The sequence below is a fragment of the Thermobia domestica genome, chromosome 1 (genome assembly GCF_964235325.1).
Source record: "Thermobia domestica chromosome 1, izTheDome1.hap1.1, whole genome shotgun sequence".
NCBI lineage: Eukaryota > Metazoa > Arthropoda > Insecta > Zygentoma > Lepismatidae > Thermobia > Thermobia domestica.
In genome coordinates this window covers 7,047,162-7,335,519 of record NC_137454.1, presented here as the reverse complement: position 1 = coordinate 7,335,519, position 288,358 = coordinate 7,047,162, and the positions used below count along the sequence as shown (strand labels likewise).

At 36.4% G+C, this 288,358-nt stretch overlaps 3 protein-coding genes and 1 pseudogene across 3 annotated transcripts; all 4 read right to left on the bottom strand.

Moving 5' to 3' along the window:
* Positions 1–15,363: 15,363 nt before the first annotated feature.
* LOC145668482 (uncharacterized) lies at positions 15,364–18,324 on the bottom strand. Its single transcript, XM_081736416.1, has one exon. It carries the CDS (start codon positions 18,322–18,324, stop codon positions 15,364–15,366), a length of 2,961 nt encoding a protein of 986 aa, XP_081592542.1.
* Positions 18,325–25,175: 6,851 nt separating this feature from the next.
* On the bottom strand, positions 25,176–26,362 carry LOC145668475 (uncharacterized; annotated as a pseudogene).
* Positions 26,363–82,401: 56,039 nt separating this feature from the next.
* On the bottom strand, positions 82,402–86,110 carry LOC145665873 (uncharacterized). The gene is made up of 2 exons (XM_081732987.1): positions 82,603–86,110; positions 82,402–82,473 (listed from the first exon to the last, which is right to left on the bottom strand). The coding sequence occupies exon 1, from the start codon at positions 85,849–85,851 to the stop codon at positions 82,759–82,761; it is 3,093 nt and encodes a 1,030-aa protein (XP_081589113.1). The 5' UTR covers positions 85,852–86,110; the 3' UTR covers positions 82,402–82,473; positions 82,603–82,758.
* Positions 86,111–132,173: 46,063 nt separating this feature from the next.
* LOC145665863 (uncharacterized) lies at positions 132,174–253,108 on the bottom strand. The gene is made up of 4 exons (XM_081732980.1): positions 252,997–253,108; positions 220,987–221,092; positions 207,663–207,710; positions 132,174–132,438 (listed from the first exon to the last, which is right to left on the bottom strand). The coding sequence occupies exons 1-4, from the start codon at positions 253,057–253,059 to the stop codon at positions 132,281–132,283; spliced, it is 375 nt and encodes a 124-aa protein (XP_081589106.1). The 5' UTR covers positions 253,060–253,108; the 3' UTR covers positions 132,174–132,280.
* Between the last annotated feature and the right edge of the window lie 35,250 nt (positions 253,109–288,358).

Sequence of the window (288,358 nt, the reverse complement as noted above, 5' to 3'; positions counted from 1 at the left end):
AGACAAATTATGGCAGACATATGATACGTATTCATTCATTATCATCATGGAATAATATTGTGAAAAGTCAAAAAAAAAGCTAATCAGGGGGTAAAGGCTGCATTCGTGCGTTCGCGTAGAACTTATATTTTACCAGATGAAAATACTGAATACTATTTATGTGATACGCCAACGTTTTTAAAGCGTATTTAGCCGCAATGTGAATCAATTATAAAAGAAGCTTTGAGTATTGATCATTTAGTTAAAGCCAATTGCAGTTTAACAACAAGATTTATACAACGTTCATCACCAGATGTTATAACAAGTTTTCTTGTTGTATCCGGATATCAAGTAATCCAACCGGTTGAAGATATCAGCAAAAAACTGAATGAAATATTCCAGGACTTATGTCACTTTCAAGAGGAAAGATGTATTCAGAAATCAGGCTGGAGTCTATGTTCTGAGCCGGAACATAAATTAAAAATTGATGTTGATGAATATATTCCATTGAGAGCATCAAGTTGTATAGATTTGCCAGATTGGATTAAAGCTAAATAATGCGTACTTAATATAAAAATTAATGATAATCATTGTTTTGTAGGGTGGTATTAGCAGCGTTACATCCAATTTCACGACAACATCATCCTGATCGTGTGTCTTGCTAAGTTCAATTTCAAAATGAACTCAAAGTTATATTATAAAGTATAGAGTTTCCTATTGCATTAAAAGATATTGATAAGTTCGAAAACAATATTATGAGCATACTCAAAAGACTATTTCGGTAAACGTATTTGGATGTGACAATAATATTTATCCATTACGTGTAAGTGATGTTAGCGCACAATGTGATTTACATGTTGATCTGTTATACTTGACTCATGAAGACGGTCGAAAACATCATTGTTTAATTCGATATTTTTCACGTTTAGTTCATAGTCAATTAACGAGAAAAAACAGTAAACCATATATCTGTCGACGATGTTTTTAATTCTTCAATACACAAATTAAATTAAATAATCATTGGGAGCTATGTACAAAGCATAAAGTATCACGAATCGAAATGCCTAATTTTGGTGAAATACTTAAATTAAATAACTTGTGACCACTTTAAAATTGGAATCAATAATTATAGCAGATTTTGAATGCTTTTTGAAACCAATTAGCGTTCTGATAATAACCCTGATATATCGTATAGCCGTCCTATTCAGCATCATGAGCCTTGCAGTTTTGCTTACAAAGTGTGCTGGAGTGATAATACACCAACGAAACCTGTACTTCACAGACGAAGTAAAGACGATGATCGATCTGTATGAGATAAATTTTTGTTTCGCATACAAAATGAATTATATAATATTATTCAACGGATTCACGATAAAAAAACAAATGGATGTATTGACATTTGAAGAAGAGGAAATGTATATGAAAACCATTGAATGTCCTCTATGTTTTAAGGAATTTACATATGAAAATTAAAAAAGTTAATCACCACAGCCACCTGACAGGTAAATATATTAGTCCCTTATGTAATAATTGCAAATTACAAGTAAAACGGCAACATAATTTCGTGCCTATATTCTTTCACAATTTATCAGGATATGACAGTGATTTATTTGTAAAAAATAGGGTGTATGCCAGCAAAGATCAATGTAATCCCACAAATTGAAGAACGATATATATCATTTTCAAAATATATCACTTTTGGCAATCAAACTGTAGAGCTTCGCTTTTTAGATACGTATCCATTTCTGCCGTATAGTCTGGAGGCTCTATCATCAAAATTGGTAGCAGATCAAATGAAATTTACTACATCTTTCTTTGGGGTTGATAAAATTGATTTAATTACTCGTAAGGTGGTATTTCATTACGAATATATTACATCACTTAATAAATTTGAAGAAGACGAATACCTCCGAAGGAAGAATTTCACAATACCTTAACTGGTGTAATAAGTAATGAAGATTATTCGTACGCTCTCGCAGTGTGGTATAGATTTGATTCCAAAACACTGGGTGATTATCATGACCACTATTTATTAAGAGATTATTACTTACTGCTGATATTATCAACAGTTTTTGAAATGAGTGTATGCTAACGTATCAGATCGATCCAGCACACATGTTTACAACACCCGGATTAGCATGGAATGGTATGTTAAAATTTACTAATATTGAACTTGAATTGCTTTCAGATATAGATATGTATATGTTTTAGATTTGAATATTCGTTGGGGAATCACACAGTGTTGCCAAAGATATGCAAATAGTATTGAAAATGATTCTTGGATTGCGTATTTTGACGTAAATATTTCGTATGGATTTGCAATGGCGGACTATTTACCATACGGAGGATTTCGTTGGGATATATATCCTGAACCATTTATTGTAGGAGATATCTTAATTTGGTGTATAGATAAGGAAGAAGGGTGTTTTCTTGAAGTAGATTTGATATATCCAAAACATTTACATGAGATACATAGTGATTTTCCGATGGCGTCCGAAAAGAAAAAGGTTAATGTTAACCTTAGATAATAAATCCCATTATGTGGTTCACTACCGACTTTTACAATTTTACATTTTACAAGGTTTTAAACTTACAAAACTTCACAAATTTTATGGTTTAAACAGGCTCAATGGTTAAAATCACATATAGAACATAACACAAAATTGCGAGCACAAGCCACTACATCTTTTGGTAAAGATTTTTATAAACTTATGAATAACTCACCCTACGGTAAAACAATGAAAATGTAAGAAATAGGGTTGACACTCAATTGGTATCCGATCGACTGAAAGCTCTGAAACTTTTAGTATCACCTCGTTTAAAATCTAGAGTTATTTATAACGCAGATTTGGAAATGTTTAACATAGAGCGTTTGAAAACTAAATTAAACAAACCTATTTATATTGGTGTTGCAATTTTAGAATTATCGAAATTTGCAATGTATAACTTTCATTATAATTTAATGAAAGCAAAATATGATGATACCATCAAAATTATGTACACTGATACAGACAGTTTCATTTAACAGATATTTACAGATATTTTATAAAATGATATGAAAGAAATGTCTGATTATTTTGATACTTCTAATTATCCGGAAAATCATGCTTTATATAGCACAAAAAATAAGCAAGTTTTAGGTAAATGAAAGATGAAGTAGGTGGACTCCCCATTATAGAATATTTGTGTTACGTGCTAAAGTATATGCAATTCGCTCTATACCTGATAAAGAAATAAAAAATTAAGGGTATAAGAAAAAATGTAACACGTATGATTTCTATCTAAGATTTTAAGGATTGCTTAAACAATAATCGAACTATTAAAAAGAAACAAGCACACTTTTAATCTAAAGAACATGAAATATTTACAGTATCTGTTAATAAAATTGCTTTAGATCCTCATGATGACAAGCGATGTATTTTTAATTGTAACATTCATACATTGCCATGGGCTCATTATCAGTTACCATTGAAATACTGTCATAAATGTAAAATGTAAAAAAAAATCTTTTTTCCTGAACTTTATAGAGAGCAAATATTGTCTGAATATATAACGTATAAATTGTCAAAAATCAAATCTTTTTTTTATAAAGAAGTTATTCAATCGAAACAGCATAATGATAATCAATGCAAAATATGTAAATAATATTTTAGGAGAAATATATAGAAGTGATGTCTTTTCAGGATGAAAGAAAAACTATTGTTAATGAATTACATAAATTTGCTAGAAAACAGTATGCTAGAAAGGTATTCACGATTTATGGCAGGCAGATCTTGTAGAAATGAATAGTGAGAAATTAAAAGGTTTAGCAAAAACTAATAAAAAATATAAATATTTATTAACTGTCATAGATACATTTAGTAAAAAAAGCATGGGCGGTGCCTGTGAAACAAAAAAACTGGTGAACATGTTGCCACAGGTTTTGAGTCGATTTTAAAGCAAAATCAGATAAGTCCCATTTTTCTTCAGACGGATAGAGGCAAAAAATTATACAACACTTACTTTACTCAATTAACGAAAAATCATAATATTAAGTATTATTCTACATATTCTGAAAGAAAAACTAGTATTGTCGAAAGATTTAACAAAACATTGCGTAATTTAATGTGGAAACGCTTTACTTTACAAGGTAATTATAAATGTTTCGATATATCACCAGAATTACTAAAAGAATATAATTATACTAAACATACCACTATCAAAATGAGACATGCAGATGTAACCGAAAACCATGAACAGGTTTTATTACCAACCGTGTATTGTAAAAAATTTGCTTCCTTTAAAGGAAAACCAAAATTTAAAGTGAATGATTATGTTAGAATAAGTAAGGCGAAGAACCAATTTCAAAGAGGATTTACTCGTAACTGGACGACTGAAATCTTTCAAATAGCTAAAGTATTGCTGACAAACCCATCGACCTACCACTTAAAAGATAGCAACCAACAACCTATACAGGGACGTTTTAATGAACAGGACTTAATGAAAACCAAATATCCTTATACGTATTTGGTTGAAAAAGTTTTGCGGAAGAAAAATAATAAAGCCTATGTTAAATGGTTAGATTTTCCAAAAAGCGAAACTCTTGGATTGATTTAAAGTATACTCTATTGTAGAAAAAGAAAATTCAGAGCTTTTATAAGTGAATCATGTCGTCACAAGTATTTCTTGTAGATTTTATAATTTCAAAAGATGAATTTTATATTTTAAATTCTAACAACACTGTACATTTTTGTTGCTTAGTTAAATTGTCATCATCATCACGAGGTTTTATCCGTATCACAAGTAAAAGGTATATTAAATCAAATTTGTTCTTCAACAAACGCCGTGTTTTTATGTAAAGGGAAAAAAAGCAAAATGGTTAAAAAGGTAAAAAAATAAATGTGATATATCTGTAATAGAGAGAGAGAGAAAAATATGGAATGGAAAATTCCTTTTACACACATGGTAGCAGGCCCTACATGCTGTGGAAAATCATATTTTGTTAAAACATTTCTTGACCATTATAGTAAGTTATTTAAAAATATTTTAAGGTGTTACGGTGAATGGCAGCCATTGTATGATACTCTTGCAGGCTGAACGTTTAATGAATGTTTACCTCAAAACAATGAATTTCAAGCACACGAGAGTCCACATCTTGTAATTATTGATGATTTAATGCGTGAGTGTGACTATCGGATTAGGGTAGCCATCATAGAAATATAAGTGTAATATTTATAACACTTAACATTTTTCATCAAGAAAAGGGAATGCGGGATATTTCGTTAAATTGTCATTATATTGTTTGTTTTAATAGTCCTAGAGACCAAGCTTAAATTAATTATCTGGCACAACAATTGTATCCAGGTAATACAAAATTTATTCAAGAAGCATATCAAGATGCAACTCGAATTGCACATAGTTATTTACTTTCTAATTTAAAACAAAATACACCTGATAAGCAACAAGTTCGAACAAATATATTTCCAACAGATTCTTTTAATTATGTTTATGTGCCTGTAAAAATAATTGCAATATGGTTTATATTCTAACAACTATTTGTGCCATAATAGCTGTAAAAATGATTAGTAAGCAAAATGCACATTTGTTAAACTTTTAGCAAAGTCAAAACCGAGAGCACGTAAGGCAATTTTACAAAATGCAGATCCTGATTTAATTCGCTCTATTTGCGAATGTTCCTATAACGTATCACAGGGAAATGTTCCGTTAAATAAAACAGATATAAATAAATTTAAAAAAAAAATATAAAAAGGAACTGAGATATTTGGTGAAAAAGGCCCGTCATTAAAACAAAAGAAAAAACGAATAATTATACGAAAAGGTGGTTATCTTAGTGCATTGATTCCACCTATTTTAGGAGGTTTATTGTCAGATTTAATTAAGTAATTATGCAAAATGCACAAAAACTACTCACCAGAAAAATTACATCATTCTCAAACGATATCTAATCTTTATGAGGCACTACAAAAAAATACCTAAAGATCTTTTTATTGGTGTGTATGCTGCAGACGAGCTACCGCTTTTTATTAATACATTTCCAGCCGCCATAATTATAAACACTTATTCTAGTGATAAGCCTGGTTAACGTTGGGTTGCTGTTTATATATATAATATGTGTGTGGAAGAGAATTTCGATAGCTCGGTATACCTCCCAATATACAACATCATATAAGGTTTTCGAAACGAAACTGTCTGTATTATACATGGAATAATAGACGTATTCAAGGTTATTTATCTCAATTTTGTTTACATTATTGTTTTCTACATCTAGCATGTCGTGCGTCTGGTTATTCACAACGCGATTTCTTAAACAAATTCTCACTCGCCACTATTGATGCTAATGATATTATGCTTAGTTCATTTATGAGAGTATAATGATGGTGTTGTTATTTTTTTAACTCCGCCATTGCCGGTTGCACCCCTTTTTGCTATGTTCATTCTCTGGTATGTGGGAACGAGTACACACTCTTTGCTATGTAGGGGGGCGCGGCGGCTCAGTGGTAGAGCGTTCACCTCTGGTGCTTGGGGTCCCGCGTTCGATCCTAGCCCCCTCCAAGTGAACTTTTTGGTGGACAAACACCGTGCTCGTGGTTTTCTCGGGGTTTTCCCGTTTCCTCGCAATTTCTTTATTCCACCTTTTCACTCATCTCTCATCATCACCATCTCCCTTAGCCTAACCGGCATAACCGTGGAACGTAAAACTTACAGATTTCATTTTATTTTCCCCTTTGCTATGTGTCTCTCCTAGAGGGGTTGGGAAGTAGGTGTACAAGTACATCCCCATTATTCTCTAGTTTTTGCTGTGTTTGTATAGAGGTTGGAATGAGTTCACCTCTAAAATTGACTCTGTTAAAAAATAGGGGTGAAAAATAAACTCATAAAAGAACGAATACACCCCCTTTGCTATGTTAAAATAGAGAACGAATACACCCCCTGAACTGAAGGGACGGTTCTGGGTGTTATGTAGTCTCATGTATGTTCAAATATGGGTTGAAACGAATACACCCCTGCTATGTTACCTAGTTTTATGCTATGCTAAAATATAGAGTGGAAAATAAGTCATACTCTTTTATTAGTTCTGCTATGTTTAAATAGAGATGGAACGAATTTGCTATATTCTGCCATGTTCGTAGTCGTGTTAATATAAGGGTTGGAGAAGTTTTTGCTATGTGTTCGTGTATTCTCTGCTAAGTTAGAATAGGGGTTGGAAAAGGGAACGATGCTATGTTAAAATAGGGGATGGAAAATATCCTCATAAAAGAGAACGAGTCCGCGGACTATGTTCAGATAGGGGTGGAAAAATAGGGGTTGAAACGTAGTCTTATGTAATCTATGCTATGTTCAATTAGGGGTGGAAACGAATACATCCCTACTATGTTACGTAGTCTTATATATTATCTGCTCTGCTATGTGTTCGTAGTCTCTGCCATGGTAAAATGTTCAAATACGGGTTGAAAAAAGTGATCATAAAACATAACGAGTCCACCCCTAAAAAATGCTCATAAAAGGGAATGAATCTTATGTATTCTCTGCTCTGCTATGTGTTCGTAGTCTCTGCAATGGTAAAATGTTCAAATAGGGGTAGAAAAAATGATCATAAAAGGGAACGAGTCCACCCCCAAAAATGCTCATAAAAGAGAATGAATATTATGTGTTGTTTGCTCTTCTATGTGTTCGTAGTCTCAGTGTAATTTATGCTATGTTAAAATAGGGGTTGAAAAAGTAGTCTTATGTATTATCTGCTATTTTCAAATAGGGGTTGGAAAAAGTGATTACAAAAGAGAACCAGTTCACTCCATAAAATGTGCTCATAAAAGAGAACGAGTACACCCCCTAAAAAGTGTTCAAAAAGGGAACAAATACACCCCTAAAATGGAGGTCGTTATAGACCGTGGGTGTACGGTTCAAGGTGCTCGATTTCTCGTATCCCCCCTGTGTCGTCCGGCACAGTGTGTTAGACGGCACTGGGAAATTCATTGTCTGCTTCAGGTGGGACTGAGAAAGTGGGTAGAGGGTCAGTGGCGCAGAACGCCCCTTTTTCTACTACTACAACCCTATAATTTATTTGTCTCTAATTTGTTTACGAATATAATATAAGCGCCGTATTTGATTCAAAATGAAGGAAGATTTATTTTGTTTAAAATAAAATTCAATTTTGATAACTTAGTTAATACAATGACATAATACTCCCAAATCCTCAATTATGTATTCCTGTGTTTTGCCAATCAATTTGACTACTGACAAGACACTGTTCTGAGCGAAAAGAAAATACTCTTCATATAGGCAAGCCAGAAAAGGTAAAACTTTAGATGAGGAGTTAGCGTTATGGTTTCCTAATCCAGCGTTCGGTGTTCCATTCTTTTCAGCCTTTTAACTTTTAAAATTGTTTCATTTATAATGCTGAGCTCTAGTTTAATCTTGATAAATGAAAGACAATCTCCAGTGGAGAAATTCAGTGATGATGTAATGCTGCAAATAAAGGAATAAAAATGAATGGAGATGGGAATTACAGAGTGAATTGTGTTAGTGGTTCTATATCTAATAACCGTTTATTTCGGTCATTTTCAAATCATTGTTTATTGACAATACATGCTCCCCTTTTCTTCTTGTGTCTCAATGTGTACATTTTCACAAATATCATATAACTCAGAACCATTAACTTATATTTACAATCTAGGGGCTACCGATAAGTTCTCCAACTCGTTTTAGTGTTTTAGAATTTTGTGTTTTTAATATTTACAAATAAATTACTGAATGGCAATATTTAATATTTTAAAAAAAAATTTAAGATATCAAAATTTGAAAACAGCGGAAGACTTTGTGTTTACCTAAAATTAGCCTACTACTTTTCATGTATAATCTATCTGTATATTATGTGATACGCAAATATGAATAATCATTTCAAGTAAGTTTACTTGTTTATATAATCCCTCATTTGAGGTAATTATGAGATTATTTATGTCCACCGACTGTTGTCTTCTCATCGCTGACTCCAGTGTCCGAATATTTTTTTTCTTGAGTACAAATATGAAACAAGTCCTTTTTTTTCAGCCAGCGTTTCGTCTCATTCCTGCACAAAATCACTCTTTACGATTTGTTCTTTAACTCTTGTTGCCATCTTCATGTTGTTTTTCTAGCTACTCTACCAGGCGTAAGTAATCTTGGAACGGGTGCTAGTTGGGATGTCTAACTCTACGGATGACCCACCGTACTTATCTCGTGATATATAGGCGACAAGTTTTACTACTTACCCCTCACACTTCTAAAACAAAATGAATTTGTTTTCGACAAGCTAGTGGTTTACAATGGTGAAATGTACATGAAAACAATTTAATTTTGTGTTTGATCTCTTCAAAAATTGGATTCGCTTTACGATATTTTTAAATCTCAAGTGTATTTCATAAGATATTTTGGTCATTGTACATCTCAGATGACGTATGATATGCAATTTCTTGCGATTAAAGTATAATCTAGGAGGATAACAAAACAGTACTTGAAGTAAAAATAACGCCTTTTCTGTCGCTAAATCCGCATATGCAGTTAAATTTTTTGTTTGAAATTTTAATGTTTCCCCTCCTTCCTCCTATTTAGGGAGATGGCAATTTCATTTGGTGTTAGTTGTTAGATCATTACTAAAACATTCGACAGAGTTCTTGTGATTTAATCGCATGTTCCATATATATATATATATATATATATATATATATATATATATATATATATATATATATATATCTGAGTTTGTGTGTGTGTGAAGACTACAGGGGAAAAGGGAGGTAACTCAGTAACTGGGATAAAATTAGTGAAGGAAAACACCATATAGCGTTAGTGGTGTACTTTGTATGGGCTAAATTGCAGAGCAAAAGTAAGGCTAGTCAGTGAGAAATTTCATATTGAAAATTGCACCTACAGAGAAAACGGGAGGTATGTCAGTATTATACAGGAGTCAAGGGAGGTAGGTCATTTTATTGCAGCTGTTAGAATGTAGCTTTTTGGAGTGTGGTAAGTGTCATGTGTGGCAACACTGCTGGATGTCCTTTGCATTGTTGTGTGTGTTTGCGTAAGACAAAGGTCTACATCTACATAGTGTTGTTTTGGCAATTGTGGTGTGTGTTAGTTAACTTACAACATGTATTCAAATACCTGTGCAGACAGTGATGGTGAACAAGAACCGTGTGTATCGTATCCAAGTAGTAAGAAGAGGAAGAGTTTTGGTAGGATCAAGGATGAAAATCACTCTTATCCCAGCTGAGTACAGCAAATGAAGAGGAAAAGCAACAGTTAGAGAAGAAGTTCACGTTTCTCGAAACCCAAAATAAAGTTAACATTCATAGAGCCGAGACTTTTTACAATCGCAAGAGAGAAGCAAGGAAGACGAGTAGGAAGGATCCTCGGACTGAATCAGTTTCCTTAGGTTTCCAAAAAAAAAAATCTACCCTGCCCAAATATTTCTACTAACATGGTTTATTCTAAGCGACAGTTGAGCGTTTTTTCCTTCAACATTCACCAACTGTCTGACAACAAGGCTATTTTCTATGTATATCCTGAAACTGATGGCAGGAAAGAAGCCAATGAAGTAACATCTTTTCTCAATGAATACATTACAAACATTCTAAGCCCAGAAGTCCGGCATTTAAATATCTTCTGTGACTCTACAGCTGGGAAGAACAAAATTTTCACCCTGTTCCGATACTTACGCTATATTGTTCATGAGCAGAAACGCCTACAGTCTGTTCAAGTTACATTCCCAATACGAGGGCATTCATACCTGGAATGCGACAAGGATATGGGACTGATAACACACAAAAACTGTGACAGAAAGTTCAGGGCTGGGTTGAAGTGTCCCAAAGTGCAAGAGTGAAACCTGAACCATTCACTGTTATAGAAGTAGACGATGGAATGGTCAGAGATTGGAGTAGCTTCCTTGATGACTATTACCTTCAGAAGTGTCCCATACCAACCAGGCCAATAAGGGAATTGAAAGTTGAAGCACACCATACACGCCGGATCATCCACTGGGGATTGTTCAATGCCGCATGGATCTCCACTGCTGTGTGCAAGAAGAGATCAGGAAGAAGCCTTGTAGGTGATATGAAGCCCAATGAATTTCGCTATCCTCCTAGAGCATACCACGAACGTCTGCCGATAACCGAAGAGAAGTTCAAAGACCTCCAAGAACTGAAAACTTTTTGTTCTGACGAGGCTCAAATCTACTACATGAATCTCCTTCTTGAACCAAAATTACGAAGCAAAGAAATATTGGGACAGTAACGTGATTACTTTGCTACAACCTTAACAAAATTGTTGACTTACCTCCCTCTTCTGCTTTAAAAGCTTACACTTGAAATTATTTCTTTTTTATTTTGTTGTGGTTCTATTGACAACAGTTACCTAGTTCTATTGACAACAGTGAGATTATATGTACTTATTGTAAGATATCTAAAGACAAATGAAGGTTATTTGGTTTCAAACTTTAAAATTGCTCCCTTGTAAAATTATGAAATCATGACTTGCCTCCCTTTTCACTGTAGTCTTCATATATATCTATTAAAGGTATTATGTTTGTGAATTACAAGATAATGGTTAACAAAAAAAGATCGAAACATGATAAGTTCGAAGCACAGTGTTCCTGACTAGTAATTATTTTTTGGTATAGAGAATAGTTTTGAAGATAATACTGGGAGATTAGAAACCTCTTAATCTGTTACTACAGTAAAACTCTAAAGAGTAAACAGTATTATAATAGCACTCTTTACAGTGAGAATGGTGTCATCAGGAAGTGTAACTTTCTCTTCGAATAGAAATGGGAGGTCTTCAAGTATTGCAATTGTTACGAAACTGGTGTTACTAATACAATGTAGATATATCTCAGAGTCCATTTCATATTTAAAGTTTAACAAATACTGTTTATCTTTGAGTGCATTGTCTATAAGATTCAATTAATCTTAAAACTTTGAGATTAGCAATTTTGGGCAACATAAACTTTTAAGTAACTTACCTTAGAAAATACATGCAACATAATGGTTAAAAAATGTAATATCACAAACGTTGTTTTACTCATTTTTTTGAAAATTTTTCCTCAAAAATTAATAATGTTATGGAGATGGTTTGGATACATTTATAATAAAGAAATATCATGGTTAATAAAATAATTGACACGTTTTTTATTATGGTTGATTATTAGATTTACATTTTTATCACCGGAACGTCATGAATGTGTATTTTTCTTATATTGTCTTAATTATAACATTAAGACCATACAGGGATAATTCACACTCTTGGTTTTGGCGAGAGATTAAGTTTTATTTTTTGTATGTTATAAAATAAATTAAGCTTATCATCGCTTTTGTACTTAGTTTAAATTGCTATTATTATATAATAAATTACAAATTGAAAAATATATCAATGAAATCGTGTGATTTATTTGTGTAATCAATTTTACTTTCAAGAGCTCAATTTGAATAATAACTGAACACACTATTATAATAGTTTGACGTTCGGTATATATGTATATAAATGTTTGTTGAGCTGATTTTAGTTTAGCGTCCCTTACAGCAGCGAGGCTATATGAGACGTGGACCTACTGATTAACGAACCACATGAGCTCCCGCCGGGAAACGAACCCGGGTCTCCCACGCCGAAGGCGCGTATGCTAACCGCTTAGCCACGAGGGAGCTCATATATGTTTGTGTTTGGTTCTGTGATTGTGAGTCAAAAACACATTTTTGAATTATAATACTCCAGAAACACAAATTTCATGTTTCAATATGCACTGAACTTATAACATTAACATTGAAACTTTCCCAATTGTTCTGAAAACGTAATAAGATCTATATATGATTATGAATTATATAAGATATGTTGGGGTATGGTTGAACACTTTAATGTAGGATTTGAATGGGAAAGAGAATATTATGAAATATTGTTATCTGGAAGGTACGCACAATGGTAATTCTGTAATTCAGTGAAAAAAACATTCAACACATTATTTATTTGAAAACCGTTTTGAGAAAATTATCACTTTTACTCTCCTAGATAATTTTAAGGGGCATAAAATATATAAGGTCGTTACAGCTCCATAGTACCGGCCAATATAACAATCATTGCTTTATCGACACATTCATTTTTTAATTGAAAAAATGAAATGAAGTATTTCAGTTTTACGTTCCACGGATATGCCGGTTAGGCTAAAAGAGACGATGATGATGAGAAATGGATGAAATGGTGGAATGAAGAAAGTGGAAGGAAAAGGGAAAACTCCGAGAAAACCCCACGAACACGGTGTTTGTCCACCACAAAGTCCACACGGCTCGAGCAGGGATCGAACCAGGGACCCAAGCACCGGAGGTGAACGCTCTACCACTGAGTCACCGCTCCCCCACTATCTCAATTGAAATTGAGTGACACTTGAAGTCGTACTACAAATATATTTCTAATTATTATTTGTATTCAATATCTAAACGGCAATGTTAAAACATTTAAAGTAATTTATCCATCAGAGATATATGTAGAAATTTGTTTTTACTTATATTTTGTAATTATAACTCAGTAAATACATTTAGGGTGCTCATTTGATCAGTTGAAGAACGGGTACCATATTGTGCGACGTATTCAGAATCTGCCAAAGTAATTTTGTTATGGTGAACATCGTGTAACTAGGCTTTCTCGCCTTACTCCTGCTTCAGTTACATTTATGTTTCACAAAATCTTCTATTATCACTCAGTTACTTTCAGGATCCACCTCACTTGCATTAAACAATAAAATCCTGGAACATCATTTCTCACATTTCTAATGAGGGCTAGTAAGAAAGATTTTCATAACTATATGTCTATTGGGCAGTATGGCCCTTCTGCAATACAACAGTAGAGATCATCAGAGATGTTAGCGAGTGTTGAGACATGGAAAAATCTGCATTGTAGTATCTATAGGCCTTGTGTCAGTGTCAGTTGATTTTCGGCTGTGTTAGTAACAAGAAGTGGGAATAATGTTGAGGTCAAAACTGGATGCCGGGAAATTTTGCGTTACAATTTCTAAGTTGTTTAATGTTGATCAGTGTATAGATGATATGTCTGCTGTGCTAAGAGAGGATTTTTCTAATCAAACAACGATATTTAGGTATACCAAAAGTTCCGAAAAGAAATTTCAGCCTTGATGAAGCGCTATGGCCAGGTGCACCACATTCATCTGTAACTGAAAAAAACATTGCTGCAGTACGGAAAGTAATGAAGACAAACAGATGGATTTCATACCGGTAATTAGAGGTATGTTCTGGCAATAATGCACCAGAAGGTCGTGCTATTTTCCGCAATCACATTCGAGTTAGAAAGGTTTGTACCCTTTGGAAACCACATGACTTGACCGACGAACAGATGGCACATCATGTTTCATCTGACAGGTGACAGGTGACAAAGCTTTGAATTATTACTAGACGTCTCGACTAAGTCTTAAAGAGTGTGTGTTCGAAAATGAGGAACGTCCCCCCCCCCCGTTGCTGTTCGAAAGACCACATCAGCGAAAAAGATATTGCTGGAGTTTAGTAGTGTGCGATCTGTGATAGAAACACAGAACAAAGTCAAACGAAGTGGTATATTTTGCAACGTCTACCTAAAGTTCTTACAGCTCTCAAATAGTTACGCCCAAACGCAAGAATGGGCCCCTGATATCTTCAGCAACATAGAACTCCAGCGCAGTGTTAAAAATTTCGTTCAGAATATTGGCCGACACTAGATTAAACCTGTTAGAGCACAAACAGTAGAATCCGATCATGCTATTTGTGACTTCGTGTTGTTACGCCATTGAAGACCATTGTACAATATGAATGTATATATTTGTTTTTACACTAAAGTACAATGACAATGCTAAAAACAATATTCATACTAGTGGACTGTAAGGCTTGATTCGTACACCACATGAATGCAACCCAATATAAATTCACTGTATTTAATGATTACAACTTCAGTTTGCACCGAAAAATAATACACGAGAATAAACATGTTCGCAAGGTCTTTAGTTGTAAATGATTGTAATTCGATGGCTTACTGTTTGTGCTATATTGTATGATGTTCGACCAGGATATATGGTCCACCAAAACTGCATGTTCTTGCTGCCTCCACACTCACACACACTATTCACGAAACAATAGAAAAGCGTTAAGCAACTTGAACACTGTTGCCAGCTAAAGGCACACACACTGTAAAACACACAAATAATCCCAAACATACTCCCCCCTGTTGGTCAGCTAAAGTCTGACCAAATAAAACAAAATGATACATATAAAAAACGAAACAAACACAAAACTTGAAGAACTGTACTTATTTTTTAGATTACTCAATTCTCAATTCTAATCCTTGTTATATGGTAATGCAACTAGTTTGTTGATGGAACGTTTATATGTTCCAGTTGTAGTACGAACCGTCACTACACGAACTAAGAAATCCTTTCCTGGGAACACTTTTTTCAATGATGCCCAATTTCCACTGCAATGCAGGAACGTTGTCTTCAATCAGCAAAACTACATCTCCGACCTTGAGATTGTGTTGCGGTGAAGTTGTCTTAGAGCGTTGTTGAAGACCATGTAAATAATCTCGGGACCATCTCTTCCAAATGTGTTGTTTTAGTTGTTGTATCTTCTGCCAACGAGATAAGCGGTTGTGTGGTAGATCGGTGAGGTTAGGCTCTGGTAAAGCTGTAAGTGCTTCTCCAATTAAAAAATGTCCAGGGGTGAGAACACTGATGTCGTTAGGCTCACTTGATAGCACTGTAAGTGGTCGAGAGTTGAGACAGGCCTCAATCTGTGTGAGTAATGTTGCAAATTCTTCATATGTTAACACTGCACCCTTTGTAATACGAACTAGATGGTATTTCATTGATTTTATACCGGCTTCCCATAGTCCTCCAAAATGCGGCGAATTTGGTGGCATGAAGTGCCACTGAATTCCTTCGGTCGATGTAAAATCATGAACTTGAGAACTGAAAGGATCTGATGAAAACAGCTGATACAATTCTTTCAATTCGTTGTTGGCTCCAACGAAATTTGTGCCGTTGTCGCTGTATATATTGAGGCATCTTCCTCGTCTGGCTATGAATCTGCGTAAAGCTGCTATGAATGACTGCGCACTAAGATCTGTTACGATTTCCAGATGTATTGCCTTGGTGGATAAACAAACAAATAACGCAACATATGCCTTACGTAGAGATCTATTTCTAACTGCTCCTGATTTTATGTAAAACGATCCAGCGTAATCCACGCCTACATTTAGGAATCGTCTGGCTTGCTGCACACGAGCTGCTGGCAACTGTCCCATAAGTTGTTTTGAACCACTGGCCTTTAACTTGAAACACGTGAAGCAATTATGGATCACTTGTTTTACTACCTGTTTGCACCTGATGATCCAATATTTCTGGCGTAGTGATGATATTAATAATTGGGGTCCAGCATGAAGTAATCTTAAGTGTTCTGCTTCAACTATAAGTTTTGTCAAGTGTTGGTTTGAAGGCAGAACTATTTGATGTTTGGCGTCAAACGGAAGCTGACTATTCTCCAATCTTCCACCAACTCGGATCATGCCTTCACTATCTAAAAATGGATGTAAATTGTTCAATTTACTTCTTGACGGAACAGTGTTTCCATTACGAAGATGCTGCAATTCGCTGTGAAACCCAATTTCTTGTGTCCATTTGATGCAAACACGGAGCGCTGTGTGGAGGTCTTGTACTGAAAGACCTTCTGTTAGTTTGTTTTGCTTGTGTCTAATGTTATGAACAAAACGTCTACAATATGCTATGGTTTTATTGCACCAATTGTCTAAAGTGACTGTCAATGTCATAGTTCCCTTACTCTCTGGAACTTGATCTGGTTGCAATGAATCCTTACTTGTCACTGACCAATTAGATTCTAAACTAGAAAGCCATTGTGGACCGTGCCACCATAATGAATTGTCCTTTATGGAAACTGCATCTATTCCTCTTGAAATCAAGTCTCCAGGGTTGTCTGAAGAAGTTACATGTTTCCAACAGCTAACGTCAATTAAGTCTTGAATTTGAGCCACTCTGTTGGCCACGAAAGGTTTCCATTTATTACACGGAGAAGCTAGCCATGCCAACACGATTTGGGAGTCGGTCCATAAATGGACGCTACTTATGTTCAATTTTAAAATTGGTAAAATCTTGTGAACTAATTTTGCCAAAACAACTGCTGCGCATAACTCCAGACGTGGGAGAGTGATTTTCTTGACTGGGGCCACACGTGATTTAGCACATAATAACTTAACTGATATTTTTCCTTGTTGATTGATCGATCGCATATAAATGCAAGCTCCATATGCTCTTTGAGAAGCATCTGAAAAAATATGGATCTGAATCTCCGCTATGTTTCCTTCAACGAGTACAAAACTGTCAAATTTAATCTGATTGATTAATGGAAGTTGCTTGTACAATTGAGTCCATTTCTTTGCTAATTCCATTGGTATATAGTCGTCCCATTGAACCTTTTGCCGCCACAATTCTTGCAAAAATATTTTGTATGAAATGACAACTGGTGAAATTATTCCTAATGGATCGAATATAGTGGCAATGATGGAAGCAATCTGGCGTTTAGTAATGCACTCTTGAACCTTCATTGGTGACGTCTTGCTTTCAACGAGAAATATATCCTTGTCTGGATGCCATGACAATCCTAATGCCTTGACACCTTGGCCCTCATGGAACTGGATTGGACGCTGCACTTCTCGAAGCTCTGGTGAGATGGATTCCAATAACCTTGGATCATTCGAACTCCATTTCCTAAGTATAAAACCTCCCTTTCCCAGTAACTCTATCAATTGCTTCTGGACCTCTAGAGCTTGCTGTATGTTGCTCATGCCACTACAAACATCGTCAATATAGAAATCTCGATGTAATATTTCTGCTGCTACAGGGTAACTGTGTTCTTCTTCGTCTGCTAATTGCTGTAGGCATCTTGTGGCCACAAATGAAGCACATACCGTACCATACGTTAGTGTTTTCAACTCAAAAACTTGAATCGGATCATTTCTAGATCTTCTCCACAATATACGTTGTAATGGCGTGTCTTCTGGATGAACACTTACCATGCGACACATCTTAGCGATATCTGCAGTGAATACCACCGAATGAGTTCTAAAGCTCAAAATGATAGAAAACAAATCTTGCTGTATTGTAGGACCAACTAAGAGAATGTCGTTGAGGCTTTTTCCGCTGTTAGATTTTGCTGAAGCATCAAACACTACACGGAGCTTTGTTGTAGAGCTTGTGGGCTTAAAAACTGCATGATGTGGCAAATAGTATGCAACGCTGACGTCCTCCTTTTTACTCTCATCTATCCTTACCATGTGACCAAGATCTTCATATTCTTACATGAATTCCGTATATTTAGCTTCAAAGTCCGGGTGTTGATCGAATCTTCTTTCCAATTGCTTTAATCTAACCAATGCCTGCTGATAAGAATCGCCTAAAACTGTAGGGTCTTCAAGAAAAGGCAATCGCACAATGAAACGCCCTGTATGATCTCTTGTTGTATTCTGAACGAAATGTCGCTCAAATGCAAGCTCTTCGCTTGATCTAGGAGTAACAGTAATTTCTTCTAGTTCCCAGAATTTTTGAAGTTGTTGCTGTAGATCTATATTTGTCTTCACAAAACATGTTGTTAATCGAATATGGGGGTCACGTTCTTGAGGAATGCGTCCAGACACGATCCATCCCAATTCTGTCTCCTGCAGTACTGGCCAATCCCTGGCCGTGTTTTGTGTCCTGACTTCATAATATGTAGAATACTTCCGCACCTAAAAGAATATCTATGTCTCCAGGCGTATTTAAAGTAGGATCTGCTAGAACAGTGTACTTGGGAATGTTCCAATCGTCATAATTGATTCTTTCTTCAGGTAGTTTACTTGTAATGTGAGGAAGAACTGAACAACTTATATTCTATGAAAATGTGTTAACACATGAATGGATACAAATATCTACAGAGTACTTTGTATTAGAAATTGCTTGATTTATACCTTGAATTGGAGTATACTGTCTATACCGTTTGATGTTCAATTGTTGCACCAAATTCTCTGTTATGAAATTGGTCTGACTAGCACTGTCAAGAAGCGCGCGACAAGGAACCAAATTTCCCTTGTTATCCCTTACTTTTACTATTGCAGTAGATAACAACACTCTTGCGTTAGGCCTAGCCTTTAATGCACAATATGACACTTGCCCTAAATTTTCACTGGAATCTGAGTTGTTACTACGCTCTTGCACCGCAGCACTGCTTGCACTTGGAAACCGCACTGATTTGTCCTTTGTTACGTGTACATGCAATAATGTATTGCGCTTCTTGGAACAATTTTTACAACCTCTCGATTTACAATTGTTCAAAAAATGATTACTTTTCAAACAATTCATGCATAATTTATTTTTACGAATGCACTCTAATTTTTGGCCGTGTCCCGCATTCACAAAAGACGAACAAGAACATAAGGGATGCTGGCTATTACAAAATTCACATGCATTTGAAAATGTTGATAAATAAGTCTTTGATGACTGAATACTTTTTGTTTGTTTGGTTTGTACGCTACTACCATGCTTCACACCATCAATACTAGTTCTCATTTTCTCAAGCACCTGACAACGTTTCTCGAGAAACGAAAAGAATTCTGATAAAGCAGGAAAATTAGAATTCGTATTTTGAAGCCCCCATGACTTTCTAGTAGTTGCATCTAATTTTGATACAAAGTATTAGGTCAAAATTACGTCTGTGAGGTTTACGTTTGGCTCAAGTGCTTGTAGCGCATTTATATTGCTAGTAGCTGTATTTATAAAAGCGCGAAGTTCACTTACATTTTCTTTATACACTGGCTTGATTTGTAGTATTTCGTGAATGTAAGAAGAAGCAATTAGCTTTTTATTTGAATACCAGTCAACGAGTAAGTGCCATGCCACTGAATAATTTGTTTCGGTAATTGGTAAATTTTCAATTAGGTTTAACGCTTCGCCCTTAAGAGAAGTTCGGAGGTACTGAAACTTCTGTATTGTGGAAATGTCTTTATTCTCGTGAATAAGAGATATAAAAGTGTCCTTATATGATAACCAATGTTTACAGTTCCCGTCAAATGCAGGCAACTGTATGACCGGTAATTTAACTTGTGCGCTACTGCTAGTGCTATTATTAACAGCTGATTCTTTATTTCCATGCTTTAAAACAAGTGCTAGCATTTGAGCCTCTAAAGAAAAATACACATTTTCAATTTCTGCACGAGCGTTAACTGCTTCCGCTTCGGGTTCGATTTGATCAATTTCAATAGTATCTTGCACCTCCTGCAACTTTGACCAGACGTTATTTAGATGTTTTAAGCGTGCACGTATTTCTTGTATATTGCCTTCATTTGGATCAAAGCCCTGAACAAAAGTGTTTATTCTGGTTAACTGGCCCCTGTATGCAGATATTTGCCTTAGAAGACGCTGGTGTGATTCACTCATGATTAAATGCTACGCACCAGAAGCCTGGTCCTGGTACAACAGCTGTCCGCCTACACAAAAAACGTGATTATTGTCCAACGTAGGTGATAGCACCACATATAGGCCGACACAAACACATTTCTCTTCACAACAGCACAGAACATTTCTCAGAAATCTTTGCACTCATGTGGCCCGGATAGGACCAAATGTACAAATTGAATGTATATATTTGTTTTTACACTAAAGTACAATGACAATGCTAAAAACAATATTCATACTAGTGGACTGTAAGGCTTGATTCGTACACCGCATGAATGCAACCCAATATAAATTCACTGTATTTAATGATTACAACTTCAGTTTGCACCGAAAAATAATACACGAGAATAAACATGTTCACAAGGTCTTTAGTTGTAAATGATTGTAATTCGATGGCTTACAGTTTGTGCTATATTGTATGATGTTCGACCAGGATATATGGTCCACCAAAACTGCATGTTCTTGCTGCCTCCACACTCACACACACTATTCACGAAACAATAGAAAATCGTTAAGCAACTTGAACACTGTTGCCAGCTAAAGGCACACACACTGTAAAACAGACAAATAATACCAAACAACCATACTCAGAGGAATACGTTGCACAAGTGATGACACCCTACTTAGCGCTTGGGACGGTGATTGTGTTACATCTCTGCCGAAAAATGACAGAGTTTCATCGACGACAAGTATTGAAGAATAGAAAAAAATGTGTAATGTGTGGTGGAAAGTACTTTGAAAGAGTATAAAAAATGTTGTATTGCGAAACTTTCCTGGAGACCTTTTCTGGACTTATATCACTATTCGTCACTGGCTATCGCATACCCCTACCTCCAATTTTTTGAAGGCTATTGACGCTACCTTTAGCTGCCTACATCTCTACTATTATCAGTTTGTGTTCTTTCCAGCCCTGAATTAATTTCTCATATTTACGTTGTATCATTTAACTTTTAGTAAATACGAGTCTCTACATAACGAAACATTAAATCAACGTAAGTTAAGTTCAGTATGGCGTCAGCATAACACGGTTTTATACTTTGCACTGCACAGGAACTAAATAATTGTGCTACTTCAATCTTTTATCAACTCGTGTTTCAGAAAATTCTTCTTTCAGTATCAAACAACCACAAGAAATATACTTTACCATAGAAACCATAGAAAATATACTTTTTGGGTGCAACTCAGATTTTGGGTTTCGTTATATATATATATATATATATGCAGACAGACAGAGAGAGAGAGAGAGAGAGGCAGCTTAGGTGCGAATAGAATATATTAAATAAGCAGACGCAGACAGAAGGGATGGACAGAAGCTTGAGTGTTCGCAGTGTGATTGGCAACCACATCCTGTACAAAAGGCACTTTTGCAGACACATTCACAGAAGCCTCGGACCTAAACCGATAACTGGCACTAACTCAGCCATGGTTGATCAATATGAGATTTTAAACATACGTAATAATGTCTTTTTATGACAGAGGAATTAAAATCTGTAACAAATGAGTTAGAGAATTATACGATAGAGTTCGTTGCTGCTCAGGAAGATAGATGGGAAGGAAAGATTCCAAAATTTTACATTCTTTTCTGGGGAAAAATAAAAATCATCAACTAGTTTACAAACAAACACTATTATTAATTAACGGGCTAAATTTGTTTTTAAGACACTTTCTGTTATTACTCTTAAGAATAGGTGGTGTGAAATTATTTCTTCAAATGCGTCTTCATCGCCGACAGTGACTTTACATCTTTGTGATTACTGTAATCGAGAATGGCACCAAGAAAGAGCCCATTGCATAGGAATATCCATTACGTGGGAGAGGTTTTATATTCGATACGGAATTAAAGTAGATATGCCGAGTGAAGGTATAGATTTGAAACATTGGTTCAATAATCCTATCTGATACCTATGAAACCCGGCACTGAATGACGCGTTCACAAAAGTTCCCAACTTTTTGTCCTTAGCGCGCTGCAAATAAATTCTGCTTTGTATTCGAATTTCTGCGAGATCCATCTTAATATTGTCCTCCCATCCGCGACTAGGTATTCGTAACGGAAGTTTCCAGATTGGATTTCAAATCAAGAGTTTGGAAACGTTTTCCGTTGCTTACATTCTTGCTGCACCAACTGCCATCCTAAGTTTCATACACTTGATGGTCGTAACAATGTTTGGTAAATAATCATTAAACAGAAAATAATCATTAACCCTTAAACTACGGAAGTAAATCTTTAAAGTAGAAGATTAAATTACACGGCCAGCTTACTGCCAAGGGGGCTTTAGCACTGAATATTCAGAATCAGACTTGTCAATTAAAAATTCAAATTGAAGGATCCAGTATAATGACTACAATTACAAATAGTCCTCTGTTTTGAAATGCTCTGCAGTTAGGCAAGAACAATTATAATTGGCAGGGACTACGTATGTGCAGACCCAAATGTCATCCCCTGTTTCTCGAACACTATCAGGCTACAAACAAAACTTTTTTCGCTACAAATGGTACAAATGATTTGATTTCGAATGGCTTATACCAATTCTTTGTGCTGTGAAACGGGGGCGGGGCTATTTTGGCGCCAAGATAGCCCCGCAAATGTCATCCCCTGTTTCTCGAAAACTATCAGGGTACAAACTTTCCTCGCTACACTCAAAATAAAAAAATGCGACAGCTAACTCCGTACACTTAGGCCACCCAATATACAAATTCTTATCCCATAATCGTGTCAGGCAAAGACACCCCTCTCTCTCCCCCTTTCTTCTCTCCTATACTAAAATTAGCTAACAGCATGAGCACCGAACTTATTTCAAACATTTATTAGCTTCGACAAAATAAAATAACTAAACCGAGACGAAACAAGTTTCATCGGTTGATGTAGGGAGAAACTGAAACACACACAATGAGAAATTGCAACCATTGGATGCCTATTACACACAGATTCAGAAATGAGGCAGAGAGAGAGAGAGAGAGAGAAGAGGAGAGGAGAAGAAAAAGAAAAAGACAGAACAGATAAAACTGTGGAATTTAAACGTAGTAAAAAAAGAAACTAACACTATAAAGTTCCGTTTCCAGAAATCCAATATCAATATAGAAATAACGTTTGTTTTTACATATTTTTTGCAGAACTATTCCAATATACAGAGTTGGAAATTATAATCAATCCACGGAAATATTTGAAAAATGATAAAACATAGAATAAATGTTTGAAGTACACTTTATATATTGCTAAGGGGGAAAACCAATTTCGCCAAAAGTACTCCTCCGCGTCCCCCTTAAATTGGGGTAACGGGCGTAACTTTGAAATGTCAAATGCGAACATGGGTCGAGTAATACCCCGTTCGAAAGGTCTTGGAAAACTAAGTAACACTGTACCAAAAGATGTTCCATATGGAGCACCAGTTCAAAATGGCTCCCATGATATGGATCGGAAACTCCAGTACCCGTAGTATGAAAACCATGCAAGGCAAATGAATGAAGCAAAATTGAAATACGTAAATATCATAAGGAATAGCGAATAGTGTTGTCCCTGTGATCCCAGTGGCCTCCCTGAAGAGCTCTTGGGGGCTAACTTCAAAAATTCAAATAGTAATATGAGTCGAGTGTACCTCGTTCGATAAATCTTGCAAAATCAAACATCTTGCAGGAGAAAACGATTGACGTTTAATGGCACAGTTCTCCAAAGGCCGCCGAAACACAGTATCGGTGTAAGGGAAAAGATTTTATACTCGTAGTATGAAAGCGATTGGAGATAAATCAACAGAAGAAAAACTGGATTAGCTAACTGACGTAAGGGACATCGAGAGATGTTGTCGCGTTGATTCCCGGAGCCGCTGATGGGTATTCTGGGCGAAAATCAAAATACTAAAAAGAAAATTTGGGCGAGTAATTATATGTTCGTTAAAAATTGAATATTTAACAGTTTTCGTAGTAATGTTTTCGCCATGGAACACCGTTTTCAAAATGACCGCCAAGATGGTGACTGTGTCTAAGAAAGCGCCTAATATTCATAGTATGAATACGGTTAGAGGGGCAACAGCCTAGTGAGTCCTCTAAGTGATCATCGATCGCGCTAATTAACTTAAAACCAAAGTATGTGTAAATCACCAACTGTGCATTGTACATTGTAACCAGCACAAGACACGGGAAGTCTGGTCACGCACTCTACTTTGCTCTTCTTCGGGAATTTCATTATGAAGAAAATATGATATTATAGGGTTACAATGAGATACAAGTAAGGACAAAGGTTATAGGATTCAAGGAAACGGTATATGGATTATGTATTGCTCTTTTAGCCCTCCAAGGAGGTTATACCTTTAGCGTCACCCGAGACCACAGTGGGATCAGCCTAACTGATCACAAGGTGTTCCCCGGGATCCACAAGGACTTATTCCCTTGGATGGTGGACAGTCCCGACAACGAGTATGTAAGAGCACTGACCACCCTGACAGAAAAATCGTAAAACCTAATTTGGACTCGCAAGCCCTCTGAGGAGATCATCCGCCCCTGATTTCACCAAGAGTCTCCAAGTCGTGACACACTAACTTTGGATACAAGCTGGAAGCACCTCTTGGTTACACCAGTAGCGGATAACCCTATCGGCGTAGCAGATATTCACCGGAATGTGGTTGGATATAGCTCTGTTTGCCAATGCCAGGGGCACCACTACCCGCCGATTGCTCAACATCCCGCTTGAGTCACGTAGCAAGGGAGATCATTTCATGACCCACCTCGTGAGTTCCCATGCCTCAAATTTCCGGGGTGCTTTTTCTTTGTGAGTCCCAAGTCCTCTCATGTCCGGGGTGCTTTTTCTTCGTGGGTGTTCAACGACTAAATTTTGTTCAATGACATCTCCATGTGCTTGAATACACAAAGTATTCCTTCTACGAAAATGTGTTACAGTATTCAATAAAACGTTCCGTGGGATTTGTGCAGAAGCTAATCGAATTCGCTCTATCATATCTTCTCTGGTTGTTGATTGGCGTTCATACACAACGTTCTTCAAATATTCCCACATATAAAAGTCTGGTGAGGTTAAATCTGGGGATCGTGCAGGCCATAGTACTGGTCCGTTCCTCCCAATCCATGTCCCATTGACACACGTGTTCAAATACTGCACCACTCTCCGATCACAATGGGGTGGTGCTCCATCTAGCTGCAGCCAAATTCTTTGTCATGCCTCTAAGCCCACATCCTCAAGCAAAAATGGCAAATCGTGCCTGAGGAAGCCCAGAAAAGTGTCACCAGTTACGTTTCCATCGAAGAAGTGGGGACCAATTAGATATCCATTAATAGTCCAACCACACCAGACCACACCAGACATGAATAGTCCAACGGTGTTGAGCATCTACTGCCCTATGCCAACGAAGATAACTGACAACTGATCAGTAGTGACAGTTACGCCTATTGTTTTCACCAGTACTGCGAAATGTAACTTCGTCCTAAACAATGACATATCTAAAAAGAAGCAAGAAAATTTCTACACGTTTCCCGTGAAGACTGACAAAACTCTATACGGTGTAACTTGTCGTTTGCAGAAAGGGCTTGAGTTAGAGTTATGTGATGGGCACGATATTTTACCTTTCTCAACAGCCAAAGGGCAGTACCTCTAGGTATCATTATTTGCCTCTCCATCTCCCTACTACTAATATGGGGACTGATGTGAATTGCTGCTAAAATATTTATCATTCCTGCATCATCGTCGTAGTTGCGAGCTGACTTAACACGCATCAGGCGACCGTCAAGAGCTCTTACTACAATAAGTCGGATCACTTTATGGTTTGGTGACCGTCGATCTGGATAACGGGTTTGATATAAAGCAGCAGCTTGACGATAATTTTTGCTACATTCACCCAAAATAAGTAGCGTGGCAACAATTTCGTTTGGAGTATAATCAGTCATATTCTTATGAACAACAGTATTTCAGAAAGTCAATAAAAACAAAGTAAGAAGTACAACAACTACTAATAATACTAATTCGTAGAGATAATAAGAATACGTACGAAAAAAGTGTTTTTCCGACAGTTACATAAGTAGTCACTCTAAAGCTTTGCTTTTCACAGATCTCCTGCTAACACTCTCATTTAACAGGCTTCGACTGTAGAATCTTGGCACTAAGCTTCGAGGCAGCATGCACTGTACCGGTGTGTGTGTGTTGGGTACAAGTGTCTTTGGACCAATGCGCATGAGCCAACGGCGGTGCATCTGCTCTATGACTGTGTGACTACACGAGGATTAAGGAAAAAATGCTAATAAACGCAATTACTACGAACGTTTTTGTGTACAAAGTACTGGAACTTCGTTATTTGTTATAAATCACACAACATTGTTTTAGTTATTTTAATTTCTGAAAACTATGTTTTTCAGATGGATTTGAGAGCTTTACTTAGAGCTCATGCGCAATATTCTGTAGCAAGAGACTTGAATGTATTTTATCACGTTTAGTGATCTAAAACCAGGCCGGATTAGAGAAGCACGGATGAGGAAAGTCAGCGCCCGTAGCCTTCTACAGACGGTTTTATCCTGACATTCGTTTAGTGGAACTGAAACAACAGGTACTCTCACTCAGGATATCCGACCGGATTATGGTTCGGGCGTACACTAGACCTGCCCAATGTTGTTTGGAAGGCAGACTTCTGGGATAGAGAATTGGTGCAATCAGTTAATGCGGATGGCCACAGTTACATTTTGATTAACTATTATCACTCATGTCATATTGTGAGGTTCAGGGATGAAACGGTGCATACGTATATCCCCAAAATGCTTTCCGAATACCAGCACGCTCTGCATTAAAGTTTCTGTGGCGACGGAGATTGGCAAATTCACACCTTTGTAAGTTCCAGCAACTGCATTATTCAACAACTTCTTTCGTATAACGTTCCTTCTGTTTTCGGATCAAATCATACTTAGTCATACAGATATGCGTTACCATTCAAATAAAATGTCACCTGTTTTTAAGTCACTAGAGCGTCATCCTTACAAATAAATGCTTCGCCCACACCATACCTATTTGTAGCGTAGCCTTAATTTCAGAATTAAAGTAGAGTTCTCGTTTGAACTTTCACAATTACCTTTCACCCCACTCACCTATATAGCGCAGGGAGAGATTATTTTGCAGGACTTGGATTTCTCTCTATACCTTATGGCAATTTTACTTAACATTTCTATCTCGGTTGTATCATTCTCGAGCCATCGAATGCAGTCCTATTCCTATTTCCTATTTAGTTTTGGTTATTTTCATTTATCTCTAACCGTATCCATACTATGGGCACTAGAAATTTTCTTAGATACAGTCACCAAATGGCGATCAGTTTGAAAGCTGTGTCTCATGTCGAAAATATTCTTACAGAAGCTGCTTAATATTCACTTGTCTCTAACGTGATGTTACTCTCTTCAAGTTGCTCTTTGAAATTTTCAAGTTGGCCCCGGATACTCTTAAGTTGGACCTTGTAGTCACCCCAGAAACACCTCTCGATGTGCCTTACGTCAGTTAGCTACTCCAGTTTTTCTTCTGTTGATTTATCTCCAATCGCTTTCATACTGCGGTTATTAAACCTTTTCTCTGACACGGATACTATGTTCCGGCGGCCTTTTGAGAACAGTGCCATTTCACCTAAATCGTTTTCTCCTGCAAGATGATTGATTTTGCAAGATTTATTGAACGAGGTACCACTGGACTCATGTTACCATTTGAAATTTTGATGTTAGCCCCCAAGACCCCTTGAGGGAGGCCACAGGGATCACAGGGACCACACCATTTGCTATTCCCTATGATATTTACGTATTTCAATTTTGATTCATTCATTTAAGTTCCACGATTTTCATACTACGGGTACTGGAGTTTCCGATCGATATCATGGCGTCCATTTTGAACTGGTGCTCCATATGGAACATCTTTTGGTACAGCGTTACTTAGTTTTCCGAGACCTTTCGAACAAAGTATTTCTCCACCCATGTTCCCGTTTGACATTTCAAAGTTACCACCCGTTACCCCCATTTACGTTGGGCATGGAGGGGTACTTTTAGCGGAATTGGTTTTCCCCCTTAGCAATATATAACGTGTACTTCAAACATTTATTCTATGTTTTATCATTTTTCAAATATTTCCATAGATTGATTAAAAGGGTCCACCCTCTATATAGAGGATGCTTTAAACATTCATTTTGTCCCTTTTCACAATGCCAAGCATACTCAATTTCAAGTAGCACTGTAGATTTCTGAGACACATCCAGGATAATGCCAAAAGTTTAACACACATGCTTTGCTTCCGCGTGGTTCAATTGCAAATTCGGTAGATTTTTATTGGACGTACTCTTTCAAAATACATACTAATAAACCCAGTAGATAGCGTTAGTCATATCCTCCATTTCAGATTACTAATGCGAACTGAACAAAAAGAAAAAAAACGAAAAGAAAAGAAAAGAGAAATAAAAAAATAGTAAATAGAATAGTTCTATTTTACTGCAAATTTCTATCAGAAATATTCTATATTAAAAGTCCAGTGTATCGTAATAAAAAGTTTCAAATGTACGAAAGCAAAAGTTTATGTTCCTCATAGATATAGTATGTTTCAAATTTCAACGTGAATAAAACACATTCAATTATAGGATGGCAACAAATTTTGTGTCGAACTAGTATAACTAAAATTTTCTTTTCAAATAACCAAAGAGTTTACTATTTTCTAGTCTTTTCCTAAAACTTATCTGTTCCGAACGTCCAGCATTCATTTCATCTCTTCCGAATATAACGTAATTTCCACAGATAAAATGAACACGCTAAGAGCTCAAACAGATCATCGAACCAGTCGGATGATGTTGGTTAGGTTATAGACCACCACTGATTCGACGATGAAGATCCGTAGTGGTCCGGTAATTCGACTGAGATTCGTTAACCCAGAGGATCAAAAAGAGATTTTACTTATTCCCTTGCGTTTAAACAGTATTTTTGTCAGAGATGACCAGGACTGGATATTTTATCCATAGAGCACGAAAAACATGACGCCGAAATTAACAATTAATTAGATTCTCCAGACCAGGTATATCGCGCTCTTGCTCCGTTATAACTTTGGAGCATGAAGTGCGTGTGTGCGGAAGAGGGAGAGAAAGGGAGAAGAGAAAGATGCAAAGACAGGATAGGGAAATTTCAGGAAATACAGAAAGGGAAACGAATACAAATATGAAACATACTTATGACCAGTGTATAGTGTAGATTCCACACACTGTTTACTTGAATTATCGCCAGTGATGCATTTTAAGTTCTCCATCAGAAGATAAATCTCTGCAGCCATTATTTTACTCGAAAAAAACACACTACCTGTTGGGGAATCTAAACTAGGTTTTCAATTTTAAAGTCCGGCACGCTGCCACTATACCACCGACTGCTTTAACCAAACTTTGTTTAACTAAAGGAGCAGTGTTTCTTTCTGAGAACAATAACACAAATATTGTATACTGCATATAAATGATGTCTTTGGAATGTCCTGGTTTACAAACCAGCATTCGTAAATAGTCTCTATCATGACACAGATGTTTGCTTCCACATTCTTATGTATTGCTTGTTCAGTATGATAAGTCGATTTTTCGCAATCACTTTGTAAAAAAAAAAATAAAATAAAATAAAATAAAATAAACTTTGGCGTGAACAGGATTTTAACGTATGTTCGATACCTACATTATTCATAAGGCCATTACGTTATCCCTACACTATAATGCCATCTGAAATTACAAGCCAAATATTACTTACTTTAGCCCTGATCTTTGATACGAACCAAAGTACACAACGAAATTGAATTTTTCGACAGCCTAGAGGGAAATTACTGCTCACTAATACAGGAAAAACATACAATTCAGAAAAAAAAATACAGAAATAACACAGGTTTTGCAGTAATTTTGTCGTGCAAGTTCAAAAGCACGTGAATAATAATAATAATAATAATAATAATAATAATAATAATAATAATAATAAATGTTCAATTCATAGTACAGTAGTATATTATTTCTATTATTATTATTATTATTATTATCAACATCATCATCATCATTAGTTACCCGCTTCGTTGGGTTAATTGAGAAAAAGTAGTAATATGTTCCGTTACTCAGTCTCTGTTTAGGATTACTAAAGCACTCCTTTATATCGAGCATCTTGGAGGTTTTTTATATATACCCTAGCCACCCTATGTTGTGGGCTACGGCACCTGCAGTGTCGTTGTTGATCTCAGCGAGCCGCAAAACTATAAATTCGACATAATATTGTTTATTTCCGTCATTTTTTATGTCTCCCCCTCCTCCACGTTTAGGGACTGAATTTGGATTTAAACAGCAACAGACATGTCTCTGTTAATCTCAGCGACTCCAAAAATTATAGATTCGCCACTTACTACGGTAAGTTTTTGTTCTTTTCTTAATGTTGCTCCTCTTCCACATCTCAAAGATACACAATCAAAGTGATATGACAGAAACCATCGCAGGTTCGAACTTCATCTCGGCTTAAAATTTGATCGAGATTGGTTTGGTGGTTCAAGAGTTATTAAATTTTATTTAGTATTATATATCTCTTTCTTCCATTCCCTTCTCCAAGCTCTCTCGTGAAATTGAGCGATAAAAATCATCTCAGGCCCGAACCTCATCTATGTTTAAAAATTTGATCGTGATTGATCCTTTGTTTTACGAGTTATCAAGTTTTATTTATTCTTTTAAACTCATCCCACTCCTCATCCCTAAGTTATGTCGTCAAAGTAAATAAATAAATACCATCTTAGACCCGAGTCTCATTTATGTTGAAAATTTAATTGAGATCGGTCTGGTGGTTCAAGACTGATGAAGTTACAAAGACAGTCACCTTCATTTTCATTTTTTAGTAATATCTTCCTCTATCCGGCCCCTACGTTGCACCGTCAAACTAAATGATAAAAGTCGTTCCAGATCCAAAGCTTATCTATGTTTAAGGTTTGATCGAGATCGGTCGGGTGGTTCAAGAGATTAGTTGTCACAAACATAGTTACTTTCAATATTATAATATAGGTTAAATTTTTCCTTTATCAGTGGACACAATTTTTTTAGACCCTCGAATAATTCGTCGAATCAATTTCGTTGTGCACTTTGGTGCAAATAACGTTATAGGAAGAAGCCGGTTGGTTCCAAAAATCAGGTTTAAAGTAAGTAATACTTGGCTTGTAATTTCATATGGCATGATAGTGTAGGGGTAACCTAGTGGCCTTATGAATAATACAGCTATCGAACATACGTTGAAATGTTGTTCACGCCAAAGTTAATCTTATAAGAAAGTTATTGCGAAGAATCGACTTATCATACTGGACAAGCAATACATAAGAATGTGGAAGCAAACACCTGTATCATGATACATACGATTTACGAATGCTGGTTGGGAAAGGGCAATGGAATTACCAACATATTCCAAAGACATCATTGATCTGCGGTACAAACTTTTCGTGTTATCATTCTCAGAAAAAACCACTACACCATTTGTTCAACAAAGATTGGCTAAAGCAATCGGTGTTGTAGTGGTAACGTGCCAGACTTTCAAATTGAAAACCTTGTTTAGGTTCACCAACAGGTAGTATGACTTTTTCGCATAAAATAATGGCTGCAGAGATTTTTCCTCTGAATGAGAACTTAAAAAGCGTCACTTTCGATAACTCAAATAAACAGTGTTTGCTTTTTATATCATACGTGCAATGATAAGTATGTTTCATATTTATATTCGTTTCCCTTTCTCTATTTCTTGAAGTTTCCCTATTCTGTCTTTGCATCTTCACTTCTCCCCCTCTCTCCCTCTCCCACATACACGCACTTCATGTTCCAAATTTAAAACGGAGCAAGGGCGTGACATACCTGGTCTGGAGAATCTAATTAATTATTAACTTTGGCGTCGTGTTTTTCGTGCTCTGGAGATAACATCTTCAGTCCTGGTGATTTCTGACAAATACTGTTGAAACGCAAGGGAATAAGGAAAATATCTTTTTTATCGTCCGGTTTTAACGAGTCTCAGTCGAATTACCGGGTCACTGCGGATTTGAATCCTCGACCCAGTGGTGGTCTATAATTTACCCAATAGCATCCGACTGACACGATGAACCGCTTGAATTCTTAGCGTGTTCATTTTATCTGTGCAAATTACGTTATATTCGCAAGAGATAAAATCAAAGTTGGATGTTTGGAACAGATAGATCTTCGGAAAAGAGTAGAAAATATTGGTTATTTGAAAAGAAAGTTTTATTTATACTAATTGGACACAAAATTTATTCCCATTCTTTAATTCAATGTGTTTTTTCACGTTGAAATTTGAAACGTGCTACATTTATGAGGAACATTAATTTTTGCTTTCCAAAATTTATAACTTTTCATTACGATACAATTTGGACTTTTAATATAGGATATTTCTGATAGAAATTAACAGTAAAATGGAACTCTTTCTTTTTTCTTTTATTTTCTCTTTCTTTCTTTCTCTTTTCTTTTTAATTTGCACTAGTAGTCCCCAATTCTATTAGGGGATTTCAATGCGAAGGTAGGACGAGATGACATTTTAAAACCGATTATAGGGAACGAAAGCCTGCATAAAGAAAGTAATCAAAACGGTGTTAGACTCGTGAACATTGCAACATCCAAAGATCTAATCGTGAAGAGTACAAAATTTATAAATACACTTGGTTACATCAGACGGAAACCACCTAATCAAATTGATCATGTTTTAATAAATAGAAGAAGGCAATCTAGCATAATTGATGTCCGGTCGTTAAGAGGGGCATGTTGTGACACCGACCACTACCTGGTAGAAGCGATAATGCGAGAGAGGTTATCGCTGAATAAACGTAATATTCATTGTCGGGAAACAAAGACATTCAATTGAAAGAAATTAGGAGAGAGCCAGGTAAGAGAGAAATACCAGATTCAAGTTTCGAATAGATTCTCGGCTTTAGAAGATTCGGAGTGCACTAGTGTTCAGGATACCTGGATTGAAGTTAGAGATAGCATTACAATTTCAGCAAAAAATATTGGGACACGCGGATATACATAGGAACATACCATGGTTCGACCAGGAAACTAGCAGAGAAGAGAAAACAGGCAAAATTACGCTCGCTACAAAATCCGAATGAAATAACTACACAAAATTTCGCAGATATCAGGCGGGAAACTTCCGAAACTTGTAGGACAAAGAAACGCGATTTTCTGAAAGCTAAAATTAAGGAACTTGAAGATAATAGTAAAAATAAAAACATCCGGGACATGTATAAGCGAATCAACGAATTTAACGGCTAACTTACCAATTATTTCCAAAGGAGTGTTTCAATTTTTACTTATTTTTTTATTGCTAAATTCTTACATCTTGTAACATTTTAGGAAAAAACGAATGACAAGAGCGCGATTATTTTTACTGAAGGCAACAATGATTTACGTAAGCCTAAAATGTGCTTTCAATAAAACCTCGAATATACTCGAGCTTGAAAACTTTGTATCGTTCAACAGTTATCAATTGTAATAATGCCGTGTGATGCCCGAATATACTCGAGGTTTTAAATTATTTGTAAAATTAAAATCCCAAATATACTCGAGCTTTTTAGTTAACCGTTTAAGAAAGGCTTTCAACCTCGTGCTTACATATTAAAGAAATCTGACGGTACAGTTCTCACTGACACGGATAGCATCTTAAATAGATGGAAAGATTTCTTTGAAGATTTGCTTAACACGGAACCGAAAACTAGTTTGCGTGGAGAAAAGGAGATACACACCGCAGAACCGTATATTCCGGAACCCAACCGAATTGAAGTAGAAACCGGTATAAAGTAATTAAAGACACACAAATCTCCGGGTGTAGATGAAATTCTGCTAAGTTAATTTTAGCTGGAGGCGAAAAATTGTGGAGCAAGATACACAAACTTATTCTCCTTATCTGGAACAAGGACGAATTGCCACAAGAGTGGAAAGAATCAATCATTGTTCCAATTCACAAGAAAGGCGACAAAACTGACTGCAATAATTATCGATGCATTTATTTTCTGTCAACTTCTTATCAAATCGTTTAAAATATTCTATTAGCAAGACTGACCGCATACGCAGATGAAATTATTGGAGATTATCAGTGCGGATTTTGAGGAAATCGATCAACTATCAACCAAATATTTACAATTCGCCAAATACTCGATAAAAGTGGGAATACACTACACCGGTACACCAACTATTTATTTAGTTTAGAAATGCGTACGACTCGGTTAGAAGAGAAACATTATACAACGTTCTTACAAAACTTGGAATCCCGAGAAAGCTAATTAGATTAATTAACATATGTTTAAATGAATCCCAAAGTAAAGTCCGGGTAGGAAAATGTTCATGCGCGAGCTTTCACGTCGAGAATGGCCTGAAACAAGGAGATGCGTTTTCGCCATTATTATTTAACTTCGTTCTGGAATACGCTATAAGGAAAATCAAGTATAGCAACCAGGGCCAAGAGTTGGACGGTATTCACCAGGTTATGGCATATACTGATGATGTATATTTAATAAGTGATGATAGGAGAACAATAGAAAGAAGTGCAGAGATCTTATTAAACCCTTGCAGGGACATGGGTTTGGAAGTGAATGCAGAGAAAACTAAATACATGGAAGTGCGTCGGGACTGGAATTCAGCAAATTATGGATGCGTTAAAATATTAAATAATACTTTTGATAAAGTGGATATTTTCAAATATCTAGGATCAATATTAACAGACGAAAATAAAATTCACTGAGAAATTAAATGGTGACTAAAAGCAGGGAATTCTTGTTACTATTTGGTTCAAAATCTCTTGTCGTCGCGAATTCTGTCGCGGAATTTGAAGCTTAAAATATGCAAAACGATAATCATGCCTGTTGTTCTGTATGGCTGCGAAACATGGTCACTTACTCTGAGGGAAGAACATAAGCTGAAAATATTTGAGAACAAGATCCTGAGACGAATATTCGGAGATGCGCGAATGTTGAATGGCGGAAACTTCATAATGAGGAACTACATAATTTATATGGTTTACCAAACATTGTTAGGGTCGTCAAGTATAGGAGGCTTAGGTGGGCATATAGGAGGACAATATTAAGGTAGATCTCGCAGAGATAGGAATATAGAGTAGAAACTGGATGCATTTTGCTAAGGATAGAAGTCAGTGGAGAGCTTTTGTGAATGCGGCATTGAACCTCTGTGTTCCATAGGCCATAGAGTTAGTATATACCAACTAGAATGGATGCCCTAATATATCATTTGCTTATGGTACAAAACGTTTGTACGTTCTGGTTATGGGTTCTGAAAAAAACAAAAAACATCGTCTAGTACATCTTTGAATGTGTTCTACAGTTAAATTATACAATTAGTTGATTTAAAAAAAATGCAAATCAGGTACACAAAAAAGATTAGTAAAATGCTGGCACAGGCTTAGATGATAACTATAGTTTCATTAATAATAAAAGGATGATTAGCGAATTGTCTTCAACGATGATTGTATTCATCTATTCTAAATATCAATCCTCAACATGACTAACCTCTAATAGCTTTATCAATATCACGGTTTTGAGTGGCTCGAGAATGGGAACCAAGCAAGGGTAATGTACAACAATTTAAAATAGAATTTAAGCAATTACGTGTAATATTAATTATCACTTTTGAAGGAGAATTAAAAGAAAATAAGAAAATAAATAATAACGTTGAAAGAGTTCCGAGAGATCGCTTCGTGCTGAAGCGTAAGGTACAGTAGTAGGGGATCATTTATATTGGCTCAAATCAGCAAAATTTGACGATTCTGATTGACTGATAGAGCCATGTGATCTTTGGACCCGCCATGGCGGGAAATTCGAAATTAACTCCTGCTCTTAGGTCACTTGTTATGACATAATGAGGCCACGTGGTCTTAATACTACACTGCCGGGTAAGACCTTACTATCTATAGAGACTAATATTTCTAAACTAGGGGATATGCAATGAGGTGTATCTCTTTCCCTTTAACAGCCATAACATTTGGAGATGGTTATCATCTTTCTTGCCTAATATTCTTATATGATCGAGTACAGAAATCACTCTGAATGGCCCACCTCAAACAAAGGTTATGTGTGTATTCACCTTAAAATGTACAGTTACTTTTTGAAGGTATAAATACTTATGATTTTTATTTTCTTTTACGTGCTCATAGTGATATGTGGGTGCAGGACGGAAATGCACTCCTCCTCAATTTCAGAATCATCCCTTAAATTTGACATGGGTACCTAATTTCAGGGTCAAATATCAAGATTATATTTTTGGAAGACTCGCGGTCCTTTACAAGGACTAACTTTGTTCCACTGGATAGATATATAATTATGAATTTATATTATATATCTGTTATCTTATATATTATATTATGTATTATATAATTATGAATTTATATAATTATGAATGGTGCATACGCCTTTAAACATGGTGCTTATTTGTCAACCAGTATGTGCCTAAAAAGATACATTTATTATCTAAATTTTGTGAAGGGTAGCTTTTAGAGCCCTCTTCAATATAACATTAAACATAACATTGGACTAAAAAAAGATTATGTCACATTTACTCTTTACTTAAGTCTGATAGTTTCACTGCAACAACTATTCTAATGAAACAACAATTAGTAGGAACAATTGTTATAACTTTCAGCAATTTTAAACGGCTCAGAATCTTTCTGCACAGTAACAGCGTTGCTTCGTTCATGGAAACAGTGTTGCTAAATCTTTATTAACTAAACGGCTCCGACTCTTTACAGAACGGTTCCGTTAAGTGCAAGAAACTTCAGGAAAAAATCCAAATTTAAAGCTAGAAAACCAAATTTTTCGAAACTACAAATTTTCAAGTTAACAAATATTCAAATCAAAATTTTCGAACTAAAATGTTAATAGCAAATTCTGGAAAATAAAAGATTCATAAACGAACATTTCCGAACAAATATTGTTCAAATCGAAATTGTCAAACAAAATTTCGAAGTATAATTTTAAAACCAAAATATATGAACTAAAAATTTAAAACAAAAATTTGGAAAACTAAAAACTATTAAATAAAAATTTCAAACAATTTCCTTTGCACAAATATTTACAATAAAAAGATCAATACAGATTATTGACACTACATTTTTAAACACAAATTGAAAAATAACCTAAAATTTGCAAACCTACGTTTTAGAACTAGAAACTAAAAAGCAAATTTTGAGAAATTAAGACGTTCCAAATCAATTTTAGAAATATAAATTTTCGAACTAAAAGTGCAAATGAAATTTTTCACATCCACATTTTTCTCAAACCAAACTATTCGAAATCAAAATTTTGGAACTAAATATTTTCGAGCTATCTTTTTAAACACAATTTCAAACTGAAGATTTTGATACACTAAAAACTCTGAATTATATTTCGAAATAAACATTAAAATCAAATATTGCAAACTAAAATTTTTTAAATCAGTACTTAAAAATCAAATTTTTCAAACTAAATATTTTGGAACAAATAGTTTTCAAACTAAATAACAGTAAAACCAAATTTTGGAAACTACTATTCTTAAAGAAATGAAATATTTTTGTCCAAGTAAAATTTTCAAACAAACTATACCTTAGCGAAACATTAGAACACTTTTCAAAAATTTTACAAAAATCAGATAAAAATTTTTGAATTCAAAATTTTAAATTTTTGGGACTAAAGCTTCAAACATAACATTTTAAAATATTAAATTTTGAAATCAACATTATCAAGCGAACAATATTTAACACGAGAGAAATGTAGTCAGTGTTCCTGAAGATGTGTTTGATGAAATCAAAAGAGATGTAACATTTTCAGCTAGTTGTGTTTTAATTAAAGCCATTTGCTTATTCATAGAATATGTAGTTTTCCCGAGACGAATATTGAATAACGAAAATGTTGAAGAATTAGTACGCTAAACGTGTCATCTTCGAATTGTGCAGTTGTACCCTGAAAAGTAAAAAGAAGCAATATATTCTTTGTATACTGGTACAAATTTGGTTTTCTGAAAGAAGAGAAACAAAGAGTCATTGATTTTACAACATGATAGAGAGAATAAAATTATGAAAAATTTACTCGTAAAGGCACATGTGTCGTAATCCTTGCCCTTGCTCTCTGCTCACTATTTTTGGCATCCCTCGTCTGGGTTTTATTGTATGATATGGATGTATTCAATTTTTATTTCGCTGTTGCTTCCTTACGACAATTTGAAAAGGAAAAGTAGGGAAAAAACTGTTATACAAGGGCAAAAAATATTTGGTCAATTATATACGGTATTCCATCTTCATTTTCGTGCTTGTGTTTTCGCTTCTCAACGCACTCATACCGAACCGTGTCATACGAGTCGATCACTATGATACGTCGCTTTTTTAGAGTTGATAAAGTAAATTTTTGGGGGGGGGTAACGATACTATAACCATTGTCTTCATTAAGACCTCGTTCCTACTGTTATCGGAACATAGCCTTGCTACTGCTATCAGAGGATTGCCTAATATCATTAAGTACTTCAGGACATCTTCATCCCGGACACACATCTTGAACGGGGTATGTATACAAACAATATTTCCTAAACCAATTTATAAATATATATCGTTATGTATTCGCCTTATGCCTCATATGATCTTCTTTCTTTAACATTATCTTTTCACAAATGTAGACCTCTCACGTTCATAACTATCACAATTCTCGACTACCGAGACTGATTTAAAACACATTAATACTCTACTTTCATTAAAGCAAATGATCGCTAACCATGTCAAAAAAATGAACCCCTTTTTTTGAATAATTACCTTCGCTAAAAAAATAACGTTAATATTAATGACGAAAATTTAAAACATGTACCTACCTAAAGGTCTCCGTTACTTTTTTTCCTTTTTTTCCCATATCCCATGAAATAGTAAAGTAAAAGTACGTGAATTCAACAAAAAAATATCCAAGTCGATGAACCTAAAATGGTTGTCGAAATGAAATATTTTTCAGACATCCCAATTTTGCCTCTCTAAACAATTTACATATATATATGTATGTATATTTTCCTTAAAAAAAGTTAATAAACATAACCTTTATATAAAAATCTAAAATGCAAACCAAAATGTGATATAACATTGGCTATTAAAACTACATTAATGAAAATCGTGGGATTATCAATTACTGAAACAAACTAAAAATTTTCATGTATGCGAAGCGTACATTACTTCTTATTTTCGAAAATATAATAAAGAAAGATACATATATTTCCTAACAATGTAAATATATTTATATCTGATTGTCTGATATTTAAATTGACGACAATTTATAGATTCATTAAAACTATAAATGTTATACACGGATAAGAAAAAGAAATCTACTAAGGAAAAAAAAGATTATATTTCCTACCTCAACTATTGTATAACAAAATACAATGTTATGGGCAGCTATTGATAGAAATTCCCTAACACTAGACTATTCATCCCTAACACATGAATATGCTTCATCAACAACTGAAGATGTTAATCCACATCAATACTATTCCATGCGTCATTCAAACTGACTTACACGTGGCACAACAAGAATAGAAATAGTATATCATATTTGAACTAAACAAAACTTGCTATTCTATATATATATATATATATATATATATATATATATATATATATATATATATATATATATATATATATATCCATGTATTTCAATACAACAAAATGCAATAACTTTTGAATTTTAAACACAATATTCATAAATCGTGATATTCGTTACTTAAACTATTACGTTATTTATCTAATAACTTATTTATTATTTATTTTTATTTTTTTTTTCAAAAATATTAAATGAAGTCTTATTGAAACGTGCCTCTTTGTACTGTAAGTTTCACATTTTCCTTCAATCTCACAGCACAATGTCGAGTCCCACAAAAATAAAATAAAAATAGGTTAATGAGTTGAACTCGAACAATAGACACAAGACTCGAAATACCCAAAGCTGGAGTTTTGCAATAAGCGCTGATCTTTACTGACACTCGTAAGGTTTGAGTGACTCCTACAATAAATCCCATTGTTTCCTTCCCTTATAATCAATCCGTTGCAGGGTTTTCATCTTTTTGAATAAATAGCCCTAGTTGGGGTTATTGTTGGTTTTCCATATATTTTGCGGCCAATTATATGTGGTTTATCGGATAACACTATGATAAATAAATATCAAATATCGTATTTGATGGTTATAATGGTGGGCCTAGCGTAAAGGATATAATACACTGGACTTGAACAAAGAAACCATGAATACGCGCAATCGTTGAGAATAACATCCACGTTGTTCGTTTATCTAAACACGAATTTATTTCTAACACAAAGAACAAATGGTAATTGATATCACTCCTGAAGAAATATATCGTTAAATCTGGTTGTACCGTATATCAATCACCTGAAGATGCAGGCATATTAGTTGTGTTAATTGCAACAAATCTTGTAAAATCTGGCTCATAAGTAATAGTGGAAGGAGATTACGATATTTTGGCTCTGGTGGTAGCACTGGAATCAGCTGAGACTTACATATTTATTCCTGGCTCTAATCAATAACATAAGATATGCAGCAGTACGAAACTTCAGAGAGCATTCTGAGATATACTGAACTGCATTTTATTTCTGCATGCCGTCACTGGTTGTGATACAAATTCTGCTTCACATAGTAAAGGGGAAAAGGTTGCGTACAATATGCTAGAAAAAATTAAGAACTGCGTCGACACATGAATGTTTTCAACAACCCAATATCATCTGCTGATGATGTGGCAGGCGCTTGAGAAAAAATTACTTTGCTTTATGAGATGTGCAGAGAAAGAATTTCTGAATTGTACAAGATGTACAAAAAAGATTGTATAAAAATAACGCATTAGTGACACTTTCAACAACAGCTGCTGCAAATCAACATAGTCTCCATGTTTTCTATCAAGTTCAGCAGTGGAAAAATCAAAAGATGACTCCAGCAGAATGGGGTTGGAGAATTAGTGTTGATTGCTTTCTTTCTGTAACAATATTTGAACAACTTGTTCCAGAAGATTTGTTAAAGCTTATAGCATACAACTTCCAGGCAAACTGCTGAAACAATAATGAGTACAAGAGAATAAACCAAATTGCACATCATTTGTACAATTGTAAAGCAAAATTGGGCAGAGTAGTGGACACGGTTTAAATAGCACTAATTTAATTAAAGATGCAGATGGAGGAAGTGATAATAAAGCTGTCACCAAAACTAACTTCTTTGAGAAGAAAGTTAACGAAAACTGTGTCTATTCAACTGGAAAACGCCATCGAGAAAAGTAAGTCTCAAAATACACTGGTATATTTAGAACTTTTGTTTAAGCTCATTTATCATCACAAGACTTTTACGGTGCCATATACACTGATCAGCAGTTTAATTAAAGACAGCAAGACAGCTGCAGAAACCGCCCTGCATATACCCCATTAGTACATGTGAATGAAATGCCTCGCGAAGTTACTGATGCTGTGTACTTCCTCTTTCGGTACCCGTGTCAATGCAATGTGTGATGGGCAAGACGAAGGACCTGAATAACTTGACCGTGGTCAAATCGTAGGTGCCAGACAATTTTGGTGGCTCCATTTTAGAAGTGTCTGCGGAACTCGAATATTCGAAGGCAACTGTGTCAAGCGTGTATCGTGAGTACCTGTCTTCTGCTACAACCGCAAGCACAAGGGCAAATTACCGCGGTCTGGGGCGTGTCAACGACAAGGGTAGACGCCAAGTGACCACCATCATAACAGCCGATACACCGGCCACAGTGCGTCAAATCATGGAGAGGTTAAATGGAAGACAACAACGCCGTGTCTGCAGCCACACAATTTGCAATGACCTGCTTGCCTTGGGGTACAGAAGCCATCGACACACGCGAATATCCCTTCTAGTAGCACAACATATGAAACAAAGTCTAGAATGAGCAAAGGAACATTACCTCTCTATCGTGGAAATATCGTGAAAATATGCCTGGATAATTTCACATTGGTATATGCCGATGAACCGTTAAGGCTGCGTGACCAACCGAAAGGAGAAATTGAGCCATCGTGACAGTAGGAAACCGTACATGCCCGTGGTGTTGGTATTCTCGTCTGGGGCATGTTTATGTGGGTTGAATGTGTCCCCTAACACATATAAAACAATCGGTCACAGGTAAATGCTTCTGCGTTATACTCGACGACGATGTCATGTCGTTCACTTTGCTGGTACATCCACGTGATGAGCTCATCCTGCAGCAGGACAATTCGAAAGCCTACTATTCTAGGATGAGAGCAAATTGCTTTGATGAGCACTCCCCGAACTGGCAACTGTAACGCCCCCATCCGTAGCCTAGCGGACAAGGTGGGAAAACCAATCCAGCCTGGCCGCAGAAGGGGATTCACACGCACAAACACCCGGAAAACTCAGGCTGTTATTTCAATTCGGAAATCCAGAGGGGTAACAATTCATAAATTAACCTTAATTCTATAAACAAATAAGAACACAACAAATTCAGGAATAAATGTTTATTATAAATAAATTACAATAATATTTATTTTTGCTGCCAAGTCAAAATCTGGATTCATCAATTATTTTATTTCTCAGTTTGAGAAAAGACAAAAATAATATAATTCTAAAAAGAATCATCCGCTGAATCGTAAATCTTGTAATTTGAAAAATAAACTATATTCTCCAGTCCAATCAGAAACCTTTCAAGTTTGACTCAAATATATTCTGGGCCAGTCAAGGACCTCTCTCATTTAACGCTAGTATTAATACTCCAGGCCAATCTAGGACCTCTCTTGTTTAATAATAATATGTTCCTTTCTTTAAAGCAAGAAATTAATTCGTACCTTTAATCAATATTGAGTGAAGATTTCCTTTTCTTTCAAACCGAAGAAAAAGTTTCCATAGATACTTATTAAAAATACTATTTTACTAATTTAACGCAAATTAGCTTGGAAAGAAATATTTTACTACGACAAGCAACTGCGAATGACTTTACTAAATCCAATCGAATGCGTTGCAACATCAAAACATTTCAAACATAAACCGATCAAACATTACTCCAAACAGAACGAACAATTCAAACGATTTTTACTTTTTAGAAAAGGAGAAATAATATTTTCTTTCGGTTTTTCAGTATTCAAATCAGTATTAATAAGCTGTTCGAATTTTAATCCTGGAATCAAAAACATTAAATTCAAACCTGTAAAGAACATAGGGTAAATAGTACACCTCAAAGGTTTCGGGTACAATCCATCCACCTTTGTTCCCCTGGATTTGCCGAGTTTACTCGCGATAATTTTATATATTCCGCTGAAAATCTAGCCAAATGGAAGCCAACAAGACAACCCACTGAAAACACAGAATGGACGAAGACAGACAATATAATAAGAAAAGTGAAAAATCACTCACCTTTGAAAATCCACGTTTTTTACCTCAACTTTTGTAGTTTTTCTGCCCTCAACTGCCTTGGACTTACTTATCAAAACAAGAATAATCCACTGTATAGCAAGGTTATGCTCAGGATTCCATTTAAACGATCCCAATTCAATCAGAAACTCAAATGAGAAAATGGGACGTAGATCCACAATTTCCCACACTCACAAATTTGAGAATAAATTCAGAAATAATTATAATTATGTGATTCCAAGTATTTCTAACGCACTTTTCTGTAATTTGCTTGCTAACAGAAACAGAGAGCTAAACCAAGCCTCCCTTCCGACACTTTTATCAAATTTTCAGGCAACACTAATTTCACTATTTTTGCAAGAAAAAACACGTAATATTGCACTAAATGTAATATTACGATAATCATAATCCTCACTTATTATGGATATTCTTATTTCACTTCAATAACACACTCTTCTACAACGAAGACTTCAAAACAAGAAAAATGACCATGCGCAAACGCAGACCAGCGCATAAGCCAAGACCTTGAAATTCTTGGTTACGAAAGGCAAAGGAAATTTTCTCACAAGCGTTATTTTAACATTCAAATCTTTCTCTCCTATTTTTTTTTTAAATTCGATGATGATTTTTTTATAAAGCTTATGACTCCTTCTATAACACATAATATTAAATACATTAATATTATTTTTACCATTCTTTTATCGTAGATTTACATTTTTATTTTATTATAATTTCTTCTTCTTTTTCTTTTCTCGTGACTTGTAACGGGCACGTTACACAACACGTTCATCGGACGTCAATCCGATCTAACACATCTGGGACGCCATGGAACTACGCCTTTATCTGTGGACCATCTTCCAACTAATCTGCAAACTCTGTGGGAGGCTTTGCAGCAGATATGAATTGAGATTCCACAACAACACTTTAGGTGCCTCGTGGAGTCCATTCCGCGCAGGGTAGCCTCCGTTATCAAAGCTAAAAGTGGTGATAAACACTATTATGTAGGTGTCTATAATTCAACTGGTGATCAGTGTATATTGCCTTCCTTTTTATAACTACAATACTTTGAAGTTTAGCTGTTTAATAGATGCGCAGAAGAATCTAAGCACACTTATAAAAGCTAGTACGTACAGTGAAATAGTGAAAATCATGAAAGAGGATATGACGGTATTTGCTATAAATCGGATACAAAATGCATCTCAACTAGATCTAATGCCGGTAAGTATATTTTCCTTCATTTTTAATAATTAATCCGTTGTTTAAATCACCATTTTTATTTTTCCCTAAATTTATATTTTCAAACACTAATACATAAACCTTTAAGGCACACTGAACTTTTGGGGCATGCAATTAGAACTTCGCTCATGTTGTTAGGTTATTTTAGTATGCGAAAGAAGAAAGAATGAGGGAGAGGATGTATATTTCTCGGACACGATTATGGGATAAAAAGGTGTAGTGTATAATAGGTGCTTTAACTGCATGGTGTAGCTTTCGCAATTTTTTTTATACGAAGTGTACAATAACAACTTTAGGAATCTCCGTACACAAATTACAGAAAACGGGCAAGATGATATAGGTTGTAGTAGTGAACTCCCAATTAGCGGGCGAAAGAAATATTGCTCATGTCGTGGAACATCTGAATTACCGCAATTGGTAAAATCTGTATTAGTAGGTGTGCTTCTTTAAATGGGATTTATTACCACATTTAGTTTTCATAGATGGTCTCTGGACGCAACTCAGGTGTATGATAACATTTACTTCGAAGGATTAAGGAACAAATGCCTTTGTTTATAACTACACTGGCCAAGTTTCTTGGGGTAAAATGCATGTTCATAAGATATGCACTACGGAGAAAAGGGGAAAAAAGTCCTGTTCACTGAGCAATGAGGTGTGAAGAATTTTATTGGAATAATATTTAAGTTACCTTAGTAAAATTCCTTTTATGAACACATTTTGATGTCTCATTCCATGGGTACTAACAGACACTAAGAAATGTGTCTGAAAAAAAAATCAATGAAAATGTTGGTCATCATAGGGTTAGTTATAATTATATTATATAAGCATCACTTGGGAAATCTCTCAACTTCGGGACACCATGTACGGTGGATGGATAAATTGTGGGTTCACGGTATATGCACTTCACAATGAGATATAAATTTCTAAAGAATTAAAGACATTGTAGAATTCTCTAAATATTGTTCCAGCACGACAGTTTTGTTAATGCAGCTTGTGCATATGAAAATGTCAACATTCTGTTTTTACCTGGGTGCTCACTATACGTATATATTCTTACTTTATTTTATAACAGTTCGTTTAAAATTTTCTTTGGATCTCGTTCATATGAAAAATAGGGTTGTCATCTATACATATTTCAATTTTATGTCCAATCATCTTCCATAATGTTATTACTTCAACTTTACATTTATTGACAAATAAAAACTACAAAATAAGCAATAATAACATGTAAAGAGACTAAATAAAATAAAACAGTTTAATGTTAAACGATAATGAAAATAAATGTGTAGAAATTACAAACATATCGCCCGATAACGATACTGGCGCCGTAAGACCTATGAGATGTGTAATGTATTGAATATAAGCTTACATCATTTACAATACTTTTTAGCTCAGAGAATAAATTGTTACTGCAAAATTTAAATGTTGTTTGCCCGAATAACCTGAATTTCAGAGGTTCTCATTAGCATAAGGAAATATGTTTAACAAATACAAGAGTTTAACGTGTACGGAACACCGAAATATTTGTCACTAATGAAACATTTGAACATATACTTTTCCCAGTAGACAACTATTTTCTGAAAAGAGTTATAATAAACTGTGAAACACTTAAACTTTTATCGATACTTGCAAATATATATTCCTTAGGTGTGTTCGAAGCACATTTTCTTTTGCCGTATTCCTTTACTACAGATACGTTCCCTACGGTAATAATTCAAAATTGACAAAAATTAAAACCGGTTAAAACCTTCAGTTCACGCATCACGTGATAATTGAGAAAATTTAGCTCGTTTGTAAAGCTTCCAATTACTCTAAACATTTTAATATGCAAACACTATAAAAAAATAAGTTGAATTTCAATGAATAACTCCTTTTTGTTCGCGTAATGTCTTACTGGAAACTAAAAATTTTACAATTTTCGGGAATTTTCTCTGTGTAACTTTTCGGTTGTTTTTGAAGCAAAACGAGTCATAACTCCCAACGAGGAGGTGATTGTAGGTCGAGTTCTGCCAACACTCTACCCAACCAACCAACCATCTTATTTATGGGCGTCCTATTTATATTATATTTTCAACTATTTACATTTTACATTCTACTGTGTAGAATATTTCTTGTTCAGTAGAATTTTTGGCTTACTGCATAGTTACTCTTTCTTTCTTATTTACACACACACTTAGTGTCCTTTTTTCTTAGAAATGAGTCATAACTGAGATAGAGTTCTGTGTTCCTAGCAGTGTTGGGCAAAATCAATTGAAATCAATTGCAATTGATCAATCAATTGAAAGTAATTGCTCTGAAAATCAATTGCAATTGATTTCAATTGCAATTGATTTCAATTTGTAATTGACAATTAATTTCAATTGCAATTGAATTCAATCATAAAATTTGCAATTAAATTTTCGTCAATTGTTAATTGTTAATTGGTCACCAGGCAATTGAAACTTTTAATTGTTAATTGTCAATTGCAAAGGGTGCAATTGAAACATTTAATTGTTAATTGCAATTGACAATTGAAACTTGTAATTGTTAATTGTAATTGTTAATTGCAATTGAAATCAGCAATTAAAACTAAAGATAAGAAGATCTGTGTGTATTGTGTTGTCCACTTGTTACTGTTTTACATATTTCAAATAAGGTACTTATAAGAAATGCTGGATACCTACCATCCCTTCCCCCCCCCCCATGGGAAGAAAGCCGGAAACTAAGTATTTTTTTTAAATATATTATGTTTATGGTTCTATCCCCCTCGAAAGAACTCTATATGCCCGTCATGCATACAATAGGAATGGGCACCAACGAGTTCGAGCGAGTTTTCTTTAAAACTCGACTCGACTCGAAGCAGACATCTCTTCGTCTTTGAGCTCGACTTGAGATCTCGGCTCGAAAAATTTCCCCCAACTCGACTCGAATTCGGATCGAGTTTCCAGTCGAATCGAGCCAATTCGAGCTAAATTCTTTGTGTAGTTCCAAGTACTGCTATCTTCAAGTATCTTACATAGACAATATAATTATCAATGATACTACTACTACTACTATAATTAATTATCATTATAACACCGTGTACCTGTATAAACATGGAATATAGGAGGTTCGTATCGGAATACTAAAAAATAGTTGACTGTCGATCTCGGTCGTCAAGAAATCTTCAGGAGGCAAGGACATCGGTCACGAGGTTCTTGGTTTGAGTTCAGGAGGAGCAAGTATTCGGGCTCGAGCCAAAAATTATTAAAAGTTATGGAACTCCAGCCAAATATGTTCAAAACTGCTCGACCCGGGTTTAGGGTTGTCAACAGCTCAAGCGGCTCGCTCACAGCTTATTCACTTATTGAGCCGAACCGAGAAGTGAGCCGAGCCAACAGCTCATCCAACCGAGCCAGCTCGAGCCGATGGGCTCACACGAGCCGAGCCGAACCGAGCTGATTGCTTACCCCAACCGATCCGGTTCGAGCCATTGGCTCAGTTAAGCTGACTCGAACCCAGCCTATGGACTCGTTTCAACGGAGCCGGTTCAAGCCATTGGCTCAACTGAGCCCAGTCGATGGGTAATCCCAACCAAGCCAGTTCAAGCTGTACGCTCAGTTGAACCGATCCGAGTCGCTTGACATCACTATTCCGGTTGGGCTTCTACTTTGGCTAAAAAATTGGACCGTGCAGTTCTCAGCCTTGATGGTAAGAATTACAAAAAATGATATGAAATCTTTAGTTTTACGTCCCACGATTATGCCGGTTAGGCTAAAGAAGACTGTGATGATAGGAAATGAATGAAATGAAGAAAGTGGGAGGAAACGGGAGAACCCCGAGAAAATCCACGAGCACGGTGTTTGTCCACCACAAAGTACAAACTGCGCGAGCTGGGATCGAACCAGGGACCTCAAGCACCGGAGGTGAACGCTCTACCAATGACCCACCGCGCCAACTGGTAAGAACTACAGTATATACTTATATTGGTGCTCACGGCGTCATTAACTTGTTCCGCCACCAACGAATTTCAAGGTACTTTGTTTTGCATTTATTGTGCGTGTTTTGTGTCGCTTTATGCGCCTATTCACACATTATGTGCATCACCGGAAGTGGGTCAAAATGAGCCTACAAATATGGCGGAACAAGTTATTGCTCTTCCGCCACCAATGAATTTCGAGATCGTTTCCTTCACATCGTTTTGTGCCGTTTTGTGCCGATTTGTGCGTCTACTTCCGTTTTGTACGTCGTGGGATGTGGGTTAAAATGAGTCCCCAAGGTGGGACGAAAACGATCGAGAGTTCCGCCACTATTAAATTTCAAGGTCGTTAATTTCACATCGCGTACCCTTTTGTACGTCTATTTCGACGTTTTGTGCGTCACTGGAAGATGGTCAAAATGGAGCTCGAAGGTGGGACGAAAATGACCCACTGCACCGCCACTACCGAATTTCGAGGTCCTTCCTTTCGTATCGACTACTGAATTTTCGTGTTGTTTCGTGCCCCCATTTCCACGTTTCGTGCGTCACCAGAAGTGGGTTAAAATGGGCTTCCAAGATAGGACGAAAATGACCCACTGTTCCGCCACTATCGAATTTCGAGGTCGTTAATTTCACATCGCGTACCCTTTTGTGCGCCTATTTCGACGTTTTGTGCGTCACTGCAAGACGGTCAAAATGGGCCTCGAAGGTGGGATGAAAATGACCAAGAGCTCCGCCACTACTGAATTTCGATATCCTTCCTTTTGCATCGACTAGTGGATTTTCGTGCCGTTTCGTGCCCTTATTTCGACGTTTTATGCGTCGCCTGAAGTGGGTCAAAATGGGCTTCTATGATGGACGAAAATGACCAAGAGTTCCGCTACTATCGAATTTCGAGGTCGTTAATTTCACATTGCATACCCTTTTGTGCGCGTATTTCGACGTTTTGTGCGTCACTGGAAGACGGTCAAAATGGGCCTCGAAGGTGGGACGAAAATGACCCACTGCTCCGCCACTATACCTACCGAATTTCGTGGTCCTTCCTTTCGCGTCGACTAGTGAATGTTTCGTGCCCTTATTTTCACGTTTTGCGCGTTACCAGAAGTGTGTGAAAATGGACCTCCAAAGTGTGACCAAAATGACCCATTGTTCCGACACTGTCGAATTTCTAGGTCGTTTCTTTCGCATCGTTTAGTGATTATTTTCTAAAAAGTTTTCTGTGCCTACTTCCTTGTCTTGTGCGTCACCGGAAGTGAGTTAAACGGGCCTTTAAAGTGGGAGTTAAATGGCTCACTATTCCGCCACTGTCGAATTTCGGGGTTGGTTCTTTCGCATCATTTAGTGTGTATTTTGTACCGTTCTGTTTGCCTACTTCCACGTTTTGAGCATCACCAGAAATGCGTCAAAATGGTCCATCAATGTGTGAGAAAATAGAGCCATTTTTCCGCCACTATCGAATTTGGGGGGTCGTTTCTTTCGCATCGTACAGTACCTGCTTTGTACCATTTTGTGCTCCTATTTCCACTTTAGTGCTTCTATTTCCACTTTAGTGCGACAAAAAAAAAATGGGTCAAAATGGCCTACAAGTATAGCGGAATAACTTAATGTTGTTCCGTCACCATCAAATGAGGTCGTTTCCTTCACATTTTTTATACATGATTTGTGTCGCTTTGTGCATCAGTGGGAGAGGGTCAAAATGGACCTTGAAAGTGGAATGAATATGTCTTTCTCTGCCATATTTGTAGGTCGCCTTTGACCCACTTTCGTTGGTCTACAAAACGTGAAAGTATGCGCAGAAACGGTATAAATATGCACTAAACAATGCGAAAAAAGCGACCTTGAAATTCGATACTGGTGGGAGAGTGGATCAGTTTTCTTCCCACATTGAATGCCCATTTTGACCCACTACCATTGAATCACAAAACGTGGAAATAGGCTTACAAAACGGTAGAAAACACGCACAAGACGATGTGAAGGAAACGACCTCGAAATCGTTCCTGACGGAACAGCATTAACTTGTTCCGCCATATTTGTAGGATAACATTGACCCATTTCCGGTGACGCAGAAAACGAGGAAATAGGCGCACAAAACGACACAAAAATGGAAATTTAGCTTAATTACATGGAAATTTTAAGTTTGAAAGCTTAATTATATGGAAAATTTTATACATTTTTCCTTTACGTTGGTCTACTTTACGTTGATTTGGAACTTTTAAATTTTATTCATTTTTCCACTGAAAAGTATGTATAATTCAACAAGTTGATTTGATTTTGAGTTGATTTTGGGGTTTAACGTCCCGGTCAGCAGCGAGGCTATATGAGACATGGACCTACTGATTAACGTGGAATCCGAACCACATGAGCTCCCGCCGGGAATCGAACCCGGGTCTTCCACGCCAAAGGCGCGTACGCTAACCGCTTAGCCACGGAGGAGCTCTATAATTCAACAACGAAATAATTATTAGTTATAATCATAATAATTATCTATATATTTGAATTCATTGTAATTTGTTCAATAACAAACACTTTACCATTTCGTACTAGTTGTTATGCCCGTTCTTCGAACGGATCAGATAAAATATCGATGTAAACGAACTGAACAACGGGAGAACAGTTAAGAAACATTTCTAACATTGGATATATTTTGTGTGAATATATATCCAACAACGTATATGTGTTTTCATTGGGAAGGCAAATGGGGGCTGAATTTGAACGTAAACACTATCGGGGGTGTCACTATAGGTCTGAGCAACCCCGATAAATATGGATTCGACACAAATTCTAGTACTTTTACATGTCCCGGTGAACGCCCCCTCAGACCCCCTTGGTTCGTATTGTGAAAAAATCTCCTCTGGCCCCCACCAACCCCCAACTAATACAGCGAAAACAATGAATGTGACACTAACATCTGCCATTTTCTACTACTTTTTACATGTGCCGGTAAACGTCCCTATAATTCTCTGGTTACAATTTTGAAAAAAAAAAACAATGCCTCTGGCCCGCAGCCGATGGGGGCTGTATTTGGAAGTCAACGCCTGTGGAAGTATCACCATTCATCTCAGCGACAGCGAAAACTATGGATTTGACACTAATATCGGTCACTTTCCATTATTTTTACATGTCTCGCAATTCCCAACCCCCTGTGACTCCCGGCCCGCATACAATGGTGGCTAAATTTGAAAATTATCGCTAATGAAAGTATCACCATTGATCTCAGCCACCGCGAAAACTACGGATTTGACATCGGTCATTGTGGATTATTTTTACATGTCTCGTGATCCCCGTTATAATGCCCCCGTTTCTTAGCTGATGGGGACTAAATGTAAAGGTAAACGCGGTCTTGAGTTTCACCAATGAGCTCAGCTACCCAGAAAACTATGAATTTGACATTAATATCGGTCATTTTCGATTATTTTTTTACATGTCTCGGAATTCCCCCCTCTGGTGACCCAAGGCCCGCATACAACGGTGGATGAATTTGAAAGTCATCGCTAATGGTAGTGTCACCATTGATATCAGCAACCGCGAAAACTATGGATTTGACACTAATATCGGCATTTTGGATTACTTGTACGTTACGGCATTCCCCCCCTTCCCGTTGACCCACGGGCCGTAGCCGAATACGGTGAATTTGGAAGTTAATGCGATCGGAGTTTCACCATTGATCTCAGCGACCGCGAAAACTATGAAATGGACACTGATATCGGTCATTTTCTACTACTTTTGCATGTCCCGGTAAACGCCCCTCTGAGAACCCCTGGTTCGATTTTTTTTCGAAAAAGCTTTGCCTTGGTGTGGGACCTGGACCAAGGTATCTTTGACCAAAATTTGGTAACTCTCGGTCGACTTGTCTGGTCTCCAGGCCGGTACCGGTAAATGTCCCCTGGAGACCCCCCTAGTAAGGAATTAAAAAAAAAACTCTTCGTCTTGGTCTGGGGCCTAGACCAAGCTACCCGTGACCAAATTTTGAAAAGTTTCGGTCCACTCGTCTCGTCCACAGCTCGCACAAAGATAGACAGATAGACACACGAACAAACTCTATTTTATTTATATTAGAAAGGTCAGATCCGCCGTTATTGTATTAGTGCGGTGCTTGAGCTATTGATCGTAAAAATTCAAACTTCGATGAGTGATAATTTTATGGGCTTGTTTTATTACAAGTTTAAACTCTTTAGTCAGTAGAGAAGAGGACGTGAATCATGGGTCAGAGTTGATGACAATGTGGTTTGGTGGGTCTGTGGGTCACAGTGGGTAAGAGTGGTTTATGGTGGGTTGTGGGTCAGTGGGTCACGGTGGGTCGTGGGTCACGACGGGTGGTGAGTCAATTGGTCGTGGCTAAAGTTTTCATTGCCCCACGCCCTCTCTGAACTACAGTGTTGAAAATTAATCAGTGAAAATCAATTGCAATTGATCAATCAATTGAAAGTAATTGCTGTGAAAATCAATTGCAATTGAATCAATTGCCAATTAATTTCAATTGCAATTGAATTACAGAATTCAATTGCAATTACTTTCCACTGCAATTACTTTCAATCAATTGATCAATTGCAATTGATTCTCCTTTTTTAATGGCCAACTGCAATTAACAATTAACCATTACTTATTTCAATTGTTAATTGCAATTAACAATTAAATTTACAGATTAATTGTTAATTGTTAATTCAATTGAAATTTGCCCAACACTGGTTCCTAGGTTATAACCATCTTCAGCTTCATACCAACATACTTTACTTGAAACCTCTGTCACAAGTTAACACATCTCTATACAGCCTGCTTTTAACAAGTAAATTTTTCTTTACTTTTGTGTTGGTGTAGTGTTAGACTTGTTGAATGATTTTATATCATCTTCCCTTAGGTTTCACATTGTTGGAGAAATATACAACATACCAGAATTCAAATTAAAATTCTTTCAAAAAATACGAAATACAATAATTTATCCGTGGTTCTACAACGTTTCGGAAAGTCTTCTTTCCAGGAGCAGTTTGTCTTGCTTTAAAGATCGTTCTATAACCGAGATTCCTTATAAGTCCACTGTCATAAACGATCTTTCCCAATACCAAACTCTCTGGGTAATCAAAATTCATTTACTGAGTCGATAACTTGCAGTAATTCGTCATATAAATATTGTGTTATCTGGATTACTTCAAAGGCATATTCTGTTCTGTTGGTCATTATTTGTTCTATTCTGTGGATAGCCATCTGGAATATTGCCAAATGACAAGAATCCTGTTCTGCCAAGTCTTCCCTACAATGTACTGAATAGTTACTATTGAAATGTACAAGAGATGTTTTGGCAACCAGGTTGGCTAAAGCAACTCATTTATTGGACAAAATGTATATTTTTTGCCATTTTTATTATCATGCAAATTAATGTTTTATTTTAGTGAATGAAAAAGTTATTTTCTTGCTTTGCTGTGAACGCTTTAAAGCAAGTGAGAAACTTCTTCTCTTCTCTGTATACACGTGTTCTCTAGACTAACGTGTCCGTCAATAATGCTAAGAAACTAGTCTTTATTGAACTAAATGTTTGTCTCATCAGCAGAGTGCTTCGAAACAAAAACTTTTCTTTTCTTTTCTTGAGTGAAGTTACTAACTCATGATTTTGGCTACTGAGACTCTTTAGTCTATACTTTTCATATAAGTGATTATCAGTGCTTGGAAAACGTTTTTAAAATCCGAAATTATTACAATGCAGACAACATGTGAGACCGCCGAACCTACCCTTTATTTTGTCTACTACTGTGCTTGTAATATGTATGAATTACAAAGAGAGTTGTTAATCTCCAAAATTACCAATCTGTATTATTTTTATTAAACTGTTTTATAATGGACTAATATATGACAATTCATTATTTATAGACTGAATTGTTAAATTTGGTCTGCAACACTTGTCAATCTTGAGTTTTGAACTGATCAAAAAGACGTCTTGCCAGAATTTCTCAATATACCACAACTATATTTGCATTAAGTATGCACTATAATTTTAATATTAATGACATTGTTGCAGAGGTTGCGGATATTATGGATGTGCCGATGAGCATGTTATACTCCAAAGCAAGGCGTTTGTCTACGATGAAAAATATTGTCATAAGAGATTGTTTCACTTTTCTAAATGCCTATACATTGCTGTCATGCATTGTTGATTTCCTATTAAGAGAATTTTATTATAAGATCACAGGTACTAGAAGGCAGGCTTTAAGAACCTTCTTGGAAGTTTGCAACTTGACATATCATCTTATATATAATGAATATCTTTCACAGACGTGTTGTATAAAATCTTAATGGCACATAGTTAGTAATGAATATTCTTCGAAAGTATTACTCATCAGTGGGTAACTGTATTTCCTTTAATAGGATCATAAAATACTTTACTTTCAACTTGGCATCTTACTCAGGTAATGGTTATGTTTATTTGTAACGTTTGGAACTGATCAGAAGAATAAATCCCTCAACTTCCTATGAAACACAAAACCAAATCAAATTGAATCTACTTCTCGAATACGAAAATTAAATTAAATTTCGCTAAGTTCACATCACAGGTGTATGATACCATTTATTTCAACTACAGTACTGAAATTGAATCATGAATTTATTACATATTTTCATAGATAGAAATATTTCTCCAGAAAAGATTCAATTGCTGTACTAAAGATTTATCTCTACCAGACCAGCCTACATAAATTCCACTAGCCATTCCTGACTTAGCACTTTCTACTTGAGCTTGAGTTTTTTGGTACTATAACGTTGATAGCAATTAAAGGACGGTATATTTAACCTATTATCTTTGGAAGAAATTCAATATATTGAAATATAAATTGAAATACAAATAAACAAATATGCAGAGAACTTTTTCATTTTATCTATGTATTTGCAGGGACTTTAATGCGAATTACTCGTAAACAACATGAAAATTAGTGTGCCAATGAAATAATTAAGAAAATCATCATTATACATTGTTTAGCTAAACGTAAACTGATCATATGAAAATACAAATTGAACGAAAGTATAAACGTATGGAAGACATCTTCAAGAAAAATGTTGTATTCTCACATTATGGAAATTTTAGAATTATACTCTTGGATCATTCACAATCCTTATCGAAACTGGATTTCGGTGGAGTTGCTTAAAAGTGTGATGTGTTTCAAATATTCCGATCCTGTGTAATAGTGTTAATGGGCAAAACTACTAATCAATGACCGTTTGGTCACTAGAGGGCCACATTTTGAAAACATCTGAAAACAGTCTCATTGGGAACAACCAACAATCACTAATTATTTGGCAAATGCACACCCGTTTAAAAACATCCGAAGGTAGGGATATTGTGGATTTCGGTGAAAATGACCAAAATAGTGATATGTTGTAGATATTGTGATCCTGAGAAAAAAGTCTCATTGGGAACAACGAGAAATAACTAATTATTTGGCCAACGCAGATCCAGTTATAAAAAACCGAAGATAGTTATATTCTAGATTTCGGTGAAAGTGGCTGAAATTGTGATATGCTGTAGATATTCTCATTTAAAAATGTCTTAATAGACACAAATAACAATTCCTTTCAGCTTTCCCACTACAGGTTCCTTTTTTTCACAACATCCCAGTATAACAATCAGCAGAAATTCAAAGAAACTCATTAACCAGAATCTAATCCTTTTTAATCACAAATAATATATTTCGTAATTAATTGTAATAGTTAAGCGTTATTTTCTAATTAGGTTTATGAATATCTTTAATTTCCTATCAATTCTCTAATTTCGTTATTGTATGAAAACAGCTGAATATAATTCACATTTGTTATACCAACTAATAATTTAAAAAAAGAAAAAGAAAAATTCTTGTCATATTGGCTTTAGATCATAGTAAATTAAAATAAATTATTTTGTGATTTCACATGTCATTCTAAATTTATTAAAACTTTTCAATATGTACTGCACTTTGTTATTTGAGTAAGACAAAATGCTGAAGTTTGAGATTTCTTTTTGAATAAAATATTTAATTCATAAATAAATATTGTTGTAAAAATGTGTATACACACACAATATTACTATACATTATACGCAGTTGAGGAATTTCGAAATTACCCTTAAATCGTTATCAGGCAAAAAATACATACATTTTACATTATTGTTTAGGCTCAGCATTTTTATGTTTATGTTCATTGGTATGTTTCTTTTTGTTGTGAATGTATAAGGTAATATAACATTATCAATGAAAAAAGTTTGAAAAACCTATATATATGTATATATTCATTGTGAGAAACCAATATTTAAAAAGCTATGAAATGGAAATATATATAGAACTATAATGAAAATTAAAAATTTCTCTAATGTTTTCTTAAATGTGACTTTATAAAATAAAAGGTGGCTTATTGTCATACAAGATGAATAACCTTAGAAGTGAAATGTATTTTACTATATACAGCGTGGTCCAAATATTTCGCTTTTCGGAGCAAATTCCAGCGATTTGAATCCATCTACAGCGTGATCCATAACATAGTGACTTTTCTAGTGCCACTTAAGTGCAGTATAGTAACCGTTTAACGGCCAGGATTCTCTTCGTAAATTAAATCAATTTACATGGAATCCTGTGGGCGCCATAAAAAGATATCACCGCTTTTGAGTATCATTTGTCACTTCAAGTAAAATCAGTAAGGCAGATTATTCAATGCATTTTGTTTCTTAATTGATAAATAAACCTCGTATGCGCGGAATATCTTTCGAGTCTCACACAAACATGTACATGTACATTGCTTCTATGTTAGTGCACTTGGGTTCGGTCAACGTACCTTATATGTTCAAAGGGAAGAAAAGTCGTCCACTCACTGTCTGCATTCCTTATGACAGTCCTTTCTAATTAGCCACTTAAGTATGAATTTTGGAGAAATGTTGTTGCTACCCACGCTTTATTACATACAGAAGCTGGTTGGAGAGACGATTCATTCGCGTGTCTAACTTTCAGATAGCAGGACATTGCTCGATTCCTGTTCCCATCCACCCACAAGCACAATTCGTTTGTGCTACCTTTAACTGATTATCGTGTCCGTGCTAAAATGCGCTCCCCACCTTGTTGTCTAAGTATTAATTTGTAGAGCATTACGAAAAGTGAGTTATCCTGAATATAGACATAATTTTCAACTTCCTCGTATATATATATTTATATATAAATCATCACGGCATTGTCAAGGCTCTATATTTGTATTTTACATTTATTATTGCTACCGAGTGTTTCCGACTGCCGTATACGGTACTCCGATCATCACCCTTGTTCTTCGCGTGTATAGTCATTCGAAGAACTGAAAACGTACTCTACACACAAACAGTTAATGGTTATGAACTCGGAAAGCCTGGTACTTGTGCTTGTCAAGGTCAGATAGTGGGAGAAAATACACGTGTAGAATGTGAAGAGGGTGCATCAGTGACTGATACTTGTAAGAATCATATTCATTTGTAGTTCGTGCACATTCCGCCTGTAGTGCTGCTGTGCCACAACGTACATTGCAATTGTGTAATTCTTGTCCACCGCTTGTTGGTCTATTGGCGTAAGTAACGACCGAAACTATGTTGTCAGCTCTGACTGCGATAAGGCACTGCTGTGCTGCTTTTGCTTTTCTTTTTTTTTCCTTTGTCATTTGCGAGGCGCTAAGCATGTTTTTTCTTGTTGCAACGCTGAACGGGTTCCTGCGGAGCGAAGTATTTAAGAAGTTGACTACATATTCATGTTTACGATAGAAATATGATAAGTACTTTGAATTATAATACGGTTTAAATTGGTTAACTGTTGAAAAAAAATACGAAAATAAAACTATACTTGAAAATGTATATTAGTCGAGGACGTAGCTACTGACAGTGCTGATTACAGATTTTCTGGTGGAATAATTTCATTACGCTAGAGATGAAAAGAAGACCCCCATTTAGACAGCCCCCTATCAAAGTCAATCGGAAATGGTCTCAGTACAAAAATGTGAAGTACAATGGTTTGTACAAAAATGTGAAGGCGAGATTTTCGTTGGTACACAATTAAAGGCGCCGCCAGAACAACAACAAAGTGGGGGCTGTGTAAGTGAGCCCATTACCATGTCCAATTGAATCACAGATTGTCGCAATCGTTTCTACACCGTTTGTACAGAAATGTGAAAGTGAAATGTTCGTTTCTACACAATTAGGGGCGCCGCCAGAACAAAAAGGTGGGGGACTGTTTAAATGGTAGCCCCTCCACCATATCCAATTCAATCACGAATTATTGCAATCGTTTGTACATCGTTTGTACAGAAATGTGCAGGCGAGATTTTCGTTTGTACACAAGTATGGACGCCGCCAGAACGAAAACAAGTGGAGGGCTGTCTAAATGGTACCCCTCGCACCATGTTCAGTTCAACCACAAACTGTCGCACTTGTTTGTATGTCTTTGTAAAGAAATTTGCAGGCGAAATTTTCGTTTGTACACAATTAGGGGCGCGCCAAAACGATAACAAGATATAGGCTGCCTAATTGGTAGCAGCTCCCCACGTACGATTCCAAAGAAAATTATTTCAATCGTTTTTACATCGTTTCTACAGTAATGGCAGGCGAAAGTTTTGTTTCTACGTTATCAAGTGCGTCGACAGAACGAAAAGAAAGGGGAGCTGTCTAAGTGCTAGGCCTACAACGTTCGATTGAACCACAAATTCTCGAGATCGTTTATACATCGTTTGTGCAGAAATGTACAGGTAAAATTTTCGTTTGTATTAAATAATATACGGATGTGAGTATTTTCAATATCTGCGATCAACGTTAACCGGTTTGAATAACGGTTGCTGAGATTGAAAAGGGTACCTATTACACTAGTCGCCAAAAAAAAGTTTTCTCTGGCACACGGAAGAGAATACCTGATTCAAATAGAACTTTTCACGTAGAATTCGAATCTGTAATCTGTTTTTCTCCATCACCCTCAGTTCTCCCGTGACAGAGGGGTTTTCGGGAAATTTCCCCTATTTTTTTTAACATTTTCATACCGGTAGCTCGGGTTCCTTAGGTATATACACGCACAAATTTTACTGTATGTTAGCTTGGTTTATACTTAGTAAGCCCTCTAAGTTTCATAAGAATAGCATTATTCTTCCTAGAGAAATAAACATATTTATATAAAAAGAAAATATGCTACGTGTACTGTTCATTTTAAATATTCATTAGTGCAGATAAAATCACATATAACTTCCACGAAAATTACAATATAAGCACGGTTTATATCTTATTGGATTTGAAACAAAACATATTTTCAATGATGTATACACCGTGTCAACAAATTATATCTACTTAATAAATAATACAAAAGAATTGAGTGGTATCTTCTTAATAAATGGACACTTACTTACCTCAACTAATATGTTTTAGTTGTCGACTTACTTCTGTGTTTGGCTTCTGGAACATCTCTTTTAAGTGTCCAACAGTAATTACCTAGCATTTTTGAACTCCACTTCACTGGTACCTCTTCTCCATGGAGGAAATGTCCTGATGAAAACGTTCCCCATACTCATCACTAACAGCACCAAGGTTTTCAGGAGAGAAATGCAGGTGGGAGTCTAGAACGTGAACTTTTAGGGACATGTTGCAACCCATTTCTTTGAATGATTGCAGGAAATCACTCACAATTTCACGGTAATTTGGGGCTTTCTTGTTTCCTAAAATAATCTCTGTTAAATATGTAAATGAACACCAAGCTGCTTTCTCAACCAGAGTTAAGAGATCCTCAAATTTTTGGTCGCGAATCAAACATCTTATTTGGGGGCCTACAAAAATCCCTAGCGTCACTAACCCGAGGAAATGTTTCCTTGAGGTAACAAAATCCTGCATTACCTTTGACCATTGCCTTAACAAAGTTTTTGAAGAGCCCCAACTTTATGTGAAGAAGAGATAGAATTGTCTAATCAGGGCTCACCAGTGAAGAATAAACAGCATTCTTCTGTCCAGGAGTTAATACTTGTGTTGGTCATTCCCTCTTTATGTAATATTCCGCTTTGGTCCTGCTGTTCCATTCGCAGAGGAAACAACAATATTTAGTATAACCAAGCTGCAAACCCATTAACAAAGAAATGCCTTTTAAATCACAGCAAACGGTCCACTTGTATTTCTCATACTGAATTCTTTCTAACACTATTTCGATGTTTTCAAAGGCTTCTTTCATATTAGTTGCATAAGCCAAAGGCACTGAAGGAAATTTGTAGCCATTATGCAAAAGGATATGTTTAAAACTAGTTTTGGAAGAGTCAATAAACAATCTCGACTCTGTACTTATATGTGCATGTCCAAGTGTATCTATCACACCACAGACATTATTACAATACACTAAATCATTTTCTTGAGAATAATAGTTTTGAAACTCTGTATGAAGGTTCCCAAAAATACACACTTCAGTGTCACGATGGAGCAGATTCCAGCCTTTACGTTTAGAAGCACGAAATTCTGTCTGTATTTCGGAGATTTTTAAACCCCGTACGAGGTCAATTAGTTCACCCTGAGTTATCAGATAGGGATCCAATGTAGATGTCTTTCCTACATAAGTAGGATCATCTTTTTCATTTGGAACTTCAGTAGTTGCCTCAAGTACGTAATACTCATTTACCGTAAGATGAGGAGGAGGTACTGGTACAAGTAATTTTGCACTGTGTGGAACTGGCCTAATTGCTAATGGCAAACTAGGGTACTGTACTGTGTGGTTAGATTTACTGGTTATTTCTTTTATCTGGGTCATACAAAAGTAGCAGTCTGAAAAATGATCTTTTGTTTCCCCCCAGATCATCGGTACTGCGAAGTTCATGTTTCGTTCACCATTTGCCCACCCAGTCAGACGTTTCACGCAAGTACAACAAATGTAGTAAGGAACGAAATTCTTATCTTGCTCTCCTTTACAGCAACCAGAATATAACTGATAACACTTCCTCACAAGTGGAGTAAAACATCGATGTTGCGATTTAAATGTCAGCAAACCACATACATAAGAGAAATTGTCAGGTTTATTTACACACTTCCCCGGTATCTTGTATCCTGTAAGGTATCACACACACATTCACACAGAAATCTACACTCCATCAAATTCCCACAAAATCCATCTAGAAATTCCTCCATACAAAAATGGCGACATGGTGCACACATCATTGAAAATGTTTTATTGGAAGTCCAATGAGGTATTAACCGTGATATATTGTAATTTTCGTGGAAATTTTATGTGTTGAAGACCGACCCGGCCCGACCGGTGACCCGACTTGACTGACTCGACCCGAATAACCCGACCCAACAATCCGACCCGATTGACTCGATCCGAGCTGACCTGAAGTGACCCGAGTGACCTGACCTTACAATCTAACCAGTTTGAGAGAACTAGAACCTTACAAAGCTGCCGTCAGAAAAAAATGCTGGCCAATTCGTATGCATAAACCATTGTTTCAGCTTTTTTATTTGTAGTATAATTATCCTCCTCCTTCTGCTCCTCCTCAGTGTTCTGCCATTAATGGCATGCCAGTTTCCGTGAACTAGGTAAGAAACTTCCATTTTTGCGATTTCCCGCTAATATCTTCCTCGCAACCCAACATAATATTCCACCTTCCTTATTACAGTCTATCAATTGCAACCTTCTTACACACTCTCGCTCAGTGAGTTTTTTACGATTTCGTTAGGGGAGGGCTTTGCTAACTTCCGGGGGGGCTTTGCCTGAAGATGTGAAAATTCTGCAAGATATTTCATATACTTTAGTATAGTAAGTAAGATTTCGGGGGGGCTTAAGCCCGGAAGCCTCCCCCTAAATACGCCACTGCTCTCGCTCTCCTGATATCACCCCCTTTACTACAACTCTCAGAATGCAATCCCTTAGCAAGATCGAAACTAGAGATCCGTCCATTTTGTCGCTTCCTTATATCCTCCAATATTGCTCTCGTCTTTTGCATTTTTACAGCATTTCCTAATTCGTTTTCTTCTCTACCCTGCTAACCTTCTTTACTTTCCTCCACATCCAAATTTCCAAGGTTAAAATTTAGGCAATCAACTTCGAAGGTCAAATCAGTATCGCAGCCATAATATTATTATTATTATTATTAATAATAATAATAATAATAATAATAATAATAATAATAATAATAATAATAATCTGAAATTGACCAAGAAAGTTCTGTCTCTTTTTGGGGAGGTCTGTCTTCAATTGCCCCACACACCGTGAGTTGAATGCGAATAGAGATAAGGCGAAGTTCAGATGTTGGACGAGACGAGATGAGACAGAATTTTCATGAAGGGGTACGAGATGAGGCAGAGCTCTTTCAATAGAAACATATACACTTTTCGAAACGAGACTACCTTTACGACACATTTTCGAGACGAGAATGCCGCAAACCTGGTTTCGTGAGCAACAGTAGTAAGTATATCCATCATACTACCTGTTCAAATACACCGTGAACGTGCGTAAGGGTAGAGTGAACATGGGACCTTCACAGAGCGTCATAAGGGCTTGTTAGCTGTACGTGTTCAAATTGCTGCTCCAGGGGCGGAAGATATGACAGACCTTTGGTGGGGGTGTCGTGACTGCCCGGAGAGTGGAGCGGTAGGACGGTTTAAGGACGGTGACGAAATACTCGAAGACGCACCACGTGCCGAAGACAAACAGATGTTCAAAATAAAGATCTTCAGGCAGCAATTGAGGCAAAGACAGACACGTGAGGAACTGGTAGTACAATTCAGTGTGAGTGGAAAAACCATTTGGCACCACCACCATCAGCTTGGGAAGCACTGCAAGTTTGGTTGGTGGGTGCTACATGATTTGACTTGGGGCCAGAAAGCAACGCGAGCAGACACCTGTCTTTCTTTGGTGTCTCGTCTGAGAAAGGAGCAATTTCTGGAGAGGGTGTTAACATGTGATGGGAAGTGGGTACTGTACGAAGCTCCACGGCGCCGTCATCGTTTGTTAGCTTCCCATGAACCAGTTCAAAAAGTCCAAGCCAGCACTACACCAGAATAAGGTTCTCCTGTGCATCTGGTGGACTGCTCGCGGCATTGTCCATCGGGAACTGCTACCAGCTGGTCAGATCATCAATGCAACTGTGTACTGTAACTCTCTGGATCCAGCACTTCTGAATCGCAAAGGGATCCCCCTGTTACAACGCAACGCTAAGCCCCATGTGGCTAGGATGACCCAGGACACCATTCTACTCCTTAGATGAGAAACACTATTGGATCCGCCATGGTAATTAAAATGGTAATGGTAATTAAAATTACAATGCCAATTAGTTAATATAGGGTTAAATTAAAATTTTATTACTATTTCACCTACAATTAGTCACAATTATCATTCATTGACCAACTTCGAATTGAATTCTAAATCAAAGCTCCTTATAGTATTTCAAAATAAGTGAAGAATGTGACGACCCTATCCGAGTGACCCGACACGAGCTAACCCGACTGACCCGATCCGACAACTCGACTTTAGCCGACCCGACTGACCCGACCCGACAACCCGACCCGACCGATCCGTAACCCGACCAGTTTGAGAGCACTATCAGAGGGGTAAAATTTACAGTACAATTTATATTTTATGGTTTAGCATACTTTAAGGCTACCATATTTTTTGAAAACAAAAAAAGGGACATCTTACAAATTAGTAGTAAAAATTGCATTTAGTATTAATTTTACCTCTCAAATTTTACTGTAGCATTATTATAGAAGCTTGAAGCTGTTATACAATATAAACGCAATAAGTGAGCATACAATATTTAGGCAAATTTATATTTTCAATATTATTAAACATACAACCTCACATGCTCTTCATGTCTATAAAGAAAAACATCCAGTTTTATGAAGTTGTTTCAAAATTTCAATGGACTGATTTATTTTTGTTAACCTAAAATGCGAACTAAAAGAAAGCAATTTGCATAATTGTTTTTCTGAAGCAGAAAAAAATGTGTTTTCGGGGTTCATCTCCAAGGATACAAGAATTTGTTGCCACCTCGGGGTATACATTCTTACTTTTAGTGTTCAGAGTGACACTTAGTAGGATTTAAACATTGCATGTTATATCCGGGGAAGCAGCGATTGAAATAATAATAAAAAATGGAATGAAATTGTTCCTATAGTATTGTCAGAATCGAAAGCAAAAGAAATAAGTCGATTTTATTATCTTTTTAGAAATTTTCATATGTAATTAATAATAATAAAAAAACAGGACATGAAGGAAAATGTCTGCACACCGGCACAAATTTTAAGAAACAGGGACGTATGGTAGCCTTAAATACTTATTTGCTTGCGAATTGTCAATACTGAGCCACTACGTAGCAGAGTTGAAACGAAACCTCGTAAATACGTTGCCAAATCAGGAAAACAAAATTACCGGCAAACCCGCAAAATTCTCTGTACAAATGAGAAACTGAAGACTGTATTGATCGTTATTGTATTTACCAGCAATTGTCACTTCTTTAAAATTATCGAAACAGATGAATAATACTGGATATTAATCTCAATGTAACAATAGTTGATTCATAAAATGAAATTTACTCAATAAACTTACACTTCAAACAAACGAAATTGTTTTAAATAGTCAATTTCTACTTTCAACAAACGTATTAAATTCTTTTACAATAAAATCTAAGTGTTATCAAATTTCTTATGTTAAATAAATAAAAATAACTGCCATAGATTAAAAAATATATCGATAATGTATAATACAACGGAAATTGTCTTGTAAAGGCACTGGTGAAAAATGTCGGAGTTCAATGTTATATTCTGGATTGCAGATTCCAAAATACTGGTAAGAAGGGGGCTAATAAGAAGTTTGTACCGGTCACCGGCCTTAATCAAAATCACAGCAAATACCAGCCAGTTAGCAACCCTAGTCGTAAATCAGAATGTTGAATGCACCAAAATATTTCACGATGCATTCTATAGTTTCTGCAAAATGAGTTTAATAAAGATGTTCAAAAAAAAAACAAGATACTGTAATTTGCTTCTAACACCCTACTTTATGAATTTGTTATGTCTTTCACTTATAAATTTCCTTTACAGGATGAGAATAACGGTTTCTGTGCAAGTTAGAAAGAAAAAATGCATTTTCTCATAAGGATTCAGCTCACGTAAGAAATAATGAATAAATTTAATAATAAGAGCCGAGGAATGGTAAACTAACTCAGCAATAATGATTGTAAGTATAAATATAAATATAAAAACAAAAAGCAAAAAACATTTAATTCCATTATCGTTAGAATAAGATCAATATAGTGATCAGACGATAGTGTGAACATACCAATCGACACAATAGTGTGAACAAAGTCTTGTTAGAAAAATACTCCATAGTATGTGACATCATTTTTTAATATTTCTACCATTTATATAGTCCCCCACATTGTTTTCGTTCTGGCGGCGCCCCTAATTGTCTCCAAACGAAAATTTTGAATGCACATTTCTGTACAAACGATGTACAAATGATTGATATAATTTGTGATGGAATTGGATACGTGGGGGCACCATTCAGACAGTCGTCACTTTGTTTTGTTCTGGCGGCGCCCCTAATTGTGTACAAAGGAAAATTTCGCCTTCACATTTCTGTACAAACAACATACAAACGATTGCGGCAATTTGTGATTGAATTGGACATGGTGGGGTGCTTCCATTTAGACAGCCCCCCACTTTGTCTTCGTTCTGGCGGCGCCCCTCATTGTGTACAAACGAAAATTTGGCCTGTGTATTTCTATACAATCGATGTACAAACGATTGTGATAATTTGTGATTGAATTGGACATGGGGACTACTACTTCGACAGCCCCCACTTTGTTTTCTTTCCGGCGGCGACCCTAATTTTGTACAAACGAAAATTTCGCCTGCACATTTCTGTACAAACGATGTACAAACGATTGCGACAATTTGTGCTTGAATTGGACATGTTGGTAGGGGGCTACCACTTAGACAGCCAGTAATCACTCTACTTATTTATTACACAAAGCAGAATTAAAAAATTCGCATTTGTCCAAAGTTATTGAGTGAAGTAAAAGCCGCTCGTATGTATGTACTAATATCGATAAGTTCCAATACGCGATCCCAATTAATACTTCATATACCCCAGCCATAGACACACACTAGCCTAAGTACACACGAAAGTATACTTGGTAGTATACACACGCTTACGCCGGAAACTAGAAACACACACACACACACACAGAGAGAGAGAGAGAGAGAGAGAGAGAGAGAGAGAGAGAGAGAAAATCTTGTTGTACCTTTATATTTTATGCACCATTACTTACAAAATCAGTTAAAAAAAAGTTGTTAATGAAACTTTCAAAGATTGGTACCACTGCTGCATGTAACACAAGAAAGTGTTCCATAATGATTGATTCATAATATGATGTATATGGGTTTCTTAATGGTAATATAACAAAATGCCTTTAAATTGACCAGAAAATAAAAAGTGAAATTTGTTTCTCAAATTTTGTAAAATCGATGTCGGTGGGCATTATGGGAACAGTCTAGAATTACAATATATGCAAATAAATATTAATATACTTCACGTTTTCCAGTGGGTGCAACAAAGCTTCGAATAGTGTTTGATGTCATAATCATTAGCTGATGTGTGTATATATATATATATATATATATATATATATATATATATATATATATATATATATATATATCAATATATTTATATCAATGTAAATATATATATCAAGGAACTATGTATTGTGTGAGATATCAAAAGGAAATTCAAGGATCGAAGAAGAGGACGCGTATCACGTGATGTGGATCACTGCTGACCAGTATTCATAACCACCTGCGGACTTTCTTATAACTGCGTGTGAATCAACACTAAAACAACGACCGCATCAGAGTGGATTGACAGGTCGAAGATTGTTGTAAGTTTTACAAAACAACATTGCAAAACAGTAGCCAACTACATATTGTTAATAGTATATGATAATCTACTTCGTGAGAAAAGAACAATATTACTTTATGTCAAATCAAAAAAGCAAGATTAAATTATGTGTGATTAAAGAGTTTTTAAAAGTGTTTCCGTTTAATAAGTTAATAGGCATATATATATATATATATATATATATATATGCGTGTGTGTGTAAGTGTGTGTTAAATACTATGTGGTAAAATTACATTTGTTTGCCAAATCATTATAATTTGTTGTACACATCGAGTAAAATCACCAAATGCGTACAAGGATTCAACGGTACTTATACTCATACCTACCTTTCCCAGCGCCGGTCGAAAGTGGTTGTAGGTCTGATGGGATCGAATTTGTAGTGGCATAGCAGGGAAAAGAGAGAGAGATACACAGAGGAATCAAAAGGTGAGCATCATATTGGTGCTAGATAAAAAAAATATCAAACCTTAACAAAAACACGACCACAAATCATAACGTGCTGTAAGCAGTTGTATGGAATATTATAATTCTAAATTGAATATTAAGTTGCCATAGTTTCAAATTCGATTAGAGTTTCAAACTCTGAAACGAAACTATATTGTTTCGGATATAATTTACCTTTAACGTCTATACTTGAATCTCCTTTCAGAGATTAAAAGAATCAACTTTTCATTTCTATATTTTGTAAATAACTATTGTTAGGTGAAATAAGTGTAAAATATTTGCAGGTAATTAAATGTTTTTTTTAAGACATGCCTAGTTTGCATACTATTAACGTTACTTGATTCATCCCTCCTCTGACCACTTCAAATATCCTAGTGAATACCGTATCAGAAAAGACATTTCAGAGGCACGCTTTTTTTCACTTTTTCCTGCAATGTGAGCGACCTGAATCTTCTGAAGGTGATTCAACAACTGGGCATTGTTTATGGAATAGTAAAATCACGTAATATTTTATTTTCTCAGTCGAATACTGATAATGTTTTATTTCCTCATTCATCTACCATACATTCGAATTAGTTTTTGGAAGTTTAACTACTCTTTTCAATACAGAGGATATATAAGACGTATACCTACATTTTAATGTTTAATCCGTAACATATGCGTCTATGCGAGTTTTGTATACTGATAAAGCCATTATGGAAATTTACCCCTTTCTCTCGTCAATTTTCAAAAGCATTAAACACGTGTCAGCTATTTTAAGTAGAGGTTTATACAAAAAAAAAAACATAATTGTCCTATCCTTAGGGACATTGAACTCGTTGACATAAATAAAAATACTATTTCCTTCGATACACGTTTGAATTAAATTAACATCATAAAAGCTCTGTTTAAGCTATGCAAATTTTTAGTAGTACGCTCCTGACTTTGTGATAAATTGCACATTTTTCCCAGCACTTTTTGATAGCATGGAGTCGATTTTCCACTTCTACATGATATTCGATGCCATTAGTATCTACCATTTATGGTAAAATGAGTACCCCGTAGAACCCGTTCTATTTTAAGATCGCATTTTACATTGTGATAAAATAGCTCATCTCGTATTTTTTTCTATAACTATTGTATATAACAGAAATTACTTATTTTGTAAATATTTTTCCAACATCTATGACATATAGTTGTTGGAATATAACAAGGCACAAAGTGCTCATTAAATGACACTGTCCGTTAGGAAAAAGAGGAATTTGTATGTGCAGATATTACGGTATGATATAAGATTTAAGTGTTAGATTGAGATACATATTGAATTAGTTTTACGAAGATTATTGAAATACTAGGAAGAGGATTAACACGATACAAATTTTGATTATTAAGAGTAAGATATTAAGATACATATGCTAAATGATTTAATGAGTATATGAACGAGAAGCAGATTAAGAATAAAGGGATGTTAATGGATATGTGGCTATAGTGATTTAAGGATTTAGGGATTAAGATAACACTTAGATTATTACATATAAAGATATAAGTGTGCTAAGCATAATTTTGAATTAATTGACTTTTTGAACCTAACAATTTTGGCGCAGTCGGTAGGATAAGAAGTTTACATATCACAATGTCAACAATTTCCAATTTTCCTGCATTCAATGTTGAGACTGATAATTTGCAGTTATACTTGGACAGGTTCGAACACTTCTTTATAGCCTCACAAATTCAAGAAGAAAGGAAAGTGTCAACATTTATAACGGTAATGGGTGCCGAGGCTTATGAACAGTTATGCAATATCTGTTGGCCGGATTCTCCATCTGAAAAATCATACACAGAACTTAACGAACAAGTGAAAATTTACTATGCTTCTAAAGTGAACATAATATCTGAGCGTTATCAATTCCATACATTGCGACAGAAGCCTTATCAATCAATAACTTGTTTTGTCCTGGAGCTTAAGAAGCAATCTTCTTATTGTGAATTTAAGTGTTGCCCAGATGAAAATCTGAGAGACCAATTTGTGTTCGGAGTTGCCGACGAATCAATACGCCGTAAACTGCTTAACACCAAAGAATTAACATTTCAAAATGTAATAGACATAGCTCTCCAAATGGAAAGTACAGAACATCAATTGAGTTTATACAAGCCTAACAGGAATAATGTCTTAAATGCAATGCAAACTACCAGAGATCGATTCTCGAAAATGAAAAGTAGGTCCTTGTCAACGTCCAGCTCACGTTCGGGAGCATCGAAAGAATCACCAAAAGCTTCTCGTTGTGGTTATTGTAGATTGAATCATGAAAGCGGAGCATGTCCGGCATGGGGAAAACAATGTTTAAAATGTGGTCGGATCAATCATTTTGCATTGGCATGTCGTTACAATACATTTACTTCCCAGTCTAATCAGCAACAAGCACTAGCATTGGATCAGGATGGAACAAGTCAGGAACAGCAAGAACTAATCAACTTGGCAAATATAATGCATGTATATTCAGTATCAGGTGGGACAAGCGATCAGCATTCATTATCTGTCAGTGAGTTTCAAGAAGGAATGTTTGAATTAGTATTCTATGATCAGACAGACCCGAAGAAAGCAGACAATTCGTACGTTAGAAAGAATTGTCAGATGAGTTAATAGCTGAGAGGCCACAAGTACCTATGCATGAGTTTGTCGAAGGAAGCATTGATCAGTACCAGACTTTGGGCATTATGCAGGACAAGTTAGATGAGTCCACAAAGAGATCGAAACATGTGTGGAAAAAATGGTTCAATAAAAGTAAGGAGAGAAGTTAGAAGGCAACATCTAGGAACCCCAGGAACATAAGATATGAGGATGCTGCAGCTGAGAAGAATATTGTTAAGTCGGACAGGACGCCTGATTTAGAGGTGTTAATTAAACATCTCATGGAAAAACAAAACGAAATGCAGGCACAGATTGACTTTCTGATTGCAAGATGGTATGAAAGGAACTTTATTCGGATTCTTAAGTATTATCTATAGTAGTTTAAATGTTTTTCGAAGGGCGAGGTTCTGTTTCACGTAAAGGCAGGAAAATTTTGGAATATAAGAGGGCACAAAGTGCTCATTAATTGACACTGTCCGTTAGGAAAAAGAGGAATTTGTATGTACACATATTATGGTATATGATATAAGATTTAAGTGTTAGATTGAGATACATATTGAGTTAGTTTTACGAAGATTATTGAAATACTAGGAAGAGGATTAACACGATACAAATTTTGATTATTAAGAGTAAGATATTAAGATACATATGCTATATGATTTAATGAGTATATGAACGAGTACAGATTAAGAATAAAGGGATGTTAATGGATATGTGGCTATAGTGATTTAAGGATTTAGGGATTAAGATAACACTTAGAATGTTACATATAAAGATAGACCCTATGTGTGCTAAGCGTAATTTTGAATTAATTGACTTTTTGGACCTAACAATAGTAATGCTTCCAACCCTATTGAACGTAATAGGAGTGAATGTAGTTTTAGTAAGCAAGGCTACCACTACATTCTAGTTACTCGTGAACTTAATAAAATACTATGACCTCCTTTCAATGTCTTACACCCAGAATTTTAGTATAAGAGCAGTAAATTGTACTCTAGTTACTTCTTAAATGGAATAAGCGTATTTTTCTGCCCCGTGTTGAACGTGTCATAAGATATAACGAAATTGTAATCCCACTTTTTTCACCACTTTCTTGTATTTAACTCGCACTGAACCAAAGATCACGATGAGAATAACTATAGCCAAAGAGGCAGTCAACAAGAAAAGGTCACTCTTAATTAAGGGACTTGCACACTTGAAGGTATTACACGTGGGAGGCTTCAGTAATTCATCCTGTGCAAAACCTCTTGAAAGGTAATGCTTTGAAGGAAACAAATGATTCATTCTAACAGTTTTGTTATATTTAAATTCCTTCAGGGATAATAGCTATCCTGAAACGTATGTATGCACTCTACTTTCATATGTCAACTTGAGCTAACTAGAAAAGTTACAAACAATTTTTGTTTGTACACAACTTATTTGTTTCAGTGGGATTAATACAGAGATATTTAAAAAAAATCTTATAGAGCCAAAAGCATGACAAAAAGTGTTATGATGATCTTATTCCTGTTCTTTCTTAATATATTCTTTGGGTTTAATAATTGCCTTCAATTCGAAGTATTAGGATACTAGCAGTCTTGTCAACAAGTACTCTAATTGTTGATTTTGTGACTACTGTACGTTACAAGGGATCCGAGGTTCAAACTTGAGACTCATTTCAGTGATTTCGATTCAATTGTGTATTGCAATGCATATTTTATGAAGCCTTTGTGCTGAAAATTACGAAGATTCCAAACAGAGCAACATATATCGGAGATATTCCTAGTAATATAAACTCTGAGTAAATGATAGGTCTAACTTACAATTATTTATTAATGTTATAGTTAACAACCTTATAAGACACAGTAGTCATTCAAATAATGAAGATATTAATTCGTTGACTTATACTGACAAACTGCTAGTAATTATTTGCAATGTTAAGCTAATTAAAACTATTGTTTGCGCTTCTAAGACAAACGTACATTTTTTTAAATATATAACATTCTAAATTTGATGAAAATAGCATTGTAACACGTTATTCTGAAGACGATAAAGCATGGAATGGCGAATAAGTCTCTCGTAAAGGAATTGTACTTGCGTGCACAAAGAATAATCATGCGGAATAATCGGTATACATATCCCTAACCTTATTATAATATATTTTATCTAAGTTCAGGCTTAGTTCAATTTAAACAGAAAGTAAACCTTGTTACCAGTGCACTTTCAATTAGTTGGTAATAAAGAGAAAGCTTTTAAGACGACAAATAATTTGAGTCATCATGTTCTACACAACATGTGTTACGATATATTTATTAATGCGTTCACAGGAAAAGTCAATAAATATACAATGAAACAATAAATTGCAGAACATTACTACAACAAACAGGAATCTTTGAACTAGAGTTGTTTAGTCCTTCCTAATTCCTGCCGATATTCAATGTATTCACTGGTGTCAGATCTTATATTGCGTAGAAAATCTTGTTCCTTCACCTTCTATTCAAATGATCTTTGAGAAATTTGTTCGGAACATATTTGGGAACGCTGGTATGTAAGACATTTATCGTGGCAGGATAAGTTTCCAAATTTAAAATCCAGATTAGTGCTGTTTTACAATATTGTCAACCCCTCTTCGGTGCCTTTTATACCAATAGCGTAGCTCGAAACTGAGGGAGATTTTCCTCTAAATATTCTATAAAATGTCCAGGAAATTCTTAGTAAACTTATCTTAAAGAACACAAATATAACGCAAACTTTCATTATTAAAAATCTGTATTTTCGTTAAATTAATTGTCATTGGTGTGTGCGTGTGTGGTGTGTACGGGATAAGCAAAACATTACCAGATTACAGCTCACAAAGCCTTATTATTTCCTCTATTTGATAACGATGATCAGATAGCAAACACATGCCTCTTAAGTTGTAGATGATGGTTGTCTTCTGGAAACAAGGTGCAGCTTAGTGAAACTCCTGATGACTACGATCAATGCAACTACTTGAAGTTGGAACTTAAACAATTACAAGACTTGATTACTGATAATAATCCACCATGACTATTCGCTGTCGTAAACTCCTCGCTATCTGCTTCGCTGATCTGATCTGGTCTGATTGACTGATCCTTCTCTGTCTGATCTCTACGTCTGATCTGAACCCTGTCTCCTCCTTGGTAGAGTATTTATTTGAAAAAAAACTTTTTTCTAAACTGCTACCTCGATTCATGTCACTTCTCGTGTTTGCTTATCCCATTGCTGAAATTCACATTTCTGAAATGATCATCAAATAGACAAAATCTCCAGACGTCTATCTCCGTAATCTGACAGTTTTGTCATATCCCAGAAATTGTATTGATGTTAACAAACAAATCTTAAAATAACTCTTACAATAACTCTTACACTACAATTTGCTTATTTGTGGTCCTTCTTCATCATAACATTACAAATCCACATGTCTCTGTTTACAAACTTACAAAACAAAAACAATAACTTGTACAACATAACAGTTTCATCATAATTTTGAAACATCTTGTTAATATCTTTTTTTGCCTTATTTTAATTCTGTAATTTCTTGTCTTTAATTATATAATATCTTCTTGTCTTTATTTTAATCAATTTTAATAAATTTCTGAAATATAATTTTATTTAAACCTAACTCCTCATCAATATGGAAGTTTGTAATCTGTTTTAGTCAAAGATATTAACACGACGCTTAGGAACAATCTGCATAGAACCCAAGATATAACAATCTTGACAAATAATACAAATTACGCATTTTATTCCATTTCCCTCTTGCTCTTTCTTAGTGGTAATATACGTCATTTTTTTGTATTATAACAACGCATACGTACAAGGGTGAGACAGCGAAGGGCTAAGGTCGCGGGGAGTTACTCTGACTTCATATCGATACTATATCCATTTTACTTCTCTTTATATATGAAAAAATAGGCAACTTGACAAATCCTCGATCGCAAGTGTGTTTAAATTTAAAGCATTAGAATTTTAAAATTGAACAGATTTTTTAAAAAGTTTCAAGTATCCATTGTTTGAGACAGAAGCGTTATTTTTAGTATCTGGTTGGTGTCTTGGCTGCTCAACACAATGAGGTTAAATCGTAGGTATTAACAAGTTAAGGACACCTATTGAGAAGATAGTAAAGGCATTGGTGTCTTGAAACTTTCAAATTGTCTCCCGTTTAACACACCAAATCGTTAGGCTGATTAAATATGTTGGCCACCCCGATTCGACTATAGTGTTAATCAAATGTAACTGTTACCAGAAACTTACTTTTTAAAGCATGACTTTGTACCCTATCTACAATTACAAATAATGAAACTGTTATTTTAACGTAAGTGCTTTATAATATTAATTTTTTATATATTTATACGTCGTTTTTTATAACCACACAGCGATTGAAAATGTAGCATTTCTTTGGAGTCATGGTGAACTATTTGTCCAATAATTCTGACATTATGTTTTATATATTAAGGAATAATTTCTTTTTTCTTATCGAAATGTTACCTGTCTGCAGTTTGCAATTTTTATTTAATCAAGACTGATGTTATAGTAATTCATCAATACAGTCTTTCCTTATTTATGTTGTATATTTTATGAACTTGTTTGTAATAATAGTCATCTTTTTATAGTACAGAATTTCTATACTGTAACATACTGTACAACGTGCTGTTTCTTCAATACTTTTTTCTGTCAATACTTTTGTTACTAGATTTGTTAGCTATTATACTTTAGGTCGATAAAAATACTAATTATGAACCAAGACGTTCTTCATTGCATTTAGGACGCTTGCTAATCAATGACAATACTGTGCGTGTCCAACACATATTATCAGCCTAGTAACCAAGTGTGCCATGCAGAACGCAACTTACAAGTAGTAAGATGGCATTTCCGCCTCCCCAATACGTGCCAGTATCTTGCAAAGTGCGTACGTATCGACCTCACCATACTATTGGGTACCCACAAAACCTCCAACACCAAAAATGATGCGTCTATCTGAAAAATGGTTACTTCAAACTTCTTCAAAATCTGCTCAATTTTGAACTTTTTATACTAGTACTTCGAACACGCTTGCGATGGATGGCTGATGCACAGATGATTTCAGTAGATAATATGGGTTTTGCCGTTTTGCGAGAAAAGGGTTTCAGAGCCAATGCCCCTTTGAAATGCTAAAGGTACCGCACATTCCTGACGGAAATCGGATTTCGGTGGAAGTGCTTGAAACCGTGGTATGTTCTAGATATGGTGTTCCTGGGAAGAAGTCTCAATGGGCACAACCACAAATCACTGACCGTATGACAACTACACGCCCACATTTTTGCAAACAGCAGAAGGTAACGTTTTTTGGATTTCGGTGGAATTGCTTGAAACCGTGATATTTTGTAGACATAATGATCGTGAGAGACAGACTCGATTTCCACAACCATTAATTACTGACCGTTTGACCACTACAGGATCACTTTTTTTAAAACGAGCTGAAGGTAACGGTATTTTGGATTTTGGTTGAATTGCTTGAAACCATGATATGTTGTAGATATTGTGATCGTGAGAGAGAGACTCAATTTGCTCAGCCATTAGTCACTGACCGTTTGACAACTACAGAATCACCTTTTAAAAAAGCTGAAGGTAACGGCATTCTGGATTTCGGTGGAATTGCTTGAAACCGTGATATGTTCTACATACTTAAATCCTGAAAAAAAGGTCCCAATAGGCGCAGTCGCGAAAGAATGACAGTTTGGCCACTGGAGAGCCACTTGTTTTTTTTTAATTTTTAATTAGAAAAAGAAGGTAACGATAATCTGGATATCGGTTTAATTACTTGAAACTGTGATATGTTGTAGATATTGTGATCCTGAGAAAAACTCTCAATGGATACAACCACCATTCAGTGAGTATTCGGTACCTACGGGCCACATTTTTTTAAAACAGCAGAATTTAAGGCTACTCTGTAATTTGGTAGAATTGTATGAAACCCTGAAAAGTAGTATCCCACAACTCGGAAAAGAGATGGGAAATTAGCGACCAACATCGTTTAAGAATAGACAACATTCAGATATTCATCTTGCGGGCAAAGGAAAACCCTGGAAAGCCCTAGACAATTTTTCTCAGGATAACAATATCTACAACATATCGCAGTTTCATTCATTTACACCGATATCAAAATATCGTTATACAAAGCTGTTTAAAAAATGGATCTGTAGTGGCTAAAGTCTCATAATTCGATGAATGTGTCCATTAAGAGCTCTGTACTCGTGATGAGATCATAAACATATCTTAGATTTAATCAACCTTACCGAAATTCAGAAATCGTTACACTTGGCTGTTTTCAGGAAAGTGGCCCTGTAGTGACCAAACGATTAATGATTTGTGGATGTGTCCATTGAGACTTATTCTCAGGATGAAAATATCTACAACATATCACGGTTTCTGTCATTTTGACCGAAAACTAGAATATCGCTACCTTCTACTCCGCTGGTTTCAAAAAAGATGTTTTGTAGTGACCAAACGGTCAGTGATTAGTGAATGTGCCTATTATAGCCTTTTCTCAGAATCACCAAATCTACAACATATCACACTTTCAGCCATTTTTACCGAATTCCACAACATCACTATTTTTGGTTACTTTCCGAAACTGGCCTCGTAGTGGCCAAACGGTCTATGATTAGTGGTTTTGCCCATTAAGAGCTTATCTCATAATCACAAAGTCTACAACATATGACAGTTTCAGTCATTTTTACCGAAATTCACATCATCATCTTCTATTACTTTCAAGAAAGTGGCTTGGTTGTGGCCAAACGGTCATTAATTATTGGTTGTGCCCATTACGACATTTTCTCAGATTCACAATATCTACTACATATCACAGTTTCAGTAATTTTGCCGAAATCCAGAACATGGCCATCTTCGGTTACTTTCAACAAAGTGGTCTGGTTCTGGACAAACGGTCAGTGATTAGTTGTTGTGCCCATTAAGACCTTTTGTCAGAATCACAATATCTACAACATATCTCAGTTTCAATTATTTTTACCGAAATACAGGCCATTAACATTTTCGGTTACTTTCAAAACAGTGACTTCGTAGTGCCCAAACGATCAGTGATTAGTGGTTGTGCCCATTAAGACCTTTTCTCAGAATGGCAATATATACAATGTTTCAAGCAATTCCAATGAAATCCAAAATAACGTTAAGTTCTGCTGTTTGCAAAAATGTGACTATGTAGTCACCAAACCGTCAGTTATTGGAAATTATGCTTATTGAGATATTTCTCAGGATCACAACATCTACAACACATCACAGTTTCAGCCATTTTCATTGAAATGCAGAATATAACTATAATTAGCTGTTTCCAAAAAAGTGGCTCTGTAGTGGTCAAAGAATCAGTGATTGGTGGTTATGCCGATTTCCACTTTTTTTGGAATCACAATATTTACAATATAACGGTTTAGTCATTTTTTTCGAAATCTCGAATGTCGTTTCTTCAGCTTTTTTTTTTTTTTTTTTGAAGAAAGTGGCCTCGGGGTAGCCAAACGACCAATGATTTGTCGTTTTTGCCCATTGAGACTTTTTCTCAACAACATCATATCTACAACATGGCACAGTTTCAACAATTCCACCGAAGTCCAATTTCATAAATATTGTGCAGGGTTCTTTTCTCATTTCGAAATTTTTTCTGAAAAACGACAAAACCTGTATTTTGTACTTTAAGGTTATCTTTGGATCGGCAGAGATAACCTTAATTTCGTTTCTTTAATTCGGTCATTTTAAATCAAGGGGACCCTTTTTTGAAAGCAACACTTAGCCTCGCTTAACCTCTTCTCCGGGAGAAACAAGAAACACGTGCGCATTTATTTTCGGTCTCGTATATATGTGCCAAATTTGAAGAAAATCGGATGAAGAAAACCCTTGTGAACCTACCTCCTTTATACTTTCACTTTTTCGACTTGACAGGTCGGTTGCCCCAAAGTCTTCAATTTCTTTATTACCTCAAATTCTAATGTAAATAGGGGGCGTGGTGGCTCAGTGGTAGAGCGTTCACCTCTGGTGCATGGGGTCCTGGGTTCGATCTCTGCCCCCGCCAAGTGAACATTGTGGTGGACAAACACTGTGCTCGTGGGTTTTCTCGTGGTTCTTCTGTTTCGGCCCATTTTCTTCATTCCACCATTTCACTCATCTCTCATCATTACCGTCTCCTTTAGCCTAACCGGCATCACCGTGGGACGTAAAACTAAAAAAAATTATTTCAATTTCTCTCAGAGAGATTTGCACCCCATTTGGCCTTTAGGTCCACTCATTGACAAAAGATGCACAGTTGACCGCTATATGCAAACATGCTCTTAGGCAGGGTCAGAGATTTGGAAAGTAAACGATTTTTATAATAATATTAATACTATTACTAGTACTATTATTATTATTATTATTATTATTGTTATTATAACAATTAGGTTTACAAGTAGGGTCTCATCGCATTATCTTGCATGAGTAGCAGTAGTAATCGCGGGACTTGAGGCCATTTTTACCGCCCCCTAGAGCGTGGCGCCCGCCGCCGCCGCCAAAAATTTTGCGCCCCGGGCGCCCGGCGCCCATTTTTGGGGTTACATGTTATGACGTCATAGGGTCACGTGATGTTAGGCCATGCCTTTTTGGGTTACGTGATGTTAGGCCCTGGAGCATGGAGCCCGCCGCCGCCGCCAAAATTTTGCGCCCCGGGCGCCCGGCGCCCATTTTGGGGTTACATGTTATGACGTCATAGGGTCACGTGATGTTAGGCCATGCCTTTTTTTTTTTTGGGTTACGTGATGTTAGGCCACGCCTTTATGGGTTACGTGGTGTTAGCCCACGTCTTTATGGGGTAGTTTTACCGAGGGGGGTTGATTTTGTTTTCTTTTACGGCATAAAATTTTTGGAGATCGTTACTTTTTAATGGGATATAGGTGTATGTATAGTTTACTTTGCGGTATATATTTTCAATTTAGCGCCCCTAGGCCACACCCCCGTTCGCCTTTATGGGGTAGGTTGTTGATTTTGTTCCCTTTACGGTATAAAATTTGGAGATTGTTACCTTATGATGAAGTACAGGTGTATGTATAGCTTATTTTGTGTTACTTGATTTTAACTTTTGCGCCCCTGGAGTGTGACGCCACTGAAATTTTGCGCCCCTGCCCCTTTAGTTTACATAGTTTACGATCCGCCTTTATGGGGCAGTTTCACGTATGAGTTTATTTGTTTCTTTTTATGGTTATAAATTTGAAGAATGTTATTTCCTTTTTACCTTATAGGATGTATATATAGCTTACCTTATTTTTGTTCCCTTTGATACACCCATGCGCACACCTTAGCATTACGTCATGGGGTCACGTGGTGTTAGGCTTTATGGGTAGACCTACCGAAGGGGTGCAGGGGTACATAGGACCACCCCCCTTACATTTTGGAAATTGCCAAATCTAAAAATTTGGTATGGTAGCCTAGGACCATAGTATGTACCTCTACTAGTATTGGGTGTCTATGTCGTTCCCTTTCATGGGTAAAAAATTGCCAAAAATTCAAATTTCGGGGTTTTTTGACCTAATTTATCCCCTTTGATGAGGTGTTATTACCCTATATGGATATATGTGCATATACATGGTCAATTACCTTTCATAAGACATGGGTATATTTGTGCACCCCGGCAGGAGTACATTGGCCCACCCCTTAAATTTTTGGAAATCGCCCAATTTAAACATTTGGTATAATAGTATAAAATCCTAATATAGATCACTATAAATTTGGGTGGTCTACCTCGTTCCCTTTTAGGGGTATAAAATTGCCAAAATATAAAGGTAAGCAATACGTTGTATCACGTGTTTGGTTTTTTGACCTAATTTATTCCAATGGATGAGGTCCTATTATCTTATATGGTTATATGGTCATGTATAGGGGTCCATCCCCTATTATAAGACATAAATACATTTGTGCACCCCTTGAAATTTTTTTTATTTTGGGAATGATACCTTGGCCCACCCCTTAAGTTTTTTAGAAATTGCCAAATTTAAACATTTGGTATCATAGTACTGGACCCTAATATATATTACTATAAATTTGGGTGGTCCACCTCGTTCCCTTTTAGGAGCCATTTTGTTCCGCTTTAGGGGTGAACATGGATACAGTGGTCCACATCGTTCCCTTTTAGGGGGCATTTTTGTTCCGCTTTAGGAGTGAACCTTGCAATCGTCCCGAGTTTGATTCTTGGAAATGTTGAATTTAACGTCCCCGCGAAAACGGTGAGAAATGATAGGACGAAACATGAACTTACTTGACTGAGGATTGAAGCAGTGACCTCATACACTAGAGACAATCGCTGAGCCATCGTACACGTGTGTTGATTACTATGCAATGGTCCCGAGTTTGATTCTAGGTGTTAGTTTCAGGAAATGTTAACGTTCCCTTGAAACGATGATGAGAAATGAGAAAACATCATAAACTTACTTGCTTGCGGATTGAAGCAGAGACCTCACACATCAGAAATAAGAGCTGAGTCACCATACTCGATTGAGAAGTTCAGTTTGTTGATTACTATGTCATGGTCCCGAGTTCGATTCTTGGAAATGTTGAGTTTAACGTCCCCTTGAAACGATGATGAAAAATGATAGGAGGAAACATGAACTTACTTCGTTGTGGATTGAAGCGCTGAGCCGCCGTACTCCATTCAGTGCGAACAGTTTCGCGTATGAAAAGAAGACGAGCAGATTATGTTACATTACACATTTCAGTGCGAGCAGTTTATACTAGGTTTATGTTTCATATAGAAAGATAGAAGATCTGCGTTGTCATCTTTTTTACTTCGTGTGCAACTTTGACCTTGAAGAAAACCTTGTTGACTCAGTGCAAAGCATTGACGTATACACATAATCTTATTGTTTAGTTGGCTGTATTTAGAGATGAATCAGACATGTAAGGTTGCTGGTTCGAATCTAGTTGTGTTCGCTGTAACTCAGTGCCTGAGCGATACTTACCGAAATTTTTCCAGTGTTGCCAACACTATCAGAATGAATCGATTCATTTAGTCGGAGCAGTTTCGTGACGAAAACTGATTTTTGTTTTGCACACAAAAATTTTTCTGAAACAGAATTTTGTTTGTACATAAAAATTTTTCTGAAACAGAATTTTGTTTGTACATAAAAATTTTTCTGAAACAGTTTTTGTTTTGTACACACAAAAAATTCTGAAACAGAATTTTGTTTTCGTACACAAAAAATTTTTCTGAAAACATTTTTTTTTTTCGTACACAAAAATTTTCTGAATCAGTTTTTTTTTTTCGTACACTAAAAATTTTCTGAAACAAAAATTTAGTTTGATTTTTTTTTTTCGTAAAACATTGATTTATTTTACCGGTAAACTGATTCAGAAAAAGAAATTGAAATCGCAGTACAGGAAAAAGAATTTGATTTTAGGATGTGAAATAAAAAACACAGAATCATGTTTTTGTACATTTATTTTTAGCATGTGAAAGAGAATACAGAATTTCTTTTTCTTCAAAGGAAGACGTGTCCGTGACGGGTACAAATTCTGTAAAGAGAAAATAAAACATATGAATATTTATTTTGTTTCCTGTGAAAGAAGAAAAACAGATTATTAACATCGAACTAACTGATCAAGAGAGAGTGAGGTGAGAAAAGAAACGCAAATGTGACGTACCTGAATTCCTTTTTTTTTCTCCACGGGTTTCTGCAAGGTGATGTCATCTGAGTTTTGTTTCCGCTGTGGCCTCGTTGAAGCATGTCCCGTGTTGCGTTGATTCTTTGCCCCGTCTTTGGGAGGTGATGTTGGTGGGATTAGGGGAAAATATGGCTGTTATTCTGTTCTGGCTTTTTTATACCCATAGGGCAATGTCTCGTATGTGTCTGGTATTAATCGGCGTTTTTTATAGTTGAAACTGTACTTCTTTTCTTCAGGTTTTGTGACAAGATGATGATCGTGGGTTCTGTAAATTTTGTGCGACGTGCTAATGGAGATTTTTTCACTCGATTGATTTACGATCATTTGCTCCAGACTATTGAAATTTAACTTTTGACTTGCAGTATAATTGAGTGTGAATCCACGAATTTTGCATACATAACTGGTTGATTTCGTGTCGGGGTTGTAGATTTCCAAGGCGTACTGTTTTGGGCCACCAGACACGAATTTTTTGATGTATGCTTTTGGTCCAATTGATTCAAGTTCATTTGACATTGAACCAAGAAATACTTCTGGTTCTATTGTGGGCTGTGATGGTCGCTGCGTGAATATCACGGAATCTGTATCGAAATATAGTACTCTTTCTTGCAGCAGTTCTAAATATTTATAGAGTTCCAGACGAGCTTGACACGTTGTAAATGCTCCAAGGACAACATTAGCATTGTGATTTTGTACTGGAACATCATCTTCATACTGCCAATAAAGGTATAACATCGAATCGTTAACAGGTAAAATTTGGTTGACTTTTATATCTGGAGCAGTTAATTTCTGATACAGTTCTTTGGGGTCGTTAATGATGGTCGTTTGGCTGAAATTGTCTCTTATAGCGAGTCGTCCCCAGAAGGCATTCAAACAGAGTTTTGCAAGACTACGACGTGCTGAATTTGTCATTATATTTGCTGCATCTAAAGTTATGCCTTCCCGTTGTTGTACCACTTGAATATACTGCTGCTTTTCTTCTTCGGTGACGCAATTGGTAGGCCAACCAGAAGCTTCCAGCTTAGATTTCAAAAATGTGTTAATGTATTCGCTGAATAATCCGCCAGTCTTGGTTTCTGGATCATATACGGTGATGTCGTAATCCCAAATTTCGTAAATTTCAATGACTTGATACCCAAGTTCAATGGCTTTTTTAATTTCATAGGACACCCACGTTCCTGTTAGACTTCGTTCACTGTCCGAATGTGTACATTCAGAATCTTGATTTAATGCTGTGGCACAGGCAGCACAAAGTGGAAACAACAACTTCTTATTTGAGCGAAATGGCAGTACTGGATGAAACACATTTCTGCTAGGCAAGATCTTCAACTTGACTAATCCGTTGACATCTTGAATGTCGGGCATTTCTGGATCTCCCTGTAGATATATTCGTGGATGCCCTATTGGATACCGTCCACATTTATTCACATAAGGATACAGGGAGACGATATCCAAGAATTTTATTTCTTCGCCTTCATTTTCATTTGCGACGTGGTACAATTTAATGGCATTAACACGGCCACCATAGAAGCTGTCTCTTGGATTTAATGGTGTCTTATTAGTATAAGGATGTGTGCTTAAAGAAGAGGCCAATGCTGGATTGGATTTTAACACTTGACGAAATTCACATTCCCACATTTCATGTACTTTATATCCCATGGATCGTAATAATTTCATTTTACGCTGTGTTCTCTCGTAGCGATAGTTCATTGTTTCTTCGGAGTTCTCATAAATGGGTTGATCACGGCCTGTAGGGACACATAGAGGACAGCCATGATAAAAACAGCCGGCATGCTCATACACGTGTTCCTCTTTAGTGTCGGGATCTTGGTAGTAGCCGTCCAGATGAAAACCAGCAACATAAACTTCTTTTCCTCTCGCAGCATGTTGAATTGAATGGCCCTCTTTTTCCTCCATGTAGGCAAGCCACTGCAAAGCAATCCGTGACTGATTGTTTCTGTGACGATATCCACGTGCAGGAAGAATGCTAATAGTATTAGGTTTTAAGAAATTTCGTCGAAATACTAAATTGCACGCACTCGCCAAAGTGATAGCCTCCAGGAAAGGATTGACGTGAGTTTCTTGTTCAAAAGTGGTCATGAAAGATATACAAGCCATTCGAAGTACGTTGACGTCCTGGACACAATAGTTTACCAATTCTTCTTGGAAAATAAACGTATCGTTCTGGTGTTCGTTGTACCATGTCATGAATTTCTCTCGTTCATCCACTTTCATTTCATCTGCACCATAATAATGGATGTCCGGTAATTTTCCCACATACGCTTGATTTGCAGCAGTATTAAAAAAGTGTGGAAAATATCCTTTGGTCGCTGGTAAATGAAATGCCTTGGATAATTTACTTAAAGCCATTGGCATGAAATTTAAGGAGTCAATAAACGATAAGTGATTCACTTTCATGCTTAAAATTTTTGCTCCGTTCAAGATCAAAGTAGGTTTCAATTCATGTTCTTCCACTAAAGATTTAAGAATAAAATGACCATCATATCCCTTACAGTTATGTGCCAAAGATACAATAAGTTTGATGCTGGGTCGTGGTTGACGTAAATACGCAAGAAAGGCATTGATCGGATCATCTTGAAAAATATGTTCTCGCTGTCCACAAACTTCACACGGATGATGTATATTCTCATCTTGAACACAGTTGTAACATACTTGTTGGGCCACCAGTAAATTGGGCTTATGAATGAACGTGTCTTCATCGAAGAAAGTATCCTGTGTGGCTTCGATATCATAGAAGACAATCATAGCTTTCTTGGCATGTAACACTGATGGAACTCCAGGTTTTAATTGAGTCGTATCAGGCTTCATGTAGCATTGGTGGGTAGACGTAACATGTTTATGGCACACATTACAAAAATAATCAGTACAATCATGTTTTCTTTCCCCTGTATGGACAAACGAATAAATGCGTAGACATTTGGCACACTGTTTCACCATCTTGCATATTGGTTGGCCTTTATGGTATGGTACAGTCAGATGATTTGTATAGCATGTTTCACCATAAAATTCACGATTGCATTCTGGGCACTGCTTCTCCGTATTGGTCTTACTGCATGGCGGTTTCTGCAAACATTTCTCACACATGGCCGAACAGTTCTTGACGTGTGCATTACGATGATCATATTTTTTGTGGCATGCAGTACAGTAATAGCTGGTAGAAAAAACAGACGTTAATGATGTGATGATGTCATAATGAGAATTGATGCACATTAAATTGATTGGAATCTTGTCTTCGCCACCCGGTCCTTCATACAGAATATCTTCTCCGGAAAAGCTGGTGTATACGGTAAGTTTATAATTTGTCAAGTAGCGTTGCAATTGTCGCAATTCTTCCACGGATCCCCCATGATCTAAATTCACTGAGGATCGAGACAAAAGTTCAAGTACGTCTGGAATAACAACAAACTTGCGCTGTTTGCGATATTGATTGTACAGTTTCTGATTTGTATCTTTATATTTCTTTAGGCCAATAGCAATCACAATTGCATAAGCCAAGCATTTCTTGTCGGTGTTTTTTACTCGTAAAATGCCTTTCTTGCATTTTAATAATTCGTCGTTTGATAAAAGACCTCGACGCACCAATCCAAATCCACGGGGCACATCCACATGATGAAAATGTACAATGAACGGTTCGTTCATGAGAAAACTATCGTTACTTTGAAGAATGCGATCAAAGGATGCCCATAAAGTCTCCAGTGTCAGATTACTTGCACGCCGGAAAGATAGATAAAACGGTTTGTTCTTCTCATCGTGGGATAAAATCGACAATCCAACCATCGATAATTCGTCGACATTTTCCAATAAGTAATCCAACATCTGTTGAAAGGAGGCCTGAACCCACTCCACAATATCGGTGCCACTGGTCGGAGCATTAATTTGAATTTCCAGCATTCGTCCTTCAAGATTAAAACGCCGATAATGTCTATTGAATTCTCGCAAGACAGTAAAGCCAGAAGTAGCCATATTCAAATAGGGAAAAAGGTAAGGTAAGCAAAAAAGGAATAGGCAAAGAAAACAAATATCTAAAACGAAAAAAAAAAGCACGAATTAAAATTGAATTCAGAGATCACTACATTATCAAAATGACTACGCGATCAATCCTAAAAGAATGATCATATCTCAAATAGTTCTACTACTGAAACGTTTTATTGTCGTCAAACCCGGACCAACATCAACATGTAAATGACCTAAGTTTCTGTAGTGATAAAAAGAATGAATGAAATTGTTTTTCTAACTGTGCTGAAAGAATCATTGTAGTAAGCATTTTTCCTCTGACACTGAACTTTAAAACGTATGACGAACATGAAACGAAAACAAAATGTCATGCGCTTGCTTTTTTTTTTCGAGCTAAGACAAGAAAGACTCGAATTCGTTTCTCGGCGGGAGATCAGATCCCACATTAAACTGCAAGTCCACGTCTCACGTTGTAGGGAACAAATTCGTGCGTAGTTTCTTTGTTTACTTTCAGAAACTGAGCTAAGTGGTTAGCGTTACGCAACTCTGGCCCGGGTTCAACACCCAGTATGCGCTCAAATTCAACATTAAGCTGTATTCCTAGCACCCCACTACTGAAGGGACGCTAAACCAAAATCAACAATTTTCTCGTGCTTACTTCTAATGTGTGGGATTCCTAATTCGATCCCCGGTCAAGTTATTCTTCCATTTGCTAAATAATTCATGTTAAAATAAAACAGTGATAACAATGTTATCCTCATGCAAAAACACTCCATTGATGTTAAGAAAACGCGGTTGATACTTACCTCAAATTCAAGGAACGGAGTAAAGTCACGCTGTCACTAGAGGTACACCTACGTTCATTCAAGATCTTCGTGGAAGTAGGATTTGAAAATGAAATTAAGAAATTTATTTAGGTCTGAAACCTGTTCAACTATAAAGTGACAACACTATCAGCCAATCAGAAACGAGGAAATGAATCAATGACATCACGGAGAACCAATGAAAACACAGCTTTCATCATGTATCATGAGCCGAAACGTGATGTAAGAAGCAATCTGATTGGTTGTGACATTATTCACGTTTTTCTCCTTACACATCAATCGTTACGACATCTAGTATCGCAATTTTGATAATGACATTATACCGTTGACTCGTTTGTTTCTTACGACATTCAAATTACCACATCTAAAATGTGATTCATTTTTCTTAAACTTGATTGAAAAAATGTAACACTCATCGATATGTTACGAAACTGTCTTTGACATAAATGTAAAGTTGAGCTTTAAAAGTCCGTCAGCTGAGAAAAAATGCTGATGTAGTAAAAGCACATGCTGCAATTTCACAATAACAAGCTTCTATGCGTAACAACGAGCAGAAATGTGTAGTAATGTAACATAATCTGTTCATGTTCTTTTTTCATACGCAAAAATTGCTTGCACTGAATGGAGTACGGTGGCTCAGCGTTTTTTTTTTTTCTGATGTGTGAGGTCTCTGCTTCAATCCGCAAGCAAGTAAGTTTATGATGTTTTCTCATTTCTCATCATCGTTTCAAGGGAACGTTAACATTTCCTGAAACTAACACCTAGAATCAAACTCGGGACCATTGCATAGTAATCAACACACGTGTACAATGGCTCAGCGATTGTCTCTACTGTATGAGGTCACTGCTTCAATCCTCAGTCAAGTAAGTTCATGTTTCGTCCTATCATTTCTCACCGTTTTCGCGGGGACGTTAAATTCAACATTTCCAAGAATCAAACTCGGGACGATTGCAAGGTTCACTCCTAAAGCGGAACAAAAATGGCCCCTAAAAGGGAACGATGTGGACCACTGTATCCATGTTCACCCCTAAAGCGGAACAAAATGGCTCCTAAAAGGGAACGAGGTGGACCACCCAAATTTATAGTAATATATATTAGGGTCCAGTACTATGATACCAAATGTTTAAATTTGGCAATTTCTAAAAAACTTAAGGGGTGGGCCAAGGTATCATTCCCAAAATAAAAAAAATTTCAAGGGGTGCACAAATGTATTTATGTCTTATAATAGGGGATGGACCCCTATACATGACCATATAACCATATAAGATAATAGGACCTCATCCATTGGAATAAATTAGGTCAAAAAACCAAACACGTGATACAACGTATTGCTTACCTTTATATTTTGGCAATTTTATACCCCTAAAAGGGAACGAGGTAGACCACCCAAATTTATAGTGATCTATATTAGGATTTTATACTATTATACCAAATGTTTAAATTGGGCGATTTCCAAAAATTTAAGGGGTGGGCCAATGTACTCCTGCCGGGGTGCACAAATATACCCATGTCTTATGAAAGGTAATTGACCCTGTATATGCACATATATCCATATAGGGTAATAACACCTCATCAAAGGGGATAAATTAGGTCAAAAAAACCCCGAAATTTGAATTTTTGGCAATTTTTTACCCATGAAAGGGAACGACATAGACACCCAATACTAGTAGAGGTACATAATGTGGTCCTAGGCTACCATACCAAATTTTTAGATTTGGCAATTTCCAAAATGTAAGGGGGGTGGTCCTATGTACCCCTGCACCCCTTCGGTAGGTCTACCCATAAAGCCTAACACCACGTGACCCCATGACGTAATGCTAAGGTGTGCGCATGGGTGTATCAAAGGGAACAAAAATAAGGTAAGCTATATATACATCCTATAAGGTAAAAAGGAAATAACATTCTTCAAATTTATAACCATAAAAAGAAACAAATAAACTCATACGTGAAACTGCCCCATAAAGGCGGATCGTAAACTATGTAAACTAAAAGGGCCGGGGCGCAAAATTTCAGCGGCGTCACACTCCAGGGGCGCAAAAGTTAAAATCAAGTAACACAAAATAAGCTATACATACACCTGTACTCCATCATAAGGTAACAATCTCCAAATTTTATACCGTAAAGGGAACAAAATCAACAACCTACCCCATAAAGGCGAACGGGGGTGTGGCCTAGGGGCGCTAAATTGAAAATATATACCGCAAAGTAAACTATACATACACCTATATCCCATTAAAAAGTAACGATCTCCAAAAATTTTATGCCGTAAAAGAAAACAAAATCAACCCCCCTCGGTAAAACTACCCCATAAAGACGTGGCCTAACACCACGTAACCCATAAAGGCGTGGCCTAACATCACGTAACCCAAAAAGGCATGGCCTAACATCACGTAACCCTATGACGTCATAACATGTAACCCCAAAATGGGCGCCGGGCGCCCGGGGCGCAAAATTTTGGCGGCGGCGGCGGGCTCCATGCTCCAGGGCCTAACATCACGTAACCCAAAAAAGGCATGGCCTAACATCACGTGACCCTATGACGTCATAACATGTAACCCCAAAAATGGGCGCCGGGCGCCCGGGGCGCAAAATTTTGGCGGCGGCGGCGGGCGCCACGCTCTAGGGGGCGGTAAAAATGGCCTCAAGTCCCGCGATTACTACTGTAGCCCGCTAGTCAGTTTAGCCACTGGTGTTCCTAATTGTGTTTTTGGCTTTCTTTCCGTGTCCTCTAGATGTTACGTTTTGTAATGTAAGGCTTTTATATTAAACCTTTATATTATGTAACCTTTTTCTTTTTTTACGAGATTTTCTTTGGGAAAAAGGAAGGAAACTGCTTTCCTCTTATGTCGTTTTCCTACAATTCACCTTGTTTGAACTGCTTAAGTAAGAAGTTTTGTACCTTTTATGTCATCCATTGCCCTCACGATAATAAAATGTTAAGTCTTAATAACTTATTTTATTCTCTTATTTGCAGTTTGTCACACAGTTATGACTGTAACAAAATAGAGGTTTGGTCCGGCGCCTTTCGAATTCGCAACCAACCCAACCGCCTAGCTTTTTGGGTTGCCTGCTATTGTAGGAAAGGGAGAATTGCAGGTTGTAATGCACTTTTGGAGTCGTGTATACATTTTAATATCTTTAGAGAGAATTTCTGCCCTCAAGGAGACATGTACTCAGTATTTAAGTCTTATCGTAGTAGTTAATTCGAACTTTCAATAATTATGAATTGCTAGTCATTTCCTGTTTTTTCGAGCAAATTCTAACAATTGTTCTAGGCCTTTCAATTTTTCAGCTATACTGGCCTGAAACTTTTTAAAAGTTAATAAAATGGCGTTTGCTGAGAATAAAGAAAGAAATGTGAACTATAACCTAATTGGATATTGAATAAAATGATAAATATTTGACATCAGTTCATTCCATTTATATTGGATTTTCTCGAAAACCTGAAATTATAAGATGAGTTCAATAATTTTTTCCCCAAATTTTACTGGTGTTCCCTGAAACTTAGTCTCTGAAGGAGGATATATCATGACACATAATCCTATTTATTGTCATGCGACCAGCGATTATTAGTTATTGATCTTATTTTTTCCAACAAAGGAAGGTTAGTGGTACTGTTTAATTACAACGATCTGTATTAAATATTTTTATTGAGTACTATTCTATGTGCTGAGAATAGGATTCTGTACGTATATCCTGTTGGCGGTTTCATTAATCTGCCGTTCTACTCAGCTGATTTTAGTTGTTCAGTTTGTAACAGATATTGGGAAATTTGTGTCCATAGTAGTTAGACTAGATTTATGGTGAACTTAAGATTGGTATGTGAGCAATACAGGTAGCATACTCTGTACGAGATTTGGACATTACCTGTACTCAAATGAACCGTTTGTGCTTAGGGACAGTTACTCTTAAAATAAATCTGGAAGGCTTCAAGAGGTAGACAACAAAAATTTAAAAGGATTACCAGAACAGTTATTTTTGAAGTGAATGCGAGCCGTTTTCAGGATGACTGTCTTGACATTGCTGCTGTCCGACCATCTTGGGGCCAAGTTCCTGAAATTATGTCCAAATGTTTAACTCTCTTGAAAACAGAGTGAATCAAAAGCGAACACCGTAAATCTCGCGCTTTGTAACATATGTGAGCCCTTATGAAATGATTGAGTCAACAGCACCGTGTTCAACAATTTTAGCCTCAGCTGTGGTAGGACCACATGCCTTCACTTCAGGAATGAAAAGGAGAACAGTAATTCATAAAACATTGTACGGCGTAATATATGTGATTATATTCAATCAATATTACTAAAGCGTTTTTTCACAGTCCTTTGTACCTTTCGAAAACAAACCGCGTAACTTGATGTTGTATCACTGCGCGCACGTTTGCTGATTGGTGAAGACAAAATTGTTTCGTCTGTTTCCCGCAATATTTCTGCTGCAGCATTTGCAATCATTTCTGCTACTACGATGTGCATGACTCGTCTCACTCTCACACCATTGTCGTGATATAGGGCAAAATACCCAACACTTTATAATCCTCATCCCTTAAGTGCAATTGAACATTGTTATTTTTCTCCAAACTGTAATTATAGAAGAAATTACAATGTGTTATATCAAATTATGAACTGAACGATAAAGAGATGGCACTAGTATGTCAAGCACATTTGTCATCCTGGGAGATTATTTCTTTTTCACCTATTACCTAAATCATTATGCATATCCATGAAAAACAAATCGTACTTTTCCCCCTTAAATTCAATTAATTGATGTGTTTTCTTACATTGTATAGCCAGCGAATGTACAAATACTAACAAAGTAAGTAAATAAATATTCTATGAGAACATGAAAATTAGCTATTATAGGTCTTAGTTTTCTTCAAGTGAATTGAACAAATTTGATATCGTTTGATAAAGTATTAGCTTATCTTCTGCACTTACGAGTTTGCCTTGTTTATGTTTAACAGAATAACTCGGAGCAGCAGATAACCTACTGGCTTCCTTAGGCGACATCTTTAAATTGTGGCGCGCACTTTGTGTGTTTTGTCATTTGTTGTAACAGTTTTCTCTTACAAATTCGATTTCTGTTCAAGATTTCGATCCCATATAGATAAATACCTTGAGTCGAAACATAAATGTTCTTACTGTGCCTTAACAATACATCAATTACCATAATACATTGCATTTTTGTGTACTATTTGCTCACGGAAGTACAAACTGTTATTAGTCTCATCTTCAATGTTGCTAACTCATAGTTATTTTTCAGTTTTTTACAAAGAATGGTTGTCAAACAGTTGTGTCATTTCAGGAAAATGGGCTAAGAAAATGAAAAAGAGAAATCAAGTGAACTCGCTGTTCTTATTGAAGATAATATGTTCTTTATAGGATCTCAAATCTTTGTTTAATCTTTCATTAGAGATGAGGAAAAAGTCAATTAAAAAAAGAGAGAGAGGGATAGAGAGAACTTTAAGAGGATAAAACCTGTTTTAGTGATTCATTACAAAACAATGAGGCTTTTTTTAGTTATAATTTGTATATCGCCTTTTTAAAATGCGATCAGAATAAATGACCACTTAGAAAATGACAAAAACTGAATATTCGGTGCCAGAAATGAAATAATGTACAAAGGAATCTTCAACATTTAAGAATTTTTATAATATTGGATAGGAATGTTTATAATTTTTGAGTCTTATTTTTTTCTGGCTGCAGTGAAATTAAGAGCAGGTACTATGTGCATTGTAAATAATGTGTCCTTATTCTATGTTGAATCTAAAAGGTTTCATGGAATTTGTTGAATAAGATGTCGATAAAGTCTTCATACTCTCATGATTAATATTAGTTTTTTATGGCGTAACTTTTCAATTAGATATCAAATGAAAGGATAAGTCACGAGGATTCAAAATATATTTGATAGATATTTTATTACATATAACAAAGGAAATAAAATAATACATTCTCTATTCAATAAATAAGTAAACTCAGTAGTTTTCAAGTTCTTGCAGAATGAACAATTGCTTGTTCCAAACACTCGCTCGCCTATAATGAAAACGTACAAGGAACACAATTTTGAAAAGAAATGAACTGAAATTTTTCGAGTTATACGTCCCACGATTATGCAGGGTAGGCTAAAGGAAACGGTGATGATGAAAACATGAATGAGATGTTGGAATGAAGAGAGTGGGAGGAAACTGAAGTACCCAGAGGAAACTCACGCACACGGTGTTTGTCTACCATAACGGGAAAAATCTTTCCTGATTCTCTTATCACAAGCCCATGCCATTTAATTTTTAATCTCATTGTTTTCCCCCCTTCAATTTGTTTATTCATTTGTTAGCACAAAATTGCATATAACATTTTTTGGTTAATTACTTGGCAACATTTCTGCACTGCAGTCTGCATTGTTTAAAGAGGTGGAAAGCTTCGTGAAAATCAGATTAAACTGCCAGGAATTAGCTGTATGTCCGTTACTAGGAACTATTCACAAACAAAAAAAATCATTCAATGACACCTCCAGTACGGACGAAATCGAAAAATGTGATGTATAACAAAACGAGATTACAAGCCCCGTAATAGACTCGCATTGTGTAGAATTCAGATTACCGGTATGTATCATCTGGGACCAGAGCTACAACTATTCAATAGTGTATAAAAGTGTTCACCCTTGTCCTCAATGTATATATATATTCTTACGGTTTTGCATTCGGGTGGAATGCTTTCATCGTAGTTTTGAAAAGCGAAAAAAAAAAACGATAATCGTTAATTTGGAGAATATAGCTCAGTGGTAGAATTGAGAGGTATCTGAGTAGATAAAGAGCGCTTTTAGTTTGTATGTCATATGGATAGGAATAAATAAGAACAAATATTTAAAAAAGAAAGTCGGGGGTCTAGGTATAGGAAGAACTAAAATGAAGATTGTTATGGCGTTTAGGACTTTGGATGCGGACGTGTTCCGCGCCGCAGTTCCTGGACGTCGACTAGTCGTCTTTATGTCTTAGATTCTGTGCCAAATTGGCGTGGAAGTTGAAATAGATCTCTCCTGCTGTTGCACACACTCGCTTCTCGTGTACTTCTCCGCTTCTTGTTTCCATCTCTTATCTTCTTGTACACTTCTTTCACGCTTCCCGTGCACTACCTCACGCTTCTCGTGTACTCATTTTATTCTTTCCGGGTCCTGGGACGTTTTTATACCATCAAAAGAAGAAAGATGGGCGTCGAAAATAGGGAAAATACTCAAAATACACACGTGTAAGGATTGAGTACAGCGTGAGGTAAGTGGAATTCTCGACTTATTTAATAATTTGTCAAGAGTTACAGAACAATTCGGTTATATCAGGTTACATAAGTTACATAAAATAACAAAGAATGAAGAATGAGGAATCGTCTGTTAAAGAGAATTTTGAAATGTTTGCTGACTGTTTTATTACTCACAGTTAGGACTGTATTTCATTCACAGAAAATAAAGAAAAAAAATAAAAATAAAATTATTATTAAAGTTTTAATTCCTTTTATACTGAATACTAATAATATGAGTGAAATCCAATATTTTTGCTATATATATATATATATATATATATATATATATATATATATATATATATATATATATATATTGTTATGCGTTGTTTGAGATTGTTGTTATTTTTGTATACACTTTCTTTCGTGAAATCGTATTTGAGATCACTCCTCTACTCTCCACCCAGTATGTCAAAGTTGGTTCTGAGTCCAACTCCCTTTAAGCCTCAGTATCGAAACGTCTTTGGCTTACTGGTTCGAAGATGATGAGAAAGTGCACTAAAAGTGTCAATAATGAGAGGGGAGACTTGTATCTCAGAGGTAGGGCTCGTACTGGAAATCGTAACCCAGAGAACTCATGAAGACTGTGAACTGAATCCAAATAGGGAGGAATAGCATGACTAAATTAAAGAGACCATTTCCATTGTTAATTTTTATTTATAAGAATAAAAAAAATCAAAATGATATACAAGGAGTCTTACAATTCGGATATTTGAAATTACAACTTTAGATTATTACTACATGGGCACAACCCCTACATTACAAACGGGTGCTAGAAGGTTATCACGCTAAGGCGCGATTTATTGGAAATAGTAAATTTGACTTGCAATTTGCATTGGCCCAAAGGGGAACTGATAATTTTCAAAGTGTAAACTTGCTCTCATTTTTAAGTAGAAATTTAACGTTAATTTCTAACAAGTCTCAAGGTGCTTGTCCCATATCGGGGGAACTTAGAAAAATAATCACATACCTGATCTTATAGCGAGGGTCCGGGACAAATAGTCAAATGCACTCGATGAACTCTGGAGAAGAACAACAACAACCTGAGCTCGGCGAAGGGTCTCGCTTATATATCGACTTCGTCCCACGCATTTTCTGCTAGTTCTGACGTTGCTCCAAAGCTACGTCACGAGCCTTGACTTGCTTGGAGAAGCTTGTTCACGCGAATGCACAATGGTGGCCAAGACTTCTAGTTTTTTCTATGATTTTCCCCCATCACGCCGGGGTTGAAGTATCTATTTTACATTTACTAATACATCTTAATTTCACGTTTAGCTCCAAATACATAATGTTTTTATGTACTTATCGCTTGCGTGGTGTTTAATAAATTTACAGCCGTGACCCAGCACTTGTGATTTGGGTAAATCGAAGCCAGGGTCATACCACTATTACATGCGTGTGTGTTGGTGTCAATGAGGCATCAGATTGCTAATACAATTAAAGCCTCACCTGACTCCGTTCTCCCTTCCTCTCGTTCTCTGCGACATACAAAATTAGAAAAGCGCGGGCGTCTCACCCCATAATTTGAGTTCGGCTTAGGACTTCGAAGCTTAACTGTGTAACAGTTATCCGCCGACCTCGTTGAAAAAAAATACAAAAACATGTCGAAAGTTATCTTCCTAATAAAAAATATTCAAATACGGAAACAGTTATCCAGGGCAAGTTGCTGGGATTTAAAGGGTTAATATAGAAAGGGCCTTACATAAGGCGCTAAGGAACCAAAAAAAAACAAATTACCGAGAATCTGGAGATTATGAACGAATTACAAGAGAGCGGGATTGTAAGATTTCATGTCTTCCGACTATAGTACGTTTACATGCTACGATAGTTTCACTAACAAAGTAGTAAATTAGAGAACCATGTTTAGTATTACTTTAAGTAGAATAGGTACATAGTATATACGAAGCTCTATGATTTGAACTTTGTAAAATGAAACCTTACAATCATGGCATCCTTCTAGCTTATAATTGTCGAGAGATTTCGTGTGAAAACAAAATAGTAGATTTTTTTAAAGGACCAGTTTCTAACCCTAGTATTAAGTGTGAATTTGAACCAATTACGAGTGCATCTGTTAGTGTCATGAAGAAAATTAAGATTTTGTGAATAAACTGATTTGCTAAGTACAGTCACATTTAATGGCAATTAATGAGTGAGAAAAAGTACATAATTGAATTACAGATACGTGTAAACAAAGTTCTTTGCGTAGATAGTCACACGTGTTAAATGGGATTGTCTCAGACTAATAACATGATTCAGCAAAGAAATAAAAAGATCAAAATCAAGTATACTCAAGAAATAGCGCTTTAAAGTTTGACTGATCTGTACAACAAAATTACAAGAGCAGTTTCCCTTGTTTATAGTATAAACCAAATATGAAACACATAACGATAGAGAATAATGCACTCGACCGTTTTTGTCCTATTTCTAAAAACCTTGCGGGGTTGTGCCTGACAATTAGTGAACAAAATTCATAATATTGTTTCAATATACCATTTATAATTAACAAAGCATCGGCGCTACTCTATTTTCCTGTAAAACAAGAATCAAGTGAAGGTTAAATACCTAGGGCATATAACAAAAATAACTTGAAAATTATTTAAGTACAATGTTACATACCTTGTATTACATTTCTTGTAACACAAGAATTGATCGCATGCCAAATGTTTAAATCGGGTGTGTAATATAACTTGAATGTGGTATTATATGTTGAACAATGAGCAACTAACGATTAGTAAACAATGCTTACTAATTTTTTCAAGTTCGTCTATAAACATTTGATATTAAAATTAAATCTAATTTTATCGAAAAATATAACTTAACATTACTAGGTATTACTATCTACATCGGTTGCAATAAGTGTAATATATCACAATCTTACTGCATAACTCTTTCCTATACTAGTGATCAAAGTATATTTTTTTAATTTACCCATTTTGTTTGCTGAAGCGACCTTGATATGGTTCTCTCATCCTGTGTGGTATGCATCACGCCAGATACATTGACATGTTATATCTATACTAACAATATATAGACATTACAAGCTGATTAACGCACCTAGGGATTGAATACAAATAACTATGGAGCTACTCTCTATGAGATGTTCTGTCAGCAAGAGGGAGACTTTATAAAGGTGAAGAGTTGGCCCTATGGTTAGTGTGTTAGTCTATGCCCTAATGGCCTACGGTAATAACGGATAAAAATTCTACTAATCAGGGATGCAGTTACATTTACCATACTAGAGTACATGTTTTGAAAGGGACTCTACAAGGAAACGCTATAAAGTTTCTTCGTAATTAAGGGGGATGTTGGGGGTCTATAGGTTAGTATTGTTAGTATTCTTCTTATTATTATTATTATTAGTATTAGAAGTAATATTTTTATTAGAAGTTTGTATATTATTTTATCTTCCTAACTACAAAACGAAATCGAGAGGGATTTCTTTGTAGTTACAAGGAAATCTACGACGTAAAGTTACATCATGTTTCGTCATCTACATCGTGTTCCGTCATATTGGTGATTCCTGTTGTCTTATAGGTTAGATTTTAAACACAAAAGTTAACCACAACAAAAGCTATCGCTGAGATAGAGGATTTTATTTTATTTTATTCTTTTTAAAGACCGGAAGTATGTTCCGTTCTTTCTTTTAATTCAAATAACCTTGACTGATAACTCAACCATATGTTTCCGTCTGTGGCGAATTTTTCTGTTTTAAACTTTAAACAGCTATTATAAGTGACTTTGTTATACAGAGAATAATTTTACATAGATACTAAATACATGGATATATATATATATATATATATATATATATATATATATATATATATATATATATATATATATATATATCCTGTTGTTGAGCAACAGTTGAATGCAGATATGATTAATTTCAATGTGCAGTGGGTAATTCAGTAAAATACTTCCTTGTTCTTTCTCTCTTTGTTTTCGACAAAAGATAAATATACAGGGGTTACAAAAATTACGGTCTTTAACATAGTGGAATGAGAATGTGGAGATACGATTACCATACTCATATATAGGCTTCTTCAATTGTCTGAAACGACTCTTGTGCTTTCACTTGACCAAATAGTAGGAAATTGAACTATATATCAGGCAACAAATTTCAATGGTTTTGGTACATTATTATCGTGGCTATTACATTGAAATTGAGTTATTTCGAGTAGAGTCTCATGGTCTCTTGACGTTTGCTGTTTGTTTATTAGTACAATCTTCTTATGATTTATCACAACGCCGATTGGAAAGAAGTTTTATTCCATTTGTTTAAGAGCATTATCACTTGACCAAATTTTTTGATTATTCTGGTACGAGAAGAGTTTTTTCACCTGTAAGGAATGAACTGATGTTTGTAAATGGGAGTCTGTCTTTAGATGAAAGAAATTTCTTTCTCACTGCAGAGGTTCATAAGTCTTTGTGGCACAGAGAAAGTTCTGTATCCGGATGGAGATTCGGCTTTTTTAGATAACTGTTGTCCACTAATAAAAAGTGATGGATCGCAAAAAAAATCGAGTTCCGTATCGTCCCTCTGAATCAGCCCTGGATGGGGCCGGCAAGCTGTGATCTGGACCCTTTGGTATCACCAGATACTAGGACTGTGGGGGGCCTCACTCTAGGCATTACACTGGGAAAGCAATGGATAGAGATCTGGAATCATATGGACTATTAGACTACATTATCATTAATGCTTTACATAATAACCTTGGCTTGTGCGGAGTACTTGTTTATATAGGATGATTAAACGTATCTTCCTCGGGAGGTTGGGTGTAATTGTTCATCATTAATGCTTAGCATAAGTGTGTTTTTTTAAATGGGGCTACCATGCATCAGTCTAGGAATGGTATAGTGATTGATGGAACCTGCGAAGGTAACCAATAATGAAGCTATCGGACAGTGAGAGTCGAAAAAGGAAAATGTATTTATCCAGATGTCCTGAGTGTGCTGTCCACACATCGTCAGAGATTAGGTATAGATACCTGTTTAAATAGTGTATGTGATAATATTACTATCAGAATGAGATTAAGAATCAATTTTGTACCATGAACAAATTAAATCGGAAACCTGGAGATATGTGTATGTGCGCTGACCACACATTACTAGTAGGATGTCTCTTGTGTTCAAGCTGTGACTGTGCGAAGATAACCCCATGGTAGAACAAGTTATTCACAAGATGATTGATTTATCTAATTTGGTCTGTTTCTTCGTGAGTGGAACAATAATGATGGAGAAAAGTGGATTATCAAATATAATTTTTATTTACTGGAGTGATTAATGGGTCATGAGTCATATGGTAAGTAAATCCAAGGTACTTTACAAGATGGGCAATACCTTGTTTGTTATTAAAATGCCGGGACGTAACTGTCTTATTAAATGCATTTGCCGTATATTTTGTTTTCAGAAGTGGTCAGGTTGAGGAGTAGAGTGTTAAAAGGGAGTTTGAGTTGAGTCAGCTTGGCGGAAGTTAGATAATTATACAGTTTGGTGTAATGTTATATGGTTTGTAAATTATCAGCTCAGCTTTCGATTGTTCGGGGGTGAGGGGAATAAAGGAGGTTTCGAAACGCAACTGAGAGAGAATATCTCGTCTACTGTTAAAGACGCCCTTCTACTGTACCAGTTCGCCAAGCACTTCAGACCAGGCACATAATAACAATGTCACATAAGTATATTTGTATTTATTTCTAAAATAAAGAATGGGTGTGCTATGCGTGAGTACAAAAATTGTTTGTATACGGTATTTTATACCTTGAAATGTTAACATTATCTACCCTTTTTTAAAATTTAATTTTAACAAAGATAAAACTTAACAAGTTGATGGAATGCTTTCAAGTAACTTAGTGAACCATAGGACTATTAAGCAGATCTTAGATTCAACAAGATTTAATTTAATTCCTGTATACCTTTACAACAATGTCAGTTAGGAGGTAGTTCCAAAGTATCTTCAAAATTTATGTCAATTAATTAAACTAAAAATTAAACAATCTCAGGAAAGGTGATATAAATTTGAAACATGTAATACTTCATAACTGAAATTCAATTCTAGTTTACGCCTTATTACAACCTGTGTACGTATAGTGTTCAAGATAAGACATATTCCACAAGAGGGCATAACAAGTATTTGAGAAATTCTCAGTTAACGTGCATATACACATTCTTTTTAAAGTGTCTCGGTAGATCCTTGATGATATGTTATCGCATTTGCTATTAATTTCTTGAATTAATATTATAGGTTTTTCTTTTAACTTTGATGCAACATTGTAAAGTTAATTATTGGCAAATTAGGCCCTCAGAAAAGAAGGCAGTCTTATCTTTTGCACATTATGATTTGTTCATTATATCTGCATACTTTTGTAGGTAGCTTAGTAAGATTAACAAAGAAAAAGTGTCAAATTTCTTTTAGAAATAAATTAATAATTAAATGATAAAAATTAATAACTTTTAACAAAAATAAAAAGGAAATTGAATACTCAGTTATCTGCAATGCACAGGTTCATTCACTTCTCTCACCTGAGCAGGAGTCTGCTGAAAGGCTTCTAGAATGAAAGTTCTGGAACGAAAAATTCTCACACACAAAATAGTATTATAGATTGAACCCGGGGACTCGAGTGTGTTTGCGTATCTCGACTAATTATTAGTCGAAATTTAAAGAACTTGTTAGTTAAAATTTTACTGGATTTAATTAGTGGTTACATTTATCTGATTTCTACACTATGCTAATTATGAGGTATAATAACAAATTAGTTTAAATAAGTTCTTAACTTTGTGGTTCATGTTTCTTCAGCTTGTTGGGGTATATTTATTATCGGAGAACGCAAAGGAAAGAAAAGGGGAGACTTACGTTTTCAAAGACAATGTGGGGAGGTCCACTGTTACCTGTATTTTTAGTGTATTATACTAGAAGCATGTATTTTCAATTACTTCACTTCAAGTTACCAATTCGTTTAGCTATTGAGTGTTGACATGGTTCAGTGCTGAACTCTAGTGTGCAACGAAATCGAGGTTCGTATCCCGGGAGTATCCCATACCGATTGCTATTATCACTGAATTAAGTGAAAGCCACAACGAAAGATACTGTCCGAAGTTGCAGTTTAACAGTGATTACAAGGAGTGCGTTTTGCATTACCGATAGTTGAAGTCGATGCTTCAGATAGTGAACAACTTTGTGTGACTTCGATAGCTGTGAATTTAGTAAGTGTTCCCCTAAGGAAAAAAAACGATATTTACTATAGTTTTGAGCGTGTCACGCATACAGAAAGTGCGTGAGCTGGGTTTGGAGTCGACTTATCTGTTTCCTTTCAAAGTTGGAAGCGATTGTATAAATGTCAATAAGTACCGGAAACTGGGATCATTTTGACAATGAATTTGATTGACAATTATATTCCGGGTCTCGAACTCGGGACCCCTAGTGTAGATAGTGATGATATGTGGTAAACTAAATTTCTATTGAAGGTATTTGATTCTAAGCTACTTACACATAACCAATTCGATTATAAACTTGAGCTCGTGCGGAGTATTAATTCAGATAGAGGATAAAAGAAGTGATTCATCCGGGGATCGAACCAGAGGTCGTTAAGAACCAATTGCTCAACAGAGACTACGGTGTATCCCAATCGTGATGATTTGTTGGGCAACATTATTATTATTATTCGTTTCGTTGTAATTTAATTCCCCTATCCTTAATTATTTATATATTTTCCCGTTGTAAATGTTGGTGTGTTCTTCGATGTTGACGCTACGCGCAACCATCATGAGTCCTTGATAGCAGCTGGGGTCACTCTCGTAACTTAATAAGAGGTGATTTGCTTTAGTTTTAACGCTGAATGAGAAGCGGGTTTTGAGGAACGATCCACGAACATTTTAAGAAATTTCATTAAACAAAATAATATTCGATTAACTTTTAAGTTTGAAAGAGTACTACTTTTGTTTGTTTGTTTTGACAATTTATTTCACTTAAAATTATAATTAACGTCAAGTTCTTAAATTTATATCCTAAAGTTCGTATATCACTCTCACGGATTATCTGACTTTGACTTACCGTCTGTCAACGGTGCTGTACCCTGTTATGATGTGATGTTTTCCACCTATCAAGCAGGGCCACCAAATTTGAAAGTCTCATGACTTATAGTTTTTAAGTCTTTTGTTTGGTATAATCATAAGTGTTATTCTGAGTAGAATTAAGATGGTTTATACTGGATTTATTAAAATCAAGTTGACAGAGCTCGAGTGTTCTTAATGTGTATCATGTAGATTGTGATGGATTCTATTATTCGATTATTGAACCTAATTACGAAATGATGTACACGTAATGATTCTCTTCCAGTGTTTTATTATTATTATTATTATTATTATTATTATTATTATTATTATTATTATCATTCTTATTATGATTATTATTATTTTAATGTGCAAGTGATAGCGTGAGTTAATACCACTCTGCGTTTTATTATCAGCGTTGTGTGCCTTTTAATCAAACCAGCTAAGATTTTAACTTGTATCAAGGCAGTTGCACAGATGACTGAACAACACGAGTATAGTGGTGTAGCGGTAAGACCACATCTAGTAAGTCACTATAGCCCAGAATGATGTTATTTATGTAACCGTTACTTTACATAACATGTCGATAGTAATATAATCAAGTTAGTTACAATAATTGAACTAGCAGCGGGTTCGAGCCCATTACCCAATGCAGGGAGGACATAAAAAATGGACTACACCCAATGTCCTTACGAAATACATATAGTAACCTTAACACTAAGTATACTAACATTAATGGTTTTACTAGCAATAGATCAGCTATCATGTTTAACTATTTACCATCCTTGAAAAAGTGTTAAAATATGTGGTGTGTGTAACTATTTAACTAGAATGTCGGCAATGAGATCAAGAGGTCGTCATACGTAAGTTCAGCTTGCCACAATGAACAAGAGATTGTGATACAATATGATACTACCAATTATTTTGATAAATATCATTAATGTCCTTATAACTGAAAACATCATTCTAGAATGAGCATCAGCTTTAATGAGCATAACTGTTAATACTTGACCATAATTCAACATGGGTTGAACATAACTAAAGCTAATGTAAACTTACTAACTAAAGGTAGCGAAGTATAGTACACAGGTAGCTATTTACATTCTTTAAAAAAATGAATGGCCGATTAATATATATAATTGTAAATGCATTATGTACAAGATGCGCAGTATGCTAGTACATCGCCGTTCTCTTTCATCGTCTTAGCAATTTTACAGCAGCATAAGTTCACTTGTGTTCGCCGAGAAGGGTCGCAGGAAAGCTGCACGTATATATATATATATATATATATATATATATATATATATATATATATGGTGGTCGCAGCAGCAGCAGAAGAAGCATGATAGAGACTAAGGCGTATTTCTCCCTATTTTTATTTATTTATTTATATTTTTTTAACTTAATACGCTTCCCGCCTTAACTACGCGGAAAAAATAAATAAAAAAATAATAATCGCTAAATAAGCTCAAAAGAAAAACAAACTGGGCAAGGCATTGGTGGAGGAGCCTATTTAAATATCTGGTGGGGAAATTCAAGCTCCTTTTTTTATATACACGGGTACACAACCCCGGTCAAAAGAGAGCGAAACGTAAACATTAACACATGTATCATAAGTAGGAGTAAGTTTGTAGGTGAGCAACAGAAGAAATATTGACTCTGATTTATTTTCCAGGTCAATGCATTCCTAGACACGAAGTAGGAGAGCGGCGAGTTTCTTGGAGAGAAAGAAATAAAGTAATCAGGCGTCGGCAACGGATAGATCCCTGTAATGTGAATGAGGAGTTTGCAGCTGCAACGACGTATACTTAAAGTCGGAGTTGAGTATACGCGGTAATACAATGATGTACACATGTATGTATAAATGTTCGGGATCACTAATAGTAATTTCTTTTTTCAGGTATGTCAACACTTGTTTTCCTTATATGTTCTCTGTGTTTGTCAGCATATTGGGAGTCTTATAGGAGAAGAAGAAGGGTAACTCAGTCGTGGGCGGCCACATTCACACTAGGGATGGCCATATCCGGATATTTTTGGATCCGGATATTCGGACACTGGATCCGTATCCGAGATTTCGGATCTTGGATCCAAATCCGAAAATCCGGATCTTGGATCCGGATCCGAAAAAACGGATCATGGATCCGGATCCGAAAAACGGATCTTGGATCCGGATCCGAAAAAACGGATCTTGGATCCGGATCCGAAAAAACGGATCTTGGATCCGGATTCGAAACTCCGTGTCAGAAAATTCGGGTGTTCCGAATCAGCAAAATTTTCGAAATTATTGACAAAGTGATTTTCATTCCTATGCTTAAAATAAGATTTTAAGACACTTTTGGTATCTGATCGTGTGATAGCCTTGCGTTCTGTTCATTCTGTTGATATTTGGTTTTCGTGCCTTAATATGTCACAATTACTCCAAATTTCATTGAGTAAAACTGTCGACTTAGGTGAGAGCAACCTCATTGTCAGATTCGATTCTAGTGGAAATACTTGACCGAAAAGGTAGTAAATCTTTTTTAAAGCGGTCGTCCTGATGGAAATCTGTTCTTTGTTTTCTGTAACACTAGTCAAATGCTGGGATGAAACCTTAGTCTCAAGCCCAAGCTTCCTCATTAGACTCAGGCTTCTTACTTTTCTAATTCTTTCTGAGTTATTGTGGTCACTGAATGAGGCCATTTCCTAGTCGTGATGGGCTAGGCCATTGCTAATAGAACAGCCCATAAAATATAGATCAAATCAAATTAAGGAGCAACTTCCTTTTCTTGCTCTTGATGAGCTTTTTTCTTTCTTTAAAAATACGTTTCTCTGTGACCGTACCACTCCAGTTAGAATTAAGAATTGTAGTAGAGATGAAGTTCTAAATGGCAATTAATGTATCAAAATCAATGTATTAATGTACTGTATGTGAATACAAAATACCATATGGAGCCTCGAGCAGTAACACGTATCTTTGTAATTAGTAATCCACTACTATTTACTCTGCATAGGTTGTATAAGAAGCTATATCATTCATGTAAACACATAGGGGGGGAGAGGGAGGGCGAAAAGTCGTTCGCCTCTACCCAGCGCCACCATTAACAGTGTACTTTAGTAGTAATTTGTGGCAATTTCAGATCATCTAAGTAATTTTTCACTGCTAGTCCCCAACCGCCCCCTAAGAATCCATCCGCCCCCTCCAGGAGTCCGTTCTGGATTCGCCCCTGCGCAATCATAATATACAACTCATTCAAGAGTACATTTTGGTAGCTTTTTGAAATTTTTATCTTAAAGGATTGTCATTTCCCGTAGCTACTTATGCAATTTTCTCCACAGGCATACATGCAATTTCCAGTCATTACGCAAATTCATTTATATACTTATTAGACCTCGGCTAGTTGGGGGCTTCGCTACTAGACCCCCTTCACTAGGGACTCGCACCACAAAAGCCTCTAATCATAATCAATTTAAAAAGAAATGTCTGGGGATTTGCCCTTAGACCCTCTGATATCTCATTTGATCGGCCTATGACCTTGTACCTCGTAAACCTACAACCATACCGAATCTCAGTTCAAATATCAAATTGTATGTAATAACATTCCGGTATCCCGAGACATACCGAATTTCAGTGCGAGTACATGGGGGCTTTCCTCCCAGCCCACACATTTGCTCGGTCTACCGCCTCGCACATCATACGCCTGCAAACATAACGAATTTTTAAGGGGGCGCGGTGGCTCAGTGGTAGAGCGTTCACCTCTGGTGCTTGGGGTCCCTGGTTCGATCTCTACTCGCGCCTTGTGGACTTTGTGGTGGACAAACACAGTGCTCGTGGGTTTTCTCGGGGTTTTCCCGTTTCCTCCCACTTTCTTCATTTCATTTATTTCTCATAATCACCGTCTCCTTTAGCCTAACCGGCATATGCGTGGGACGTAAAACTCAAGGATTTCATTTCATAACGAATGTTTGTTCAAATAAGTTTCATTTCTCTAACATTCCAGGATTCCGAGATATAAAAGTCTTTTCTCCCCGCCCCTTTTCTTCCCCTCTAAGACATACATCTAAAAACGCTTAAGTACATACCTAATTATTTCAAATGTGAAGTCCAAATACCAAATTCTATGCTCCTAACCTGCAGAGGTTCCCAGATATCGACATGTTATTATAATAATTACAATCCCCACCCTCTTTCTTTCCATCTCTTTTCTTTTCATTTTTACTAAAACGTCAAAAAACACTGAAACACATGTCAAATTATTTTCAATGAGAAATGCAAATACCAAATTTCAAGTCTCTAACCTTAAAGGATTGAACATATTAATACAATAATTGTAATCCCCACTTAATTTTCTTATCGCCCTTTTTCTTCCCTTCTGGGCCACATATCAAAAAAACGTTGAAATACGTATCTAATTATTTTAAGTGAAAAGTCCAAATACCAAATTCCATGTTTCTAACCCTTTAAGTTTCCGCGATATAGGCATATTATTATACTATTTGCAATAATTGCAATTACCACCCGTTCTTTTACTTTCTACATCTTTCCTGCCTCTTCTAATTTAAATATCAAAAAGCACTTTAACAAGTATCAAATTATTTTCAGTGAGAAACCCAAATACCAAATTTGAAGTATCTAACGTCAAGAATCATCAATATTTTGAACCCCGTTTCCCCCCTTCCTCGTCGAATTTCCCAAAGTCCTTCCTTAGTGGTATCCTACGTCACAAAGCCTATAAACTGTCCAGATTTTGGCCTGTGCGGTGATCTGTCACTCACTCAGTGAAGTCACTCAGGACTTTGCCCTTTTTATATAGAGAGATTTAAGGTTTTATTGGAAAGCCATGGATTTTGTCCTAAGGCCGCCAGTGTCTTAGAAATGTAATAGCTCAACTGACTGATCTGCGTCTATCTTTATTATATAAAATGCCGCTTATGATATTTATTTTGCTCGTAATAAAAAAATAGAAATAATACCAAAGTTCAAAGACAACCATGATTTTAGCGTAATGCTGCAGGAGGTCAGATCATTGAATTAATCATAAGAGCCGACTGTATAAGTAGGCTACATTAAATTAAAATGTGGCACAAAGAAAATATGCAGCATTACTATGCAGTTTTTCAACGTTATAACTCATTCTGAAAATATTATCATAGGTCTCACAAACAATTTTGTTTTAATCCTAACTCGATTAATATACAACAAAAGGCAGATCTATACAACTACCGACTTGAGATGAAAGTGGCATACTTGCAGTACGTTTAAAGATATACTAAAGACTAAATGATGGTGTGTGCGCAACAGTGGTCTAACCCCGTTAATGTGAAAATGAGATTTTCATGTAATCTTTTGTCATTTAAATTGAATTGTTTTCCTACTGAGTTAGATAAAATTCGCCTAGTAAATTTTATACATATGGATATTTTAGTTCTGTTTCTCAATCTAAGGCCTAAAATATTCAAATCAGGGGTCCGAATCTGAACTTTGAAATTTCGGGTGTGGATCCAGGAACCGAATATCCGAATCTATTCGAAACTTCGGATCCGGATCCAAGATTCGAAATTCCGGATCCGGATCCAAGATCCGAAACTTCGGATCCGGATCCGAGATCCGAAATTCCGGATCCGGATCCAAGATCCAAAACTTCGGATCCGGATCCAAGATCCGAAATTCCGGATCCGGATCTAAGATCCGAAACTTCAGATCCGGATCCAAGATCCGAAACTTCGGATCCGGATCCAAGATCCGAAACTTCGGATTCGGATCCAGGAACCGGATATCCTGGATCTCATCGAGGGGAGAGAGGAACGGATCCCAGGAAGTAAGAGGAGAATCAACTTTTTGTTTCTGATTCTTTAAGAGTATACTATACAGTTTTTTTTTTCATTTCACAATTTTACTGGTTGTAAGAGATCTTCTCGTTGCTGGGTTGGAGTTCAAATTATCCTGAGGGAGTGGATCTCGAGTCATTTTAATATGTATGTATACCTTTAGGCTCTATCTATAGCTATGTATGTACGTGTTCCGGTGTGCCAGAGATCATGTTTAAATACGTGTACTCCACCTTTTAGAGGTCAATGCGATATATGAGATATTCAACACACTCAATAAATAATATACTCCAAGTTTCCTTCTTTTGTATGGCATAAGTCCGTCTAAATTGAGGCGACTAGACCTCATGGTCAACCTATATGTTACACTTAACATTCCTCGTCCTCACTATCGCTAGAAACTTCCAGCACGCGTGAGCTGTCTTGGGGGAAATACTTCTTTAATCTTTCGATGGTACAATCTGAGTGTGGTTAGGGTTTGCCACTAATTCGATTTTACAAGCATTTGTGGGAGAAATACGCCTTAAGTAATACGGTCCCATAAACTTTTGTGTCAATTTAGGAGAAATATTCTTCTTAGGTAGATAATCTCTACATAAAACTAAGTCACCAACCTTTAGTTTTATAGGTTGTCTAGTGTGATCAACCCGTAATTTAGTCTGCTGCTGTGCATGCGTCATAGCCTGCTGAGCTAACTTACGGATTAACTTTAGTTGTTTCTGATGTTCCTGTATTTTCGTAAATTGATACTGAGTGTCCAACTGAGTGGGGGGATCTTGCCTTTTGACCAAAGACAATCTCGTATGGGGAGTATTTTCTAATAGGAGAGGTTGATACATTATAAGCATATGCACACAATCGGACATACTCCGCCCACTTAGTAGGCTGCTTGGCCGTGTACTTAGTTACAAAATTTGCAAAGACAGAGTTAAATTGCTCACATTGCCCGTTTGCTGATGGTTTGAATGCTGCAGTTCGAACATGTTTAATGTCAAATAAGTCATTTAGTTTGGCCATTATTGCTGATAAAAAATAGTTCCCCTATCCGTTAATATCTCTTTAGGGGCGCCAAAACACGTGATTATCTCGTCCAAGATGGCTGTAGCCACTGTCGGAGCTTTTATGTTTAGCAGCGGTACTAATATTGCGAAATGGCTAAGATATTCTATCATAACCAGGATGTAACTGTAGCCTGCAATACTATGTAGCGGGCCAAAAATATCCAAACTCCAACGGGAAAATAGTTCCTCTTTTACAGGTAAGGGGTGAAGAAAACCTTGTTTCTATTCTCGAGGGATGTTCACCCTTTGACATTCGTCACAAGAGCGAACATATTCCTTAACTATTTTCCCCATGTTAGGAAAGTAGTAACGTTCGTGCGAGAGAATCCCGTGTGGCCTCCATACAGCGGTGACGAATGGGCCTCTTGTAAGATGTTGGGGATAGCCTTTTCCGGTATTACTAGTTTCCTATCTCTGTTCATGACTCGATATAAAACACCACCAACTACCACATAGGGTTTTAGAGCACGATCAGTAGGGTTATCTTTCTTCTTTTGTATTAGTTCTCTAATTTTATCGTCCTCTCTTTGCATTTTTCTTATATCTATTTTGGGGCATAACACTAGGTTGCACACGTCTGCACAATCTTCTTCTTGACCAAATTTGGAGGGTAACTCATCTTTCAACGGACACCTTGACAAGAAATCTGCGGTAACGTTACGGCCTTTTACATGTTCAATTGTAAATTGATAAGGTTGTAAACGGATTTCCCAGCGCATAAGCCGAGAATTTAGCATCTTATTATTTCTTAGATAGCAAATGCCGCAGGCGTCAGTCCGAACAATAAAGGGGCGATCTGACAATAAAGAGTGGAAGTGCAAAATTGTCTTAGTAACACCTAAAGCTTCAAGCTCAACCGTGGAATAGTTGAGCTCCGCTGGCGTCAAATATTTCGGAAAATAGGCTACCGGGTGTTCTTTATTATCTTCCTTAATTTGTGCGACATATCCTCCGATTCCGTCTCGACAGGCATCCGAATAGACTATGACGTCCTGAGTCGGGTCAAAGTGTGCGAGGACTGGAGCAGATATGAAACAATATTTCAAAATATCTCATGCCTTTTTCTCGGTTTCTCCAAAGTCGAATTTGGCGTTGTTTTTAGATCTGGTTTTGCAATCGTAGAAAATCCTTGGACAAAAGCTCGGTAAAATGAACAAAGTCCGATAAAACTACGTATTTCTCTGACTGTAGTGGGGTATGGTACCTTTGATATAGCCTCAGTTTTGGCGGGATATATACAAATTCCTCGTCTACCGACGATGTTACCAAGCACCGAGGCTTCTTCGTAACCAAAATAGCATTTCTTAGGGTTGAGTTTTAGGTTCGCCTCCCGGAGCCGAGATAGAATAATTCTCGTCCTCTCTATTAGAGCTGGAAAGGAAGGACCGGGGCAAACCAAATCGTCTAAATAAGAGATTACATACTTCCACATGATGTCACCAAAGATAACATTCATCATGTTTTGGAAAAGGGCCGGGGCCGTGGTTAGGCCAAATGGTAATCTCAAAAATTCGAATTTTCCCCGGCTGCAGATGAATGCAGTCTTCTCTATATCGCACGGACGGATGAGCAACTGATGGTACCCATTTTGCAAATCTAAGGTATTTATGCATTTGGTACAATTTAAGAAAGCTAGTACCTCATCTATGCGCAGCACTGGCACAAAAATTGGCTTTAATATCTTATTGAAAGATCGATAATCAATACAATCCTCGGGGAGCCATCTTTTTTGGGTACTGTCATAATTGGTGCCGAATATGGGCTCTTGCTTTCCCGGATAATATTACTGTCTAACATTTTCTGGATCTCTTCTGCGACTATCTCTCTCTGTTTTGCCTTTTCTCTAAATGGAGGGTGAGAGACAGTCATATCTGTGATGACCTCTTAGGGGCACATAAACTTATCGGTAGCCCCAGTAAGACGAGATTTGTCCCAGGCTACAACATCCCTAAATTCCATCAGTAAATCCAGTAACTGGTTTCTTTCGTCTGGGTTTAAGTTTGGGCCAATATTTAGAACTTGAGCTAATTCTTCCTCTGTTTTGGGACTTTTTGGGGTTGTCCAGAGACTTCCACATCGTCTGTTCCATCTTTGTTAGTAAGGCGTATGATCTGATTAACGTCCTGCACGTCTTTGTCTGACTCGTCATTTAAAGACTCAACCTGCGGAACAAGTTTCCCTAAATAAAGGTTTTTAGACAAAGTTCTACTTCGATCCGAACTATTAAAAATAGTCAGATTAATATTTCCATTTTCAGTAAAACTGGTCCCCTGGGGATCATACAGGAGTGCCAATACCGAATTCCTTTGGACTATATGAATTCCCAAATATGCACGTTCCCGGTTGGCGAGATAATTTGTATGTCATACGAAGCCTTGGACGGTAAGCGGACATTTGCTGGAAGGAGCACTTTATAGATAGTGTCCGGATAGATATCAAAAATTTCGTCGCCCAACCCCAAGGAGTTTGGCACGACCTCTTTCTTAATATGATCCTGAGCAAAACTCTCTAGGTCAGAGAGAGTTGCTAGATCATTTAGACTTCCTTGCGTTATCAAAGGTTTTTCTAATGTTTCTGACTGTGCTCTATTTGATTTGTCCTCTACAGGGTCATAAGGCGCCTGTGAGGGCAGGGGTGGCTTTACGGAGTGTTGGTTCTTTATGCTATATTTCGTCGCTTAAAACGCTTTATTTTTCTTTCTGGGAATAGTCTCTGTACTCGAACCTCTTGTAGAACTAGCTACCAAAGTTCCACTAGAGCCAGGTTGAGGGGCCAGGTTGGATAGATTCTTTTCCTCTGTCCCTAAGTCAGGCGAATTGATAAGTTCCAGCTCAGGAGCACTGGAAGATACCTGGCTTTTCTTAGTTCGTTTACGTCTTGCCTTTTCACGCCTATTAACATTTCCATTCGTTCTATTCGTAGGCTCCAAGGGAAATTTTGTAGTTTCCCTGGAACGCACGAATACTCGAGATGTAATTTCTTTAGCAGGGAACTTTTGTCTTTTATCAGCTACACTAGCAACGGGATTTATGAGATTTCCGGTGACCAACTTTGGAGACGGATCCTTACTCCTGTGTGGGAGATTCCGTTTCCTATAAGTTTGGTTGTTTCTATGAGGAGGGTTAGGGAAGGCCGTTTGTCTAGCATTATCGTCCAGTGCCGATTGGCAATCGTTAAACGATCCTTTTACTATTGACGGTGGGTATCGTTCAACATGTGTTAAATCTAAAGTATGAATTACACCTTGACGATGCCCATTTGTACCTTTTGGGATTGTGAACCATAGGTCTTCAACATGATTTCCGTCTTTATCTGCTAGCTCCAAGTATTTGGAATGAATTGTTGTGACATACTTGTGCAAAAAAATTCCCCTAAAATAACATCATAGGCGCAAAACTGTGGGTCAACTATAGCTACGTCTAGAAACCTTCGTTTGGTTGTTTTCAAGTGATCCTTGAAACAACACGCTATTCTCACCACAGGAATGTAATCTGTGGGGTGGGCACCTACGTCGCGAAGCTTTACATAATCCTTCAATCTCTCAGTTAGTGGAAATCTTGGGGGTAAGAGTGTTTTCGAAGCCAGCGAGATTTTCGACCCTGTGTCAATAAGGGCTTGCGCCCAGTGGTCTCCTATTTTTATCTTGACTGTACAGAGCTGGGCTCGCCCATGGCCAAAGCCATAGGTATTTTGGTGAGTGTTCCTATACATTTTATAACCCGCTTCTGCTACTACTTCGTCTGAGTAACAAGAACTAATCTGTACGAATTCAGGTTTGGTAGTGTCTTTAATGCTTGACCAGTCCAAACGGACATTTTCCCATATTACGTCATAACTAATCCTCTGACTATCTAATCTTTGTGCTGTCAGATATTGTCTCAGATATTGCATGCACTGTTCGCGATTATCACAATCATCCACTTCAAGCATCAGCTTATTTAGGACGTCTGGTAACAAACTCATTCTAAGACAAACTCACTCAACTTACTCATCAATTCACTTTCATTAACCCAACCTCGTAAGAATTTCAGATCCCTTATTAACTTATAAATAAATGCTAAAGTACTTTCACTGGGTTGTTGTTTTCTTATATCAACGTCATAATCCAATCTTGCGGTGTACTCGATACTAGGAAATGCCTTTCTAAGTTTTTCCTTCATCTCGTTATAGATTAAGGGTGAAAGGTTTGCTAGGTCTACTAAATAGAAGGAGAAAGCTTCCCCTTTCAAACAACAAGGGAGATAATTTACTATCTCTGGGGTCGACCATTCGTATATGCTAGCCACTGATTCATATTCTTGTAGGAAATTTTCCACGCACTCATGTCTATTACCAGAGAAGGAGGGAATTTCAACATTTGGATAAATCTTCAATGCTTGTGGTTTAGCACTAATAGTAGAATTTTGATTCTCACCCTCGGGAGGAGGGTTGTTAACTTGGCCTATTACAACAGAATCTGTAAATTTAGGTTTCTCAAAACTATATGGTATAGATGGCTCGGTAGCCGGACTAGTTTTAATTTCTTGCTCAGATTTTAAATTTATGCAAGGCTTATCATCAGGATCTAATTTTAAAAAGGGTGAAAGATTTGAATTTTGCTTGTCAAAATTCTTATCTTCACTTGATGTATGTGAAAAAGGTTCATCTTTCAGATCTAAGGACCTGTCGAAAGAAGCTGAGATGTTGAAGTGTTCAGAAACAGACCTATAGTCGGTATCAGTTGCGCTCCTATTTTCTAACTCGGAGGTTTGTTCTGGACTAAATTCTGATGTATAAGATCTATCTTGTTCGGTAAGTACTGATTTTTCTGTCTTTTTTCCTTCGCTAAATTCTAATTTCTCCACCGGAGTCGTGGGTGTAACTACGTTGCTAGGTGATGAAACAAATACTATCTCTAAGGGATCTAACTTTTCCTCTTGTTGGTATTTTTTCATTTCTTTGGTCGCAGGTGATTCACCAGTTTCATTATAGGAACTAAGTTTAGAATTAGCACTAGCTGAAGTTTGTAATCCAATATTCTTAACACTGTCAGTTTGTTTGTTAGATTCACTTTGGGTTAGAGAGGTTGAGGGATCGTCTCTATTTTCTACTTCATCTAAACAAATTACTGACGCACCAATTTCCGCGTAATCAAATATTCTACCAATGTTTTCGTTTATTCTACTCTCGGACCAGGAATCGTTGTCTTCTTCTTTTTCCTCAATTCGCTTCTGGTGGTCGGAATAAACTGAGGGAAAAGCATCATCACTTCACTTCTCATTTCTAACATCCTCTCAATTGGAGCAGGAGCGACGAGATCATTTCTCTGATCGGCGTCCTCTGTGGGAGGGTCTAGGTTCGCTGCTCGGTGAGTACAAACCGTAGGAGGATCTTAATGGTAATATCGGAGTTCTTCTTGGGAGTTGCAAGAAGGTTTTGACTCATTCCCCAGGGATGACGCAGGAGGAGACTCCGGGTTGTCTTCTTGAAATTGGGCTATTTCTTCGTTTTGTAACTGCTGCAGTTCGTATCCCAACTAATCGTCTTTCAAAGATTCACCCCATCTGAATCTGCACTACTAATATCTCCGTTTGACCACCTAACTTTAGTAACTACACTAAGTATGACATTTATACTGTCCAAATATTGTAGTTTCTCCTGGAGGGTAAGGCTATTTTCATACATGACGGGGTTGGTCTGAGTAGCTGTTGTCCGAATAATTTTAAGTTCACGATCTGTGTCAATCCTGATCATTTTAGGAAACTTATATTCGGTCTGAACGCTAACATCTTTCTTTTGAAAAAACTTCGGTCTGTATTTCCATATCAAAATTTCCAACTACATTTTCCTCAGGTAATAAATCTTCAAAGGTGGCTGAGGGGTCGGCTTGAAAAAGAATACCTAATTTCTCTTCATCGTCATCTTGGCGACGAACAACTGTGACCTGAACTTTCTTGTTCCGTAGTTGTTTAGTTAAAGGTCGAATTAAGTTTCCTACTGCATGGGACAGTTCTGTCTGTAATTAATGCCTAATCTGGTCTATTAATGCTTCATCGTTAGGTTGCGTCAGAGAGCGCAATTCATTTTCATCGTTCTCGTCAGGGGTCTCAATTTTCATTTACCTTGGTTCGGTACCTATATTTGCATAAATTGGCTCTTTATTCGTTAAAGTCTGGGGTTCGAGACCAATATTTTCGTAAATTGGCTCTTTACTCGCTGAGATTCGTGATTCCGTATTTAAGTTACCATATATAGTTCTAGGACCGATCTCGGTATAAACTGTTTCATAATTACTACCAGCATAATAAGATTGGAAAGTCGGTCTTCGCATTTCTAACGGCGTTGTAGGATCTGACAGTTTGTATTTAATAGAAAAGTATAAAGCTACTGGGCTATCTGGTTCCTTTGAAACACCACTATCTTTATTTCCTGAACTTAACACTAAGTTACTTATTCTATTGTCCTTATCAGTTAACTTATTATCGTTTAAGGGTCTTTGGTTTGAGGGGACACCAGGTATTACACCTGATGTTGATTCTATCTCAATTGTTACTTGAGGGCATTCCTGACCTGCAGTTATTAATTCTGCGATTTCTAGTTCGTCTTTTAAATTTACTTCATTCACTAGAGTTTTTGGATCTACCCCCGGTGGGGTTTCGTCAGTATCTGAATTTACATATATCGTCCTAGGGGCTGGTGTTGGTTTATCACTCGAACCAGCACTTAGTATTTTTGTATCATTTCTAGTTGGGTTAGGACTGGACGCGGCAAGCGGCGTTAGGTTGTAGCCACTCGCCGGAGCGTCAGGAGTTTGCGGGCTAGCGGTCGTTGGTTCGAGATGTCTGGGCTGACTCCACGTATCCAAGTACCTCGGTAATGGGTTCCTTTTCCAACGGCCAAATTGAGGAGGAGAATGCCAATGTACTTTCACTTTATTGCATTAAATACAATAATAATTATTCCACCGATCCAAAATATAACGGTGCTTGCCCGTGGGTGTCCTAGGACAATGGGATTGCCCTAAATCTAAAAACTTTTCTTTTATTTTCTGCGCAAAACTCATCTTTGATGAATATCTGTTTTTCTAGTCAGTGGCCTCTTAAACCATTGCAGTGTGTAATCAACCTATTTCCTCTGATATAATAGGAATGTAATCACTGATAGCGACTTCTCTCGGAAATGCTACGTAAAATTTTACGTATTATGAGACTTATTATTATTTCAATATCTTTATTTAGCTTTCTTTGAACTTGAATATTCAACTTCCCTTTCTTTATAAAATTGGCTTTACTTTTTAGAACGGGAAACGGAAAGTGACTAGACAGCTATTTATTTTAAAGAAAATGTTTATTTGTTCACTTACGATGATTTTACTTTTTTACTTCTATTCTTTAACTTTTTTTAATGCACACAGGGGGATTAAAAACATTCAACCATTGGATCATGTACCTGCAGATATTATTTTTGGTTTGCTGCATTTGCATAAATAGGAGTTTTGGGCAGTTATTCTCAGGCAGCCATCGGACATGCACCCCTAGTACCGGGGGCCCCTGCTGAACCAAGAGGATAAAATACCTGTGACTCCCAAACTTGCATGGGAAACGATTTTAGACACTTATCGCCAGACAGACCATCGAACTTTCATCCCGCGAAACGGGCGGTTCTGTTGTCCAGAGATAAACTGACTGTAATCCCCCAAAGCTAGCAGAAGCATAAGCAAGTTTAGGGTTTTGCAAGTACATGAGACAAAAGCTGAATTATATCTTAACACTCGCGTCCCGATTTTACATTTCTATCACTACACAAGGAAACGTCGTGAGGTAAACTGAGTCTTGCTATGCGGAACCTAGCAACTATTCCGCCGACTTATAACAACTTAAGGCGAGAGAAGTTGAGAATAGAAAATTTTCGTCGCTACTTCACTCCTTGTAAAATGCACTACTTAAAGCAGAAGGATTATACTTGTATATCAGGTCATAAGCTGGACACCGCCTAGGCCAAGTACGTCACTGAACTTTACTGACTTTACATAGTACAGATACACCACTTGACTAGTCAAAAGAAAAACTTCGCGTACACTTTACACTTTTATATATTAAAAAAATCTCCGATAAAAAATCACTCTACTTCACTAAATTCACTCAACTAAAAATTCACTAAATTTCCCCTAAACACAACTGAGAGTTTTGGTTCACCAATAAAGTGAGCAAGCACCAGAGACTTGTTCAAGGATTCAAGGACAGAGTTCGTTACCCGGCAAACACCGAACACCATAAAACTGTTATGTGTTGTTTGAGATTGTCGTTATGTTTGTATACACTTTTTTTCGTGAAATCGTGTTTGAGATCACTCCTCTACTCTCCACCCAGTATGCCAAAGTTGGTACTGAGTCCAACTCCCTTTAAGCCTCAGTATCGGGACATCTTAGGCTTTACTGGTTCGAAGATGATGAGAAAGTGCACTAAAAGTCTCAACAATGGGGGGAGATTCGTATTTCAGAGGTAGAGCTTGTACTGGAAATCGAAACCCAGGTAACTCATGAAGACTGTGAATTGAATTCAGATAGGGAGGGATAGCATGACTAAACTAAAGAGACATTTCCATTGTTAATTTTATTTATAAGAATAAAAGAAAACATAAAAATGGAAATACATGAACTTTACAATTTGGATATTTGAAATTACAACTTTAGATTATTACTACATAACATGTATGGGCACAACCCCTACATTACAGACCGGGTGCTGAAAGGTTATTACGCTAAGCCACGATTCATTGAAAATACTAAATTTGATAGTTCGTACATGCAACTTGCATTGGCCCAAAGGGGAAGTGATAAATTTCGAAGTGGAAACTTGGTCTCATTTTTAAGTCGAACTTTATGTTAATTTTTAACAAGTCTCAAGTGTTCGTCCCATGTCGGGTACTTAGAAAAATAATTACATACCTGATCTGATATGGAGCGTCTGTGGCAAAAAATTAAAGCACTCGCTGAACGCCAGAGAAGAACAACCTGAGCTCGGCGAAGAGCCTCACTTATCAAGCGACTTCGTCCCACGAATTTCTGCTAGTTCTGATGTAGCTCTAGAGCTACGTCCCGAGCCTTGACGAGCTTGGAGAAGCTTGTTCACGCGCATGCTCGATAGTGGCCAAGACTTCTAGTTTTTCTACGATTTTCCACCATCACGCCGGGGCTGAAGTATCTATTTTACATTTACTAATACATCTTTATTTCACGTTTAGCTCCAAATACATAATGTTTTATGTACTTATCGCTTGCGTGGTGTTTAATAAATTTACAGCCGCGACCCAGCGCTGTGATTTGGGTAAATCCGAGACAGGGTCATACCACTATTACATGCGTGTGGGTTGGTGTCAATGAGGCATCAGATTGCTAATACAAGCTAGGCCTCACTTGACTCCGTTCTCCCTTTCTCTCTTTTTCTCTGCGACACACACAATTACAAAAGCGCGGGCGTCTCACCCCATAATTTGATTCCGGCTTAGGACTTCGAAGCTTAACTGTGTAACAATATATACACACAAAAGTTTTCATAGCTAGTAAACAAGTAGCATGTTATGTATTATGGTCGATTATTAAATCTACAGTACGATGACAGCAACGTCGTATTCGTTTATTTCTTTTAAATTCGCTAATTATAGTAATAAGTATATGCATTACTATTTATGCATTACTACTCTGCTTTAAATGTAGATGAAGTCTCATTCGTGTTCATTTCATAAAACAAAGTGTTGTTTTAATGGGTAACGTACTTATTTCATATTGTTCTCGATAAATGATTCATTACAAATTACGAAATAGAATACGCAACTGAAAGAATATCAATATCATAATATTTGTACATTAGGCTTTATTTTCTAGAGGTCAATTTTAGTTGTATATGTACGCATTACATTAGAACGCTTTTTCCCGACATGAATCTTTAAATTCTTGATTGCTTTTGTAGACTTGGATGTGCACTTACGGTTGCTAATAACCTCCATGTTCGAAGTATAGATTGTCCTTCACAACGAAATATAAAATAATAACAAACTTTACAAAAAGTATTTCCAATTATAAAACCATAAAAATGCAAGTGTCACATATTCTAAGTTAACTCAATTGATAATTGTGAAACCATTTCCAATTGTTTCAAGGAATTAACAAAACATCCAGATAATTACAATGTTTCGTAATTATACAGAAAGGAATATATATATATATATAGCAAAAATATTGGATTTCACTCATATTATTAGTATTCAGTATAAAAGGAATTAAAACTTTAATAATAATTTTATTTTTATTTTTTTTCTTAATTTCTTTGAATGAAATACAGTCCTAACTTGGAATAATAAAACAGTCAGCAAACATTTCAAAATTCTCTTTAACAGACGATTCCTCATTCTTCATTCTTTGTAATTTTATGTAACTTATGTAACCTGATGTAACCGAATTGTTCTGTAACTCTTGACAAATTATTAAAGAAGTCGAGAATTGCACTTACCTTACGCTTTCCTCAATCCTTAGACGTGTGTATTTTGGATATTTTCCCTATTTTCGACGCCCATATTTCTTCTTTGGAAGGTATAAAAACGTCCCAGGACCCGGAAAGAATAAAATAAGTACACGAGAAGCGTGGGGTAGTGCACGGGAAGGGTGAAAGAAGTGTACGAGAAGAAAAGAGAAGCACACAAGAAGCGGAGAAGTACACGAGAAGCGAGTGTGTGCAACAGCAGGAGAGATCTATTCCAACTTCCACGCCAATTTGGCACAGAGTCTAATACATAAAGACGACCAGTCGACGTCCAGGAACTGGGGCGCGGAACACGCATCCAAAGTTCTAAACGTCATAACAACCTTCATTTTCGTTGTTCCTAAACCTAGACCCCCGACTTTCTATTTTAAATATTTGTTCCTATTTATTGCCATCCACATGACCTACAAACTAAAAGCGCTCGTCATCTACTCAGATACCTCTCAATTCTACCAGTGAGCTATATTTCCCAAATTAACGATTATCGTTTGTTTTTGCTTTTCAAAACTACGACGAAAGCATTCAACCCGAATGCAAAACCGTAAGAATATATATATACATTGAGGACAAGGGTGAACACTTTCATGCACTATTGAATACTTATAGCTCCCAGATGATACATACCGGTAATCTGAATTCTACACAATGCGAGTCTATTACAGAGCTTGTAATCTCGTTTTGTTATACATCACATCTTTCGATTTTTTCCGTACTGGAGGTGTCATTGAATGATCTTTTTGTTTGTGGATAGATCCTAGTAACGGACATACAGCTAATTCCTAGCAGTTTAATCTGATTTTCACGAAGCTTTCCACCTCTTGTAAACAATGCAGACTGTAGTGCAGAAATGTTGCCAACTAATTAACCAAAAAAATGTTATACGCAATTTTGTGCTAAGAAATGAATAAACAAACTGAAGGGGGGAAAACAATGAGATTAAAACTAAAATGGCATGGGCTTGTGATAAGAGAATCAGGAACCATTTTTCCCGTTATGGTAGACAAATACCATGTGCGTGAGTTTCCTCTGGGTACTTCAGTTTCCTCCCACTCTCTTCATTCCAACATTTGATTCATATTTTCATCATCACCGTCTCCTTTAGCCTAGCCTGCATAATCGTGGGACGTATAACTCGAAAAATTTCAGTTCATTTCTTTTCATAATTGAGTTCTTTGTACGTTTTCATTATAGGCGAGCGAGTGTTTGGAACAAGCAATTGTTCATTCTGCAAGAACTTGAAAACTACTGAGTTTACTTCTTTATTGAATAGAGAATTTATTATTTTATTTCCTTTGTTATATGTAATAAAATATCTATAAAATATATATTTTGAATCCTCGTGACTTATCCTTTCATTTTATGTCTAACAGAAAAGTTACGCCATAAAAAGCTAATATCAATCATGAGAGTATGAAGACTTTATCGACATCTTATTCAACAAATTCCATGAAACTTTTTAGATTCTACATAGAATAAAGACACATTATTTAACATGCACATAGTACCTCCTCTTAATTTCGCTGCAGCCAGAAAAATATAAGACTCAAAAGTTATGAACATTCCTATCCAATATTATAAAAATTCTTAAATGTTGAAGATTCCTTTGTACATTATTTCATTTATTGCACCGAATATTCGGTTTTTGCATCTTCTAAACGGTCATTTATTCTGCTCGCATTTTAAAAAGGCGATATACAAATTATAACTGAAACAATAGCCACATATTACTTCGTAATGAATCACTAAAACAGGTTTTATCCTCTTTAACTTCTCTCTATCCCTCTCTCTCTCTTTTTAATTGAATATTTCCTCATCTCTAATGAAAGGTTAAGCAAAGATCTGAAATCCTATAAGGAACTTATTATCTTCAATAAGAACAGCGAGTTCACTTGATTTCTCGTTTTCATTTTCGTAGCCCATTTTCCTGAAATGACACAACTGTTTGACAACCATTCTTTGTGAAAAACTGAAAAATAACTATGAGTTAGCAACATTGAAAATGAGACTAATAACAGTTTATTCTTCCATGAGCAAATAGTACACAAAAAATGCAATGTATTATGATAATTGATGTATTGTTAAGGCACAGTAAGAACATTTAGGTTTCGACTCAAAGTATTTATCTATATGGGATCGAAATCTTGAACAGAAATCGAATTTGTAACAGAAAACTTTTACAAATAATGACAAAACACACAAAGTGCGCGCCACAATTTAAAGATGTCGCCTAAGGAAGGCAGCAGGTTATCTGCTGCTCCGAGTTATTCTGTTAAACATAAACAATGCAAACTCGTAAGTGCAGAAGAAAAGCAAGTACTTTATTAAACGATATCAACTTTGTTCAATTCACTTGAAGAAAATTGAGACCTATAATAGCTAAAGTTAATGTTCTCATAGATTATTTATTTACTTTCTTTGTAGTACTGAAGTTAGTATTTGTACATTCGCATGCTATACAATGTAAGAAAACACATCAATAAATTGAACTTAAGGGGGAAAAGTACCATTTGCTTTTCATGGATATGCACAATGATATAGGTAATAGATGAAAAAGAAATAATCTCCCAGAATGATAAATATGCTTGCTATTACATACCAGTGCCATCTCTTTATCTTCAGTTGAGAGTTTGACATAACGCATTGTAATTCCACCTATAATTACAGTTTGGAGAAAAATAACTTAAAGGAAGTTCAGTTGCACTTAAAGGGAGAGGATTATATAGTATTGGGTATTTTGCAATGGTGTGAGAGTGAGACGAGTCATGCACATCGTAGTAGCAGAAATACATGCACGTGCTGCAGCAGAAATATTGCGGGAAACAGACGAAACAATTTTGTCTTCACCAATCCGCAAATAGTCGTGCGCGCAGTGATACAACATCAACTTACGCGGTTTGTTTTTGAAAGGTACAAAGGACTGTGAAAAACGCTTTAGTAATATTGATTGAATATAATCACATATATTACGCCCTACAATGTTTTATGAATTACTGTTCCCCATTTCATTCCTGAAGTGAAGACATGTGGTCCTACCACAGTTGAGGCTAAAATTGTTGAACACGGTGCTGTTGACTGAATCATTTCATAAGGGCTCATATATGTTGCAAAGCGCGAGATTTACGGTCTTCGCTTTTGACTCACTCTGTTTTCAAGAGATTTAAACATTTGAACATAATTTCCGGAACTTGGCCCCAAGATGGTCGGACAGCAGCAATGTCAACACAGTCATCCTGAAAACGGCTCGCATTTTCTGTTCTGGTAATCCTTTTACATTTTTGTTGTCTACCTCTTGAAGCCTTCCAGATTCAGTACGGCATGCTTAATTATATGGAAAAGTAGTTTTTGTTTTTATACGTTGGTCTACTTTATCTGGTTTGATACTTTCAAATTTCAACCTTGTTTTCCACTGAAATGTATATGTAAGAAAAGAAAGAAGTAATTATATATGATAGATTTAAATTCATCTTAATTTGGAAAATGAGAAACACTTTACCATTGGATATCGTAAAGGTCAGATGCACCGGTATTTAAGGATTAGGATCAAAAGATGGAACGAGTATCCCAAAATTGTACTGAGATAAAGGATGTGGTTAAAGTAATTTAATCCGTGATTAATGAACACACCTTTCACATCCGAGAACTTCGACAGTATATGAATTGTTTTCAAGAGTGGTACAATTCTACTAAGGGAGAGCACGACGGTGAACATAGACATCAGTTCCCTCATAATGGATGAAAACCACTAACGCATCACGACGGTGGACATAGAAATCAGGCTTCGTATAATGGATTAGAACCAGTAATCCCCCATGACTGTGGATATAGAAATCAGTTTCTTTTTAAGGAACCAGAACCAGTAACACTTCATCGAGTTTTTGAGGACAGTGAGTCATCGGGATATAGCGAAGAAAGTACCGAAGATGGAAGAAAAAAGAAACATTTATCTTGTAGGAATCCAAAATACTATGGTAAATATAAATATTTGAAATCCCATCAAAATGACAGACCTTTGCGATTTAGCAAGGTAAAATCATTGACAAAATTTAGTGGTGGGCCCGTTGATATCCGTGCACGCGTATTTATCGAAAAGTTTGAGGACGAATGTGAATTAATAGGAATAAAGGAGACAAAATTCTTGAAGATCCTTACGCACGTCCTACAGCCACCATGTTTATCGTGGTTCAAAGCAATCAGAGAAAATCTTCATGCTTATTCGGATTTTAAAGATGCTTTATTATCAAATTACGAAAATGATTTTATGCTTGCTAACAGAGATGCTTTATTACGTACCAAGGCCTTTGATCCGCGAAGCCACAAGAATGTCACGGAATTTGTAGTGTCGACGTATAATGAATTAAAGGCACTAAATCCTAATCATACTGAATCGCGTATAATTGCTTCTATTCGCATCTTATTGCCGTTCCGATTGCAACAAATGTTAATGTCTGCACAATGCGTCAATTTTAGTCATATGGCCATGCTGGTGCAGAACTTTGAAAGTCAATATTTGATGCAAAAGAACAATAAAAATCCCAATAGAGGTCAGGGTAATGTTAGTCGCAATTCTATTAATTATGCCCATATTCGCAATCTAAGTGTACAGAATGGAAATAGCTCTCACACACAAGGAAATGGCAATCGTCGCTTTAATGAACGAGTGAGTAATCTAAATCATCATCACTTCGCTGGTTTCCAGCTTTCCCATTGGAGGCATTGTTTTCTCAGTGTCAAGTCCAATCTGTGATTATTACGTATTTGTGGACGCAAGTACGGCAAGTCTCAGCAACGGGCGAGAGAGTGGGAGAGATTAAGGGTTTCACTCGAGTGGAGACTGCGTTACCGTACACATTAGTGTACATATTTTTGGAAGCTTCGCTTCATCATTCATTCATTTCATCTTTTCATTTCGTCACACTGTTTCACTCATTATCTACACCGTGACTTATGGCGTCTCAACCTGTCATTGGACAACATTCTGGCTTACCACCTATAGCACCAGAACCTTCTTGCTCATCCGGGAAACGCTTAGACGACGTTGCCATTCTCTGGAAAGGATTTCTAGCAGTCAGGGTTCATCAGCTCGTCAACGTTCTCCAGTTGCATCCACAAAACTACCACCCGCTAAACGTCAACACAAGCTAAGCGATGCCAGCTCTGAGGCATCGATGATCATTGGCATTCAGGATGACCGTCAGTTTCCAAACCTACCTCCTCCTAGTCGACCAACCATCCATTCTTTCCTGCTTCAGAACTTTGATCCAAAATTTTCAAATCCAAAGCTACTTTTAGTACAGATCACAAAATACATGCCTCGGGCGAACATCACTCAAATAGTCAAGACTAGGAATGGCATGATTATTAAGAAGCCTGACCCGGAATTTCTCCGTACGACACGGAACAAGTGCAGCTTTGAGATTTTTGGCTCCAAATCAACCATGACAAAGCTTAGCGACCAACGCCCGAAACAGGCACCACCTCCGAGGAAATCACCAACATTGTCTGTCGTTATACGAGGGGTAGATCGGAGCTATAGTGACGAGGAGGTCTTTGAAGAACTTAAACTGGAAGGGCACAGTATCATAAAATGCATCCGAATCAAAAACGATCACGGGTTGACATACATGGTGCGGGTTCTCACAAACTCTCAACAGACTATCGATGAGTTACTGACCCGTGGCGCCTATATCTATAATCAACGCCATCGTGTTGAACTGTTACGCACCTCCGCTCCTTTACCCATTCGCTGTGAACGGTGTCAGGTCTATGGTCAGCACTCTACTTCCCAATGTAACAATCCATTCAAATGTGGTTATTGTTCCGGCCCTTACCCTACAAGAAGCTGTACAAATTTACAATCACCTCCAATCTGCTCCACATGTCAAGATCATTCTCACCCTACATACAGTTACAAATGCCGATCCAAACCAGCTCCTGAACCAACAAAGCCAGAGACTGTGGCACCATTACGCATACCGGACCAAATCCAACCACCCGCCAATCCAGCTTTACAGCAACCTGTAACTGTCCATCAGCTTCTCACATTTCTTACCTTCTCGCTACAAAATATCCATCCATTCCTTCGAGATCACATCGCCCAACAAATTCAAATCGCGGCTAAGGCAATTTTCCAGCCAATATCTATCCAACATATTCCGGGAACGTCGTCTATTATCACTCAAATGTACTCGAAACGGAGGTTTAACAGCTATCCTGTCACCATTCTCTGCATTATGGCCCTCTCCTTTTTGTTCTTAAACATCCGTTCTTTACCACAGCATAAGCCGCTCTTCGAAGCACTTTTACTCGAAGAAAAAATCCATGCCTTTATCCTTAATGAGACACATCTCACACCCAGATTGTCATGCCGCATACCTCGCTTCCAACTGTTACGCCAAGATAACACTTTCCCTGCTAGGCGAGCCAACGGGGGAGTAGCGATTGGGTTTTCACCTTCTATCCCATTTCATAGTCACTCTCAGACTCTGCCTAATCTTCCTGAATACCTTATCACATCATTATATTATCATGAATTGTATGTGACTGTAGCAACTATATACATCCGTCCTGGGCATGATATTCCGTTCAGCTTCTTTCAGTATATCTCCAATACCTTCCGCACCTACATAATTATGGCAGATGTGAATTTACATAGCCGGACACATACGCAACGGGACCGTTTTCTCAACTACATCACCAGTCATACTACTGGAGTGACTCTGCCACTTCCAAAACCGACTCGTGCCGCGAGTCAAACTACTCCAGATATAGTTATTGTTTCGAACAACATATCGCATCGTAGCTGTGTTAACGTTCTTGATCTCATTGGTAACGATCATGCTCCAATCAAATTAGACATTCAGACTCGTGTAACTACCACTTCTCAGTCTTCTTCTCCCCGTACTGTCTATCGTTACGATAAAGCAAATTGGGCAGCTTACAGATCGTATCTTCAGGATCATCTTCGTCATTTACATCCACCAGCTACAGAATCAGAACTTTCTGAAACTTTGGATCCTCTAGTTAATGCTATCCACAAATATATCCCTAAGTCAACAGTTTCGACATTTCGACCCTCTTTACCTCCTCAATATTTACCACTGATCAAACGGTCCCGGCAGTTTTATAGAGATTTTGCTGCCACTGGCAACCTTGACTCTCTTCATCATTACAGGCAGTTGCAAAGAACGGTGCATAACTATCTTAAGGCTTACAAATTACGATGCTGGGTCAAAGCTTGTAATAATCTCGGCTCACTTTCACATCCCACTCAGTATTGGAAAAGATTCCGACAGCTTACAGTTCAAAATACTGGTACGACATATCCTCTTATCGACAACAATACACCGCTGCACACCGATACAGACAAGGCCAATGCATTTGCAAGATATCTCCAGGACATCTTTACGCCTCTCGCACCTGAAATTCCACATCGTTCTCATCCCGTCGACAAACTCAATCTGGATTCTCCTCATCTACAGCCTAATGTTAATCACCCTCTGCCTGAAAACAATCCTCTTACTACACCGATCTCTATATCTGACATCAATTCAGTTGTAGCTCACAGACGTAATACAGCCCCTGGCATGGATTCTATTACATATAGACACATTAAAGAAAGTCCGTACGTAGTATTATATCTGCTTTGTCACATCTTTACCTTTATTCTTCGCACTGGCTTTGTACCTGCTGACTGGAAAACTTCGAAGACTCTTATGTTTCTCAAACCACATAAACCTGTTGCTTCTGTTAGCTCATACCGTCCTATTCAACTAACATCGACCTTCAGTAAAATACTGGAACGCATCATTGTCAAACGTCTTCATTCATACTTGGCACATCACGACGTCATCCCACTCGAGCAAGCTGGTTTCAGACCTTCTTTCAGCATTAATGACCAATTGCTCCGCCTCTCAAATTCCATCTATACTCACTTTAACACAGGCAACCCGTCCTGCTTGGTTCTGTTTGATCTCGAGAAGGCTTCCGACAAGGTCTGGCATCCCGCTCTCATCTATAAACTCAAACAGCTCCGCCTGCCTATTGCTTACCTTCGATTCATCTTTAATTTTCTTAGCTGTCGATTGGCTTATGTCTGTATCAACACTAGTTTTTCATTTCCTATATTTCTTCATTCTGGAGTTCCCCAAGGATCGGCTTTGTCGCCCTTACTATATATTCTATTCGTTTCCGACTTCCCAGCAATCCCAGATACTGTTAAGCTCTTTCAGTATGCCGACGACACTGCACTTTTTGCGACGGGCAAAACAATTCATCAGCTTAATCTGGCTCTACAGGATGCTATCAATGCCTTTGTTGATTGGTGCTCCCATTGGAGACTGATAATAAACCCAGCGAAAACTCAATGTATTGTATTTCTTGCCCCGAAGCATCGTTCACGTGTACACCGCAATCCAACACTCTTACACCTCTCTGTACAAGATGTACCTTTAAAACCTACCCGTAGTGTCAAATATCTAGGAGTAACCTTCGATCATCAGCTAACCTGGACACCACATCTGAAAGATATCTCCAAGAAGGCGTACTCTCGCCTCAATCTTCTGAAAGGTCTTGCTGAAACTACCTGGGGACTCCATACTCATACACTTCTTAACACGTACAAAGTTTTCCTCCGCCCGATTTTGACATACGGATTTACAGCTCGGATATCTGCTCCGACCTCATACTATGAGAAATTATGCATCTTGGAACGCCATGCCTTGCGAATTGCTTATCGTATCAAATTACTAAGTCCCACTCAAGATCTCTATCATAGACTTACACTTCCGCATATCTTATATCATTTAGAAACATTACGCACTAAATATATCACCCAGCGCCTGCACAACAATCATCCACTTCTTCAGCAAACTTTTGACGATCATGCCCGAAGTACCTATCCCGTTACCCCTCCGTTCCCTCCGCTCTCATTAGTATTCACTTTGTACCATTACACTCTACCTCCAGACCACCCTGACGCCGTCTACTACGAGCCATACACTACAGCCGCTCATCTATCTCACATATGGCCATCATATGCACAGTGACACCTTGTGTACTAACAGGGCTCCTCTGTCCTCATTGATGCCTAGCGCTGCCCCTAGGCGAGAAGATAACCAGCATTTATTCAACTAACAAAACCTATGTGTTGTAGCGAATTTCGCACTTCATTTCATCATTCCACATCATATCACAGTTATGGTTTTCCCTCACTGCAGTTTATGTATTTACCTTTCCTCATGATTATGGTTAAAGGCCATAATGACTGTGAAAGTTTGTATAATAAAGTTTTCTGTAACTACCCATAGCCCAACCATTGCTTTCTGAATAGCAGAATATACTAAACATCTCTTCCCCTACAGAGGGCGTAACCCTCTTCGGGTAGTAGCTAGCGTAGGCTAGCTGGTTAAAAAAATCTAAATTGTACCGGTAATTCAATTCAACCTAATGGTAGAAATAGTAATATGAATTTCAGGAATAATCACCGAATTATAATAGAAACAACAATTATCGTAATTTTGCACAAAATCGATGCATAGGTAGTGGTAATTATAATAACAGAAATCCACATTCTGTGTCTATATACAATGGATCCGATTCGACAAAAGAATGCAGAGGAGAATCTGATTTAATAGAATAATTTAATTATCAAGATAATGGATGGACTTAGTCAAAATTGTAGTCCCTCCTGAGATTACAAGAGAAGTTAATATAAATAAGGCCTAACAGAGGGAACTTAATATTAAACGAGATAAACGCATTATTTTATGTTTATATAACTTAGTTATTGTATTTTACTTTATGTTACTTTATCTTTAACTATTTATCTAGTATAGCAACTATTTCTTTGAATGTTACTGTATATTATATTGTCTTATTGTACAACATACAACATACGGTATGTTGTATGTTGTACATTTCATTATTATGTTGTACTATTATCTATCTGTACTGATCTTAGGAATAAGATCAGAGGTGCAATAACGGAGCAGATTTTGTAAAGGAAGAAGTGGAAATTGTAATTTATAAATTATTATTCTTTTTCCTTAGTTACGGTATTAAAAAATATAAATAGTAAGATGATAGGTAAAAGAGTACGACGTCCTTAGAAACAGTTATTGTTATAAGAATTAAAAGTTTGTAACCCGAATACTAAACGAAGGTAAAAATAAATAATATTAACGTTTTAATGTTCTTTTGTATAAATTGTGGCCAAAGTAATATTTATTAAGAACCACGAGAGAGGAACGAAATAATAGATTTTTGTTCCAGGATGTTGACAGAAGACAAATGCCTCGATAATTATTACAGTCAGTTTTGTCGCCTTTCTTGTGAATTGGAACAATGATTGATTCTTTCCACCATTGTGGCAATTCTTTTTGGTTCCAGATAAGGACAATGAGTTTGTGTATCTTGTTCCACAATTTTTCTCCTCTAGCTAAAATTAACTCAGCCGGAATTTCATCTACACTCGGAGATTTTTGTTTCTTTAATTTGTTTGGAGTGGTTTCTACTTCTATTCTGTTGGGTTCTGGAGTATACGGTTCTGCGGTGTATATGTCCTTTTCTCCACGCACACTAGTTTTTGGTTACGTGTTAAGCAAATCGTCAAAGAAATATTTTCATCTATGTAAGATGCTATCCGTATCAGTGAGAACAGTACCGTCAGATTTCTTTAATATATAAGCACGAGGTTGATACCCTTTCTTAAATTCGTTGATTCCCTTATACATGTCCCGTTTTTATTTTTACTATTATCTTCAAGTTCCTTAATTTTAGCTTTCAGAAAATTACGTTTCTTTGTTCTAAAAGTTTTGGAAATTTCCCGCCTGATATCTGCGAAATTTTGTGTTGCCATTTCATTCGGATTTTGTAGCCAGCGTAATTCTGCCTGTTTTCTCTTCTCTGCTAGTTTTATGCGTTCCTGGATTTACCATGGTTTGTTCCTACGTATTTGTGCGTGTAGGTTCTTATTCCGGAGAATAGGTATCTACGTTAAATAAAATATACATGTAATGCAATCGAAATTGATTACATAGACTGGATACCACGTATAATGGAGCACCACCTAGACACTGACTGATCAATCCATGGTTGCCAATTTTTTTATGGTGACGTAGTTGACTAAGTATGCCATTTTTTACGTACTATATCCTCCCTTACAGCTATTCAGGTTTACATGAGTTTTCCTTTTCTGAAAAATGAAAGGGAAATTACATAGAAATCTGTAGCATAGGATCTACTAGAAATGTGGGCGACGTTTTATATTACAAAGACTGGCTAGCCTTGCTATTGTAATTCCAAATAGAAACAACACAAAGTATCTAAGCAAAGCGAAATAAAGGTTATTAAAATATCGATGTACGAGAGTTTTCCAACGAATTAAACTTTTATATTCACGAGATATAGATAATGTTTCTGAATAAACCAAATAACTTAGCGAAAGGTTAGCATGTAGATACTTTAGTAAAATCGTTGTGGCTTATTTAATTGTCATACGTTATTTATATTTTAGTAAACCGAGAATATTTGAGATTTGAACAAACTATTTATTCAAGAGGATGATAATGGTGTAGAGTACTTTATAAATGTTATGATCATGTTTAAAAAGAGCAACATCAATTCTCCACATTTTGGAAACAACCCGACAGAAATGATTTCATATTATCAACTATTAATGATATATTATATTATGCCGTATTTGAAACTCCTATTACATATACCTTGAGGAACTTTGACAATCCGGTAAATTGGGAATCTGATTCGTCTGACATTCCTGTATATTCGTTGCCAGAATAAAACTTATCATCGTGTTTGGAAACTATATTACAATACTATTATAATATTTATATTTCTATATTACATGTAGAAATTTCTCGCTCAGTTTCTAAAATGTGAAATATTGATCCCATTGATACGATGAAAAGTATTTTCCACTGCAGTTTATGCAGGGCTTTGGTAATACTTCCTGCTGGGAAAAAAATTAATGGATTGAAAAATAAATACGGATCTATATCGATCTACATCATATATTTTTCTCTTAATCAATTTAATAGTTAACAGTAATATAAATTGAATATATATGTTAACCCTGCACACAAACTTTTATTCTGCTAGTGTGTGAGACTTTCCTCGTATAATTTTAATCACTAGTAGTCGTTGTCGTCCATCTCCATGCGGAACTTTCGTCTACACGTATAACTAAACCTCGGATTTGTCGGGCATAAGCAATATTTGAAGGATGATAGTATGCAATGACTCCCAGGATTGGCTACGCAGAAACTCTTTATGTCTTTCGGACACGCACCTGAAATAAAAATATTAAAAATTACCTTTGCTTCACAGTAATAGTTTTCGTATTTTCTAATTGTAAACAAGAACTGAAACAACGGAATAACATACTATAATGTAAAATGAAACACTAATAATTGAATAAAAATTAAAAGGTAATGTTATATTGTAGATGGTTCTAAAGACTCTCAGTTGCTGAGAAAATGAATAGTGAAGGATTAGGAGAGTCATTTAATTGAGTAGGATTCTTTTCTACAACGAACTTCATGAAACACATTTTGGAGGCACTTCACTTATAATTATCAAGTAATACATCTTTAAATGAAATTTTTTTGAAACCAATAGAAATAAACAAAATACAATGTGTTACTCTACAAGAGTATCATTAATTGCTGTAAGAGTTCTATCAATGACTAAATATCGAGCTAAAGTCTTGGAGAGAAGAACAAAAGTTGAAAATATGTTTTATCTATCGTCACCATTGGAAAGATTTGTAAGTGTAATAGTAACCAAGAAAGATATGTCGCTTTCTGTAAAGTCTGTGTTCAGTTGGTCATCACACCGTAAGTTGGATGCCCGTGGTGATAAAGGGAAAGTCAGTTGTTGGTATGATTATATCCAAAATACTACCTGGTTCTTGCAGTTCAGTTATACCGTGAACTTTAGTAACGTCAAAGTAACGTGGGTCCTCCAAAGAGCGTCATAAGGCAGTGTATGTTGTACGAGTTCAAGCTGGTTACAAAAGCCGCTGGATAGGGACAGAGTATATGCCAGACCATTACGAGGTTGTCATAACTACGCCAACCATGAAGCGGTGAAGTAACAACTTTAAGATTGCTGGCGAAACTAAAAAGCTGTACCACGTGCCGCAAGACAGAAGGATGTACAAAATGATGATCTAAAAACAGCAATTGAAGTGAACACTGGCCAGATCTGTGAGGAACTGAGATTACAATTCAGGCTGAATAGAGATACCAATTGGCAGCACCACCATCAGCTTGGAAACTGCTAAAAGTTTTGTCGAGGGATCCAACATGATTTGACTCCGGGTCAAAATGGAATGCTAGAATACATCTGTGTTTCTTTGTTGTCACATCTGAGAAATGAAAATTTTCTTGACAAGGTGTTAACATGGCATGAGAAGCGTATCCTGTATGATCTCCAAGACGCTTTCAGCTTTTTGTTATCAATATATGATGTGGTCCAAAGCAACCGAACCCAGTACTGCAGCAGGAGAGGACACTACTCTTTGCTTAGTGAACTGGTCGGAGCATCATGCATCTGTAAATGCTACCAGCTGGTCAGAGCATCAATGCATCTGTTTCGTGTCAGCAGTTGAGCCATGTTTAAGAAAACCTATAAACTCTGGAGCCAGCACTTCTGAATCGAAAAGATGTCCTCCTGTTACAGGATAACGCTAAGCCTCACGCGGGTAACATGACCCGGTACATCATTCTACGCCTTGGATGGGAAACCCTATTGAATCCTCCATACTCCCCGGACATTGCGCAATCCAAAAATCAGGTGTTCGATTCCTTGGATAATCACCTTGGAGGACGCCAGTTCAAAATCCCTAGTAGATGCGAAAAATTCACTTAATTATTTCTTCGCTTCACGGCCAACCAAATTCTATCGCCATTGAATCCATGGCGTTCTAGAACGATGGCATAAGGTCGTTGATGTTAATGAGATTTATTCTGATCTTCCAAGTACGTCTTAAAGGACTAATTGATGTTGGAATTTGGTGGGTGAAAAAGCAATGGTACTTTCTCACTTAACTTTATATTCAGGGGGTTATTCAACTTAATTATTTTTTTAAATTATTTATTTTTTAAATGTATCTTTTAATTTATTCTAATCTACCATATTCGTAAAAATAATTTTCCAACATTTAAACGATTTTGGTGCTGGGATTTGACGCACACTTTTAACTTACTGCGCATGCGCAAACTTTTCGGTTCCTGTTCCGGTTGCAACTTCTGTTCCGGTTCATTATCTGGTACCAGTTCCGTTTTCGGTATGCCCTTACGTATATGACGCATTTGATAGATTACACAAGAAAGGATACAAGCCTGAAAACCAATAGAATATGCATGCGCAGAATCGTTACTGTTCCATTACATTTCCAACAGCCGCCTACGAACATAACAGAACGAGTATGGCATTGGTTATAGTGTTTTACAACACACTTTTTTGATTCCAGGAATAACATAAATCCTCTACACGGTTCCGGTTCAAACTACACAGGAGCAGACTACCAGCATTCAATCTATGTTACAGAACAGCTAATAAAAGAGAATGATCAACTTTTGAACACCTATGTAACATTACAAACTTTTTTAACCCTTACGTGCATAGATTTTATAAGGCTACGGTGTATTTTAGCACGTACCCTATTTTCCAGCCCCCAGAACCCCGTTCTCTTTTCCAATCCCTCTTTAACATTGCGTATATTCTTGCACATACGCAACATAGCAGGCATTTATTTTGCTCTCTTATGACGGACAAAATTTAGAGGGCAACATCCTATTTGGCAAGGAGTTACAGATGATTCGCTCTCTATTTCGTGCTCGGCGTATATGACATCGGTATGAATTTGATGGAGTCGAATTCGAAATATCAACAACTCGTGGCCGGAAGTGCGGATTATGTATAAAAATGGCCTCGTAGCGACTTGTCGATTTCTTAATATTCTAGCAAAATTGTCCCACTCCTGGGTATAGAACAACGAAAAGAATGCGGCATGTCACGAAAATGAAAAATATGAAAACTGCATCACTTTAGCTCTTATCGTACTCATGATATTTACAATTATTTAAAATATTGCCAAGAATAGTCTACCCCTTGTCGTGGGATTATGAATGGTATGCGGCTGGTCACCGCAATGGTAAATTTGAAAACCGCGTGTCTCTTACCGTTCTTGATCAATTTTCGATTACTTGAAATTTTGGCATCAATGGTCCACCCCTGGTAATAAAACAATAAGACTATCGAAATATATGGTGCTTGTCGTGGTAATGTCAAATTTGGCTATGGCGAGATATTCACGATTATTCCCGTGGTCCTAGGACTACCAAACAGTTTCAAAATATATGTATGTATTTTCAACCAAATTGACAGGCAGTTTCAGAATAGGTATTTCTTATTACTTTTGCAATATCTTGTTTCGTTTGAAGTACTGCACGTGTGCCGGACCATCGGAAATGAGATCGGAAGAGTATAAAAGGAGACCACGAGCATCAGTCCTCCTTCAGAGACTGGCAACAAGTCACCTTCCTCCACGGGGTAAGTCCTCTTCGGGGACCTATAGAGGAAGACGTATTGGGCTCCATAATCCAAGGGTGTTTTCCTTTCTAATGGGCTTACAGGAAATTTTCGGGAGCCAAGCTAATCCCTTTACTTAGGCATACACTAAGGAGCGGTTAGACGCTTGCACAAGAGTTCCGGTTCATGTTCCAGTTAAAGCAGCACCCGTTCCGATTTCTGTTAGCATTCTTGCTCCGCTTCAATCCCGATTCCGACTTCTGTTTCGATTCAGTACACTTGCTATAAGTATTTTTCAATATAGTGTGAAAGTAGTGAGAGTTTAGAATAATACGTTATTAAAAAGAAACTACCAGGTTTTCTAGTGGGAAGAGACCGAATTATTCTTAAACATAAACAGTAACAATAATACACTACTACAAAAAACGACTTCTTCGGATTATATAGTGGGCACACACCCATTTATTATAAGAAAACAAACATTAACAATAGTACGTTTTTATTAAATGGAGAGATTTAATATATTATCTGATTCCATAAATATCATAAGCAACCATTCAGGATAATGCTAATTTAATGACGGCTGATCTACCTTCTCGCCCAGAGGAAGAGACAGACATTGTCTGGCTAGATAATGGGATACGTGAACTGCTAGTGTATGTAATGAGAAATGTGTTCCCTCATAAACGTGTGGAGCTTATGTTTATTAACGAAAGTCATCCAGACAAACCATTTTATTTGTCTTTTAGAGCTTGTAGTGATATGAAAGATCATAATGTATGGACTGTTTAGAAAAAAGTAATCAAACAAATCCTTCCTATACCAAGGCCGTTTTGCCCCCTATTTTCACAGTGTTAAACGGCCTATTGGTATGGGACAGATGAAACAGAATTTCACTAATATATGAGTATATAATACATAACAGAGGTATTGTTATAATTAAAAATCCCGATTATTATTATTATTATTTGCGCCAATTTTTGTTAGTGGTTATAACCCTTCCTGAAAATATAGATAACAGAAAAGAGAGATAGATATCTGCATCAAAGCTCAACAAATACGTTCTTTCGGTTCTCTGAATTATGTGAGAAAGCTGTGTTAGTTTAGAGAATGGTAGTGGAATAAAGGATTCTTAAAAAAATAGCCTTATTTAGCAGCGTATAAAATTAATGTGTATGACGTCAGGGGAAAATGTTTTTTCGAGGTGTAAGCACTGTAAGGGTAAGCATATTAGTTTAATGTATATTAAGAACCATTACAATGCAATCACTAAAGTAACTGCGGAATTTAATGCTCTTAGTATTTCGAAGAATGTCTTAAACATTCGCATTAAACACAGGCATGTGGAGAAGTGCTTAGTCTAATGTAATAAATGCCGGAATAATTCAACATGCAACGATACAAAATAGTAATATCTTGTAAAGAATATAATAGATGCTTTTACGGAGCATATTGCAACAATAATCATAAAACTTCATTATACGGTACTTTGAAAATTTGCGCTCAATCTCTTAAAGCATATGTGGTGAAAAAAGGGTGGAATCAGCATGTCTTTGGAAAAGTGTTCTGCGCGGGATGTAATAATATGATGTAATGAAGACATTTATGTCTCATTCTACCTAGCAGAATATCTACTCCGTAAAATGTTTTAGGACATTGAGTGCCGGCAAGATAAGTAAATATTCAGAGGTATTTTATCGCATGAGAACAACCTGTTAGTAAGGCAACAGATATGCTACAATTGTAAAACTAGGACTTGTGAACTCGAAAATTGTAGCCACGGAATATTTATATATAAACTTTATTGATAACCTAAATTTTCTATCAATGCCTTTGGAGAATAAAACGTTACGTTCGATTAGCACGTTTGAAACAGAAATCTCACTCATTTGTTTAATACCAAAGCCAAGGAAGAGTATCGTGGTGCGTTACTCGGTCTTGAGTATTATAATTTGGGCAATTTAAAAAGGCAACAGAAGGAGAGGTTTTAAAAATGGTATAATGGGTAAAAGGAATGAATTGGGGATGCGTATTTTATTTTTAAACAACAATTAATTAAATAATGCTTAAATATGGTGATGATGTTGCGCAATGCCTGCAGACAATTTATGAATGAATTTGAGGTTATATCGGCCGTCAACGAGATTCTAGAAACTATAAGCATTGAAAGCGCGAGTAATTTAATTTCTAGGAAAACTTCTTGCAATCAGACACTATTGGTATTATCCCACATAGTGGGTACAGGTGGCGTGATAACCAACACTTCGGCGCAGTTAGTGGCTTATGTATGAGGCGGACCTATTAGAAACACAAATCCAGAATTCTGGTAAGGGGCAAGATATTGTGATGGATATAAAGTGCAATTGTTATGCTAGCTATAACGGTGAAGAACATGTTAGGGAGTACTAGGGGTGCCTATTTCATGGTTTCCAGCTGTGTTACCCGCGATAACACCATATATAACGACTCATACACTACACTTAATTTGCCCTATGGGAATACTAAAAATAAAATTATTAAAATCAAATAACTTTCATATATAGTACATGAAATATAAGAGTGAAAGTGGTGAGACATTTTTAAAGTACATCCGATGTTAAACAAATATGTAAACAACTACAACATGACTAAGTAATGTCCAATCAATCCGCGGCATGCTCTGTATTCTGGAAGGTTCGTCACTATGAAACTCTACTAGAAAATGGCGTTCACCTCTGATGCTTGAGGTCCCGGGTTCGATCTCAGCCCCGCCAAGTGAACTTTGTGGCGGACAAACAACGTACGCGTGGGTATTCTCCGGGTTATTCCGTTTCCTACCACTTTCTTCATTCCACCATTTCGTTCACCACCCGTTATCACCGTCTCCTTTAGCCTAACCGGCATATCCGTGGGACGTAAAACTTAAAGATTTCATTGCATTTTCTACTAGAAGGTGAAAGATGAAGAGCGTAGCATATATACCGACATAATCTCCCTTTATGCTTGGTGTTGTAAAGTAAACAATCATGTGAGTCATCCGAAAATTTATGTCGGAGACAGCGAGTGCCCCGACATTTCGTAATTATAGGGGGTAATAAAATGTACGTTAGTACCCCTACACAATGTCTACCACCCTATGTTAGTGTTCGAAAGTTCTTATTCCCACAATGTTGAACATACGCGGACAATTTGAATCAAGAAGAATGAACACATTCGGATGAGGGCAGAGCTTTGACTGGTGTATGGGTTGTAGATGATGTGCTGGTGGCTGTTGACAAACGATGCAGAATGATAGGAAAACGAGAGATATGGAGATATGAGGTCGTAATATATGACAGTGAAAAGAAAGTGGACGATCATTTTACATAGTACATTAGTCTGTTTATGAAGATCAAGACTGAATGTAACGGCTGTACCGCAGGATGCGACACCGCAGAAAAAAAACATCAGTTCATACGCGAATGTTTTGAAAAAGAAGGCATCAACTTAGAAAAACGTGGTGCGTAATAAGCCTGAGAAACATAATTCAAACCTGCGTGGAGTAACACACTGCGGAAAAACAAGGAACAAATTATTATCATTAAAATCCAGAGAACTATTTCGATAAATTAACAAATCCAAATATTGAAGTTAAATCGCGTATTCCAATTGTCGATAAAATCCTTTTGCTCAAGTGGAGTGCTAATGGTAGCGTCGTTGCTCCAGCAAAAAACATCAACGTGGTAGTTGCCGCATACACCACAACACACACGCGCCTAGAATTATTCCGTTACTTTGATTTACTCAATGAGGATGTCTTATATTATGACACCGAAAGTATTATTTGCACCTGATCTCCTTGTGAACCTCATTGAAAAATACTAGTGTATTAACTCATTTAAAAATAAGTTCATAAAATATTGTCCAGATGCAGACATCGCATAATTTTGAACTGGTTTAAACAAATATTATGGCTACACCGTAATATACACTGTAAACAATAAAACGAAGACGATATGTAAAATCAAAGGAACCATACTGACTGATAAATCTTAAAATGTATTAAATTTAATCATATGAAAGATGCGGTTTTAAATAATTCACCATCTATTAGCGTTCCACACTTTTGCCAAATTATACGTATTAAAGATCGTAAATTAATTACAAAGCCGGTGGCGCATAGAATGTAGCAGGTTAGTTCCAGTAAAAGAAAACGAGTAAATAACTTTGACACAGTTCCATACTGCTATGAACGAAAACGTACAGGGTAAATGCAATATTAGCGGAAACCATAATTTTTGATTAAGTAGAGAGAAAAAAATATATAATAAATTTTAAATCACTATTATTTTAATGTTATTAGAATATGTGTCGGTCTAGCATACTAAGAACACGGGGGATATTTTCTGTGATTATCACTTTACATAATCACTTTGATTGTCTTCGTGTATCGCCTGATGAGTGGTATTTTTTTATCATATTATCTATATAGAGAGAACTACTTTAATGCTATTAAAGATTCTTCATGGTCTACACAATTTTCCATTAATGATAATTATAAAGTATTATTGTCAGATACTCTTAGAGGTATCAGTGTTTTATTCTCTCATCAGATTGTGATAGTAATGGTCAGGTAATTTATTTCTGTCTGTACATGGGGAAAATTCAATCTTTATTTCTTATGCATTCACCATGCCACTTTTACGTTACTCAATTATGTATAAATGAAACAAAGAATGCTCAAAGATGTCTGCAATAGAGCACTACTTCCATTCCACAAATTACTGTTTCTAGTAGTACTAATCTATCATCTGAATGAATTGCACTGGAAGTATTCACATTATTAAATCGTAATAAGAATAATAACATTTTATTATATTCTTAATTATTTTGTGATTTTTAATTCTCAATTGTTAGAACATGGAGTTGCAACATCCATTTACATGAATTATAGCCAGGTCAACCGCGTGTGGAAAGTCATATTTGGTAAAAGAGTTTTAAAAATTCTCTACTGAAAACTTTAAAAAAATAATATCGTGTTATAGTTAATAGCAAACTCTGTATGTAAATCTCTCCTAAGGTTGTACACCTTGTCTCAAAAAGGTTGAGCGCATTCTTTATTGGTGTTTTGAGGCAAAAATTTTCTAAGTCCAGCTTCGGGTATCTTCGGGAAAAAGTAAGCCAGGTTCGAACCTCCAAGCCAGCCTTTGCAATCGGGAAAAAGTTTGCAGATGTGTTTTTCTTCTTTTAAATATAATAAGACTTGTTACCAAGTGTTTAAAAAAGCAACATTGATTGAAATACTTAATGATACAATATTTCGAAACCTTTTATTAATATGAGCACATGCTTGTTTGTCATTTAGCTTTCTATACATAATGGAACATTAAATACGTTAAAGAATCTTTCCATATGTAAAAGAATGCTCAAAGTTAAGAAATAGAACATAATTATCGCCTGAGTACTAAAATAAAAGTCAAAGTAGAACAGAAACAGCGTTTGTCATGGATATGAATGTCATAATTATCTTGAGGTCCGTTATACATCGCTAAAAGCTTAGTTCTAGAAGTCCTTGTGTTAGCTCATTGGTAAGCTGTCGGATTTCAAATCATAAGGTTGTGAGTTCGAATCCAATCTGGGTCAATACTTTTTTTAAAATTATATTTTCCGCAATGCATGAAAAATTATATAAAATAATTACATTAAAATACATAAGTTGTTTATATATAACATAATAATTGCAGAACATAGTAATTATTATGTTTAAAATATAACATCTGAGATAATTTTCACAGTAGCTCGGTATTATATATGAGGATGTAAATACAAGTTAAGAAACTCGTTCAATAGCAATAAATAAATCATGTAGTGTATTTATTTGCAGCTATTTGTCATATAGAGAGTAATTCTCAACATTCATACTATAGAATGTCATTTATGTTCTTGAAAAGTTATTCGATGCATAAACAGAGGGTATAAACAGAGAATCCAAAGTCGGAACGCTCGCAAAAAAATTCATGAACCCCAAAGGTCACGTGAGCAGACTGGAATTGTCCTTATGAAGCATGCCACAGCAGAAAGTCTTTACATAGATTTTCAATTCAATTCCTGATATATGCTTTTGCAATGTGGAAGTGGTGATGCCTTGAGTCGCCCTCTCTCGCTCGCTAGCTCGCTCACTCTCTCTCTATTTATACAGAATATAAAAGTGGATTTATGTGTGTGTTTCAACATAATTCTGATATATCTAGAGCAATTTTAACTATATTTCTTACACTCTGGAAAAAGAGTACTGTCGGGATACATATCAAAAATGCTAGAAACGGGTCGATATTATTATTGAATCCATAGTTTCGTGGTCGCTTAGGTGAATAGCTCTACTTTCAATTCAAGTCCAATTAAGCTCCCATTAGCACCCAGGGTGGTTACGTAGCGACATAAAGATATCGAAATCAACCGATATTAGAATCGAATCATAAGTTTTCAGCGCCGCTAACAGTGCAGCATTTCCCATTAGTCCACATTAGTCCCATTGCCTAGAGGGCAACATATTTGCAGAGTGCAAATTTTAAAACTTGAATAATATTTTAATTTTTTCCGTATGAAAAAGTTAAAAATCATGAGCAAATATACTATTTCACGAACAATCCTCTTTTACTATTCTAATATGTTTAATAATAGCGTAAGAAATGTAATAGTAATTCAGAACCTATGTTTCACAGTTGTTATTTTTTCTTACATAGTTGTAGCTGTAGCATGTAGTGAGTGGAATTTAACTGTAATAAATTCTTTAATTAACCATATTCGAATTAAGTTTTATTTTTAATTTCGGAATGAAGGGGCGGAGAAATATGGAGTTATTGGGGGCACCGAGCTTTTCTACATTTTATTTTCAAGATCTCCATTTTTCTTTTGTCATTTGTTCCTAATAAAAAAAGTTCAGTCACTTTTGGATTGTCATAGGATAGTAGGAGTTGGATTTTGGGATGCAGCCTGTGAGATTCTAGAGGAGCTAACTGCTTGAAAAAATATTTTTGAATCATCTGTAACATATGAAATAAGGATATGTATCATAAAAAATTGAAAGTAACTATGTCTGCGTAATCATCACGGTCAAATTGCAAAGTCAAATGAATTGACGTTTGGTATATAATCAGGCTCCAATCCCAACTGGGAAGTTATCATACGCGTGTCACTTTCATTATAATACATATCCTTAGGGGGAGTAGAAGTCCGAATTTTTGCGAAAAATTTAGTGTCTCACAAGCCGTTCAACTGAGAGCTGAAATTCAGCATATAACTCTTTATTAAAAATAAAGAGAGTACGCCCTGGCATTTTTTAAAATTGTCTTTTATGAGCGGGGGGACGGGGGTGCATTTTCTATATATTGGAAATTGGTAGTGGGTTGATTTGTAAAAATAATCGAAAACGATTGATATTAGTTGAGAAAAAAATTGAGTAATGCAAACTAAAGTTCTTTTTGAATTTTATACCCACTGCTTTCTATTTATAATTGCTGAAGCTGGTGTTTAATATATGGAGCGTTCCGAGCATAAGGCAATCAAGCCATAAAGTTAGAGAAAAATGGCCATAAAATTTGTATTCTAAACTTAATTACATGGGCATTTCCAATTAGTACGGCATGCTTAATTATATAGAAAATTAGTTTCTCTCTCTCTCTCTCTCTCTCTCTCTCTCTCTCTCTCTCTCTTTATATTATTTTATTTTATTTTTTTTTTTTACGTTGGTCTACTTTTCCTTGATTCGAAACTTTTAAATTTCACCCTATTTTCTACTGAAATGTGTCTGTAAGGCAACAAAGAAATAATTACATATGATAAATTTAAATTGATTTTAATTCGGAAGATGAGAAACACTTTGCCATTATATATCGTAAAGGTCAGACCCACCAGTATTGTAACAAAGAGGTGCTTGAGCCAATGACGGTGGAAATTCAAACTCCGATAAGTGATAATTTCACAGTCTTGTTTTATTACAAGTGTAATCTCTTTAGTCAATGGAGAGGAGGACGTGGGTCATCGGTCAGAGTTGATGTCGATGGGTTTTGGTGGGTCGGAGTTGGTCGCAATGGTTCAGAGTGGTTCATAGTTGGTGGTGGGTCAGAGTGGATCACGATGGTTGATGGGTCAGAGTGGGCCAATGGGTCATTTGGGTGGTGGGTCATAGTGGGTCATGGTGGGTCGTGGATCAAATTTTCATTGACCCACACCATCTCTGGTTAAAATTGTACTAAAGATAAGAGGCACCGAAGATGCATGTCGGCTATTATGCTCAAATTTTGCGCATGGATAGTACTCCACCAGAAAGCAATAAATCTGAAACGGTTCACGGTATGACCTCCTAGAACTCGAGATGTAGGGGTTTGTCTGATTGGCTAAATTAAGACGTCAATGATTTATCCTTAAACAACCAAGCTTTTTATGATCGTTTCCGTGGGGAAGTCAGAAGAACACGTGCCTAGTAATCGTAATATTGATAGTTCGCGTCCACCCCGGGGTATTTGTTTTGTGTTTTTTTGTTTCACCTAAATATAAACAAATCACACATATAGGCATTTTAACATATTTTGGGAGAGTAATTTTGTGGTTCGTTGGCGTTTCATCGCGTCTCTGCCGCTGGTAGTAAAGTTTTCAATATGGAACTTGGGCCATCACGGATCGTCGCTGCGGGGCCACCAATTTCTGGCGAGAGGTTAATAGTTGACCATCTGTAGTCCACCGACGCTTACAGCTTAGGGTAATGAACGATGTCCTTGCCTTGTAGACTTCATGACTACCGACGTCGGCAGTCAACTAGCTTTTAGTATTCCTTTACTAACCATCTATCGTTCATGTTTGTACACGGTGTTGTCATAATAATAATAATAATAATAATAATAATAATAATAATAATAATAATAATAATAATAATAATAATAATAATTATTATTATTATTATTATTATTATTATTATTATTATTATTATTATTATTATTATTATTATTATTTGTAGTAACAGTAGTATAATTGATGATAGAATAATTATTGTCTATGTATTGTCTAGGTAGGACTACACACAAGATTTGGCTCGTTTTGGTTCGACTTGACTCTAATCCGAGTCGAGTTGGAAGATATTTTTCGCGCCGAGTCCAAGAGTAGACCTCAAAGATGTCTGTTTCGAGTCGAGTCGAGTTTCAAAGAAAAGTCGTTCGTGCCCATCCCTACTAATGAGAGCTTAATCGGAGTTAAGCGAAATTGAAAGTCTCACTATTTATCTAAGCGACCCCGAAAACTATGAATCTAATATCGATCATTTTCTAGCAATCTTTTATATGTATCCCCCTCCCATTCACCATAGGTAACCCGACAGCACTCTTTTTGAAACTATAAGAAATATGGTTAAAATTACTCTAGGCCAGTGGTTCTCAATCTAATTCCTATCACGATCCCCTTTTATCACTCGCTCTTGCCAGCGACCCTTTTATAATTTGTTTTATAATAAGCGTGTGTGGGATTTTTAACATACCTATTTCTATAATAGTAGAATCCATTTTTTTTGTTTATAGTGAACAGTGCCATGGAAAATCATTGCCCGGGGCGAGAGTATAGTACGATGGCACCGTATATATGAGTGACGTCGACAGACTAGCTACGAAGCGCCACCATGGTTGGCACGAAGCTCAATAACATTTTCAAAATAAGCCCTACCTTTCCTTAATTTTGAGCACATTTTATTAAGTTTTTCCTTCTATTTTACACATGTGCACATGCACTTTCCTAACTTGAGTAACACACTTCCTCCGAAATGTGTGGCCCCTCTTTTCGGCGCCCGGCACTGACAGTGGATACAGTAACTGTAATATCTATATTCCCAACGACGAAGGTGCTGGTTCAAGATGGATGTTAAACTCCTTCATTGAAGAGGCCATTAACGTATCCGATCTAAGCCCACAACTTCTTGACCAAATAATAGAATGATCATGCGACAAGTCTTTGCAACTGGTTTTCTGTAACGAAGACTTGGACAAGTTCTGCCTGATGAGGAGAGAAGAATATCCTGGTCTGGTGATTGCTGCTTTAAAAGCAATAATTCCATTTGCTATATCGTACTTGTGCGAAAGTGTTTTTTTTTATGGTAAACATTAAAACAAAGATAAGAAATCGCTTATCAGTTGAAAACGGCTTGATAATATTCGTCATGAAGATTGAACCGGGCATTGCTGCACTAGTGAAATTACACCATGCTTAGGTATCTCATTAGGTTTTAATTTTAATTGTATTTCAATGTGCAGGTTTTGTTTCATGTGTATTTTTCTAGTATTTCTATATACAGTTCTCATTAGTTTTATATCATACCTCTTTGATTTAAATTCATTTTTAAACAACTCTACTAACTAACTAACTCTATGGCCTATGGAACCCGGAGGTTCAATGCCGCGTTCACAAAAGCTCTACACTGACTTCTATCCTTAGCCAATTGGATCCAGTTTCTACTTTGTATTCTTATCTCAGCGAGATCCATCTTAATATTGTCCTCCCATCTGCCCCTAGGTCTTCCTAATGGTCGTTTTCCGTTTGGTCTTCCAGTCAAGACTTTCAAAGCGTTTCTACTTTCTTCCATTCTAGCTACCTGACCTGCCCACCTAAGCCTCCTAGACTTGACGACCCTAACAATGTTGGGTAACGGTATAAATTATGTAGTTCCTCGTTATGAAGTTTCCGCCAGTCCCCATTCCCGTTCCTCTTTGGTCCGAATATTCGTCTAAAGATCTTGTTCTCAAATACTTTCAGTCTATGTTCTTCCCTCAGAGTAAGCGACCATGTTTCGCAACCATACAGAACAACAGGCATGATTATCGTTTTGTATATTTTAAGCTTCAAATTTCTCGACAGAATTCGCGACGACAAGAGACTTTGAACCGAATAGTAACACGAATTCTACACCCTTTGAAAATGTTCAGTAGACTTATTTTTTATTGTTCTTTACAGTGTGTATAAAAAATAAAAGTATGCCTATCAGAACAAAATTAAAAATAATATTTAAAAATAATTTCTGGTATTAGATTCTAACTATATTTGTCTCTTCCGCCTATCTTCGCTATCCCCTAGGGGCCGCGACTCCCAGGTTGAGAAACCCTGCTCTAGGCATACATGAGTTATGATGGAACATACATACATACACTTTTATATGTATAAATACAGATAAGAGAGAGTTGAGAGAGAGCGATTAAGGAATTACCGCTCTCAATCTCTTCACTTTACTTTTGCGATTCGTGAATTTCTTACGTGACAGTTTGGGGCTAGCTAGTTTTTTGTCTTGAACCACGATCCGATTTTCGATATGCTCTACCTAAATGCTGTAATGCGAATATTGAGAAGTTATCTGCGATGAAAGTAGCTGCAAATAAATATATTACATAACTTATTTATTGCTATTACACGATTTTTTAAATTTGTATTCAATATTCACACATAACACACCGACGTTCTGTGAATACCTCAGATGTTATATTTTAAAGATAAGAATTACTTATGTCGTGAAATGATATGAATATATATATTCAACTGATATATACAACTGATGATATGAATATATATATTCAACTCATATATACAACTGATGATATGAAAATATATATACAACTGATGAATTGTAATGTAACTATTTTACATAATTTTCATGCATTGAGGAAAGTGGAATATCATAAAGGAATCTCACCTGAACGGGTATCGAACTCACGATTTAAACGCTCGGTGGTGTACCACTGAGCTAATATGACCGCTTTTCGGAAGCTGCTTCTGAAATATAACTGAGCTTATACGTAAATGCTCTTTTCCGTATGGAAATCACAATGACGAAACGAGAGTGTGAATACATAGTCTCGAAATATTGTATCATTAAGTATTTCAATCAATGCTACTTTTTTCTACACTTAATACCATTTCAACATGTCTTATTATATTTAACAGAAGGAAAAACATATCTGTACATCTTTTCCCGATTACTAAGGTTGGCTTTGGAGGTTCGAACCAGCAGCTTTAGTTTACTGTTTTCCGAAGACACCCGAAGTTGGACTTCGAAAGTGTTCGTCTCAAAACAGCTATAATCATATCGTTCAATCTGTTTGGTATATGGTATATGTTTTTATACGTGTAAAGTCAGTTTAACAATTCATTCTTTAAACAGCTTTTCGTATGTATTAATATTCCTTTATAAAAACTGTTTTTATTATTATTATTACGGCGCACCATTTTCAGATTTCTTTCGCGAGTCGTTGACCAAGTCGTTCGCCACCAGCGTTGCCAGACTCACAGCTCGGAATTATTCCAAAACCTGATCGAACTTATGCTAGATTCGGTCAAATTATGCTAGATCCTCATAATTACTAATTCAGGAGTTTAAAAAAAAAACAAAGTTGAGATACGATAACGTAACTTAAAATACACAGAGAGCAAGAATGCATGGATAGAACTCAATACTTCACGCACCAAAATTTTAACTCAACTAAATTACTGCAGTCGTTGCCAAACTCAATGGCGTATATATCGTATAAATGAATGCAAAGTTTTTGTTTACATATTTTGAAAGAAAATTACTTCGCAGCATAAGCGGAGTTGGGAATCGTCTGCAGGGGGAGGGGGCAGATTTTTGGTCGGTCTCGGAGCTGTCATTTCAGGAATAAATACGATCATGTAGTCAGAAGTAAAGATGGTGAAGTTGTCAAAAAGTTGGGGGGAGAATGGCCCCCATAGCTCCGCCCATGCCTCGGAGTTAAAGGATTAGAAAACCCTGGGTGGAGCCACAAAAAAAAGCCCAAAGCCGTTCCGAACTTACTTAGGAAAATAAGACTGCCTGTATGGTTTACCGAGTGTATGAATCAATGGAAGAGGATACATTTCTGCCGTTCGTTTTCTTCCCACGACCAACTTCTCCAGGTTTTACGGCTTTTTGATAACTTGCTGAAATTGTGCTAGATTTGGGCAGGATGCTAAAAGCAAGATGCTAGGTGCTAGAGACATGCAAATTATGCTAGATCTAGCATCATTATGCTAGATCTGGCAACGCTGTTCCCCACAATAGGCGTGTCGTGCAAGTAACCAATCACACGTCAGGTACTAGCTTTTACCTATTGCTTTCTTCTCACAGCTCAGAACATTGGTAACTATGGATAGACGTACAGCAGTAATTACTTTATGGGAGTTGGAAGGTTATTCTGCAACTGCAGCTAGCAGGCGAGTAGGTGTCCCGGCCTCTACAGGAAGGCAATGGATTCGGAAATATGGTGCTACAGGTCAGACTGGTAATTTACGATCTCCTGGTCGTCCGCATGTGTCAACCGAAGCCCAAGATGCGAGATTAGTAAACGAAGCCCGGTTAGACCCACTAAGGACGTCTAGACAGATAAGGGAAGCTTCTCTCTTTCCTGGTAGTAAGCATACAGTTCTGCGAAGGCTTCGTCATGCTGGGTTACGTGGCCGTGTTGCTGCCGTGAAGGAAAAACTCTCAGACGACCACAAAATTTACCGTCTCTTGTTTGCACAGGCGAATGTGGGTCTCAATTGGGAAAACGTAGTTTTCTCAGATGAATCCATATTCACAACATCAAAGGAGGGACGCCGTTTTGTGTATCGTCCGAGAGGCACCCGATATGACCATGGATATGTGGCTGCTTGCAATCGCAGTGGCCATGTAGCTATTTTATGTTGGGGTTGGATTTCCAGTCGCGGAGCAGGACAGCTTCATAGAATTGAAGGACATCTGGACAATGCTCAGTACTTAGACATTATCAGTAATATCATGGTGCCATCTGTTTCAGCCTGCGATGGTGTAATTCAGTTCCAGCAATGCCAGTCGCCAATACATAATTCGCGTGTGGTTCAGGAATGGTTCGCAGGGCACTCTGAGATTGATTTAATCGACTGGCCGCCTCGTGGAGCAGACCTCAATCTCATGGAAAATATGTGAGCAGAAGTGAAGCGTACTCTAAGGGAAAGTTGGCCTGAGGCAGATCCACCAAGAACTCAGGATGACCTGTGGCATCTTGTTTCCGAAGCATGGCTGGAGGTAGGGGAAGGAGATAGATTTGTCACCCATGTAATAGATTCCATGCCCAGAAGAATGGAGCGTGTAATAAATTCAGAAGGGTCTTGGACACAATATTAATGACCCCGCCTTAACTCCCGAAAACAGCCCTTTTCAGGGCTACCTAAACGCTTCTGAAAATATTTCTAGAAGTAAACCACTCCTTGTATCCGATTTCTGTGCAATCCTACTAACAAAAGAATGATAATTAGCTGTAGGCTTTGAACTCAAGACCTCTTCAGTGGCAAGTCCGTACTCTACCAGTGAGCTAACATGAACACGCAAACCTAACCTGAAGGAACACGACTTTCAATTTCTGGTATTCGATGACAATGATGCTCATATACTTTGCAAATGTTGTATTCAACTTGGGATATTCTGCAACACACACACACACATAAACAAAGCGAAAGAGAGAGAGAGAGAGAGAGAGAGAGAGAGAGAGAGAGAGAGATGAATACACAAAAGCATATTCAACGTATTCGAATGAGACTCTAAGTAACGACATTCCGTTCTAAAGAGAATTTGTGTTTCTTCCCGTGACGTTAAGGGGATCGGGAAAAGCTATGTGTCTTGAAGCAGGATACGACTTTGGATACTCTGTTTATACACTTTCTATATCTGTAGGAATATACTGTATTTCACGAATATAAATAACATACTGTAATGAGAATATTGAGAAGTTAAATCTGTATGACAAATAGCTGCAAATAAATACACTACATAACTTATTTATTGCTATTAAACGATTTTCCTAAATTGTATTTAACATTCTCATATATAATAACGACCTACTGTGAAAATTATCTCAGATGTTATATTTTAAACATAATAATTACTATGTTCTGCAATTATTATGTTATATATAAACAACTTATGTATTTTAATGTAATTATTTTATATAATTTTTCATGCATTGCGGAAAATATAATTTAAAAAAAAGTATTGACCCAGATGGGATTCGAACTAACAACCTTATGATTTGAAATCCGACAGCTTACCAATGAGCTAACACAAGGACTTCTAGAACTAAGCTTCTAGCGATGTATAACGGATCTCAAGATAATTATGACATTCATATCCATGACAAACGCTGTTTCTGTTCTACTTTGACTTTTATTTTAGTACTCAGGCGATAATTATGTTCTATTTCTTAACTTTGAGCATTCTTTTACATATGGAAAGATTCTTTAACGTATTTAAATGCTCCATTACGTATAGAGAGCTAAATGACAAACAAGCATGTGCAAGGTTTCGAAATATTGTATCATTAAATATTTCAATCAATGTTGCTTTTTCAAACACTTGGTAACAAGTCTTATTATATTTAAAAGAAGAAAAACACATCTGCAAACTTTTTCCCGATTGCAAAGGCTGGCTTGGAGGTTCGAACCTGGCTTACTTTTTCCCGAAGATACCCGAAGCTGGACTTAGAAATTTTTTGCCTCAAAACACCAATAAAGAATGCGCTCAACCTTTTTGAGACAAGGTGTACATAAAAAGAAGGCTTGACAAACCTGGATGAATTTTCACCGGAAGAATGTCTACCTCTTGGTAATATTGACGATTTAATGCGTGAGGATAATAATCAGCTTGTAGACATTTTTACTAAAAGCAGCCAAGAACGAAATGTTTTATAACGCAAAATATTTGTAAAAAGGCAAGAAATATGCGTGATATATCGTTAAACAGTGATTATTTGGTATGCTTTAAAAATCCTCGTGATCTGGTTCAAATTAATTACGTAGGACGTCAGTTGTATCCAGGTAAAACACAATTTGTGCAAGAAACCTACCAAGACGCAACTCGATATCCTCTTGGTTCCTTATTTTTCAGACTTGAATGAGAATACCCTCGTTGAACTACGTGTTCGAACAAATGTTTTCCCCTGATTTTTACAATTACGTTTATGTACCAGTAAAAATATTCTCAATAGTGTATATATTTTAATAACCAATTGTATTAAGGTCGCAAAAATGATAGGTAAAGAAAGTGCAAGCTTACTGAAGTTTTTAGATAGGAAGAATCTGAAATACGTAAAGATATCTTACAGAATAAAGATAACGATTTAATGCGCTATACTAGCGAATGTTCGTATAACGTATTGCAGGGAAACGTTCCGTTATATAAAAAAGAAGATAATAGCTTAAGGAGGTATAAAAGGATTTTATGTATTTACTGAAAAAAGTTCTTCATAAAAACAAAAGAAATAACGAATTATTGTATGTACAGGAACAAAAGTGCATTCACACTACTATTTTTGATATCCTGCAACGTTATACAACCAACAATGGTGCTTAAAGTTTGTAGCTTGGAAACCACACAAGGCGTTCTACAAGTGCTCTAGTTTGTTGGAGATATGTCAGTGTAGCAAAATTAAAAAAATAGAAATATATCCATGCCTCTCCGACGAAAACAAATCAGGTAGAAGACACCTTTTAGTATCAATAAAGCGAACGATATCATGAGAGAGTTAAAGAGAAATTTTATCTAACCTTAGAGATACCAAGGAACAAATGTTCGTCAAACATTCATTTTATTTGACAAGTTACAGTATTTTATTAATCTCCGAATGTTTTACTTTATTTGTTACAACGTTACCTTCACTTTGTTAGTTATCAGTTTTAATATCTCTCCTAAAACTTTATGAAAACATATGAGATTGACATGATGTAACTCCCAACTTTGTTTCGGAATAATAATAATAATAATAATAATTTACACATCGAACTTAACCAGAATTATTCCTGCAGTTACATTACTGGTTTCCAGTGTGGGTTGGAAAATGATACAAAAAAGAAAAAGAGAAACGAAAAAGAGTACAATGGAAAAAGAAAGAGAAAAAATCGCAATTTATGAAAGTAAACCAAGATGAGCAGTGTGTCAGTTCAATTTTCTAAAGTGATTGCTTCAGTAAAAAACATGCGATATTTCTAAAATATGGCAAATATTCATATTATGTGTGCACAAAACATGAGTTTGTGTAATTTTATCTCCTATTAATGATAAAAGCATGGTTTTATTAGAAGCATATACGATACCAAAAGAATACTAGTAGTCCCTTATAATACTTCGTAATATATCATTCACTATATCTTTCTATATTCTAAGTAATCGAGAACAGTTAATTTCCTAAAGGAGAATAAATAAAAATTAAGCAAAACATAATCAAATACGAATATTGACGAATGTATAGAATAATCTTTGATTTTGAGATATCTCCACTATTTCTTTCTCTCAGTTACCATTTGCATGGTTCTTCCATCTCATATCTAGACGGATCAAAGAGAAGTCATCACACACCGTGCGAGAAAGAAATAAAAGTACTAAGTTGACTTTGAGTAGAAATGAACCCATGACTCTTGGATTTCTAACCTAGTGCTTATCACAACTCGACTATTCTTTTACTACTGGAGAAGTCTCCCAACTTGAAAGTTTGTTATGAAATAATATTCAGAAGAAAAAAGAACGGAAACTAAACTTTGATTTACAAAACATGACATAAATAAGCACACATTTTCGGTTTGCCGAATGAAGTTTAATTAGCCAAGTCTCGGTAAGGAAAACGCTTTTGAAGGAATATTGAGTATAACACAATATTTCTTTTCTACCATAGAAACCTGTGTATCTTTGAAAAAGATTTTTGTCGCAGGCCTGTATTTTTTAACCTTTTCTAGAATCTATCTTACGGACAATCTGTCCATACAATAGGCATCCACTTCGTAATTTAATTATGTTTAATAAAGTCATTCAAGTAGGAAATAATAATAAAATAATTATTTACATTTATTTTGGTGTTGAGGTCTAGACAACAATCTGTAAAAAAACATAACAAATCTTCATACTTAGCAGTTAAAGTTGATGCAAAAGAATTAAAAATGGTCCGAGATATTATGTTTGCTGTTGAAATTTCTGCTGTGTAGTATTGGATGAGCGGATAACGTACTTGAACAGTGTGATAGTCGTTAGTGTCTTGGGTTCGAGTCCTCACCCTATGATTCTTTTTTGTAATGTTTGTGCAAATAACAACTATAATTATATTAAACATCTTAATTATTTCCATTTGGAGCTGACTACGTGATCCTTATGTTTCAATACTACGTCAAACAAACGTTTGCTCATAATTCTGCTTTCAGCCGACTTCCATATCTTGTAACCTGGTGCGTAGATCGCTCGCCGTGAGTGTCGTACCTTCAAATATCGCTCTAGACATGCATGTTTTAAAGTTTTTACGTGTACGTTTACTTACACCATGCATAACTGATTGATAACTGTGCAGCAACAAAGAAAACCAGGATGGCGAACATAACCTCCTGACGCCCAGACGGAATCGCAACATGAAGCACGAGGAATCTTAACTGCTGTCCAATTGCATAACAGAAGGCGCTTCTGCTATTGTTCGTCTGACGGAAGCAAAATTTGAAGTGTAGAAATTACCCTACAAAAGGTTTCAACTCAGCAAAGCTCGAGATATCCGCAGGAACGAACGGGCAAATGGCGTCATTTTTTGTGGAGCCGGTTCTACGCGGGGTGTCAGGAGGATAAAGTGAAAACGTTTCATTTTCGTTTATCTTGAGCCTTCTAGATTACTAATGGTTGGTTAGTAATGCTATATATATATATACTGTATATACTCCAGATAATTGGATAATTATCTCTACTTTGAATGAAAAATTCGTCATGTTCCATGAAATTATATCTAGAAGGCATTATTCTGTGAAAATTATATTCTTTATATTTTAATACTATTAGTTTATTAGTTCTACCTGTAGCGCTATACGAATTTTTCATTGTTTCCAGTTTCTTCTAGATTCATGTCAGAGTGAGATTTCGAGACGTAATTTAGACGCTATCAACAATTACCTATTATTATTTTATATCAAGCGTGGAACATTTTCGGTGTGGAAAAATAACTACTTTATTTTTGTAGCGTAGAAAATTCAAACTTTTTAAAGTGAACTTTGTGGTGGACAAACACCGTGCTCGTGGGTTTTCTCGGGGTTCTCCTGTTTCAGCCCACTTTCTTCATTCCACTATTTTACTCATCTCTCATCATCACCGTCTCCTTTAGCCTAACCGGCATAATCGTGGGACGTAAAACTCAAAGATTTCATTTTCATTTCATTTCAAAATTCTTAAAATATCTTCACCTTATTTTCAACGTTATGTTGACGATATAATTATTTTAAATTTTCAATTTTCTTTTATATTATTATTATATATTTTTCTGTATATTTATTGAAATTGGAAAGTTCGAGATATTTCGCATTCTAAGCAAAGAAATAGTTTCGTGACAGGGTTTATTCGTGTTCTTGTTCTTAAAAGATTAAATTGATACTCGATGCTCAAACAATCAGGAGAAAAATATACGTATATTAACTTTATTACAGTTTGAGATCTGATTTCATCAGCAAGGCTATTCGGGAAACTTATTTTTCAGAAAGGGAAACATTTCCATCTGTTTATTCATTTCTCAATCCTTGAAATAACATGTTCCACAATTGATTATTTCTACCAAAATCTTTAAGTAATCTTTATCACGTAAACAGGCAGACATTATTCCGTACGTACTAAACTCCAGAATGCCAATATACAGATGTGTTTATTTTTTAAACTCAAGATCCTGATTTGAGAGTGAAGCTTATTTAATAGAATAATTCCTTAAGTTTGTATCCGAATATGGTGTCAGGACTGGGGAATAGAGTCAATAGCCACACTTAAAGAAGGCATAAATTAAAATGAAGAAACAGCATTTAGAACCTTTTTGTCTTTCATGTCCTTTAGGGTATTGTTTTTAGTTTAACGTGTAACAAATATGAAACGATGCTACTTGAGAGTGTGCTGGTGAGATGATTTCATAATGATGAGAGGGGAGATTAGGGGTTAACGTAAAAACTACGATGATTACCGAATTAATGTTTAGGTTTATGTTCAACTCGAACAAATACATAATAAAGTGTATAGGAAATACTTCTGTTGGCTCTGTTAAAATAAAAATATAAAATTTTCGACTGTGCTGTCTTATTATTTAACAGGAATATAAACAAATCTAAGAAAAATACCAATCATTAGATATTGTAAACGACACAAAATTGATATATGTCGTTATGTAATATAAAGACAGACTATCAGGCAATAGATCACGTGACAGACAATAAATCAACAGAGGAGTGCGCTTGATGTTAAATTCTCAGTGCACATGTTGATAACATTTAAAATAAAATGTGCAACTAAAACTATATCATACATTGCAAATAATTCACAGTGCTTTTGAGGGAAGAAACTGTTACATATTTCTGTGCTGTATATACACCAATATACGCAGTGGAGTACCAACTGGAATGAACCAATGCTATCTAACGGCTACATGTGGATTATTAGAGCAGAATAGTCTTATTGTGTCTGTATTGAACCCATTTATAAAGAAAGTTCTTGACCTCTGGAAATAAATTTATTAAACTTGGAATCGATCCTATCCATAAGTATTGGGAATTTTGTCGAAAGGTTTTTGCTCTTGTCTCCCTGTCTTTAAGCAGGTATCAAAGCAAGAACGGTAAGAAAAATGAAGAAGTGTTTCAGCGTGTCATCAAATCTACTTAGCTTTCGAAGAACCTTCTATTAAAACGGAAATAATAGGAAATGCGCCATGTCCGGTAACAACAACAAGCGCTTTTATGCACTCGAATTGGCTTGAAAACAATAAGAATTATTCACTTTGTTAATCTTGTAATGAAGCCACAAATAGTAGATGTTTTCCGTTCCTAGACTCTATCTTGATCGCTATAAAACCGAAACGGTAAAATAGAACAGGGAGCGGTACCTTGGAATCAGTCAAGTGTCCAAATAACATACTTCATGTTATCAGTAACCCTTTATTCAAGAAATGTTAGAAATTAGCAATTGCCAGTTTTATGGTTACTTGCCATGGAGGAAATGTTTAGCGCTTTCCTGAAGTCAATTTTATATTTCAGGAAAAGGTACCATTTTTTCTGACATTTCTATGTTCACAACGGAACTGGTAGAATCATTATTGCTTCCATGTTCAATATTGATGTTCATACAGAGAAAGAAAAATGGTAAGGGATAACAACAAACGCTTTTGTGAAATATATTCAGCATTCTAAAATAGGTTCCATACCATCCGTAAAACTGTAATCCAAATAGAAGTTATATGAATTAAGCGATTTCATATTCGAATTGATCTTTTAATAATACAAGAAGTGTAACAGATACAACTCCAAATTCTGACAAAGATTATTTTCCGCAAATAACTCAGCGATTCGAGAATTTATACCGCACTCACCCGAATCTCCATTCTGAAACTGTACCTGGTAAAATTTTGAAACCACCTCCAGGTTCACTATGGAATTTCATACAGCGAAAATGGTAAGAAATAATGGGAAATAGTTTCCTGCAATCTATTAAGAGTCGGAAGAAAGTAGTAGTCTAGTGTAACCAAGAGCGAATGGGAATTTACTACAACTTCTGGTTTGAACCCTAATATTCACATGCATGTAGCACTCTTAAGAAATACACAAATAACTCAGTTTTATTGTAGCATATGCATCCCAAGAAGAAGTTCTATCTACGATCTTAATTCCATATTACGACCAGAATTCGTAGATATCCCACAGTCAGTTTCACTGTTGGAAACGAAAAGAAAAACATTTCAGTTTTACATTCGACGATTATACCGGCTAGACTAAAGAAGACGATGGTAAGGAGAAATGAATAGAATGGATTAACGAAGAAAGTGGAAAAAATTAAAGAACCCCGAGAAAACCCACGCACGAGGTTTTTGTCATCACCAAGTATATTTGGCGCGAGCTATGGTCGAACCATAGACCACAAGCACCAAATCTGAAAGCTCTACAATTCAGCCTCCGAAGTTTCAGTGTTAAGTTTCCACAATATCATTATATACCTAAGTATAATAAGACAATCTGCTTGCAAGTACAGAGTTCTTTACTTAATGTAATTAAATAACCCTTTAAATAGAAAAAACAGTCATAAACAATGCAGAAAGTGTATTGCTCTTTATACCTCGACTTCTTTTCGTACGCTGCACCACATGCCATTTAACACGAGCAGTTTTCCGGCTTTTTGTTATCATTTGGTTTTGAAAAATCGTTTTCGCCTAACTCGAAACTCGCTTAGTTTGGTGTCAGAAAACCGGGACTTGGATACACATATTCTGCTGTAAATAAGTGTTGTTAGGATTGCGGTTGAAAGTATGTATCGCAAAAGATGTCCCATAAAGAAAATATGAAATGTAGGGTAATGGTCAGAGTAGAGTAGAGTCATAGTTAGGGTGGTTAAGACAGTAAAGGTTTTAGGGGTGGCTACGGAGAAACAATCCATTACTTTTTGCTGATGTTGCTACCGTGTTTACATATGTTACTAATATTTTCACTATACTACCTTTGTAGTTAAAATATTATTAGGAGAAATTTGAAAACAGGCCTGGGTATAGATAGTAACTGATGAAGTTGAGTCATACCAAGTGCTTGACATCATAAATATTACACACTACACATAAGTATTACACATTACACTACGTGGACAGCAGACTAGGAGTGGTACTCCAGCTTGGGGGTTTGGGTAGGGCTAACTACCACATCCTGTAAAAGGAAGCACTTGTTCAGAAATATTCACAAAAGCCTCGGACAAGGACTGATAACTTGGCACGACCTCAGCAAAATAAAATGAACATGAGATTTGGAACATGGAATATTAGGAGTCTTTATAGGGCAGGTGCGTTAAAGTCCGTAACGAGTGAGTTAGAGAAATACAGGATGGACGTAGTAGGAGTTCAGGAAGTTAGGTGGGAAGGAAATGGATCTGAGAATTCCGGAAATTTTACGTTCTTTTACTAAGAAGGAAATAAAAATCACAAGTTAGGAACAAGGTTTTTCGTTCATAAACGTAAATTACCAGCAATTAAACAGGTTGAATTTCTTACTGATATACTTTCTTTTATTACTCTTAAGGGACGGTGGTGTGATATTATTGTTTTAAATGTACATGCCCCAACAGAAGATAATGATGACGATATAGAAGACAGTTTTTACGAAGAACTGGAACGGATATTTGACCAACTCTCGCGATAGCATATGAAAATTCTATTAGGGGATTTCTATGCGAAGGTAGGACGAGCGGATATTTTCAAAGCTATTATAGGGAACAAAAGTCTGCATAAGGAAAGTAATGACAACGGTGTTAGACTAGTGAACTTTGCAATATCCAAAAACCTATAAAATTCCCACATCGCGACGTTCATAAATTCACTTGGACGTCACCAGACGGAAAAACACACAATCAAATTGATCACGTTTTAGTAGATAGAAGAAGGCAATCTAGCATAATTGATGTCCGGTCGTTTGAGGGGCTGATTGTGACACTTACCACTACCTGGTAGCATTGATAATACGAGAGAGGTTATCGTTGAATAAAGGTAATATTCATTGTCCGAAAACGGAGAGATTCAATTTAAAGAAATTAGAAGAGAGCCAGGTAAGAGAGAAATACCAGATTGTAGTTTCGAATAGATTCTCGGCTTTAGAAAATTCGGAGTGCACTAGTGTTGAGGATACCTGGATTGAAATTAGCGATAGCATTAAAATTTCAGCAAAAGAAAAATTGGGACACGCAGAAATACGTAGGAACACACCATGGTTCGACCGGGAATGCATAAAACTAGCAGAGAGGAGAAAACAGGAAAATTACGCTGGCTACAAAATCCGAATGAAATAACTACACAAGAAAAACTAACTAACTAACTCTATGGCCTATGGAACCCGGAGGTTCAGGCCGCGTTCACAAAAGCTCTCCACTGACTTCTATCCTTAGCTAATTGCATCCAGTTTCTACTTTGTATTCCTATCTCTGCGAGATCCATCTTAATATTGTCCTCCCATCTGCGCCTAGGTCTTCAAGAGTTCGCAGATATCAGGCAGGAAACTTCCAAAACTTTTAGAACAAAGAAACGCGATTTTCTGAAAGCTAAAATTAAGGAACTTGAAGATAAAAACAAAAACATATCTGATGTTAAAAATAAAAACATCCGGGACATGTATAAGGGAATCAACGAATTTAAGAAAGGCTTTCAACCTCGTGCTTATATATTAAATAAATCTGACGGTACAGTTCTAATTGACACGGATAGCATCTTAAATAGATGGAAAGATTTCTTTGACGAATTGCTTAACACGTAACCAAAAACTAGTGTGCGTCGAGAAAAGGTGATACACACCGCAGAACCGTATATTCCAGAACCCAACCGAATAGAGGTAGAAACCGCTATAAACAAATTAAAGAAACACAAATCTCCGGGTGTAGATGAAATTTCGGCCGAGTTAATTTTAGCTGGAGGCGAAAAATTGTGGAACAAGATACACAAACTCATTCTCCTTATCTGGAACAAGGAAGAATTGCCACAAGAGTGGAAAGAATCAATCATTGATCCAATTCACAACAAAGGCGACGAAACTGACTGTAATAGCTATCGAGGCATTTCTCTTCTGTCAATATCCTATAAAATCCTTTCAAATATTCTGTTAGCAAGACTGACCTCATATGCAGATGAAATTATTGGAGATTATCAGTGCGGATTTAGACGAAATCGATCACCTATCGACCAAATATTTACCATTCGCCAAATACTCGTAAAAAAGTGCGAATACAATACCTCGGTACATCAATTATTTATTGATTTTAGAAAGGCATACGACTCGGTTAGGAGAGAAACATTATACAACGTTCTTACAGAGCTTGGAATACCGAGAAAGCTAATTAGATTAATTAAATATGTTTAAATGAATCCCAAAGTAAAGTCCGGGTAGGAAAACTTTTGTCCACGAGCATTCACGTCGAAAATGGCCTGAAACAAGGAGATGCGTTGTCGCCATTATTATTTAACTTCGTTTTGGAATGCGCTATAAGGAAAATCCAAGATGGCAACCAGGGCTTACAGTTGAACGGTATTCACCAGGTTATGGCATATGCTGATGATGTAAATATAATATGGGATGATAGGAGAACAATAGAAAGAAATGCAGAGATCTTATTAAAGGCTTGCACGGACATGGGTTTATAAGTAAATGCAGAGAAAAACTAAATACATGGAAGTGCGTCGGGACTGGAATACAGCAAATTATGGATGTGTTAAAATATTAAATAATACTTTTGATAAAGTGAATAGTTTCAAATATCTATTATCAATATTAACAGAGGATAATCATATTTACAAAAAAATTAAATATCGACTAAAAGCAGGAAATTCGTGTTACTATTCAGTTCAAAATCTCTTGTCGCGAATTCTGTCGAGGAATTTGAAGCTTAAAATATACAAAACGATAATTATGCCTGTTGTTCTGTATGGTTGCGAAACATGGTCACTTACTCTGAGAGAAGAACATAGACTGAAAGTATTTGAGAACAAAATCCTGAGACGAATATTCGGACCCAAGAGGAACGGGTTGGGGAATGGCGGAAAATTCATAACGAGGAATTACATAATTCATATGGTGTACCCAACATTGTTAGGGTCGTCAAGTCTAGGAGGGTTAGGTGGGCGGGACATGTAGCTAGAATGGAAGAAAGTAGAAACGCTTTCAAAGTCTTGACTGGAATACCAATCGGAAAACGACCAGTTGGAAGACCTAGGCGCAGATAGGAGGACAATATTAAGATGGGTTTCGCAGAAATTGGAATACAAAGTAGAAACTGGATGCAGTTAGTTAAGGATAGAAGTCAGTGGAGAGCTGTTGTGAACGCGGCATTGAACCTCCGGGTTCCATAGGCCATAGAGTTAGTTAGTTTATGTGTCATATGAGTTGAATCTTTTACTTATCTGGGCTAGTATGAATAATGTGGCAGGGGGTAATAATTTGCCTGGTCATCTTCACCCCCTTGTGTTTGTCATTTTTGGAATTGTTGGGGGAGGTGAAATTTTGTTGTTGATTTCGGATAGGGATATAAGTTTCATATAAGTACTAAACTTTTACTTGTGTACGGTAGTATGAATAATATAGCAGGGGCGTGTAATTTCCAGGGACAGTTTTACTCCCTGAGGGTTTCTCATTGAATGAATTGTTGAATTGAGAATTTTCTCCATTTTAGGTCGGTTAATAAACATTTTCCTACCTGGTGAGGAAATAAGTGTCTAATTTGGGCACTTGTATCGTGTTAACAAAAATTAGAAGAGGAAAGGGATGTCTAAATGCGGGTAATTTGGTAATACTAGTAAGACACGTCGTCACGATGGCTCAGTGCTAGAAAAGACATCAGTGTTGTCTAATCACTTTGGTTCAGTGATTGACCACGTGTATTTGTGATGCATTTGCTTGGGCCATCCTCTTTCCCTTGCACTATAATCCCACTGCCCGTCGACAGGATCTGAGACTAATATGTATTTTATTATTATTTATACTTTAGGTTCAGCCATGGAAATGTTTCTCCCACGTTTCTCGATATCGTATAACTCCCAATACTTTCTTCCATTTTTCAAATCGTCGATCAGTTTTACTTTCTGCCCCTCGCACTCATTCCACTTTTCTCTCTATGGCGATGTGAACAATGCAATGTCTTTTCATGATGTGGATCTGCAAAAAATTTCTTTTTCAACATATAAAAATCTATTAAAAATGTGTTATTTTGTATATAAATAAAACCCATCTCGGAGTTTGGAACTCTTAAAAGTAGTAAAATTATTTAATCCCAAACTTTGTACAACATTCAACATTCTCGTAATAAAATTGTGGTTATAAAGAACTCGATATTTTTAGAAAAGAAAAATTTTAATTTAGCAATATTGTGGTTTGAGAAACAGTTATACAATACTACGTTTTCAGAAACTGGTTCAGAATTAGACAATGAAAATGCAATGCCCATACATCAATTATTTAATGATTTTAGAAAGGCTTATGATTCTATTAGGAGATAAATGTTATACACCATTCTTGCAGAATTTGAAATAACGAGCAAGCTAGCTAGATTAATTAAAATGGTTTAAAAGAATCAGAAAGTGAAGTCCGAGTAGGAAAATTATTTTCCAAGAGCTTCCTCGTCGAGAATGGCCTCAAACAAGGAGATGGCGTTGTCAACATTATTCTGGAGCACGCTATAAGGAAAATCAAAGAGGCCTAGAGCTGAATGACATTCAGCAGGTTATGGCGGATGATGATGATGTACATCTGATAGGAGATGATTGAACAACAATAAAAAAATACAATGTCTTATTTACCCTTGGAGAGACATGGGTTTAGAAGTTAATGCAGAGGAAACTATATGCACGGAAGTTCGTCAGGATCGTAATACTGGAAATTATGGATGCTTCAAAGTATTAAATAAAATGCTCGTTAAAGTAGACACTGTCCGGTACCTTAAATCAATACTAACGGACCAAAATCATATTCAAGAAGAAATTAAATGTCGACTGGAAGCATGGAATTCGTGATCTTATTCAGTTCAAAATATTTTTTTTCGTTTCGAATTCTGTGGTTATATAGGTTTCTATATAGAACAATAATCATGCCTGTTGATCTGTATTGTTGCGAAATATAGACTCTTACTTTAAGAGAAGAACGCAAATTGAAAGTATTTGAGAATAAAATCCTGATACGAATATAAGAATTCAAGAGGTACGGCAATCAGGAATGATGAAAACTTCGTAACGAAGAACGGCATAATTTACACCATTTACTAAACATTGTTAGAGTCATCAAATCTCGGAGGCTTGGTTGGGTAGGTCATGTAGTGAGAATGATACAAAGTAGGAATGCTTTCAAACTCTTAAATGGAAAACCAATCGAAAAACGGTCATTAAGAAGAACTAAACTTAGATGGAAGGACAATATCAAGATAGATCTCGCACAAATAGGCATACAAAGTAGTAACTGGATCCAGTTGGAGTCATTGGAAAAGATTTATGAATGCGGCATTGAACCTCCGGCAGGTTAATTCTATGACGGAAAAACAAAACTTTGTGAAATATAACGGAAATTCAGCAAATTTATGTTTTGTCTGTATGTAGGTAGGTAAAAACAAGCACTACTGATACACAGAAAACATATCCTAGCGATACAACTACATGACGGAAAAATTATCCCCTAAATGCTTTCAAATTATAAACATATCCTATGCCAATGGAAGAAAAAAAATCACTGGTAGCGATTAGTCTTTGTAAAAGACGACATTCGTTGGTCCGATTTCGAATATGTTATTATTATCCCTTTTTACCTTCATTTTTAATATTTCTCCACAAACAGGAGCTTGCGTGTGTCTCTTGACTCCTGTTATTTTCATAAGTTCATTCTTATCATCGTGACTAATCCGATTGTACAGTAAAGCGTGATTAACTGAGTAAACGTATCACCATCAGAAAACTGAACACGTATTTCAGACTTTGAACGTTTCCGATCTTGAAAACGTTCCTGGGTACACTATAAATCATTACTCAAAACTTATATCACATCGTCTTTAACAAATAAAATATAATACATTTCTTTAAGTAATAAGTAAAAATTTATTGTTTCTTTGCAAACCGACAACAATATTGATTTAATATGGCGCCAATTTTTTACAGGGCACCACGTTGTTTACTCTTTTCCGACAGCTTTTCATTCTTCTTGCTCGTTCGGTGTCCCCTTGCTATCAACGACCTAGACAACCTCCCCGCTGGCCCCTCTCTAGCTACGTCTCTGAATCCATTCATGTTTAGTTTGTGATTAGTTGACGTGGGTTGTTTGTTGGATATTTAGTAGGCATTTCCTGTTTCTACTGGAAGTTACTTAGTAAACTTTTGTGTTTCTGTATAGTTACACCCTAACGTGCTAACGTAAATTTATTTAATTTCGTCGTGTTGTATTGTTATTTAAGAATAAGTTTTATGAGACCACATACGAACGAAGTTGATGTGTTGTAGAATATCACAGCGCTCACTCTGGTGCAGATTCGCCGTGCTTTTAGGAGGTTTCAAGATCAGTCTACTTTAAAGTGGTATCATGATTATGTTGATACACATTGCATATGTCATCAAAGGAAAGATCATTTTAGGAGACCATCTGTCAATTGCGGTAATTATGGAACAAGTATCCCCGAGGTCACCTGACGTGAAATGCGTGAATTATTTTTATTGGATTACGAAACATATTGTGTCTAAGTACCCCCATTGTTAAATATTTCATAAATATTAAATAAATACACAATTTGTGGTTTATTCTCATTTCTTCATCATGCCTTCTTAGTATTTATATCTGTTTTCTTGAAAAGTGTTGAGGCGGCTTCAGGCTTGCTTAATCATTGATTTTAATTTTATTTTCTTTCGTAACAAGGTCGAAATTGAAAACAAAAGAATGACACTTAAATAGATTGCTTCTGAAAGTAGTTTTCAATTTTATTAACTGTTTCCGTAACGATAACATAAAACAAACGAATTGTCTATTACGTGTCCAAATGACTCATAAATGTAGACGTAATGATGAATAAATTTCTTGTTAATTTTATGGGACTTACATAGTCAATAATTTCAAACAATTAAATTTGAAATAAAAGAAAAACAATTGGCATTCGTTATGCATGCTTAGTGTCATTTCACAAGCTGTCAATATTATCAGCAAGGTGGTTTGATATGGATTGTTCTGTAAAACATCAATCATTCCTAATTTCACACCCATTTAGTATTAATAACCCAAATATTGGCGAAACAATCACAGTCCCAAACAAATTAATAATAGATTCCATAGCAATAATTTAAAAGCACACCATTCACTGTTGTTTTCTGCTACACATTGTTTTATCCTGATTAGTTCCAAACTCTTTTTCTCTTTAAGAAGCAAAGGTGAGAACAAAACAATAAGTAAATTGTATGACACCTATTCACAACCAAACGTAAGCTTGAAACGTATATGCAATTACATTTTATGAAATCTTTGTGTTTTACGTCCCACGGTTATGCCGGTTAGACTAAAGGAGACGGTGATGATGAGAGATGAGTGAAATGGTGGAATGAAGAAAGTGGGAGGAAACGGGAGAACCCCGAGAAAACCCACGAGCACGGTGTTTGTCCACCACAAAGTTCACTTGGCGGGGGTTGGGATCGAACCCGGGACCCCAAGCACCAGAGGTGAACGCTCTACCACTGAGCCACCGCGCCCCCCGCAATTACATTTTAATTCAGATTTATTCGTTGTCATGGGGAACAATGGTTATACTATTTTTAGGTCATAAACATAAATCACAATACGTTTCTTTTAAATAGAAATTTAAAGGTTAATGAATAACACGACAAGAGCTTAATGATATTCTTGAAATAGACATCTAAGATAATCATCAGCGTAGAAAATCTGCTACTATTAAGAGGTTATTTACTGCAACTAAAGACCTTCTATGCTTCATAGTCATAAGTTATTTTTTTTAGTCTTCACGGAGCTTTCTGTTTTGATATCATAAATTAACTCTAGCCTCTATCAACCCCAAAATTTCTTTTCTGCCCCCGTACATAGATGTTCGTCTTTTATTATACAGTTCCTTTTTGTCGAAATTATAAATCAGTTTTCTTCCTCGTTTCAATTACGTTCAAAATTGTCCTTTGCTAGATTTGTGACACCCTCCATTTTTCGCTTGACCTAGCTCACCCTTTCCATTCTTCTCTAAATATACAAATTTGACAGTTCCAGTCTCTTTCATTGCTTTTTTCGTAGTTTTTCTTTTTACCTTTGGTTTTGCCTCGTATAATACAATCCTAAAAGAAAATATTTCATAACAGCTTGTGCACCTTTTATTCGAGGTTTCAAGAAGCTAACTTCTTTCATAACAAAAGCTTATTCCGGTATTCCTACCCTTGGTTTTAATTCGAGTTTACCCTTCGTTTCATCACTAGCCAGACATTGAGATCTAATGATACGTTCAATCCGCTATTTGCTTTATAAGATAACGTAGAAAACAGTATTTTTTATTATACGAGTTTCCATAAATAGAAGATTGTTTGTACTGTTGTAGATTGCATACATATATAACTTTTAATTTCAAGAAACCTTTACTTCTGGTTGCAAATTTTACTGGGAATTTCTGTCGCATTAACAGAAATAAATTATCAATTAACTAGATACATACGTAGTCACAATATAGTAACTACATACTAAACGCACTTTCCACGAATGAGCTTATTCTTACGAGAAGCACAAAACTAATATTTATGATGTCAAGCACTTGGTATGACTCAACATTATCAGTTACTATCTATACCCAGGTCTGTTTTCAAATTTCTCCTAATAAAATTTTAACTATTTAAATACAAAGGTAGTACAGTGAAAATATTAGTAACATATCTAAACACGATAGCAACATCAGCAGAAAGTAATGGATTGTTTCTCCGTAACCACCCCTAAAACCTTTACTGTCTTAACCACCCTAACTATGACTCTACTCTACTCTGACCATTACCCTACATTTCATATTTTCGTTATGGGGCATCTTTTGCGATACATACTTTCAACCACAATCCTAACAACACTTATTTCCAGCAGAATATCTGTATCCAAGTCCCGGTTTTCTGACCCAGAACTAAGCGAGTTTCGAGTTAGGCGAAAACGATATTTCAAAACCAAATGATAACAAAAAGCCGGAAAACTGCTCGTGTTAAATGGCATGTGGTGCAGCGTACGAAAAGAAGTCGAGGTATAAATTTCATCCGTACAAATTAACTAAAATTTGAAACTTTAGACGCAATCTGGAAGGTTTCAACACCCTGCAACAAGAACAGTGGCACAAAGCTCTAAGAGGCACGGTTTTCTGTTCTTTTATAACAACTATTCAAGACAATGCAAGTTAAAGCTCTACAATAATACACCTAGATAAATGCAAACGATATGTTATATATATAAAACTTACAAAATCATAAGCACTTTTAAATGAAAGGATATAAACTATAGTGAAAAGCATAAGAAGTACGCCAGATGATACTAAGAAAATATTTGTTTCGAATTAGCAACATTCTAAACCTCACCCCTAGGAGGTACCACATAAACCAAGTAACACATAAAAAGATCTCGTCAATAGTATTAAAATGTGCTATAACTGATCTAACGTTTACAGTGTACAATATAATTCAAACATTCGCGATATACTCTTATATGTTGAGTAGTTCGTAACTTTTGAGAATAACATAATTTTGCTTATATGCACAATGTGAGTTCCTACAGTGTGAGGTAAATTGGTATTCGATTTTCTTCCTTTATTTGGACAAAATCATTCGAACCAATTTACAATACACTTCCCTCATCTGCAAACCTTTCGAGAGCTTCATTTCTGGCGATACTAGAAACAGCTTTTCACTTCGACCGTAATTCACCCAGCAATGAGACTCCAAAGCAACTGGTCTCACCGAATTTACTTTTAGAGTATATCCCACTAAATTACCACTAATAAATTCGGTTATGGAAAATGTATGTAATGTCACCTTAACTATTTCCTAATTACCTTCATCTTTTGCTTACTAGTCATCCAGATTTTACACACCACATACTAAAGTGTAATATGTACTAATAAATTAATTACAAACTTCAAAACGTTGTGCTTAAAGATAGTAAACATAACGTTGTATGAAATATTCAATTTTATTAAATACATTTGTTTATCTTACTACGTTACTCGTTGTTGAAAATTAAAAAAACATTGTTCTTGCCTTTCAATTTATACATAGAAAAAAGGGACAATACACTTCCTGCATTGTTTATGACTGTTTTCTCTATTTAAAGGGTTATTTAATTACATTAAGTAAAGAACTCTGTACTTGCAAGCAGATTGTCTTATTATACTTAGGTATATAATGATATTGTGGAAACTTAACACTGAAACTTCGGAGGCTAAATAGTAGAGCTTTCACACCTGGTGCTTGTGGTCCATGGTTCGACCATAGCTCGCGCCAAATATACTTGGTGATGACAAAAACCTCGTGCGTGGGTTTTCTGGGGGTTCATTAATTTTTTCCACTTTCTTCGTTAATCCATTCTATTCATTTCTCCTTACCATCGTCTTCTTTAGTCTGGCCGGTATAATCGTCGAATGTAAAACTGAAATGTTTTTCTTTTCGTTTCCAACAGTGAAACTGACTGTGAGATATCTATGAATTCTGGTCGTAATATGGAATTAAGATCGAACATAGAACTTCTTCTTGGGATGCATATGCTACAATAAAACTGAGTTATTTGTGTATTTCTTAAGAGTGCTACATGCATGTGAATATTAGGGTTCAAACCAGAAGTTGTAGTAAATTCCCATTCGCTCTTGGTTACACTAGACTACTACTTTCTTCCGACTCTTAATAGATTGCAGGAAACTATTTCCCATTATTTCTTACCATTTTCGCTGTATGAAATTCCATAGTGAACCTGGAGGTGGTTTCAAATTTTTACCAGGTACAGTTTCAGAATGGAGATTCGGGTGAGTGCGGTATAAATTCTCGAATCGCTGAGTTATTTGCGGCAAAGAATCTTTGTCAGAATTTGGAGTTGTATCTATTACACTTCTTGTATTATTAAAAGATCAATAAAAATATTTCACCTCCCGAATAACTCCAACAATGAGATACACAACCGGGGTAAAACAATCCTAGGAAATTTTTCCCCTTCCATGTTAGTCACACACCCGTACATAAGTAAATCTTAACTACATATATGACACCAACATTGCTCACTAAAGCAACAACAAAATTTCAACTAACACAACAATTCCAACAATAACAAACACAAGGGAGTAAAATTGTTCCGGGAAATTTTTACCACCTGCCATATTAGTCACATCTGCGTACATAGGTAAATGTTTCTACGTACATAGCACCTACATCCCTCAATAAAACCAAAAAGCAAAATTTCACCTCCAACAAAATTCCAACAATGAGATACACAAAAGAGGTAAAACTTTCCATGGAAATTTTTATCCCTCTATCATTTCAATCATACCAGCGTAGTAAGGTAAAAAGCTACTTCTTATATGAAACCTAGAACACAAACTAAAACCAACAACAAAAGTTTATCTCTTCTAATAATTCAAATATTGACCAAGACAGGGGTGGTAAAACTTTCCTAGGAAATTTTAACCTAGCTACAATATTGTTCATACTATCGTACATAGGAAAAAAATTACTACGCATGTGACACGTACATCCATATTTAAAACGAAGAGCAAAATGTCACCTCCCCGAGCAATTCCTACAATTAGAAACAGAAATGGGAAATCTGTTCCGGGAATTTTTAACCCACTGCGATATTATCCGCACTATCGTAAACTGTTAAAAGTATACTACATATATGAGACAAACATCTCTCACTAGTACCAACAAAAACGTTTACTCCCCCATCAAATAAAACAATGACAAACACAAGGGGGTTCAAAATGACAAGGCAAATTTTTACCACCCTGAAATATTATTCATACAAGATACATAGGTAAATATTTACTACATATGTAACAAATACATCCCTCAATAAAACCAACAACAAAATTTAACTTCCCCCAACAGTTCCAACAATGAGAGAGAAAAGGGTGGGTAAAATGCCGCGGGAAATTTCTACCACATTCCATATTATACATAATAGCGCACATAGGTAAAAGTTTATTACGTAAGTGAAACCTAAACCCTCAATAAACAAACAAAAAAATTCACGTCCCCCCAAAATTCCAACAATGAGAAACACAACGAGGTAAAACTGTCCTTGTATTTTTTACCCTTTCCATATTATTCATACTAGCACACAAAGGTAAAAGCTTACGACATATGTGAGACAAACATCTCTCAGTAAAATCAACATCAAAATATAACCTCCCCCAACAATTCCAACAATTAGAAACACAAGGAGGAAAACCGTCCCGAGAAATTTCCCCCCTGCCATATTATATGTACTAGAGTACATATATGCAGTTTCTACATGTATGACGCATACATCCCTCACTAAAACCAACAACAAAATATCAGCTCTCCCAACATTTCAACAGTCAGAAACATAAGAGAAGTAAAACAGTCCCAAAAAAATTTGAACAGCCATATTATTCATACTATCGTACACAAACAAAAGCTTACTACACAAATGTCGCCTCCAAACATCAATAAAACCAACAGCAAAATTTTAGGTGCCCCAAAAATTCCAAGAATGAGAAACAAAACGAGCCTAAAACTGTACCGGGAAATTTTTACAACCTGCCACATTATTGATACTAGGTTTCATACGTAAAAGTTTACTACGTATAAGATACTTACTTTCCACAGTAAAATCAACAACACAATTTCACCTCCCGCAACAATTCCAACAATGAGAAACGCAAGGGGGTTAAACAGTCCTGGAAATTTTATTCCCCTGCCATATTACTCATACTAGAGGCGTAGGTAAATGTTTCTACGTATATGACGCTTACATCCCACAATAAAAACCTACAACAAAATTTCACCTCCAGAACAATTCCAACAATGGGATACACAAGGGAGGTAAATCTGCCGCGGGAAGTTTTAAACCACCTGCTAAATTATCCATACTGGGGTCCATACGTAAACGTTTGGTACATATATGACACATACGTTCCTGATTGAAACCACCAACAAAATTTCACCTCCCTAGCGATTCCAACAATGAGAATCACAAGGGTTATAATATCCCGGGAAAGTTTTATCTTCTACCATATTATTCATACTAGTGTTCAAATGTAAAAAGTTTACTACAATATATGACACCACTTCCCTCACTATAACCAACAACAAAATTTCTGCTCCTCCAATAATTCCAAAAATGAGCACCACAATGTGGAAAAATGTCTAGGGAATTTTATACTCACCTACCTATATTATACATACTATCGTACATAAGTAAAAATTTACTAGGTATGTGACAGCTACATCCCTCACTAAAACCAGCAGCAAAATTTCGCCTCCCCCAAAAATTCCAACAATGATAAACACAAGGAGAAAACTGTCCCGGGAATTTTATACGCCACTCCGATATTATCCGTACTATCGCAAATTGCTGAAAGTATTCTATCATATATGTCACCTACATCACTCACTAAAACCAAAATTAAAATTTTACCTCCCCCAAACAATTTTAACAATGAGAAACTCAAGGTGATTGAAAATGACTAGGGAAATTTTCACCTTTCTTGAACATTATACATACTAGCGTACATAGTTAAAAGTTTACTACATATGAGACACCTATATCCACTAGTAAAACTAACAACAAATTTCAACTATCAAAAACCATTCCAACAATTTGAAACACAAGGAGGTAAAACTGTCCCATGAATTTTTACCCCTTTGCCGTATTATCCATACTATCGTAATACTATCCGCAATAGTTCCAACAAAAATTTCACTTCCCCCAACAATTCCAACAATGAGAAACATAAGGGCGTAAACTCAACTCGGAAATTTCCCCCTGCCTATTATTGCTACTACCGTTCATAGATATCTTTTCTACATATATGACACCTACTTCCCTCACTAAAACCAACAAAAATATATCACCTCCCCCAACTATTCCAACCATTTGAAACACAACGAGGTAAAACTGTCCCATGAATTATTACCCCTTTACCTTATAATCCATACTATCGTAAATAAGTAAAATTATACTATATGTATCTAGGGAATTTTATACTCACCTACCATATTATACATACTATCGTCCATAAGTAAAAATTTACTAGGTATGTGACAGCTACATCCCTCACTAAAACCAGCAGCAAAATTCCACCTCCCCCAAAAATTCCAACAATGATAAACACAAGGGAGGAAAACTGTCCCGGGAATTTTATACGCCACTCCGATATTATCCGTACTATCGCAAATTGCTGAAAGTATTCTACATATATGTCACCTACATTACTCACAAAACTAAAATTAAAATTTTACCTCCCCCAACAATTCCAACAATGAGAAACACATGAGGGTAAAGCTGTCCCGGCAATTCTTGACCCCCCTACAGTCAAACCTACATGCCTCACCAAAACTAACCACAAAATTTCACTTCCCCCAACATTTAAAGCAATGACAAACACAAGAGGGTACAAAAGTCACGGGAAATTTTTACTCCCCTGCCATATTATTCACACTAGCGTACATAGGTTAAGGTTCACTACATACATAACACCTACATCTCTCACTTAAAACAAACAAAAAATTTCATTTCCCCCAACAATTCCAACAATGAGAAACACAATGGGGTAAAACTGCCTGGGAAATTTCCCCCTGCCATATTATTGGTACTACCGCATATATAGTTTCTACGTATATGACACCTACTTGTCTCAGTAAAATCTACAACAAAATTTGACATCCCCCAACAATTCCAAAAACTTGAAACACAAGGAGGTATAACTGTCCCATGAATTTTTAACCTTTTTCCATTTTATCCATTTTATCGTAAATACGTAAAAACATACTATATACATGACATCTACTCACTCACTAGAACCAAAATTAAAATCTTACCTCCCCCAACAATTTTAACAATGAGAAACTCAAAGTGGTTGAAATTAACTAGCAAAATTTTCACCTTCCTTCAACATTATTCATACTAGCGTATATAGGTAAAAGTTTACTACATACGTGAAATCTATATCCATCAGCAAAACCAACAACAATATTGCATATCCCCCAATAATTCCAACAATTAGAAACACAAGGGGGATAATACTGTCTCGGTAAGATTTAATCGCCTGCCATATTATACACACTATCGTACAAAGGTAATTGTTTTCTACAAAAATGACACCTGCATACCTCAGTAAAAAAAAAATTCACCTCCCCCAACAATTCCAACAATGAGAAACACAACTAAGGTAAGACTGCCCTGAGAAATGTTTACCCCTAAAATATTAAACATTCTAGAGTACATAGGGAAAGCTTTGCTACATAAATGACGGCTACACACATCAATTAATCAAAAACAAAATTTCACCTCCCCAACAAATTCAACAATGAAATACACAATGGGGATAAACTTGTCCCTCAAAATTTTTATCCGCCTGCCATACTATTCATACTACCGTACAGAAGTAAAAGTTTAAAACATATATGACACCTACATCGCTCGCTGAAAACAACTACGAAATTTAACTTCCCCCAATAATTCCAACAATGAGAAACACAAGAGGGTTGAAAATCACTAGGCAAATATTTACCCCCTGCCAGATTATTAATACTAGATACGTAGGTAAATGTTTACTACGTATGTAACACCTACATCCCTAGCTGAAACTAACAAGAAAATTTTACTTCCCCCAACAATTCCAACAATGAGAAAGACAAAATTGGGAAAACTGCAGAGTGAAATTTTTACCACCTTCTATATAATTCATAGTAGCGTACACTGGTAAAAACTTTCGACATATGTGAGACCTACATCACTCGTACAAAGGTAATAGTTTACTACATAAATGACACCATTATACCTCAGTAAAACCAACCACACATTTTCACCTCATGCAAAAATTCCAAAAATTTGAAAAACACCGAAGGTAAGAATGCCCTGAGGAATATTTATCCCCTGAAGTATTATACATACTAGCGTAGATAGGTAAAAGTTATATGACACCTACATTTCTCGCTGAAACCAACAAAATTTCACCTCGCCAGCAATTCCTAATATGAGAAACACAAGGGTTATACTATCCCGGGAAATTTTTAAAACCCTGCTATATTATTCATTCTACTGTACACAAGTAAAATTTTACTACATAATAGACAACTACTTCCCTCAGTAAAACCAGCAAAAAATTTCACCATTTCAATAATTCTAATAATGAGATACACAAGGGGAAAAAACTGTCCTGGGAAATTCCCCCCTGCCATTTTATAAGTACTAGCGTATATATATATGTAGTTTCTACGTATATAACAATTAAATCTCTCACTAAAACCAAAAATAAAATGTTACCTTCCCCAACGAATTCAACAATGAGAAACTCAAGGGGGTTGAAAGTGACTAGGAAAATTTTGACCTTCACTCCACATTATTCATACTGGCGTACATATGTAAAAGTCTAGTATATATGTGACACCTTCATCCCTCAGTAAAACCAACAACAAAATTCCCCACCAATTCCAACAATGAGAAACTAAGGGGGGGAATTGTGACGAGAAAATTTTAACTCACTGCTATATTATTCATACTAACATAAAAAGGTAAATGTTTCTACGAATATGACACCTACATCCCTCAATAAAACCAAAAATATATCACATCCAAAACAATTCCAACAATGAGATACACAAAAAGAGTAAAACTGTCCCGCAAAATTTTTCCCCTCCCTACCATTTAATTCATACTATCTTATATAGGTAAAAATTTACTACTTATATGAAACCTACAAAACTCAAAAAAATCATCTCCTCCAATAATTCCAACAGTTAGCAACGCAAGACTGGTAAAACTGTCCCGATGAATTTTTACTCAGATACAATATTTTCCATTCTAGCGTACATAGGTAAAAATTTACTACGCATATGACACCTATATCCCTCACTAAATTCAACAGCAAAATTTTACATCACAAGACAATTTTAACAATGAGAAACACAGGGGAATAAAAATATCCCGGGCATTTTTACCCCTTCCATTTTATCCATACTATAGTAAATAGGTAAAAAGTACACTACAAATACGACACAGAAATCCCTCAATAAATCCAATAACAAAATTCTATTTCCCCCAACAATTACAAGAATGAGAAAGTCATGTTGGGAAACTGCCGCGGGAAATTTTTACCCCCTACCATATTATTCATACCACCGTACATAGGTAAAGTTTACTACATAAATGACACCTACATCTCTCAATAAAACAAACAAAAAGATTTCACGTCCTCCAAAAATTCCAACAATGAGAAACAAAACTTGTGTAAAACTGTCCCTGTAAATTTTTACCCCCATTCATATTATTCATACTAGCGTACATAGGTAAATCTTACGACATATGTGAGACCTACTTCCCTCAGTATAATCATCAAAAAAATATCACCTCCCCCAACAATTCGAACAATGAGAAACGCACGGGGGGAAACAGTTCAAGGAAATTTTAACCCCCTTCCAAAGTATTCATACTAGCTTACATAGGTAAAAGTTTACAACATAAATTACACCTACATCCCTCGCTAAAAGCAGCAACAACATTTCACCCCCATCATTTAAAACAATGGGAAACTCAAGAGGGCAAAACTGTCCCGGGAAATTTTTCCCCACTGTCATATTATTCATACTAGCGTACATAGATAAAAGGTTACTACATATATGACACCCACATACCTCAGTAAAATCAACAACAATATTTCAGATTCCCAATAATTCAAACAATGAGATACACATTCGGGGTGAAACTGTACTAGGAAATTTTAACCCCTTAGTCATATTATTCAAACAAGCAAACAAAGGTAAAAGCTTGCAATTTATATGACACCTACATCCCCCACTAAAGCCAGTGACAAAATTTCACCTCCCCAAACAATTCCAACAAGGAGAAACACAAGGCTGGTAACTGTCCCATGAAATGTTTACCTCCCTCAGTAGTAGAAAAATAATCGATCTGGCTCATAGTAGCTTAGAGTAGCTCAATTCAGGAGCCCATGGGAAATTGAACCCTGAACCGTCCACCCACGTTCTTTTACGACCTCCATTTTAGGGGTGTATTTGTTCCCTTTTATGAGCACTTTTTAGGGGGTGTGCCAGTTCTCTTTTATGATCACTTTTTCAACCCGTATTTGAACATTTTACCATAGCAGAGAATACATGGAGACTACGAACACATAGCAGAGCAGAGAATACATAAAATTCGTTCCCTTTTATGAGCACTTTTTAGCAACCCCTCTATTTGAACATAGCACAGCTAATAAAAGAGTATGGCTTATTTTTCAACACCTATTTTAACATAACAGAGATTATTTTCTTTTGCTGGGTTAGCTACCCCCAACCCCTTATTTTATCGTAGCAAAGAATACATGGAGACTACGAACACGTACTAGAGCAGATAATCTTTAAGAGTGGACTCGATCACTTTTTCCACCCCTTATTTTACCATAGCAGATTACGTTACATAGCAGGGACATATTCGTTCCAGCCCTTATCACCTTGAACCGTCCAGCCATGGTCTTTTACGACCTCCAGTTTAGCCCTTTCGGGATCCTGGCTTTTTGGGTTATTTTTTAAACTTTCAGTCAAGCAGCTACGGCATCGTCATTATTTACCCTAGAATCATGGTTCATACCTCATTGTCTTCAGAATGGAGCTGGCTTTCAAAGGGTATCACTCCCATGCCCATACCATATACCAGGAGAGGGAAAATTGATGTCGAAGGGAAAATTTTGATGGGTAAATTTTTTGTCCAACTTTGGGCTCCCCTGCCCCCCTACAATGCCCAAAATTACCGCAAAACACCATGATCTCAGGGAAAAAAATTCCTGAGACATCCTTAATTACCCTAGGGTCATATTTCGCCCATCATTCTCTTTAGAAAAGAACTGCCTTTCAGGAAATATGACTTACGTGTGTTTCTCATGTATGTAGGGCGGGAAAATTCCGAAGAAAGGGATTTTTTGTTCTAAAGATCCTTTTTTTCAAATATTGCCCCTCTGGACCCCCCTGTTTTTACGCAGAAATCGCAAAAAAGTCTGGTAAATACTACTCGGTGGACTGAATGTTTGTGCAAAATTTGAATCTTCTACGTGAAAAAATAGGCCCGCCAAAAATTAATGACAATAGGCTTAATAAGGGAAAAATATATTTTAAGATTATGACGTCATCACCTCCTATGTCTGGACGCAGGACGGTCTAAAACCATACGTAATGTCTTTTACAATGCCTCTGGACTTGAAAAGCAAAAAACCCGGACGAAAAAGCTCGAATAGAATAGAGATAAAGCAATGTATCATGAAAAACACGCATGGTACAAAAGGTACCATTAGGACTGCCAAAGGGTTACGGGTTGAACTCGCTTCCAAAATAGCAGAAATATACATAAGACTATGTAACATAGCAGGGGTATACTTGTTAAAACAACTATTTTAACATAGACAATGAGCACAATATAGCAAAGATTACAATCGAATACCCTTAGCTCTTTTAGGGGTGAACTTTTTCAACCCCTATTTGAACATAACAGAGATTATTTTCTTTTACGGGGGTAGCAAACCCCAACCCTCCTCCTTTCTCAACCAGGGCTTGGGACCGGAAATTGCGGAGTTTAAAAAAATAATGGTCTGGTTTACGCAGTAGTGACCATCATCATCATCATCATACTCTCATAAATGAATAAAGCATAATATCATTAGCTTCAAAGGTGGTGAGTGAGAATTTGTTTAAGAAATCGCTCAGTAAATAACCAGATGCACGACATGCTAAATATGGAAAACAGCAATGTCCACAAAATTGAGATAAATCACCTTGAATACGTCTATTATTCCATGTATAATACAGACAGATTTGTTTTAAAAATGTTATATGATGGTGTATATAGTGAGGTATACCATAGCTAGGGAAATACTCTCCCACACACATATTAGATATTTGAACAGCAATCCAATGTTCTCCAGGCTTATCACTAGAATCAGTGTTTATAATTATGGCTGCTGGAAATGTATGAATAAACAGCGGTAGCTCATCTGCAGCATACACACCAATAAAATGATCTTCAGGCAAATTTTGTGGTAGTGCCTCATAAAGTTCAAGTGTATTTCACATTTTTTAATTAATATATATTTTTCTCTGGAAATCAATTTCTAATTCTGAAGAGAATTCACCATAAATAATTGCTGTTACAGGAAATGGCAGTGATTCTTTAAAATGAACCACTAATGGTACACTACCTTGCCGTTGTGGACTAGTATGAAATACAGCACTAGCGTTAGAATCGGGAGTTAAATCAAACACCAGTAGCGTAAAACCATTAGAATATTCGGCAAGTGAAATATCATTACTATGATTAGAATAATAAATACCTGAACCTGTAAATAACATAGAATATGCTTGCATATATAGCTTATTTTCAAAATCAGGTTTTAGTGGTTTCGATGGTACAGGATCAACATACAGTGTAAAAAACGACATATTAAAATGTTGAAAATGGAATGGATTTGTTTGATAAATACCATTGAAAGCAGTATTAGTAACAAAATCAATAATAATACGTTTAGTCACTATGCCTGAAAACAGATCTGGAAGTGTACTATTCATAATTCCTTGTGGTAAAGTTTCTGTCTTCACCTACACTTTTGTTAGAGGATATTTTATTCTAAATTTAGGATTTTGTAATACTTTATTTTGTGCTATTTTAACTACTGGTGACACATCAACCTTTTTCACAAGCAATGTTGCATCTGTAATTACAATCTTTCCCCAGCATCTGCGCCACCCATTAGACAAAATGTAGGTTTAGCTGGAATTAGTTTAATACGCAGTTGTACACCATTCAGTATACATTTCGCCTGATTAAATATATCTGCATGAATATAACCTAATAATTCAAATGACTGACTTAAAGTAGTGAGACGAAAACGTTGTTTAAATCCTAAATAAACTTCGGCCACACTGTCTATATGACCTGCAGTATCTTTTAACCACATTGATGTTTGAAGATGCGTTGTTTTAGCATTAGCATTATAATTTAGTAGTTTTTCAATATACGATCGATATGGATATGAATGTGAAGAGTAGGAAATAAGTTGATTATTCAAATATAGTTGCACTTCACTGAACATTGCATTGAGAAAATAGTTTACAGGACCAATTTTCTTATCGGCAGAAGTTAAATTATAACCATCTGATTTAGTAATTTTACCTTTAATATAACTCATTGTGTGCGGTAAGTCCATATAGTTATCCCCATGACCGGGGACAACAAATTCTATTGGTGCATTATCAGATATTGAAGCCACATGCTTATATGGAACTATTTTATTACCTATAATACTAGTTTGAGTGGGTAAAACAGCAAATAAATCTAATTCTGATTTCATACACTCACACTGCGTTTTTCTTACTATTAATATTCACACAAGTTAACGTTTACAATACCGTATTACGTTTGCGAAAATGTAATTTTACACATACACTGCCATGTTGGAAAGGAAGTGGATTACTTGTACTATCTCTTAAATGAATAATAATTTCATCAAATTATTTACGTTGCACGATGACATAATGAGGATTGTCAATAATATGTACATTATTAATACCATGCTCTGTTATATTTGTATTTATAATACGTAACAATGGAGCTATGGTGTCACCTACCATTTGTGGTTTTACAATATCACTGTAAATATACATAAGTGTAGGTATCGATTTTTGTAAATCTGGTGGATAACGAGCATGATGCACAACTGCAATATCTTCTTGCTGAATATGATCAAAGCCTAGTATTATGGATAGTTCAGGAGATAGACGTACTTCTATATGCTTCTCTTGATCTTTTATTACTCTATTAACCTCAATTCGTTTTACTGATGCTTTAACTTTTAATTGTAAATTTAATATATCACTTTTATTATTAATTTGAGATAGAAGATCGTCAACATGATAATAGTGTCCTGGTAAGATTTTAGTTATGTTCCAGCTTTTTGTATTCATAATATGGTAATAAATATTATTAGTATATTTCGAAACATTCTGAAATGAACTTTTATAATGTACTTCAACAACAGCTGTTTCCCACACTCCCTTCTCCAGTACAATAGGATTATATAATTTAGTAGTATAACAAGCAAGAGTATTTTGAGGAAAATAAGAACTATTGCTAGGAAGTGTGTGACAAAAACTTCACGAAGGATCACTTCGCTCCATAATCAATCAATCAAAAATATATTTCGATCTTTTTATCCGCTTCATACTACAACCTGTTGATGTAAAATGAACTTTCTTTTTCTTCCAGATCCTACCAACAACTGATTTAATTTATTTTGAGCTTTGTTTTTTAAACCTCCTAAAAAAGTACCAATGCCATAACCATCTTGATATGCTGTACCTTTATATACATTGTAACCACCTCCTGCTTGAGTGCTGTAACAACGAAAATACGGGGTATTCATATTTATTTCTATATACTGAAATATATCAATAGATTACAATATAATATTAGTATTACTGCTTATAAGTACGACATTTACTGATAGCTTTACGTTTACGTGGTGGAGGACCATCCTCTTCGTTTTCATCATTATCATTGTCCTCTTCCCCAACTTCTCCTTGCGGTTAGCATGCGCGCCTTTGGCGCGAGAGACCCGGGTTCGATTCCCGGCGGGAGCTCATGTGGTTCGGATTCCACGTTAATTAGTAGGTCCACGTCTCATATAGCCTCGCTGCTGAACGGGACGTAAAACTCAAAAATCAATCAATCAATCAACTTCTCCTTGTGTGAGTTTTCTAATATATTCTATTCGTTGATGATTAACGATGTACTCTAAGGGTATATTGGCTTTTGCTACATTTTAACTAGCTCAGAATTTCTATAATATTTTGTAGTATTCAAAGAAACAAAAGAGCCGAAGAAGGGTCATTTTAACTAGCTGAGTACTTTATACCATTTTGTACTACTCAAATAAACGAAAGAATAAAATTGTACTACCCAGAAAAAGCAAAAAAGACCATTTTAACTAGCTCAGAACTTATGTTCGTTTTGTTTAGGTGTCCTACGTTTTGTACCAGCGTGAAATGCCATTTTAACCACCTCAGAATTTCTGTACTTTTGTGCCATTCAAACAAACGAAAAACTAAATTTGGATGGAGTATTTACGTTTATACCAACCAGAAAAAGTGAAGAATGAATAAAATTTGAGTGGTCTATTTCCTTTTGTACCACCTAAAATAAGTGAAGTACCATTGAGATACTATGTGCTACTCAAATAAACAAAGGAACAAACTTGAGTGGCCTATTTAGTTGTGGTGTTAGATTTTGTACTATTTCGTTTATTTTGGTGTCACCCAGAAAATTTATTTAGCAATACGACTTATTTAAAATGGATTTTTTTTCTGTTGGTAAAAGACATTCGAATTTGAAAATTGGCATTCTTGTTTATTTTGAATGATATACAAAAAGTGCAAAAAACAGTAACATGGCTCACTTCCTTGTACAAAGAATGGACTGAAAAACTTTAAGATGGCCCTTTCTCTGGGTGACACAAAAATGTTGTGTGTTCACACCCCCTTTGCTATTTTACATAGGTATTCATTGTCTGCTATGTTTATAGTTAAAAATAGGGGTTGAAAAATGCTCATAAAAGGGAATGAATACACCCCTTCTATGTTTCGTAGTCTTATGTAATTTCTGCTATGATAAAATAAGGGTTGGAAAATAAGTAATAGTTATGTTCAAATAAGGCTTGTGGCAGTTTTTGCTATGTTACATAATTATGTGTTCGTAGTCTCATGTGTTCTCTGCTAAATTTCGAATAGCGGTTGGAAAATATGCTCATAAAAGAAAACGATGCTATGTTCGTTATGTTAAAATAGGGGATGGAAAATATGCTCATAAAAGAGATCGAGTCCACCCCTAAAATGGACTATGTTGAAATAGGGGTGGCAAAATAGGCCAACTGCTATGTATTGTTTGCTATGTTAAAGTAAAGGTTGGAAAATATGGTCATAAAAGAGAACGAGTACACCCCCTAAACTGGAGGTCGTAAAAGACCGTGGCTGGACGGTTCAGGGTGTTAGGAACGAATACCTCCCTGCTATGTTATGTATTATCTGCTATGTTCGAATAGGGGTTGAAAACCAATACATCCCTGCTATGTTACGTAGTCTTGTTAGGGTGGAACAAGGGAACGAGTCCACCCCTTAAAGATTATCTGCTCTACTATGTGTTCGTAGTCTCCATGTATTCTCTGCTATGGTAAAATAAGGGGTGGAAAAATGTTCATAAAAGGGAACGAGTCCACCCCCTTAAAATGTAAACATAAAAGAGAACGAGTACATCCCTGCTATGTTACGTAGTCTTGTGTATTATCTGCTCTGCTATGCGTGCGTAGTCTTATGTAATTTCTGCTATGTTAAAATAAGGTTTTGAAAATATGCTCATAAAAGAGAACGAGTCCACCCTTTCATAAAAGAAACGAGTACAACCCCTAAAAAGTGCTTATAAAAGGGAACAAATACACCTCTAAAATGGAGGTCGTAAAAGACCGTGGTTGGACGGTTCAAGATGTTCGATTTCCCATGGGCTCCTAAGTTGAGCTACTATGAGCGACTATCAGCAAGATCGATCATTTTTCTATTACTTCCCTGCCATATTATTCATACTAGCGTAAAAATTTATAAGTTTACTACATATATAACACCTACATCTGTCACTAAAGCCAAAAAAATCACCTCCCCCAACAATTCCAACAGTGAGAAATCAAGGGTTTATAATTGTTCCGAATAATGTTTACCCCCTGCTATATTATTCATACTATAGTACGTAGGTAAAAGTTTACTACATATATGACATTTACATCTCTCACTAAGACGAACAACAAAACTTTATTTCTCCCAACAATTCCAACAATGAGAAACACAAAGTTGTAAAAAACTCAAAGGAAAATTCCACCATGCCATGTTATTCATACTAGCTTACATATATGTAGTTTCTACATATATGCTACATTATGTATATATGTAGTTTCTACATATATGACACATACATCCCTCAAAAAACCAACAACTGAATTTATCTCACCCAACAATTCTACCTCATCCGACAGTGGGAAACACAATGGGGGTAAAACTGCCCCAATAAATTTTGAACATCTTGCAATAATAATCATACTATCGTACATAGGTAATAATTTACTACATAAATGACGCATACGTACCTCACGAAATCAAAAAAAAAAAATCACGTCCTCAAAAAAAACTCCAACAAAGAGATACACAACGAGAGTAAAACTGTCCCGGGAAATTTTTACTACTGCCACATTATTCATACTACCTTAGATCGGTAGAAGTTTACAACGTATATCCTCCAATTAAACCAACCACAAGATTTCACCTCTCCTAGAAATTCGAAAATGAGAAACACAAGAGAATAACTCTGTTCTGGGAATGTTTGACCCCCTGCTATATTATTCATACTATCGTGCACAGAAAAACGTTTACTTCATATATGAAACCTACATTCCTTACTAAAAGCAACAATAAAATTTCACTTCCCCCAACAATTCGAACAATGAGATACACAAGGAGGTAAAACTGTCATGGGAAATACCCCTTTCATATTATATGTACTAGCGTACATTGATGAAGTTTCTACATATATGACACATACATCCCTGAATAAAACCTAAAACTAAATTTCCCCTACCCAACAGTTCCAACAATGAGACACACAAGGGAGGTAAACTGTCGCGGGAAATTTGTAACCACCTGTCAAAGGTTTCATACGTAAAAGTTTGCTACAAATATGACACCTACATTCCTCGCTGAACCCAACAACAAAATTACACCTCCCCAGCAGTTACAATAATAAGATATACAAGGGTTACACTTTCCCGAAAAATTTTTACCTTCTGACATATTATTCATACCAGGGTTCATACGTAATAGTTTCTACGTAATTGTTTCTACGTATATGACGCTCACATCCCTCAGTAAAAGCAAGAAAAAATTTCACCTCCTCAATAATTCCAACAACGAGATACACAAGGGGAGAAATCTGTCACAGGAAATCGTTAATCACCAGCCAAATTATTCATACTATCGTACACAGGTAAATATTTTTTGCTTACGTCACACATTTTCCCCCACTAAAAGCAACAGCAAATTCTCACCTCACCCAACAATTCCATCAATGAGAAACACAAGGAGGTAAAACTGTCCCGGGTATTTTTGGTAAAAGTTTAATACACAAATGACACCTACATACCTCAGTAAAACCAAAAAAAAGTTTCATTTCCCCCAACAGTTCCAACAATGGTAAACACAAGAGGAGTATAACTGTCCCGAGAAATTTTGAACCTCCTTGCAATATTATTCATACTATCGTACACAAGTAACAGTTTACGACATAAATGACGCCAACAAACATCACTAAAACCAACCAAAAAATTTCACGTCCCTCAAAAATTCCAAAAATGAGAAACAAAACGAGCGTAAAATTGTCCCGGAAAATTTTTTACCCCAAGCCACATTATTTATACTAGGGTTCATACGCAAAAGTTTACCACGTATGTGACATCTACTTCCCTTAATAAAACCAACGACAAAGTTTCACCTCCCCCAAACAATTGCAATAGTAATGAGAAACACGCGGGGGTTAAACTGTCCTGGGAAATTTTTATCTCCTAGTATAATACTACTACTATCGTGCATAGGTAATTGTTTCTACCCATATGACGCTTACATCCCTCAATAAAACCTACAACTAACTTTCACCTCCCCAACAATTACAACAATGAGACACACAAGGAGGTAAATGTTTCGCGGGAAATTTCTATCCACCTGCCAAATTATTCATACTAGGGTTCATACTTAAAAATTTGCTACATATATGACACCTACATTCTTCGGTGAAACCAACAACAAAATTAACCTGCCCAGCAGTTCCAACAATGAGATACACGAGGGTTATACCATCCCGGGAAATTTTTACCTTCTGACATATTATTCATAGTAGGGTTCATACGTAAATGTTTCTACGTAATTGTTTCTACGTATATGACGCTTACATCCCTCAGTAAAAGCAAGAACAAAATTTCACCTTCACAATAATTCCAACAACGAGATACACAAAAGGGGAAATCTGTCGCTGGAAAATTTTAACCACAAGCCAAATTACTCATATTATCGTACATAGGTAAATCTTTTGTGCTTACGTGACAACTACATAACTCACTAAAAGCAACAGCAAATGTTCACCTCACCAAACAATTCCAACAATGAGACACAAGGAGGTAAAACTGTCCCGGGGATTTTTGACCCTCTGTCATATTATCCATACTATCTTAAATAGGTAAAAGTTTAATACACAAATGACACATACATACCTCAGTAAAACCAACAAAAAAATCCATTTCCCCCAACAGTTCCAACAATGGTAAACATAACGAGCGTAAGACTGCCATGGGAAATGTTTATCCCCTGCCATATTGTTCATACTATCGTAAACAGGTAAACGTTTACTACATCTATGACATCTACATTCCTCGCTGAAACCAACAAAAAAATTGACCTATCAAGCAATAAGAACAATGAGAAACACAAGGGTAATAATATCCGGGGAAATTTTTAACCACCTGCTATATTATTCATTCTAGCGTACATAGGTAAAACTTTACTTCCTAAATGACACCTACATCGCTCAGTCAAAAAATAACAATATTTCACCTCCCCAATATTTCCAACAATGAGATACACAATCGTGGTAAAACTGTCCTAGGAAATCTTTATCCCCCTGCCATATTATTCACACTATTGTACATAGGTAAAGGCTCGTTTATTTATTTATTTTTTTTTTTTAAATGGCTGAGTTAAGGCATAACCTCTTCTTTCACTCAACCATTTACATTTTTCTTTTACAGTCGGATCTCATTTTCTTTACGACAAGAATAAAAAAGATATACAGTTTGGGACGTTAAAGAATTACCGACATACATAACAATACAGAAAATAAAACATGAAAACTGAAAATGAAACTTATTACATATAAAATAAACACTAAAACAATCAAGAGACAATGCTAAAGACATGTTAAACTATACAAGCAGAAACAAAGACGTCAATCTTGATTATATATAACATGAAATACATTCCTATGATTCACTATCTATAGATAAAATGATGCACCTGCTTAAGTGATTGTCTATAATGTATACGTTCATACACATGTATCAAGAGGGAATAGAAAAGAAAATGAGAAGAAAGAGAAAGAGAGAGAAAAAAACGACTGCATGGTAACGCCAGGAATAGTTGCGTGTGTAACAATTTTTATTCTTACTGAAGACCTTCATTAGAAAGATATTCTTTAAGCCCACGTTTAAAAGTCAACACTGAACCAGAGTTAATGTTGATTTCAGGGGGGTTATTCCAAGCTTTGGTGGCAAATAGTGTGAAAGATTTGGAAAAGAAATTAGATTTGTGCGTTTGAACGTCGAGTGTTGTATTTCCCTTAGAACGGGTATTTAGTGGGTAAGTATCGCCGAGAAATTTAAATTTTGAGGATAGATACGTAGGTTTCTTACTATTAATTATTTCATATAAAAGTGTTAGAGAATGAATGCGGCAGCGGGTATTTAGATTGCACCATCCTAGTTTCTTATAGCAATGGGAGATGTGGTCGAAGCGCTTTTTATTAAATATGAATTGAACGCAGGCATTCTGAATGCGCTGTAAACGTTTTGCCAGATCTTCAATTAAATCAACATATGCTGCATCACAATAATCTAAATGAGAGATTACCAATGACTGAACCAGAGACGCTTTAATGGATACCGGGAGAAGGTTTTTTTAAACACTGAAGAGAATGGAGAGAGCCGTAATCTTTGTTGCATACTCTATTAATATGGTCTGTCCAATTTAGGAATTTATCGATCTGGAGTCCTAGGCTATTGACGCTATCCCTTACAGGAATAGCTTCATTGTTTACAAGAACATTCGGTAAGCTTGTAATAGTGATTGTGGAGATTAGTTTACGAGAACCAATCATGATATATTTTGATTTGGTTGGGTTTACTTCAGTCCATTTGTACGTGCCCATGTGCAGATACTTTGTATGTCACTGTTTAAGTGATCAATCACGGTGGTTAAATTTAGGGGATTAGTGGTTAAATAGCATTGTATATCATCTGCATATAAGTGATATTTACAATGGATGATGTGCTCAGGTAAATCGCTTTCTATTTATATGACACCTACATCCCTACCTGAGAGCAACCACAAAATTTCACCTCCTCCAATAATTCCGAAAATAAGTAACACAATGTGGAAAAATGTCCCGGGAATTATTTACCCAACTGCCATATTATACTTACTAGCGTACACAGTTAACTAGCACTAGGTATGTGACATCTACATCCCTCACTAAAAACAAAAAAAATTACTTCACCCAACAATTCCAACAATGAAATTCAACAAGGGGTGTAAAATGACTAGGCAAATTTTTACCCCCTTGCCCCATTATTCATACTAACGTAAATAGGTAAATGTTTACTACATAAGTGACACCTACATCCTTCACTAAAACCAACAACCAAATACCACCTCCCCAACCATTCCAACAATGAGAAACACACGCCGGTGAAACAGTTGAGAGAAATTCTAACCCCCCTGCAATATTATTCATACTAGCTTACATAGGTAAACGTTTACTACATAAATGGCACCTTCATCCGTCGCTAAAGCTAACAACAAAAATTTCACCTCCCCCAACAATTCTAAGAATGAGAAACCAATGGAGTAAAATTGCCCCGGGAAAATTTTACTCCTTGCTATATTATTCACACTAGCGTACATAGGTAAATGTTTCTACGTATAAGAAACCTATATCCCTCAATAAAACCAACAACAAAATTTTACCTCCAAAACAATTCCAAGAATGAGATACACAAAAGGGGTAAAACTCTCCCGGGAAATTTTTACTCTTCCCCCCAGCCATTTCGTTCTTACTATCGTACATATGTAAAAATGTACTACTTATATGAAACCTACATCCCTCAGCAAAAGCAACAACAAAATTTCATCTGCACAACAATTAAAACAATCAGAAAGACAAGGGGTGAAACAGTTCAGGGAGACTTTTTACCCCCTGCCATATTATCCATACTTTAGTAAATAGGTCAAAGTACAATACATATATAACACCTACATACCCCAATAAAACCAACAACCAAATTCTATTTCCCTCAACAATTTCAATAATGAGAAACTAAAGGGGGAATAAAATGACTAGGAAATATTACACTCCTGCCACATTATTCATACTAACGCACATAGGTAAAAGTTTACTCCATTTGTGACACCTACATCTCTCAGTAAAAGGAACAACAAAATTTTACATGTCCCAACAATTCCAAGAATGAGAATCACAAGTGAGGCAAGACTGCCCTGGGAAATGATTACGCCCGCCATATTATTCATACTAGCGTATATAGATAAAAGCTTTTTATTTATGACATCTACATCCCTCACTAAAACCAACATAATTACACTTCCCCCAGCAATTCCAATAATGAGAAACCAATGGGGTAAAATTCTCCCGGAAAAATTTTAACCCCTGCTATATTATTCACACTAGCGTACATAGATAAATGTTTCTACATATATGACACGTACATCCCTCAATAAAACAAACAAAAAAAAATCGCGTCCGCCAAAAATTAAAACAATGAGAAATACTTCGAGGGTAAAACTGTCCCTGTAAATTTTTACCCACTTCCATATTATTCATACTAGAGTACATTGGTAAAAGCTTACGACATATGTGAGACCTACATCCTTCAGTAAAATCAACAACAAAATATAATCTCCCCCATCAATTCCAACAATGAGAAACACACGAGGGTGAAACAGTTGAAGAAAATTTTTACCCCCTGAAATATTATTCATACTAGCTTACATAGGTAAAAGTTTACTACGTAAATAACACCTAAGTCCCTCTCTAAAAGGAACAACAAAATTTTACCCCAACAATTAAAACAATGGGAAATCAATTGTGGTAAACCTATACCGGGAGATTTTTCACCACTGCCATATTATTCATACTAGCGTACATAGGTAAAATATTACCACATATATGATACCTACGTCACTCACTAAAACCAACAACCATATTTCAGATCCCCAACAATTCAACAATGAGATACACAATCGTTGTAAAACTCTCCTAGGAAAATTTAACCCCCCTGCTATATTATTCACACTATCAAACAAAGGTAAACGCTTAATCTTTATATGACACCTACATCCCCCACTAAAACCACCAACGAAATTTCACCTCCCCTGCCAATTGCAACAATGAGAAACCAAGGGTGTAGAATAGTTCCGGGAAATTTTAAACCTCTGCCATATTATACGTACTTTCAAACAAAGGTAAAAGCATACTATTTATATGACACCTATATCAGCCACTAAAACAAGTAACGAAATTTCACCTCCCACACCGATTCCAATAAAAAACTTTCACACCCTCAACATTTCTAACAATGAGAAACGCAGGGCAATAAAACTGTCAAGGGAATTTTTTACCTCCCTGCCACATTATCCACACTATCGTTAATAGGTAAATGTATACTACATATATTACACGTACATCCCTGAATAAAACCAACAACAAAATTTTAATTTCCCCAATAATTTCAACAATGAGAAACTAAAGGGGGATTGAAAATGACTAGGAAAATTTACACCTCTCTGTCACATTATTAATATTATTTTATATACGTATAAGTTTACTGCATTTGTGGAAATTACATCCGTCAGTAAGACCACAAAAAAAAATCACATCCCGCAACTATTCCAACAATGAGAAACACCAGAAGGATTAAACTGTCCCGCGAAATTTTTATCCCCTGCATTATTATACATGCTGTCGTACATAGGTAAAAGTTTGCTACATATATGACACCTACATCTCTCGCTAAACCAACAAAAAAAATTCACCTCTCCCAACAATTCAAACAATGAGAACCACAATGGGGTAGTACTATCTCGTAAATTTTACCCCATGCTAAAATATCATACTAGCGTACACAGGTGAAAGTTTACTACATAAATGACACCTACATTCCTAGTTAAAACAAACACAAAATTTTATTTTACCCTACAATTACAACAATGAGAAACACAAGGGGTGAGACTGCCCCGGGAAAAGTTTACTACACTGCCATATTGTACATACTCTAGTACATAGGGAAAAGTTTACTACATATATAGCACCAACATCCCTTGCTAAAACCAGCAATAAAATTTCACCTCCCCCCAAAATTCCAACAATGAGAAACACAAGTTGTTAAAATGTCCCTGGAAATGTATTAAACCTTCTATATTACCATACTAGCGTACACAGGTAAAAGTTTACTACATAAATGACACCTACATCCCTCAGTAGAAAAAAACACAAAATTTTATTTTACCCAACAATTACAACAATGAGAAACACGAGGGGTGAGACTGCCCCGGGAAATTTTTACCACCCTGCCATATTGTTCATACTCTCCTACATAGATAAACGTTTACTACATATGTGACACCTATATCCATCAGTAAAACCAACAACAAAATTTCACTTCCCCAACTATTCCAAAATTTGAAACACAAGGAGGAAAAACTGTCCCATGAATTTTTACTCCATTGCCATATTATCCATACTATCCTAAATAGGTAAAACTATACTATATATATGACACCTACGTCACACACTAAATCCAAAATAATAATTTCACCTCCCCCAACAATTCCAAAAATGAGAAACTATAGGAGTAAAATTGTCACGGGAATATTTTAACCTCTGCTATATTATTCACACTAGTGTACATAGGTAAATGTTTCTACGTATATGAAACCTACATCCCTCAATAAAATCAAAAATATACATCTCCAAATCAATTCCAACAATGAGATACATATAAGAGGTATCCCGCGAAATTTTTACCGTTCCCCCTGCCATTTCTTTCATGCTATCGTACATATGTAAAAATTTACTACTTATATGAAACCTACATCCCTCAGCAAAAGCAACAACAAAATTTCACCTGCGCAACAATTAAAACAATCAGAAGGACAAGGGGTGAAACAGTTCAGCGAGATTTTTTACCCAATGCCATATTATCCATACTACAGTAAATACGTGAAAGTACACTACATATAAAACGCCTACATAGCCCAATAAAACCAACCACCAATTTCTATTTTTCTCAACATTTTCAACAATGAGAAACTAAAGGGCGTTAAAAATGACTAGGAAATATTACACCCCTGCCACATTAATCATAGTAACGCACATAGGTAAAAGCTTACTACATTTGTGACACCTACATCTCTCAGTAAAAGCAACAACAAAATTTTACAAGTCCAAACAATTCCAGCAATGAGATATACAAGGAGGTAAAACTGTCCTGGGAAATTTCCAACTGTCATATTATATGTACTAGCGTACATTGATGTAGTTTCTACATATATGACACATACACCCCTCACTAAAACCAACAACAAAATTTTGCCTTCCCCAAGGATTCCAAATGTGTGAAAAAAAGAGGAGAAAAACTGTCCTGAGAAATGTTGATTCTCCTTGCCATATTATTTATGCTATCGTACACAAATAAAAGTCTACTACATAAATGACGCATACATACATCACTAGAACGGACCAAAAAATTTCACCTCCCTCCAAAATTCCAAGAACGAGAAACAAAACGAGCGTAAAACTGTCCCGGAAAATTTTAGCCCCTGCCATATTATTCATACTAGGATTCATACGTAAAAGTTTACTAGGATTCATACGCGTATGACACCTACTTCCCTCAGTAAAGCCAGCAGCAGATTTTCTACTCCCCCAACAATTCCAACAATGAGAAACACAAGGAGGTAAAACTGTTCCGGGGATATTTCACCCCCTGCCATATTATCCATACTATCGTAAATAGGTAAAATTTAATGCATAAATGACACCTACATACCTCACTAACCAACACAAAATTTTCATTTCCCCCAAAAGTTCCAACAATAGTAAACACAAGGAGCGTAAGACTGCCCTGGGAAATGTTTACCCCCTGCCATATTATTCATGCTATCGTAGATAGGCAAAAGTTTACTACATATGTGACACCTACATCCTCCACTAAAACGAAAAAATATTCACCTTCCCCAACAATTTCAACAATGAGAGAGACAAGGATGGGAAAACTGCAGCGGAAAATTTTTACATCGCTGCCATATTATTCATAATAGCATACATAGGAAAAAGTTTACTACATATATGATAACTATATCCCTCGCTGAAACCAACAACAAAATTTCACCACCCTAACAATTCTAACAATGAGAAACACAAAGGGTTATGCTCTGCCGTGCCGCGACAAAACGCTGTAACTTGAGTTATATTGTTTTGTCGCTACAAGCATTTTTGAATTTCTCCCACCGATACTTATGTTCACCAGACCAACCATTGAGCTGAGTGAAATACTTTTGAAAATATACCAAAGAGAATTTCGATATAAGTAGGAAATTAGCCGGTCTGTAGCGACTTTACGGCTCTTTTCCTCAAAAGTGCTCCGCCAATGTGTCAGTGCTATCCCGGGAAATTTCTAACCACCTGCTATATTATTCATTTTATCGTACGTAGGTAAAACTTTACTACATAAATGACTCCTACTTCCCTCTCTCAACCAACATAAAATTTTACTTCCCCCAACAATTCCAACAATGACAAAGACAAGAATGGGAAAACTGCCGCAGGAAATTTTTACCACCTTCCATATTATTCATACTAGAGTACGTAGGTAAAAGTTTACTACATAAATGACATATACAGATGGTGATCAGAAAAATGAAAACACCTGAACGAAATTGCAACTTACCAGATTAATATGGTGTCGGTCCACCTTTCGCCTTCAGAACAGACTTGATGTGATGTGGGATGGAGGCATAGAGGTAGTGAATGAAGCAAGTGGAATTTTACACCATTCCTCGTGCAGGGTATCGGCCAGTTCTGTGAGAGAGGATGGAGGTGGAAATCGTCGCCGGAGTCGTGTTTCCAAGACGGACCACAGATGCTCAATTATGTTTAGATCTGGGGATTGGGCGGGCCAGGGGAGGTGTTGAACTTCACCGCGATGTTCCTCAAAATACGCTGCAACAACGCCAGCTGTGTGAATGGGTGCATTATCATTCTGGAAGATGGCGTCATTGTCCTTGAACAACATCCGGACCATAGGATGCAAGTGGTCTCCTAAAATTGCGACATAATCGTTGGCAGTGATTCGTCCCCTAAGTGTGATTACAGGGCGCAATGAAAACCATGATATGGCGGCCCACAGCATCACCGATTCGCCGCCATGTTTCACAGTTGGGCGGAGACACTGCAGATCATAAGCTTCTTTAGGCTTCTCTACTCATAAACACGGCCCGTCCTTGTGAATAGGGTGAAGGATGACTCATCCCACCATATCACACGTTTCCAGTCCTCAACGGGCCAAGCTGCATGTTCGCGGCACCATTTGCGCCGTGGTCCCTGATGAGCGTTATGGTCCCTGATAAGTGGTTTGTCCCGTGCAACACGACCCCGTAACTTCATGTCATGTAATTCGCGGCGGACTGTGATTGTCGAAACGGGGTGGGCGAGGAGCTGATTAAGTTCCTCCGTCACTTGCTCCGCAATGACACGACGGTTCTGCGTGCCAATACGCATTAATACCCGGCGTGACCTGTCACTTATGATTTTCTTCCGCCACCGTTCCGCTTCCCCGATGTGCTTTTCCCGTTTGTTGTGTAGGCCGTCATCACTTTCGACACTGTCCCACGCGACTCACCTAACACAGTAGCCACTGCCGTCACACTCACTCCACATATCCGAAAACCAACAATTTGCCTCTTTGAAAATTTGAGAGGTCTCCCATTTTACAACACTTCCGTCTGCTGCAGCCACTGGACACCGGTCCGATTATTCATACTAACGTACATAGGTAAAAGCTTACGACATACCCGAGACCTACATCGGTCAGTAATATGAACAACAATATATCACCTCCCACAACAATTCCAAATATTAGAAACACACGGCGGTGAAACAGTTCAGATAATGTTTACACCCCTGCTACATTATTCATAGTAGCTTAGATAGGTAAAAGTTTACTACATAAATGACACTTGGAAACCTCGCTAAAAGCAACAACAAAATTTTACTCCCCAATAATTAAAACAATGGGAAACCCAAAGGGGGTAAAACTGTTCCGGGAGATTTTCCCCACTGCCATATTATTCATACTAGCGTACATAGGTAAAACTTTACTACATATATGACACCTACATCTCTCAGTAAAACGAACGACAATATTTCATATCCCCAAAAATTCAAATTATGAGATACACAGTCGGGGTAAAACTTGCTTACTAAATTTTAACCTCGTGCCATATTATTCACACTATCAAACAAAGGTAAAAACTTACTATTTATATGACAAATACATCCCCCACTAAAACCTGTAACCAAATTTCACAACCCCACCAATTCCAACATTGACAAACAAAGGGGTAAAATGGTTCCGTGAAAATTTTACCCCCTGTCATATTATTCATACTAGCATACATAGGTAAAAGTTTACTACATAAATGACACCTACATGCGTGAGTAAAACCGACAACAATATTTAACATCGCCAACAATTCAAACAATGAGATACACAATTGGTGTAAAATTGTCCTAGTAAATTTTAACCCCCCGCCATATTATTCACACTATCAAACAAAAGTAAAAGCTTACTATTTATACGACACCTACATCCCTCACTAAAGCCAAAAGAAATATCAACTCCCCCAACAATTCCTACAATGAGAAACCAAGGGGGTAAATTTGTTCAGGGAAATTTTTACACCTCTGAAATATATTCATACTAGCGTTCATAGGTAAAAACTTACGACATATGTGAGACCTACATCTCTCAGTAAAAACAACAACATAATATCACCTCCCGAACAATTCCGACAATGAGAAGCAAACGGGGGTGAAACAGTTCAGGGAAATTTTTTACCCTCCTGCCATATTATTCATACTAGCTTACATAGGTAAGAGTGTACTACATAAATGACACCTACATTCCTCGTTGAAACAAACAAAAATATTTCACCTCCCCAACAATTCCAAAAATGAGAGACTCAATGGGTTATGCTCTCTCGGGAAATTTTAACACCCTTCTATAGTATTCATTCTAGCGTACATAGTTAAAACCTAAATACATAAATCACACCTACATACCTCCGTAAAACCAACAAAAATATTTCTTCTAACGAATAATTCCAACAATGAGATACACAATCGGGGTAAAACTGTCCTAGGATTTTTTTATCTCCAGCTATATTATTAACACTATCATACATAAGTAAAGGTTTACTACATATATGACACCTACATCGCTCACTGAAGAAAACAACAAAATTTCACCTCCCAAAACGACTCCAACAATGAGAAACACAAGGGGTAAAACTGTCCCGAAAATTTTTAACGCACTGCCATATTATTCATACTAGCGTACATAGGTAAATGTTTCTACCTAAATGTTTCTACCAGCTACAACACTTACTAAAACCAAACATCAATATTTCACCTTCCTCAACAGTTCCAACAATGGGAAACAAGGGGGAAAAGTGTGTCGAGAATTTTTACCTAGCTGCAATATTAACCATACTATCGTAAATTAGTAAAAGCATACTACATATATCTCACCTACATCTCTCACTAAAACCGACAACAAAATTTCACCTCAACCAACAATTCCAACAAAGAGAAACACACGGGGGGTAAAACTTTCCCGGGAAATTACTCTACCCAGCTTCTAAATTGTTCGTACTACCGCACAAGGGTAAAAGTTTACTAAATATATAACACCTTCATCTCTCAAGAAAAAAAACAAACAAAATTTTACTTCCCCAAAAATTCAAAGAATGAGAAACACAAGAGGGTAAAATTGTCCCGGGAAAATTTTACTCCCCTGCCATATTACTCAAAGAATATTCATTAAGTTAAATGTTTACTACATAAATGACACCCACGTCGATCATTAAAACGAACAGCAAAATTTGACCCCACCCTAACAATTGCAACAATGAGAAACACAAGGGAGAAACTTTCCCGGGAATTTTTTATCCCACTACGATATTGTCCCTACTATCATAAATTGGTAGAAGTATCCTTCATATATAACTCCTACATCCGTCATTAGAACCAAAAAATATTTAATTCCCCAAACAATCCCAACAATGAGAAACACAAGGGAGTTGAAAATGACGAGGCAAATTTTTACCCCCTGAGACATTATTCATACTAGCATACATTGGTAAATGTTTACTACATATGTGACACACATATCCCTCACTAAAACCAACAAAAATTCACCTTCCATAAAATTCCAAATTCGAGAAAGACAAGGGTGGGAAAATTGACGCGGGAAATTTTTACTACCTTCCATATTATCCATACTAGCGTACATAGTTAAAAGTTTACTACATAAATGACACATACATCACTCAATAAAAGAAAAACAAAATTTCACGTCCCCCAAAAAATCCAAGAATAAGAAACACAACGATGGTAAAACTGTCCCTCTAAGTTTTTAACCCCCTTCCATATTATTCAAACTAGCATACATCAGTAAAAGCTTATGACATATGTGACACCTACATCCCTCAGTGAAAGCAGCAACAAAATTTCACATCACCCAACAATTCCAACAAACAGAAACACAAGGTGGGTAAGATTGCCCTGGGCAATGTTTACTTCCGCCATATTATTCATACTAGCGTACATAGATAAAATTTACTACATATATGACACCTACAAGCCCGCAGTAAAATAAAAAAAATTTACTAACCCCAAAAATTTCAACAATGTGAAACTAAAGGAGGTTGAAATTGACAAGGAAAATTTACACTCTCTTGCCACATTATTCGTACTAACGTACGTAGGTAAAAGTTTTCTGCATATGTGACACCTACATCCCTCAGTGAAACCAAAAGCAAAATTTCACCTCTCCTCTGAATTCGAACAATGAGAAAGACAACGGGATATAACTGTCACGGATAATTTTTACCCCCTGCCATATTATTCATACTATCGCGATTAGGTAAAGGTTTACTACATATACGACTACATATACGACATTTATATCCCTCACAAAAAGCAACAACAAAATTTCACTTTCCCAATAGCTCCAACAATGAGATACAGAATGGGGGTAAAACTCTGCGGGGAATTTTTATTCACCTGCCAAATTACTCATACTATCGTACAAAGGTAAAAGTTTAGTACTTACGTGAGCCCTTGGGCTTTTCCTTGTTGGAATTGTTGGGGTAGGTGAAATTTCGTTGCTGGTTTAGTGGGAGATGTAGGTGTCATATATATAGTAGACACTTACCTATGTACGCTAGTATGAATAGTATGACTGCGGGGAAAATCTCCCTGAACTGTTTCACCCCCTTGTGTTTATCATTGTTGGATTTGTTGGGTAGATGAAATTTTGTTGTTCGTTTTACTGAGGAATGTAGGTGTCATTTATGTAGTAAACGTTTACCTATGTACGCTAGTATGAATGATATGGAAGGTAGTAAAATTTTCCTGAGGCAATTTTCTCACCCTTCTCTTTCTCAGTGTTGAAAATGTTGGGGCAGGTGAGCTTTTTTTTTGTTTTAGTGAGAGATTTGGGTGTTATATATGTAGTAAACATTTACCTATGTAGGCTAGTATGAATAATGTCTCAGGGGGGTAAAAATTTGCCTAGTCATTTTGAACTCCCTTGTGTTTCTCATTGTTGAAATTGTTTGGGAATAAAATTTTGTAGTTGGTTCTAGTGATGGAAGTAGATGTCATATATGTAGTACACTTTTACCAAATTACGGTACGGATAATATCGCATTGGGTTTTGTTTTTCGTTGTTGTAATTGTTGAGGGAGGTGAAATTTTGCTGTTGGTTTTTTGAGCGATGTAGGTGTCATTTATGTAGTAAACTTTCAGTTAATTACAATTATTTGACTAATATGGCAGGGGTAAAATTTTCCCTGGTCAATTTTACCCTCCTTTGTTTCTCATTCTTTGAATTTTTGGAGAAGTGAAATTTTGTTGTTGCTTTTCCTGAGAGATGAAGGTGTTATATATGTAGTAAACTTTTACCTATGTACGATAGTATGAATAATATGCTAGAGAATAACAAATTTCCCGGACTAATTTACCCCAATTGTGTATCTCATGTTGGAATTGTTGGGGAGGTGAAATATTTTGTTGGTTTTACTGAATGATGTAGCTGTCATTTATGTAGTTAAATTTTACTTATGTACGCTAGAATGAATAATATAGCAGGCAGTTAGAAATTTCCCGGGATAGTATAACCCTTGTGTTTGTCATATTTGGAATTGCTGGCGAGGTGAAATTTTGTTGTTGGTTTCAGCGAGAAATGTAGGTGTCATATATGTAGTAAACTTTTACCTATCTATGCTGGTATTTATAATATTTCAGGGGTTGAACATTTCCCAAGGCAGTCTTACCCTCGTTGTGTTTTTCATTGTTGGAATTGTTGGGGGATGTGAAAAGTTGTGGTAGATGTTTCTGAAGTACACAGGTGTCACTTTTGTAGTAAAGTATTACCTTTGTGCGATTGTATGCATAGTATGGCAGGGGATAAAAATTTACAGAGACAGTATTTCCCCTCTTGTGTTTCTCATTGTTGGAATTGTTTGGGGATGTGAAATCTCTATGTTGCTTCTAGTGATGGATATAGGTGTCACATATGTAGTAAACTTTCAACTATTTACGCTAGTATGAATAATGTGGAAGGACGGTGAAAAGTTTCCTAGTCATTTTAAACACATTGCGTTTCTCATTGTTAAAATGCTTGGGGGAGGTAAAATTTTAATTTTGGCTTTACTGAGGGATGTAAGTGTCATATATATAGAAGGCTTTTACCCATTTACCATGTATAATATGGCAAAGGAGTACTACCATATTATTCATACTAGCGTACATAGGTAAATGTTTCTACGTACATGGCACCTACATCCCTCAATAAAACCAAAAAATAAAATTTCACCTCCAACAAAGATCCAACAATGAGATACGCAAAAGAGGTAAAACTGTCCAGGGAAACTTTTACCTACATATCATTTTAATCATACCAGCGTAAATAGGTAAAAATGTACTACTTATATAAAACCTAGAACACTAACTAAAACCAACAACAAAAGTTTACCTCCTCTAATAATTTCAATAATGACCAAGACAAGGGTGGTAAAACTTTCCCGGAAAATTTTACCCTAGCTACTATATTGTTCATACTAGCGTACATAGGTAAAATACTACGTATGTGACACGTACATCCATATATAAACAAAGAGCAAAATGCCACCTCCCCGAACAATTCCTACAATTAGAAACAGAAAGGGAAAACTTTCCCGGGAATTTTTTAGCCCACTGCGATATTATCCACACTATCGTAAATTGGTAAAAGTATACTAAATCCCTCACTAAAACCAACAACAAAAGTTTACTTCCCCTATCAATTCCAACAATTACAAACACAAGGGGTTTCAAAATGAGTAGTCAAATTTTTACCACCCTGAAATATTATTCACACAAGATACATAGGTAAATGTTTACTACATCTGTAACACCTACATCATTCACTAAAACCAACAACAAAATTTTACTTCCAACAATGATAAAGAAAAGGGTGGGTAAAATGCCACGGGAAATTTTTACCCCATTCCATATTATCCATATTAGCGTACATAGGTAAAAGTATATTACACAAGTGACACCTACATCTCTCAATAAAACAAACAAAAAATGCACGTCCCCCCAAAATTCCTACAATGAGAAACTCAACGAGGGTAAAACTGTCCCTGTATTTTTTAAACCCTATTCCATATTATTCATACTAGCATACATAGGTAAAAGCTTACGACATATGTGAGACAAACATCTCTCAGTAAAATCAACAACAAAATATAAGCTCACCCAACAATTCCAACAATGAGAAGCACTCGGGGGTGAAACAGTTCGGGAAATTTTACCCCCTTCCATATTATTCATAGTAACTTACACAGGTAAACGTTTACTACATAAAAGACACCTACATCCCTCGCTAAAAGCAACAACAAAATTTCACCCCATCAATTAAAAGAATGGGAAACTCAAGGGGAGTAAAACTGTCCCAGGGGATTATGTCCCCACTCCCATATTATTCATACTGGCGTACATAGGTAAAAGGATACTACTTATATGACAAGTACATCCCTCAGTAAAATCAACAACAATATTTCGCATCCCCAACAATTCAAACAATGAGATACACAATCGCGGTAAAACTGTACTAGGAAATTTTAACCCCTCAGTCATATTATTCACACTAGCAAACAAAGGGAAAAGCTTACTATTTATATGACACCTACATCCCCCACTAGAGACAGTGACGAAATTTCAATTCCCCAAAAAAATCCAAAAAGGAGAAGCACAAGGGTGCTAAAATGTCCCGGGAAATGTTTTTCCTCACTGCCATATCATTCATACTAGCGTAAATAGGTAATAGTTTAATACATATATGACATATACATCTCTCACTAAGACCAAGAAACAAAAATTTATTTACCCCAACAATTCGAACAATGAGAAACACAACGAGAGTAAAACTGTCCGATTTTGAACACCTTGCAATAATATTCATACTATCGTAAATAGGTAATAATTTACTACATAAATGACCCATACATACCTCACGAAAACAAAAAAATCACGCCCCCCAAAAAACTCCAACCAAGAGAAACACAACGAGAGTAAAATTGTCCCGGGAAATCTTTAGCACTCCCACATTATTCATAATAGCTTAGATCGGTAAAAGTTTACAACGTATATGACACATACATCTTCGAATTAAATCAACCACAAGATTTCACCTCTCCCTGAAACTCCAACAATGAGAAACACAAAATAATAACTCTGTTATGGGAATTTTTCACCCCCTGCTATATTATTCACACTATCGTACACAGAAAAAAGTTTACTTCATATATGAAACCTATATTCCAAACTAAAAGCAACAAACAAATTTCACTTCCCAAAACAATTCCAACAATGAGATACACAAGTGTGTAAAACTGTCCTTGGAAACTTCCCACTGTCATATGTACTAGCGTACATTTATGTAGTTTCTACATATATGACACATACATCCCTCACTAAAACCAACAAAAAATATCACCTTCCCCAACAATAACAACATTAAGAACCACAAGAGGAGTAAAACTGTCCCGAGAAATTTTGATCCTCCTTGCCAAATTATTCATGCTATCGTACACAAGTAAGAGTCTACTACGTAAATGACGCCTACATACATCACTAAAACCAACCAAAAATTTCAGGGCCCCCCAAAATTCAAAGAATGAGAAACAAAAGTGGGTAAAATTTTCCCGGGAAAATTTTATCCGCCGCCATATTATTCATAGAATTGTAATTAGATGATAGTTTAGTACATAAATGACACCTACATCCCTCACTGAAACCAGTAGCAAAATTTCCCCTTTCCAACAAATCCAATAATGAGAAACACAAGGGTTAAATTTGTATCGAGAAATTTTTACCCCTGCCACATTATTCATACTGGCTTAGATCAATAAAAATTTACTACGTATATGACACGTATTATCTGTCAGGAAAGTAAATGTACACCTATTTTTCGAGTCTGGCATTCCTGCTCTCCATCCGTGGAGAGTATGAGAATTAAATCAATCAAATGTTTACTGAGGGGCAAAAAGAAAAGTTTAATCTGAGTAAGACATTGCAGAGGGACACAAGCTGTGAATACGAATAGTGCATGGTGTAAATAAAGGACGACACCGAAAAAGAAAGCCAGAAACAGCTGTTAAACTTAGAAAAAAGAGTAAAAATTGTCGAAGTGGGAACATAAAACACAAATACAACAAATACGCCGACAACTAAACGATCACCATCCCATGATCTTTGTGTAGTGGTTAAGGTGCTGGCTTACAAATGTAAAGGTCGTCAGTTCGAAACTTCGGTGAGGACATTTTTAAAAATTTTTGTTAACAATACATGCAGCTCATGAGAGATGGTAAAAGAGGTCGTATTTAGTCTTTCGTAGCAATTATTATTGGTAATGTTTAGTACTGATAATACTTTTTGTCTTTGCGTATTGCTTTTATTCTTTTCTTCATTTCAAAAGAGAAGAATATCCGAACAAATGCCACCAAAATTCCTCATATTTTGAATGTAAACGCCATTTGCAATTAGTAAAGAATAAAAATTGAAAGTTCCGATGTAGCTGCAAAAAGTAAAAAGACAAACATGGAAGTGGAGTGTTCGAATCCATACTCATGGTTATTAAAAATACAATTTCTACATGCCTTACACCTCCCGACCACGTTTCTACGTTAGCAAGTAAGAGGTTTGTGTTTAGGTCACGCTGGTCCATACGTTTTGCAAAGGGGCCCGGTTGAGCTCTGACGCACTACAGGTGCGAGAAGGGAGAAAACACTTTTTCTCTCCCCCTCTATGTGTATATTTATCTATCTATCTGTATATATATATATATATAACGTTATTTGTGAATGCCATAACCACCCTAATTTTCAGCGGATTGAGATTAAACTTGGCACAAACATTAATTGTTGAAATATCTTCAGTTCGTTAACCAGAATAATCAGACGAAAATGTTCAAAATGACTGCCCTTTAAACTCTTAAAAACTTACAAGGGAACCAAATTTCGCCCATAAATAGGTATTCAGAAAGTTTGAATAACTTTTCCTCTTTTACTGAAATATTTGTGTGCAGAGACTTATTGAAATATTGGACCCGATTAATCGCATAAAGAATTTTCCCGCCCTTTCGCTACGGTCAGGCTTTTTTTTTTGCAGGAGAGGGTTATTTTTGTATCGGAACAAGATGATTGTTAGTGATGATATGAAATTACACATTGAAAGAGAAGTAACTTGTGAAACGTGTTATTTCAAAGAATAATACAATAAATGTGCTTTCCTCTAACACAGAGAACTGTAAATCATGTATCTCGAGTTCGGGAGCGTGTATGGCGAGGAGTGTTATTTGATTTGCTTTTTAGTAACACATTGCATTGCAAATAAAGGTAGGCAACATTAGTGTTAAGTAAAACAATAATAATAATAATAATAATAATAATAATAATAATAATAATAATAATAATAATAATAATAATAATAATAATAATAATAATAATAATAATAATAGGTGTTGTTTGTGGCAAGGCAATATCTTCCTCAATTCTTCTTCAAACGTAATGATTGTAACGCCATATCTCCCTTACAAACAAAATATTAGCAATTTATATCGGGAGAACGGAAAACTGTTGAGTGATGGGAGCAACGTTGGACAGTATGCACGCATAGTACTCAGAAAAATGAGCGATTTCAATGCAAAATGAACGAAGAGTCATTGCCATGGGTAGTCATAGAGCCACGGCAGAGCCCTCTTTAGGCAAAATGTCGATAACTTATATCGAGAGAACAAGAGGTGATAGTGAGATGGGACCAACGTTGGACACCGTGGACCCATAAGGTGCATCGAAAAACTTTTATTTCTCACGGAAAATAATTTATCTTGCCTGATATGAACTTGGAATATTGAAGACATGCATTTTTATTCTTTAATCTTACTAGGTTTCTAAGTATAGTTTTGACAACTAAATGACCCTGATTGAATTATCGTTTTTATTAATGTCAAGAACTATGACGTTTTTAGTTTACTTCTTTGTATTGAAAGAATCCATAGAAACTTGGTACAGTGTTGTATGTGTGTAAATGAATCTTTCACCTTCGGTGTTGGCACAGTTAGTAATGAGCAAACTCCTTGAAAGACATTTTCGGGAATATTATCCGGGAATATTCCCGGGAAGATTCCCAAAATTGGGATTTTTCAAGGAATTTGTGCACAATCGCAAAGAAAATGCATTCTATTATTATGGTATGGTTTCAAAGTCAAGTTTGTTTCCTTTTTATCACAGTATATTATTACTATTGTCTCCAGAGGTTTTTTTAAAATGTATATTCCGTGCATTATGTTACTTTGTTATATTTAGAGAGTACACATAAATGTATAACTACTTACAATATGCTCTATGCAAGTAAATATGTGGAAAGATTATATAGGAAGTCCACATACCTTTACACCACTAAGCAGTTTAAATGTATATGTAAATGGATTGCCTAAACTTGACACTACTACTGATATTGCAAACATAATAATTTTTTAAAAGTTATAAAAAAAATTGAATTGGGTAAATTCCAGAAGACACATGTCTCATCATTTTATCATAATTTTTGCGTACTACAGATATTGTAAACGTAATAATTTTTTTAAAATATTAAACAAATTACGTGGGGTAAATGCCAGAAAACACATGTCTCACCATTTTATCAACATTGCTGCATATATTATTACGTTCACAATATTTGAATGATAATGACTTATATAGATAATTTAGCACGTACCATTGCCACTCTTGCTTTCTTCCTACCTATTTCCCAAATTTTCATGCATTAATTAACGTGTAAGAGGAGTCCGAATTCCTCTTCAGAAATTCTAGTCAGAGACAGAATGCAGACCAACGTCTATTACTAACGGTGGTTCGTGGTGTATTAACACGTTCCCTGCGGCAGTGTAAAAGTTAATTTGTATCTCATTGCTATACGTTAAAGGTTAAAGTGCAGCAGTATGTCTCGTTAAAGGTTAGCTCGTAAATGCTAGTAATGTTAAAAGTCTGTACGAACGAAAATACCACAAACGCGCATAGGTAATACAATGCATACAATGACACCGTAAAGAAATGAAACATCGCACGAGCTACCTGTGACTCGTAACTCAGTGAACGTGTTAATAGTACTTTATCTGTATTACTACATCATTTTTACATTACTTTACAAACTGATACCTTTTCATTTGTAAATTAGTAATTTCCTACTGTTTAATGGAAATGAAAATAGAAGATAAACAATCGTATTATTAGTTGTGTTAAGCATAGTCAACGAAATGTATTTTTAACTTTAAAAATTATTTAAAACCTACAAGTAGATCATAGTAAATGAAAATAAAGTAATTAGTCATACGTTTCTTTATAATTTGGGAGACAAAGTACTTAAATGGAAATAAATTACTTGCCTGGAATTTATCTGTCAGGGAAAAAACGGTAAAATTCCGATTTTTATTTTCCTTCCCAAAAGATGATAAAGTTGGAACAGGAAATGATTAATCTGAAGCACTTAGCGTCAGAAAAGAATGTTACCAGTGGTAACTATGTTCTAAAGTTACAAGATTTGGAGAGAAAAATTCGTTTACCCTCTCTTGAGAATCTAGTTTATTTGCATTAGACGCCATTGAACATGTACCCAACATATCAAAGTGGGAAGGGCAAATCACATTTCTCTTAAGCAGAAGCAAATACCCTCTGCTATTATATAAAAATACCAATACATGTATGCATTATATTAGGATATAGAGAGAACGAGGCAAAACGCATTTAACAAAATGATGGGTAAGTAGTGATATGACAGTACATAAGAAAAATAAGAAGCATTTCCTGATTAATAATGTCTAAATTTAAAAAGAAACCATGTATGCTAATTAGAAATGTTTAATGTATTACCAAATCATTAAAGTTTTATCAACAATGCAATCTTAATTGAGTAATTTGTTTAGCAAATTAAAAGAATAGCATTATCGCGAAGACTAAGTTCGTGAAAAATGTTATTCACCTTACCTTATATCACGTTACCAAAAAATGAGTATCGCTGGTCAGAGAACTCTTGAGACGTAAATACTTAACAGAATGCAACCGAACTTGGTAGAAGCATATTTTGGGAAATGCATATGCAATTGGTGTAGAAAATAAAATTAGGTCCAATTTTCGCCAGAGGTATTTGCGGCGTTTACAACACCACGTAAGTTCAGCGTGGAAGAAAAACAATAGTGATGCTGAAAGATAAGAAAGGCTGTAATTACCTTTCCTGTGGGTCTCATTGAATTCATTACTAATGTTATTAATACTCCGTGGTAAGTGGCCTATATAGGGGAAGTGGTCTTTTGAACTCAAACGTCTCTTTAAACTCAAACGTCGATATCTTACAAACACGAAGTTAAAAGTTAGTATTTCATGTGGTCCCAAAAATTAAAACTCCATCCAATATTCCGGAAAATATTAGTGTCAAATCTTGCCTCCAGAGTATATTGTGGTTGTATTTAGTGTTAAGTGCGGCGAGTGTGGTATGGAACACTTATTACTTTGATATTCAACGAAAGAGCTTAATTATGCCTCGTGAGAAGCGTGACATTTATTCGTGTCTCTTGGTTTAGTGATGTGTTATTAACAGTGATGATGATGTGGGGTCCTGCCTTAAGGCAAATATTTGACGTGAAGGTCCCTGAGCAAGGAGATTGCATGGTGATTAGTACTCTATGAGATGATGATGGCGTTCTTAGGATGGGACCTACAGGGTAATATAGAAACCGACTCACGTGTGTTTTCACCGGAAATCTAATCGGGGACCCCTTGAATACAAGACATGAAGTACGGGAAGAAAAACAAGTAAATATCGGGTCACCACCAATTCACTTCTGGCACATAGTGGCACTCAAACCTGCAATACCAAACGCATACAATCGTCAATAATAGCTGGAGAGCTAATTATAGTCTTTCTTATCATTTAGCATCACTACTACAGATTTTCTTCCACGCTGCACTTCATGGTGTTGTACAGTGCCACAATTACCCCTGGTGGAGAAAATTGGAACTGATTTTGTTTTCCAGAGCAATCGCTTCTGCATGATCCCAAATACCCTCCTATCAAGTCTGCTTGCATTCTGTCTAGTGGTTTTGTCTCCAGAGTTCTCTGAATAGCAATACTTATTCTATGATTACCTGATACTGTACTGGTTACAGTATATAAGTCATTAGTATTGTTAGAACGGTGAAACGTTAAATTATTATTATTGCTGTAGAAAACATTGTAAACATTTATTTCATTAAGTATAATACTAATGTCTATATATTTGAAGAATCGCGTTTACCAGTTTCAATAGTTGTGTTTATCAACTAAGAAAAGAAATGTTGGATCTACTCACCATACAACATGGACAAACCTTATTAGGTGCCCTGATTTACTATTTGCTTCAGAATGTTTACCAGTAATATTATTAATGTTTACTATCGTGGAAATGTACTAATGAACGTATCGAAATCATGTTTCACTTACCACGCACAGCAGGAGTTCCGTCAATTATTCTCCGATCCATATGTGCACCTATAACGAATAGCGTTTTAACACCCTGATCACAAATATTTTAAATTTCATACCATATTATATTAATTTACATAAGTTCTATATTCCCAATAATTTCGTGCTTTTCGGATTATAAAATTAAAAATGTAAATACTTATGTTTAAGTGAAAACGTCTGATTTCTACATAGCCGTTAATTTATTTTTTATTGTATTTGAAACTTTTTGATATTATTAACTATTAAAATACACATTAACTTCAGATTAGATTATTTCGTTGCAATTGTATTGTAAATATTTTTTTAATATTCAAAGGTAGAATTTACAAGGTATTTTTTGTGCATACTTCTAATCTTTTATGTCGTTTTTTAATAATTTGGAACATTGAAAGTGAGAGATATCATTAATGAAAATAGAATATGCACCTCATGAATATTTTCTGCTTCCTATTACATGTAAATTCTACTTTGAAATCTTAATTTTAAAAAAGAATTGAATTGAATTGAATAAATATATTAATCAATTATTATATATTATAAATAAATACATGTAAATGTAATTTAAATTTTTTATTATAAAATAGAAAAATACACAACACTTTAACATAATAAAGCAAATTTTTAGTAAAATTAAAGCGGATATTGTCTCCGTTCTTGTAAATTTTAATCAAGATAAGTACACGTGTTATCCTTGTAAGGTTTTAATATAGTATGTTCCGATTATAAAACGACATATTCAAGTAAGTAGATCAATATCTTGTATAAAGAGAATAACGTACCCTCCTTCTCCTTGATAATTCCCTCGACAGCGGAACTTCAATCACACTTCTAAGTAACATTAAACATTTGTTATGCACACACGAAATTGAAATAAGAGTACAAAATTAATAATTATTCAAAAAAACATATATAAATATAAGTACTCGGTATAGAGTCGTATCTAACGAATTGCTTCAAGAGACGTATTGTGTATTCAGTAATGACCACTTTACTTCTTACTAACAACTTTATAAATGAGACATTTTCTGTCAAATATTTACAAAGATTTATCAGTAAATATATTAGCACATGTATGAAAATCCGGGACCAATCAGGAACTCCCTTAGCAGTAAAGTTAAATAAAAAATAGACGAAGAAGTTACTTTCACTCCGAAATATTAAAATTGGTATTACTATCACTATATGTTCGCACTACACAATTCTAATGGCCCTTTAGTAAGCACAAATCAACGTTTCCACCCAAGAAAGGAAATTTAAAAAAAATACACATGGAATAATCACATTGTTTTGTGAAGGAAAGAAGGATCTATTTTTCATACAAAACAGGTCAAATTACACAATATAGGAAGTATTCTCTTTTTGAATTTGATAAATTTCATGATTAAATATTTTACCTCTTAGTTTTTTTTTTTTTGTATTTAATCATGACGAAGGGAGCCTAGACGCCAAGCATTTGATACATCTCGATATACATTACTCGCTTGGAAGATCCGAGAAGGAGAAAAATAAAAATAAATAATATATTGAACAGTTGCTCCAATGAATGTAAGAACGGAAATGAGCTCTTAGAGCCTTTGCATACACATAGTCGCTTCGAAAGATTTAGTTATGTGACCGCACTGTGACTGCAAAATTGTCTCTTAAATACTAACCACATCAGCGAAAGGAACAACACAGAGACTTTTGTTCTCGCACTACGTATGACAATATGGCTAGAGAAACGATTTCCCGAAGGGAATAATTATCTGGGAATTGAAACCTAGATTGTGCTTTGTTCATACATAAAATTCGGTGGAACAATTTCCGTTCGAGCCAAGAACATCAGGACTTTACAGTGGAGGAGTGGGTGTGCGTTCTCTTTTAAGATGACAGGAAATTATTTTAGAATATTTAAATTTGACTCACAATGTTCTAGTTATATGCATGAGTATACAAAGACACTAATATAATAGTGAAGCGTGATCATTTTAGTTGTCAAAGTTTGATGTTATTGAGACACATCATTTTGGGGAAGCATATCGAGTTGCTATTTTGAAACATAATATACTCACAGGTCAAAGTTACAGAAACACTTTACTCCTTACCTTCGAATCGCTATGAACTACAAATAAGTTTCTATTAAGATGATTCATAGACCATTATGTGGAAAAAAGGAATTAACAACTTGAAAGAAATTGAAATACCCCTTATTTATGTACCAGTTTTATGATAAGTTTCCAATCTTATTTGCTACATAATTCACTCTTGTCGCATCTAGGAAAAGATCGACTGTGGGCCATCACTGTCTGCAAAAGAAACCGTTGGTACTCCTCATTTTCCGTATGAAGGTTGTTGTAATCTAGTATTAGTTTAACTTTCTGCTGCATCGTTTGTTACGTGAATGAATTGAAGATAATCACTCCTATTTGACCATAAAATCGGATCATACTCAAGAATCCCTTTGGATATTTTAAACCTCTCGAAGAAAATTTGGGTGTTTGTTGTAACGAAATCACTTAATTCTCTTTTCGCAAGAAATTTTATCGTATCACCTCTTGCGTCAAGCTTCTTAGCTGTTTCACGGTTTCTCCTTACAGTTTTAATTCTTTCAACAATTTGTTTATTTTTCAATTATGCTAGCTTCATCATCAAACATTCCAACGCTGCGTGTTTCTCCGTCTAGTACCAGAGATGGCGAGAAAATTTAGAAACAGCCACTTCAAATAATTCAGCATCTATATGTCAATAACTATACAAACCTTTCAAAAATTGCAGATCTTCTAATGGTGAATGGGATGCTTGATCACTTTTAAACCAAGCTTGCACATATTGTCGAATCAGAAAAATGCGTACTCTCCGAAGACCCGTTAAACGAAATTGTTGGCGAAAGAGAAATATATTTAAACAGTAGATTGCTTTTCCCACCCATCTTACATGGTGAATTGCAAGAGGCAAACGAAAGAAAAAAATCTGGAGGAGATATGCCATCCAAGAATATGATGATCAGTTTTAAAAGCTCAATGTAATCTTCTCTCTGGTGTCCTGCTTGTACAAGTTTGATAACAAAATTTAACACTTCATTTTTTTACATCGGAAATATTATTTTTTATTTCATCATCATCGTCATCATCATCAATTCATATAATAAAGTTAGTGCAATCTATTTTAGACCACTCGTTCTAAAGGGAAATCCGACACAGATACAAACGAAACACAACCCTTATCAAATACACATTTTAAAACCAGTTCATAAATCTCGTGTCTACACGGAAGGTATAGAAGATTTTTTGGAGCTTCTGCTTTAGTAGAATACAAGCTTTAATACAATACACCGTTAACATGACCCACAACAGACTGCCTGAATGAACTTTACCAATTTGCATTTTTCAAGCGAATGTACTAGAAGCAATATGTTCTTCTCTTGTTAATGACAAAATGGGAATACCAGTTAGTCTCTCATGACCATCTCCTGTAACAATTATTGATAACCTTTCGGCAGTCTGCCAAATTCGGCAGTAATGTTCCGTACTAATACACAACTAACGCACTTGATGCACTCCGAAATTGTTTTTTGTGGGCTTGTGGAACTTTGGAAAGGATTTTCTCTCCGCATCGGCGAATGGAAGACCTATTTATTACTAGTTTCTCTACATTATGGCATAATACGTCTGCCGTGGCTGTCAGAATATGTATTGCTGCTCTATCAGTCACTTTATATCGATCAAGAACAGCAATTTATATTGGAGTAGAAAATTAGTTTTTCCCCTGTTACATCTCTTGAAGGGTCTGAACACACATGCACCTATTTTTACACTTTCCCTAAGATTCCCAATTCGATTTTCTTCTTCATTACTTGTATTTCTTGCCTTTATGTCTTTTGGTGTATAACGTTCAAGCAAATCATTTTCAGAATTTCATTTTCTATTGAGTTCCACTTTCTTTTGAAGCCGTGCATATCACTTTTGTTCTTTTCACGACAAACTCATGTCTTTACCAAGCATGTTACCAAGTCGTCCCTTCTGTCCTTGAGACAAAAGAGACAATCTTCCTTGATTTTAATAATACATGGAGCATTAGCGAGAGCTATATAAAATAAATCAGACAAGATATTTAAGAAGGCTTATTCTTTTTTCATTTACACTTCACTCGACCTTTTAAAGGTTCTTTTGAAATGCTCGGCATTTCTCATACAATTCTATCAGCTTGTCATTACTGCGTGGCTATCCTTTACCTTTTGCGTATCCTTGCCTTTTGATAAAAGACCTGTTTCTTTAACAGCTAATCATGCACTTTCCCTCGGACAAATCTTTAACACGCAATAACTCTTACATGAGTATAGATAGCATGCAAATAATGGCAGATTTGTACTTCTGTTAAAACGCTACCTCAAAACGATATGCCATATGACACTCTTACTATTTGAAAATTTAGACTCGAATTCAAGATGGCGGACTTGAAGATGGCTGCTATGATAATGCTATATAAAATTATGTTTGTCTCTTCTCCTAGTTCAACTATTCCAAAAATTTTCACATCTTCTTAAGCTATTTGTCAATCACAACGGTTTATTCCAGATTTTTTCATATACTAACTAAGTCCGTAGCCTATGGAACCTCGAGGGTCAATGCCACGTCCACAAAAGCACCCCACTTTTTTTCTATCCTTATCTAACTGCATCCAGTTTCTACTTTGTATTCCAATGTCTGCGAGATCCATCTTAATATTGTCCTCAAATCTGCGCCTAGGTCTTCCTAATGGTCGTCTTCGGATTGGTCTTCCAGTCAAGACTTTGAAAGGGATTCTATTTTCTTCCATCCTAGCTACAAGAATAACTCACCTAAGCATCCTAGACTTGACGACCCTAACAATATTGGGTAAACCGAATAAATTATGTAGTTCCTCGTTATGAAGTTTCCGCCATTTCCCATTCCCGTTCCTCTTGGGTTCGAATATCCGTCTCAGGATCATGTTCTCAAATACTTTCAGTCTATGTTCTTCCCTCAGAGTAAGCGACCATGTTTCGCTACCATACAGAACAACAGTCATGATTATCGTTTTTTATATTTTACGTTTCAAATTATTCGACAGAATTCGCGACGTCAAGATATTTTGAACCGAATAGTAACGCGAATTCCCTGCTTTTAGTCGACATTCAACTTCTTCGTGAATATGATTTTCCTCTGTTAATACTGATGCTAGATATTTGAAACTATCCACTTTATGAAAATTATTATTTAATATTTTAACGCATCTATAATATCCGTATTACGGTCCCGACGCACTTCTCTGTATTTAGTTTTATCTGCATTTACTTCTAAACCCATGTCCCTGCAAGCATTTAATAAGATCTGTGCATTTCTTTTTATTGTTCTTCTATCATCCCCTAATAAATTTACGTCATCAGCATATGCGATAACCAGGTGAATACCGTTAAACTGTAGGCCCTGGTTGCTTTATTTGATTTTCCTTATAGCGTATTTAAGAACGAAGTTAAATAATAATGGTGAAAACGCATCTCCTTGTTTCAGGACGTTTTCTACGTGAAAGTTCGTGGACAGAAATTTTACTACCCGGACATTACCTTGGGATTCATTTAAACATATCTTAATTAATCTAATTAACGTTCTCGGTACTCCAAGTTCTGTAAGAACGTTGTTTATTGATTGTATTCCTACTTTTTTGAGTATTTGCCGAATGGTAAATATTTGGTTGATAGTTGATCAATTTCGTCTAAATCTGCATTGATAATCTCCAACGATTTCATCTGTGTATGGGGTCACTCTTGCTAATAGAATATTTAAAAGGATTTTATAAGATGTTGACAAAAGAGAAATGCCTCGATAATTATTAGAGTCAGTTTTCTCGCCTTTCTTGTGAATTGGAACAATGATTGATTCTTTCCACTCTTGTGGCAATGTGGCAATTCTTCCTCTTACTAGATAAGGAGACTGAGTTTGTGTATTTTGTTCCACAATTTGTCGCCTCGAGCTAAAATTAACTCAGCCGGAATTTCACCTAAACCGGAGATTTGTGTTTCTTTAATTTCTTTATAGCGGTTTCTATTTCTATTCGGTTGGGTTGTGGAATATACGGTTCTGGGGTGTGTATCTTCGTATCCCAAGCACACTAGTTTTCAGTTGCTTGTTAAGCAATTGGTCAAAGAAATCTTTCCATCTATTTAAGATGCTTTTCCCTTTCAGTGCGAAATGTACCGTTAGATTTCTTTAATATATAAGCACGAGATTGATAGCCATTCTTAAATTCGCTGATCCCCGTATAGATGTCCCGGATGTTTCTATTTTTACTATTATCTTCAAGTTCCTTAACTTTAGCTTTCAAAAAATCGAGTTCCTTTGATCTAATAGTTTTAAAAGTTTCCCGCCTGATATCTGCGAAATTTTGTGTAGTTATTTCATTCGGATTTTGTAGCAAGGCTAATTTTGTCTGTTTTCTCTTCTCTGCTAGTCTGGTGCATTCCTGGTCGAACCATGGTTTGTTCCTACGTATTTATCCGTGTCCTTAATTTTGTTTTGCTGAAATTCTAATGCTATCTCTAATTTCAATCCAGGTATCCTCCACACAATTCGACTCCGAATCTTGAAAAGCCGAGAATCTATTCGAAATCTTGAATTCATCTCTTACCTGGCTCTCTTCTATTATCTTTAAATTAAATCTCTCCGTTTTCAGACAATGAATATTACACTTATTCAACGATAATCTCTCTCGTATTATCGCTGCTACCAGGTAGTGATCAGTGTCACAATCAGCCCCTCTGAGGACCTGACATCAATTATGCTGGATTGCCTTCATCTATGTACTAAAACGTGATCAATTTGATTATGTGTTTTTCCGTCTGATTATGTCCAAGTGTATTTATGAACGTCGCCATGTGGGAATTTTGTAATCTTTACGATTAGATTTTTGGATGTTGCAAAGTTCACGAGTCTAACACCGTTGTCATCACTTTCCTTATGCAGACTTTCGTTCCCTATAATCGGTTTGAAAATATCCTCTCGTCCTTCTCATTGAAATCCCCTAATAGAATTTTCATATGGTATCGCGGGAGTTGGTCAAATATCCGTTCCACTTCTTCGTAAAAACTGTGTTTTATATCGTCATCTTTATCTTCAGTTTGGGCATGTACATTTAAAACAATAATATCAAACCAACGTCCCTAAAAAGTAATAAAAGAAAGTCTGTTATTAACAATTTCAACCTGTTTAATTCCTGGTAATATTCGTTTGTGAACGAAAAACCCTGTTCCTAACTGGTGATTTTTATAGCCTTCCCCGTAGAAGAACGTAAAATTTCCGGAATTCACAGATCCATTTCCTTCCCATCTAACTTCCTTAACTCCTACTAGAGCCTACTTTCTGAACTCCTACTTTCTTCATATACTATGTATTGAAATCGGATTCAGAATTTAGGTCGCTTGCGGCACCATTTCAAATTATTCAATGAATCTACTTTTTTTCCTGGTTTAATTTAGCCCCAAATTTAACCATTTCATGGGGTTCGTCCAAAGAAATTCGGAAATCAAAAATTAACTACTACCCTAATATATATATTGGCATATATATATATATATATATATATATATATATATATATATATATATATATATATATATGCCAATGCAAAAGTCATGGCAACTATTTTATTTCTCGAAAATGATTAGCAATAATTCAATTCTGAAATATGCAAATGGAAGGTTGGTTCATGTGTAAACATTAGATGTAGGAAGTTGGGTGAACATACGCACTACCATAACAATATACCACGAGAAAACAGACGAAAAAAATGTGTCGTTTCAAACGTATCCTACTGTCAATTCAACAGTACACAATAGTACACGAACTTCCTTACCATGTTGTGGATTCTTGGGGATACGCTTAATGCCATGGAATGCACGTAATTTGTAATGTTGTATTGTATACACTTGCAATTGACATAAACACCTTTGGAACGACAAGTGTTTCGTCTTTCTTTCGCTTACTGTATCTTTATGGTGGTGTTTGTGTTCATGTATTTCACTACACGTAATGTTCACATATGAACTAACCTTCCATTTGCCCATTTCAGAATTTTTTAATTCTTTACCATTTGCGAAAAAAAATAGTTGCTATGACATTTGGACTGGCCATCGTATATTGTACAAATCAATCTTCATAAATAATTTTAACCTTCACAGATGATTAACCTCTGGGTGCTTGTAAAATAAATTATTTCTAATAACTAACACACTCGTCTAGAGTACCTCATCATCCAGGTAACGATACATGGGCAAATTGGGTCTACAGAAAGCACCAAAAATTTATGGATGTCAGTAAATCATAACTAACTAACTAACTGCCTCTATGGCCTATGGAACTCGGAGGTTCAATGTCGCGTTCACAAAAGCTCTCCACTGACTTCTATCCTTAGCAAACTGCATACAGTTTCTACTTTGTATTCCAATCTCTGCGAGATCCATCTTAATATTGTCCTCCCATCTGCCCCTAGGTCTTCCTAAAGGTCGTTTTCCGATTGGTCTTCCAGTCAAGACTTTGAAAGCATTTCTACTTTCTTCCATTCTAGCTAGATTATCCGCCCACTTAAACGTCCTAGACTTGACCCCCCCAACAATGTTGGGTAAACCATATAAATCATGTAGTTCCTCGTTATGAAGTTTCCGCCATTCCCCATTCCCGTTCCTCTTGGGTCAGAATATTCGTCTCAGGATCTTGTTCTAAAATACATTCAGTCTATGTTCTTTCCTCAGAGTAAGCGACCATGTTTCGCAGCCATACAGAACAACAGGTATGAATATTGTTTTGTATATTTTACGTTTCAAATTCCTGGCCAGAATTCGCGACGACAAGAGATTTTGAACCGCATAGTAACGCGAATTCCCTGATTTTAGTCGACATTTAATTTCTTCGTGAATATGATTTTCTTTTGTTAATATTGATCCTAGATATTTGAAACTATCCACTTTATCAAAGGTATTATTCAGTATTTTAACTCATCCATAATTTCCTGTATTCCGGTCCCGACGCACTTCCATGTATTTAGTTTTCTCTGCTTTTACTTCTAAACCCATGTCCCTGCAATCGCTTAAAAAGATCTCTGAATTTCTTTTTATTGTTCTCATATCATCCCCTATTAAATTTACGTAATCGGCATATGACATAACCTGGTGATTACCGTTCAACTCTAGGCCCGGGTTGAAATCTTTGATTTTCCTTATAGCTTATTCCAGAACGAAGTTAAATAATAATGACGACAACGCATATCCTTGTTTCAGGCCATTTTCGACTTGAAACCTCGTGGACAAACATTTTCTTACCCGGACTTTGCATTGGGACTCATTTAAACATCTTAATTAATCTAATTAACTTTCTTGGTATTCCCAGTTCTGTATGAACGTTGTATAATATTTCTTTCCTAATCGAGTCGTACGCTTTTCTAAAATCAATAAATAGTTGATGTACCCGAGTATTCCATTCCCTCTTTTTTCTAGAGTATTTGACGAATGGTACATATTTAGTCGATAGTTGATCGATTTCGTCTAAATCCGCACTGATAATCTCCAATAATTTCATCTGAGTATGGGGTCAGTCTTGCTAATAGAATATTTGAAGGGATTTTATAGGATGTTGACAGAAGAGAAATGCCTCGATAATTATTACAGTCAGTTTTGTCGCCTTTCTTGTGAATTGGAACAATGATTGATTATTTCCACTCTTGTGGCAATTCTTCCTTGTTCCAGATAAGGAGACTGAGTTTGTGTATCTTATTTCACAATGTTTCGCCTCCAGCTAAAATTAACTCAGCCGGAATTTGATATACACCCGGAGATTAGTGTTTCTTTAATTTCTTTACAGCGGTTTCTACTTCTGTTTGGTTGGGTTCTGGAGTATACGGTTCTGGAATATACGGTGTGTATCTCATATTCTCCACACACACATTAGTTTTTGGTTGCGTGTTATGAAACTCGTCAAAGAAATCTTTTCATCTATTTAAGATGCTATCCGTGTCAGTGAGAACTGTACAATCAGATTTCTTTAATATATAAGCACGAGGTTATTAGCCTTTCTTAAATTCGTTGATTCTCTTAAACATGTCCTGGATGTTTTTATTTTTACTATTATCTTCAAGTTCCTTAATTTTAGCTTTCAGAAAATTGCGTTTCTTTGTTCTAAAAGCTTTGGATGTTTCCCGCCTGATATCTGCGAAATTTTGTGTAGTTATTTCATTCGGATTTTGTAGCAAGCCTAATTTTGCCTGTTTTCTCTTCTCTGCTAGTTTGGTGCATTCCTGGTCGAACCATGGTTTGTTCCTACGTATTTCTCCGTGTCCTTAATTTTGTTTTGCTGAAATTTTAATGCTATCTCTAATTTCAATCTAGGCATCCTCAACACTAGTGCATTCCGGATCTTCTAAAGCCGAGAATTTATTCGATACTTCAATCTGGTATTTCTCTCTTACCTGGCTCTCTTCTAATTTCTTTAAATTGAATCTTTCCGTTTTCGAACAATGAATATTACCTTTATTCAACGATAACCTCTCTCGTATTATCGCTACTACCAGGTAGTGGTCAGTGTCACAATCAGCCCTTCTAAACGACCGGACATCAATTATGCTTGATTGCCTTCTTCTATCTACTAAAACGTGATTAATTTGATTATGTGTTTTCCCGTCTAATGATGTCCAAGTGTATTTGTGAACGTAATTTATTTAAAATGAAATCTTTGAAATGCACTACATATGAAATACACGTATCAAGTTATCAATTATAAAGTAATCAAATTTATGTTTTAATAATATATATCTTAAAACAAAACATGTGTATTTTGACTTTTAATAAATTAAATAATCCAAATGCGTTTGCAGATATTTAAATTTGCGCCAAGAATGGATATTAAATAAAATACCCATTCATGGGAAGCTATATGAGGACGAGCACACCTTGCAGTGGTTAATAACCAAATGGAGAATAAGAGAATTAGGGAAACGTTTTGGCAAACAATTAATTAGCATATAATTCATTTAATGCCGATACTGCAAAAATGAAAGATTCTACAGAAGTGGGTCTGCTAATTAAATTAAAGTGACTAAAACTTTCTAATTTTAACAGCTTCTATGTCCTAACTTCAGATGTATGACAATTTCAGTTTTCTATATATAAGTGTAAATTGCCAACTTGATGAAGATAATTACGGTTCTCAGAAACAAACACATTGTTTTAGTTCCAAATTTTGAAGAGCATTCGAAAATAGCAATTGTCGATTGCTTACAAGATAATTGACTTAAATCATAAATTTTGAAATATTTATACATATTTAGTCCATTTTGAAAAATGAATAAGCTACGTATTGAATAAGAAAATCATGCAAAAATTGAACATTGTCAATGGAATAGTAGAGAAAACTGCAAACCCTCTATTGAAAATAGAGTAATGTGTCGATCTGTGAATCCCGTAATATATTTCTTTTCTTCCTCGAAATACACACCAACGACTCACGTAGGAGAAATTCGAATACTTAGAGTAATTCCAGCATTAACTTCAATGGTTGTTAAATTCAAGGTAATTTATATTAAATGAAAAACTGAAAATTACAAAAGGTACCGATATTAATGTTTATGGAAAAATGACTTAAAGGAAAATGATAGACAGTATAATTGTTCTTAACGAACAGACGGAAAAATGAATTTAACAGTGAAAAATGAGTATATATATTCCCGTATTTTCAAAAACATTTCTTTCCGGAGTACTACTTTCAGGGATATTTTGTAATCTAAAATAAAACATCACCCTATATATCTATCTATCTATCTATCTATCTATCTATCTATCTATCTATATATATATATATATATATATATATATATATATACATATATATATTAGATGACAACTATAGCTTAATGCATACTAACCACATGCATCAGGTGAAGATTTGGGATTTTTTCTAGTCTAATGAGGTCATTATTTCAGTTCATTACATTATCTTTATTATATTTCCAGGAGACTGTTAAAAATGCAGTTGTGCATATGTTGAAGGAAACAAGAAACTTGGAAATTATTTTTTTTCTATACAGTAAAAATAGACTTGATGCAAAATATATTAATGCTGTGGTTATTACACCTATTTGCTGTAGTATAGTTACAATATTATATTTATTCCTTACAGGACAAATTGTCAGCGCATCAGTAGAACAAGGAGGAGTTACTGGTGTCAAAATTAGTTTAATTAAGAAATACATTTTTCGATATATATATATATATATATATATATATATATATATATATATATATATATACTTAACAGAAGCAATTCCCTCGGAAACTGCTTGAGGACTACAGAGCTTTTTCAAAATGTATATAGTGAAACTAATAGTTAAGATATACACAGTCATTTCACAACTATATATCACATTAATTGCGGGCTAAAGGCTGTGACTAAGTAAAAATATCTTGAAATTGAAGGTAGTAAATTGACCAAAGACGAGAAGTTTGCTCATTATTTAGAAAGGGACATAAAAGATTCAATTTTTAACCGTTAAAATGATATTTTAGAGACATATTGTCACAAAATAAAAACGTCAAGAAATTATCACAAAAATTCCAGATGAAAAGTCTCGGTTTCAAAGTTATGGACGTTTTAAAGCTCTCTTTAGTAAGGTTAGGATTACACCTCTTAATCACAATTCCTCAGTGTTTTTCCTTGTACATTAGATTGATAAGCTAGTGAGTTTCTTTCGGACATTACAAGTTCCTGTTATGAACAATATATTATTTTCAACTGGTCCTTCATAAAAGTTAATATATTTGAATGTAATTTAGTTTTAGTAAAATGTATATTTTCAAATACTAGGCAGAGATAGTAGGTGCTGAATTGCAAACACGAAAAACTATTTAGCTATTTCACAGTTATCATTATAACTTTAATTTGTAGTCAATGCAATCATTATGATTTATTTCAATTCGTTTCAATGTATTTCAATATAATCAATATAACTAATTAAAATTATTATTTCAAATCTTACTACTTCTCTTTCACATTCCTAACTATTTTCAGCATGGCTATACTTAAAACTGATTATTGACCTCACATTATTCACATAACTTGTAAGCAACATAGACTAGAAGACAGAAGAGAAATATAAGACAAGTATATTACATAAAACAATATCATAGAAACTAATGATACCTATGCATATTCACTGGCACATCAGTGATTCAAGCTTAATTAGAAACAATGTTTCCTATCATCAATAATGTCTATAAAAATATACTGCACATGCAATTCTAGTACACAAAATGCATACCACTTACCATCCGAATCAGCCATATAATTGAAATATGGTGGAACAAAAGGCCCTGGAATAAAGTAATTTGGAAAATGCACCATATCATGTGGATAATAAGGTGTGGCTAAGCCCTGCAATGGAATTAACACCTATGATTAATAAGTGTGATAGCTTAATGTATTAAGGAATATAAATATTTTTTACAAATATAAATAATATGAAAGTTCATTTTGCTTTTACCTCACTCTTTATATACGGTATTATTTACTCTTATTGTAGTAACAAACAATAATAATCTTCTCCTAAAACAAAACTATTATATTTTCGAAACGTTTTATATGCTCTTTTTAAATGTCAAAATATTGTTAGAAAATCCAAAGCAACACACATTTCATTACATTTTATTTTTCTATTAGAGAAAAACATATAACCATTGAGTAGATAAAAATTCAAGATCAAATGTTATTTAAAGTTTTTGTTTTGAATGGATATGTAAAGCTTTCGTTTCTCAATCATGACAACAGTTCCTTAGTTTCGTATTGCATAATTAGCTTTAAAGTATTTTCTTCATCATTAAGAAATTTTATTTTGTAACAAGATGTTATTATCACTCTTCTATGTGGATGTGTATTTTTGTAAATAGTATTAACCCTTATCAAACCAAGGCGGGGTCCCTGAGGGACCCCAGACTAGGTTTTGTAAGTGACAAATGAAAAGTATGGCACACACATCCCACGGGATTTTTCTATGTGTTCATTTTTCAGAGTAAGACATATATACGTAAAAAGAAACAACATCGTTAAGCAGTTAGATTTTAAAAATATGAATTACTGATCTGGGGTCCTACGAGGACCCCTCATGGTATATTATGTTCTTTCTCAATATGCTGATAATTCAAATGTCTCCGCTAGATGACACCACGTTCTGTTTGTCCTATGTGATTTTGGACAATAGAATATAATTTATATACACACCTAAATAATTCTCAGATTTGTCTGTTAATTTGTTAGCAAATAAAACTGGTAATTTGCATAAAATTTCTGGGTTGTGGCATAACTTTTACTGTGCGTTCTTACAAACTTGCAGACACTCGAATGGAAAAACGGTCTAAATTTGATATATCATCTTACAGCTGCATACTCACCTGGCGACTATAGCCACCTCTTGGCCTGTTGTCGTATTACTTAACTAGGATAATTGCTGTTCATTTAGTTAGCTGTTCTTTGCGGAGGATTCTCTTCAAGAATCGACATCGGCCTCACGGTCCGAGCCGCACGTTTGTAGTCAGGGCCTTTGTTACTAACTTGGTCGTACAGTCTACTTATACCTGTGTGGGGCGCTACACTTCTAGTGTGCGAAACACCAGGCCCTTACTAACATCTATTAGTTGGCGACGTAACACTTCGGTGTTAGCGCACACGCCTTTCTATTACTGATCATGGCGGGACCTCCTAACCCCGCCGACAATCCATCCGGGCGTCATACTCTCCCTGCAACTGTGATGGGGCCACCTCAGGATCGTCGCCCACGGCCACGAGAACGAGAACGCACCTCCTCAGGAGCTTTTTCTGCCTCTCTTGGTTCTCCTGTTCGAGATAGAGATCGTTCCCGATCACCGACTCACATCAAAAAGCTCAAATATACTGAGGCTCTACTCAGTCCACCCAAGCCTAAACCGCCACAACCATCAGTAGCTTCTGCTTCTACCTCATCCGCTGAGGAGCCTATCATCATCGATCAACCATCTACTTCTCTTTTTACCATCCTCTTCAGTAATTTAAAACCAGAGTATTTCAACATCAAACCAATGTACCTCCAGCTCATGCGCTACTGTACACGCCTTGATCTTCAGCAATTAATCAAAACCCAAAATGGCATCTTACTAAAAACAACCAATCCTGGCTTATATGACCATCTAATTTACAACGTCGGACCAGCTATGTTTGGCACCAATGCTAAGATTACTCTTCTGAAAACGCCCACTCAGAAAACGTCACCGCCACCACGTCGCACACCCTTATTACCCGTGGTGATTCGTGGTGTCGATCCCAGCCTGACAGAAAAAGAGATCTTGGACGAACTAAAAGAGGACGACTACCACCCAACACGAGCCTTACGTATTAAGAATGCTACTGGTCCAACTTACATGGTGCGCCTACTTACAGATGACCAGGCGCTTATTGACGAACTTCTTCAAAATGGCGTTTATATCTACCGCTGCCACCATAGGGTGGAAGCGTCACGTACTCCACCGCCTCTTTCCATACGCTGCGAAAATTGTCTCGCCTATAATTCGCATCCTACAAACAAATGCACCCTACCAGCCATCTGCCCACACTGTAAAGGCACCCATAAGCTGAAAAAATGTCCTAACTTACAACAACCTGCTGACTGCAACACCTGTGGTGGACCTCATTCAACTTACTCGTATCAGTGCCCTCAGAAACCGAAGCCTTTACCCGATAAGCCGGAAACCGTAGTGCCTCTTCGTATTCATCCGGCGACCCAGGTCTCTACTGGCACCCAAACTTCGCTCCTACCGCCACCTACAGTTGAAACCATGCTGCAATTTATCACTCTCGTTCTCCAGAATACCTTCCCCTATCAACGGGAAGCTATTCTCACTCATGCCACGAAAGCAGCCCATGACATTTTCCACCTCCATATGGCTGCTACATACTCTGGGCTTTCAACTTACTTTTATTTCCATTCTGATACTCCACCATGAATACTCGCCCACGGGGGAAACGGCCAATCAAACTCCTATTTTCCAACATCCGATCATTACGGACTAATCGAGTCCTTTTAGAAACCATGGCTGCTGCACATAATGTTGATTGTATCCTACTCAACGAAACTTTCTTAAAATCCAGCGAACGTGACTATTTTCCCCACTATCATCTTACACGTGCAGATCTATCGGTCCATCCAGCTCGCGGGGGAGCAGCTATAGCGGTTAAACACTCTCTTCCACGGCGTCATATTCTACCTCCTAATCCACAACGCTTCTCTGAACATGTGATTCAAACCATCTACTTTCCACATCTTACATTCACAGTTGCCACTATTTACGTCCGTTCTACCCAGCCGTTACCGTACCATTTTCTCACTTATCTAGACTTGAACTTCCGTACGTATATACTTCTAGCAGATATTAATTACGCCTCCCGCACTGCGGAGCAGCGACAGCGATTTACCGATTTCCTAGCAACTACCCATAGTACTCTTCTTCCCCTACCTCAGCACACTCGACCAGCTAGCAATACCACCCCTGATGTAGCCATAGTGTCTAACAATCTTTTATCTCGGACGTCCGTGGAAATTCTTGGTTCTGTGGGCAGTGACCATCTACCGATCTTATTGACTCTCACACAGACTATCCCAAAAACTGATGACATCATTTCAACTCCTAAATATAACTTTACTGCAGCAAACTGGGATTGTTATCAAGAGATTATCACCACCGACCTCGGCAACCTCACTCCCACATTGGACTCCATTGCCAACGTGGATCAACTTTGCGCTACACTTGAGACCGCAATCAACCACAGTACAGCATGCTCCGTTCCCAAATACTCCCAACCTAAGGGCTGTCCAAATCTCCCTTCTGGAGTGTTAGATATACTCGCACGATCCGATCAATATTTGACAGAATATCACCGCACCAATGATCGCCACTTCTTACACTTACATCGTCAATTTCAGCGCATGGCCAAACATTATATTGTTGCACGGAAGCGGCTGAACTGGCGACTATCATCTAACCAACTACGTGACGAGCGCAACCCCACTCGATTCTGGAACCTTTTCAAACGACTGACATTCCAGAAGCATAGACCTCAATATCCGTTACTTACTAATGGCACTGCCCCTACTACAGACTTGGAGAAAGCCACTCTCTTTGCCAACCATTTCGAGGCGGTTTTTACCACCCACTCTTCACCTCTCTTTACTCATCCTAGTGATCGGCACATAACTGCAGTCGGTGATCCGGAACAAGCACGATTTGCGCCGAACTTCATTCAACTCCCTCAACCCGACGACGATCCACTACTGGCACCCATTACTTCAACCGAAATCTTAGAGGTCCTCAAATACCGCCGCAATACAGCACCAGGTAATGACAATATCTCCTATCGTCAACTTCTCCATGCGCCTGCCGATTTCTGCTCTTACTAGCTCAACTGTACTCCACAATACTACCAACCGGCTATTTTCCAACGGCATGGAAGCTTGCCAAGATAGTGGTCTTTTTAAAACCGCAAAAACACCTCTCCTCAGTGACATCTTATCGGCCGATCAGTCTCACGAATGCTTTTAGTAAAACATTGAAACGTATACTTATGAAGCGTCTGCAGCCATACATTACAGAGAGGGCAATCATTCCACCTACACAAGCTGGTTTCCGACCTTCCTTTGGCATTAACGATCAGCTAGTCAAACTATCCTCCTTGCTGGTCAATCATTTTAACAAACGCCTTTCGTCAGTCCTAGTATCACTTGATATCGAAAAGGCTTTCGACACTGTTTGGCACGCTGGACTAATTTACAAACTTACCTCTCTTCTGCCGTTTCCCTACGTGCGGATAATAGCTCAGTTTCTCCACCACAGGCGAGCTTATATTCAGATTAATAACACCAAATCCCCAACCTTTATCCTTCGTGCTGGCGTTCCCCAAGGTTCCGTGCTCTCACCTCTCTTATATTTACTCTATGTCGCTGATATGCCTCAACCTCCGCCTCCAGTCCATATGCTCCAATTTGCCTATGATACTGCGTATCTCGCACTTGGGTCTTCCGTTGACCAAATTAATCACATCCTTCAACGTGCGCTGGATAATCTTGTTGCCTGGAGCCTCAAATGGAAGCTTAAACTAAATCCAACCAAAACACAGATGACCTTATGAGGAATAAGTTTTGCCCTACTCGCAATTACCCTCTTGGACTCTCGCCTTCCGGTCCACGATACCTTAACATATCTTGGTGTCACATTCGATACACATCTTACATGGAACGCCCACCTTCGTACTTTGGAAGCCAACATTCGCCGTCGACTTAATCTTCTTCGACATCTCAAAGGCACTACGTGGGGTCTAAACGCTAAATTACTTCTCTACACCTATAAGGTCTTCGTCCGACCGGCACTGACACACGGCTACCTTGCCTGGCTATCAGCGACTACCAACTTTTATGCACGCATCCAAATCCTCGAACGCCGTGCACTCCGCATAGCATATTCTCTACCGCAGCAAACACCTACCGCCGAGGTCTATCGACGCACCACTATGCCTACACTTCTTCCTCATCTCCGACGCCTTCGCAGCCGCTATATCTTTCAGCGCATTTCAAATGCCCATCCTCTACTTAACGAACTCTTAGACCAAACACCTACGGAACCCAGATACGCATACCCGCCTGTCGATCATCCACTGGCCATTTACGAACAGGACAATTCGCCTGAGACACACAACCCACTTCGCCGTATCTATCGCCACTACGGCCACATCCACAATCCATGATCCCACACATGGATATCTCTGCAGTTTAGCTACCTAATCGACTTACTTCTCCAACTCTTTCTTAGATGACGTCTTTGCATCTTAATTTTGCATACCAGCCTGAGAACCTTCTCACATAACTTTGTCAAACCTTTTCTTCAATCACTGGCCATAGAGACGGCATAACCGTCTGCGGCCCGCCCATCCCCGGATGTGAATGAAAGACTTGGGGAAGAAAAAAAAGAAAAAAAATTATAGCTGGTTTCCAGCTTTCTCACAAGAGGCACTCCTGTAGTGTCAAGTCTAGGCTGAGAATATTACGCGTTTGTGGACGCAGGCGTGGCAGTTCTCAGTTTTTGGGCGAGAGAGTGAGAGAGATCAAGGGTTTCACCCGAGTGGAGGCTGCACTACCGTACACATTAGTGTACTAATTTTTGGAAGCTTTTGCTTCATCACTCATCACATCATCTATACTGCAATAGACATCTGCTACACTTATATACACAGCGTTCTGGAAATCATCTTGTCCGGCTACTATGGCCAGTGGACAACATCCTGGTCTTCCGCCTGCAGTTCCTACAGCTTCTACTGTCTCTACGAAGGTAGAGAAGCGCAAAAGTTACAAGGACGCTTTTATCACTTCAGATCACGATCGCGGATTAGTGGGTAATCCTATTGACGGCGACCCAGCAACTAATCCAAAATCTCCTCCTCACAAAAAGCATCATGCTGACAATATCAGCATCGCCAGTTCAGACGACAGCTCTCGCCTAATGATTGTTGATGGCATTCAACAATTTCCTCAGAAACCACGGACAGAAATTCATAACTTTCTGCTTCAGGATTATGATCCGAAATTCCGGAACACCAAACTTCTACTCCAGCAACTTCTCAAATATCGACCTCGTTCAGAAATTACACAGATCATTCAAACTCAAAACGGATACATTATTAAATCGCCATTACCTAACTTCGCAACAACAGTCAGAGACAAACATAGTTTTGCGATATTTGGAAAAACAGCAAAACTCACAAAACTGAACGACAACCGTAAGAAACAAATGCCACCACTCAGACGAACTCCTGTTCTACCTGTAGTCATCCGCGGTGTTGATCCGTCTTACAGTGACGAAGAAATCGAAGAGGAACTACACCACGAGGGATACACCTTCAAAAAATGCATTCGCTACCTAGAAATAATCAAGGAGCTACTTATATGGTCAGGGTACTGACAGAGTCGCAGGAAACTATTGACGACCTGCTTGAACACGGAGCATTCATATACAAGCAAAGACATAGAGTGGAACCATCCAAAACATCGCCTCCTCTTCCCATACGCTGCGATCGATGCCAGGAATACACTCATCCTACGCCTAAATGCGTAAATCCGTTTAAATGTGGCTACTGCGGTGGCCCTCATCCTACCCGCTCTTGTTCAAATATGCAACGGCCGCCTGAGTTTTCAACCTGTCATGAACGTCATCCAGCCTATAGCTATAAATGCAAAGCCAAACCTACTCAAGAAGAAGCCAAACCTGAACTAGTAGTTCCACTTAGAATACATGACGCACAGAATCAAACTTCCGAACCCAGCACATCTGATCAACCAATTACTATTAAACAGCTTCTTGCCTTCATTACTCTTACTCTACAAAACATCCATCTGTTCGCACGTCCCTTAGTTCTACAACACGTCCAGTATGCTGCTCAATCAGTCTTCCATCTTCAGTTCCAAGCGACTTACAATGGTCCAACTGCCTACTTTCATACTTTCCCATCTTCACAAACCTTCTAAATATCATCTCAGTATGGACATTATGGGTATTATTTTTCTTTTTGCTAACATACGCTCTCTCTGCACCCACAAAATACTATTTGAACAACTGTTACTCGAAGAGAAAGCCGATGCTTTTCTCCTTAACGAAACACATCTAACTCCCAAAATGAAATGCAAATTACCAGCATATACGATCATTCGCAAGGACAATACTTTATCAGCACGTCGGGCAAATGGCGGGGTAGCTGTTGGGTTTTCACCTCACATCCCATATCGTATCCACACTCCAGCAATTCAGAACCTTCCAGAAAATCTAGTAATCACTCTTTACTACAAATCCGATTATATTACAGTGGCCACTATCTACGTCCGCCCAGGGCATCCAATCCTCTGTCATTTTTTCAATACATATCGAACACTTTTCAGCGTTACATCATTCTGGCTGATATCAATTTTCATAGTCGTTCCAATAGGGACCAAACTCATTTTTTGAATTTCATTCTCACCAATACGACGGGCACTTTTCATCACCTACCTAAACCATCCAGACCTGAATCAAATACCACACCCGATATCGCTATCACGTCTGCCTCTGTAACGCCACGCTCCACTATAGATGTCCTTGATCCTTTCGGGAGTGACCATGTGCCCATAAAACTCAGTATCAAATGCCGTACCCCCCGACCTCTCGACGCACCCCCACCTCGCATGATTCCTCGATATGACAAAGCGGACTGGGAGAAATATCGAACATACCTCACTGAACATCTCGAAGGCCTAAGTCCTCCTACAACAGAGTCAGAGTTATATCAATCATTAGAGACTATCACCAATCATATCAATGAAGCATCGCCACAATATATACCGCAATCTCAATATGCACCACACAAACCTAAACTTCCACCTCAATATCTTGCCATGGTAAAACGATCACGTCAGTTCTTCCGTGAATATACTCGCACAGGAAATCGAGAGGCACTTAGACATCACAGAGCACTCCAGCGCATTGTTCACAATTATGTTAAAGCCTTTAAATTAAGACAATGGATCAAAACTTGCAATTCTCTCTCCGAAACCTCTCATCCTACTCGATATTGGAAACGGCTAAACGCTCTCTCTGGCAAATATACCAAAACTTCATACCCGATCATCATCAATGACTCGCCTTTAGACTCTGATCTGGACAAAGCAAACGCCTTCGCCACTTATCTCCATATATCTTTACACCGCTCACTCCAGAACATCCAGTTCGCAATCACCCAGTGGATCACTTCGACTTTTCTTCACCTCATCTTCAGCCAAACAGTACTCACCCGCTTAATACATCACGTCCTCTTACAAACCCCATCACTCCAGAAGATATTAGCACAGCTATTGCACGAAAACGAAACACCGCACCTGGCACTGATAACATCTCATATCGATATATCAAGGAAAGTCCATACGCAGTATTATATATTCTTTCTCTCATCTTTACATTCATCCTCCGCACTGGCTATATACCATTACAGTGGAAAATTTCAAAGGTACTGATGTTTCTCAAACCCAACAATACCCGCCGACTGTGTCTCCTCATATCGACCTATCCAATTGACTCCAGTCTTCAGCAAAATCTTAGAAAAGATTCTAGTATACCGTCTTCATACACATCTTTCCAGATATAATTTATTACCATCACATCAAGCAGGTTTTCGTCCAAATTTCAGTATTAATGATCAGTTATTCCGCCTTCTTAATTACATCACAAATCACTATAATACTTCCTGGCCATCTTGTTTAACTCTCTTTGATCTTGAAAAAGCTTTTGACAAGGTTTGGCACCATGGCCTTGTTTATAAACTTCTCAACTTTCGTCTTCCTCTTACTTACATCAGATTCATATATAATTTCCTGTTCTGTCGCCTAGCATATGTTACCATTAATCATACCTTCTCTCATCCAATATTTCTTCATTCTGGTGTACCGCAAGGATCGTCTCTTTCTCCATTATTGCATCTTCTCTATGTAGCCGACTTTCCAACTCTGCCCGATAATATACACGTTTTTCAATACGCAGATGACACCGCCTTCTTAGAGCTGGGCAAAACCATCCATGAACTAAATACTTCTATGCAATCTGCCATAGATTCATTTGTCCAATGGTGTAAAGTGTGGCGCTTAAAGATCAACGCTCTCAAGACTCAAACTATAATTTTCCTACACCCTAAAACCGCACAAAAGTACAGAGAAATCCAAAGCTCCTTCATCACACAGTCAGCGATACACGTCTTCCACTCAGCAAAACAGTAACATATTTAGGACTTGTCTTAGACACACATCTCACCTGGAAGGCCCATTTGCAGCACATCACCACCAAAGCTTATAATCGTCTTAATTTACTCAAACGTCTTACAGGCACTACTTGGGGTCTCAGTCCAAAAACTGTACTCAATATCTATAAAGTATTTCTACGTCCGGTCATCACATATGCTCATCTAGCCTGGATTGCCGCACCACTCTCATTCTACAATAAACTGAAGATATTGGAACGACATGCACTGCGCATTGCTTACAGAATCAAACTACCCAGTCCGACATACGAACTCTATCAATACATGAGCTTTCCACATATTCTTTTCCATCTTGAGTCTCTCCGTCTTAAGTACATCACCACTCGTCTTGAGGATCGCCACACACTCCTCATCGATACAATGACAGCACACATCGACTTTCCACTTCATGCCCATCTTCTCCATACACCATTGGCGCTGCTTTTTACCCTCTATCACTACACTCTTCCTCCGAATCACCATCATCTCCTCTTAGCCGCAGAATTGAAGGCCGACGTCATCCCACCCTTCATATGTCCATCATTCGCACAGTAACTCCTTTGTAAATAATCTGGCTCCCGCTGTCTTTTCATCAATGCTTGGAGTAGCCCCCAAGCGAGAAGAATAACATGCATCTGTCCACTAACATAACCCTGTATTGTGTATGCTGTGTATCGCACTTCATCACATCATGCTCATCACCTCCATCATCACTTCATGATTGTGATCCAAAGATCACAATGTCCCTCCGAAAAGTGAGATAATAAATAAATAAATAAATAAATAATAAATGCAATCCGCAATCTTCCTTCATTGTTTCACCATTTCCTTTCTCTTTATCCTTCACCATCCACATATCACTATACAAATATCACATAGACCAACTCCCACTGTTCTTCCTATCAGTTACCGTGCATCTACCTTCCCATAGAGGGCGTAACCCTCGCACGGGTGGCTAGCCGCGGCTAGCAAAAAAAAATACAGCTGCAGTTGCTCATAGGCGTAACAAAGCTCCTGGTATAGGCTATTACATACAGGCACGTTCGAGAAAGCCCCTATACTGTTTTATATTTGCTTTCTCTTATATATACGTTTATTCTTCGTATTGGCTATGTCCCTGTCGACTGGAAAACATCCAAAACTGTCATGTTTCTCAAACCAGCCAAACCTAGTCACACTGTGAGCTCTTATCGTCCCATTCAATTAACATCAACGTTTTGCAAAATTCTGGAGCGTATCATTGTCAAACGGCTTCACTGCTATCTGGCACTACACAACAGCCTTCCTCTTGAACAAGCTGGTTTTAGACCCTCTTTCAGCATCAACGACCAACTACTTCGCCTTGCTAATTCCATCTACAACCATTTTAACACAGGACATTTATCTTGCTTGGTCCTATTTGACTTGGAAAAGGCATTCGATAAGGTCTTGCATCCAGCTCTTATTTATAAACTGAAGCAGCACAGATTGCCTATTGCCTATCTCCGCTTCATTTTTAATTTTCTCGCTTGTCGCCAGGCCTACGTCTATATTAATTTCATTTACTCCTTTCCAAGTTTTCTTCATTCTGGGGTTCCACAAGGATCGGCTTTTTCACCCTTACTGTACATTCTATATGTTGCCGACTTTCCTGCTGTTCCAGCTACAGTACAATTCTTTCAGTATGCAGACGACACTGCACTGCTCGCCATTGGTAAAACTATCCACCAAATTAATTTGGCCTTACAAGATGCTATCAATACCTTTGTCGATTGGTGCTCTCACTGGCGCTTGAAAATAAATCCGACGAAATCGCAAGCTATTGTTTTCCTATCACCGAAATACCGTTCTCGTATACACCGTAATTCTCGTCTCTTGAATCTTACTGTTCAAGATGTACCTCTCAAACCTTCTCATACTGTCAAATATCTTGGCCTTACTTTCGATCACCGCCTTACGTAGTCGGCCCATTTACTAGCTATCGCAAAAAACGCATATGGTCGTCTCAATTTGCAGAAAAGTCTTGCTGGAACAACCTGGGGACTCTCTGCGAATACTATCCTGAACACCTATAAAGTTTTTCTGCGACTTAAACTTGTTTATGGTTTCACCGCCTGGTTATCTGCACCACCATCATACTATGAGAAACTACGAATTCTTGAACGACATGCCTTGCGCATCGCTTTTCGAATTAAGTTGCCCAGTCAAACTCTGGACATCTATGCTCGCCTTACATTTCCACATATCCTCTATCATCTGGAAACACTTCGAACAAAATATATTACCCGCCGTCTGCAGTCCAACCATTCACTTTTACAGCAAACATTTGAAGAACACGCCCGTAATCTCTCTCCCTCTGCTGCTTTCATTCCTCCGCTTTCATTACTGCTTACTCTCTACCACTACACTATTCCCCCTGACCACCCAGACAGTCGTTACTACGAACCATATTCTTCAGATGCTCATCTCCCTCATATCTGGCCATCATATGCACCGTAATACCTTCCGTTCTAACAGGGCACTCTTGTCTTCATTAATGCCTAGCGTCGCCCCTAGGCGAGAAGATAACACGCATTTGTTATACTAACAAAACCTATGTGTTGTGATGTGAACTGCACTTCATTCTCATCTGCTCTCATCCATCTGCTTTCATGATATTTCACATCTAAACCTTAAACCAACCTAATGATTATGGTTATTAAAAGCATAATGACCTGAATTGCTTGTTAATAAAAATGCTTCTTTAACCATCCATAGCCCCTCTATTGTTACCAATATATTGCAATATTACATCTACCTCTCTTCCCCTACAGAGGGCGTAACCCTCTTCGGGTAGTTCCTAGTACGTGCTAGCAGGCAAAAAATACTACTGCACACATTCTTCGCATACTTTTGTTCGCTAGCGATTTTGTTAGCAATAACCGCAATAGCTTGGCTATATCAATTTTTGAGAGATCCTTCCTGTTCCTCATCTCGGGATTTGTTCTGTGTCATTCCTATGAACGCTACTGTCCAGACTAATCAAGCCAAAGGTGTGTAGAGTTACGGGTTTGTCCAGAGAACTGTTTCAACCTTGGTAACTATCCAAACGGGTCACCTTACCTACATTTACTTTATATTCATCACACACTGCATCTCGTTCGTTCTTTACTCTAGGGGCTTCGGCCCGATTCCTGCTCTCCATGGCGTATCCACATCAGATCACTGGGGCTTCGATGGATGGTCGGCATGGCGGACTACCTCCAGTATTCCTCGCCCCACCGGCTCATGCCACAAAGGTGGAAAAGCAAAAGGATGACACCCGAAATCGCAGAGCTTCTGAACTATCCACTGCCTCCACCGTCTCGAATGCCTCCAGTCGATCGCGATCTCCATTTCGTTCAGAGAGCTATTCTGAGCGTTTAGTCAAGTCACCGCCAGCAAAGAAACAACATTTAAGTCGAGCAATAACTTCCGTAGACACGGACACCGAAGTCGCTCACTCTTCATCTTCATATCAACGTCAAAACCAAGTCATTCCATCAGTATCAAAACAAGAACTTCATTGCTTTCTCCTTCAAAATTTTGATCCAAAATTCGATAACGTCAAATACGTAGTTCTTCAAGTACGCAAATATCTCCCAAGTATCAATCTCACTCAAGTTGTCAAATCCTGCAATGGGATAACCTTGAAATCTACGGACCCACATTTCGCTACTTGTGTACGAAACAAGGCTTCTTTCGAAATCTTTGGGAAAACAGCCAAAATTGACACCCTCAGTTCCTCTTGCCGAAAACAACCACCGCCTCCGAAAAACCATCCCCTTCTCTCCGTTGTTATCAGGGGCGTTGATACTACATACACGGATGAGGAAGTTTCTGAAGAGCTGAAACTAGAAGGCTTCACCATCAGCAAAGTACTTCGCATCCGGAACGATCAGGGACCCACTTACATGATGCGAATCTTAACAACATCGCAAGAAACAATTGACACCATGCTCGCACATGGCGCCCTGATCTATAAAAAAACGTCATCGTGTAGAACCCTCCCGATCATCCCCGCCACTTCCAATTCGTTGCGAAAGGTGCCAAGCATACAATCAGCACACCACTGCCAACTGTCGCAACACTGCCATCTGTGGCTACTGCACAGGCACCCACCCTACCCGTACTTGTCCGAATTTTGAACTTCCACCCCATTGTGCTACCTGTAACAAACAACATCCCACATACAGTTCCAAGTGCAAAGGAAAATCTCAACCTGAAAGTACTCGACCTGAATTAGTTGCCCCACTTCGCACTCATGATTCTTCTACCAACACGGAATTCCCCATCGACTCCACTCCGGTTACTATAGATAAACTTCTCGCTTTTACTACACTTGCCTTGCAAAACATCCACTCCTTTATCCGTCCTCACATCCTTCAACAAATCATTCACGCAGCCCGTATCATTTTCCACGTCTCTAACCAACGCAACATACTCTATTACAGATGCTCATTTTCATACGTCACACCTTCCGTCTTATTTTTAACAGCCAACTCTTACAGCATATCATCATGGCTTTAGTGTTTCTATTTCTTAATATCCGATCCTTTTACAAAAACAAACTTCTTTTCGAAGCGCTTCTACTCGTGGAAAAAGTAAATGCATTTCTACTTAATGAGACTTTTTTCAAACGATCGGATAGTTGCCATATAGCACACTATAACATCCTCCGTTGTGACAACACTCTTCCAGCTCAGCGAGCAAACGGTGGGGCAGCAATTGGCATTTACCACAACCTTCCATATAGACGTCATTCTAGTGCCATTCTCAAATTCCCTGAGTATGTAATAATTACATTATATTTCCCGAATGTAGCCATCACACTCATTACCATTTACGTCAGACCAGGTCATCCGATTCCACTTCATTTTCTACAAGATATATCCAATACATACAAGCATTACATCATCATGGCAGACAGACAACGAACGTACCATGTTCACGCAATTTGTTGCTTCAAATTCAACAGGCATCATCCAGGCTTTACAATCCCCATCTCGCCCTATTTCTCAGACAACTCCCGATATAGTCATCACTTTCAATTCTCTTGCTTCCCATTGCACTGTTGACGTTCTAGCACTACTTGGTAACGATCACGCACTTATTAAGCTGACGTATCATCATACCCAGGCCACTAAATCTGCTAATATACCACCTCCACGGCCAACACTTCGATACGATAAAGCTAATTGCCAAAAATACCGTGACTACATTTCTCAGTCTTTACATCATCACACACCACCTGCTACCGAAGAGCACTATTCGACAGCCTCTCTACCATAAAATCGACTCTTAGCCATGCCTCCGAACTGTATATTCCAACTACCTAAACTACTCCCTATAACCCGTATCTTCGACTTCAATATTTATCCATGATCCGTCGCTCCCGTCAGCTATACCGTGATTACCTCCGTACTAGGAACGCTGAAACCCTGCATCATCACACTCAACTACAACGCACTGTTCGCAATTATATCAAAGGGTACAAACTGCGGAATTGGGTTAAGACCTGCAATTACCTCAACGAAACCAGCCACCCAACCAAATACTGGAAACGATTCCATGCTCTCTGTGGCAAATACTCTAAGCCTTCTTACCCTCTTCTTCATAATAATGTCCCACTCCAAACCGATCTGGAGAAAGCTAACGCCTTTGCAGACTACTTGCAAGATATCTTTACACCTGCAGCACCCTCCACTCCACATCCAACAGATCGCCTGAATCTCGCATCTCCTCACTCGCAGCCCGACGTCACTCATTCACTTCCACATTATCCTCTTACCATATCTGTTACTACCGATGAAATCATGACTGTTGTAAATCGCAAACAAAATTCCGCCCCAGGCTTTGATAATATTACATATCGCCACATTAAAGAAGGTCCATTATTGTTTCTCAATCTGCTTACACTCATCTACATATTCATCCTTCGAACCGGCTTTTTTCCGACAGATTGGAAAATTTCGAAAACACTCATGTTTCTGAAGCCTAACAAGCCTCCTACTGCTACCCCATCTTACCGCCCTATTCAGTTGGCATCCACTTTTAGTCAAATCCTGGAGCGCATCCTCGTTAAAATATTAAATCCATATCTCGAAACTAAACATCTTCTTCCCATTCACCAAGCAGGATTCCGCCCTTCATATTCGATTAAGCTCAGCTCCTTCACCTCACCAGTCTCATCACCTCACATTATAATTCCGTCAAACCCTCGTGCCTTCTTTTATTTGATCTCGAAAAAGCTTTTGACAAAGTTTGGCACCTGGCACTTCTTCACAATCTCATTGAGCTCAAATTTCCCGTTGCCTATATCCGTTTCATCTATCACTTTCTGGTTGGTCGCCTCTCTTACGTCTACATTAACGCTCAGTTGTCTCATCCCATTTTTCTTTTGTCGGGAGTACCTCAGGGTTCAGCTCTCTCACCGCTTTTTACATCCTTTTTGTAGCAGATTTTCCTCCGCTTCCTCCTGACATATATCTTTTTCAATACGCTGATGATACTGCTTTGCTGGCCTTAGGAAAGACTATTCGCCAGATTAATCAGGACCTGCAAGAAGCTATTAATCGTTTTACTCGCCGGTGCACTAAGTGGAGTTTCTCTATAAATCCAAACAAAATACAAGCCATCACTTTCATTCCGCCACGCAAAGTCCACCGAAACCCATCGTTGCTCTCCCTCCACATCCAAGATACTCCCATAGTTCCTACTCGCACCGTTACCTATCTTGGCATCATCTCTAACAAGCATCTCACATGGAAACCATATCTCCAGAAAGTCGCTGCCAAAGCCTACCAACGCTTAAACCTTCTCAAGCGTCTTACTGGCACTACGTGGGGCCTCAAACCAGCTACAGTTGTCAATACGTACAAGGCAATTATGCGTACGTACGGTTTCCCTGCCTGGCTTTACGCTCCGCCCACATTTTATGAAAAACTTCGCATACTAGAACGACATGTACTCCGAATCGCTCACCGCATACAACTCCCCAGTCCGATCCGAGCAATCTATGACCTTATCACCTTTCCAAGCATTACCCACCATATCGTATCTCTTAGGCAGAAATTCATCACAGCGCGATATAGTACTCAACATCCTTTACTCCTGGATACTATGCGCTATCATGAACTCCATCCAGTTCGTCCACGCTACGCTTATTCCCCACTATGTCTGCCTTTCACCTTATACTGCTCTACTCTGCCACCTGACCATCCGGATTTGTTTCTGCTCGAAAACTACCAATTTCATCCTCATCTACCTCACATCTTTCCATCCTTCACTGCACAATAACACCTTTTGTTTCTAACAGGGCCTCCCATGTCTTCGTCAGCCTAGAGCAGCCCCTAGGCAGAAGATAACACGCATTTGTTTTATTAATGTACCCTGTGTTGTCTCCTTGTAAATCGTGTGCTTATATTTTGCTTTATCATATCCTTATTTTATTTTGTGTACACTTATATTTATATGATGTTACTGTTATGTTCTTATGTTTTGAAATATCCCTACCATTCACATATGATTATGATCGAAAAGATCATAATGTCCTTGTTCTGAAATAATAATAAAATAAATGAATTAATAAAAAAAACTTAGCCCACCTATGCCTTACTCCTACATAAATAACGATTCCTTCACTTCTGTCACCTAAGAGAGGGTGTAGCCCTCTAAAACGAAGCTAGCCTTTGGCTAGCACTAAAAAAATCTTCGAACCTACCTTCTCTTGTAGTTAGTTACTGTACTAAGCTGTGATCAAGTATTGCAAACGTACCTGTGAGATCAATACAGATACGCTACTTAGAAGTCTGACAGAAGATCCTCATCTTCTGGAGGGTTTTACCTAAATTTTCGAAGGTCACTGTTGTTTCCACATCCGACCAACTGTTTCGTTGCTTTGCTTGGACTGTACCACTTATTCTTCATCCGTATAAATATACCTTATGCGGTGCACACTCTTTTTTGCACCATGCATAAGCTACCAGTATTAGTTCAAGGTCCTACAGCTAAACCCGTGGCGGATGCCAAACGAGATCCCGAAGTAATCGGCGTAGCCGTCAGTTATCGGAGGGCAGTCTGGAGTCTGTTGAGAAGAGATCCCGCTCTCGTTCTCCTACCTTTCTCAATGGTCCAGACGATCCAGAACAGATGCAGACCACCGCATCAAATCCTACCACGTCCACTGTTGCTATGCAACAGTCATATGCAGCCACTCTTGCTCGACCAAAGCTTTATTCATTCCTTCTGACCACTTTTGATCCCAAATATAGTAACACTCGCCATATCTTTAACCAAATCATCAAATATCTACCACGAGCCAGTATTCACTAGATTGTCTTCACCAGAGGTGGTGTTATTATCAAGACCGAAGATGAAAATTTTGGCACAACACTTCGTAATAAGGGGAGTTACGAAATTTTCGGAAAAGCTGCACAATTGTCGAAGCTTCCAGGTAAAATCAAGGAAAATCCTCCACCTCCCAGAACACTCATGATGTCGGTTGTTATTAGAGGAATGTGACTGGAAATAACTGATGACGAAGTGCTTGAGGAATTAAAGGCTGGGGGAATTGAGGTGTGAAAGTGTATTCGTATAAAAAATAACGGAGCAACATACATGACACGAATTCTGACCACTTCCCAATCTGCCATTGATATCCTGTTACAAGAGCGCGCGTTTATCTTTAAAAACCGTCACCGAGTAGAACCATCTCGTACTAACCTACCTCTTTCAGTCCGGTGCGAGCGATGTCAAGTACATAATTAACATGTGACTGCTAAATGTCCAAATGTTGCAAAATGTGAATTATTTACTGGCAATCATAAGACCAAAGACTGTCCGAATACATTAAAACCTCCTCAATGTTCTACTTGTTCAAGTGACAAACATCCGATATATAGCTATAAATGTAAAGCTAAACCGCCAGCCAATCCGGATCATCCTGAGACAACCGTCCCCCTCCGTACCACAGATTCAACCGTGCCTGTATCGCAATCTATTACGTTTCCATTAATTGTTGAAAACTTTCTTCGATACCGTTATACTGCAAAATATCTTTCCTTTTCAACGCCAACTTATTCTCGATCATGTTTTTGCAGCAGCATCAGCTATCTTTCAGGTTAATCTGTATGCTACTTACTCCGGACCTTATGTTCATTTTACATCGTATCCAAAGACTCAGGAGTCTAACTCCATAACGTTGTACGTAAATATTTCTCTTGCAATTCTTTTTATGAACATTCGCTCCTTAGCGTCACACCGTATACTATTTGAACAGTTACTGCTAGAGGAGAATATCGATATCTTTCTACTAACTGAGACTGCGCTCAAACCAGCCAGATATATCCGCTTTAGTCGCTACAACTTTCTTCGCTGTGACTATGCAGACAATAATGCACGAGCCCAAGGTGGTGCTGCAATCGGAATACGCCATAAAATCATTCATAGAGATCATTCCATTGCACTCCATTACCAGTTTCTAGAGCATTTAGTAACAACAGTTTACCTACCAAATCTTGCACTAACTGTGGCTACAATGTACGTCCGTCCCGGTCATGTCATTCCTCTTCAGTTTTCACATATTTGTTTCAGCAATTTCGACACCTATTAATATTGGCTGACATTAATATCCATAGTCGTTTTGTCCGAGATACAGAAATTTTTCTCAACCACATAACACTTAATTTACATGGCGATGTTCATCATTTACCAAAACATACACGTCCAAGCAGCCAGAAGACACCTGACGTTGTTATTAGTACGGATTCAATTGTTGATAAATGCACCATACAAATTCTTGATTGTATAGGTAGCGACCATCTTCCGATAAAAGTGCTTGTCAACAATAAAAGACAACGGGCTGATCCAAGTTTAAGAACCATCAAGATATACGACAAGGCTAACTGGGATCAGTATCGCTTTGATATAGATGTCGCTCTTGCTAATTTAGCATCACCTACAACTGAATTAGATCTTGGAAACGCCGTCCAGACCATCGTAGAGGCTATAACAAGTAATGCAAACAAACACATACCTCAATACACGGCAAGACATATCAGCCAATGTTACCTCCTCAATACTTGGCTCTCGTTCGTATATCTCGACATTACTTTCGGGAATACGAAAGAACACGAAACCCAGACCATTTGACACAACCCCTTAGATGGCAGCGGACGGTGCATAATTATATTATTGCTCATAAACGGCTTAACTGGAGCAAAACCTGCAATCAGCTGAATACAGAATCACACCCGACGAAGTTTCATCTTTTAACTGGTCAGAAAGTAAGTTCCACTTATCCTCTTCTACATAACGACCAGCCTTTACATACAGACAAAAAGAAAGCAGACGTTTTCACCACTCATCTATAGACAGTCTTTACACCTCTTCCAAGCATTCAGCCCCGCAGTTCCCAAGTTTCAGAAGAAGCAATTAACAAATTACTACAACCTTCCGTCCTACACACTATAGACTTCAATTATCCTTTGACTAGGGAAATCACTTCTGGAGATATTCATTCCGTTATTAAGCGCAAACGTAGCACTGCTCCTGGTTTCGATCAAATATCGTACAGATTTCTTAAAGAATGTTCGGCAAACGTCTTCATTTTTCTGGCCACAGTATATACCTTTATACTCCGTACTGGATACTATCCTTCCGATTGGAAGGTTTCAAAAGTTTGTATGTTTCTTAAACCGAACAAACCGCTAGATTCTGTACAATCATATCGCCCCATCCCGCTTACTTCCACCCTGGGCAAAGTCTTTGAAAAAATACTAGTACTACGTTTACACCCCTATATCTCTGAACGTCAACTTTTACCATTTCATCAGACTGGATTTAGACCTCATTACAGTATAAATGACTAATTATTAGGCTTAGTCACGATTCTTACTAATCAATATAATAAATCTCTTCCATCTTGTCTTATACTGATGGATCTCGAAAAGGCATTCGACCGGATTTGGCACTACGAAATACTTTATAAACTGATTAAGTTGGGTCTCCCTCTTTCATATATGCGAGTCATATATTCATTCATACTTAACCGTATTGCCTATGTCAGCGTAAACAAGTCCTTATCTCATCCAGTCTTCCCACACACAGGGGTGCCGCAAGGCTCTAGTTTATCGCCTCTTTTATACATCTTATATGTTTCAGATTGACCATCTCCAGCGCCGAACAGTTACCTATGCCAATATCCTGACGATAGAGCCTTCCTAACATTAGGAAAAACAATGCAACAAAGTAACATAGATTTGCAGGCTACGATTACAGCTTTTCTCGACTGGTGTGGCAAGTGGCGATTGTCAGTTAACGAAGACAAAACTCAGTTGTTCTCCCATCTAAGTGTCGTAGTAAAGTTCGAAATAACCCAAATTTATTGCAGATACGGGTAGGCGAACACTTTCTTCGTCCTTCCAAAAAAAAGTCACGTATTTAGGTATCGTCTCTGACGAGAAACTATGATGGACACCCCAGCTTCAGAAACTTGCTACGAAGGCTAAAAATAGACTACAACTCCTGCGACGTCTTGTTGTTCAGAACTGGGGTTTAAACTCTAAGTTACTGCTTAACACCTACAAAGCCTTCATGAGAAGTGTACTCACTTTTGGTCACCTAGCATGATGTTCAGCCCCACAGAAATTTTATAATAGACTCGAGATTCTAGAGAGACACGCCATTAGCTTAGCATATCGGATCAAACTCCCATACCATAATACTGATGTATATAACAAAGTTGACTTTTCTCCGCTCGTTCACCACATCGCCCACTTGCGTCAAAAGATTATAGCCAAGAATCTCCAGGATCGGAAGGATATCTTTCTAGGTACTATATTTACAGACTTACAGCAAGAATCTCCATGTAAATATTATTATACACCACTCAGGATCTTGCTTTCAACATACCTTCACAGTATTCCAGTAGATCATCATCATACCGAATTCTTCCAACATCACCTCATTCACCAGCATATTCCTCATCTTTTTCCATTATAGCACTGTCTCTCTACACCACTAATAAGGGCTCTCCATATGTCTCTCATCAGTCCCGAGCCGCCCCAGGACAAAAGATATACATGCATTTGTCTATTGTAACATCACTATAATGTGTTGTGGCGTCAAGAGCACCTCATTCATCACCTTACATTAGTTGTCAATTAATAATTTAATATAGTTCAACAATACTCCGTATATTCCTCATGTTTTGCTTCTGCACTATTTATTATCCCTGTTTTTGCACACAGGTTATTGTTTTGTATGTGCACCTTTGTTCACTAGTTTAATATTATTATTGTAACATTTGTTTTATATGTAGTTATTATCATTATTATTGTATATGTATATTTCTTTCACAGATCATTGGGCACCTATAAATTAAAGAAAGAAAGAATGATGATCACAAACCCCAGGCCAAGATAGAGGGCGAAACCCTCTAGTGGCAGATTGTAACAACCTCCTTGATACTAGATTGGTATATTATGAAGAATGCCTTTCCACTAATTGATGCCACTCAATTTCTGAATAAAGAAATAAAGTATTACCAGCACCTACTCACCTAAAAGAAAAATACTACTGCAGTTTGTGGATGGAGTCATTGTTCAATATGTAATTTATCAATTTTGTTAGGTAAATTAAGCGTGTTCTGACTTCAAATATAATTTAGGAATAAAAGTGATCCTTAATATGCTGTTTTAAAAGCTTCCTTTATTTCAGATTAACAGGGTTGATTACTTATTAAAGTGTAAAATGTATGTTTTCTTCTTGTGTTTTTCTAACTTTCCTTTCAAAACATCTACAGGTAAATTATTTAGTACTTTCAATTGGTAATTATTCATTGTTAATGTTTCGATCATTGTCTTCTTTATGTTTAACATTACCAAATCTGATCATATTCTTTACATAATAAATCATAATTGCCGCTTTTCCATCTCGTGTAATACTGTTACGATATGTTATACTTCTTTGTTTCATAAAAGTTTCATAATAATAAATTTATCTCTGCTTTACAATGTCCACAAAAGGTTACAAGCAACTCTTGGAACTCATCTCTAAGTGTAATTTCCATTTGTACGTAGATTTATATTTTTAATATAACTTTTGTTGTATCACACAATCATCTTTGACTCGAAACTCATATTCTCTAACTACATCTCCTCAATTCTTAAGAATCCAATGCGCATGTTGGTGCTTCTTATCGATTTACTGAACTACGCACTGAGGCACTATTAGCAACTTTCCATAAAACTTTCCTAGCGCCCAAAATCGAATATGGCTCTCCCATGTTGGAAATGACAGCACCTACACATCTCTCGAGACTTGATTCTGTACTCAACTTCTTTATTGCTATAATCCATTCTCGTGTTCCTGGACATCGAACATTACTGAATCTAAGGAGGAACTCTTGCAACATGTTAATATCTCAATGCCAGGAGTACGCAGAAATATCCCTGACCTGATTTCTTTTCATAAAATTGTTAATGGATACTTAAAATTGGAAACGTTACTTCAAGAACTTACATTACGCGTCCCTGCAGAAAAACCCACCTATTCCATTTTGTCCGCCGTAGGTCTGTAATTACTGTCACAACTGATGTTGGAATTTCTTGGTGCTGCCCGGTGTTTTGAAAAAACAAGTGAACGAGTTTTGACGACATAATATTACGTTCACACTTTTTGCTGGCACTGTTTCTTTTCGTTGTCGTTATCTTATTACTTTTTTCTTTCCTTTGTTAGCATTTCCCATTCTAAAATTTTAAAGTTATGCTGTATCTGGAAATTTATTCAATAAATAAATAAATATCGTCCAATCATTTCAATATTTATATCATTGTAAAATGTTCATTATGTTTTATCTTGTTAATTGTTAGTCGATTTGTATTGAAGAGCTTTATCAAACTTCTTTTAAATCTGTTTTGGAATAACCTTGTGTTGTACGGTTTATATGAGAAAAACTTTTTACCTTAAATCATGTTTATAATAACGCCATTTTTATACTAAACCATTTTATAATAATATCCTACGAGCACTTTAATTTAAATGACTTTGTAGATACCTAGAGTCCAATGTTCTTCATGATATCCTTGAAGTTTAAAGTTAAAATATTTTGATCTTACATTTTGAAGTATTTTATTATGCAATATTCATTCAAGATCTTTAATGTTTTTTTTAAAAGATGCTACTTATCCGTATATGCAAACTAACAAATATCTTCAGCTCATAAATCAATTAATTTACATTACTTTTATCTTTTATATGTATTCGGCTAACATCAACACATTACTTTAATTTGAATCAAATGCCTTATTTAGGATACTTTAAAATTTAATTATGTATAAATATTCGATGTTCACGGTAGAGGTTTTATGAATAATTAAACTAAAAGCTATTGAGGCCAATTTGTTTTCATTTTGTTTAAATAACTCATCACATTATAAAGAAATAGCATTCTCCCAACATTTTTATAACCTTAACAAACAAATTAACACATATGACCTAATTAATGTTTGTATGCGATAATTATATTTAGAGAAAAAAGTTTTGTTTGGTGACATCATACTAAAGGTTTAGCTGGTAGACTTCATACAAATCAAATGCATACTTAAAATTTTAGAACCCATTTTTCGAGGACTTTGCATATATGCAAATCTTGCAATGGTTTGTCGTTTTTTTAGTCAACTTTAATATACCTTTTAAAATGTTGTATTGTTTACTCAAGTAGTATTCGAATTTTAGGTTCTTTCAGGAAACAATTTTCAATATGTGACACTGTGTTTTGAATAGTATCTATTTTCTTTAAATTAGTAATTTTTAGGTCAGAGCTCAATAATTATTATTTCGTAAGTGGCAACAGTTTCTGCGTTCGAAAGGAAGTGCCTTGTGTTACTCAATTCTTTAGTTCTTGTTCTATTCGCAGCAAGGAGATATATTCATTTTATTTTTACCCTGCTGATATCATACCTATGATGTGATGCGCAACGTCATAGAAATATGGTATATGAGATTCATTTTAACTTGTATTAGTTTAGCTTACTTCAATTTCTTTTATAGTAGTGTGAATTGTATGTTTCCTATTGTAGTAAAGTTTATACATGAATTATGTTCGTGAAAAATTACGTCACGGTTGAGCAAGTTTTACAGATACTTGAGTTATGGGGGAAAGACGCACACATAGTTGTTATTCGTCCACATGCAGATGAATTTACAGGTAAGTAAGGTGATAATCATGAAATGACTTTCATTCATAAGGTCCCTACAGACAGACCTTTTACAATAGCAACTCACACAAACAATTTACTACTAATATTTGGTACGTTTGAAATGAGAAAAATGTTTCAACCTCAAACATGTTGGTGGAATAAACCAATGCATATTTGAAAATAATAGAATACGTAAGTTTTTCTCCTGTTACCGTCAGTGGCGGATTTAAGTTTAATGTGGCTCTAAACTATTGATATTAATAGGGTCCTTCTATATTTAACTTTCATTTTCAGCGACAAAATGTCGTCATTGTTGGGGTTTGAATATATGATCAATGGTAATTTATGGACAATATATATATATATATAGATTATTTACAAATCAAATATGTATTTCATTAATTTACGTACTGACCAAGTTACAAAATTTACAGCATATTGCAAAATTCTTTAGAAACAAAATACTCAATTTACCTTAATTGAATGTAGCTAATTTAGCATTGTGTGAGATGCCATTCTTAGCTGGGCTTTATTCTAAGGATTTAATTTTGGAAAATACAAAGTTATAACCTGGTCTGTCGTACCTTAGTATAACATGAAATAATAAGTGGTGTCAATATATTATGGAATCTGCTACTAATTGTACAGGGCAAGTAAAACTGATGGACCCGATGATGAACAAAGCAAGTCAAAATCTAATAAACATATGTTCTTGTGAAACATGCACTTCGAACGTCTAGCACGCAAACTGTAGTTTCCTCGAAATATTCCACTTTGTACTGATAGGAGCCACAAGCAAGCAGTTAAGGAAAATTACGTTGAATAGAAGGCGTAGATCTTTCTATGTGCATTTCTGACTTCAAGTTGTCTGTATTCAGTTTTTTGGTTAAAGTTTCAAACTTTCCAGATATATAATGTAAATATATACTGTTTGAATATCGCCCACTGACAGTAAATATTGCCTGAAGCTCAACTCAAATCTCAACCAGTCGTGTGAGCTTTTTCAGATGAAGTTACAAGAGTAGCTCAGGCCAAAGTGGAATGCAATGCCTGGAGATTACATGAGGTGTAGTACGACGGAAATTCTCTCAAAATCATCAAAATATCGATGATAAACGTCACTCTTAGACTGAAATGATTATAAAACCATAAATATTATACTTGAAAAGATTTAGGTACTTTATCATGCTATGCCGATAGGCCTAATACAATCAGACTACTGCATATTAACTTACGCAAGATTAATTCACTTGTGTATTCCCGAACACAACGTTCTTAACAAAGTAAAACGCGGTGCTAATATAAATTATACAAGCGAAACACTGAGGTCTCCAAAACGAATGATGGTGTATAAAATTATATCCATGCTCCTCTTCTTTCCTTCAGTGAACCTATATTGACACTCTATAGACCACTATGAAAATGAGTGGCAAGGTTAGTAACTCTGAATTTTGAATATTTATCGACACAACTTCTAATACATATACTGAAATATGTATAATTTTGCGACTTAAAGGATCGCCGGTTAGGGATATAATTTGTTGACATTTTACTATTATTTCGCCACCTTTGCATTCCACGTTTTCTTCTTAATGAATCTCCTGTTACAGCCCAGTTTTTTGTATCCCATAGAAAGGACAGCACCAGAGTTGTATCTGCATGCAAGTACAAATTACCATATCATACTCAGAAGAATTATTAAAATAGAAAAATCTAATAGCTGGGAAACAATGTCCCCATTACAATCAGGACTCTAAAACAGGGACCCATAAAAGGGGCATGGGAATTAGGTACGTCATTACATGAAGGTCAGGGAAACATGTGCCAAATTACATGCAGGGCTGGGAAACGTGGCTCATTATAATCGAGACCCTCATTACTTGCTTCATAAGAGCCTAATGCATAGCAGTACAACACACTGTTGCTAAATTTGCGTTTTATCTTATTTGCTTTCCCTTATTGTTTGGACATCATATTACACAAAGCTTTTGTCTTTAATTTTTTGGGACCAACAAGAGTTTGAGACCCTGCGATATACTTTGGTTAACTCATACGTAAATCCGACACTGGTCACCATAGATAAGGAACAACAAGTGTTGTTACAAATGAAAGATTATTTAAGTAATAAAACAACCATAGAGTTATTTAGTTATTTTTGATAGTAAGACCTACAAAATATTGGTTGAACTAAGTATATGATATGCTAGATAAAGAATAGACATAATTTCAGAGCTACTGAAGATGGTTTTAAGGGATTTATACGAATTCGAATATAAACTGGATGTTACTCATTACTCCAGGAAAAAATATATTGGCCTAATGATGATGTTGGTGTTCTTTTTATTAATTACAAGACAACATTATGAAAATGCGAAGAGCTTTATACGTGCAGCTACTACTCTAAAGTTATAAAAACGATAACATGTAAAGTGTAATGCCATCTGCTTAACTCTTAAAGACGAATTTCCAAATATTTGGTGTTTTCAGTCACAATTTTCCTGTCGAGGAGCAAACAACACCATAAGAAGGAATACATTTTGCAAAATGTGTATAAAAGAACACCTATACGATTTGGATACTAGTTCTAGAGTGTTGTTTGTCTTCACCATTTATTATATTACCTATAACAATTGCTAAATATCTCAATCATATCTCGTGTAAGTAGAGAATGTATTCATTTTTTTATAAATTTTTCATACGATTTATCTCCCAAGTAATTGTGTTATAAACATTTTTATAGTTTGTAAATTTTGATTAAATATATGTAAGAAATTAACGCTTTAATAATTGCTTTGGCAATTTTTAATATATTCGTTGGCAATAAAACACTCTATATATGTACGTTTTCTCTTTTAAAGTAACACCTATTATTGCTTTCCATTAAAAAAATATAACTATCAAACGCAGTACTTGGGCCATTTTCATGTTCAGCAATAAATACATTTCAATCATTTCTGGATGAACTATTCCTACCTGCGTTTTATATTTTAACTTTGCTTCTTTGTACATTTTTACCAGTTTCTGTTATTCAGTTAGATTCATATTTCTGTGTTACATATATAAAATACTACTGCTTTAACCAGCTTTTCTATGCCAGAAAGTGAATAAATGAAATGTTTCCGAATAACCAGATAGGATTATGATAAGACATTCTATATTATCAAGCAATAGTTTTATAATTCTCATAAATAGTTTTTATCTGTTTAAGAATCCTCTCCACAACAAAATACCTACTTGTTTTAAATTTACTTGCTTATAATAGAGAAAGTGTTTTCAGTGTTCGCTTTTTTCAGTATGTTTATCATTAATATATGAGTATGTTTTAATACTCATTAATACTTCCATATACCGTATTATCATTTAAAAGGTCAAAACAATTTAAAAATTCATATTCACATTATGATTCCTACATTGCATTTACATGATTAACCAGTTTTGCTGCAGTTTCTGTTGTTAAACGTTTTGTTTATAATTGACTAAACAACGAAAGGACTGAGTATATTAATAAAAACGTTCTGTAGATAATAATATTGATAATATGAATACTATAAAATAACCATATATAAGAAATTCAGATTTTTTGTTTAATTAAATTGCATTGTAATTTTGGAATGTGATCCTGTGTTATTTTATTATTTCCTCGCTTAGAATGGCTTTAGGTGAATTGGACATATTAATTTGGTATATACCAATTTATGAGTAAGTTTTTCAAATTCACTGGTAACTTCGACAATTGTAAAATAAATTTGGTGTAGGTTTGTACCTACTCAACCAAGAGCATTACAATAAGAAATAAATCGGTAAAAATATGACAATATAGAAATTGTTGTTCTACAAGGGCAATAATGTATAGAAGATCAAAACTGATATTTAAAATCACTATCTCTAAGTTCATCAGCACCAGAAGATCGTTTGGGATGCAGAATAGAAATATGAAAAAATATACAGTATGACAAAAAAATGGAACAAACAAAATTATATATTGGAGACACATTGCCAAGGATTTACTCTCTCGGCACAATCGATGTTTACTTTAATGTTGTTTACTGTATCGGGCTGATGGAATGTTTGTTAAAAGTTGCGATTATTAACCCTTTCCAGCACGTTGGTAACATTTGGAATCACTCATTTTTATAATCATAAATCTAATGTTCATTCATGCAGTTTCCCCATGTAATCATTACACTCTTCTTTTGGGCCAATCTCATAAGTTGGTGCCTCTAATTACTCGCAGTGAAGCAAAACAGAGAATCAAGGACGTGGCATCATTGCAACATGAAATACTGTAAACATAAATGTCTATCCATCATACAAAAATTCGGGCTGGAAAGGGTTAATTTAGTGAATCGCAAGTTATAGTCATTTGTTAAACACACACACACACACAAAAAGTAAGCATACTGAAATTATTAAAAATCTTATTTCCGTATGCTTACTGTTTTGTTTACCTACTATTACATGCAGTAGCGTCTACTCAAGATTCAGCTCATTTATACAAATCAGCAATATTGTAATTAGATTTAGTGAATATCACTCTATCATCATGTAGCGTATTACACTTTCATATTTCAAAATATATTTCATAGTAAAAAAATCAAAACAGTAATCAAAACAGAAGAGTAAAATATTTGCTGTATGAAACCGGTAGAAATATATATAATCTTAATCAACTCCATACTGTGTAATTTATGTTTGTGAGAAGAGTTGAAATAATTTATATTGTAAAAGTTGAAAACATTAGAAGAACCGAAAATCAGACATCCCTTTAATATGTACCAAAGCACTCAAAAATCCGTGGCATGCTTATTCTTTGTGTAATTTCGCAACCTGATGGAGGTCATATTAAATGTGGCAGTAAATTTTATCGTGGTAATTGTCACCAATAATTTAATTGTGACTATCTGACAATACGCGCTATACACGTTGTATGATTCACATATTAACATGAATCTCCTCATTGCTTACATCATTTGTACATGTTCCTTTACAGGCACAACTGAAAAAAAGTATTGGTAAAAACCGTTGAATTCGGTTGATTTTGAGTTTATCGTCCCCTTCAGCAGCGGGACTACATGAGACGGGACCTACTGATTAACGTGGAATCAGAATCGCATGAGGGAATCGAACCCGAACCTCCCACGCCAAAAGGCTTTTATGCTAACCGCTTAGCCACGAAGGAGCTCTTGGTGTAAACAGGCAAACAATACCTTGAAAGGGAGATATTATCGATTATTGTTTTCAATATCTTGCACCGTTATCAAGATTTCAGCCTAATTCCAGGTGGAGTTTCTACTTCAAATACGATCTTTTGTTTTCATTATCATTTGGCCATGAAAGAAAGGCCTGTCAGATATACAATCCTTAGACACAAATATAAGGTGTTGGATTGCATAAATCGTAGTAATTGGTACTTTTATTTATTTCAACACTTCCTGTGTACTCCTAAAAATGTAATAAACACATAACGGTCATGTTCTTAGAATATTGAATTAGAACAGGCCATCGTACTGAAAATTTCAAATCGACCTGCAAAAACGACACGTTACAAGCAGTTGCATTCTTCGAGATCTCCTTATCAAAAATACTGGAGAGAAAAACATAAATTTCTCTAGACTACGAACATATAAACCTAATATTTTAATATATACGTTGTTTTTCCCTTTATTATTTTTTCCTTACAGTACCAGTGCGCATAAAGAACAAGATAATTTCAACATAATATTCACAACTGTCACAAATAAAAAAATATACCCTTATTGTTTGCCAACTTAATCAATTAACTGCGAAATAACTAATATTGATTTTAAGGAAAGATTTTTATCAGCACCAGTGTACTATCAGAGGTCGTATGTTGGAAATATATATATATATATATATATATATATATATATATATATATATATATATGTATATATATATATATATATATATATATATATATATATCAACAAGATTATATAACAATACGTTTATCTGGTTGGTTCAAAAGCACTTTTATCCAGAAAGTTATTTATTTCATGCATTCCCTTTTTTGTTTAACATAATGATATTTGAATTTTATTCTATGTTAATAATGTCACTGTTAAAAATTCGATAGCAAACAATGTGATCAAAGGGTCATGAGTTCTAACTTTCAAAGGAGAATATAATGATTTCATTTGAAATATTTGGACTAATTAAATACTCAGATCTTCTGAGAGGATTGATATATTTGTAGTTGTATTCCCGCATTTATTTATGAGACTCAGGTAGCTAAAATGCTCTGATATATTCCTTTTTAAATTTTCCTGCATGGTAAACTATTATTATAATTTTAAATTCTTTCCGTAGTTCTACATTTTGTTGTTCTTTATTCCTTCGGTATTATATTATCATTTATATATATAGTAAGAATTTAATTCTACTTTGCTTGAAAAAATGCTATTTTTCATAATCAAAATTTGCCAGACGTGTACACTAACATGAAAGGAACTATTAGCTTCAGTGTTAAGATTATCATTTACCCTGATAAGTAAATATCATTTTACCTAAATTATAGACCAAAACTAAGAGCTAGGAACGTTGAGAATTTCCATCTTAAAAGTTTTGTCATGAAGAATATTTTTAAAAACATCAAACATACTATTTTACTTTTTTAGTATATTGCGGGGACAAAACAAACCGATATCATGAAGTCCCAAATTCAAAACTAGTACCAAAATACTCCTGAACCAGTGGAGAATTAAACAACTCTTCTAACTGAGTATTCTCATTCTTATTCGCATATGACATGTTATTGACGGTATTATATAACTGAATCTATATTTTTAGAAAATCAATCACTTCAGTGACAGATTTGGTAAAATATTGTAAAACATGCGTATATTCAATTTTTCTCGAGGTTGACTAGTAAAAGGTTAAACTAAGATGTATTTCGCTCAATTTAAAGCACTCAATGCCATTCAAACAGCAACAAGAGCAATCTTTGTAGAGTAAACATGTTATGAAATATGCTAATATATATTTTTGTCCAATCGTTTGACCACAGTGACTCTATGTTTCAACTACTGACGAGAGAATGCAATATATATAACTTTCATGTTTCATTCAAATCGGTAATATAATTCTGAAGCATACAGTTCTTACATCATTCAGTTCGTACGAAATACAAAATTTGATCAACCTTACAGACCTTTCATATTTCGAGTTTAGTGAATACCTTAAAATTAGAAGAATAGAAATGCCAAGAAATAGAAACTTTGAATAACCTACCTGAGAAATCATTGCCAGTATAATTTGTAGATATTGTAATGAAAGAAACATTGGTTTACCCATGATTTATCTGGGTAATTTTCCTCCGAAATCAATAATGTTCTGATGTGTCTTTTGATTTACGTATATACGGTGGATTTACTGTTACATTTATAAGTCTAACAATTTTCACGGTTAGCAAAGAATGGCTCTTTTTGCATTATGCTTGATTATTAAATTTACAATAGGAACACCGGAATATGAAACACGTTTATTACTTAATATTATTTAACTATAGAAATAAGTCCAAGCATTACTAATTTATATTGTCATTGTTAATCATAACTGAAGTCTTATTCTTTGGATGAGACAAAGAATGCTTATTAAGAGCTGTTATCGTGCTTCATACTGTTCTCGTCAATTGATTCAATATAATTAGCAAATATTATACGACTAAAAGCGTATCTGAATATTTTTCTGTAATCGATTTTTATTTTCTCGATGTGAATTTTAATTGAGCCTGAACACATTAATTTGGATTGCATTCTTTTCCAAAAAAATAAATTTGCAATTCATAATTTATTTTCTGTTTTTCATATGCATGTATGGTTGTTAGTGGACTTTGTGTCCTTGTAGTCATTTCTACACGATCAAATGAAATATAAATGTGTATTGAAAATAACTTTTTAGTTACAAGGCAATAAAAACGAAAGTGTTTCATTTCAAAACACACGCAATTGAAAATTCTGATACAGCCACTAGCAAAATTATCTACCACCTAAGAGCTTAAATTCCATTACTTGGGGTCCAGATCACTTGCAGTTTGCAAAACGACTAAACAGATGCAACTCAATGTACACGTATCTTTTTTCGCATATATATATATATATATATACACATATAGATAGATAGATAGATATATAGATATAGATATATAGATATAGATCTATATAGCAATATATGGGAATAAAATATAGTACACACTATATATCATATAAACCCTATATATTGTTAATACCATAAATATAGTATACACTACACTACCTATGCTATTTCCCAATAATTTGCAATTGCAGTAAATATTGTAACTACATAAAATGAAGAAGAATTAGTTAACTCACATAACTTCGTTGCTTGTACCCACTGTTGTAAATATAAATTATTTGACTTCTTTTGACTTGTATGTTTAATATTCGGTTGATCCTATCGGGCTTGGTATGAATAACGACGGAGAAAAAATTAAAACAATTAACTAATTTACAACATCGTTTTATGACTGCTTTAGTATTCAAATAGTTTGATTGATATTCAAGTAATGGACGAAAGCTCAGAGAACAGTTCAGTTTTAATTCTTTTGGCCTTCTTTCAAAAATTATATACATGAGAAATGAGAAGTACAATTCAAGTAGAAAATTATAGAGCTCCAAGTACAAATCTTACATAGTAAGGAATGAAGGGCCCTACTTTAGAATTCCTTCGCATTCGTCCCTAGTATGCAGAACGAGGATTACAGGATCTTCTTGTCATAGGTACGATACTCTAGTAAATCCGACAATATCTGGAGATTATATTCCCGACGCTTAAGGGAGAACTCTTTTCAAGAGAAGAAAAAATCTGATCAGCGGCACCTGATAATTAAGGGAAATAATTCCATTCATTGATTATTATCTCAAGGGCTTCTACCTTAGGAAATGCGAAAAGGGTCCGGGATACTATTCAGGGCCTAGTAATCAGGTGTTGAGTAACTTCGTACAGCTGAATCCAATATACCTAGTAAATATAACGTTATGGCTGTAGTGCCCTTTGGGATTCTATTTTGTAAATAGACCATTAAACTGTGCCAGCAAAAATGAAGTCCTGTTTTTAGAAGAGAAAAGTCAGGCTTTGGGTAAAACAAATTATAAGGGCCACATATATCTGTTCGCATACAATTAGTTCTATTTCAGTAGTAATATGTGACAATTATCATTATTACTATTATTATTATCATTGGCTCAAAGGGCCCAGGGGGGTATCCACGGCTTCCCGCCCCTGTCGTTCCCATCCTGGCAGCTAAAATATAATTTTGTCCTCACTCCTTCGATTCATCGTAAAAAATCACGAGGGGTCTGCACGAAATTTTGCCAGTCATGTGCAATTACATATTATTTTTTCCAGACGTATTATTTCTAAAGTGTGATCTTGGGTTCAAGAGTAACCACTACCTAGAATTCATGAAGTGACCAATATTGTGAGAATCCATGAGTACAGAAGCCAAACCTGCTAAATCCATTTATGAATTTTGTCAGGAAACGAAACTAAGGGAATGCCTTTTGTCTCAGAATTGTTGAACAACTGTTTTTCTTTAGTGGTAGATTTCACTCATATTCATTAAATAGTGGCATAAACAAAATAAAAAGTTAACAATTATGAAACATAAGGGAGTCACTTTAGCTTCGTCTCCTGACAGAATTGAAAAATTGATTTAGAATGCTTTGCTTCTATACACCTGAATTTTATGAATTTGAAAGGTGACTGTCGACGTTCATTAGAAAATGAATATTGGAGATGTATGAAATGAAGTAAATAGGTGAGCATAATTTTATTACTTAATTTCATTGTGAACGCATTTTATCTGATCCCAAAGGATTATTGTTAATTGCACACGATTAGACTTGCCTTCTGGTTAGCCACATTAAGCAGACGCAACGGTTTATCCCTTTATATGCTAAGTTTTCTATATTGAATCCGCGGTGAAGTCGAAAATACACGCTGCTAGTAATCATAATGTTAGTGGTTCGCGCCTATCCTAGGGAAATTTTTTTGTCTCACATTTTGTAAGGACATTACACATATATGCGTCTTAACATATTCTGGGGGAGTCATTTTTTGGTTCACTGGAGTTCCGTCGCACCTCTGCTAATGGTACTATAATTTTCTAAATAGAAGTGGAGACACCGCTGATCGTAGCTGCGAGACCTCCACTTTTTGCATAGATATCGCTAGTTCCTCAAGCATGGTCCATTGACGCTTTCGGCTATTGTTCTCGTTATTAGTTTTTTTTACACTTCACAAACACAAACGTCCATACAAATTAACTTTATAAACAGAAAATATGTAGGAAAAGTACATTTAAGTGCGCGGGCCACACATAATGTCTTCGCTGGAAACGATTAAAATTTTGATTACCGCAATATCGATGAACTGGAAACAATGTTGATCTCGAAAATCTTCAATGGATATTAATGGCTCGGAAAGATCATAATTATAAAAGAAATGCCCGAATAAATATAATTAAACTGTAGTTTCCCATAACATTTAGTCTCGATGCTCAAGTAGGGCGTTAAACTTCCTATATCTGAATGCTGGAGTAACACCCATTAATACTACTTCTATCAGTCATTTACAACAAATTAGTTTGACAAGTTAGATTTAATTTTTTAAGTATTGTTTCTATATAATACTTTTTATTGTCACCGAAACAAGATGTTTACAATATTGGAACGGTAGAAATGTGACATTTACAGAACATACTCCAAACTATGTTTTTTTTTCTTAATTAACAGCGTTATCTCAGAAAAGTAGGATAAGCCTTGGTTTCACGTCCTACTGATCTCGGGTTTTATTAATTACAGGATTCTTTTATCATTTGTAATATTGATAGTTCCAATGTATTCTCGTCGCCAAATTGCCTTTACAGCGCGTTCACTGATACGTGACCGCGCAGTACTCTATAGAATGATAATAAGTATTTGTGATTAATTTTGAAGAGTTTTTATTTTGACTAGGGAAATAACGTAGGTATAGGGAGTAAAAGCAAGGATTTGAAACATCAATGCCCTGTCATCTCTGTTTTTCAATTTATCGCCTTATATGTTAAGATAAACAACACAATAGAGTAGATCATCTTACTTTTTAAAATTGCCTCCGTAGTTCATTTGTCCAAACATTAATTTCCAGACATGATGTAGAGGGAAGAGAAAGATTTATGTAACTCACTAAGGGACTATAGGAACCGACTGAGCTAATTACAGCTACTAGCGCTTTTCACTCTTCAGAAATTTACTACCACATGTTCACAGGACACTTTTCCTTAGTCCTAAATGCTAAATCTGTGCATGTATTATTTGATTCGCCTTACTGTAATTATTTCAGAATGGAAACTGATTACGCTGAACGTGAATATCTTTCGCTATCCCAAACCATGGGCCATAATAAATGTAAATAAAGTTCTTGTTATTATATAAAACACACAATTCTTTTTTCGTGTATAGAACAATATAATACAGTAACTAATAATCACTAACGCCCGCAGGATTTTTTCCAACGGGTAGCGGAGCAAAAGACCGATATAGAGTTTTTCGTTTTAATCCCTTTATTATTAAGTTAAATGTCATAACATTTATCATTGATAGCGTATATCGTGTTTCGCCGCTCTAGCCTATTAGTCAGAACATTCATCTCCAGCCATAATGTCGAGAGAATAGAAAGAAAGATATTTGAACAGTGGTGTAACTAATTTCGCTGCGTCCTGGATCAATCGGTTATCGATTTACTCATACTCCCCTAAGACCCTTGCCCAAGGTATTTTAGCTGCTGCGTTATATATATATATATATATATATATATATATATATATATATATATATATATATATATATATATATATATATGGTTCCATCTCAGAAGGGCCAAACAAAAGGGCAAAGACAGAAAAACCCAAGTCAAAACGACCCAGGTCAAAAGGGTCTGAGTCAAAAGGGCAGTGCGTCAAACGGACCAGGGCCGAATGGGACCTTGCTACAAAAGGGCCCGGGTCAAAACTTCTCAGCAACCAAGTGGCCAGAGTCACAAGGGGCGAACTCAACACGCCGCTCATAAAAACGGCCCCGAGACAAAACGACTCGGGTCAAGAGGGCGCGAACCAAAACACGCCTTATAAAAAGGGGCCAGGACAAAAGGTTCCCACGACGAAAGGACTTGAGTGGAAAGGCTCTGCGTCAAACGGGCCTTCGTCAAAACTGAGCCACGCTACAAAAGTACTCGAGTCAATCGGCATTGTGTCAAAAAGCCCCGAGTCAAAAGGGACAAAATGAAAACGCCCTCATTAAAATAGCGGCGTCAAAAGGGTCCCAAGACAAAATGGCCCAAGTCAAAAGGCCCTGCGTCATACGGGCTTGGGTGAAAAATGGTCCCCCTACAAAAGGGACCGACTCAAACGGCCCCGCATCAAAAGGGGGCCCGGGTCAAAGTCGAACCGCTAAAAAGGGGCCTGAGTCAAACGGTCCTGAGTCAAAAGGGCCCGGGTTAATAGGGCCTGAGTCAAAAGCGGCCAAATCAAAACGCCTCTCATAAAAGGAACCCAGGTCAAAAGGTTCCCACGACAAAATAACTCAAGTTAAAAATCCCTGCTTCAAACGTGTCATGGTCAAAACGGCCCGTTACAAATGGGCCCGAGTCAAATGACCCTGCGTCAAAAAGGCCCGAGTCAAAAGGCGCTAATGAAAACGTTCCTGACCGAAAGGACCCGGACAAAAGGACTCCGCAGCAAAAGGTTCCGAGAATCGTTTGTGAACATAACGCAAAATTTGGAATTTAGGTAGCGGTAATAAACAGCAATTATAATGATTGTCTCCATTTTTGCGTTACGTTACTGTACTCAGATTTTGTACGGAATGACAGCCAACGTCAGTAAGAGAGGCGACTTTTAAGCGAAGTAACATTGGGAAAATTTAACATTTTACGAAGGCAATTAACGGGAACTGCGGAAATATATCATGGAATTTCATTTACGGTGGAAAACATTAATGGCCTCAAAACACTAGTTCAAAAAACATCAACCAATTTTTCCCCATTGTTATGCACAATTTGTTATTATTATTATTATTATTATTATTATTATTATTATTATTATTATTATTATTATTATTATTATTATTATTATCACTTTTATTATTATCATCATTAATATTAATACTAATATACAAAGTCAGTGGAAGCCCATGCTTTTAAACCAGTATATGCCACTGCTCGAAACTATTTACTCTACATTAACGAAATCAACGCTGCAATACTTTGCTTGCTACCTTCAAAATCGTAAACAAATTTTACTATATCGTAATCATAAATCTCAAATCTTTCATGCAACATCTAGAATTCCTCAAGGCTTAAATCTTGGACCTCTATTTTTCATTTTGGCGGTAAGTGATCTTCCAGAGTACTTTTAATTTTCTGGAAATGTGCTCTTTGCTGATAACCTTTAAATGTTCAACAGAATAAAAACAATTCGGGACTGTTTATTACTTCAAAGTTACTTACAAAAGCTTGACATTTGGTGTAAAAACAATAAATTAAAGTTAAATTTTCGTAAGTGCAGTTATTTAACATTCACTAGAAAAGTAAAATATATTCAATACAATTATTCAATATTAGAGGGGAAACTGAAAAACCTGATTGTATAAGGGATTTGGGAGTTATTTGTGATTCAAATTTATTCTTTACTCAAGATATTGAATCAATTTGCAAACATGCATACAAAAATCTTGGATATATTTATCGAGTCAATAAAGATTTCCAAAATGACGAAACTTTAATTGTGCTGTATTATGCACATGTCAGCTCGAAATTAGAATATTATAGTAATACATGGAACCCTAATATACAGAAATACTCATTCTTGATTGAGCGTGCTTAATATAAGCTTTTAAGGATTCTTACACTTAAGAAAACAAGATTCTATCCAAAATTTAAAAGCTATATTAACCTTGTTGAAAATTTTAAATTTGAAACATTAGAATTCAGGAGAAGAAATATTGATTCATTATTTGTACACAAACTCTTTCATGGCAAAATAGACTGTCATGATCTTAAAGAACAAATATGAATCCAAGTACCATCCATTAACTTGCGCAATGCTTCGAAAAATACATGTTTTTTTGTATGACAGCGAAAACAAACGTCTTAAACAGATATCATATATGGAGAGTTAGTGCAACCTACAACAGGTTAGTGAAAGAAAATTTCAACCTTGGTATACTGGCAATGGATGTAAATAGTTTTATGAACTCTATTCATTCTGTAAGACAAATGTAATTATTACCAGTAGTTTTATTAACGTATATAATCTGTATAACATATACACTATGTAACACTGTAATTTGGACTGTGCCTGTAGTGTTATATGTCAATAAATCAAATCAAATCTACTAAAAATCATCGGTCGTCTTTCGATCATTTTACGTTACTCCCTCCACACTCTCAAGGTGTGCAAGGCTGTCTTACTCCCTACCCCAAAGCAAGAAAACAAACAATATTTTCGCAAATACAGCCAGGCGCAGAGAGGGAGAAACACAAAACGAACACATATCGTTGTATAGCTGCAAGAGACGCATGGGTAATTATAGTTGCCCTCTTGTTACAAGGCGTTCAGTCAAAGATATACTTATCAAGGTCAGTTCCGGTAGTTGAACATGGTGTTGACTTTGGAATACAACAGCAGCATACAACTAGTCCTTTCTGTTAAATTTTCACGAACGTTGTTGACCTTCATGCGTACAGGTCACGTATTGCGTGGGTTTAAATGACATGCTGTGTCAAGTATATATACCGAAAGAGATATGAGTACTCAAAAGCCAAAAATATGTAGGTAATCTTGTTTTCTCTTTTTCTATTAGCCAGTGGAAGTGTGTATTGTTATTTCAACATCCTTCTTGTAGTTTGCTTAGGATTCACTTCCTCTATTTAGTTGAGCTTTTGGCTACGAATACCGTCTTGGTTCGTAGTTCTTATGATAATGGCGTATTTTCGCCCGGAGAAATTACGGTGATAAAAAATAATGTAGACTACGGTGCTTTTGAAACGAACGATGAAGGTAGCTTGTAGAAAGATTTTAGCTTCAATTTACGTGACACACATACATATTTTCATATAGGCTCGCTGCTGAACAAGACGTTAAACCAGTGGCAAATCGTGCTGTAAAATCGGGGTAGACACACAGACATATATATATATATATATATATATATATATATATTGTTATATGATGTTTTTGTTGTTCTGAGATTGACGTAGCAATTGAGTACACTTTCTTTTGTGAAATCGTAATTGAGATCACTTCTTCACTCTCCACCCAGTATTACAAAGGTGGTTCGGAGTCCAACTCCTTTTTAGCATCGGTCTCGTAAACGTCTTTGGCTTACTGGTTCGAAGATGATGAGAAAGTGCACTATCAGTGGTAGAGCTTGGTACTGGAAATCGAAACCCAGGTAACATATGAAGACTGTGAGCCGAATCTAAATAGGTGGGATAAGCTTGACTAAATCAAAGAGACCATTACACTTGACTTTTTATTAAAAAAAAATAAAAATAAGAATACAGATGGATTTTACAAAATCGGTTACTTGGAATGACAACTTGGAAGTTTTACTACATCACTTAAGTGGGAGCACAACCCCTATAATACCTAATGGGTGCTAGAAGGTTTTTATACTAAACCGCGATTTATTGAGAATAGTGAAGTATGAACTTCGTACATCGCAACTTGCATTGGCCCGAAGGGAAAAATGTTAATTCTCGAAGAGGGAATTTGGTCTCAGGTTAAAGGGACTTCGTATTCGTCACTAAACATTCTTAAAGTGCGACTACAACTCTCAAAGTGCTCATTCCGAGTTGAAGGGGGAACTTAGAAAAAATAATCACATACCTGTTTTTCTACTAAGCGTCCGGGACTTGGGAGCACACACACTCGTCGACGGTCTACAGTAGAATCAACCGGAGCGGCGAACAGGCCTCGTTTATAAAGGCGTTTCGTCCCACGCATTTCTGCCAGTTCTGACGTAGCTCGAAGGCGACGTCACGAGCCTCATCGAGCATGGGAGAGACTTCTTCACGCGCATGCTCAATAGTGGTTAAGACTTCTAGGTTTTTCTATGATTTTCCTCTATCACGCCGGGATTGAAATTCCTATTTTACATTTATCTTTACAGTTTTTATCTTACACCTAATTGTAACTACATAATAGATTTCATGTATTTATTGCTTTCGTGGTATTCCCTAAATATTGCATCTAGGACCCAGCTCTGTGATCTGAGTAAATCAAAGCTAGGGTCATACCCCTAATACATGCGTGTGGATTGGTGTCAATGAGGCATCAGGTCGCTAAATCAATCTGAACCTCAACTGACTCCATTCTCCCTATCTCTCTTTTCCTTACTACACACACAATTTGAAAAGCGCGGGCGTCTCGCCCCATAGTTTGAGTCCGGCTTAGGACTTCGAGGCACAACTGTGTAACAGTTATCCGCCGACCTCGGTAAAAAAAATAAACAAAAAAAATGTCGAAAGTTATCTTTCTAGCATTTTTATTCAATTACAGAAACGGTTGTCCAAGGCAAGTTGTTGGGAGTTAAAGGGTTAATATAGAACTGGTCTTACGTCAGGCGCTAGGAAACTAAAAACAAACTTTCTTGAGGGATTGGGAGATTATGCACGACTAAACTGCAAGAGAGCGGGATTGTAAGATTTCATGTGTCATAACTAACTATAGTACGTTTAAATGTTACTCAATTCCATTAACAAACTAGTAGATTAAAACTATGTGGGATGAAACCTTACAATCATGGATTCCTTCTAGCTTATAACTACCAAAAGGTTTCGTGTGACTCACAATAGTATATGTATTTTTTTTAAAAAACCAACATCTAACCATATTATTAAGCATGACTTCGAACCGATTATGAGTACAACTTCTAGTATTATAAAGAAAATTAAGATTTTGTGAGTCCACTCATTTGCTAATTACTAATTAGCTAATTACAATTGTATTTTACTGTACTGAGTACGATTAGAGTTATGCGTGTTAAATGTGCTTGTCTCAGGCTACTAAGTTTTATTCAACTATAACTGAAGAAATTCAACATTAAATACACTCAAACAAAAAAAATAGCGTGAAGCGCTTTAAAGTTTGACTGTGATGAACGATAAAATTACAAGAGTAGTTCTCATGGTTTATAGTATAAGCCAAATGGGATAAACATGCAATGATATAGACTAGTACACTCAATTGTGTTGCCTGAATTTTTTTTTAAATTATTGCGGGGTTGTGCCTTACAGTTTGTGAACGACATTTCTGATGTTGTTTCAATATACCAGTTATACTTCATAAATCATAGGCTATACTCTACGTTCCAGAATCAAGTGAATATGTTATAACCTGTAATGTATTGAAAGTATTTGAGTACTCCCTTGAGTAACCTTTGAAAATATTTGGGTACTCCATTACTTATCTGGTAATATATTTATTTGTAACATAGAAGCGATTGCATACTAAATGAGTAAACCGCATATGTAAAATAACTTGAGTAATTAACAACTAGCGATTAAAACAGTGGCTTAATGCTTAATAAATGTTTTAAGTGCGTCTATACGCATAAGATATTAAACTCACCCTATTGGTATCAAGAATGAATCTCACATTATTAGTTATTGCTCTTTATATCGATAATGCAATAAATGTAATATATTACAAACTTACTGTATAGCTCTGTTCTATACAGGTTGATCATAGTATGTACATGTGTTTTTCTAAACTTCTACTCAGTTTGATTGCTATTGCGACCTGGATTTAGTTTCTCTCATCCTGTGTGGTATGCGATACGCGACACACATTGATTTTTTTTACGTATACTGATAATATACAGACATTACAACTGATTGGTGCGATTTAGCGCACCTAGAGATTTATATGCCATTACTTTAGCTTTCTTTTTCCATGAGTGGTTCTGTTAGCAAAGGGGGAGTCTGAATGGTTAAAATACTGACCCTATGGTTAGTGTGTTAGCTTATGCCCTAAAAGCCTATGGTAATAACAGTTACAAAGTTTAATAGTCAGGGATGCAGTTACATTTGCTATACCAGAGTACATGTTATTGCAGGGGACTTCATAACGTTTATTTATAATTAGGGGGGAAGGTTAGGGGGGTTTATAGGTTAGTATTGTTAGTATTCCTATTCTTATTATTATTAAATCGAGAGGGATGTCATTGTGGTTCCAAGGGGAATTTTTACGAAGTAAAATTACATCATAATTTTATCATGTTAGTGGTTCTTCTCGATTTATAGGATAGATTTTAAACGCAAAAGTTAACCACAACATAAGCTATGGTTGATATGTTTTTTAAAACACACCGGAAGTGTGTTCCGTTCTTTCTTTTAATTCTACTAGCCTTGACAGATAACCGGCCTCGGTTTCCGTTGTGGTGAACTTTTCTGTTTTTAAATCTTAAATGCCTAGTGTAAGGGATTTAGTTATGCAGAGAATAACTCTATATGATGACGTCACGGTGACCTGTTGTTGAGCACAGTTAAATATAATGTGCAATGGAGAATTTAATAAATTACTTCCTTGTCTTTTTAGCTTCGGTGTTTGCCAAAAGATAGCTATACAGAGGGTTCCAAAACTTACGTATTTTAACATGGTGGAATGAAAATGTGCAAACTCGATTACCATACTCACATATAGACTTCTTTAAATGTCTAAAAACAAACTTGTGCTTTTACTTGACCAAACAATAGAAATTTAATTTTTACATTTAGACAATAACTTTCCATGTTTTTTTTTTGTTTTTGGTCCGATAGATCGTGGATATTACAATGAAATTGAGTTGTTTCATATATGGAGAAATATTTAAAGTCTCTTGACATTGTTTACAATCCTCTTATGATTTTTCACAACGCTGATTTAAAAGGAGTTTTTATTCCTTTTATTTTGAGTCTTTTCACTTGTCCAATTTTTTTTGTACTGATGAGCTTTTCACCTGTAAGCAATGAACTGAGGTAAGTCAATGGGAGTCTGTCCATAGATAAAGGAGATTTTCTTGTCACAGTAGAAGTTTATAATTCTTACGGCAGAGAGAAAGTTCTGGATCCGGATGGAAGTTTAGGTTTTAGGTCACTGTTGTCCATTAATAAACAGTGATGGATTGACAATAATAATAATCAATTTCCATATCGTCCCTCTGGACCAGCCCTGGATGGGGCCGACCGGCTGCTATCTGGATCCATGGGTACCTCCAGATACCAGGGGGGGCCTTACTCTAGACATCACACTGGGTAGGCAATGGATATGGATCTGCAATCAAAGAAGCTATTAGACTACATAATCATTAATGCGTTACATAAGAACCTTGTCTTATGCGAAGTACTTGTTTATATAGGAAGTCCACCGAATCCTTTTTGTAATTGTTCATTATATATATATTTTTTTAACGGGACTGACCACACATCAAATCTAAGGAAGGTATAGTAATCAATGGAACCTGCAGGGTTATCCAAAAATGAGGCTATTCGAAGGTGAGAGTCGAATACAGACTGTTTTTCCTTCAGATGTCCTGAATGTGCTGACCACACATCGTCAGAATCTAGGTATAAAAACCTGTTTAAATATTGTATGTGATTGTAGTAATATCACAAGAATCAATTTTGTACCATTGACAGCTAAACCGGAAGCTTAGAATTAAATGTAGGTGCGCTGACCACACATTATTGTTAGGCTGCCTTTTGTGTTCAAGCCGTGACTGTGGATGAAGATCAAAACAACGTCACGGTAAGACAAGTTCTTCTCAAATTGATTGATGTACCTAACTCGGTTTGTTTCTTTGTGAGTGGAATGATAATGATGGAGGAAAGTGGATTATTAACTATACTTTTCGTATACTGCAGTGATTACTGGGTGATGAATCCTATGGTGAGTAAATCCAAGGTACTTTAGAACATGGGCAATACCTGGTTTGTTATGAAAACGTCAGGACGTAATTGCCATATTGACATACATTTGCCGTATATCTTGTTTTCAGATGTAGTCAGGTTGAGGACTAGAGTGTTAAAAGGAAGTTTGAATTTGGCCAGCGTGGCGGAAATGAGTTAATTATACAGCTGGGTATAATGATAAGTGGCTTGTAAATTATCAACTCAGCTGACGAATGCTCGGAGAGAGAGGGGAAAAAGGGGGTTTTGCATCTCAACTGAGAGAATACATCTAGTATACTGTTACAGACGCCGGCTTCCGACCATGGACTTCTTAACATTGTCAGATAAGTATTTTTGCATTGTTTTCCTAATTTAGAGAATAAGAAGTGGTCAGTCGTTCGGATTTCTATGCATGAGTACAAGAAGTCTATTGTATACAATCTTTTATACCTTGAAATATTAATATTATCTACCCCCTTTTTTTTAATTAAACTTTAACAAAGATTGAGAGATTTGAATTTAGGTTACTTCGTAAACCATAGAACTATTAAACAGAGTTGAGATTCAACAAGATTTAATTAAGACTAATTACACTTTTACAAATATGCCAGTTAAAATAATTAGGTCCAAAGTATCTTCAAAATTTACATCAATCAATCTTAACTAAAAATTTAACACAAACTCAAGCAAACGAGTATCAATTTTTATAGTTGTTTCATACTTGAAATTCATGGGTAGTTTTACATTTTATTACATTGTTTACACTTTATTGAAAATTTTCAATTATATCAATCAGACTAATATGAATTTGAATCGTGTATTACTTCCTAATTGTTAGTCATTTCTATTTTTACACATTACTACCCCTGTGTGTACCCATAGTGTTCAAGATAAGACGTATCTCACAATAGGGCAATCCAGCACTTGAGAAATTCTCGGATAACGTGCATGCCATCTCAATTGTTAGAGATTTCTTGAAATAATATTGTATGGTTTTGAGCTCTATAAGGTTAATTAATATAACTAAGACCCTCAGAGGAGGCAGTCTTATCTTGCGCACAATGTGATTTGTTCATTATATTTGAAACCTTCTGTAGGTAGCTTAGTAAGAATAACAAAGAAAAATGTCAAATTCCCTTGGCAGAGTGAATTGACGATCAAGTGATTAAAAATAACTATCTTTTAACAAAAATATAAAAAAGGAAAATGAATACTCAGTTATCTCCAAGGCGTAGGTCCTTTCACTGCTTTTACCTGGGCAGGTTCTGCTACTTCGGCTCTGAAAGGACAAACCTGAAACGAAAAAATTCTCCCACACACACATAGTATTATAGGTTGGACGCGGGGACCTGAAGTTGAATGTAGTGTCCCGAATACTTATTGGCCGAAAATTAACAAACTTGGTAGTTAAGGCGTGACTGGGTTTTAAAGGAGAGTTATCTTATTTAATTTTTATGTCTATGTGATGTATGAGAGATTCGACACACTCACTGATGAATATTCGCCAAGTTTTTGTTTTCTTTTTTTTTAATTTGTCTAAGTTGATGCGACTAAGTCTCATGAGCGACCTATATGTTACGCTTAACATTCCTCTTCCTCACTATCGCTAGAAACTTCTAGCTCGCGTGAGTTATCTCGGGGGAAATACTTCTTTAACCTTTCAATAGTTACAATCTGAGTGTGGTTAGGGTTTGCTACGAGTTCAATTTTACAAGCATTTGTGGGAGAAATACTCCTTAGGTAATACGGTCCCATATACTTGGGTGTCAACTTTGGAGAAATATCCTTCTTAGGTAAATAATCTCTACACAATACTAAGTCACCAACCTTTAATTTAATAGGTTGTCTAGTGCGATCAACGCGTAATTTAGTCTGCTGCTGTGCATGTGTCATAGCCTTCTGGGCTAGTTTACGGATTAACTTTAGTTGTTTCTGATGTTCCTGTATTTTCGTGAATATATACTGGGTGTCCAACTGAGTGGGAAATCTTGCCTTTTGACCAAAGACAATCTCATATGGGGAATATTTCCTAATAGGGGATGTGGATATATTATAGGCATATGCACACAAGCGGACATATTCCGCCCACTTAGTAGGCTGTTTAGCCGTGTACTTAGTTAGGAAACTTGCAATGACAGAGTTGAATTGCTCACACAGTCCGTTTGTTGACGGTTTAAATGCTGCAGTTCGAACATGTTTAATGTCAAATAAGTCATTTAGTTCGGCCATTATCGTTGAGAGAAAATTACTTCCTCTATCCGTCAGTACCTTTTTAGGGGGGCCAAAGCGCGTGATTAGCTCGTCCAACATGGCTCTAGCCACTGTCGGGGCTTTAATATTTCGTAGCGGTACTAATATTGCGAAATGGCTAAGATATTCTATCATAACTAGGATATAGCTGTAGCCTGCGCTACTATGTAGCGGGCCAAAAATATCCAAACTCCAGCGGGAAAACAATTCCTCTTTTACAGGTAAAGGGTGAAGAAAACCTTGTTTCTTTTCTCGAGGGATGTTCACCCTCTGACATTCGTCACAAGAGCGCACGTATTCCTTTTTTTTCCCATGTTTGGAAAATAGTAACGTTCGTTCACTTTAGAGTAAGTGCGAGAAAATCCCGTATGGCCTCCACACAGCGGAGACGAATGGGCCTCTTGTAATATGTCGGGAATAGCCTTTTCTGGTATCACTAGTTTCCTATCTTTGTTCATGACTCGATATAATACATCGTCAACTACAACATAGGGTTTTAGAGCACGATCAGTGGGGTTATCTTTCTTCTGTTGTATTAGTTCTCTAATTTTATCATCCTCTTTTTGCATTGTTTTGATATCTATTTTGGGACATAACACTAAGTTACACACGTCTGCACAATCTTCTTCTTGACCGAATTTGGAGGGTAACTCCTCCTTTAGCGGACATCTTGACAAAAAGTCGGCGGTCACGTTATTGCGGCCTTTGACGTGTTGAATCGTAAATTGATAGGGTTGCAAACGAATTGCCCAACGCATGAAACGAGAATTTAGCATCTTATTATTTCTGAGGTAACATATACCGTGAGCATCGGTCCGCACAATAAAGGGACGGTCTGCCAATAGAAAGTGGAAATGCAAAATTGTCTTAGTAGCTCCTAGCGCTTCGAGCTCAACCGTGGAGTAGTTGAGCTCCGCTGGGGACAATGATTTCGAAAAATAAGCTATTGGGTGTTCGTGGTTATCTTCTTTAATTTGTGCGACATATCCACCTATTCCGTCTCGACAAGCATCCGAATAAACTATGGCGTCCTGATTCGGATCAAAGTGGGCAAGGACCGGAGCAGAGATAAGACAAGATTTCAAAGTATCCCATGCTTGTATTTCAATTTCTCCAAATTCGAATTTGGCGTTCTTTTTAGTCAACGAAATGAGTGGTTTGGCAATAGTAGAAAACCCTTGGACAAAAGCTCTGTAGAATGAACAAAGTCCAATAAAACTACGTATTTCTTTGACTGTAGTGGGGTACGGCACCTTTGATATAGCTTCCGTTTTTGCGGGATCTACACAAATTCCTCGTCTACCGACGATGTGACCAAGCACAGAGGCTTCTTCGTATCCAAAGTAACATTTCTTAGGGTTGAGTTTTAAGTTGGCCTCCCGGAGTCGAGATAAAATAATTCTCGTTCTTTCTATTAAATCTGGGAAAGAAGGACTAGGACAAACCAAATCGTCTAAATAACAGATGACATATTTCCACATAATGTCACCAAATATAACATTCATCATATTTTGAAAAAGGGCCGGGGCCGTGCTTAGGCCGAATGGTAGTCTCAAAAATTCGAATTTTCCACGGCTGCAAATGAATGCAGTCTTCTCTATATCACACGGACGGATTAATAATTGGTTGTAACCACTTTGCATATCCAGCGTATTTATGTATTTGGTACCATTCAGAAACGCTAGTATCTCATCTATACGCGGCACTGGCGTATAATTGGGCCTTAATATCCTATTGAGACCCCTGAAATCTGTACATATGCGCGGGGAGCCATCTTTTTTAGCTACTATCACAATTGGTGCAGAATATGGACTTTGACTTCCTTGGATAATATTGCTGTCTAACATTCTCTGGATCTCTGCCGCGACTATCTCTCTCTGTTTTGGGGTCTCTCTATATGGGGGGTGAGAAACAGGTATATCTGTAATGACCTATAAGGGGCACATAAATTTATCGGTAGCCGCAGTCAGACGAGACTTGTCCCAGGCTACAACGACCCTAAATTCCATCAATAAGTCCAGTAATTGGTTTCTTTCTTCGGGGTTTAAGTTTGGGCCAATATTTAATACTTGAGCTAATTCTTCCTTAGTTTGGGGGACTTTCTGGGGTTGTTCAGGGACTTCCACGTCCTCTGTTTCATCTTTGTTAGTAAGGTGTATGATCTGATTAAATGCCTGTACGTTATTATCCGTTTTGTCACTTAAGGACTCGACCTGGGGAACAAGTTTCCCTAAATAAAGATTTTTAGACAAAGATCTGGTTCGATCTGAACTATTAAAAATAGTCAGAGTGATATTTCCATTGTCTGTAAATACTGGACCTCTTGGGATCAAACAGGAGTGCCAATATCGAATTCCTTTGGACGGTAAGAATTCCCAAATATGCACGTTCCCGGTTGGTGCGGTAATTTCTATGTCATATGAAGCCTTGGACGGCACGCGGACATTTGGTGGAAGGTGTACTTTATAGGTAAGGTCCGGATAGATATCAAAAAGTTCGTCGCTCAGCCCCAAGGGGTCTGGCACGACCTCTTTCTGACTATGATCCTGAGCAGAACTCTCTAGATCAGGGAGGGTTGCGGGATCATTTACACTTCCTTGCGTTATCAATTGTTTTTCTAATGTTTTTACATGTCCGCTATTTGATTTTTCCTCTACAGGCTCATCTGGCGCCTGTGAGGCCAGGGGTGGCTTTACAGAGTGTTGGTTCTTTTTGTTATATCTTGTCACATAAGGCGCATTCTTTTTCTTTCTCGGAATAATTTCTGTACTCGAACTTTCTGTAGAACTAGCTACCAAAGTTCCACTATTGCCTGGCTGAGGGTCAAAGTTGGACAGGTTCTTTTCCTCTTTCTCTAAGTCAGGCGAATTGGTAAGTTCCAGCTCAGGAGCACTGGAAGATACCTTGCTTTTCTTAGTTCGGTTACGTCTTGCCTTTTTACGTCTACTGACTTTCCCATTTGTTCTATTCGTAGGCTCCGAGGGAAATTTGGTAGTTTCCCTGGAACACATGAATACACGAGATGTAATTTCCTTAACAGGGAGTTTTTGTATCTTATCAGGTACACTAACAACGGGATTCATGTGATTTCCGGTGACCAATTTTGGATACGGATCCTTACTCCTAAGTGGGAGGTTCCGTTTCCTATAAATTGGTTTGTTTCTATGAGGGGGGATAGAGAAAGCCGTTTGTCTAGCATTATCGTTCCATCTTGATTGGGAATCGCTAAACAATCTTTTTCCTACTGATGGTGGATATCGTTTAACATGCTTTAAATCTAGGGTATGAATCACACCGTGACGATACCCATATGTACTTTTTGGGACTGTGAACCATAGGTCTTCGACATGATTCCCGTCTTTATCTGCTAGTTCCATATATTTGGAATGAATGGTTGTGACATATTTGTGCAAAAAATCTATCCCCAAAATAACGTCATAGGCGCAAAACTGTGGGTCAACTATAGCTACGTCTAGAAATCTTCGTTTGGTTGTTTTCAAGTGATCCTTGAAGCAACACGCTATTCTCACCACAGGAATGTAATCTGTGGGCTGAGCACCTACGCCACAAAGCTTAACATAACCCTTCAGTCTTTCCGTTAGTGGAAATCTTGGGGGTAAAAGGGTTTTTGAAGCTATCGAAATTTCAGACCCAGAATCTATAAGAGCTTGCGCCCAGCGGTCTCCTAAGCTGCGCCTGCCCATGGCCAAGGCCATAGGTATTTTGGTGATTGTTCCTATACGTTTTGTAACCCGGTTCTGCTACTACTTCGTCTGAGTAGCAAGAATTAATCTGTACAAATCCAGGTTGGTGTTGTTCTTTAATGCTTGACCAGTCCAAGCGGTCATTTTCCCATATTACGTCATGGCTAATTCTCTGACTAACTAATCTTTGCGCTGTGTGAAATTTTCTAAGATATTGTAGGCACTGTTCGAGATTATCGCAATCATCCACTTCAAGCATGAGCTTGTTTAGGATGTCAGGTAACAAACTCATTCTAAGTTTACTCTTCAATTCACTTTCATTAACCCAACCTCGTAAGAATTTCAAATCCTTTATTAACTTGTAAATGAATGCTAAAGTACTCTCATGGGGTTGTTGTTTTCTTGTATCAACGTCATATTCTAATCTTGCAGTATACTCAATACTAGGGATAGCCTTTTTAAGTTTTTCCTTCATCTCGCTATAGTTTAAAGGTAAAATGTTTGCTAGGTCTACTAAATAAAAGGAGAAAGCTTCCCCTTTTAGACAGTAAGGAAGATAATTTACTATTTCTAGGGTTGACCATTCGTATATGCTAGCCACTAATTCATATTCTTGCAGAAAAAGTTCCACACACTCAAGTCTATTACCAGAGAAGGAGGGAATTTCAACATTTGGATAGATCTTGAAGATTTGTGATTTAGCACTAATAGTAGAATTTTGATTGTCTCCCTCGGGAGGAGGGTTGCTAACTTTGCCTGTTACTACTGTATCCGTAAATTTAGGTTTCTCAAAACTATATGGTATTGATGGCTCGGTAACCGGACTAGTTTTAATTTCTTGCTCAGGTTTTAAATTTATGTGAGGCTTATCCTCAGGATCTACTTTTAAAAAGGACGAAAAATTTGATTTTTGCTTGTCAGAGGTCTTATTGTCACTTGAAGAATGTGAAACGGGCTCATCTCTCAGATCTAAGGAACTGTCTAAAGAAGCCGAGGTGTTGAAGTTTTCAGAAACGGACCTATAGTCGGTATCAGTTACACTTCTATTTTCTAACTCGGAGGGTTGTTCTGAACTAAATTCTGAGATATAAGATCTATCTTGTTCGCTGAATACTGATTTTTCTGTCTTTTCCCCTTCGCTAAACTCTAATTTCTCCATGGGGGCCATGGGTGTAACTACGCTACTAGGTGGGGAAATAAACACACTCTGTAAGGGATTTAACTTTTCCTCTTGTTGGTACTTTTTCATTTCTTTAGTCGCAGGTGATTCACTAGGGTCATTATAGGAAGTAAATTTAGAACTAGTACTAGCTGGAGGTTGTAAACCAATATTCTTAACACTATCAGTTTGTTTGTTAGATTCACTTTGGGTTGGAGAGGTTGAGGGATCGTCTCTATTTTCTACTTTATCTAGACAAATTACCGACGCACCAAATTCCGCGTAATCAAAAATTTTACCAACGTTTTCGTTTATTCTACTCTCAGACCAGGAATCGCTATCTTCTTTTTCTTCCTCTTCAATTTGCTTCTGGTGTTCAGAGCAAACTGAGGGAAAAACATCATCACTTTTCTTCTCTTCGCCTAACCTCCTCTCAATTTGCGCAGGGGCGACGAGGTCATTTCTCTGGTCAGCATCCTCTGTGGGAGGGTCTTGGTTCGCTGCTCGGGGAGTAGAGACCGTGGGAGGATCCCAATGGTCATATTGGAGTGCTTCTTCGGAGTTTCATGAAGGTTTTGACTCATCCTCCAGGGATGACTCAGGAGAAGACCCCGGGTTGTCGTCTTGTAATTTCGCTATTTCTCCGTTTTGTAATTTCTGTAGTTCGTATCCTAACCAATCGTCTTTCAACGATTCACCCCCATCTGAATCTGTACTACTAATATCTCCGTTTGACCACCTAACCTTACTAACTACACTGAGTATGTTATCTATACTGTCCAAATATTGCAGTTTCTCTTGGAGGATGAGGCTATCTTCCAAATTGACAGGGTTGGTTTGGGTAGCTGTTGTCCGAAGAACCTTAAGTTCACGATCTGTATCAATCCGGATCATTTTAGGAAACTTATATTCGGTCTGAACGCTAGCATCTTTCTTTTGAAAAACGTCGGTCTGTATTTCCATATCAAAATTTCCAACTACATTTTCCTCAGGTAATAAATCTTCAAAGGGGGCTGAGGGGTCCGCTTGAAATAAAATACCTAATTTCTCTTCTTCGTCACCTTGGCGACGAACAACTGTGACCTGTACTTTCTTGTTTCGTAGTTGTTTAGTTAAAGGTCGAATTAAGTTTCCTACTGCTGGGGACAGTTCTGTTTGTAATGAATGCTTAATCTGGTCTATTAACGCTTCATCGTTAAATTGTGACAAAGAGCGCGATTCATTTTCATTATTCTCGTCCGGGTTCTCAATTTTCGTTTCCCTTGGTTCGGTTCCTATATTTGCTTAAATTGGCTCTTTATTCATGAAAGCCTTGGGATCGAGACCAATATTTTCGTAAATTGGCTCTTTACTCGCTGAAATTCATGATTCAGTATCTAAGTTAGCATACATGGTTCTAGGACCGATCTCGGCATAAACCGTTTCATCACTACTACCGGCATAAAAAGATTGAAAGGTCGGTCTTTGCATTTCTAACGGCGTTCTAGGATCTGACAGTTCGTATTTTATAGGAAAATATAGCGCTACTGGGCTATCTGGGCTTTTGGATACACCAATGTCTTTATTTTCTGAACTTAACACTAACTTACTTAGTCTATTTTCCTTATCATCTAACTTATTATTATCTAAGGGACTTTGGTTCGAGGAGACATCAGGTATTACACCTGCTGTTGTTTCTATCTTAATTGTTGCCTGAGGCCATTCCTGACCTGCAGTGATTAATTTGGCTATCTCTAGTTCATCTTTTAAATTTACTTCATTCACTAGAGTTTTCGGATCTACCCCCGGTGGGGTCTTATCAGTATCTGAATTTACATATATCGTCCTAGGAGCTGGCGTTGGTTTTTCACTTGAACCAGCACTTTGTATTTCTATATCATTTCTAGTCGGGATAGGACTAGACGCGGCCAGCGGCGTTAGATCGCAACCACTCGCGGGTGCTTCTGGGGTTTGCGGGCTCGCGGTCGTTGGTTCATGATATCTTGGCTGACTCCACGTATCCAAGTATCTCGGTAATGGATTCTTTTTCCAACGACCAAACTCAGGAGGAGAATGCCCGTGGACTTTTATTTTATTGCACTCAATACAATAATAATTATTCCACCGATCTAAAATATAACGGTGTTTGCCCGTGGGTGTCTTGGGACAATGAGATTGCCCTAAATCTAATAGCTTTTCTTTTATTTTCTCCGCGAAGCTCATTTTTGATAACAAATCTGTTTTTTGCAAGTCAGTGGCCTCTTAAACCAGGGCAGTGGGTAATCAACCTATTTCCTCTGATATAATAAGAATTTATTCACTGATAGCTACTTCCTTCGGAAATACCACGTCAAATTGTTACGTATTATGAGACTTATTATTATTTCAATATCTTCATTTAACTTCCTTTGCACTTGAAATACTCAACTTCCCTTTCTTTATAAATTTTGCTTTACTTTTTAGAACGGGAAACGGAAAGTGACTAGACAGCTGTTTATAACAGATAATGCCTATTTGTTCACTTATGAGGAGTTTTACTTTTTACTTCTATTCTTTAACTTGTTTTCTTTTTTTTAAACTTCATTTTTTTAAAAACACAAACAACATTGTTTTAAACTATTTTGTTTTTAAATTCACAAGGGGGACTTCAATCATCCAACCATTGGTTCATGTACCTGCATTTTGATTTTAGGTATTGCATTTGCATAATGGTGAGTTTTAGGCAGTTATTCCCAGGCAGCCGTGGGGCATGCACCCCTATTACAGAGGGGCCCTGCTGGACCAAAAGAATAAGATACCTGTGACCCCTAAGCTTTGCATGGGAAAGGATTTTAGACACTTATCGCCGGACAGACTAGTCGAACTTTCATCCCGTAAAACGGGAGGTTCTGCTGTCTAGAGATAAAACTGCCTGTGATCCTCCCCAAATAAGTGGTACGGGTATTAGCCACTTATCGCCGGACAAACTAGTCGAACTTTCATCCCGTAAAACGGGAGGTTCTGTTGACCAGAGATAAAACTGACTGTGACCCTACCAAAGCGAGCAGAAGCATAAGCAGACTTAGGGTTTTGCAAGTACATGAGATAAGAGCTGAATTCTGTATTAACACTCGCGTCCCGGTTTTCTTTTCATTTCCATTACTACACAAGAAAACGTCGGGAGGTGAACTGAGTCTTGTTCTGCGGAACCTAGCAACTATTCCGCTGAATTATAACAAATTAAAGCGAGAGAAGTTGAGAATATAAACTTTTTCGTCGCCACTTCACTACTTGTGAAACGCACTATTTAGAGCAGAAAAATTTATATTTGTATATCAGAGTCATAGGATGAACACCGCCTAGTCCAAGTACGCCACCGAACTGTACTGACTTTACATAGTATCGATTCACCACTTGACTAGTCAAAAGAAAAACTTCGCGTACACTTTTCACTTTTATCTATTGAACACTCTTCGGTAAAAAAAAATCACTCCCGATTTGCTAAAATCGCGTTTTAGGACAACTGAGATAGTTGGTTCCCCTATAAAGTGAATGAGCACCAGAGATTTGTTTAGAGTTTCAAGAACACACAGTTGGTTACCCGGCGAACACCGAACACCATAAAATGTTATATGATGTTTTTGTTGTTCTGAGATTGGCGTAGCAATTGAGTACACTTTCTTTTGTGAAATCGTAATTGAGATCACTTCTTCACTCTCCACCCAGTATTACAAAGGTGGTTCGGAGTCCAACTCCTTTTTAGCCTCGGTCTCGTAAACGTCTTTGGCTTACTGGTTCGAAGATGATGAGAAAGTGCACTATCAGTGGTAGAGCTTGGTACTGGAAATCGAAACCCAGGTAACATATGAAGACTGTGAGCCGAATCTAATTAGGTGGGATAAGCTTGACTAAATCAAAGAGACCATTACACTTGACTTTTTATTAAGAAAATAAAAATAAGAATACAGATGGATTTTACAAAATCGGTTACTTGGAATGACAACTTGGAAATTTTAGTACATCACTTAAGTGGGAGCACAACCCCTATAATACCTAACGGGTGCTAGAAGGTTTTTATACTAAACCGCGATTTATTGAGAATAGTGAAGTATGAACTTCGTACATCGGAACTTGCATTGGCCCGAAGGAAAAAATGTTAATTCTCGAAGAGGGAATTTGGTCTCAGGTTAAAGGGACTTCGTATTCGTCACTAAACATTCTTAAAGTGCGACTACAACTCTCAAAGTGCTCATTCCGAGTTGAAGGGGGAACTTAGAAAAAATAATCACATACCTGTTGTTCTACTAAGCGTCCGGGACTTGGGAGCACACACACTCGTCGACGGTCTACAGTAGAATCAACCGGAGCGGCGAACAGGCCTCGTTTATAAAGGCGTTTCGTCCCACGCATTTCTGCCAGTTCTGACGTAGCTCGAAGGCGACGTCACGAGCCTCATCGAGCATGGGAGAGACTTCTTCACGCGCATGCTCAATAGTGGTTAAGACTTCTAGGTTTTTCTATGATTTTCCTCTATCACGCCGGGATTGAAATTCCTATTTTACATTTATCTTTACAGTTTTTATTTTACACCTAATTCTAACTACATAATAGATTTCATGTATTTATTGCTTTCGTGGTATTCCCTAAATATTGCATCTAGGACCCAGCTCTGTGATCTGAGTAAATCAAAGCTAGGGTCATACCACTAATACATGCGTGTGGATTGGTGTCAATGAGGCATCAGGTCGCTAAATCAATCTGAACCTCAACTGACTCCATTCTCCCAATCTCTCTTTTCCTTACTACACACACAATTTGAAAAGCGCGGGCGTCTCGCCCCATAGTTTGAGTCCGGCTTAGGACTTCGAGGCACAACTGTGTAACAATATATATATATATATATATATATATATATATATATATATATATATATATATATATATATATATATATGTGTGTGTGTGTGTGTGTGTGTGTGCGTGAGTGAGTGTGTATTCAAGGTGAATGTTTCCATCTTTATTGTTCATGATTTTACTCTTTGGAAAACAGTGAAAATATAAGAATTGAGTAACTCAAACAACTAGGATTCATTAATGCAATTGATTTCTAATATAAGTAAATAGTAATTTAATCATGGAGTGAAAATACGTGTAGCTGGTTGACGGAAGTGGAAGCAAACACACTTTTACAGGTAAAGAAAATAATTTATAGGTTCATGCCTCTACTTGAAGAGGATCTTTCTCTTCGTGTGGGCAGCAGCTAACATATCCACAACTTGTTAAAGATCTAACGATTTAGCAATTTTCTTCTCAGTATAAAGTAACACTAAGTTTTTGAACCTATCATGAGTCATTGAATTGCGTATACAAGTCTTTGATATTTTCAAAGAAGAGAATGACCATTCACATGTAGCACTAGAAACTGATATAATCACAGAGATGATACATAACTTGTAGGTTTATAGGAATCCGTTTTTGTAGACACAAAGAAGATCAACGAAATTCGTTAAGGAATCAGCTTTGGTTTTCTTCTCGTCTTCGTACAACTTAATTGTTAGAGCAACCCACATTTGCTTTATTTCTTGTTTAATTATGCTTTTCTTTTCACATTATGCTTTATTGTTAATTTCAATGATTATTTTACATTAATCCTGTATAATGTATAATATTTATGATACATTAAATATTCTAAATATCTTGATCTATTTATTGATATTTTTTGTAACTAGGTTCTCTCAAACTTAATGAACTTTCTACTTAATTCATTGTAAAGAGATGTGCTTTGCTCGAATAAAGTTTTTCTATCATTTGTGTGCTTCTTACACGTACATATATACAGGAAGGGAAAGTAAAAAATACCACCAAAAAGTACAGAAAGTGCTTAAGTTCAAAAAGTAAACTTAACAATATAGTATGGAGTTCGTGCATACTATTCATTGTTGGCGGAAACATTTCTTCTTTTACTTTTTTCTTTTCTCCACATCAAAGGATTACACCGAAAATCCTACAGAAATGAAAATAAGCTTTTCGTTGGTGCATTGTTATGTTCTCAATGATTTTGCGTTGTAAATATTGGTTTTAAAAATATTAACACAGTATGTTATACTTCCAGTTTAAGAGAATTTTTCAAGAATTGTGCTATATATCTTAAATTATGCTTCATGCTTTATTTCCTAAAATTATGCTTTTAAAACTAGTTTCTTCTAGACCATTAGACAATCACAATCATGTTCAAGGTACCAACCATATGTGTAAATTGCTGTTATGCTTTATATACTCTTTATGCTTTTGGGTTGCTCTATTAATTGTGTTTGGGAGGAGTTTGAGTTCACACTTTAATGTTTGCAGATCACTCCATAATGCTGGGTTATAGGCTCGACAATGTTGTAATTAAAAAAAAAAAATACTTTTTTTTATGTAGAGTGGTGATTGATCTGATGATTTTGCAACATGATAAAAAGCGGTTTTCTATATTAGTGACTGTCTATCAATAGCAGGGAGAAAAATGTGTCTTTATATATATATATATATACAGGGTGAGTCAAAATAAGTGTTACAAGCCAATATATCGCGAACTATACATCATACAAGAAAAATATTAAGAGACAATGTACAATACAGAAGGGCCTAAGAAATGAGATAAACATTAGTTTTTCCCCGCCCCCATGTTGGGGGGAGGGGGGTGAACGTGAAATTTTCAAATGAGAACATAGGTCGAGTGATACCTCGTTCGAAAGAGCTTGAAAAATTGAACAATTTTTGTAGGAAAAAATTTTTGATATGGGGCACCGTTTTCAAGATAGACCCCAAAATTGGTCCTTTAGCAGATAAAATTTCCAGTACTTATAAATCGGAAACGGCTAAGTAGAAAAACATGAAACAAAAAATGAAAAAGGTATTTCTTATATGATGTATAGTTCGCGATATATTGGCTTGTAACACTTATTTATAAGTACTGGAAATTTTATCGGATACAGGACCATTTTTGGGGCCCATCTTGAAAACGGTGCCCCATATCAAAAATTGTTCCAACAAAAATTGTTCAATTTTCCAAGCTCTTTCGAACGAGGTATCACTCGATCTGTTCCCATTTGAAAATTTCACGTTTACCCTCCTCCCTCCAAAATGGGGGGGCGGGGGAAACCGAATGTTTGACTCATTTCTTAGGACCCTCTGTATTGTACATTGTCTCTTAATATTTTTCTTATATGATGTATAGTTCGCGATATATTGGCTTGTAACACTTATTTATAAGTACTGGAAATTTTATCGGATACAAGACCATTTTTGGGGCCCATCTTGAAAGCGGTGCCCCATATCAAAAATTGTTTCCTACAAAAATTGTTCAATTTTTCAAGCTCTTTCGAACGAGGTATCACTCGACCTATGTTCTCATTTGAAAATTTCACGTTTACCCCCCCTCCCCCCAAAATGGGGGGCGGGGAAAAACTAATATTTATCTCGTTTCTTAGGCCCCTCTGTATTGTACATTGTCTCTTAATATTTTTCTTATATGATGTATAGTTCGCGAGATATTGGCTTGTAACACTTATTTTGACTATATATATTATCTTTAGAAAATTCGTTTTATGCATCCAATGAAGGAAAAGATTCATCCAAAATGAATTTGTGATATAACGATGGCGGATGTCTAGTTCATTTCTACGAGGAACCCCTATATTCTATTTGTTTCCGGTTCTGGAATTCGAGACCATTTTCTTTGCACATCTCCAAACATTCTTGATAAAATTGTTCGTTGAGAGTCATATTTACCATACCTCATCTTGGACAGCGTTTGAACTAGTATATCTAAAAGGATCAAACCTTCTGACATGTCTGCATCTACTTGAGATAAGGCGAAACTCAAAGTTATAGCATGACACCAGTAATCTTAATTTTAGCAGCCCGAAAACATTCCCTCGTGTACAGATCACGCTAATTTTCCGAATGGAATGATGGGGGTAAATGAATATCAGAAGTTCCAGATTTGTTTTAATACCGCATTATAATATAATGTATTGAAAACAGATTTTATGAAAAAAAGGAATAAATGGATATGATAATTTGTAAAAAAAAAGTGATAGTTCTTAAGTGATTGTAAGAAAAAGCCTTGAAAAGTAATCAAGAGGAACCATTAATATGTCTTTCCTTTGTTATAAAAACTTGTCCTAAGGAGCAACGGTGATAGAAACTAATGTGTCTTTATAATTGCAAAAAAAATCATAAAGCTCTTAATTTGAAATTAAAGATTGATAACATTTCGTAATATAATGGGGATTCAGGCTGGTGGTGGGGGAGAGTGAAAACGGATGCAACAGAGATTTTCTTTTTTTTTTAGCCATGTGCAAAGAGATAAACCTTGAACTTCGGGTGATAGGTTACCATATACTCATGTGAGTTTCAATTGCTACCACTTGTAAAAGTTAGCTAAGAAAGACAGTCAGAGCATAGTTTTAGTTTCCTAGCGTAATTAGTTTTTGTGACAAGTAACTCGTGTATGCAAATAGCATCGTTAATATCATCTTCTATATTAGAATTATCTTTGTGTAAATAAAATTGTAATTAAGCATTTCGCGGTAAAACAGGTTATTTTACTTAACTTCTACAAAGAAAATATTAGAACTTACCTCTTATGAACAGATACGACAGCGTGGGATACTGTCGGTCAGTAAATAATATAATCTGAAGTCATCTACCATACGTAATCAAATATAATTGATTAATCATTTTTACTAATCAATAAATAGCTGTTTGGAAGATAAACTCATAATAATAATAATAATAATAATAATAATAATAATAATAATAATAATAATAATAATAATAATAATACCAAATTATTTAATGGATGCTATGCATTTGTTCTATGTTGCCATAATCAATGGAAATCAATTACTTAGTGTAGGAAGACTTTTTTTCGTCCAACACAAGTGTAATGTTTTACTGCAGTGCATGTTATTTGTAAGTATGCGTATCATATTTTAGTATGACTTTCAACATTGAAGCGAATGAGAATGCCGACTGATTTTCTATTTTTCTGGTTGTGTGTGAAAAACAAAAGAGATGACTAGATAATGGACAGAGGTTAAAATGAATGTCCAGGTGACGAGGTCAATGCAAGCATCCCACACATTTCCGTGAATTAGATCTTCCCGTACTACAAACTAAAACGAGTTTAGCTATTTTATTCGGAACGCAACGGTATTCTGCAGTTCGTAACTTTGTTGTCGAGACATGTTCTGGAAGTAGTTTCACTTGTAGTCACTGGCAACTCACCGTCTGTCGACCTATAATAGCATCATCTGTGTGGGGGGCACTAAGCGGACCAAGAATTTGAGCAAGGGGGCCTGGCCCCCATTGGCCCTCCCTTGGCTCCGCCTCTGTTCTGTAGAGACATGATTATTCATAGAAAGTTTATCATCAATTTCCACTCCAATACTTTTTACACAAGATGAATGGCTAATGTTTGAGTCCATTACTTGTAATTTTAATTTTTCAGGAACAATTTTATTCAACTGATTAGGGCATCCTAGAACAGTATAAGTAAAGGGATTAATAACAAGGCCGATAACAATACACCAGTTACTGGTAGCATTAAGATTTTGATTGAGGGGTCGAACAAATTGTGGTAAGTCCTGGGGCAAAGTCTATTAGATACAATTGAGTGTCGTCCGCGTAACAGTACGTCTTTGAATGCTGTACAACAGATACTAGATCTGCAGTATATAATTTAAACAGAACACCTCTATCAAGAACACCAGCTTCAGAAGTTATGAAATGAGAGAAACTACGTAAACAAACTTCCTTTTTTTCTTTTATGTAGATAAGGTTGGAACCATTTTATGGTATTTACTGAAAAATTCTAGTTTTTTTATTTTTGCTAAGAGAATTTCACGCTGGACAAGGTCAAATTCATGAGAGGTTTAATAAAACTAGTAATACCACATATTTGTCATTTACTGCATTAAGTACATCGTCTTTGATACCTAACAAGCAGTAGAAGTGCTGTGAAATTTACGAAACCCAGATTGTTCGGTTGGAAGTATGCCAGAGCTATCAATATATGAAATCATTTGCTGAAGCACTAACTTTTCAATTATCTTTGAAAGAACTGGGAATATACTTATTGGTTTAAGGTCGCTAATGGCCTTAATTGACAGTAGAAAAATGGCAAAGTAGATGTAGTGGTAACATTGTAGACCTAATAAACATAATTGGAAGAAATAACTAGTTTAAAGGCCATCGACTTGGATGGAGCAAAGGCTAGAGTAATTAAACATTAAATTCAGGTAAAACATTCTAAGTGCGTATTGTCATTGAGAAGCATGTTCTGATTACAAACCACAAATAAATTATATTTACCACTTTTAATAGCTTTGTTTTACAATTATCAATAATAAAACACGCATTACGCACTATTTAGAATGTATTAACTTGAAACCTAAACAAATAATAATTGTTTCTTATAATAAGGCTGTGGAAAACGGAAGATCGAAACAAAGAGCTGTTCATTTGATGCAAGAACATATGGAAAAGCAAAAGGTTGCTGCGTTTTAAAGCTGGATGTAGGTAAGCCTTCTTTCTGTCACATGTTGCATTACATAAATTGGCATTACATAGGTTTTTGCTCTTTTTATTCTTTTCTGAAAGTATATTCAGATATGTGGTAAACTGTTAAAAATTAAATTCATCAGTTCTTCGTCTAATTTCAAAGCCAATATGTCAGGCATTGACAGATTTTCATGTATGAGTTCTGACCTGTTTATAAACTCTTGCTTCTTATGTGGGATGGCAGTTGAAACCAGTAAAAAACATACGATAACAAGAATGAATCATAATTATTAAATGCTTTCAAACCTTAGTAAAAGAAAATTAGGTCTAAACTCTTTTACAAACGAATGATGAAAGAAAGGAATAAAACTTTTTACAAGGGTCGGTTTCATTCACACGGAAGAATTCAAGAATTAACACTTTAAATATGTCCATTTCTTGATTTAAATTTTAGACTTTCACTCAAAGAGATAGTGCTTTATTACGTTTTTATCGTAAGATCATGGTTCGTACCCCGATTTTTTTACAATAGATCCTATTTTACTATCTAACGGTATCACTCTATTGTCGTGTTATACACCAAAAACGGGAAAATCGGGTAAAACCGGGAAATATTAAATGAAAATCAAAATGTTTGTTTCCCTCTACTCTGGGCCTAAGTTCAAGTATGAGTCTGACTTTCCTTAAAAAAAAAAAAAAAAAAGAGAGAGAGACAAGAAAAAAGAATACGCTTCTATGTATGTAATACGTGTAAATGATTAATGTTGTACCTGGTATATTGAAAACTTAGCAGGGGAGAAATTTTTGCAAGTCTCAAGAAGTGACCCATTTTTTCATATATGCACACACACACACACACACACACACACATATATATATATATATATATATATATATATATATATATATATATATATATATATATATATAATAGGGTGTCCCTAATTTTGCAAAATTTCGTGTTGCGATACGTACACTGAGAAAAATCCATTATCCGGACAGCGGTATATTGTACAAATACAAGGATCCGTTATGTTTACTAAGGAAATCTGTACGGAGCGTACTTTATCCATATACTACAAAGGTACTGCCTTTTACCCGCTTAGATATTACATCATGTCGCTGCAGGATGTCTGGCATCTAACAATCTTCCGTATTTTACATACGTATACGTATGTTAAATACTTCAGCTATATGTTAAATACGTCCATCTGTGTGTGAGATCCAGGACGCCTATAGACACCTCTTTCTTTCGCCATGGCTGACGTCATTGAACTACCGTCTTTTGCTTGCGAAACGAGGTTGTTCACAAACGGAAAAGAAGAGAGGAAGGAAACAAATGCCTGGGTAAGTACACTAGTTAACTAATACTTTAGTTAAATATTCCATTAATTATATATTCTTTTAGTGTAACTTGCTTTAATATAGTACTAAGTAAGTAATATAGTTTATGACTACAATTCTTACTATTGTAACTCGTTAATGATTGAGGAGAATGGAATGGGTGAATCTGAATTTTGAGAAATCTTTGAATATTAATGTTTTGAAAAATTTTACATTTCAAGGTAGCAAAATGAATGTTATGTGTTTATTCATTCCGTTTTATATGTGACGATTTAGTACTTGGTGCAGATTTACTACAGGGCTGCTTAACATAATTGCTAATAAACCGTTTTCAGCGCGAAAATTCCCTTGTGTAGTGAAGATTTAGGATTTAGATTTCTGGGCTTTCGGCATCAATGACCTTGTTAGCCCGTCGCATATGAGGGATGACTTCCCTCGGTGATTACACTATCCGGGGAAAGGAAGGGAAGAATGGATTGGGGAAAAATGGGGCTGCGGTGGCTCAGTGGTAGAGCGTTCACCTCTGGTGCTTGGGGTCCCGGGTTCGATCCCAGCTCCCGCCAAGTGAACTTTGTGGTGGACAAACACCGTGTGCGTGGGTTTTCTCGGGGTTCTCCCGTTTCCTCCCACTTTCTTCATTCCACCATTTCATACATTACTCATCATCACCGTCTCCTTTAGCCTCACCGGCATAACCGTGGGATGTAAAACTCAAAGATTTCATTTTCATTTTTGGATTTGAGAAGGAAGAAAAGGGCCTGGGACCTATATGTTAGGTACCACTCCGGCATTTGCCTGCTGTGAATGAGGAAAAGCCAAGGAAACCTCATTCAGGATGGCTGGACTTAAAATCTTTTGATACTTTTTCGACCGAGTTCCCCAACCGGGATCGAACCCGGGACCGTTCGCACCGAAGGCGAGAGCGTTAGCGACTACGCTACGCGGGGCAACTAGTGTAGTTTAGAAAACTCATTTTTACTAGGATATTTGCAAGATTTTTTTTTCTTTTAGTTTAACGCCCCATGATTGTACATCAATGTAAGAGAGAAGGTGACGATGAGATACATGATAATGGTGGAATAAAGAAAATGTAAGGAAACTGGAAAGTCTTAAGAATAACCACACCTACAGTGTTCACCAAAAGCCTATTTGTCGGGAGCAGGAATCGAACCAGGGACCTACCGCGTCAGAGGTAAGCGCTCTCAGAGCTTTCTTTTGTTTAAAGAACTTGTTTACAATGAAATATATATATATATATATATATATATATATATATATATATATATTACGAAGATATTGACATATTTTACAGCCTCACTGAAATTTAAAAAAAAAGTAGTCAGGGAGAGCTTACTTGTCAGGTTTTTATTTTTTAATTTAATTTATTTTTATTTATTTATTTTTGCTTTGTTATGTTCCCTAGTTAATTAATGTTTGGGTTACTGAAAATTAAAACCTTTTTAGTATTATTGTTGTCATCACTTTGGAACCAAAACGTTAGATTTTTTTTTCTTGTGTTTTCATATAGGAAGTTGGTGAGTTTGTGCCTTAGCATTGGTTTGGTTTCTAGAACGTAATTGAAGGTCATGTTGAGTTGAGTCTTGATGGGTTTGAGTTCGTGAAGTGTCAGGCACTGCTTGTGCCCCTGTCTTCTGTTTGTGATGTTTCCTGGCTTTGGGCTGTGACGTATTTATGTTGAGGAGTACCAACGCAGGCCGCGTGATATACAGGTAGCTACAACACAGCTTCAACAGTTACGAGTGCCAAGTCTTTGAATTTCAGCTTTCGTTACGGCGTGACTAATGCAGTATAGTCCTAGGTTGAAATTCTATGGGTGGTAAAAACGGTATGGTAAGAAATACAACGTAATTGTTATTAGTTTAATTAGTGTTTCTTCATAGTATTGTTTCACTATTTCTAGAAGGAATTAAGTATTAACGAAGTAATGAATAAGCAAAAGCACACATTGATTGACGTTTACTATTTCTCATACTCCATTGAGAATGTTTTGATCCTCAGTTGCGCAAACATCCAGTGTGCGTTTATTTTCTTTCTTTTTTGGGGGGTTTACACTGCCTCACAGATGAGTTCCCTCGTGGCTAAGTGGTTAGTGAACACGCCTTTGGCGTGGGACACCCAGGTTCGATTCCCGGCCGGGGGCCGCGGTGGCTCAGTGGTAGAGCGTTCACCTCTGGTGCTTGGGGTCCCGGATTCGATCCTAGCCCCGCCAAGTGAACCTTGTGGTGGACAAACACCGTGTGCGTGGGTTTTCTCGGGGTTCTCCCATTTCCTCCCCTTTATTTCATTCCACCATTTAATTCATTGCTCATCATCAGCGTCTCCCTTAGCCTAACCGGCATAACTGTGGGACGTAAAACTCAAAGGTTTCATTTCATTTTTTCTTAATCTCTTGCACCGACCGACCGATCTCGATCAAATTTCCAACGTAGATGCGGTTCTGGCCTGGGAGTGTTTTTAGCTATTTACTTTGACAGTAGAACTTAGGGGAGGGGGAGGAGGGGGACAGAAAAAATAAATGACTTAATTTACTTTGAAGTGTAAAAGTGCGAGCGTTTTCTTCTCTCTCTCTCTCTCTGTCTCTCTCTCTCTCTCTTCACTCCTCCAGTCTCCTCTCACTTTTAGGGCCGCGGTGGCTCAGTGGTAGAGCGTTCACCTCTGGTGCTTGGGGTCACGGATTCAATCCTAGCCCCGCCAAGTGAACCTTGTGGTGGACAAACACCGTGTGCGTGGGTTTTCTCGGGGTTCTCCCGTTTCCTCCCACTTACTTCATTCCACCATTTCATTCATTTCTCATAATCACCGTCTCCTTTAGCCTAACCAGCATAACCGTGGGACGTAAAACTCAAAGATTTCATTTCATTTTTTCCTCTCACTTTGATTTCATGATTTCGCACTCTGATGAAAAGTATTAAATACCGCTAGGAAAAGTACTAATATATAACCTCTCTTTTAGGCGCCCCTCCAACCACGCGCCCGGGACACGTGCTTTGCTTGCTCGCCCATAGCTGCGGCTCTGTGAGCTACATAAGTAACATACAATGCTTACGTAATACTTTGGGTAATAAGTACTATTAAGAAAGGAAGAATTGCATTTTTTTAATTTTGGGAAAGAAGCTACTATGGGATTAAAGATAAGGTAGGAAAGGCAACACATTCCAGTCTATGCTTTCACCCAGCAGACATATTGTTTGGAACCAAAAAAATGTGACTTTTGATATCTTGTACTTAGGTTCACAGCGGAAGCGACGAAATAACTTGAATCATCCATTGTAGCTCTCCCCGCAACCAGTTTCTAAAATGTTGGCAATAAGTTTGCGAAACGAGAGGTGACGACTCCAATTTTGGGTGAAAAGTCGCTATAGGAAATAATCGAGAAATTCATTGTCTATAAGCATTGTAAAAGTTGTAGATGTAAACTAAACAATATGTTCTACTCACTGGCGCAAATCCCGGGGGGTGGATGACGGATACATGTCCCCTCCAATCTTGGAACTGAGGGGGACTTCTCCCAAATAATCCGATTTGAAATGTGTTTTTTGGGAGAAATTTGATGATTTTTGTCCGATTGCTACAAAGGAACGTGAGATAAAATAGATGTCCCCCAGAATAAGCCTCAAATCTGCAGCCTCCTAACGCTAAAGACAACTCTGATCCTCCACAACATTGTTTTTCAA

Bases quoted from the DNA above. Each gene is read 5' to 3' on its own strand.
- LOC145668482 (XM_081736416.1), bottom strand. From the start codon at position 18,324: ATGGTAAGGATAGATGAGAGTAAAAAGGAGGACGTCAGCGTTGCATAC.
- LOC145665873 (XM_081732987.1), bottom strand. From the start codon at position 85,851: ATGTGCATCAATTCTCATTATGACATCATCACATCATTAACGTCTGTT.
- LOC145665863 (XM_081732980.1), bottom strand. From the start codon at position 253,059: ATGGGTAAACCAATGTTTCTTTCATTACAATATCTACAAATTATACTG. The intron at 221,093-252,996 runs GTAGGTTATTCA...ATTCCATTGCAG, and splicing joins TACTGGCAATGATTTCTCAG to GGCTTAGCCACACCTTATTA. The intron at 207,711-220,986 runs GTAAGTGGTATG...TATTCGTTATAG, and splicing joins TTATATGGCTGATTCGGATG to GTGCACATATGGATCGGAGA.